The sequence below is a fragment of the Rhinichthys klamathensis genome, unplaced genomic scaffold (assembly GCF_029890125.1).
Source record: "Rhinichthys klamathensis goyatoka isolate OS25496 unplaced genomic scaffold, OSU_Roscu_1.1 h1tg000093l_1, whole genome shotgun sequence".
Classification (NCBI taxonomy): Eukaryota; Metazoa; Chordata; class Actinopteri; order Cypriniformes; family Leuciscidae; genus Rhinichthys; species Rhinichthys klamathensis.
The window spans coordinates 288,191-576,548 of NW_026606632.1; the positions used below are offsets into that span (position 1 = coordinate 288,191).

Below are 288,358 nucleotides of genomic sequence, written 5' to 3' on the forward strand. Positions count from 1 at the left end.
ATTGTCCTGTATTTCATGTGTAGCATGATGTTTGAACATTGTGTTCACAAAAAAATAGGTTAATTTTGTCATTATGGGCCAAACCCCAAAAATACACCAGCCCATATGATTAAATTAATTTATCTTCTTTCTTTTTTGTCAGATGTATTAAAGATGAAATTAAAAAAAACTCAAAGATTCTCTTGAATATCATATTTCAGTTCCCTGTTATTGACATCCTCTGTTCAAAGTACAGTACAAAATATTATATTTCAGTTCAAAAGCCTTTTATTCAACATTGGAAAACATAACATCCATTCCCTTCCATCATAAACCTGTTCTTAAAAAAAGAGAAACAAATGTTACTATTTGATGTGCAAATGTCTTCTCCACAGTGCTCTGTATCATGAGCATCATGTAAACATACAATCTGGAATGGCTGCCCTTTACTCTAAGCTGCATTTTTACTTCTAAATACAGTGTTTTACAGTCCATTTAGTCTGCTTTTACAAATGCATCAGCTCACTTGAATATTCATCTTGCCATATGTTGGAAAACAAATTGACAACATTATAAAAAGTAATGCAACTTGCACAACAGAAAGCAATCTGGTACGACTCTGGCACTACTGGTTATCTAATGTAACAATGCAAGTTAACAGTAAAAGTGCTATTTGAGAGACAGCAAATGACTTATGCGTATTAAATCAATATTGTTCATTTAATGGTCATATCTAATTAATAATATCATTTGAAAATTGGTTTCAGTGACTAAAAAAATTGTGCTGCAGTTAGGCAAATTATTTGCACGTAAACACTTGTATGCATAATGCTCTGGGTTTCAGCCATCAGGCATATTGCAGTGGTGCTGTATTGCATTTATTAACAGTATTTTTCAACTTTGAATCACTTGACGTTATTTTACATCCACTTAAGATCTAAAAGCAACAGGTGTGCCCAGCCAGCTGGGCCTGAAACATTTAAGGTCAGTGTGCAGAGCAGTTTAATAGCAGCCGTCCCTCCAACTCCCGTCACGCAGGGCGCTCAGGGCAGATACACTTTTCGGCGGGGTCAGAAAACTGCAACCACAGTGACTCGGGTTAATGACAGCAATACTTCAGAGTATACATTATAGTGCATTTAAAATAACAAGTCTAACATTTTCCAATAAAGATCAGTTTGTTACCATCACAAACTAACAATGAAAAACTATTTTTACAGCATGTACAATTTTTTTTTAATGACCCGAATATAAAAGTTTGGGATAGGTAAGTAATTTTTTATTGTTTTTAAAAGTCTCTTATGCTCAGCAAGGCTGGATTCATTGAGCAAACATACAGTAAAAACAGTAATATTATTATAATGTTTCATATTTAAATACATTTTAAAATGTAATTTATTCCTGTGATGCAAAGCTAAATTTTCAGCATTATTACTCCAGACATTTCCTTCATAAATCATTCTAATATACTGGATTTGATGCTTAAGAAACATTTCTTAATGTTGAAAATAGTTGCGCTGCTGAATATTTTTGTGGAAACTGTGATGCACAGGATTCTTTAGATGAATAGAAAGTTCAAAAGAACAGCATTTATTTGCAATAAAAATCTTTTGTAACATTATACATTCTTTACTATCACTTTTGATCAATTTAATGCATCCTTGCTAAAAAAAAAAAAAACTTAATGATGCACTTTAGGGTAATGCAGATCAAATTGAAGATTGAACTTTATTGAAATGTATTGTAAAATATTTTACATTTACAACTGCATGATAGTAAATTGAATATTTCCAGTACATATTGTATGCTGATTAAAATTGGAATTTAATGCAACAATATTTGCTCAATATAAAAGCCTTCCAATGAAAATAATTCAAAGTCATTATTGTGGCAGGCAAATAAATCACTGAATTACAAAAACTGACTTCAAAAGTCAATATGTTGTTTGTTTTATGTCCACATCATTAAACATAAGCCTATCACTAGTCTGCAGTCACTAGTCTAGTCTTTACAGTTTGTAAAATTGTCTGAAGTTGAGCGGCAGCTACATTTGTTTAAAGGGGCATTTTGCAGAAATCCCGTTTTTGTCAAACAGCGACCCCTAGAGTTACTGTGGAGTACTTGAATTTAACGTTACTGTCGTAAATACCACTCACTCAGAGCGTGACATGGCCTGTTACATAGTAGGCTATACAATAGTACATTGTGTTTAATTTGTCGTTTAATGAGATATAATATATGTTGTTAGTGGTGAGAATTTTCACGTGATTAAATACATAGATCCGACAATTTTAATGGTCCAGAGGCAGAACTTTTGCCAAGTGTGTCAGAGGTTCTGGGTTCTAATCGGTAGTAGTATAGTTTATTTTCCTCATCAAAACCGATTGTTTATTAGTGGTTGTATTTCAAGCAGGGACATGTTTTTTGTGCATTAGATTTTGTGATTTCACCATAACAAAATATAGAGAGTCTCTCAGTCCCCGCAACGGATTCAGGCGCGCGTCACAAGAGAACACTGTAACTTATCTGCACCACTGATCGCAGAGGCAACGAGCACTTTGGTCAGTTGATTTCAAAAATAACACATTTCAGATCGCCTCTTATTTAACAAACGAACGAAATGAATGCTCTACTAGAGTTACCTGGAGATGTTTTATTTGTTTGTAATGGTAACGTTACATCCGTGCCGCGAGAAGTTTCAATGGGGACATAACACCCGCAAATTATGCCTATGCTCGTGTCCGACTCCTAGCTCGGTCAGTCTGCCGTTTCCTCTTTCTCTGTTCCTCCGACAATGCTTTCCTAGCTTTCTGCATCTTATATGCCGGCTCAGCCATGACGATAGTGTGACAATGACAAACTCCATCCATCTATACCTTGTTCCTGTGTGTATGTGTGCAGTTGCCGTAAAGGAATATGTTACATCGCGAGAGCTGATATCACGCGATACTTCCTGACGCGGCCCGCCGCACCGAAGTTGCAAGTGAGATTTTTGCGCTCACAGGCACCAGGGGGGGTCGAGACGCCCACCATTCAACCCGAAAGAAGTTATATAACCATTTCAATAACTCTGAAGCTGTTCAGTTAAGCTAAAAAAGCTGCATAGTGTCCCTTTAAGTGAATATGAAAAGTGGTAATAACAGAAATGTTTAACAGTCAAACACTTGTCCTCTTTGGAATTGCTAAAGTTATATAAAGCAATGACAAGAAGCCCACAAGAAAATTGTAAATGATTACCTGCGTACGGGTTGGCCAATTTTACTGCGTGTGGCCCCACTTGTCCCAACAAAGGAAGCAGGTCGAGGTAGAGCGCTGCGACTGGAGGAGGGGGTGCTGGGTTTGCTGGGGTGGGGGATATTACTGCTGGAGAGACAGCTGAGACTAACAGAGGAAGGCATCGTGGTCGAACTCTGTATCGTAGGGCTCACGTACGCTGTGGCTTTCAGAGGTGGCCGTGATGTCAATGAGAAGTTGCCCACGCTCTGAACTCTCTGCTGTAACTGGCCAGGAGGGGGAACTGAAATTCAACAGAGAGCAAAATTTGAATGTTAGTGTGATATAATCCACTACAAGATTATTATCATCATATTTAATAGGATGTTTTGACAGTGTTAGTCTCACTTGCAGACTGTATCTTGGTCAGAACATTGTGGGAATCAAAACTCTGACTGTTTCGGAGTAACGAAAAAGATGAGGATGATGTGGCGATGTGACCAGAAACATTAGCCACGCCGATGACACTGGGAGTGCTGGGGGCTCGAATGAGGTTTGGCATGCTTCTCCGTAGCTTGTCTGAAAAAAGAAACACATCACATGATGAAACATGCAATCTAGTACGAACAGTGTAATAGTCTACATAAGTATAATCTATAGCTGTTGTTCTCAACCAGTGGGCAGTTCTCAACCAAAGGAGTATTCGAAATAAACAGACAAACAATTTAATAAATCCAACAAACAAACACGCAGGAGATTTTAGGAGTAAGAGTAACAAAACCACATAAAGATGATACCGGACAATGAAACTGAATGAACAGAGGGTTTAAATACACAGGGATCATTAACATAACTAAAAACATGTGCATAACTCAATCAAAAAACATGGAGACAAACTAGCAAAGGGAACAGTGGGACAGTGGGGGATCTTTGAGTTAAAACACTTGAGAACCACTAGCTTAAAAGGATTTAAAATGCATCCAATTCTACTGCTTTTTTTTCCCAGTGATATATTATTGCACAGCTACTTACTAAACAAATAAATTAACAGACATTAAATATTGATCTATATTGATATTTATTTAATTTATTTTATTATCTCAGTTGTTGATTATTAAAGCTTCTGCTAAGAAAAACAATCAATGTTCCAACAAGATGAACACTGAAATATTACAATATGAATATATTATTATCAGTCTGCAATTCAAATTACTTTCTCTGTGGACTAGTTAGTTAACCTAAGAAAATTGACTTCCCTTTCTCACTACATTTCCCACAATTCTCCTCCCAACCTGGCCTGAACACTGTAGCCTATCTAGGAGAGTATTTACGCACTGAACAAACAATGCTCCATGTGAAGTCTTGTTCTTGCCATGGCTGACAATTCTGAGCAGATTGTGTATCTGCTTTGCTTGATCTTGGACTGTTTATCCTGTTTATGATTGTTTTGCTGCCTGCCCATTTACCTTGCTTTGTCTGCCTGGATTACTGTTGTTTGCTGCCTGCCCTGACTATTGCCTGCCTTGTGATTACCGATTGCTGTATTATCCCTGTGTTATTGTTACCTACCACTTTCCTATTTGACTACTTTGTTTACTCTAATAAAGCTACAAATGGATCCTCACCCGGATGGTTCTGAGCCGTCATTACATATTACATTACATATACTACACATAAATACTATACATATATTACAGATAAAGGACAATGAAACTTAATATTGCTTTAATAGTTTGTAATCTGTGTAATCAATAAAATTGAGTTCTTACGTATTGAATTCCTAGTGTTATCAGTATATTTTCACTATACACTTCATAAGACCTTGTGTTGTCTGACCTGTGTTTGCTCTATAGCTCTGGGGCTCTGCGGTACTGGAGCTGTGGTTGGGCATGTGGAGCTGCTGGTAGGACAGGCTGTTGAAGTACTGAGGAGTGGTGGGGCTGCGCCGGCAGTCTTTCATGCTGGAGAGGTTCTGTGAGTGGGACACGCTGCGCTGCATGGAGGCCGTACGGAAGAGTCGAGGCTGTGGAGCGGACAGCTGATCGTACTCTTCCTCTTCCTCCAGGTCAGCCTCACTCCTCATGCTTCTGCGTGCACCCGCGTGCACCGAAAAACTGGCACTACGCCGTGTGGCCGTGGCTGCAGTGGTCGCATACTCCTGACGTAGACCTAAACACAAACATGTGTCAATGTGTTTCCATTAAGCACCTTGGCTATGAAATACTTTTTTCCGGTCCCAAGCCGCACTTTTAGACAACCTATGTATCAAAATCACTGCATGCTCGTTCCATGGAAAAATATGGGTTTGGAATAACATGAGGAAATATTGACAATGTTTTTTTTTTATGTTGTGAAATAGAGTCTACATTTAAATAACATCCTCCCACTACATGTATGTATTGTATTAAAGTAGACATACTCTCCTCCTGCAGTCGGGCCATGACCTCCACATCAGTCATGTCCTGAATCTTATAGCTCATAGAGATGGAGTCCTCCTCCAGCTCAGAGGCACTGAGCTCACTGTCTATGGAAGACTGAGGACTGAGAGGCCGTTGCTGATGACTATTACCTTAAAAGGACAAATGGAGAATTCAATCTCACGTACATATACACTACTGTTCAAAAGTTTGCGGTCAGTAAGATTTTATTTTGACAGAAAGTAATACTTTTATTCAGAAAGAATGCATTAAATTGGTCAAAAGTGACAGTAAAGACTTAAATAATTATACAAAAATAAACAGTTTCAAATAAATCCTTTTGTTTTGAACTTTCTATTCATCAAAGAATCTTGAAAAAAGTATAATAATATTAAGCAGCACAACTGTTCTCTACATTGATAATAATGAGAAATGTTTCTTGAGCACCAAATCAGCATATTAGAATGATTTCTAAAGGATCATATGACACTGAAGACACAGGAATAAAAAATTAAATTTGAAAATATATTAAAATATAAAACATCTCAGGTTACTTGACTGTAACCCTGTTCCCTGAAAAAAGCAGAAACGAGATGCTGCGCTTGATTTTAAGCGCTGTGGGAAAACGTTTTCGTTTGACCGGTTGTGAACACCCGTGGCAAACTCGCCAAATAATTTGGCTTAAATAACCCCTGATTATGATGTCATCGGAATGCGCACGTCAGAGGCGCAATTTTGCAGGAAGAATGTCCTAAACACGCCCTCAGTGCGGCAATGTAGCGTAGCATCTCGTCCCTACTTTTTCAGGGAACAGGGATACAGTCAAGATACCCGAGACGTTCCCTTTCAAAAGCTACTCTCAATGATTGATTTTAAGCGCTATGGGAATGAGAATACCAACGCTGCCGCACTGGAAGTGTCTGGAGTCTGGACCCCTCAAGGTTGTGTAGTGTGTGCGCACAAACACGAGAAAGGCCTCAGACAGGAGCTTGGGATGTCGACTCAAGGACATGAGTCCTTAAGTAACATGAACATCCAAACTATAGAATCTAATAAATCTGTGCGGAGGACCAGCCTGCTGCATCACATACTTGCTGCAAGGGGGCGCCTCTTGCCCCTGGTAGAGTGAGCCCTAACACCTAGAGGCGAAGCTTGACCGCGCGCCTCATAGGCTAGGGCGATGGCATCCCTCACCCAATGCGACATAGTCTGCTTTGTGGTCGGCAGTCCCCGTTTATGGCCCTCATAACAAATGAACAGCTGCTCTGACTTACCCCACTGGCTAGTGCGGTGGACGTATATCTGAAGAGCAGGAACTGGGCAAAGTATAAGCAGGATGGTGAAACCAAGCCTGCAAATCTCCCAAATCTCTTTAGTGACAAGATAGCCATAAGAAAAACCTTAAAACCTTAATCTTTAGAGTCAGAAGCTTGACCGGCGCTAACTCTAATGGTTCAAATGTGTTGTCGACTAGCCCCTCAAGGACCACGGCTAAGTCCCATGAGGGAACTTTAACTCTGACGTTAGGTCTCAGTCGCCTAGCTCCACAAATGAAGCGGGCGATCTGAGAGTGTCTCCCCACTGAAACCCCGTGAATCAGAGCATGGCAAGCTGAAAAGGTGGCCACAAATACTCTGAGAGTAGCTGGACATGTGCCTGCTGACAGCTTTTCTCCTTGCTCTTCCCGCAAAAACGCGAGCCTGGAGCGGAGCACTTTGATGGAGAAGACTTCACACTATGCGTCCTTGAGGGCTGACACAGCGTGATGTTCCCCCAGACACAATATGCAGTAGTCATGCGGATCATCCTATGCGAGCAGGGCGGCACGCATCTCTTATTGGATTCACTCGACATGATTTCTTCTTTTTTTTTCAACTCTTTTCTTTTCGTGAAGATAAAAAAGAGAGTGTGAAAAGGCTTTATTCCTGCCTTGCAAAACTAACTCCTAACAAAAGAGGATAGTTTGAGAAGAAAAGTTTGTTTCAGCACAGACGGTACACAATGCAGTTCTGAAGACAAAAGAACCTGATGAGCCCACCTGTCACACGTTTGTTTTATTTAAGCCAAATTCTTTGGCGTGTTTGCCACACGTGTTCACAACTGGTCAAATGAACACGTTTTCCCAGAGCGCTTAAAATCAAGCGCAAGTGGTCAGCATTAGAGACTTCTTTCAAAAGCCTTAAAAAAAATCTTACCAACCCCAAACTTATGGTAGTGTAAATACTGTACAAACACAAGAGTCCAAAATACAGCATTGGAGAAGTGGTGTGTATGATTAGTGGAGCATGATAGGTGATCTTGGTCATGCTTACTGTGTGTAGCCGTGTGATAGAGGAATGTGGGAGATCTTTCACTTAGGCTTAAGCAGTTCCTCCCCATGAGAGACTTCTGATGGTTTGGTGAAGGTGGATCTGCGTCAGAAGAGAGATGATAGATCACTCAGAATATGGAGAGTAAAAACTACCTATGAAAAAAAACTATGAAAATATGATCCAGACTAAATTTTATTTTCCATGCTTAAAAATTTCGGTACTGTGTTGGGTCGCCACTTGCTGCCAAAAGTAAGATCTGTGTAAAATTTGAGAACTGATAAATCTATACATCTAGTCCAACCAGGATCATATGTACTGAAGACCTTCTGCAATAAAGCATTGCAATCAGATCTTTGTTTCATGGAACATATGCTGCAACGGCCGTTTCCAGACACCATGAGGTCATCACTACTGATCACTGATGTCTCACATTTCACATGGCTTGAAAAAATGCTGAGCTGGCCGAAGTAAATGAAAGCTGATGCCTGAAAAAATCATTATGTTCTTTCTCACCTATTCTTCTCTTTCATTTTTCTTAACTACCTAGTTTACAACAAAATTGTCGACAAAAATAAATAACAGTTATATATTACACACATACAAAAAGGAGTGTGCTTAATTGTATTGAATGTGCACATGTAGTGTACTTCAAAACTTAAAAGTATATATTTTTTAAAGTATATTTGCACTTGCAGATAATATATTAATGAAATACAAGATCAATTGAGTGTACTTACAGAGAGTACACTTTTGAATTTAAAGTATATTTTAAATAATTAAGTTTTAATAATCTTTTGTCATGCTTTAAAAAAAGTATTATTTTAATGTGTTGACTAACACCTGTTCTTGATTATAATTTTAACTGTAGTGTGTTTTTCGATATTACATTTAAACGTAATATAGTGTAAATGTACTAAATAGCAACTTTTTATCACTATAAATGTGTAACTACAAATATATTTAAATACATGACCTGTATATTATGTACATGTATATTATAAGTATATTTTATTTTACATTCAGCAGTAGCATGCAATTAAGTATGCTAAAGTGTACTTCTTTTTCACAAGGGACTGTATAATACACAGTGCAATCTTTGTGGTTTATCAGGCATAGAGGTACCTCTGTTAGCAGTTAGAGAGAATGAGAGAAAGCATCAACAAACATTAATGAAAAGCTGTATCTGGAGTTAGAATGAGTGAGTCACATGAGTTACCTGTTTGCTCAGTTAGTGCACGTTTAGTAAAGTGTTTAGAACAGCTGCTTAAAGAAGAGACTCCATCTATAGGACTGTACAGAACGTTTGAGGACCCACAGCCCGAGAGGACCCCTCTCCATCTTTTGGCTAATTGAAAAAGGGAAGTGCAATTAATTAAAAAAAAAACATCACACACAACAACATTTATATATATATTAAAAGAATGGTTAGTGTAATATTTTAAATAATAATAATGTGAATAAATGTTTCGATTGCAGCACTATATGGGTATTGGGTAAATTAGTAAAAGGTTTTTAAAGCAACACCAAGTAACCTTTCCTCTGCGGTCGCCCTACAGGTTGGAAGCGGAATTGTCCATTACCGCTGTCGTAAATAATTTAGCCTACCGCATCCTACTGTCGCACGCACGCTCGTTGTTTATCCAGCACCGGCTTCGGAGTGAACGATGTCCACAGACAAGGTAGAGTATGTTGCATGATTTCATGAAAGTATGATGTATTGCGACATCAGAAACGAAGAAAAACAAAATAATGACTATTGTAACGCTTGACGTATAGCAAGTCAAATTTGTAGTTTTCTTATGTCTCATTAGAACTACAGAAACGTAGCCTGGCAAGCCAGACCTACATCAAGATGTTAGGTCTGGGAACTCACAATTGGCATACCTCAATCCGAGGGGCGGGATAAGCGGTTGTCTTATAATATCCCTCGGCACGCAATAGGATAGCGCTACAACCAGCCAGAGCAACGAACGGCTGTGGCTGTGTGAGTCCCATGCGTTTTTCCACCAGCGGAGCTAGTTGATTTATTAAACTTTTGCCGTATCCGATCGTCAAAACTCCGAACACATCTTCCTTTTTTAAGAATGACTTAAGTTACGTTCTCTTAACTCCAAGTCCTCCAGAGTCGCGGTCAAATCCGATTCGAAAGACTGCTGTTCGCCAGCAGCATCTTCTTTGTTTTCAAGTAACGTTAGCAGGGAAATCACCTATGGAAATCACGCGGAACCGTCACATCTCTGCCGTCATTGTTAAGCCCGCCCACCAACTCTATACACGATGTGATTGGCCTGACCAGAGTTTGGTTTTTCCAGCTCGAAAAGCCAACGGAGAGTTGCTAGACCACACTTTGCTGCAAAATAATTTTTGCTGCCGCTAGGGTGCGTCTAGATTTCTAGGCTAACAGAAACGCGCCCCGATCTGGCAATCTTACATAGCATGGTTATAGAAGATATAGGACCGCAAAGCGAATCCAGAAGTGCCTTTCACCTTGTTACGACTTAATGAACCACTGAAACGATTTTGGAAACATTATTTTAAGGTAAAAAATCTTTTCTGTCATTAATAACTCACCCTCGTGTCGTTCCAAACCCGTAAGACTTTCGTTCATCTTCGGAAAACAAATGAAGATCTTTTTAATAAAATCTTTCTGTCTCTCCATTGACAGCTACGCAACTACAACTTTGACGCTTTAAAGAACGTAACACGAGACTGAACCTCATTGGTTCCCGCACGCCAATCGAACATGCTTGAGCTTCTTTTTGATGAATCTGAGAGATTTCTGTCCTTCCATTGACAGCTACACAACTGACACTTTGACCCTTCAAAAAGCCCCTAATCCGTATGAATTAAGCGGTTTAGTCCAAGAGACATGATCGCTTTATATGATGACCAGATTAAATTAAGGCTTTTATTCACATAAAAACATTCATCAACTCACAAATCAGTTGTGGTAAACGGAAGCTCAAGCATGTTCGATTGACGTGCGAGAACCAATGAGGTTCAGTCTCGTGTTACGTTCTTTAAAGCGTCAAAGTTGTAGTTGCGTAGATGTCAATGGAGTGACAGAAAGATTTTATTAAAAAGATCTTCATTGTGTTCTGAAGATGAAAAAAAGTCTTATAAGTTTGGAATGACGTGAGGGTGAGTTATAAATGACAGAATTTTCATTGTTGGGTGAACTATCCCTTTAATGCTTTCCACTGAGACCATATTAAATATTAGAAAGTTATTTTTATTTTTTTATCTCTATAAACCAAATGGGGTCCACATTGAGCATATAAAAAAAAAATGGTATTATTTTCATTAAAGCCAAAAATAAACAGTTATAAAAATTGAAGTAATTTCTGACTATTAAAAAAAGGTAACTAAGACATGCTTCCAAATCACTCCTTTTGTGTTCCATGGAAGAAAGAAAGGTTAAGAACTTTCATTTTGGGACAAACTCTTCAGTAACACTTTACAATAAGGTTTCAATAGTTCAAATTAGTTAATTACATAATACATTATTAACATTAACTAACAATAAAGTATATCATATTTGCTAGCGTTAATTTGAACTTTTAATAATACATTTTTCAAATAAAAGGTTGCATCTTGTTAACATTACTTAAAGCACTGTGAACTAACATGAACAAACAACAATTGTATTTTTTACTAATTAACATGTTAGCTAATCCATTAACTAATGTTAACAAATGAGATTGTAAAGTGTTATCAACTCTTCCCTTAAAAGATTGAAAATGAGTAGAATGAATAATTGTTATTCAAGCAAACCACAGTACTTTTGCATACCTTAACAATTAGACTTTCCCAGATCGCATAAAAACAAGCATTCATGGCTACCCACAAAAACAAAGGTTTTCAGAGGCCGCCGGAACAAAGATGTATTCATGACCCCGTTTGCAGAGAGCCAAGCTTACTGAATCTGGCCTTTCAAAAGCCTCTCAGAGCGCCGCAACTCCACAACACACATCTCTGTATATGCACCTCATACATCATTTATGTATGGCCTGATCCAAAGGAATAATTGATACAAAAACATTTCACAACATCTCCGGGACAGTCTTAAATCTGTGTTAGCTAGTGCTGATTCTACAGGCAGGTTTTATTTAGGAATTGTTTCTATGGATACCATCCCCTCAAGCAGCTTAACTCAACTACAGATGTACTGAAAACAATCTATTCATTATCTATTCTTTAGCCACTCAAACACTACATGGCTAATTTTAGTCTTATTCATTTTTTTAGGGTACTATTAAAAACCATGTTCTTCACTGAAGCTTTTTCAAGTAGGCTGATTAACAGTTAACACGCCCCCATCTTCCACTGTTCTTTGTGTACAATACATCATACAATTTTCTACCATTAAATTGCATATGTATCTGTATTATATCAGCCATCCATCTCCATTAAAAAGCTATAATGGTCAATCACTGTAAGTAACTAAAAACTTCAAGCTCTTCAATTTCTATACCACTGACATTTCAGAAATGACGTCATATTCATGGGAATGGTGGAAGAACAAAACTGGGAATGTAACTACTGTCATTTCCTATATCGCTTGTTGTTGGTACCTTGGTCCAGTTTGTAGCACAAGGAGCGTTTGGCTAACTCCACCTCTGGTCTGGGGTTGTCCAGCACATGTCTACACCACTGAAGAGGACTGAGGAGAAGATGAGGAAACAGCTTTGCTTTTGAAGACACGTACAACCTGGTGACATAAAAACTGGGTCAAAACATTCCAATCTGGACTTTTGCAAACATTCATTATCTAGATTGTCCATGGATTTTATTATTAACCTAATATTTGTATTAGTTCAGCTGATTAAAAGATGCATAGGGATATATGACCACTATCTATCTGCTAAATCTTAGTCACTTGTCTGAGAGGGACAATAAGGGATCACCTGAAAACTCACTATCTAAAAAAAAATATGATTTCACTTATTAAAAAAAGTTTTCTACTAACTATTTTGCAAGAATAAATTAGTATAGGTCTAGATTTTGATTGAGGATGTGAATGATGTTTAATTGACTTGATAATTATTAAACAATTCTGTGAATGTCCAAATGATTATTGGTTTTCATGAAAATGTAACACTGAATAAGTTTCAGCACATAAATGTGAAAGAATGCTTTTAGTAAATTTTCAATCTTTATCAATACCCTGCACCATGAAGACATGAAGTGTGCTTTGAGTATTTTATACATTCAATATGTTTTGTACAAATGATAAAACCAGTATAACTTGTATGACCTGTACGGACACAGAAGTGTGCTTCAAGTCTGGGACCACTAGTTTTATTTATTTATTCTTTTTTGCATATTTTAAAAGTTAATACTGTATTTGTCATTACAACATATATTATCAGCATAACTTGAAATTTATGAAAATTAACACAACATTATTAAGAATTTTGTGTCTTAGTATTTGGTTTGTCTGGAAATTGTGTTGGCTTTATTATTTCAAGGTTTAAGTTGTTGTGGCTCCTATATTTTGATGTGATCTCCCAACGTAATAGTGTTGCAATAAATGTCCCATCACAAACAGATATCAGATTTTGTCTGTTTTTATTTCTCTGTATAATGCACAGGTTTAAATTAGACTACTTTTTTTTTTTTTTTTTACCATTTTTTATGAAATAATTCAAACAGTCAAATAGTCATGCTCCTGTGCACTTCACATTTAGAAGACAAATTGTCTCAAGTAAAACATGGACATTTTTCACATCACCAGATGCAAACAGCAAGCCAATCTCCTAATGAATATATCCCCCCATAAATTTAACAATGGACATGGACACATATTCTATGGTGACATTTCATGTGAACTGAATGTAAGGGATAACAAGAGCATGCGACGCAGAAAATCAAATCGAATCCTCCAAGAATGACACTATTGTTTACTTAGCAAATGATACAGCATCAGTACCAGCTATAATCAGACTCTCCATCGATGGGAAGAACAACATGAAGGTCTATTATTTCCACCTCATCCAGTACAGTAGCATCATCCTCATCAGCACCAGTCACTGACTGCGGATGAAAATACGGGTAGTGCTCATCCGAGTCCGACCGTCCAAAAGACGGAGAATATGAGGGTGAAGCGCAGTGATTCCCGGTGTCTGGGCCAGCCGGAGCTGCGGGACAGGCCGATGCCGGAGCTGGTAACCCACGGGAGCTGAGGGTGCAGTTGTTCGCAGCGTTCGCTCTCGTCCTGAGCTGCTCGTTCTGCCTCTCCAGTTTTCTCACGAGCTCTTGGAGCTTTTTCACCTCCAGTTCTGCGTTCATCATCTTACTGTTGCCATTGACGTCCGCCATCATCTGCGGGTTGAAAAATAGTCCGTCCATTGAAGAGAAAAGCATATGAACAGTAGTAAGATGGTGGCGGTGTTGTTTACCCTGTGTGCCCAGTCTCGCACTGCTTTCAAACGGGTTACATGCTTCATTCAGATGCTGATGTGCTGCTCATGCTTCTGTCTCCTCCCCCTCAGTTCAAAACACAACACACACGACCACCACCACCAGGCAAAACACCAGTCACACTGCCCAGGCTCTTTGCCATCCTTTCTTTCATTCAGATGACGACAAGCAGTAAAATGGTTGCATTTGGAGTGCCGCTCTATTCTATTCTATTCTGTTCTATTCTATTCTGTTCTGTTCTATTCTATTCTATTCTATTCTATTCTATTATATTCCTTACCTGAACTAGAGGTATTAATCCCATAATATACACTAGGCTATAGTGTTCAAAGCCATTGAGGTCATTACTTTTTTTTTTTTAAAGTAATTTAAACTTTTATTGAGTAAGGATGCAGTAAATAGATTTTTCAAAATTCTTTTTAACTTTCTATTTATCAAGGAATCCTGAAAAAAGTATCAAAGTTTCCACAAAAACATTAGGCAGCACAACTGTTATCAACAATAAAAATAAATGTTTCTTGAGCAGCAAATCAGCATATTAGAATGATTTCTGAAGGATCATGTGACACTGAAGACTGGAGTAATGATGCTGAAAATACAGCTTTGCATCCCAGGACTAAATTACATTTTAAAATATATTTAACTGTTATCTTACATTTTAATAATATTTCACCATATTACTGTGTTTTTACTGTATTTTTGATCATAAATGCAGCCTTGTTGAGCATAAGAGACTTCTTTCAAAAACATTTTAAAACATCTTTAAAACACTCAAAATCAATTTCAATCCTGTAAAACTTTGTAAAATCCCTAAACTTACAAAAGTCTCTTCATTACTGTTGTCATCCCCCAGGACGTGCACTTTTTAATTGACACCATTTTTGGTGGAAAAACAACACCACAAGTTATTGTTTTAAAGCATTCTGTGGTGTTTTGATGTTTGGTTGGTTCGTCTTCCTCTAAAACATTCCACCCTGTTTGACAAAATTATAGGTATCTGGATATTAACATAAAAGACTTTAATAACATCAAAATGAACTTCAAGTTGACCCTCTCATGTAAGCAGACTCTCTCAGTATTTTACTGAGCAATGGCTAAGTTTAGCTCTTTATTTGTATCCTCTTAGGAATCCTGTCATGAGTTATAAATTTAAGTGTCTGGTCTTGATCATAGCATATTTCTTAAAGTCTGCAAGTCTCTTTAATATAAATACCTTAGATACTTCCAACAGAAGCATATTCATTATAGCAGTGAAAGGTACTGCATGACTATTCTCTGGAATGACGCTCAACCGGATTCTGAACAATAAAAACAATCAGAAGAAAACTAACAGAAGGCTTCTTATCATCATAGCTTATAATTCTTTAATTAACAATAGTGACAAAAAAGTACAATAAAGCAACTCAAAACACAAAGTAAAACATGTATCATCACATTCGAGCATATGATTATTCTTATTTTAAAATATTAATCTTATTTTAGTAATTAGATGAGATGCTTGTCACATCATCAGGGAAGTATGGCAATCAATGCAATTAATAAATGCCCCAAAGTCTATAATCAGACAGAAGTCCACCACCAAAAATGCACTTCAAATACCCGAGTCCAAATCAGAGCTATGGGAAAGTTTTGTTAAAGGCTAGTTCATTTGCCATCTCTTTCTTAAAATCACTTAATGAATGGTAAATGTAGTCTCAGCTGATCCATTTGCCTGTAAAACAAACGTTTGATTCATTTAGCAAGTATATTGGTAGTATGTTTCAGAATAATGAAATGAAAAAAAAAAAAATAGTAGAGTGTATAGTCTTCTTACCCCTAGTGACACCAAAGCAACTCTCACAGTAAACTGCACGACGGTAGACCCATAAGCTGTCCCCGGCCTTCAGGTGTCCCAGAGACGAGTTACACACCCCGCACTAATAATACAAATAATAATAATACTTTTAAAATTCTTTTTCTTGAATAAAAAAAATCTTTATAAATTCTTGAATTCAAATTATTATAAGAAAATAAGTATGAAAACCATTTTAGTTGATAAGTAACAATATAAAAAGAGAATTTTTGTTAAAATTTTAATACATTTCATTAGTAACATTAAAACTTTCATATTCCATATTCATATCATTTTCATAAATATTGATATTTTTAATATGCTTAATATGAGTTTAAAAAAAAAAAACGAACCTTGAAACAACGTGCATGACAGTTTATATTCATGTCATCCAGAATCATCTTTTCATCTGTGAACATGTTTTTTTGGCAGTATGTGCAAATGTCCTTTGAGCTCACTGTCCTGCAATAAAGTGAAAAGCATTTCGCAAGTGCACGACACATGGCATCAAACTCTGGCATAATTCAATTCCGTTTCCATACCTTTCCGGTGATGTGTACACAGTTGTAGAGGTTTTGGATGTGATGGAGTCAGATATGTAATCAACGGGCCTGTGGACAAAATGACATGACTAAGTCTACAAACCCCATCCAATCTAATCAGTGATTCTTGTAATGTTTAACTGACAAGACATTTGTCGAACCTGCTCTCTGTGAATGATGATCTGGTGTAAGAAGGACTTGTGACAGTACTCCACTCATTTCTATGCATTTAAAAAGATAGAGAAGTGTAACAAACAACATATAACGTATCAGGCAAAGATGCTTAAATACGAAACACCATCCTACCTGTCATTTGTTGAATACACAGTTCTGGTGGTTTTGGAGACCGATACATCCTCGTGACTGTAGGAACGATAAAAATCCATGATACAGTAAACACTACTGCACTGAGAGTGAAGCTCTAATGTAAAGTTGTAAGCTCTGACTAAGAATCGACACACGAATGAGCACCTGCTTTTGTGTTTTTATCCTGGCAGTCATAAGACTGGTTAATCTACTTAAAGGCCACAGCAAATGTCAAACTCGCCAAAAATGGGTTCACACCTTATAAATATGCAAATGCCACATACCTGCCATCATGTTTTGTGTAGGATGACTTGATTGATGTTGGTATGAGAGTGTCAAACAGTTGATCCTCAGTGCTGTAGAAAAGCATTCAGTGATGTTCTTTGTCTTACAGTGAATGAAAAGGATTTACAGGCGTTTACTTGGAATTATCTTTCAGGATCTCACCTCTTTGTGGATCGGAGAGAATATGATGTTGTTTTAGTTGGTGAAACATCCTCAGTGTAGGTTTTGATGCTAGAATTGAAATGAATAAGAGGTTAAGAGAGTAGCCACATTTGTTCAGTTTAGTCAGCAATAAGCAATGCTGTTACTGTACCTTGTGGTGGTCTTGAGAGGTGAAGGGGGTCTAGATAAAAAGAATGATAGGATATAGTTTAACACGCACACAAAACAGCAAAAAACAACAACAACAGCAACTGAATTAAGATATTGTTTCTAATAGATAGATATTAAATAATTCAAAATATCCTTAAAATCATATAATGAACAAACTTTTTATTTACTTTTTTCCCACAAGGGATATATAGACATTTGCAGGAAAACTAAGAATTCAAACAAAAGATATAGGAAGCCAATATATTTTGCTCTTCTATCTATGCATGATTATATGGTTAGCTGCATTTTATTATTTGCATTTAGTATTGTTTTGTCTCTGTTGTCAGTGACCCATCAGGATAGACATGTAGGAGATTTGTGGGTCGTGACCCTTCAGTGTAGAAGAACTGATCTATGACACTCACACATCAATGATGTCCTTTGATGACTTCACAGTAACCACCTCAGTCTTGTAGTCACTTTACAGACACATAACATTTACAGTGAGCAACATTTCAGTCTCTAAATGAAAGTTCAGTTCCTTGCACTGCATTATTTTTTGCAATAAATATAACAATTGTGATGTGAACAATCTTTCAGGTTCTCACCTCTTTGTGGAGAAGGATGTTGTTTTAGCTGGTGAAACATCCTCCTTGGTGTAGGTTTTAATGCTGTGAATGAAATTGTTAAAAGGTTAAGAGAGAAGACACATTTTTCAGGTTAGTCAGCAATCTGGATCCATGTTTTTTTCTGGTTAGTCAGCAATGCTGTGTTTTCTGTACCTTGAGGTGGTCTTGAGAGGTGTTGGTCTAGACAAAATGAATTATAGATTTGATTTTAATACATACACAAAACACAACAAAATTAGGACAAAATACCCTTTAAAACAAACGTCCAAGTTTATTACTTTTACCACGAACAGTATAGGCCAAAGAATATGCAAAAATAGTAACATTAGTTACCCTTGTCAAAAAAAAAAAAGTGTTTTATTGTATTGAATGTGCACTTGTACTTCAAATCTTCAAGTATATTTTTTAAAAACTGTACTTTCAGATAATTTAAAATCAATGAAATAAATAAACACCACTTAGATGTACTTTCATGACTGTTTCTTAACACACTTATGGGCACTTAAAAAAAGTGCACTTTGTAATAATGTCAAAAGAAAAAGCTTTACTTTAAAGTCCATTTTAAATCATTATGCTTTAATAATCTTGTTATAGTTTAAAGAACTCCACTTATTTTGATGTGTTGACTAACATACTAAAGCTCATGTAAAGTAATTGATTATAATTTTAACTGTAGTGTGTTATTTGACATTACTTAATTATAACTTCATCATTACAAATGTGTAATTACAAATATATTTAAATACATGACATACAAGTACATTCGGCAGTACACTTTAACTATATTTGAAATTACATACGATGTACTCGTGACCCTTCAGTGTAGAAGAACTGATCTATGACACTCACACATCAATGATGTCCTTTGAAGACTTCACAGTAACCACCTCAGTCTTGTAGTCACTTTACAGACACATAACATTTACAGTGAGCAACATTTCAGTCTCTAAATGAAAGTTCAGTTCCTTGCACTGCATTATTTTCTGCAATAAATATAACAATTCAAGTTCTCACCTCTTTGTGGAGTAGGATGTTGTTTTAGCTGGTGAAACATCCTCCTTGGTGTAGGTTTTAGTGCTGAGAATGAAATTGTTAAAAGGTTAAGAGAGAAGACACATTTTTCAGGTTAGTCAGCAATCTGGATCCATGTTATTTTCAGGTTAGTCAGCAATGCTGTAGTTACTGTACCTTGAGGTGGTCTTGAGAGGTGTTGGTCTAGACAAAATGAATTACAGATTTGATTTTAACACATACACAAAACACAACAAAAGTGTTTAGGACAAAATACCCTTAGAATCAAACATCCAAGTTTATTACTATTACCATAAACTGTATAGGCCAAACAATATGCAAAAAATAGACATACAAGAGATTTGTGAGTCGTGACCCTTCAGTGTAGAAGAACTGATCTATGACACTCACACATCAATGATGTCCTTTGATGACTTCACAGTAACCACCTCAGTCTTGTAGTCACTTTACAGACACATAACATTTACACTGAGTAACATTTCAGTCTCTAAATGAAAGTTCAGTTCCTTGCACTGCATTATTTTCGGCAATAAAGTAGGAATGCATGATATATCGGCCACCGTATCGGTATCAGCCGATTATTAATGTTATCGTTATCGGCCAGATAAGGAATTTTGGCCGATATATTAAAGCCGATAATTATTTTTATTATTTCCTTCAGCTGAGACACTTCAGTTCAGATACACAATGTTCGGCATGATGGTTTTGAATTGCTTGAAATATGACTGGAATCACTTAAAAAAAGGAAAATACAGTGAAACATGTGCAAGTCTGTCGTATAAGCAACATGAAATTATAACGAAAACATTATAATTGTGTGCTTGGGACATGGCTCTTAATGATGAGACTTTTGTTTTTGTAAAAAAACATAAAAATTATAAAAAAATTTGGATTTAGATTTATCGGCCAATATCTCGGTTACCAGCTTTCAAGTATAAACAATTATCGTATCAGCCAAAATGCTCATATCGCTGCATCCCTACAATAAATATAACAATTGTGATGTGAACAATCTTTCAGGTTCTCACCTCTTTGTGGAGAAGGATGTTGTTTTAGCTGGTGAAATATCCTCCTTGGTGTAGGTTTTAATGCTGTGAATGAAATTGTTAAAAGGTTAAGAGAGAAGACACATTTTTCAGGTTAGTCAGCAATCTGGATCCATGTTATTTTCTGGTTAGTCAGCAATGCTGTAGTTACTGTACCTTGAGGTGGTCTTGAGAGGTGAAGTTGGTCTAGACAAAATGAATTACAGGTTTCAGTTAAATAAACGCACAAAACACAACAACAACTGAATTAAGAGATTGTTTTGAAATTTAGTTGGTTAAATTTTCTACTACAGTGGTTTAGGACAGAATATCCTTAAAAGTCAAACACAGAAGTTTATTACTTTTACCATAAACTGTATATTCCAAAAAATATGCAAAACATTTTTTAACATTACCCTTGTGAAAAAGAAGTGTGAATTATTGAAATGAATGTGAACTTGTACTTCAAATCTTAAAAGTATATTTTAAAAAACTGTACTTTTTAGATAATATAGAAATTAATTAAATAAAACACCACTTAGATGTACTATCATGACTGCTTCTTAACACACTTTTAAAAAGTGCACTTTGTAGTAGTCAAATAAAAAGATTTACTTTAAAGCATATTTTAAATCATTATCTTTTCATAATCTTGTCATGTTTTAAAGAACTACACTTTTTTGATGTGTTGACTAACATACTAAAGCTCATGTAAAGTACTTATAATTTTGTATTATTTGATATTACATTTAAAGTTAATATTTGAAACTTACTAAATTGTAACTTCATCATACAAATATATTTAAATACATGACATACCAGTACATTCGGCAGTACACTTTAACTGTATTTGCAATTACATAAGATGTACTCAAGTCCTACGTGGGTCAAAAAATACTCTAAAGTTCAGTTAATTGCATTTGATATAAATGAAGTACAATGCATTTTCATTAAATTGCTATTAACACGTAATTAAGTGTTTGAAAACAGTTCACACAAGTTTATACTTTTAAAGTATATTGTTTCCAAAGACATTGCTCTTTTTTCACAAGGGATAAGTAGATATTTGTTGGAAAATTGAGAATGTTGACAGAAGATATCGGAAGCTTTTCTCCTCCCTTTTAAAATTTGATTAAACCTATTTATTTTGCTATTCTACCTGTGAGTGAGTGTGTGGTTAGCTGCATTTTATTATTTGCATTTAGTATTGTTTTGTCTCTGTTGTCAGTGACCCATCAGGATAGACATGTAGGAGATTTGTGGGTCGTGACCCTTCAGTGTAGAAGAACTGATCTATGACACTCACACATCAATGATGTCCTTTGATGACTTCACAGTAACCACCTCAGTCTTGTAGTCACTTTATAGACAGATAACATTTACAGTGAGCAACATTTCAGTCTCTAAATGAAAGTTCAGTTCCTTGCACTGCATTATTTTTTGCAATAAATATAACAATTCAAGTTCTCACCTCTTTGTGGAGAAGGATGTTGTTTTAGCTGGTGAAACATCCTCCTTGGTGTAGGTTTTAATGCTGTGAATGAAATTGTTAAAAGGGTAAGAGAGAAGACACATTTTTCAAAATTAGTAAGCAATCTGGATCCATGTTTTTTTCTGGTTAGTCAGCAATGCTGTGTTTTCTGTACCTTGAGGTGGTCTTGAGAGGTGTTGGTCTAGACAAAATGAATTATAGATTTAATTTTAATACATACACAAAACACAACAAAAGGGTTTAGTACAAAATACCCTTAAAATCAAACGTCCAAGTTTATTACTTTTACCACGAACAGTATAGGCCAAAGAATATGCAAAAATAGTAGCATTACCCTTGTCAAAAAAAAGTGTGTTTTATTGTATTGAATGTGCACTTGTACTTCAAATCTTTAAGTATATATTTTTTAAAAACTGTACTTTCAGATAATTTAAAATCAATGAAATAAATAAACACCACTTAGATGTACTTTCATGACTGTTTCTTAACACACTTATGGGCACTTTAAAAAAGTGCACTTTGTAATAATGTCAAAAGAAAAAGCTTTACTTTAAAGTCCACTTATTTTTACTACACTTATTTTGATGTGTTGACTAACATACTAAAGTTCATGTAAAGTAATTGATTATAATTTTAACTGTAGTGTGTTATTTGACATTACTTAATTGTAACTTCATCATTACAAATGTGTAATTACAAATATATTTAATACATGACATACAAGTACATTCGGCAGTACACTTTAACTATATTTGAAATTACATACAATACTCGAGATTTGTGGGTCGTGACCCTTCAGTGTAGAAGAACTGATCTATGACACTCACACATCAGTGATGTCCTTTGATGACTTCACAGTAACCACCTCAGTCTTGTAGTCACTTTACAGACACATAACATTTACAGTGAGCAACATTTCAGTCTCTAAATGAAAGTTCAGTTCCTTGCACTGCATTATTTTTTGCAATAAATATAACAATTGTGATGTGAACAATCTTTCAGGTTCTCACCTCTTTGTGGAGAAGGATGTTGTTTTAGCTGGTGAAATATCCTCCTTGGTGTAGGTTTTAATGCTGTGAATGAAATTGTTAAAAGTTTAAGATAGAAGCCACATTTTTCAGGTTAGTCAGCAATCTGGATCCATGTTATTTTCTGGTTAGTCAGCAATGCTGTAGTTACTGTACCTTGAGGTGGTCTTGAGAGGTGAAGTTGGTCTAGACAAAATGAATTATAGTTTCAGTGTTAATACACACATAAAATGTAAAACAATCTCACACACACACACACTAAAGATAATAATGTAATTATGAGATCATTTCAGATTTTACACACACACACACGTAGTGACACGACACAGTATACCGAAATAGATTACTGTTTAACAGTACACAAAAATGTCCTTAAAGGGATAGTTCACCTAAAAAGGAAAATTCTGTATGTAATTACTCACCCTCATGTTGTTCCAACCCCGTAAGACTTTCGTTCATCTTCGGAACACAAATGAAGATATTTTTGATTAAATCTGAGAGCTGTCTCACTCCTCCATAGGCTTCGGCTTACATTCTGACGTACAACTCAGAAGCGCTGCGCTGTTACACTACATGAACTCACTCAGAGGCCCACACAGAAAAAAAATAAATAGTTGAATAAAGTCGTTAATTTCGTTTTTTTGCGCACAAAAAAGTATTCTCGACGCTTGATTAACTTAAAGTTGAGCCACTGTAGTCACTTGGGCTATTTTAAACATTGTCTTTACTAACTTTCTAGGCCGGCAAGTTTCAATTACATAAAAGCCTATGGAGGAGTGATCCAGCTCTCAGATTTTATAAAAAATATCTTAATTTGTGTTCCGAAGATGAACGAAAGTCTTACGGGGTTGGAACAACATGATGAGGGTGAGTAATTACTGACAGAATTCTCATTTTTGGGTGAACTATCCCTTTAAAATCAAACACTGAAATTCATTATTATTAATATGAACTGTATAGGCACAAGAATATCAAAAGTTATTAACATTACATAAGCTAAAACATTTTACCATTTTGGTTTCTAAATGTAGATAACAATATATGGAAGAAGTTTTTGTAATTTTATTTATGTTTGCCCTTGCGAAGAAAAGAAGATTACTGATTACATAAATAATACTTAACCTCTTAAGTGTCGCGCCCCCTTTTTTTGAATAAACATGAAAATGCACAATCCGAACTTAAATGGTTGTAATTCAAGAATGCTTTGGAATAAATATGTAAGATTGGTCTTGTTTTAAAGAAGACATTTGGCAGATTTTAGAAGTGAAATAAATTAAGAAATTGAAACAGAAAAAAAGTTATAGAAGTTTGAGTTTATGAAAATGTAAAAATTTAATTATTCATATTTTATATAATATATATATTTTTTTTAAACCTGGTGGACTCTAAAACTGCAAGAAAATCAAAGCCAAAACTCTGAACAAGTTGTGTTTCGAATTTTAGGTTGATATCTCAAAACATGAGCTTTCAGTAAGATTTTGTTTGGGCGCAGTACCAAACTTGTTCACTAGATGACAACCAGACTCCATTACTGCCCATATAAGGACGCTCCATTTCCATATGTGTTTTGAGTGATCTGAACCATTATTTCCACAATTTATGAAGTAGGCATCATATTCAGAAGTAGTAAGGTAAGTTTGGCATATTTTGATATGAATTCAACCTCAATAATCACATAAAAATAACATGCATGTGTGTTATTATAGCTCGCTGGCTGCCACATCACAAATGGTGAATCTATAATTTTTTTCTTTATATTTAAAACATTTTCAGACCTTTTTTTCTAAAAAAATTTAATGGATGTTATCTTTTGAACTATTGGCATGAAAACAATCTGAGGTTTCTACCAATCTTTCATGATTTTCATGTTCATCACTATTTCAAAATAAAGGTCTTAACACGCCTTGCTGCAAATTGAGATTACGGCTCTTCTGTCATTTATTTTGAAAATCAAATGATATATAGCTTGTCAATATTAGTTTAGGTTTAGTATAGGATATTACTGTTTTTTATATGTAATGGCTATGGCGGGCCGGCGGGCCTGTGCAACTTATGGGGTTAAAAGAATATACTTGAGAGTGAACTGAACGTAATGTTTTCAGACACTTAAATGCATGTTAACTGAAATATATAATAAATAAAAATGTATTCTAATTTAAAATTATATTCGATGCTATTAGCTGAACTTTAGAGTCGTTTTTTGACCCATTTACGTACGACTTCAGTACATCTTTATATGTAATTTCATAATTATTTCTACAGTCTTTGAAATATGGTTAAAGTGTACTGCCGAATGTACTGAAAAGTATTTGGTAAACTAAAATATACTTTAATGTCATTTCTAATGAAATTTGTATGCCATGTCTTTAAATTTGTAATTTCATGTTTGAAACAATGATGTTGAAGTTTTAAAGAATGACAAAAGATTATTAAATCATGATTTAAAATGTATTTTAAAGTAAAACTTTTAATTGGACTCTATTACAAAGTGCACTTTTTAAAGGTTTAATTAAGTGTGTTAAAAGTATAGCTACTCTCTTCGAATGAGTGGCTTTTTATTTCATTAATATTATATTATCTTCAAGCACAGTTTTTTTAAATATACTTTTAAGATTCTAAGTACTTACTATACTTTAAAATATTAAAGTAAGTGCACATTGAATACAATTAAGCACGCTTATTTTTCACAAGGCTGAAAGTTGAAGGTTGCATTTGACTAATTGTATTTAGCACGTTTTCCCCCACTGTCCACCATTTGTGGGTCGTGACCCTTCATTGTAGAAGCCCTGATCTATGACACTCACACATCAGTGATGTCCTTTGATGACTTCACCGTAACCACCTCAGTCTTGTAGTCACTTTAAAGACACATAACAAGTGTATTATTTTCTGCAATAAACACTAGATCTTTTAGTATCACTTGTTGGACTACAGAATCTTGTGGCATGATGAGGTTGATATTCTGATTAAAATTAAATGAATAGGATGTTGTTTAAGTTGTTTAGTTCATAAATATGCAAACGCCACATACCTGCTATCAGGTTTTGTGTAGGATGACTTGATCGGCGTTGGTATGAGAGTGTCAAACAGTTGATCCTCAGTGCTGTAGAAAAGCATTCAGTGATGTTCTTTGTCTTACAGTGAATGAAAAGGATTTACAAGCGTTTACTTGGAATTATCTTTCAGGATCTCACCTCTTTGTGGATCGGACAGAAGATGATGTTGTTTTAGTTGGTGAAACATCCTCCTTGGTGTAGGTTTTGATGCTAGAATTGAAGTTAATAAGAGGTTAAGAAAGTAGCCACATTTGTTCAGTTTAGTCAGCAATAAGCAATGCTGTTACTGTACCTAGTGGTGGTCTTGAGAGGTGAAGGGGGTCTAGTTTAAAAAAAAAAGTATTATAGATTTAATTATTTAATTTAATTATATGATTGTGTTTCCTATATAATCTATGTCACTCACCCATCAACAGTGTCCTTTGATGACTTCACAGTAATGACCTCAGTCTTGTAGTCACTTTAGGAACATATAACATGTGCAGTGAGACATAATGAAAAGTATTAGGATACTTTTGCACACTTAAGGCACAATTGGATATGAATTTCATTAAATTATTCATTTCAATGTAAGTACATAGTACGTAAAGCCACTTAATATAAAGTGGGACCAAATGTTTTTTTTTTATTTGTATGAAAAGCATTCATTTGAATATCAAAGTTGCTTTAATATTTTGTTATATAAAAAAAAAATCAGCCTGATCTGATTTACCCAGAAGTCTTGGTCTTTAAAGCTGCCAGGCCCTTATCAGTGATTGTTTCAGACTTGGTAAATGATTTCACCACATCCTGCCTGAGGATAAGAAGACAACACAGTTTAGAATAGTTAAAGCTGACCTTGTCATTCATTACATACAAGTAAAGATGAATATAGTGTGAAATAGTTATGACTGATCTGCCATTATGATATCCTCTTAGTATCTTACTTTGTAGTGGAGACGGTTGTCTCGGTAATCTTTGAACCATTGATTATTGTTGTAGAAGTGCTGAAAGAGCAATCATCAGTTTTGTATGAAGCAAAAATCAGTTTTGTAAGAAGCTAGTCTTGATTCATTCAATCAGTCATTTAACCAAAGGCTTTACCTTGTCCTTGGCTGTGTTCTCACAGTTGTTTTAGTTCCTGTGGTTCTGTAGGGTTGGGTTGGAAAGATGATTGAGCTCTTAAAATGTTTTAAATTCCCAGCATTTTTGGCTTTAAATTCACTCTTACAGACATGTTTCAAATACAGCAAACATGGGTGACTAATCATATTGTAAATGTAAGTCCATGTTCTTCAACAGATTAAGCATTATCGTACTGTAGTACGTATTGTTGTGTTGTACTTTCCACTTCATTATTTTTCTAAATTAAGTACAGAGACAGATTTAAACATTAACAGTTTAAAGTTGTGAATTATGTGTATATTTTACCTGGTTTCATTCAGCTTGTCCTGGCTGCCACCAAACCTGCACAATGAAAACAATCACATAAGACTCTTTGATCTAATTTTATCACATAAACTTTTTACAAAGCACCATATCATGGAAGCCCATTTCTTCTACATTTATGTCAAGATTTCAACTTAAGTCATATGAATTTTTTCATAATTTCTACTTAGTATCTCATCATTTTGACTTTTTAGCTCATAATTATATAACTTTTTATATCAAAATGATGATTTACCAAAGCATGATTGTTTTTTTCTTATGTGTCGCTAATGGGTTTCCATAAGAGTGAGTATTGTTATGCACTGTGTAATTCTAATGCACATTTGTAAACTTGGTAATGTGTTTAATGTACTGTATGAAAGTGATACGTGCATCTTCAGCAGTGCATTACCTTTTAGAGAGAGCTTGGACAGAGGTACCTGGTGAAGTGGTGACGGTGGTGGTTTTGCTCTCGGTTTTGCTAGTTTTATCTTGAGGGCTTTGTGAAAAAAAAAAAAAAGGATCTCATATTCATTTTTTTTATGTCAACATGTGGGACATACACACAAAAGTGTTAAGACGAGATTAACTACCTGACAAGGTTTTCGTTGGACTTGTAACGGCTCAGAACAGTTTTGCCAAAGTTCGGGTCGTTTCTGTTGGGAAATGGGAAACACAAATTCATCTCGTCAGATGTTTAGTCTGTCAGACACACATAAATCCCATTGACAAAAAGCATCTGAAAGATTTACATCCATATTACAGAGGAGAGGTGTTAAACAAGTTTTATCTATCTAGTTTGCGGTCCATTGATGAATGTGTTGAAAACTCACTCGACTTGTTTGTCCTCGTTCACATTTGCCCTGATCCAGCTATTGTCCTTCAGCAGGGATGCTTTCTTTTTGCTGTCCTCTACTGCTTTAGCAGTACTTGAAGTCGTACCTGTTTTCAACAAAAAGTATTAGGCAAATAAAATGACTTGATTATGGCTGTACGTATGATATATTAAAGGAACACTCCGACTTTTTGGGACTTTAGCTTGCTTATTCACCGCATCCCCCAGAGTTAGATAAGTCCATACATACCCTTCTCATCTCGGTGCGTGCTGTAACTCTGTCTGACGCACCCACCCATAGCCTAGCTTAGCACAAAGACAGGAAGTAAATGGCTCCAGCTAGCATACTGCTCCCAATAAGTGTCAAAATAACGCCAACATTTTCCTATTTACATGTTGTGATTTGTATAGTCACAATGTGTACAAATAACAAGGTCACATGAGACACAGCCATCTTCTAACCGTATACATATTGGCAACTATATTCTCAGAAGGCGAAGCACTGCTACTTGGGCGGAGCTAGCTAGATTTGAGCTAGCTAGTCACGTTGGTTTTGTTGACAGAAGTAACAATGGTGCTTTTTAGGTGTTGCGCTAATCACGCCGCCCAAGTAGCAGTGCTTCGCCTTCTGAGAATATAGTTGCCAGTATGTATACGGTTAGAAGATGGCTGTGTCTCATGTGACCTTGTTATTTGTACACATTGTGACTATAAATGTTGGCGTTATTTTGTCACTTATTGGGAGCAGTATGCTAGATGGAGCCGTTTACCTCCAGTATTTGTGCTAAGCTAGACTAGCGGCGGTTGCGTCAGGCAGAGTTACGGGACGCACGGAAATGAGAAGGGTATATATGGTCTTATCTAACTCTGGGGGATACGGTGAATAAGCTAAAGTCACAAAAACATGGCGTGTTCCTTTAAGAACAATGGGTTACACTTTAATTCGATGGTCCACTTTTGACATTCTACTAACTATAAGTAACTTTGCAACTACATGTCAACTAACTCTCATTTGAGTATTAGTAGAGTGTAGTATACTGTTGGTTTTAGGGTTCGGGTTAGTAGAATAAGCTGACATGTAGTTGCAAAGTTACAGACATAGTCAGTTGAATGTCTGTTGGGGAGCATCAAAATAAAGTGTTAGCAGATATTAAGCAGACAGTCTACTAATACTCTAATGACTGCTAGTTGACAAGTAACTTTAGTTGCAAAGTTACTTATAGTTAGTATGTCTAAAGTGGATTATCGAATTAAGATGTCATTTTAATGCATATTCTCACCTGTTTGGACCTTACTGTATGGTTTTCCAGTGAAAGACATGGTTTACGCTGTAAGATGGAATTGAAACATATTATTACGTTTGCAGTGGATACAGTGTAGTCACTTCTGCATATATCATACATACTAATAGGCTACTATCCACAAGATGGTGCGACCAGAAAAGACATAATGAGTGTGTCAGTGCAGCATCATGTTCATAAAATGCATAATTTCACAATTCTGGTTAGTACATTCCATTCCTAGTGTTGATGTAGCATTGTCCTTTCACTTCATACCTCCCTGGAAACACCCAAAACTAGTCTGTCCTGATCCCTGTAGAGACACACCCTTCAAACACCTGCCACTGAATCCATAGCAACTTCTCATGTTTTGAAAAGAAACGTCAGATGTATTGCAATTAACAACATCAGCTGAGAGGTTTCGATGGATTTTATGTAGCAAAGGTTATAATTGTAAAAAGTAGGGGGTGGGGGGGGAGTGAAAAATATTTTTATATTTTCTTCATATTTGGGTAGCTGACGTTAAATATTTTTTACTCATGGACATGCTACAAAACTATTTTAAACAGCTCTTTACCAATTCTTTATATATGTATATATATATTTATATATGTATATATATATATATATATATATATAATTTATTTATTTTTGTTGAAAAATATTATGCATGCATGTCTGACTAACTTTTAGAAACTAGCCTACTATATATATATATATATATATATATATATATATATTGCATGCATCTTATGTATGGATACCTTTTAGAGACTACACTATATATATATATATATATATATATATATAGTGTAGTCTCTAAAAGTTAGTCATACATGCATGCATAATATTTTTCAAAAAAATAATATTCTGTATATATATACACACAGACCTGTCAACCAAAGTTGACCAAAACAAAACAACCAAAACATTAAACACATCAAGCAAAAAAACAGTAAAAACTGTGATATTGTGAAATTTAAATGTTTAATATTTAAATTAGGGCTGTGCAAAGATTAATTGCGATTAAAGGCATCCAAAATAAAAGTTTGTGTTTACATAATATATGTGTGTGTGCTGTGTATAATTATTTTGTATATATAAATACATATGCATGCATGTATATATTTAAGAACTATTTGCACGTAAATACTGTATATAATATAAATTAGGGCTGTCAAATGATTAATCGTGATTAATCACATCCAAAATAAAAGTTTTTTTTACATAATATATGTGGGTGCACTGTGTATAATTATTTTATATATATAAATACACACATGCTTGTATATATTTAAGAAATATTTTCATGTATATACTGTATATAGATTTATATATAATTTATATTATATATAAATATAAATATTTTATATATAAATAATATTTTTTTCTTAAATATACATGCATGTGTGTGTATTTATATATATACAAAATAATTATACACAGTGCACCCACATATATTATGTAAAAAAACTTTTATTTTGGATGTGATTAATCGTGATTAATCATTTGACAGCCCTAATATAAATACATAATCTATATTATATATAAATATAAATATTTTATATATGAATAACACATTTTCTTAAATATATACATGCATGTGCGTGTATTTATATATACAAAATATTTATACACAACACACACAAATATATTATGTAAACACAATTAATCGCAATTAATCTTTGCACAGCCCTAATTTAAATATATCTTTAAATGTAATTTCTCCCTGTGATGCAAAGCTGAATTTTCAGCATCATTACTCCAGTCTTCAGTGTCACATACTGAATAACTGAATAAATCAGTCTGCATTTGCTGCTCAGTGAACTTTTCTTAATATTATTATTATCAATGTTGAAAACAATTTTTGCTGCTTAACATTTTAACCATTCAAACATTCGTGGTAAGATTAAACTATATATAAATGAATACTATGGAAATGATTCTGAGAATTCAGCTTTGCCATTACAGAAATAAATGACATTTTAAGATATCTTTAAATAGAAAACAGTTCTTTTAATTTGTAATAATATTTGGCAATATTGCTGTTTTTACTGCATTTTTGTTTAAATAAAATATTTGTCCAGGAACTACTAACATTCTGTGTAGATTTGAATTCTAATTTGAGCAGAAACTCACTGTCCCTCTTTTATGACAAAAACCTCTATTCTAGTTTTATTTTGAAAAAGCAATAATCTGAGACAATGTCATGGTCTTCAAATCCACCTTGACATTGAACACTGTTTTAGTAAAGTGCCCTGCGAAATACTCAACACAACATTTAATTATCTGTTCACATTCTGTACATACATCCATATGACAAGAGAATCCAATTGAATTAAGATATTTTAGTAAGATCCAGGGGCGTAGAATTTAGTAGGGACGCTAGGGACGTGTCCCTACCAATATCCAGTGACACTGATATATCCCTAGCAATAATTTCGATCAAAACTTAAAATATATTTATATATTGATGTCCCCGTCCCCACCAATGTCAAAATCAAACCTACGCCACTCACACTGTTAACATAAAACCCCTTTGATTTTAGAAACAAAAAGTATACAAATATTAACCATGAAAATGATTGACATATATAACTAGAACAGAATCAAGAGATTCCTATAGTGTGTACAATCATACCTTGGTATTTCAGGTGCGTAGGATGTGAGAGTTCTGATGAGAATAATATACCGTTTACTGCTCTTCCCCTCTTACATATTTGACATGGGTAGGGAAGGACCAGTGAAAGGTGTGGCTTCATACGAGAGCAACTGAACCTGAACTGTCAGCACAGCAATGTCAACGCAGTTTACAGTAGGGGTGTGTTTTATGAGGTCAGCTGGGAATGATGAAAAGGCACTAAGTAATGAATGTCTTTGGGACATAGCCAATTGTCTGTCTTAAGAAACTATGTGAAAGGCGCCATTACAACCTTCAATGTCAAGATAAGACAGAGAGAAAAAAAATGTTTGTGGTGTTGTTCTTAGGGTTTAAAAGTTCAAAAGTCTGTCATTCTAAATGTTTATTTAGTTACATATTTTGCCAGCAATTATTGTAGTTCCGAACTGTAACTTTATAAAACTATTCAGAGCCTTAATTGTTAGCAGGTGTGCAAAATCATTATTATTTATTATTCCCTCTTAAAAGGTTGTGTCAAAACCTTTTAACAGCTGTGGAAGTCAGAGTTATGTTGTAAAGGTTTTGTGTAGTGTTTGCCTAGTCTTAAAAATAAAGGTTCTTTATTCACTGCAAAAAAAAAAAAATGCTTTTCTTACTTAGTATTGTTGTCTTGTTTCCAGTCCAACTATCTAAAAAATTCTTAAATCAAGAAGCATTTACTAGAGAAGTTAAATGACATAAGACGAAATTATATCATAAATTGCGTGTTTTTGCTTAAAACAAGCACAATTACTATCTGCCAATGGGGTAAGAAAAATAACCTTTTTTAAATTTGTTTTTTTAGTTTTTTTCAGAAAACAAGATATAATTTCTTATAGTAGGCCTAAATGCTTCTTGACATAAGAATTGTTAGATATTTGGATTGGAAACAAAACAAAAATACTAAGTAAGAAACTTTTTTTTTTTCGTTTTTTTTTTTGCAGTGTAATCCAACATGAAGAACCTTTAGGGACTCTAAATGTAAGAATTTTCATGTAATGACTCGGGACGTTTTTGCCGTGAAAATCGAAATGAAGTTCACTCTCAAGAGCCTCTCTTCTGTTCAATCACACAGGAAATTAATGCTTTACACAATTTTAAGGATAATGCCGAAATAGACATTCTGTAGGCTACTGTTATACTTATGTGTCATGCAAAGAAAATAGAATAATTATAGTCTCAAATAGTGTCATTTTAATTACCTCATCTGTAAACATGATGCCGGTGAACTGCAGAGCTTGAGCAAACATATTCTCATAGTTATGATCAGATGCTTTCTTAACTGTTTTCTCAAGCTGGCGTCAAATATTTACGGCGTCAGGAATCAGGATGTTCGATATAAACAACAGACAGTACAGTAGGCTACTACATCACTGCAAAGGAATTTCCAACTTCTTTTTACTTCTAATCGAAGAATGAACAAGAACTTCATCGTGAGTATATCAGGGCCTTGAATCACGTGTAGTTTCTTGTAGATATGTTGATAATATGAATGATTTTGGGCGCTGACCGAGGCTATCGCGTCACTCACTAATGGAGTGTGTGTGCACGAGGCCACGAGCACGAGCAATAAGTTGCTGGCTGCATTTCACTTAACGGCCACCGGTGTCGCTAATAACAATGGTTTCTGAATTTTACATATATCCCTTTTAAGCTTTTAACATAAATGGAACCTTTCCATTGCACAAGGTTATATATAGTGTACAGAGGTTTTTCAGATTATTAACATTTCTTCACACTAAGAAAAATCTTCACTGAAAAGTTATTTTGGGGAACCAAAAATGGTTCTTCTGTTGCTTTTTTGCAAGCCCCCCATTTTGGAGCCTTTATTTTTTTATGAGTGAACATAGGCTATAATGTATCTGGGCCTGATTGGCTGGTTCTAAATTAATAGTTGTGTTGTTGCTGAAGCATGTGGCTTGTTAGGTTTATTCTTTGTTGTGGGTGGGTGAAGCTCTCTTTGGTAAAGTAGCCTTAGCTACAGTATGTCTGACAGCAAATATGAAGTCTGTTGGGTGTGACACTATTCATCACACACCCATAATAGTTTTAACGTGTGTAATATGCAAAAGACAATACAAAAACTTGATGACACAAAAAACTGCTTCTTATGTTACACCAAAACATTTTTAGGCTATGAAAATACTCATATTTGCACATACGAGATTTGGAGGAGTGCTAATACTATGATTGTATTTATTTAAGGAAATATTGTGTTTGGTTTAAAACAAGATAAAAGGGAAAAAGGAAGGAAAGGAAAAAAGCTTGCTGCTTGCTTTATTTACTTTATTAAAATGAGCTAAAACAACACAATTGCAACTTAATTCCATTGTGTTCACTCCACTCAAATATGTCAATTAAAAAAAAACTAAATTAACTAGTTTTATTCACGTCAAAAATAGTATTTAACATCACTGAATCACCCCAAATACATTAATTTACACCAGCAAACATTTGGTTAAATCAGGAAATAGTTCTTTAGAATTGCAGTTTGCATTCTTACTGTGTACATGTATCATTTTTGTTGCATTACCTAAAACTGGATGGGTGGATTTTTCTAGCAGCATTTCCATAGGACTGAATTGAGATTAAAAGTTAAAATGACAAAGACCATTTAATGTTTATTGTTCACTTAGGTTGGCAAATTAAATTAGTTTCTGTTGTTGGTTTGGTTATGGTTTAATGGTTTATCCTTCATTCAGCAATGCTAATGTCAGTACAGTCACAAACTAAATATGTAGTCAAATTAAATTTGTGACTTGCCTCAAAAAACGAAGTGGATTGAAAAGCACGTACATGTTCAGTTAGTTTTTCTTAACCTAAAATGATAATGCACTGCTGAAAATGTCGCTATTTTAAGTATGTGGCTTTCACAAAACTAGATAGATAGATAGATAGATAGATAGATAGATAGATAGATAGATAGATAGATAGATAGATAGATAGATAGATAGATAGATAGATAGATAGATAGATAGATAGATAGATAGATAGATAGATAGATAGATACACATTCTTTCAACTTAACACTGACGTTTCTCACCACTAGATGGGGCAATAAATTAAAGAAAATGGTTTTGATTAAAATTCTCCAGTTCATGTCAAATTTGTATTCAATAATTTACGGTGGTGACATTTTAAGAATTTCTATACATTCAATAAATGTATACATTCTTTTTCTGCTCTCTGCATTAAGAAAAATATTTAATTTTAAGATTTTAATGCATATTGTGTTGTTAGAAGTAAATTTTCATCTAAAATATCATTTGATGAAAATCTTTTGTCCAACCATTGTCCACAAAATAAAGTGAATTCATTTTGACTGGGCAGAAGTAAACTCCCTGCACAGGTGAAGATGTTCTGTCAGTCTCACCTCTACCATTACTGAATAAGGTTGATCAAAATGACTTCAGTGCTGCTGACACAACTCTAACCAGTGTCTGTCTGTGTGACACAGTGAAGGGAGGAGGGAAATGTCATCTCTCAGTATTCGGGTTATGTCCCCAGTCAGAGGACATTCATTGACCTTATTACATCATGTGCAGTTCCTCTCACATTATCTTTTTCTCGCTCTTCCTATTTTATGGACATCCATGTCCTGTCTCTATTTTGTTTCATACATTCGGATGTACATAATTTATATCAAGGAGAAAAGTCTTAGGGTTACAATGAGAATATGTGGAAAATCGTACTTTCTCTAATGAAGTGGGTCAGGGATGGACAGTATTTCAAAGACATGTATTTAAATAAATACATATAAATACAAAACGCTATTTGTCAGTCAGAGTGTCAGTCAGCCTCTTTATAGGCAGCTGATTTCCTGTATCAACTTTAAGCAACATTAAATTTGAATGCACACAAACTGGAGATCCCAGAGAGAACAGCTCCATCTAGCATTGGGTTAGTGGATTTTCTGCATTCAAATATGAAGTGGCTGATCCAGGCATCACCTGTTCACACAGTAGTAACTTGACTCTTATTTGATTTGTTAGGTTTATATACAGTTTATTTGCATTATCTTGCATTATCTTCCATATGTGATGCAAATTGCCAACACTGCGGAAAAGAGTCTCTATAGCAGGATATTTTTCACCAGTCATCATTACACATATCGACAGTAATGAAGTCACTAGTCCGCAGCCAGCTATATAGTCTATCATTAGTGATTTCATGAGCTATTATTGAGAAAGTTTTGTTTGCAGTTTCTTATTTCAATTCCTATTGAACAGGGGAAGGGAAGAGGTGAGATAAAAATAAATATTTCTAAGAAATTGTAAAAAAATTCTTTACATTCAGAAAATAAATATTTAGCAGTACTTCAGCGAATGGCAATTTTAAATGTATTTTGAAACATTTTTTCCCCCACGTATCTTGTATTATTTGTTATATTTGTGTATTGTTATATGTAAGATGAGGTATTTTGTATGTTAATTTAAATAAATATGTAGTCTTGCAGATTTTTGTTCAATATATTGCTTTTTTTTTTGTGAAACTTACCCACATTCAATTGTTGATGAAGAATGCATGAAGCTAGAATAAAACGTTTTTTTTGTTTTTGTTTTTAAAGCAGAGGCTCTGTTCTTTCTTTTGATATATTGCATGTTCTGATATTCAAACAACAAAATAATCTGGGGGCCATTACATTTTTTCATAAAAATATCAAAATTTTCTGGCGGTGGCTGGCAACTTTATGTAATTGTTTTTTATTTAAAAGCTGTCAGGGAAAGAGCTAATTGCAATTAAACTTTCCATTTATATTAAGTGCAATTAGCTGCACTGTAGAGTGGTTTTTTGAGCCACTTAAGTACATATTTATATGTAATTTAATTATTTATGTCTTTGAAATTATGGTTACTGACAAGACACGCCTATTTATGTAAACTAAAATATGTTATGTGATGTATGCAATTGCAGTTTACATTAAAATATATTAAAGTCCCCCTGTGGTGAAAATCAAGCTTTTGATGTTGTTTATATGTCTATGTAGTGTTTTTAATATGCTTTAAGACAAACCATGTGCAAATTCATAAGTCAACACAATTGCTGAGTATTTTCTCCTTAAATCTGCAGTGAATCAAAGACAGTCTCAAAAATGCGGTTTGAAATCGGTTGTTCTCTACGTCACAAATGTAATGTTTAAATGTAATATCAGTTAAAATTTTAGAATCAAGTATTTTATGCATTAGTATGTTAGTCAGCACATCAAAGTACAGTAAATAGGTACATCTAGCACATTATTACAAAGCGCATTTAAGTGTGTTAAGAAACATTCATGAAAGTGTATACTCTCTTGTACACTTAGGTGGCTTTTTATTTCATTAATATTAGTATCTGCTGGTATGGTTTTTAAAAAACATACTTTGTTTGAGGATTTGAAGGACAATTGCATATTCAATAAAAACCAAGTGCACTTCATTTCCACAATGGGAACACATACTCCGAGTCCCAATATTCAGATTTGTGGGTTATCTTTTTTTGTGTGGTTGTTGTTATGATTTTCAATTCACTCTCCAAGGTTACATCCTTAATAACAAGTCACCGGTAAGAGTGCTTCAGTGGTAATCCTAGAAACAGCAGGTAACATAATCCACGGAAACACATTCTGACAACAAAACTAATGTTTTGGTGTGAGCAAATTATTTAACATGATGGGGCTTATTTTTGTGTTACAAGCTGACATTGTGCATTGTGCGCTGCATTACCCCGATAGTTCACCCAAAAATGAAAATTCTGTCATAATTTACTCGCCCTCATGCCATTCCAAATCTGTATGACTTTCTTTCCTCTGCTGAACATAAAATACAATATTTTGAAGAATGTTGATATCCAAACAACTTTGGAAACCAAACAGTTTTGATGACCAATGATTAAAATAGGGAAAACTTGACATGAGGGTGACAAAATTATGACAGAATTTAAAATGTTGGGTAAACCTGTAAGCATGACTACAGACCAAATACACCAAATAAACATGACAGGCCTAGTGAGATTTTTTTATTATGTGAGAAAAGAATGAGTCCTTTGGACAAACAATTAAATATACAATGCAGCATACATTAATTAATTGCACAATATAGCCTACACTTATTACAAAAATGATGCTATATTGACCAATCAGAAGTAAGTATTCCAGAACAATTTGTAAATACAATAACTAGTAATAAAACATCTTATAAAATAGGATTACCAGACAGCCAGAAATTCATGGTATTGTCAGGAAATAATAACCATACAAATTTAATGTACGATTCACCATGCCCCCTAAGGAAATAATCGCCCTGGGTGTGTTTTTATAATCGTGCAGTAAATTCAAATTCTTCTGCGAGAGAGAAACGACCGTTAAAGCATCTAAAAGCTGCGTTATTGAACTCGCCCGCTCCATTACTACAGTGTGGTCGCGTTTCAAAACCTACCGAGTCCCCTAGCAAGAAAGCACTCTGCGCTTTGAGCCGCAGCCGCTGTGTGTGCTATGGATGGGAATGTATCCCAGCATGCTTGACAGTCAGTCAGCAGCGACATGAACAGGGAAGGATGATGAAGCTAAGATGGCAGCGCTACTAGGGCTGCTGTCTTTACGGGGTCAAGAAAAACAGCAGGAATAAACGTAAAGCACGGACGTCAGCTCGCGCGTTTGACTCGTGTCTCTTCGGGCGGTTGAACGCGGTCGGACCGCCTGCAATCGAGGAAATAACGGTTGGTTTTTGAAGCGTATTTCGCAGTCGCAGCAGAGCGGCTAACCGTCAACGTCGTTTTAATTGGAGATACTCGGATGTAACGTTAATTCGCCGGGCGTTTTTGCGGGTTTGTGGAGCGGATATATGGGGTGTGCTCGGGAATTTGAGCTCTGTTGATTGACTTTGTAATCTAATATATGCGTTGTTCCCCTAAACGATGATGTGTGCTGCTGCGGCGGCAGCGGGTGCCGGTGGCAGCGGGATTGTGTCCTCCGCATCCCACTCCATGGGGCTGGGTGTCAGGGTCATTCCGGGAGCTGGACACGATTTCGCATCGATCGGATCAGGGATGGGCTCCTGTCCCGTTGTGGGGGCCCGCTCGGATTGTCGGAGCCGCTACCAGCTTCTTCTCTCAGGGCGAGCACTGGCGGAGCGCTACCGGAGGATATACACCACCGCGATCAACGACAAAGAGCAGGGGCTAAACCTCGGCAGGTGGGTCTGATTTACATGTTCGGTTCAGGTTGAGAAATGGGCCGTGGTGCCGTGCGGGTGGATGTGTTTGTAAACAAAACCCAGTGGGTTAAACATGAGCTCATTTGAGCCCAAACAGTAGTGCAGCAGCAGTATTAGCAGTTAGCATGCGGCTAACTTCCTTAGCGACAACACATTAGCGAGCGCAGCTAAAACACTCGATTAATCTCGTTCATGTCAACGGAAAAGCTCATTTTGTGATGGTTTTGATTTGTGCACTTTTTAAAAACGTCACCTCTGTGCTGTCACGGCTAACAATGCCGTTTTGGTATCTCTTGCACAACCAGACTAATATAACGTTAGTTGTGCTAATAGGACATAGCTGAATGAGTTTGATATGTAACGTTATGCTATAATTTTACTGGCTTCAAATACAACGCATAAACTATGGTATGTTATGCAAAGAAGGAAGAATTAAACCTTTCACCTCAACATTTGTGTACATTTAAGGCGACAAGATTTTGACTAGTGAAGTGTTGTCAGGCTTGTGAAATGTCTTATAGTCCCAGTTCAGGTTTTATATATTATCCTTCTTCACTGAATTGCAAGTTTAAGGTTATTATTGTTAATAACCAGCCACTTCATTTTCAAAATGTGGCTTATTGAACGACATTAAATATCTCGCATGTATTCAGAGCTGCAGCCGTGTCTCATTTATGCGAAGGGCTGGGTTCTGTTTTGCCTGACGTCACCCTGCTGTAGAGAGAAGCGCGCGCGCACACACACACTCTCTGACGTGCTTTACCTCAGAGCAGTCTCTTATTATTGATCTTCCTCTACAAATCATTATTGTTTCTGCTCATATTTATACGTTTACTTTGTCCATACTTAATACGCAGTTTCACAGTCAGCAAAAAATCTAAATAGATGACAAAGTAAAAATGACATTCCTTTTTGCAGTTACCATAAAACCTTCACATTCCTACTCTACTATTATATTGAACTCATTAGCCAATAAAACAGTAGATTTTGATTTATTTTAGTTGCTTATTTGAGAAGATATTCAATAAATCAAACTTAATTGTTTTTTTTAGATTTACTAAATTGCTTTCCTATATAAAGTTTACAACAAAAGGTTCAAAATTAAATTCACACATACAACCCGAGTCAAAGTAATAAGTGCTGAATGACCAGAGGTCAATAAAAAAAGATATGTGAGTTAAGGAAAAAGGAATATGAATATTGTTACTGCCTCTATGCAAAATTTTCTTTGAGGTTTAATAGTCCTTTTACAAGTGGTTTAGTGGTGTACACTTGCACCATCCACTTATGACGTCACCAGCGTTAATGCAAATTGCACTGAACCCTTGAACGCCCCTCCCAACCTTCAGGCTCTTCATCACAAGCAGCCTCTGTGCTTTCACTTTTCACTGCATATAATCAGCTACTGTTTTGTTTTCCCATTGTTTACTGCCATACATGAGCTCTAGCACTTCAACACAATTCCTACATAAGGTTGTACATAATAGCAGATTCAGATGGCTCTCTTGTTGAAAATGAAACTATGATCGCCCGCTGTTGCCGTCGCTGCAAGAGAAGTTTGTTCCTTGTGTGGGGTTTGCCTCTAGACCAGTGTTTCTCAACTGTTGGTTTGTAGTCCAAGAAATAAAAACAAAAATCATAATTCTATGTTTTTCTGATGCAAGACTTTTATTTTGACGTGTGTGAAAGCTGTTGACTCTTCTGTCAGATGCAGTTTAAGTAAAGAAAAAAAATGCTTTGTCCTAATTCAGTATCTGCTGTCAGATGAGATGTTTTTAGGCTACATGTCAGTGTCATTATTCTAATATTATTTTCGTTACTTGAAAAAATTCGCTACAGAATTTCTTTTTGTACATGCTTATTTCATTTGCTCTTTATAGTGAAGTTAACTAATAAAGAGAAAATTAAATTATGAGCATGTAACGTCGTAGTTACGTTGTTTTATTCAAATGCCTAAAATTTGGGTCTAAGCTTAAAGGGTTAGTTCACCCAAAAATTAAAATTATGTCATTAATGACTCACCCTCATGTCGTCCCAAGCCCGTAAGACCTCCGTTCATCTTCGGAACACAGTTTAAGATATTTTAGATTTAGTCCGAGAGCTTTCTGTCCCTCCATTGAAAATGTATGTATGTACGGTATACTGTCCTTGTCCAGAAAGGAAATAAAGACTAGTGATCGACCGATGTATCGGTTTACCGATATTTTTCCCGATATTTAAGCATTTTCCCATAATCGGGTATCGGTTTTGTAATATCGGATTCGCCGATTAATGGCGCCATCTTGTGGCCGTTTTGAGAATTCCGCCATTGCAGCCCGCGTCTGAGGAGATCAGTCAACAACAACTGTGCACAGGTAAGTATATGTTCTACTTGCTTTGCTTTAATTATTCAACTTTATTTAACATAACAGACATGCAGAAATGAGATTTGAGACATAAATGCCTGATATAGTTTATTTATGCAGCTTGGTTCTAAAAAATTCAGACGAACTCATGGAGTCACGTAGCGTAATACGTCATGTCCTGCCCCAATAAAGACGTAACTTTACATGAATTAAATAAAACAGACATGAATGAGTGCATGTTGAAAATAAAAGCGCTGAATTTAATTCTCTATCTGTTGTATTTGCTCACCATTAGTCTCGGAAAAAAAGTTCGTTCATATTGCTGAGCACTCACTGGGTTGATGATCAGGAATGTTAAAGCACGGCCACTGAATGAAACTTTTGACAAGATTATCTTGTTTAAACACCCTAGATTAGGCTATATGATCATTTACTACATAGCAATTATTTCGCTAATTCACATCTAAATATACCGCTTTGTGGAAATTAATTATTTATTATCTGCACGGGCGATCGCGGTTGAGTAGCCTAAGTTATAGTTCTGTGTAAATGCATAGATAAACAGCACTTTGTCAGAAAGCATTTCATGATCTAGACCGACAAAAATATTATTAATTATTTAATAACATACGAGTTGGAAAATGAAATGATGTATATGCTGTTTTGTTTGTTACTTTCCTGACAATGTTATAGCTAATGTTATTCAGTGAATTAATATTACCCAGTGAATTATTCCTCATTCTTTAAACCTATTAAACGGCACATAAACCTTCTAAAACTGTTTAAAATGAATTACATTTCTGCAAAGGTGATATGACTCCCCTGTCAATTATTTTCTCCATATGAAAACATTAGACTTTTAAAATTTATTTTGCCTATTGTTAACATTGTTGCTGCTGATGCTTATAAATTATATGTATAATTTAGATATAAATTATATAATGCAATAATAAAGTTACACTACTAAAATAGCTATGCAAAAAAAAAAAAAACAGGTAATTTAGATTTTTTCCCCCCAATATGTTAGAATAATTTTTGTGCTTTATTTTTTACCTCATCAAAGCTTTTATTTTTAAACAAAGACACTTGTAACAGTGCACTTTATTTTATGGACTTTTATTTTTTTTGTATGCAAGGAGGGAGTGATTGTTATAAATAAAATGGTTTGTCCAGTTCATTTGTGTTGTAATAATTGTGTCAAAAACAGAAGTATAACAATAAATAAATATCGGTTCTGCATATCGGTTATCGGGCACATAAACATGCAAATAATCGGTATCGGTATCGGTTATAAAAATCAATATCGGTCGATCACTAATAAAGACATCATCAAAGTAGTCCATGTGACATCAGTGGGTTAGTTACAATGTTTTGAAGCATCGAAAATACATTTTGGTCCAAAAATAACAAAAACTACGACTTTATTCAGCATTGTATTGCTGTATATCCGGTTCTGTTGTCAAGCCGCGTTCAGTGACGCTGGTGACGTAAGACGATGCTGACGTGTAATCCGGTGCGCCCGAGCTTCGTTTACCGTCTGAGGGAGACGCACGCTGTAAACAAAACAATCTTCACAAAGATGTCTAAGGACTCGTGAACGCGGCTTGACAACAGAACCGGAAGAGAATACAATGCTGAATAAAGTCGTAGTTTTTGTTGTTTTTGGACCAAAATGTATTTTCGATGCTTCAAAACATTCTAACTAACCCACTGATGTCACATGGACTACTTTGATGATGTCTTTATTTCCTTTCTGGACAAGGACAGTATACCGTACATACATTTTCAATGGAGGGACAGAAAGCTCTCGGACTAAATCTAAAATATCTTAAACTGTGTTCCGAAGATGAACGGAGGTCTTACGGGCTTGGAAGGACATGAGGGTGAGTCCTTAATGACATAATTTTCATTTTTGGGTGAACTAACCCTTTAATGACCATATGTAAATGTGGGTTTAATGGCCATACCAGTTGATAACCACTGATTTAGAGTTAGACTGTTTGCAAGTTCTCTTGTTAGACAAACAGTGTCATTTTACAGAGTTTAAGCACATTCAAACAGATGCAAAAAAGACCAACTTTTGTTTTATAACAAAGGTGTTTGTTAACATGGCAGCAACCCATTTTTGTAAACTGGGTCCTTGAAATAGTATATTTTTGCTCTTACAATCCATGCTTATTAAAAATGCATGTTAAAACAGCACATTACAGGGATGACACCACTACATATGCTGACCTATTAAGATATCTGTGATATATGACCTCTGGACCTTTTTACTAGTATATTGAAAACTGAAAACCTGACAAATAGGTTAGTAGTGTCAGCCTCAGATGGACTGTCTGGTTCATACTCAGACTGAGATATGATTTCTCTAATTTCCCACCTTAAAAGTATGACCCACGTGAACTGTGTAAATATGAGACAAAAGTGGCTGGTTGGAGGGGGTTGGTTGTTGTGTGATGACTGGTATCATGAAATAGCCTCGAACAATTACTACCGGTAAGTAAACTGCAAAATGTAACGTTTTCTAATAGCCTATGTGTATTTTATGCACGGAGTGCTTCTGACAGCGTTGCACAAGCTCGCGGTGCCCTCTGCGGGACACCCTTAGCCAGGGTTCAAAGCGGCAAATGCGAGTAAAAATCAGCATTGAAACTGTTACTGGCCAGTTGCCTGGTAACTTTATGAATTTTGACAATGTTGTGAGAGTGTCAATGTGATATGGCTTAGATATCATTGTCATATCGCAATGTGATATGGCTAGATATCATTTTCATATTGCAACGATAGGGATGCAATTATAAATATATGTAGACTTCAGATGCAAAAACCTGTCATCTGACAGTTTTCTTTTAAATTAGCATTTTTATCAGGCTCATATGTTTAGGTTCAGTAATTTCACTTTAATGGCAATGAAAAGGTTATTGGAAAATGCTTTATTTTCAAAATGTCACTGATAAAACAAAAGTAATATTACAAACATAAAAATGCTCATTTAAAAGAAAAATATCTTGTCTTCATATACTCTGGCACGCTGCATGATTTAGAGTAAAGTTTCATTTCCAGTTTTGATTCACAGTGAATGCTACTCTGCAAGCGCTGTATGAGTCGCTTATCATTTGCTGATCACATGCCTGATACTGCACACTACCAAACATTTTTCAAAAACCAGCAGTTCAAAAGTGATTGACTTCCCCACAGTTTCCTTCTATCAAGTTGCACAGTCCATCAGAGAATAAAATTGTTTACAATGTAGGCGCACTACACATTTTTGGACCAACGCTGCTGTACTGTTATTTAATAAAAAAAAGTTTTCCATGGATTTAGTTTTATTGTAACTGTAACAGATAAATCCATATTTGAACAGCATTAAGTGTTTAGGCCCGTTCACATGCCAAGAACGCTAACTAAAGACAACGATAACTATATTAGCTTCCACACCAAGGCACGATAACATTCTGTTCATTATAAGTGTGCACTGCAGTTTTATCATCTGCTGATTTAAATTCTCGTGCTCTTTAAAGCAGGACAGATTCTGATTGGCTGTCAATGATTTTATCATTCATCAGCTGAAAAAAATCATTGTGAAAGTGGCTCCAACGATATTGTTTTTCTGTGCCGTTATCGTAATAGTTGTGGTGTGGAATGATATTCTTTTACAGAACGATTTTTAAAACTTCTTTATCGTTATTATTGTTCTTGCTGTGTCAACTCTAAATCAACATGCAGCAAATGCTAAATTTGCATATTAATCATTATGTTCACACAACTTGTAATAATTACTTTGAGCGCATTGTTTCTGCTTTAAATTAATAGATTGTTAGCTAACTGCATGATTTCGGAAATGCATTACTTGGACACCTGATAACAGATCACTCTAAATTGTAATGTAGACACATGCATTTTCTGTAAAGCTGTTTTGAAATTATGTATTGTGAAAAGTGCTATACAAATAAATGTGAATGTGAATTGGCGTGAGTAGACCTTTAACAAACTCCTCCTTTTTAAGCGGGCAGTTCTTGGCCTGAATAAGCTACAGTGTGGAAAAGACTGTTACCATTTGTCTGCTATTATCTAGATAGACCTTTGTAATAATTTGATTAATGATGGTTGACACTGCAAACCCAGATCTAACATGTGCCAATATTTTCCAGGGGAAAGAAAGCTTTGAGCAAGAAGAAACTAAAAAGGCGGCAAAAAGTCAAATCAAAAGTGAAAACAAGAACAAAGGTAAGATTGATAATCTGTCTTTGAGTACTGTAAGATTCATTGCTACACATTTACTGCCTCATTCAGACACTAAAGTTATCTGGTTTAAAAGACATTTTTTGGTAGCATAATTTCCATATTCACATTTGAATTTTTGATGACGAATAATGATTTGTCATCTCAAAAACTGTAAACTTCTTTCTCATCAATATATCATCTTTAACATCAGATAACATAAACATACATGAAAGATTATGTTCCCAAATTTGGCCATTTTGGTGCAATTCTTAATTCCATATTAAGATATTTTTTATTTATAATAGTAGTTTTGACACCGATCACAATACAGCACATATTTTACATATTTTCATGCTTTTAGTCATCACAATTGATAAGATACCAGTAAACACTCACACATGGTGGAGAATGCGGGAGTGGCGAGGTCACGATTGGCTGTTGCATGGCGACCCATGTGTTGCACGTTTCCATGGCAACATCTTCCTCCATCTCCTGCAATGAGCACCTATGGTGTGTCTGGCAGCCGGGTTTGTCTCGCTATGTCTACAGCGTAAACCAGCGCTCAGAAAATAGGCAGAGACCCAAAATGTCCCGTATTGCATATTGTGTATTGTCTTCCCATTCCCCATAGCATGTGTGGGGGTTAATGCCTGATTGTGTTTGGATATCCTTTCCCAGGCACTCTGTTTTCCCTAGTGGATGTGAGTGCTTCACAGGCAGCGGTTAGAGAGAATAATGTGATTGTAGATAGTGGAGAAGGGAATATGCTGTAATAATCGTCCACCCTAAAACCCTGCTGGCTAAGGAGTAAAATCTCATTTATATTTCTCCTTCTCTGCCACAGCCACCTTAAAAGGAGCTCCGTGGCTTTGTTTGCTTATAAACAGATGGGTGGAGTTCCTCCAGCAGGGAAGACTCGGCTTCAAGACATACTGCCGAAGTGTCTGTCAGTGTTCAAGCACTTCAGTTTGCTTTGTTTGATGGATCAGGATATGAATTCATGAATTTACTGCCCTTCTGCTTCTGACTCCATTCCTTATCTGTGATATTACACAATCCCAGACAGATTTGTGCTACTGATGACTAAGACTGGGCGATCCAGCCAAAAAAAATGAAATCTCAATACAGGGCTCCAGAAAATTGGGGGTAAATGATTTTTTAGGTGCCACCAGGGTTGTAACGGTATTAAGATTTTCACAGTATGATAACGGTCTCAGAAGATTTAACTTTTTCACTGTATATGGTGTTAAATAATGAATTATTATTATTTCATCAGCTAAGGGTGGGGTAGGCAATTTTTGACGTGGTTAGCAATAGCACGTTAGCTTTGAAAGCATGAGATCCCACCCTCACTTCAGAGCGTCTCCAAAGCCACAGCTTCTTCTCGCGCACAACTGAATCTGCAAAGCGCCACAAGATGAGAGACGGCGTTAAAGGAGAACTCCGGCGCAAAATGAACCTTTGGTCTAATAAAACATTGGTACCTAGTCAACCGTTCTCTGAGATTTGTTTTCATGATAATCGAATGTAAAGAGTTTTATTTTTAAAAACTGTTTAGCGTATAACGCTAGTAATGGGGGCATACAATAAGTAAAAAGAAATCGCTAGTTTATACCACTAACAAGACTCAAAATAGCCCCACACTAACACAGTAACATAATGAGGGTCCCTACCTTCAAACCGAAGCATTGAGAACTTTGTAAGTGTACAGACCGTTTAATAAGAAGATATTTTATGAAGACAGTCCACTTCGTGTATACAGACAGGAGCCATCTTTGGAAAACAGTCTCAACTAGTCAAACCACGAACGACGTGCTAAGTGAGCTAAACTGTATCAAGTTCAGTGAACTTCTGAATTGTATGAATGGCGTTCGTGGTTTGATTAGTCGAGACTGTTTTCCAAAGATGGCTCCTGTCTGTATACACGTATTTCAAATGTCTTCATAAAATATCTTCTTATTAAACGGTCTGTACACTTACAAAGTTCTCAATGCTTCGTTTTGCATGTAGGGACCCTCATTATGTTACTGTGTTAGTGTGGGGCTATTTTGAGTCTTGTTAGTGGTATAAACTAGCGATTTCTTTTTACTTAATAGATGCCCCCATTACTAGCGTTATACGCTAAACAGTTTTTAGAGATAAAACTCTTTACATTCGATTATCATGAAAACAAATCTCAGAGAACGGTTGACTAGGTACCAATGTTTTATTAGACCAAAGGTTCATTTTGCGCCGGAGTTCTCCTTTAAACTACCTCATGTCTCAAAGCACTTAACATTACAATAATAATGAACATAAACAACTTAAAGAGCGCTGACCTGTACCACCTGACTGCTGCAGATTAATTTCGCCGTTGATAGTGTTGCCATTGAAACACATAAGTTCCAGTCACAAACCACTCTGAGGAACGCACATTAACGCGACAGGGTGAAACGTGGTAAAAACTTATGCTTTAGTTTGAAGCGCTTATAAATATAAAGCATTCTCATGTTTTAGGACAACTTGGATAATGTACCTTTCCCGGAGCAGTTCACTTCACTCTGATTTTCCATGTGTGTTTTGTCCATAGAAATGGGTTATTCACTACTATAAAGTGACGTGACTGTCTGGTTTACGAGCACAGCGTGCAGATGCGTCTAATCAATAATTGTCGATTATTTTCATTATCGATAATTAATCGATTTTAACAATTAGCTAGTTGTTGCAACCCTTCTTTCATTGGGGATAAAAGAGAAGGCTGTCTATGAAGTAAATGTATCTATATTTAGTGGTATATTAAAGCTGCAGTCCGTATCTTTTCCTCTTTGTCGCCATCTCTCTGTTCAAAATCTGTAACTGTAGTGATTCGCGGAATTATCATCTTTACGTGGGTTGTAAATCGGCATGAAACAGCGCGGATGAACACAGTGCTTTGAGGCGAGTGCTGCTGTCAGTCACCGCGCTGTGTGGATACTGTCATACAGAATCACGGATTCACTTTTTGAAAGTTTGACCAACATAAGAATTTTCATAAGAAAATGTCTTCTGAACAAGTAAGTAAAATCCATTTTTGTTCTGACCAACTAAGGGGGAAAAAGCATTCGACATGATAAGCTTCGTTAGATTTAATCAACGCGATTTACAGCAACTGTGCAAATTATAGCCTACTTTGTTCTCAAATTGTTCATGTTAACAACATCAGCATTGCGTGACTAATGTTAAATTTAATGTGTTTTATGGTTAGCAGCTACCTGCGTAGTTCAGAATTCATATTCTCCATAATAGCAAAACGAGAAAGGCACAACAAAGGAAACTCCATAACTGTGAATTAAGAAAACGTACTGTTACACGATTGAACTATTGAAATGTCTTACTTGTTCAGCAGAAAAAAGCCGTCTCTTCTTCCGTTTTGAACCCCTTCAAAACACGGAGTTCACGCACTTTTCAAAAGCCCCGCCGATGTTTAAATCCTTGTGTTCGCATGAGACGGTTTCTTTCTCTTTCTCTAGCCACCTTAAAGGAGAACTCCGGCGCAAAATGAACCTTTGGTCTAATTACACATTGTTACCTAGTCAACCGTTATCTGAGATTTGTTTTCATGATTATCGAATGTAAATAGTTTTATCTCTACAAACAGTTTAGCCTATAAAGCTAGTATAACGCTAGTATATTGGGCATAGTGTAATGACAAATAAAAATCGCTTGTTAATACCACTAACAAGGCTCAAAATAGCCCCACACTAGCACGGTAGCATAATGAGGGTCCCTACCTTCAAACCGAAGCATTGAGAACTTTGTCAGTGTCCAGACAGTTTAATAAGAAGATATTTTAAACATACAGTCAACTTCGCGTATACAGGCAGAATCCATCTTTGAAATACAGTCTCTACCAGTCGATCTACGAACGCCGATCCAAGCCTGCTGTTCGCGCTCACCTTATCACAACTTATAGCTCGTTCACATCTCACCAGCGCACTTGGATCGGCGTTCGTAGATCGACTGGTAAAGGCTGTATTTCAAAGATGGATTCTGCCTGTATACGCGAAGTTGACTGTATGTTTAAAATATCTTCTTATTAAACTGTCTGTACACTTACAAAGTTCTCAATGCTTCGGTTTGAAGGTAGGGACCCTCATTATGTTACTGTGTTAGTGTGGGGCTATTTTGAGTCTTGTTAGTGGTATAAACTAGCGATTTCTTTTTACTTAATAGATGCCCCCATTACTAGCGTTATACGCTAAACAGTTTTTAGAGATAAAACTCTTTACATTCGATTATCATGAAAACAAATCTCAGATAACGGTTGACTAGGTAACAATGTGTAATTAGACCAAAGGTTCATTTTTTGCGCCGGAGTTCTCCTTTAAATCCGAAGTACGAAGTCTTTTGGGTTTTATAACTGCTGAATCTCCAGTTGACACTGATGATTGTTGTTTGGATCTTTCTGCATGCCATAAGTTTAATTATGTAAAGTGCTGCGAGAAAAGCCTATACATCTAAACATCTTGTCACGCGCAGTATAGCCGGCTAGCCGAAACTCCTTCTTTATGTGTACGGGTGTGACGTCATGACGCAAAGACATGCTCGAATTTCCCGCGGAAACACACCAGTACCACTGGAATTAAAATCATTATTACAAGCTAACCGTTTTGAATCTAGCTATGGCAAGCAGATAGTTTTGACCACTGGCAGAATAAGTTTTTTTAAATATAATTATTTTGGATTATTTTTAACTTAAAGTTGCGGACTGGAGCTTTAAACAAAATATAGTCACAGCTATATAGGTGTTACTATATTTTGTTTAATATACCACTAATTAGTGGATACCACTAATTGATGCAGTGGATTGAGCGTGCAGCGGCATTTTTCATTTCATTTCTCTTTATTTGAAAAGGGACAGTGTACATTAATCAACATTAAAACAATGTAAATGTACCCGAGTTAGCTCAAAAGTGCTAATTTTCATCGGTAGTCCGTCCCCAGCCGGGTGTAAAAAAGGCAACCTTAAAGACATAGCGAGCTTGTCGAGCGCATCCCTTTTTCACAGACAGTGGAAAGTTTGTAGTTAAGTCGGATATCAATGGCAAAGAAAGAAAGTAAAACGAGGCATGTATAATTAACGTTAACTGACAAGAGAGAGAAAGCACTTCTGTTGCTAAATTGTATATGTCTAAATCGTATACTGTATGTAAGTAAAACATGAACTGTTACCTGATTTATGTATAACGAGTGGTTCCCTATTACAGGACGTTTGCATGTCAAGAAGTTTCATGAACGCAAACATCCGAAGCGCAAGCCCCGAAAACCCGCGTCTCAGACAGAGCGCAAATACTGAATTGAATTTTCTTTTACGTCGTCTTGCGCTTGTATGGACAAATTCACACAAAATGATGTAAAAACAACGATTCTGAATCGAATCACAAATGTCAAAAATCGATTTCCTAAATGTTGATTGATAACGTAATGTTGACGCAACGCAAAAGGCGCTGGACATTCTGTGGCGTGCAGCTGTGCGCACAACAGAGACGCATGATGGTTGAGCGAGAAATCCGACCGGCACCCTCTGCGTTTAAATCTAGCGTAACTTTGGCTTTATGATGTTGAAGGGAAAAAGGACCTGGATAAGAGCTAGACTTTATGCAAGTAGGGCTCCAGACTGGAGAGATTCCGACCACTAATGAAGACAGTAAACATATTGGACCTGTGCATGGTCTTAAAGGGACAGCAGTCTAATAAACCTGCAAATAAATCATGTGACTGTAGTCGTATTTGTTCTGTATTGTATTTATTTGTAATTTGATTATTACTGCTTAATGTTTTAAATTCACATTAATTAGGCCAGTAGTTTTTGTTGTAGTATCAAAATTGGAATAGAGAATTGTGATATTTCACTGGTATCTAAACATTTGGACCACTGACCCAATCCTCAGCACTGAGCCCTGCTGAAGCAGCTCTAAATATGCGCTGAGATATTAAATGAAAGATAAAATATGAAAGAGCAATAGAATGAGCAGTGAAAGTAACAGAAACTCATACAATACATTTTAGCAGGCTTAATTAAGCATGACAATAACTGAATGAAATATATATTTGCTGAACAAATTAAGCCAACTAATATGATTCATATTCTATTGGTTTCTCTACCCAATACATTTAAAAATGACACATGCTGTGAAAATACACGTAACTTTTGCCTCAGTCTCCTAACAACACATTGCAATATGGAGAAACTTGCAGCACCTGTAAAATCTAAACTCGATATCTTCAACCAGGGTTGGTCTCTATTCCTTCTCTATAGATGCCTGATTCCTCATTGCATTCCAATACTATACAACTATCACAGAGTATGAAATAGAAACATGTTGGTTTTCTTTAAACGCATTTTGTAACAGTGTAACCATGCATGTAACTTATCCTAATGTCCTTTTTATGTCTATATGTGTATGTACTGTATATTTGTATGTGTCCCCTTTTAATTTCTTTTTTGTTATGTTCACCTAGTATACTTGTAACCTTTTGTTTTGTTAAATCGGAAAGAAAAAAAAAAAAGTATCAATATCAGACTCGTTATGGAAAAAGTGGTATCGGTTCATCCCTATTACGTATTATAACAAATGCCTATATAGGGCGCCAACGACCTGTTATTGTTGTCCCACTTTACAATAGGTCAAATCCTTATTTAATATTGGCCAAATTACATTTAATTCAAATGTTAACTTAATCTTTAATACTTGGCCACTTTTTTACGATAGAAATGCTACATCCACATTTTTTTTTTTGAATAAGAATATATGGACATTAAAACATGAGCGAGGGTTTAAACTTTTATGTTGAAATCGTGATGAACAGTTTGCATATTTAGAAACGCATAGGATGTATTCTCCTGTGTTGGTGTAGGTTTGTAAATAATTTACGTTACAAATCTGATGAAATGGCACACATTGCTTTCCCAGATGAACGTTATAAGCAACCCAAACTCACAGCATATGCAGAGATGGAGTTTGAGCTCCAGCATGTAAATGATAACAGTTCACGTGAAGCAGTATTTACTGTGAATCAGAGCCGCATGTAAATAATTAAAGTGCATATATATTTATTTCATTGAATCGTAGCCTTTGCGAATTCACAATAGCACTATGCTATAGCATGGTTTTTAAATGTAATAGGCCTACATAGTGCAGCCTTAGAAAACGATCTAATAATGCAGTTCATGGATTCTCGTCCTTGGAATCTGCCACTTCTGGTATTTTACTGGTTACTCGACACGAGTAAATTGAAAATTAGGATTTTTTTAAATCGAGTACTCTAATTTAATCGAGGAATCGTTACAGCCCTACATCCCTAACTTATAATGAAACTTAGTTTGTAACATTTATACTTGCAAGGGTGATCTTAAAACTAGCTATTCTCGTTTCGCCACCGTTTTCTTGAAGCCGATATTATTTAGCTCTTGACCTTTCAGTGGTGGGACTTGAGGGTAAATTGTATACTGACTCATGTACCTTTGAACAGACAACTGGCTTTTCTCATTCTTAATACAAAATTCAGGCCCCTCAGTGTTTTATTTAGCTAAGTTCTTGCACCATGGTTTGCCTCTTGTTACAGCTAAAAGTCACCAAATGTTGCTCGCAGACCAGAATAGGTGACACAGTGCAGCAGGATAAAATGTATCCACCAAAACGATGTCTTTGATACAACGGAACGTACATAGAATAGAATGGTACAGACATTTTCTTTCTTGAGGTAGCAGTTAACCACAACTGATGTGGTCATTTGAAACATCCCCTCCTGTTTCATGCTCATATACTAGACTTTATTGTCTGTTCTTTGGCCATTAGGTCTATATTCTGTATTGTCTCGTTGTACAGCTACAAAGGATCATCTCCTTTCCTTACATTGCTCAATTATGGTTTTGTTAAAGGTTGTTCTTCCAAGTGCTTTAGTCCCTTGGTAACTTGCTCAGTATGTGGCTGATTGCATTGTTATTGAATGGACAAATGGCATTGGAGTCTGGGGGAAGAAACAGCAGAAGTCCTCTTTGGTGAGCAGTGAGCACAGTACTTCTGTCGCTAGTTCTCAGGGCTGCTTTCTGAGGCTAGTGTCTTTTATTGCAATTTTCTGTCATAAGCGTAACAGGTCATGTCTTTACACAAATATATATTACTCAAACACACACACACACACACACGCAAACTGTGAGACTAACAGGATCACTGTTAGATCTAGTGAAAAGCGTTCGAGTTCGGTGCAAACGAGTTCGAGTTTGTACAAACCATACAAATCAAGATAAAATAGCGCTGATGTTCTCAACAACACTGACTCAGAAAACAGGAGAAACATTAAGCCACAACGGTCCAGTTTGAAGGCTTTTCAATCCACAAACCACCATGGATTTAAACTTGAACCATGGTATTATGGCAGAAATGTGGGATATTCATATAGAGTATTATTATATTATTAATGTAGACATTAAATGTAGCCTGTTTACTGAGTAATGTAATATATTTACTGGATTTACTGGTTACTAAGCTATATCAGTTTTTGTGATTTGTATTATACTACATGTCTTTAGGCTACGGTGTTTCCTTACAAATACCATAGAAACAGTTACCATGGCAGTGAGGTTTTACCTGTTACTAGGTTAAATAATGTAAGTAAAAGTCCTCAAAACAGTAAACAGTCAGCTATACAATAAGAACAAATAAACGAAATTACAAACAACAGAAAAAATACAACAGAACAAAAATACAAATTAAATAAACTTTTTTTTTTTAAATCAGGAAGATGTACTAACAGTGATATTCAGCTAAGTAATAGCCTACAAAAGAAATGAAATAAAGTGATCAAATTTAAAATAACACTGCTGTATACATTAAATATAGACTAATCCTTATAAAAACTACAGTTTATTAATTCAAGAGCAGTGAATGATTTTATCTTTGTCTTTTGTAGTTTGATTAGCAATAACGACTGCAGCAGATTTATTATGCTGTTGTCACTTTTGGCGCTTTTCCACTGCATGGTACGGCTCGGCTTGGCTCGGCTCGGTTTGCCTTTCCACTGCAGTTTAGTACCACTTTAAAGTGGGTGGGATTATAGACAGATTGTTATAGTTGCGCCGCCTCTACTGCTGTGACATCATCATAAACGCGACACAAACAAACGCACAACACAGGAGCAATGGAGCATATCGATAGAATGGTGTTCTTGATTCTCGGCATTTGGATGTTTTTCACGGCAAGTTTGTTTGTTCTGGTTTAGTGTCTCGTGTAGCAAATCCAATAATGCTGGTAGTGACAAGTCTCTCTGATCAATCAGTGATCTGCAGTGTTTACACGTCACATTTTAGTATCGGTACGGCTCGCTTGGCCATGCAGTGGAAAAGCACCAAAAAGTGAGCTGTACCGAGCCATACCATGCAGTGGAAAAGCACCATTTAAGATCTAACTCACGCATCCAATATACTGTTTCACACACGCTCTTCCTCAGTGTTTACATTCACTTAAGACATAACCGACTGTGTTTACGAGGATACTTACCAAAAATGCATTTCGACATATTTGTGTCTAGGCTATTTTCAGACCGTTTAGGCACATATCTGAAGCCCACAGTGTACTTTGCTTATTCGCGTTCTATCCCCGTCACGGAGCGCGCTCAGGAGGCCTCCTAGGAACAGTATCTCTTTTTGGTTGTCAAGTTTGGGCTTTTAGGGAGGAACAAAAGTGCACCGCTGTGAAGGAAAGGAAGATGCACTCAATGTACGGGAAGGAATGGTAGTGGCGCAATAATAGTTTTGCATCGATTATCTTGTTTTTATAATAGTTGGAAGCCAAAATCGAAATTGAAAAATGAATTACGATTAATCACACAGCCCTTGGAACTGTATTGGGGTACTAGGCATGGCTCATAGATGTGTGGCTTCCTACTGACTTCAGATGTCTGATGTCATTGGCCAAACACAGGGGGGTAGATTTCTTTGTGGTGTCCGCCTAAAAATGAATGACCTTCTCTGGATTACATCACCCTTTGTTATCGGCAGATGGACAAAAATGAAGATAAATTTATGAGTTAAGCCTATCAGGGGATGTATTGATGAATGGGACAAAAACGTTAGCTGTATTATAGGGATGGATAGTATGATGGAATATGCTGTACAGTTTTGCTGTATTGTTTATACTACGGTTGATGTATCCATGCGATTACCAGTGATCAGAACTGCTTTGCGTTATTTACAAGTGATAGCAATGAAGAAACATCTCAACATGTGTGTTATTCACTATTTGAAGAGAAAATTATTACATTGTCTGAAACAAATTGACAAATTGACACACGGTTGGGCTCACAGTTCTTAAATCTGACACGCATCTATAATATGGTTTATTGAAAATAACAATGTGTAAGACAGACAGACATAATGCATGTTTCTGATGATGGGTTTCACATTCTGGGTTCCCATTCCCAATACGTTACAACAGCGATGATAAAATTACGAATGAATATGGCCAGTCATATACGCTGTTCATCCCCCGGATGTTAATATAGTAATAATTAATAGTGCACGAGTGCAGGTGAGACCGTTGTTGCTGTCTGTTTAAACTAAACGTATTTAAGCCTTGCCAATTTAAACATTTAAGAGCAAGAAGACGCGAATGAGAACTCACGTGCGCTGTGAGAAGATTGTGTGTGTGCACTCCTCTGAAGCTCGCAAACTCGTCATATTAAATATTATATATATATAGATATATGTGTGTATAAAATATTTAGAATTTATTGTATAGTAATATTGTATAGGCCGCCTATATATTTAATATACAATATTGTAAAATTACTTGTAAAGTCTTTGGTAATGCAGGCTACCCCTAATACATAAAATAATTTGATTGTAATAAGACAGTAAACAGTATTACCTAGGCCAGATGATAATGAAGGTGTGGTGTTTTTATGTTTTATTTTGTGTATATATATAGATCTACAAACAGTAGCATTTCTCGTTGCCTTATAAAAATCAATGAAGTACTGTGTTCCCCAAGGCCTGTAGTACTACATGCATCATAACCTACTGTCTCACAATATTTCTTCATTTCTCCCTTCCTCCCTCCTTATGTATCGCTCCTAATTCTGTATGTATTTTTATCGTCTGGCAGACAGAAACTCTGGATGGGGCCTTTCCAGTGCCTGACATCAAACTCCACAGCAACCCCTCTGCGTTCAACGTCTACTGTAATGTACGGCACAGCGTGCTGGACTGGCAGCAGAAGGAAGCCGTTTTGGCCCTGGCCTCCCGGAGCTCTGTGCAGAGCGGCGACTCAGACAGTGAGGAAGAGGAGGAGTATCGCGAACCCGCCGTCAAACTGCCGAAGGTCAGTGAGTGACATCAATGCATACACGAAGCCCAATCATGTGGTTTAGTTCTATCGTTCATGATTAAGCATATTTTTTTGTTGCACCGTTTATGCCTTTTTTTTTTATTTTTATGATAACTGCAGTGATATATCATAATAATAAACTGCTGTGTTCTAAATATTTGAGATTCTTTGGTGGTCGTGATCAAAACTTTAGCATCGAATTAAATTAGTCTAGGCTTTTTTCCGTTTTACACTAGAAATGATTTTCTTAATTTTGCAATGTTATCTTACACTGGGTGTGACGTTGTCGCATCGACATCTTGCCACGCTGCAACAGCTCGAGGCTTTAAGTAGAAGTAGCGCAGTGACATGGAGTACGTTAGAAATAGCATCGATTTACTGTTGTTGTCTGCATCCAGTGTAGACAGAATCACTGAATATTATAGACTCTATTTGCTTTTGTTGCGTCGCGCCACTTGCATCCAGATACACAGTGTTAGCAGGCAGCATAATTTTGCTGCTTTACTTTGACCCGCCCTCAAACAATGTAGTCGGTTCGTGTTGTACATGTCTAGAAGATGCCGCATATTTCTGTGCTGCAAAAGAAAAATGACTAACAAAGAGAATATGTAAATTTAGCTTGGCCAGTTAGAGTTTGAGTAATTTCTACTTGCTCATGAAGTTTACTATGTCATTTGTTTCTTTAAAAACAACAGACTTTTTTTTTTTTTGTTCTCTTCATGTTTCTTGCTCCCCGTTTCACCGATGAAACCGATGGGTGGCTGATTAATTCCAATCTCCACTTCAAAGATCTCATGCTTAGGCTACAACCTAGAAGGAAATGTGCTTAGGGATGGGAATAGCAAGAAATTTAATTAAATTTTTAAGGAACATTTCTGTTTTTTTAATGATTCCACTGACAAAAATTTTAGTGTTTGCTCATAAATCCTTAAATGGTCTAGCCCCGACCTACCTCTCTGACCTTATACAAAAACATGTTCCATTGAGGTCGCTTAGGTCGGCAGATTGCATGCTCTTGGCTGTCCCTAGAGTAAGGCTTAAAAATAGGGGAGATCAAGCCTTTTCAGTTGCGGCCCCTAAATTATGGAATAATTTACCATTGTCTGTGAGGCTGGCCCCAACACTCTCCGCTTTTAAATCTAGTCTTAAAACATATTTATTTTCCTTGGCTTTTACTTCAGTCTGAGAGCTGTGTGTTTTGTCTTCTCGTTGTCATTTTATTTGTGCTGTTTATTGTATGATTTTGGATGTATAGCACTTTGGTCAACTTCTGTTGTTTTAAATGTGCTCTAGAAATAAACTTGACCTTGACAATTCTTAGCACTTTTTTACTAAAAACAAGGTCCTTACTATATAATAAACAAAATGCTGCACTACAATTTTTTTATTTTAAATCATCATACCACAAAAATCTGTGAACGTCTGTCTTTAACTACGGATTATCAAATGAACAACTAGTCAGTAATTACACTGATTAAAGTCTCACAAACCCTGCAGTCAGATTTGGCAAAAAATGAGTTGTTGGCAAAAACTCAGCAAGCTAGTTTCAAGATCTAGAAATTAATATTCAGATTGGACCCAAGACTATGTTAAACATTCTATTGTGTGACATCCTGATGCCTTTTATTTTAAGATGTGTAAATTGTCAAGGTGTTGTGATTCACTAACACATTTCTGTATTAAAGGACAGGTATTTTATTCATAGAGTTTAGATGGAGGGCTTATTTAATATCCAAACCTTGAGAGACGCTACACAGTATAATTTTTTTATTTATTTCTCTCAGATGTTCTAGGACAAAGCACAAATTCCTTTTTTTAGATGATGACCTTGAAAGATGAACCAGTGCAGGCCTTTTGCTATGATAGCCCAACATAGTGTCTTATAACAAGAAGGAAGCACTTTTAGAAACAAACAAAGAAACTTCCCAAAGATTCCTTCATTAAAATATACTGGTAGATGTTCACAGCTGCAATACGGTCACTGAAGATATGCTAAACCGCAAGATCGAAATCTTAACCACATTTTTAGATAAAAGAGGCATGGTCACATTTACTTACATTCTCATGTGATCCTAATGTTCTACATGCTGGTTCTCCCATAAACCCATTAGGTGAAACGGCAACACTGTATTAAAAGTCAGTTTAACAACAAACACATGGACAACCAGTTGTTTATTCTTTTTCAGTCAAAGTAAACCATATATGCTCTTCACGGCACAACATTGTTGCTTTAGTAATAGATTTTTCCAGTCATTGAATTCAAATATGGCCTTTTCTGTTGCGTGATGATGGTTTTATACTGAATAATCCACATGATAATTTTTTTCACTTTTTCAGTATTACTTGACCTAATGTTCCTACAGAGTGAGCATGATGGACTTATAGAAGTAAAAACACTAGTGGTCAGGGCTTGACATTAACACCTATCAGATGCGGGTGTATTTCAGCAGTGGCGTTTAAGACACACCAAGCAAGCCGACTTCAAAGAACCAGCGGCGACGGAAACCGATAGTGTTGTCGCCTCGCGTCGGCTGCGTCTGGACCAAAAAGCTGAACACAGCACAGACTACAGCCGACTGCAAACTAGCATGTGCGTTCTGTGCCTGCGTGTAAGGAATTAACTGTTTATGTCAGCAGGTATCAATAGTCTATATTCGCCATTCAAAAGGACAAACCGTAACAACGATATACGCAGATATACGAAACCTAATCAAAGCAGTACTTGCTTAGCATTTTGAATATCAGACAGTTATGTTCAGAACTTTATTCATTTTATGCGGCTCATGTTGTTATGAAAATATTCGCGTTTTGGAATGTTTGGGTAACATAACATTAGGGGTGTCCCCGACTGAGGATTTTCATAGTCGAATCAGATTCGTCAAGTCCTGCCTATAGTCGACTAATAGTCGAATCATGTGTGTGGCGTCGGGGAGGGGGCGGGGCTTTAACATTTTAAAGCCGCGATGTACAGAACATCACACAAAGATATAGAAGAAAATGTATAAAAACATTTTGGATCAATAAAACTAAGAAATAACATAAATAACTGCAGAAAGGCCACACTGCAGATAGGATTTGCATTTCACATGCAAATCAAATTAAATCGGCTGAATTGCCTGTAGCCTACGAGCATGCTCTAAAATAGTTAAATTAGATCACCCTGAGTGATCAATTAATAAAATAAAAATAAAGAAATTATTAAAATAACGAAAGTATGGCCAGGATTGTCAACTTTGTCTTTTTAACTGCAGAAACAACAATAAACGCTAAACTGGAGCGGCAGTCTTTTTAGCTAAACGTGTTCACAGTATCCAAAAATCAAATTAGAACCGGCTGAAATGTTTTCAAAATCACTTGTACCCATACCTGGTCGAAAAAAACAAAATCCAGTCTTTCAGCTGTGTGTCCGTTTGAGTCTTTTCAAATTGTGTGCGCGGATAAAATACATTCTAAAACGCTTAACGTGAAAAACGCTTAACGGCTTTGTCCTAAAACTGTTATATTAAAAGATCAAATTCTGTACACACCTTATTAATAAAGGATACTATATAGCCTACAGAAAAGCAGATGAGCCCAGAATATGAACGCAACGCGTTTTATTATAGGCTACGTTAAGCATTTTCCTCCCATAGAAAACCGTTAAAGAAAAAGCTTTACGTGACTTTCTATAGGAGAAACGCGTTGCGTTCATATTCTGGGTTCATCTGCTTATCTGCACATAGAATGGTTTCTTAAGGTGTGTAGCCTACTGTGTACATTAAGCACGTAAAAGTGCAATTTAAGCGTTTTAAAAGCTTTTTTCACGTTAAGCGTTTTAGAACGTCCCAAGGAAAACCAACCTGTTAACGTTGTTCGGCAGAAGTGCGATCATGGTTTTCCTGATGCTAAATCCAGCCTTGGAGAATATCCTTTCTGATGGTGTGCACCTTTAGATTTTCTTATCCCAGACATTTTTAAAGATTTAAATCCCTGCCGACAAGACGCTCCTCTGTCGGTCACGGATCGAAAGTGAAACTTAAATCTGTCACGGGGTGTTTGGATTTATTCACGCTGCACGCACGTTAAAAAAATATTTATTAAAAGCTTCTTTCTTTGCACATTTTTATTGACAGCATTATCATAATAGGCTGTATATTAACGTATTGACAGAAAACCAGTAGTTCTATGTGAAATCAGACATTGAGCACACCCATATAGCCAAAATGACATAATCCTCGTTTAATAACACATCTGCGAAGATTCGACCGTGAGATTGGTAGTCGAATCAGGCTCCTCCTATCGAAGCATCGAATCTTCGACTATTCGGGGTCACCCCTACATAACATTAGATCAGCCTTCTGTCTGCACTGTCTTTTGACCTACTTGCTCTCTTTCATCACTTTCGCTTGTATTCTCATGCACTGACTCATTCGCTAAACTGAACATCCAATCAGAGTTCCCACTCTCACCGACGGCCCGACGCCAATTCAACATGCTGAATCGGGCAAACTGCCGCCGACATGTGGAACACACCGCAAAAACTAGCCCGACAGACGCTCGCCGATGGCTGACCGTCGGCTTGGTGTGTCCTGGCCTTTAAGTGGACCTAAACAGTTAAAGAAATAAAACGTGTAACAGTATAATGGATCCGTGCGTCAGGTCTTAAAGTGACAGCAGCCTAATATACCTGGTGCCAAATTATGAGCTAATACCTATTTGGCAGTTTTCCTCCGTGGTATCGATGTCAAAATTGTGGCCAGTAACTTTGGAAAACCACTAGTTACAGTGGCTGGTGAGCAAAAAAGTTCATGTCAAGCCTTGCTAGTGGTTGATCGTGATTGATTTTTTTTTTTTAAGGCTGATGCTGATATGTTAGAGAGCAGGGTGGTCTATATGAAGCTGATTTATATGATATAACACTATTTAATTTAAAGATATTAAAAACACATAATCACATCATATTTAATATATTAGAAATAAATAATTTTAAAATTAATATGGAAAAATTATACTTTAGATTGCAACTTCTTTATGTAATCCTAATATAGTATTTTTCACATATAAAGAAATTGCTAAAAATATGAATGAAAAATAAGTTATACTGTAACTAGCAGTACACTCAGTAATCTGGTAAATCTGTGTGCACTGGGAATAATATTTGAAATCGATGAATGTTATATCTCAGCTATGTTCTTCTGCTCCTCAGATCATTGGTATTGGGCTATGTGGAGTGTTCGAGCTCATCAAGGAGACTCGTTTCTCGCACCCGTCACTGTGCTTACGGAGCCTTCAGGCCCTTCTAGATATGCTCCAGGGACAACAGCCGGAGAGCTTTCAGACTGAACCTCCAGATGTGCTGGGTAAGATACTTTCTCCTCGTCATATAAAATGGTAAGTGAATTTGTATAAGTGAATCTGTATATTTCAATCATGAAACCACTGTTGGTTGGACCTGCAGAGTCTCTCTTCCATCTTCTGCTGGAGACAACGGTGCGGAGCACAGGGATGAACGATCCCACCGGTCAGACCCTCACTGCGTTATCCTGTGCCTGCCTCTTCAGCCTTGTGGTGGCCTGGGGAGACACTGGCAAAACCCTCCAGGCTGTGTCTGCCATCCTCACCAACAATGGCAGTCATGCATGCCAGACCATCCAGGTGAGGGAAAGTTTTGAGATTGCATTGAGCATTAAATCAGTGTATTAGAATGATTTCTGAAAGATCACGTGACACTGAAGACGAGTTGAATGCTGCTAAAAATGTGGTGAGGTCTGTACATTTGTGTTATTTTTTTTTCTGGCTGTCTGTAGCACTTATTGCTCTGCATCCTTTCTTAAAGGTTTAGTTCCCCCAAAAATGTACAGGAATGAAAATTCAGGTTTGGAACAACTTGAGGGTGGGTAAATGATGACAGAATCTGACATTTTTGGGTGAACTATCCCTTTAAGGAACCACACTTAAAGGAGTAGTTCACTTTAAAAAAAACTTTTGCTGATAATTTACTCACCCCCACGTCATCCAAGATGTCCATGTCTTTCTTTCTTCAGTCGAAAAGAAATTAAGGTTTTTGATGAAAACATTCCAGGATTTTTCTCCATATAATGCACTTTACTGGGCACCAAACGGTTCAAGGTCCAAAAGACACTCTCCTGTTCGAACTCGTTCATCAAAATGAACGAATCTTTTTCCGAGTCAATTCGTTCATTTCGTTCGTTAAATGAATCAAATGACTCGAAAAAAGATTCGTTCATTTTGATGAACGAGTTCGAACAGGAGAGTCACACAGAACAGAGCAAGGCGGGGATTTGAGCTTATAAAACTTAAACTTTGTTATTTATTTTTTAAATGAGCGATCGTTTCGTTTGATAAGACCCTTATTCATCGTCTGGAATCGTTTAAAGCCCTTTGAACAGTTTGCAGTTTGCACTGAAACTGTCTTTTGGACCTTGGACAGTTTGGTGCCCAGCAAAGTGCATTATATGGAGAAAAATCCTGGAATGTTTTCATCAAAAACCTTAATTTCTTTTCGACTGAAGAAAGAAAGACATGGACATCTTGGATGACATGGGGGTGAGTAAATTATCAGCAAAAGTTTTTTTTAAAGTGAACTACTCCTTTAAGAAGAGTACTTTACGTTTATTTTTAACAATGTTACTGATTTATTTCAGTCCGTTTTTTTAATCCGTTTAGTGGATTTCTTGCTTGGTAAGTGAGGTTGAGATTTTAGACTGCATAAAAAGCTGCTGTTCATCTGAAGTCAGGATGACAGCACATTACCGCTCATCTCTCAGTATGCGCTAGCCGTAACTGCAACTGCATTTGGAGGTCAACAATCGGATTGCCTGAAAATGTCAAATCCCTCCGATTTCCCGTCTTTATTATATTACTCTGCCAGCGCAGAGTCCCTCAGCCAATTACTCCTCCTCAGTCTTCTGCCGTCTGCATGATATGCCATTTTTTTTGCCATTTAAATGTCTTAATGCTCTGACAATATCACAAACTGATTTAGACATCAGAGAAACTCAAGAGTTCATTTGTTGTTGCCAAGGTAACTACAACCTAATTGGAGCATGAGTAACTTGCATAGCTTGTGTAAAGTGTGATATCTGATCCGTCTCTGTCAGTTCACAGTGCACAAGTCCAACTTGAAGTGATTCAGAATGAAAGTGAAAAACAAGCAAAGGCTGTTGTGTATATTCTGATCAAGTGCTTTGTAGAGCTGGATTATATTTTTCATATGTGTTGCTAAGAAATGGCTTAAACATATTTTATTTTTTTATTTATTACTTTTAAAAAACAATTATTTACACACATTTATATATTAAACACCATCCTTTCAACCAAACAGCCGTTGTTGCCCAGTAGATTCACTTTTAATGACTTTTTTTCATTAAATATACTTTAGGAACAAACAATACTTAATCATTTTCATTTATATGCACCAATATAACATTACATAGTAGCAAACAAACATACTTATTATTTTTTTCTACGTGAAAAAAGAAACGGGGATTTCCATGAATGGATAGTTGAATCTGGGATTGGAATCGATATACTGACATGGATAGTTTGAAAAGAATTATGGAAATAATGCATGTATTGCATTGTAAGGTAGCTGGCCCTGTCCTAATGTAAGACTTGAGTCTTTGGTAAAGAACAGAGAAGTGTAGTGCAATAAAACTAAATGTCATTATTGAATTGACTGTAGAGCATCTAAAGCAATAACATTGATGTTTTAGTATATCAATAAACCTCTCTGTCCTGTGTAGCATCATTCATCAAAGTACCTCCTTACTACCTCCGGCTGAACTCTGTGGTGGGGTGAGGACAGACACAGTGGTTTTGTTAAAGAAAGATCAACATAAATATTAAACAGGGAAAATAATGTGTCCTGGGGATATGATGTGAGATGGATGAAGGGGGGCCTACTGTCCTTGTGAATGGACTGGTAAAGGTCAAATGGTGCAGAGAGGTTTGGTAGGGGACGGTGTAACTCCACATAATCACATGAACAACCAGTCAGTAACTACACTCTTTTAAGTCTCACAAGCCTATAACAATAACAGTGGCAGTTCTCTTTCATTTCGAAAAACAAAACTTCAGTGAGTGAGTCATGTCAGTCTGATTCAGCCAGTGAGTGAGTCATTAGACTGATTCAAACAAAGGACACATTATTTTGATCGATTCCAGGATTTTTCTTTTCACTTGGGCTAGTGGTTCAGATTTTGTCCTTGCCCTGCCGACATTTTCATTGACTCCTCCACAAAAAAAGTAATTGTTGTGATGTTTTTTGTTGTTTTTCTGACCCATGTATTCTTGCATTCTAATTAGACACCAACATTTCTAGATATGCTACCAGTGAAATGTCACAATTCTTGATTTCAATTTTGATACCACAGCAAAAACTAACTAGCCTATCTAATATATATTTCAAACATGATTAAAGACATGTAAACGGGTAGTTCTAACATAAGTATTTAAGAAATCTACACTGTATTAATTAAATATAGAATCATCCTTATTAAAGCTATACAAAAATGTGTCACTCAAAAGCAGTGAGTGATTCACTCTTTCCTCTCTTCTTTTCCCTGTCAACTGTCATTAATTTCTTCCATGAAAAAGAACAAATTGAACTGCTGGTTACCAGTGTTTGGGGGTAGCGCGAGTTACGTAGTCAGATTACCTTTCTCAAGTAACTGGTAAAGTTATTGATTACTTTTAAACTGACAAAATATCTGAGTTACTTTTTCAAATAAGTAACACAAGTTACTTTGTTTGTCCATTTATTGACCGACACCTCTCCTGCGTAGACGTGTTGTGTGCGCTGTCAAAACATGATGGTTATTGTAGTTCTAGACTAAATGTGAGCAGGCATTTACTCATCTCACTTGCTCAAAAACAAATTCAGTATCCCTCAAAATGAATCAAAACAGTGTAAAGCAAACTCAGAATATCAGGCAAACTGCAAAGATTTAATGTTAAATTACACAAATATACTTATGTATTTTATCTTGTTTTATTAACCAATGTATTGGCTGCTGACCTTTGATTATCTAATTCAACCATAAGCAAAATGACTTGATACAGCAGTAGTCCTATTCATTTGCATTCTAGAATGTCAGTACAGCTGAAAGGTTTGTTTAAGCTGCACCCTCTACTGTTCCGGCATGAATTTGCATTTAGCCTTAGGCCATTTCACTTTTGGCGTGAAAGGGCCTTTACATTTACCAAAAATATAAACAAACAAGCAAGCCCATCCCAAGTGAGAAAAAGAAACGAAACACATGCGTACCATACTTTCCATAAAAAGCAACGAAGTAACGCAAGTAGTATTTTTTTGTAGGATGTAGTGTTGTTTCCCCAACACTGCTGGTCACGCTGTGTTTGTTTTTGCATGTACTAGTGAGGAAATCATAAAATAAAGATTATGTTGTTTATTTATTGTCTTTGTATGATTGAGTGCTGCCTAGTTTCTCCATGATCAATTCAAACCCAAGCTCAAAAGTGGTGTGGGAAACCCTGTCAGAGTATTTTAGTACAGTATTCTGTCCAAATTAAAGGGTTAGTTCACCCAAAAATGAAAATTCTGTCAGTAATTACTCACCCTCATGTTGTTCCAACCCCGTAAGACCTTCGTTCATCTTCGGAACACGAATTAAGATATTTTTGATGAAATCTGAGAGCTGGATCACTCCTCCATACTAGTCCATAGGCTTCTTCAGGGATTGAACTTGCCGGCCTCGAAAAGTTATTAAAGACATCGTTAAAATAGTCCAAGTGACTACAGTGGCTCAATCTTAAGTTTATCAAGCGACGAGAATACTTTTTGTGCGCAAAAAAAACAAAAATAACGACTTTATTTCAACTATTCATTTCCTTCTCTGTGGGCCTCGAGTCAGTTCACTAGTGTAATAGCGTAAGCTTCTGTTGTTGTACGTCACACGCATCATGCACATGACCAGCGTCGGCCAATAGTGAGCCTACGTGTGACGTAGCTCTACGGAATCACACTACGTTAACTGACTAGAGGCCCAAAGAGAAGGAAATGAATAGTTGAAATAAAGTCGTTTTTTTTTTGCGCACAAAAAGTATTCTCGTCCCTTGATGAACTTAAGATTGAGCCACTGTAGTCACTTGGACTATTTTAACGATGTCTTTAATAACTTTTCGAGGCCGGCAAGTTCAATCCCTGAAGAAGCCTATGGACTAGTATGGAGGAGTGATCCAGCTCTCAGATTTTATCAAAAATATCTTAATTCGTGTTCCGAAGATGAACGAAGGTCTTACGGGGTTGGAACAACATGAGGGTGAGTAAATACTGACAGAATTTTCATTTTTGGGTGAACTATCCCTTTAAGTGAAGAATGCTCAACTGTATGTTCAAGATCTGACCCGATTGTATTTGTGCACCAAAAAGGTCCCAACAATCCTGAACGCACTACAAAGGAGTGTGCAGGCGGTGCTGGTGGGAAAGATCCAGATCCAGGAATGGTTCGGAAACGGCATTAAGCGGGCCGCGCTGATGAACAAATGGGTTCTGAAGGAGGTGAACATCGATGAAGACGAACGCTGTCTACTTCAAACAGACGGTTCCTTCCTCTACCTGCTCTGCAAGGACGGTCTCTACAAAGTAGGCTCAGGGTACAGCGGCACCGTGCGGGTGAGGACATCTTATGTTTACCTGATCACCCATTGGAAATAAAAGAAGTTATTTTGCCAAGCAAATTTTCAGACTAAATTACCGTTAAGTAGTTCTGTAATCCATTTAGTAATTAATAGTGATGCACCAAAATTCTGGCAACTGAAAATATATATTTTTTCACTTCTTTCTGAAAAGAATTCAGTTTTTTATTTGAGTGTTAATTATTAAGTAAATTCAGTTAATTAATTGAATATTAAATTAACTTTATTTTCGGTTTAATTTTTCTGTCAAGTGAAAACTTGGGTGAATTTTTGGTATTTGGGTGAACAATTCATTTTGGTGCATCACTAGTAATTAGATAGTAATAAGTTATTATGTTTTGTTAGTTTCATTTACTTTCTATTGATATAGATTAGAGAAATTTGACCATTTTTTTTCTCCAGAATCGGACAGTTCTGAGATTTGTGAAGTCGTGGATCTGGTTTTGTGCTGAGGCAGCAAGTTGTTTATCATTGTGTTTGTGCGGGTGCTAATAAGAGGCTATCGATTGCAGGGCCATGTGTACAACTCCACATCTCGTATCAGGAACCGTGAAGAGAAAAGGTCATGGCTGGGATTCGCCCAGGTATTGACCTTGTTTTATGAGCGTTTCTTCTGATTGTCTGTCTGCTTGTATAACGCCAACGTAATCAGTGTGTAGTACTTGATACAGGTTTGAAAGCTTGATCGTATCTCCTAAATAAAGCATTACGTGCTTATGACGTATTCAACCCTGAACCTCTGTGAACAACTAAAATGTCATTCATTGAACTGCCTTACAAAAGCTTGTTTCTTGTGGTGGTTTGCTTTACAGGGTTGTTTGCTCTATCGAGACATGAACAGTCACAGCATGGCAGCCATTAAGATCAACCCAGAGACTCTGGAGCAGGAGGGCACCATCACAATGCCGGGTACAAACACCCCTCTTATGTGCTATTGATCGCTAAGAGCAGGGCAAATAAATGGCTTGACAAGCACACTTTTCTTCCCTGTGTTGACAGGTTTCCTATATTAAAACAGGACAAATCCAAGGGCTTTAATTTTTTTCCCCCTTGAATAGCCAATAGCTTTCTATATAACTGTATGCCTCTGTATAGCTCTAGATATATTATGTGGTTATTCAAAGTAATTTATTTAAAGAAAATGATCTTCTAAAGATTGTTTGTGACTAGCCTAAAACTGAATGTTCCTGTAATTTGGACTGTAATTTGAAACTGTAAAACTTTCAAATTTTCTCTTTAAAATTCGCTCTCTCTTTCTCAGGTCTACAAGCAGATGGACAGAACATCATATTCACTGATGGAGAATTTATCAACCAGATTGCAGCCTGCAAAGATGTAAGTTTTTATTTATTGGCTATGTTGCTGTCCCAAAACCTAGTGAGCTGTCTTCGTAGGTAGCATTTTAGGCATCACAGTTGTGCAGGCTGTTCCTAAAGATAGGCAGCAATATGCCAAATTATAAGGCAGCGTTGTATGTATGCTTCAGGGTGAAGGCAGTCCCACAATGCATTCTGCCAAGTGAAAAAATAAATCAAAGATGAAGGCAAGAGATATTTATTGATTTTTTATATATATTAGGGGTGGAACGGTTCATGTATTCGTACCGAACCGAAACGGTACGGGCGTCACGGTTCGGTGCACGAATTTACACGGAGAATACACGGTATAAAAATAAATAAAACTCGCGTGAAAATTAATTAATGTAATGCGGAACTACCGTTAGATACGCGGGTTCTTTAGGGACACATAATCTGTACCATCGGTTTAGCTCTGAACGCGCGTTCACTTCAAACGTTGGCTTTATACGCGCGTCCTATTCGCTTTGGACTAGCGTCGAACTAGACGCGAATTTAACGCTCTATTCGTGTTTGGTGTGACCGCATAATGAACAGGCTGCGATGTCAAGATTGCAATGCTGGAGTGTGTGTGTTTGTGTTTGTGTGTGAGAGAGAGAGGCGCGGCCGCGATCGAACAGTGGAAACATAAAAAACATACTCCGTCATTTTGTTCACTGTGCTTTTGTCACACTGTAAACTCTTGTCAAACTGTAACCTAAAACTGTCACCCAACCAAAATCTCTCTCTCTCTCTCACACACACACACACACACACACACACACACACACACACACACACACACACACACACACACACACACACACACACACACACACACACACACACACACACACACACACACACACACACACACACACACACACACACACACACACACACACACACACACAGCTTTGTTTTTGTGATATATGAGGACATTCCATAGGCGTAATGACTTTTATACTGGACAAACTGTATATTCTATCCCCCTACACTGCCCCTATCCCTAAACCTACCCATCACAGGAGACATGCTGCATTTTTACATTTAAAAAAAAACATTGTTTTTTATGTTTTTTAAGCTATTTGAAATATGAGGACTCATGCAATGTCCTCATATATCACGTGTAAGTTGTAATACCAGTGTAATATGCATGTCATTATACACATTTGTGTCCTCATATATCACAAAAACAAACACACACACACACACACACACACACACACACACACTGTTTTAAAAGCAAAACATATTTATCCAACTCCATTTCAAAACAGTCTGTGGGCCCCATCTTTTAGACATTCATAATATCGCATTGGTTTTCATTTCTCGTCCTCGGAGCACTAATCTTACACATTCTACATTGATTAAAAAAGAAAATCGAATGCGTTTTTAATGGTAGTATTATTTTATACAGAAATCAATTATTTATAATTCAGATGAGAATAATGTTACATTGTTAATTAATAATGTTAATTAAAATTAAGGAAAACAAATATATTTATCTGAAATATAGCAAATTAATTTTAAATTAATTCAGGTACAATTACCAAACATATCGCAAGGTCTTTTTGTCTTTTTATTAATTTAATTAATAAACGAATTATATAAAACTATTGTCAGTGCACTACGAATAAACTGGTTCTATGCCTTTATTAATAAAACTTATTTAAAAAATACAATGCCTTCTGCATTTTTGTTTTGCTTTTCCCTCCATACCGAAATCGTACCGAACCGTGATGTCTGAACCGAGGTATGAACCGAACCGTGACTTCTGTGTACCGTTCCACCCCTAATATATATAAATATATATATTAGGGATGAGTCGCGATCTTCGAATAGCCGAACTGCGTTCGAAATTCGATCATAAAATTGCTTATTCGAATTTCGTTATATTTTCGCGCAATTCCAATGTGACATAATTGACGGCGCGCCCTACTGTCCTAGATCGCACAGCAGGGTATTTTCCTGTCAGGGACACAAGGTGCCACTAACATGAATGAAACCCCCTCCTGCGCGATCTAGGATACCAGTGTTTTATACATAGTGTAAACAAACAACAGAAGAAGAGCATTGTCGTGACCGTTAACTCTGCGCCCAACAGAGGTGGGTATAGACTAACTTACTGTCTATGGTAGTAACCGTCTATGGTAGTAACAAAGTAGGCTACATTTACTTCACTACGTTGGGCGACGTTCCTCTCGTTACTTTATTTTAATGCAATACATGTTGTTAAATGCGTAGTTTATTCCAAGCGCGCTGTGTCTTTTTTATGGGCATGAGCGATGCTCCATTCACAAATGAATCACTCTTTTGAGTCGATTCTGTTCAAAGACTTCATCAAACAAGTTGGCAGATCTGTCTAAATCGGTTCGCGAATCAGTTTGAATGATCTGTTCAGTTCCTCGCGCACTGAATCGTCTGAAGCGCTTTCAATTCACACTCGACACGGAGTCGTAGCAGGAAGATTTAAGAACATCAAGAGCGTTGGATGAAGTGGCCGTGGACCTACAGTTTAGTCTAGTGAAAGCAAATCTGCAAATGCATCATATTTTTGCCAGCGATGAAGATCTAGTTGAACATCTTCGTGTGATGTCTGTGAATGAATGATTCCACAGGACGATACATTCTAGTTCATTTCATTCAGGTAATACATTTTACAACCAAACAGATTATTACTCGACGATAGCACTACAAGTATGATGACATTATCCGTTTTTTGGACATATACATTCATTTATAGGCTACATTAAATAAGCTACCATTGTCCACGGTTTATGAAATGAACACCCGCCATCCCGCGGTAACGTTAATGTGTGTGTGTATTGCGCAGTGGCATCACACGAATAGTTTTGATTGAAACTAATTTGTTTAAAAAGTAGGCTTTTGCAGTAACAAGGCAGGTTTGCATAAAATCATTATGAGATTATTTTTTTTATCTAACGAGCATCTGGTTTGGCGATGCAAAAACGGACTGTCGTGCTTATTGTTTTTTTCTTCTATGTTAACTACCGGTATGTTAAAAAAAACGATGAAAACATGTTAATTGTTCGAATAATAAACAGTTTGTTTGATGACAAATCGCTAAAGATGAAATTGGCCTCCCTTTCTGTCATTGTGAGTGTGCGTTTTTTTTTTTTTATTTATTTTTTTTTGAACGATAATCGACTTTTGCTCCTCGATTTTCGAATGTCATTTTTGGCAGAAATCCACATCCATAATATATATATATATATATATATATATATATATATATATATATATATATATATATATATGAGGAGCTCTTTTCCAAAACGCGATAAACGCCATTTAAAAAAAAATTAGTTTGTCATGTCATTTTGCTTTGTTCTGAACCTATTCACTGCTCCATCAATGTTTCATGCCAAATCACTATATTTCCTTGTTTAAAATGTACTGCAAGATGCAGTTCTTTTCCAAACCGTGATAAGCGCCAAACCTATTTTTAGCCTAAAAGCGATAAATCCTCTCTCGACAAATCAGAATTCAGTGAGCGTTCTACGCAATCCAACATCGGCGCGCTGAACAGAGGTTTGTTTATGTTCATTCATTCCTCAAAATGAGTGCTTTAAACGGTGATAACACTTTTGATGGCCTTGATGAGCCAGTGAGACATACACCTGGGGTAGATGCTGCTGCCAAAGGTTTCTGTTTATAATTTCTGCCAAAAATGGCATTCGACAATCAAGGAGCAAAAGTCGAATATCGTTCGAAAATCGACATTTTTATTTTATTTTTATTAATCAACTGTTTTCTGTGTGTCAGTGTCTGCAAAGATGAAATTGACTATCAGCATCTCTGTAGTGAACGCGCCTAGAGAGAAATGCATGTAATGGATTACATAATCAGAGAGTATGCTATTTATTTTCGTTTTTAATTGTTTCGTTTAAAGACATTTCAAGCTTTCTATATAGATGTATTTCTCATGTCTGTGAGGCATACGCTGAATTTCGGTTAATTTATGATGAGATGCGCACCAGTTCACGTGCAATGCAAGTGACCACGCCGGCGCCTCCATGTCATGATTATATTGTCTATTTGCTTCTTATTTATTAAATCCAGGCAATTGGTTGATGAAAAAATTATTAAAATTAAGATACAATTTATACAAAACGAAATTCACTTTAAAGAAAGGCTTTCTACAAAACAAAACTTAATTAAGTGGCCAAAATCATCCATTTTTGGATTTTTCTTTTGTGGATTTATAGCGTTTAAAAAACAACAAAAAAACTTTGAATTTATCATCAACAATATTGTTGTTTGATTCAATAATCATTGTTCAACATGTTCAGACTGAGGGGAAAAAACATTTTAACAGAATATTTGTTAAATATTTGTTAAATAATTGAATATTCACAAAATGTGTGGGTCTAGGTAAAAAAATTTTTTTTTCCTAAAAACTATTGAAATGGATTTATCGCGTTTTGCAAAAGAGCTCCTCATATATATATATATATATATACTTGTATTTGTATCAGGGTTTATTTTGTAATAATTATACTGATCAGTAAATGTATGGATTAAAAAGGTAAAAAATAATAAAGCATAGTATAATACACTACTGTTTAAAAGTTTTGGGTCAGTAAGATATGCTTTTGAAAAATTGATTTGATTCAGCAAGGAGGACATTTAAGTAAAGACGTTTTTAATGTTACAAAAGATTTCTACCTATAAATACATGCTGTTCCTTTGAACTTTTTATTCATCAAAGGAATTGTTCATTCATGGTTTCCACAAAACTATTAATCAGCAAAACTATTTTCAACATTGATAATAATGAGAAATGTTTCATTAAATCATATCAGAATGATTTCTGAAGGATCATGCGACACTTAAGGATGCTGAAAATTCAGCTTTGCCGTTACAGGAAAAAACATTCTTTTTTAAATATTTTACAATAGAACACAGTTACTTTGTATTGTAATAATATTGCACAATATGCTATATTTACTCTTTAATTATTTTTGATCAAATAAATGCTGCCTTGATGAGCATAAGAGACTTAAAAAAAATCCTACCAATCCCAAACTTTTGAAAAGTAGTGTGTATTTAAGACTATTTACATGTCCTTTTATTTTATTTTCCTGTACTTCTTAGAGTATCCTGCCATTAGTTTAGCAACATGCTGATGTTAAACTCTGGAATCAATCGTATTTACTAGAAACCCGTTATTTGTAGGAGGTTTTATTGGTTGATTTGTCAATGGTTTGCCAAACTGCTAGGTGACAAACTGATATAGCCAACCAATACATGTGTTCAAATAGTTTGTAATAGATGGATAATAATGCAAGAACCCCAATAAATGTTTGATCCGAAATGAACAGCCTGTTTTCTCCACGCTGCGGTCGGTCTTCATCAGACGACAACCGATTTCCCTGTCCCTCCCTCCCCTGCACGTCATAAAAACATGATCATTGCCTTTTTCTCAAGTGGTGTGATTGTGGCTGTCAGCAGCACCTGATCTCCTTTGTTTCAGCCGAATTCAGCTCTGCTGTGTGTGTGTATTGAGTGTGTTTGCATAATAGCTGTGTAGGCAGGGAGGGGCTGCAGCACTGGACGTGGGCATATCACTGGCTGATCATGAGTGGGCAGCAGTTACGGGGAGGGGTGTGTGATATTCATATCTGCCTTTGAAGATCCCTTTTTGCATACATGAATGAAGAGTGTAGGGGTTAAGGAGGGAAGTCGTGAGGGATAATGTTTTGAACTGCTGTGGCGCTTATCTTGGAGGGAGGAAAAGACGTGCATTTCTTAGCGGTGCGATTATTGCCTGGAGCGTCGGTTTTTGAAAGCTCACTTGTATGGTCATTAACAGCTGCAAATCAAAGACTCCAGTGTGTCGTCTTCTATTTTTTTTATATCACATGCTCACTCATGCAAACTCACAGACTACATGCCCTAGTCTCACCATAGTGTACACACCCTGCATAAGCGTGTGTGTTTCTGGATGAAACTGGCCCAGTATATGTAAGGGTGCTACTTTGCATCTCATGCGCATGCTAACATAGTTCAAATCTAAGACTGAAGCCTCTAATGTTGTCAAAGGCTCTGAGATAATGGCTATTTTATTGAGCTTTGGAACAAGCCCAGTCATCAAGAAAAAAAGTTGAACTGTTCAGTATTAAGACGCAGTCACATTAGACTTCAAGCATGCATAATTTCTTTGGGCATTGAAACGAATCAGATTATCAAATATTTAAATAAAAACAATAATTAAAAAAATACGCCATCTAGTCCACATTACTGCAACACTGAAAACCAGCTACTTTAAAAAGATAGTTCAATTCTGACATTTGCTCACTCATGTTGTTTCAAACCCATAAGTCTTTCTTTCATCTTCGTAACACAAATAAAGATCATTTTAATGAAACTTCATACATTTCTTTACCTCCATTGAAAGTCCTTTACATCAAAATTTTGAGGCTTTAAAACGTTCATAAAGACATTATACAAGTAATCCATATAAATGGAGTCTTCTGAAGAGACACATTCACTTCAGGGCAAATTAGGCCATCCTTAAAAATATTTTGGTTTGCAGTAACAGCAAAAAAAAAAAAAAAAGGGTCGGTAGGTAGGTCTATATTTTTTTTTCAAGATTCAATGTAAAAAAAAAAAAGGACAACTTTGGTCATGGTGATTTACGTCGGTATGAATTTAAACAAATTTGCATATCGTGACATCACTGACTGGGTCTTCAACCCATGCCTTCGGGCGCACCATTGCGAACCTCATTCTGATACAGGTTATAGACCACAAACAATTTGAAATCTTTGTCAAAAAGCATATTTATTGCATTAATTCCATCTGCATTCATTTGGGGGGGAAAAAAAATAGGCAGAATAAAAAAAAAAAAAAAAAACTACTAGATTTCAATGAAAGTGGATTTTCAGAGGGAAACAAATTAATTAAAATGACTAATCTCACCAGCGCCGCGCCGACCAATAAAACAGGGCATTTGGCACCATTATTTACATTTGACCCATAAACCTCTGCTATTATTAACGGAAATCAGTGAGGTCAAATGGCTGTAGAAACTATAGGCCTATTAAGTAGTCCTGACATATGGTCGATTTTCTTTAGTGCAATTTAGTACATTTCGGTATGGGATGTGCTGTTTTATTGGTCAGCGCGGCGCTGGTGAGATTAGTTTGCGCCGCGCTGACCATTGGGTGGCGCAAGCAAACACTTCCTCCCTGCGCTGTCGAGTCTGTCGCGTGAACTCTGTAACCGCGTTTCGTCCCACTTTCGGTGTGTTTGGCTTCCCATACTTATGTGTGTTTGTTTGACCATTAAGAATTTCGAATAATGAGCGCCTAAATGTAGGCTCATACAGACGTATTTCACAAGCAGCCACGCCGCAGCCATCACCAAGTGCGAAACATTAACAGTGAATGAAACGAAGCGAACGCACAGGCCATAGTGTGACATGCGTAAACCAATCAATGGTGTAAACATAATCATCATAGATGACGCCAGGGGTTTTTATTTAAAAGAAAGAACGTAGCCTACGCAATTTATATTCACACTACTTACTATAATATAATTTATATTATTTTATTGCATTTGTATTAGTTATTTGAAGAGTAAAAAAAAATCGGTCGGTCTTAATGCAAGTTTACAACCGGCAAGTCGGTCGGACTAAAAGGGAAAAAATAATAATAATTGGGTCGGTCTTAATTTGACAGGGTCGGTCGGGTTACGGCAAACAAGAATATTTTTAAGGATGGCCTTACCTACTGTTTTTTTTTTTTGGCAAAATATGTAGATATTTTTTGCCGTGAAATTTCACCAAAATGTCACTGCACCTTTAGACTGAAAGATGACTCTTGAGTCTTCCGGCAGCTAATACATGCACAGATCTTTCACAGCCCAGTGCATGAATCTAAATAACTTGCTCGCGGAAGCGACCGCCAGCAGAAAGACATAATTAAATCTGTAATGAAGTTAAAGGTGCCCTAGAATGTTTTATTTTATTTTTTTATAATGTTTCCTGGGTTACCCTTATAATGTTAGTATGTTTTTTAGATAAAAAATAATCATAATTTAGAAATAAATGGCATTTTTCCTAGCCTGTTTTTAGCCTCTGATTTGAACACTCTGTTTGAAGGGGCGTGTCTGCTGTGGGATTCAGTGTAACCGCGGCCACTGCTGTGATTGGCTGACATGCTTGCATATGAAATAGCAACGCATTACATGTGAAACTCTCTCCCGAATACTTTTACTACTGCTATTATACGTTTTTACTATAACAGCTATCGAGATTAACGAATCGTGAGATGTTTTTAAAGTATTTAGATCTATTCCCATCACATAAAATGTTGCCGTGATGAGCATTGAGCAGATGACTGTGTGTTGATCGCGAGAATGAAGATCTTATCATTGCAAAGCAGTTTCTGCACTCTCTCTGCTTTCCCCAATGCAAACACGATGATGTAAATACAGTAAGAGCTTCGTTGTGCAGTAACGTGCGTCATTGATTTCATAACGAGTTTGGCAAGTGTCCAGATAAACTCGCGCCGTGTGGAAAGATTGTTCTTTGATCGCTTTCTGTATATAATTTGTTCACAATTTAAATACGATTATTTTCATCCTACTAAAAGAAACGATGTGAAGCTGATATTTTAGTCACTGGCTTGACTTACTGATGCATAAACAGTATTTAACGATTTTGAGAGAAAGATTACCTGTCTGAACTTGAACAATTACACATCAGAAAGTGTTGCTTGGTAGCTCGATCCCAGGCCAGCTCTGTATTGGCCCAAGTTGAGGAAACAGTCGGTGAAATGTTTGTGTACATCCACACTGAGCAACTGCCATGCTTCGGCTGCGCAGTTCCGCCTGGCATTGAGGGCTGGCATTATGCAAATATTTGGAGGCGTACATATTAATGATCCCGACTATTGCGTCACAGTCGGTATTGTGTGGAGAACCGACCGTTTTTCAGGGGTGTTTTTCATAAACGTGAATTAAATGAGAACGCGAAAACAGTCCAGTTTGAGATTCACTCTATGTCATGTCCATGCACTGAACTCTTGTTATTTGACTATACCAAGGTAAATTAAATTTTGAATTATAGGTCACCTTTAAGTAAAAGAGTGACATTGCAGAGTCCCAAGAAGTGGCGACATGGCAAAAGCATTCGCTACTGAAGACTGCCTTAAAAATTAAGCACTGGACTGGGCGGTTTGGTTTGGGAACTTAATGAGACTGCTTTTAGCAGGGAGAAGGAATAAAACAGAACTGGCCCTGCTGCTACTGATAGTCCCGCCTCAAACTCACGCCATTGGTTGCTTTGTCAAACCAAAGTCACTGTATCAAACTAATTGGAATGATCAACCAAACAGAACCACGTATTAAAATGTCTTAAAGACACTTTACACAGGTTTACAAACCTGCTCCTGGAGGGCCACTGTCCTGCAGAGTTTAGCTTCAACTGGCCTCAATGTTGGAATTTGCATATTTAGACGGGATAAGATTTGCTTTAGCATTGAAAAGATGCCACACATTAACCTGAAGAGCATCCTATTGTAGCTCAGCTTAAGCATTTAATAACTGTAAAATTGTGCTTAAACGTTTATGCTTGCTTGATGTTCCGTCGTGCAGATGTAGGCGCACTAGAAAGAGGCAGTGTTTTTATGATGATTAATGATTTTGTGTGTGTGTTTTGGTTTATTTAGGACGGCTTTGTGGTGCGGATCTACGCCACCAGCTCAGACCCGGCCCTACAGCAGGAACTGCAGCTCAAACTGGCCAGGAAGTGTCTTCATGCCTGTGGCATCTCCCTCTTTGACCTGGAGAAAGACCTTCATATCATCAGTAAGACCAGTGCTTCAGTGCACACACATCTATGCATGCAATCAGTGTTTAGGAGGAAGCAAGTGTTGAAATGAACTGACTTGGTGTTGTCTCGTTTGTGGCGTGTGTGTTTCTGTCCTCAGGCACAGGGTTTGATGAGGAAGCAGCGTTGATTGGAGCTGGCAGAGAGTTTGCTTTGATGAAAACGGCATCTGGGAAGGTAGACATGCCTCTCTATATTCCTCAGTGTCTCTTCATTCATATTTAACTGAATCTGTGTTACAGAAATGTTTGATTCTTCTTTATGTGGTGGTGAAACTATTTCTGTCATGCATAATTACAGCATTGGATTAGAGGTAGAGATAAAGCAGATCAGGATTGGGTAAATGCCAGTAAACATGAAGAACATGTTTTGGTTTTAAGAAATTATAAGAATGTGAACCTTAAGGACCATTAAAGTCGGCATTAAATCAAAATGTATTTTCTTAATGCATGTTACTTATCTTATTGTAAACGTTTCATACGTTTTGTATTGTAAAATTGCATGTCTATTGTTGTATTATTGTACCTTTAATTTATGCTAATTTTAAAAATCATTTTTAATAATTTTTTATTAGGGCTACACGATTTTTTTTTTGTATGCGCTGCTTGTCATTGATCTACGGCTCTGTAAACGCTGCTCCATCTGAAAGCACTGTGAGTTTGAGTCACTTATAACGTGCATTTGAAAAATGCGTCAAACATGAGAAGCATTTATGAACCTCTTGTCCAACAAAAGACAACATTTAATAACATGCTTTTACTCCAAACTCACTTCATAACGACAGTTGAGCATCCTTCTGTGAGATGATGTGGCTTCTTAAACAGAATAAGGCAGTCGTGTGTTTATTAGACATGACTCATGTTTAATCAATCAAAGCGTTTCAGTCTTCTGTTTATTAGTATGATGCCCATAGGGATTTCCTGGAATGATGTGTGTTATCATACTTCTGCGGGGTATATTTGGCGTTTCTGTGTGAGAGCGCCCTCTAGCTTTCAGATGGAGCAGCATTTACTACCGATCAGCCGTGCTGCACTGACAAGCTGCGCATAAAATAATCGCATCCTTTGCCAAATCGCGTGCGGTTTTATTTCGATTAATCGTGCAGCCCTATTTTTTATGAGAATCTAACGAGAATCACCATTGTATATAGTAAAATATATATTAAAAAGTTTAATTACATGAACACATTACAGTAATGAGATTTTTTAGAAAAAGTTTCTTTATGCACAATATAATTTCTTATTTTTCTTTCATTATTTTAACATTTTTATCTTCACATATATCACTCCGCCTTTGCTTGTGTTACTATAAATCCATACTAGAACTAATACAAAAGATTTTGTACGATTAGAGATGACTGGGTCTGTTGACAAGTAATAAAAGGGCACCGATGCATTGTCCTTATTAAATTCAGCTAGTTGCACATTCATCTGACCATTAAACATGTACGTTTATTTTGTAATCCTCATAAATTTACAAGTGTAGGTTGTGTGAGTAAGAATGTGTGTGCCTGTTTGTTTCGCCAGTGTGTGAGAGTTCACACTAGGTCTGGCTGGCAGGGCTGATGGCAGTAATGGTGTCTCTTGTGTGAAAGGGACGGCAGCAGCAGAGAAGGCAGCCTGTAGAGCCGCACACATGCTTAAATAACTGGAAGTAATTTGATTATTCTACGCTTCCAGTTGAACGCCGAGGCTCTTTGACACTCTGTGAGGCTGGAGTGTTTGAGAGGCCAAAGAGAGCACAGCTTGTGTGTATTTACACATGCTCCTGGAGCAGTACAAATAAAGGGGAGCGGACAGGCTCCAAAACTGACACACACTAAGCACTAAATGCAAGTACAAATTGGTTTCGGCGAGTACATAAAACAATTTAATCTTAACTTGATTAGGATTTGGAAAAAAATATTGTTCTGTTAAGTAATGACAGTAAATGGTTTATTATCTCAGTTGAGCTGCCGTTGTCAGGTGTGGCAAAAAGTTCAATTTGGACACTGGGTGTGTCTCATTGATCTGAAATGTTGGAGTGTGTTTTAGGGAGGTGCAGGCCAGGCCTCATGAGATATGGGAGCTGCTGTAGGTTTATCATCCTTTAAAACTTATCTGGAGATTATCCAGTCCAGTGAGCATAGCAGTAAAAACAGGCCTGAATGAGTCATGGCTGGGCAACTTTCCTAATAAATGCTGTGGCCGGTAATAGAAGAGAAGGTTGTGTAGTTCTTCGCACACATACATTAATGGGACTGCAAAATGCTGATATGTGTTTTCTGTCATCATCGATTGTAGTCCAGAAGTACAGTATTTATTTGATATATTTTAATTAGTTTTTCATTTAAAATTGAGAATATATATATATATATATATACACATAATTTTAAATGAAGATTTTATTTTAATTATATGAATTTTAGTATTTTATTCATAGAATTGATATTTAAATACTAATAGTAGATGTATGTGCATCTGACCTACCAAATCTTTTTCATATTTGTCCTCAAATACAAGACATGTAACGTCAGGTTTGTTGAATGATCCCAAGCGCCGTTTGCGAGGCACGTATTCAAATTGCACAAATGATATTTGTGAGCTAAAGGGCAATTTCAGAAACTTCAGATGGCTTGGAATGAGTCATTTTAAGAAGAATTTTATGGTGCTGCTTAGTTTTTTTTTTTTTTTGGAACCACTGGTAACTATTCACGTTTGCAGTGTGAACATCCAAGCTGCAAACTGACATATTTACTTTTTCTGCGGGATTTGTGATCTGAAGAAAAGAAATACAGGAATAAAGGGGTAATTTTGTTGGGGAGTGCAAAATAAAAATAATTAAAAGCAAGAAAATGATTATTTTTTACTCGAAGACTATCTTTTGAGTACGAACCATCTATTAAGGGCTTAATGTTTTTTTTTTTTTTTTTTGGGTGTTCACACATTGGTTTACAGGAACTAACACAAACCTCTTGAAAGTGAAAAGTTAAAAAATAGATCTCCAAATGAGATTAAAAAATATATCTCTTCACTTGAGTTTGGATAGGGCACATTCTCAGTTTTTTTGACAAATTCAGTATAAAATAATTATAATAATCGTAATTTTTATTATGATTATTATTAAATAATATATCGAACAAAATAAGAAGGATATTGCAACTGTTGTACCGTTAAAAAGGATAAAATAATTTTTTTTAAAAAATTGTACAACTGTAAAATTACAACACTATTACAATACTATAATTAGGGATGTAACGATTCACTCATCTCACGATGCGATACGATTCACGATACTGGTTTCACGATACGATTCTCTCACGATTTTTTTAACAAATGAGATTTAAAGGGGTCATATAATGCCATTTTTGTACAAGCTAATATGATTCTTTAGGGTCTAAATTAAAAGTTTGTAATATACTTTAATTAAAAATTCTCATTAGTATTGTAAGAAAACACTTATTTTACCTGGTCAAAAACAGCTCTGTTTTCAGCACGCCGTTTCAGTGCATATGACTTTAAATGATAATGAGCTTTGCTCACCCCGGCTCTCTGTTCTGTGCATACACCATTTGTAACTCAATAACACAATAACCATAACGCGTTGTTCAGTATAAACGTGGGATTATGAATTATATTGAGAACGTCATACATAGAAAACGTGCTGTAATGTACCCTGAGTGTAAACCTTAGACGCATTCATTGTGAAGCGTGCAGCTAGCGATTTGCAAAGATTAATATATTAATATAAAGTTTAATAAAACGTTACACTCACTTCAGTTCTTCTGGAGGTTCAGCTGGAACACGAATATCTGGTACCGATCCTTTTTTCATGAGCAGCTTCTTAGCAAAACCAGCTTTACACTGATCCTCGTTTATAAAGCAGTCTGCTGAGAAATGATTCGCCCAAACATGAGAGCATTGACGTTGCTCGTGGGGAATATTCCCTTCGAAAACAAACTCAGCCACTGCGTCTTAAGCGGTTCGGATTTAGGAACATTAAAATGACTGCTGTGTTCGTTATTACACCCAAGAACAGAACACCACAATCGCTTAGACGCCATTCTGCTCATAGACAGTGCTCCAGCATATCAACAATGTCCGCGCAGACTATGATTGACAGCTCCCTCATGAGCGAGGGCGGGTCTGTGTTGAAACGCTCCTGTCAATCAACAATCGTGGGAGGGGCGTGCGAGCTTGTGACGTCACACGGTCGAACGGCTCGATTTGAGGCAGGGGGAAACATATAAGGAGATTAAAACAAAAACACTGGATAGATTTTTATCATTATATGATGGTTGTGTACAGACACTGCCAACACACATTTCAGTACAATCAACTTGTAAAAGTGCATGTACCATTATATGACCCCTTTAAGACAAAAGTGTCCCTTTTATTATTTCTCAGACAAAATGCTGCACATTTCTTTTTAATTTAAAATATATTTGTCAAATAATAAAACTACATTAAAAAAATTCCCTTCAAGGTTGTTTCAACTCAGTCTTTCTGTCTGTTTGGTCAAGAGGCTGTTACCTTCGCACACTATGTAAAAGACTGTGTAAAATTAGTACCAGATTGACAGGGGTTTTACATTGTAATAAAGGCAAGATTCTAATTTTGTTATAATTTGTATCATTACACTAGTAAGTGTAAAAAAAAAAAAAAACATTTAGAGAAAGAGATAGTAAAATAAATACAACACCTGGTTGCCACGGAAACTCTGATGCACCTTGTGATCTTCGTGGCTCTCGCAATTGTCGTATTATTAATGACTTTTACATGAAAACGGAGGTGACTGGTGCTTCTCACGGTGGTGATTATTATTAGTCTACGGAAAGTCAAAATGCCCCCACACCTCCGATTTGAATGAGTCAACGTCAACATCTACGCTTGCCGTCGCAATGTCTACCGTTTGACGGCGCGTGCACACCAGTCATGGCACACACTGGTGCGGCGCGAGCGGAGCAAACCGAGCGTTTTCAGTTCATTCCTATGGAAGTTGAGCTTGGCTCACACAAGATCAAGTTCCATGAATGAAGTGAAAACACTCGCTAGCTTCACGCCAGTGTGTGCTTGCTGCTATTGTGCCTGTAAAGCCAGGTTCACAACTTCACAGTAGGCTATACAGTAAACGCGCCCTGCTGTTTAAAACGTGTATCGCGATTTGTTTAACATTTCAACCGACTTGAATCGTCACACATTTTTATGGATTTTCAACCGGTTGCGAGTGAATCGTTACATCCCTAACTATAATACTATTCAAATTATATCTTCTGTGGAAGTGTCAGGACCAAAAAATGTTCGTCCAATCATTGCATTCAGTCCATTGTAGACACAGTCAGTGAGCGTTGCAAACAAACAGCAGCCACCTTTTACAGTTCCATCTGAACCAAGACAACAAGCTTATGCTGCATTCACACCATGTCATAATTACTGTAATTAAGAGATGACAACTTGTGACGTTCTTCTCAAAGCTGTTCACGTTCTCAGATTTATGCATTTCTATGGCAACACTATCAATGCCGAATTGAATCTGCAGCAGTGAGGTGGTAAAAGTCAGAGCTCTCTTAAGTTGTTTACGTTCATTATTATTGTAATGTTATGTGCTTTGAGACATGATAATGTTATGTGCTTTGAGACATGAGGTAATTTAACGCCGCTATGCAGACTCTGCTCTGGCTGTGCGCGTTCATGTGTTTTGGAGAAGGCGTGGCTTTGGAGACGCTCTTTGGCGCTAGCTTGCTATTACTAGCCTCTCTGAAATTGGCTACCCTAGCTTTAAATCACAGTCTGCACATTTTCACAATAGCACTAAGCCATATTGTGATATTGATTTTATTTTGAAATATTGTGCTGCTTTAATCCTGCCTAACATTTACATTTACAGGTTTAGAACGACATGAAGGTGAGTAAACAATGACAGATATTGCATAGCTGTGTGAACTATCCCTTTAATAGGCCAATCAGGCACAGTTATTGTCTGGTGCAAAATAGTTGTCCTGTCACTACTTGAATGCCTTAACTAGTGTCTGTATAAGAGTTCTTGAGTGCCATTTCAGTGGTTCATTCTTATTATCTGAAAGAGGTATTGGTTTGTGCCATTGCACACAGGCTTGATAACACACAAGGGAGATGTAAACGTGATTGTTTTCCTCTCCACTAATGCAGATCTACTATACTGGAAAGTATCAGAGCCTCGGCATCAAGCAGGGCGGCCCGTCGGCTGGGAAGTGGGTGGAGCTGCCGGTCACCAAGTCGCCCAAGTTTGTGCAGTTTTCAGTGGGCCATGATGGCTCTCACGCCCTGCTGGTGGCAGAGGATGGGAGCGTCTTCTTCACGGGCTCCGCCAGCAAAGGGGAGGACGGAGAGTCAAGTATGAGCGAAATTATTATCATGTACATACTTGATCTGACATAATGATTAATGGTCAACCTCTTATAATGGTGTCTGTCTTTAGCAAAGAGCAGGAGACAACCAAAGCCCTACAAACCCAAGAAGATGATCAAACTCGAGACCAAGACGGCCATCTACACGGCCTGCAACAATGGCAGTAGCAGCATTGTCACTAAAGATGGAGAGCTCTACATGTTTGGCAAGGATGCCATTTACAGCGACAGTACCTGTACGTACCCGTTAAAGATGGCAGGAAAGAAATGATGGCCTATCATATTGCTGTCTGTAAAACCATATATCTGTCCTTTGTGGGAGAGATTATTTAGAGCCAGTACATGATCCACATCCACAAAAGGGGGATATATTTAGAAAACTCCATATTTGGATGTTCAGATTATGTACATAAACGGTTTCTTTTTTTTTATGATTGGATTTCTGCCAGCTTATTTTTGCTGATATAGCAAATATTCTAGCAGTTGATGCCCTACATACGGGATACTTAGTTTTGCAATTTATATAGTCATATATATATATTTTTTAATCCTGAAGCAGAGTTTCAGGATATGCAAATACTGTCATCCATGATTGCTGCATAGTGATGTGCCTCTTGCTGCATATTAAAACACCAAACTATGTGTAGCCCATTTAAATGGCTCTATGAAATCAGTTTTATTTTTTCCCTGAATTAATTTTTCTGGGTTCACAAAACTTGTACAATTTGACAATTTATTGAAAGTTTAACAAAAATATTTTTTTTAGGGCCCATACAATCTGTTTATTTTTTTCTCAAAATCTGTTTTATTCTTCCCACATTTCGTGTTTTCCGTTTTAATTTTTATGGATTCCATTTTTAATGTTTTAATTAAACTTGAATAATAAAAAAGCACATCCAATCAGTTGAACTCAGAAAACTTGTTTTCTTGTTTCCTCCCCCCCTCCTCAAATTTAATAATTAAAATTTTTTACAACAGTAGGGCCCTATAAAATGTTTTATTTTTTCAGAAATTCTGTGTCGTCTGCTGTGCAGTGTAACCGCAATAAAGGCAATAGTCCAAAATCTTCAAAGTTTCTAGCGGTTAATCGTTTCTCCTGGTATATCGCCCACCCCTAATTTGAGTATCATTCGCTTCACAGCTGCTTTATGTTAAAATGTTATGAGAGATTTATTAGCATGCATGATACATTTTTTTCCATGATTCATTTTTGACTTGCAGGTCAGGTGTCAGATCTGAAGGGACAGTTTGTAACTCAGGTAGCTATGGGAAAAGCGCACACTTGTGTCCTGACCAAGAGCGGGGAGGTGTGGACATTTGGAGTGAACAACAAGGGCCAGTGTGGTCGAGACACTGGAGCCATGAGCCAGGCAGGGAAAGGTGAGAACCGCTTAATCAAAACCAAACATGGAAATGTACAATTATATACTAGCAAAGGCCCTGAATTCTTGACCGTCCTGGGAAAATTCCACCAAATGGAATGATAGCTATAATGCAACATTTTCTATATCTTTTGTGGAGTTTCTTCTGATGTGTTGTGCTGAGTAGCTTCACCCACTGTAAAATCTCATTAGTTCAAAATCTCAATCCACATAGTTTAACTACACATCTAATATTTATTAGAAGAAAAATACTTGATTCTCCAAATTAGTGATCAACCGATATATCGTCACTGCCGTTATATCAAGGTTATATCAAAATCTTTTTTTTTTTTTACGTTTATTGGTATAAAATTGTTATATGCATGACTTATTAAAGAAAACACACAAAGTTATTATATTGTTGTGACAGTGTTTTATCCCTTAACTCATCTTTGATCACCACAATTACATATTTAAACTTTTTTTCCTTAAAAAACAAAATGTCTTCATGCCTTTAAATAGCTTCAATGTAACTCTACCCCCTTTGCCTCATTTAGTATACACGGTTCTATGAATATGTAAACTAGCCCCGCCTCCACTCACTCACACCAGCTCAGAGATCCACTCGTTGACGATCACACATTGACGTGATTGGTTACAAGGTAGTTTGCGACGTCAAACACCAGCGATTTCAAACCGCATTTTTGAGACTGTCTTTGGTTCACTGCAGTTGACCATAACTAACAGAGCCAACTGAGATTCAGATTCAAAATGTCAGGTTGTGTAGTCAGCTATGTTTGAAAGCATGTTTTTAATGTGTTCCTGTCGTAGCGTTTGGTGTAGAGAACATGGCCACCGCCATGGACGAGGACTTAGAAGACGAGCTGGACGAGAAGGAGGAGAAATCTATGATGTGTCAGCCAGGCATGCACAAGTGGAAGCTGGACCAGTGTATGGTGTGCACCGTGTGCGGAGACTGCACTGGGTACGGCGCCAGCTGTGTGAGCAGTGGCCGACCTGACAGAGTGCCAGGAGGGTGAGAGAAACCAAACAACACACACAAATCACCATAATCCAGCTATTATTTCAGAACAAGAAATTGCCATGAATATAGTATTTTTTTTTTCCATTGTACTAAACCGGCCACAAGGGACATGACTTAAAAGATAGTTAATTATAAAAAAAAATTTTTGCTTATCAAATAAAAAATTCAACTAATAAAGAATACATTCTCAAATTACAAAAAGTAAGAATAAATTAAGTTATGGTTAAAAGTGTAGCTACTTTTAACTATAAAATAATAAATGAATAAATCAGTTATAATTTGTACTTTTAAAATAACTTTTTAAAAATGTCTTTATTTTTGCAGTATTGAAATGGCACAACAATATTTCATTTTTAGAAAAAAAAGTCAACTTTTAGCGTTTCAATTTCTTACAATGTATTTTCTTACATTTTTCACTGCATATGTTTAGAACACTTAGGTATGGTCTTTTTTATCTACTTTTGTTGAAAAAATAAATGTAGAAAAGTTGAATAATTTATTTTAAATTACCGGTAACTCAAGTAAAAGTACCACGATTAATTTCTCCTGAAAAAAATCTACTTTTTTATTATTTAATTATAAAAGTAGAAAAAAAAAGAAAAATGTACTGTAAACGGGAGTAGTTGTTATTTGTTACTTTTTAATTGTGATATTTACTCTCATCAATATCTATAGCACTACTGCAGTCCTTATCCATTTATGTATATCTCTCCTCTGCAGGATTTGTGGCTGCGGCTCTGGTGAGTCTGGCTGTTCGTCATGTGGCTGCTGTAAGGCTTGTGCCAGAGAGCTGGATGGTCAGGAGGCCAGGCAGAGAGGAATCTTTGATGCTGTGAAAGAAATGATACCGCTGGACCTGCTCTTAGGTACTGAGGTGTCATCCAATCACATTCGTTACAGCTCCATAGCCATCAAATCATATCTCTTTCCTGTCTGTGAGCCATTTTCATGTCAAATGTTGAACCATACTGTCTGCATGCATGAAGTATTCCGATTAGGGAAGGGCAGAATGAAAATATAACAATTACAAATTAAACAAACAACATTTTTAAAATATAATTTAAAGTCACCATGAAACGCAAGTTGTGATAGTCTTTTCTTGCCTTTTGTGATGTAAATTCGAGTGAAATGGCTTCTTAAACAAGGAAAAAACTTGTCCATCGGGAATTGATTGGATCGTTGGATGGTTGTGGTTTTCTATTGCTGTGATGTCATGTGAGTGACAGGTTGTCCCGCCCTCGTATTAGTAAACACGTCATCATGGAAGTAGGCTTGCCGCGATAGACGGTGTTGACGGTGTTACCGGTTTTAAGCCCCATCACCGGTGACATCACTTTCCCACCGTGACACCGCGATGTCTTGACTTTTTTAAAGTATTCGTTTTTGCTAAAATATTTATTTGAATTAATTAAAAATAATAATTATCAATTATTTAGTTCAGAAGAGAGCATACATTATAATTAAAAACTGAACTGCGCAGTGCGTGCCAAGAGCCAGTCACGTCACAGATCAGCAAGCATCAGGATTCCATTTAGCACGTGTGGAGATGAGAACGAGTCAAATTAAAGAAAAGCAAGATAATGGCGGAAAGTGTAATTTATTTAGGCCTGTTTTATTTTCTTATTCGTTAATAAACGTTTTATGGTTCTTATTTGTTTGGGCCCACAGTTTGACGATTTTCAGCCTATGCATGGGGTTAATTTTATTCGTTCGTTATGCTAATAAAAGTTCTGTCTATAAATAAAAGTTTTATTATCAGCGAGCCGAGTTGTTGTTTTTTGTTCATTCAAGCAATTGACGCTGAATTGCCAATTGACGCTTATTTCGAAAGTGAAAGTATAACGCGCACGCATTTAAAAGCTATTTAACCCCCCCGCCCCGCCCCCCACGGTGACACCGGGATTACCGGTGTTGTGACACGTCGATTAACCGGTGGGAAATTTTCCTCACCGCGGCAACCCTACATGGAAGAGGGAGTGGAAATTATTTTTAATAAAGATTTGAAGGGCATGTTTTAAAATACTTTTGTGCATGGATAAATAATTTATAATAAATACTGCAATATGCCATACAAAATAAGAATTGTCCATTTTGATTTCATGGTGACTTTAATAACCATGTGGGGAAAAAAATTTAATTAAATAATTAACTTTTTTTTTTTTTTGTCAAGAGGTAATCCTATCTGCTAAAAATAATGAAAAAATAAAATAATTATAATATACATTGCAATAAAAAAAAAAAATGTATTTCAGCATTCATAAAAACTATATTGGTCGATCACTAATTTCTAAAATGTCAGCTGTCATACTGTCCAGTCCTAATGGAGGTCATTGGTCACTGGCTGCTTTGGCAATGTTGTCTCTGTATATTTGCCTAGTGAAGCTGTGTGTGTGTGTTTTGTTGGGATCACCTCGCTGTCTCTCACTGTCTTGCATTGCGTCTCATGCTCATCATTCACCTGCCTGTGTTGTTTCTCGTTTGTCTCCTCCTTTGGCCCCGCCTGTGCTGGACCTCTGTTATTTTAGCTGTGCCTGTCCCTCCTCCCCCAGGCGTCAATATAGAGGAGCACATCCAGATTCGACAGGAGGAGAAGAGACAGCGCATCAATCGCCGGCACCGGATAGAGGAAGGTCGAGGTATGACGCCTACATGACCAGACCCCAGAATAAACCCAGACATCCCGCACGTGTTTGACGCACACACACCTCTCGAAACTATGACGTGTCGCTGCATAATGATGCAGCTTTTTCAGTATTTACTGTGTAAAGCCAGAGCTGGGGGATATATCGAATATTCACAATATATTTGAGAGGAATTTTGCCAACTACTGTTCAAAAGTTTGGGGTTTTTCGAAGAAGTCTCTTATGCTCACCAAGGCTGCACTTATTTGATCAAAAATACAGTAAAACAATAATATAGTTAAATATTTTTACTAGGGCTGTCAAACGATTAATCACGATTAATCGCATCCAAAATAAAAGTTTGTGTTTACATAATATATGTGTGTACTGTGTATAATTATTTTGTATATAAATGCACACATGTATATATTTAAGAAAAATATGTTATTTATATATAAAATGTTTATATTTATATAAAATATACATTATATATAGGCTACATTCAGTCTATATACAGTATATACATGCAAATATTTCTTAAATACACATGCATGTGTGGGTATTTATGTATTAAAAACAATTATACACAGTACACACACACACACATATATTATGTAAACACAAACTTTTATTTTGGATGCGATTAATCGTTTGACAGCCCTAATTTTTACTATTTAAAATAACAGTTTACTTTTGTAATATATTAAAATGTCATTTATTCCTATGATGGCAAAGTGGCATAATTGAAAGTCTTCATTGGCACACGATCCTTCAGAAATCATTTTGATTTGGTGCTCAAGAAGCATTTCCTATTATCATACAATTTGAAAATATAATATTTTTGTAGAAACTGTGATACATTTGTCAGGATTCTTTGAACGTTCAATGAACAGCATTTATTTGAATATAAATCTTTTGTAACATTATAGATGTCTTTATTGTCACTTTTGATCAATTTAAGGTGTCCTTGCTTAATAAAAGTATTAATCTGTTTAAAAACAAAATCTCACTGACCCTAAACTTTTGAACTGTAGTGTTAAATTAAGCAACGTTATGAATATTGAGAATTGCAGTAGCAAAAATAGCTTTTGATTCATTTTTGTGAATCAGGTCCAACTGTTTCAGAAAAATGGATTAAATTGAAAGTTCAGATTCCTTTGCATAATTTTTCAGAAGTATAAACGCATTTGTCATGTTTGAAAAGTATTGAGTAAATATATATATATGGATAAATATTGCTGTTTAATATTATTTATTGGTCTCCCTGGTGTTCATGTCTTGTGTATTTTAACTCGATTTTTTACTTTATTTTTGTACTTAAATTACACATTTTGAATTTACTTGGCAACAATAGCCAATTAAGAGCAAATAAATAAACTTTGATATTTATATATATTTTATCAACAAAAATTTTTATTTAAGGTTTTAGGTATATTATCCAGCCCTAATAGTATAATTCTTTTTAACATCTAAACAATTTTTTTGAACCATAAAATGACATTTGACCTAATTGAATGACAGGTCACTGCGAATGTTACTAATCCATCCCCATCAAAACATCTAATCATAATCCATTCTCCTGTTCACTCTGTCATATACAACCTTGATTATGAGCACTTCATACATTTTCCATATAAAATTCCTCTGGGTTCATGGATGGAGTATTATTACCCACTCGATAATACTCCAAAAGCGGACTGATCGCCCGAACTCTCAGCCTTCTACTTTACGTTTGCTTGTCTTCTCTGGGAAGTGGGTTGCTTGTGGGAATTCCCTTCTTGCTTGTGTTTTCATAATGTACCATGTGTTATATACCATGTTTTATTTTCCATTTGTGAGATGCTTTTCCCCATGCATGTGAAAGTTTCTCTCTCCCCCATAGGCCCCCTTGTTTTCCCTGGTCCCCTTTTTATGAACCAGCGTGAGCAGGTGCTAGCAAGAATAAGACCCCTTCAGGCCTTTAAGCTAATGCGGGAGAGACTCAAAGGTACTGCGGTCTTCACTACAGACTCCACCTGGAGCCCCATAATGCCGTTTTTTCCTTCTTCCTTCAACAAACTGTACTCTACCGCTTTCTTTGGTCCCAATAACATCTCTCTCTGCCTGCATCTATTCATCTCCCTCTCTGGTGAAAGAATAAAGACCTAACTTTACTACCTCTTTTCTCTTCATAATAGTCAATTGTCCATATGTTGTATGCTGTGTGCATTGAACAACTGACCCTGCAGTCAGGTGAAAAATATCATTGCTAAGGTTTACGATTAAACCAAACGGCTCATTTTCTCAACTAGACTGAGACTAGAGAATTGTCATGTTATGGTAATTATTATTGGGAAAACAGTGGCCAAATCTTCACTTAAAATAGCACGTGTTTTTTTTGTTCTTCTGCAAAATGGCTTTTAAGTTGTCATAGTTTTCACAAGGGCTTAAAATAAATCCTAGTGCATGGCCAATATAAATAGAACTTTATGCTTTGTAGTTATTTTAAGAAACATTGAAATAATAGTCGTGCTAATTCACCATCTGAATGTGTTTTTATTATTTGCCCAATCCAATATTTAGGTCAATATCAGAACTTTTTTATTATTAAAGAAATCATTCACCAAAAAAAAAATAATAATAAAAAAAATCTGTTATTATTTACCCACTTTCATGTCGTTCCAAACCCATTTGCTGTTAGTGTATTAGTTAAGATTATATTTTCTCAATTTATCTGTCATAAAAAGGGATTTTTCTAGAATTGCATCTCTTTTTATGCATCTCTTTTCCATACAAAAGCAGTTTATTGTAGGCTGATAGAGCGACAGTGTCTCACTTTCATCTGTTATCTCCTCCAACATGAGTTAGTGCAGCAGTTGTTGCCGTTGTCATCTTCTTTCTGATTTATGGGTGGAAACTAGCGTTTATACTGCCACCGATCATGTTGGCATGTCAAACAGATAGTTACTGGCAATGGATTATTTACCATGTTATGTGTAGTATTAACATGAAATTGGTATTTCAATTTTTAAATATCATGGTTATCATCAATACCGGTATTGTGACACCCCTAGTCCATAGTGACCACAACTGCCAGGCTCCAAAAATCACAAAATCACCATAACCGTATCATCAAACAAATCCATATGACCTGTGTTCCATGTTCCAAATATTTCTCTGAAAATATTACGACACATCAAGAACCAGTGCATCTTTTGAAATTAAGCCTGAACCTAAATAAAATTCCAGAACTTCTACAGAAGGGGCATATTATCATTGGTAATAGATAATATCCATTATTAATTATAGAGTAAATATTAGTAAAATATAGCTGCAAGCTGCGATGACGGGCCCAAGCCACAATGCTGCGCCACCCAGGTGGCTTTAGGAAACCTGCGCAGGGCAAGTAATAGGCATTTGAAGCAGGTAAATGTGAATTCGAACAATTTTGACCCAAATCGTCGATTTTGACGATTACTTCTCCTGATATATCCTATTCATTAATTTCAGGACGTTTCCACTCTGTTTTTAACACCGTTCTTGTATTCAAATTAAGCGCAGTCCTCTGCTGTGCACGGATTCGATACAAAAGCAGCTGATCTACACCATCTCAATCAGTCTGGAGTAAAAGGAGCCCACTTTTCTTGTTCCTACTTTGGGTTTGTGCCACAAATCAATGGGAAATCTATTTTATTAACCCCAGAGAGAGAGTTTTTAAGGATGTGTACAATCACAACTTCCCGCTCAGTTTATCTCCTCGCCCTGTATTCTGTTCCATCAGTGTCCACGCATGCCAATATTTCACTTCTTCTCTGTTTTTCTTCTTTCCTCTGAGGCACCAGATCATTTCTCTTCCCAGGTCGTTAACAGTCCCCAGAATCACCTGCTGCCTTAAGACATCCATCTCGTCTCTTGCTGTCCTTGTCTGCCCTTTACCTCACGGTCTGTTCTGTGTTACAGATGGCAGCAGTGAACGTGGGGACAAAGATGCCAGTAAGATCACTACATATCCTCCTGGGTCCGTACGCTTCGACTGTGAGCTGCGAGCCGTGCAGGTCAGCTGCGGTTTCCACCACTCCGGTGAGTGAACATCTCTTCTGACCTTGATAATGTCAAAGGGAGCCATTGTTCAGGTTCCCCATCATTATTTTGGATCAATATTTGATGGTCCTATTTTATGATATGATAAGTATGAATTGAAGTAGCCTACTATATCCATTTGTAATGGTAAACCTGTTTTTTTTTATATTTTTTTTTGCAGTGGTATTAATGGAGAATGGAGATGTTTACACCTTCGGCTACGGACAACATGGACAACTTGGACATGGAGATGTTAATTCTAGGTAATGAGGTTTTTAAGGTATTGCCGTTGTCAAGTTTGCAGTGGCCATGACTGTCAATCTCCAAAACAAGAATTTGAAAATAAACAAAATTAAAAAAATAAAAATAAATAATAAGCCATCTTAATAGTACTCCAAAAATTACAATAATATTTTTTTTGGATACAAATAATATATCGTTTTTTATTATTATTTGTTTACTCTATTTTTAATATTTATTTAATTTGTTAATTTATGTATTTACTTATTTTTTATATTTTGTATTTATTTACTTATTTGTATTTGATTCATTATTTTTATTTATTTATTTATTTTTAAATTATTTTAAATATCAACTCATGGCTCCTTCGATTTTATCCACACACACAGAGGATCTCCCACTTTGGTGCAAGCTCTGCCTGGCCCCAGTACTCAGGTGACAGCAGGCAGTAACCACACTGCAGTGCTTCTCATGGATGGACAGGTCTTCACCTTCGGGAGTTTCTCAGTAAGTTAGCTGTTTCAGTAATTAAGTCTTTTTATATTGGCCTGGTTTTATGTTGGTTGAGAAACCTGAAGATATATCCCGTGTTGTCTCAACAGAAAGGACAGTTAGGGCGACCCATCCTAGACATGCCCTACTGGAACGCCAAGCCCTCTCCAATGCCCAATATTGGTGCCAAGTACGGCCGAAAGGCAACGTGGATTGGGGCCAGCGGTGATCAAACCTTCCTTAGAATCGACGAGGCGCTAATCAACTCCCACGTCCTGGCCACCTCCGAAATTTTCGCTAGCAAACACATCATCGGTATGTTCTCTTGCTTGATTCACTTGTGTGGTTTAAAGGGCCTATGCGTTGTCTCCTGTTAAAGTCTTTGTTGACTCCCATTCTTTTCTCTCTAGGTTTAGTTCCAACATCTGTATCTGAGCCTCCTCCCTTCAGATGCCTACTTATCAATAAACTGGACGGGAGCTGCCGCACCTTCAATGACTCAGAGCAGGAGGATCTCCAGGGTTTCGGCCTCTGTTTGGACCCTGTCTATGATGTCATCTGGAGGTGAGGTTCATAGCTGTCTGGAGTCAGCTGACTTAAAGGGATAGTTCACCCTAAAATCAGTAAATTATCGTTTATTCACCCTGGTGTTGTTCTTATGCCTTATTTCGTTTTTGGACCACAAAAGGAGAATTAAAAAGTAAATGACGTCTTTATAATGGCAGTGAATTGCGACCAGCATCAAGCTTTTTAAAAGAGGCGCAAAAGTATCATAGAATGATCCCATGCAACAAAAAAAACTCTCCTTTTGTGGTCCATAAAAGAAAGAAGGGCATACAGCATTAGAACAACATCAGGGTGGGTAAATTACAACTTAATTTTCATTTTAGAGTGAACTATCCCTTTAATAATAATCCCAAAATGCCACATTAAAACACTCTACACAATTTCTTAGGGTTTTTCATTGGTCTTCATCTGTTCTACTGACAATAAATTATATTTTATGGAATATTTAAGCAACTATATGTTCTCAACTAAGCCGTCTCACTGTTGTTTCAGGTTCCTACCTGCCACACGTGAGATGTGCTGCTATAACGCCGTGATAGCAGACGCCCGTGTGCCCTCTGCTTCTGACATCCAGGCCCTCTGCAGCATCCTGAGTCCTGAACTGGCTCTTCCCTCGGGCTCCCACGCCAGCACCACCCGTTCCCATGGAGCGCTGCACATCCTGGGTACCACAACATCATTCTACTTCAGCTTTACTCTATTTGATGTGCAGTTCACAGCACTCTCTTGTCAAGCAGGATCTCAAAACCTGTCAGGAATGAAGTCACATGATGACAGAAGATTCAACGCTTTTTGCTTTGTGTCTGACAAATCAAATTTTCTTTGTCTGTTTGAAAATAAGAGACCATTTTATTATGAAAACACACTGTAACTTTCAGAACTTCTTTCTTAGTAAAGAAAGAACGTATTAAAGCCGCTTAAGCAGCAAAAACACCTTATTCTACAGTTCATACTATAGAGTGGTGAATATATTTGAGCATGTGACTACATCTACATGCCAATTACGCCTATTTCCATGGTGAGGTAGTTTAGAGGAAGTAGGATAGAAGCTATAATTCTAATACTGAACAGAAGAACAAAATGGTAAATTGCGGTAAAGTCAGTCAAACCTTGTTCTGTTTCTGGATGTGTGTAGCACCTACTGCTTTGCAGATCCTTCAGACGAATTCTTAAGCGTTACAAATTAGCGGCTTAAGTTCCTTTTTTAATATCTTTTAAATATATATATATATTTTTTTTAAACGAGGTATCTGTTATTGAAGAATTAAGCAGTTTAAAAACTAGGGATGCACGATATATCGACCACATATCGATATCGGCCGATAAATGATCTTTTTTGATGTTATCGTTATCGGTCCGATAAGAAAATTGGGCCGATATATCAAAGCCGATAGATAGATTATTTATACTTCAGTTGAGAGATGCGCGCTGTTCGCCATGATGGTTCTGAATGATTGGATTCACTTCGAAAAGGAAGAGACAGTTCAGTGCAACATGTGCTGCACAAATCTGTCACATAGGCTTCATAACATTATAATAAAAACACGCAAAAGAATGTTGTGAATTGTTGTTCGCCAGTGTTTCAGCGCGACGAGCGCGTTGTGGCGGAAAGAGCGCGTCTATGGAGTTTAGCCTTCATGACAAGCACAGTCAAGTTCTCTTGAGCATTCGCAGCATTCTGCGCCATTGTAAGTTGTAATATGTTTATTTTGTCTATATATATCTGATTAATCTAATATAGGATACGTTTGGTTGAGTTAATGAACGATGCAGTAGCGCTTCATACCGGTGATCATCTTTGCTGTGATCATCTTTGATCATTTTAGCGTTGCGCAGCTCAAACAGCAATGCACATTTATAACTATAATTGGGACTGTCATATAATACATGCCATTAAATGAGAACACTATTGTAATAAAACGTTGTGAATTCTCTGTTTAGTTGCCGTTTCAGCGCGTTGTTGTGAGAATAGCGCGTCCAGAACAGGGATTAGCCTACACATCATGACCAGCACAAGTTCGATTATGCATTCACGTCATTTTGCGCAGATAAGTCGTAATATAAAGTTGATGTAATATAAATATCTGATTAATCTCACATATGATGCGTTTCGTTCGTGGATTTAAACAACCTGCTAGAAAAGTTCTTCAGTTTCCCGGTGCTCGTTCTCTTCAGCTTCAACGTGCGCAGATTAAACAACAATGCAAAACATTAAAAGCTATGATTGGGACTGTCATACAATTATAATTGTATTCACTATTGTAATACATTTGTAAATTATTTGGGTTTGCATTCTTCAACAACCGCTGAGTTGATTAACCTTCTAGCAATCAACCTTCTCTTCAGCTTCAGCGCGCGCAGCTCACACAGCAATGTCATTTGAAACAGTAACTAAGCTATTAAAGATGTTTACTATCAATGTAATATTAAAAATGTTTAATTTTTTCAAAAACATTGCGCTATAATTAATAACTAACATTATTTTGTTCTCGTATTATTTTCATCAAAGATATGGTTTGATTAAAATTTTTTTTTCTTATTGTCCGTGCAGAGGCGATTCCATTTTATTGATCCATGGGACATGCATTTTGTTTCTTTATATGCAGCCCAATGTTATCCAATGACTTGTTTGCATTATTTATGCATTTTATTTTTTGTTAGGCAATAGATTTTTTGATAACACTTTACAATAAGGTCTCATTTGTTAATGCATTAACTAACAGAGAGCAATAGCCTTTGTTATTGTTAGTTAATAAAATATGTGTTCATGTTAGTTCACAGTGCATTGACTAATGTTAACAGATACAACTTTCTTACAAATGTTTTATAAAAATGTTGGGTCATGCTAACTAATGCTATCAAAATTAAACCTTATTATAAAGTACCATTTTTTAATAAAGAAAGTTGTCCATATGAGTGTAAAATTAATTTTAAAAGATAAGGAATCTTACACTGGTTCAAACTAGGCTATACTGTATTGTATAGGTTTGATTTATGTTAAAAGTGTTTGAGACAAGGCTTTTAATGGTGAGCCTTTTGTTATACAGGCTCTCAAAGTATATAAAAATTTTTATTTAGATTTATCGGCCAATATATCGGTTATCGGCTTTCAAATGTAAAGAATTATCGGTTATCGGTATCGGCCAAAATGTTCATATCGGTGCATCCCTATTAAAAACTATATTAGACCTAACAGCAAACTGCCGCCTGTGAAAGCAAAATAGCAGACTGTGCAATTAACCTTTAACTTTCTAACCCTTAATTCTAAGGGTAATAGAGGAGGTGGAAAATGGTCTGAATAAATGCAATTATGACTGAATTATTTTTGATGAAAAAGCACTTATTAACATTATAAGTGGCCCTCCGGGGGGCAAATAATAATAATTTTAAAAAAAAAGTCTCTCAGTCCCAGTTCACTGTGAAGCTGCTTTGATACAATCTATATTGTAAAAGGCGCTATATAAATAAAGGTGACTTGATTTGACTCTTGTAGTTGTAGTGTGTCAGTTGTTGTTTTTTGTTCTGTGCAGGTTGTCTGGACACACTGGCTGCGATGCAGGAGCTGAAGATGGGAGTGGCCAGTGCTGAGGAAGAGACTCAGGCTGTGATGAAGGTCTACTCTAAAGAGGACTACAGTGTGGTCAACCGCTTTGAGAGTGAGTTCATCCAAAATCATCTATATATCTATAGCTGTTACATTTCTAAATAATATTTTAGACTGTTAAGGGGCATTCACATACAGCAGCTCGAGTGGAATAACAGCCAGTAGTCAATCATGAGCGATTTAAGTGATTTACTTGAATTTTTCAATTAAAACGAAAGGTAAAAATTTGATTGATTGTGTTTTTTACACCCGGTTTTTTTTCAGGCCATGGAGGAGGCTGGGGTTACTCTGCCCACTCAGTGGAGGCCATCCGCTTCTGCGCCGATGCTGACATCTTGTTAGGGGGTTTGGGTCTTTTTGGAGGCAGAGGGGAGTACACTGCAAAGATCAAGGTCAGGTGCTTTCTGAGTGTTTCCTTAGTTTTGACCATCAGCCCACTTCATTCTCATGAGTTTTCTGAGTTTTGGTTTGTGATTGAAAGCTGTGATTGTGTTTGCAGCTGTTTGAGCTGGGTCCAGATGGAGGAGACCATGAAACTGATGGAGACCTACTGGCCGAGACAGATGTTCTGGCGTATGACTGTGCTGCTCGGTATGCCTATATTCAAAACAATATCACTCCATTATTTCAAGAATGCATTTAGAGAGCAGGATATATCTGGCATTATGTATGTCCCAAAGTAAATGCTATTTATAAGTGTTATTTTAGTCTTATTTATATACTATTATAGTATTAATGATTATTTTCATCCTAATTTTTGTTTACGTTTTAGTCATTTTTATTTTAGTAATATGCTTGTCAGTTTTTTTTTATTTCTTTTTTTAAAATATATATTTCAGTTTTAGTTTGTCTTTTTAGTATTGCAACCTAAACTTCCACATTTTCATCTAATTTATATTTTATTTTATTACAGATTTATTTAAATTAACCATGCACACTTTTCAGGCTAAACATTGCACAAAAAAGTGACTAGGTTTTAAATTATACTGTAGATGTACTTTGATCGATATTTTGGTCATGATGAGTTAGGGCCTGTTCACATATCGCGTCTTTTGCGCGCTCAAGTTCGTTATTTCAAATGTAGGCGCGCGGTATGCGCGCTCATAATGGAAGCGACGCGGTCGCGGTGCGACGCGCTCGTTTTTTCCAAGCGCGTCTGCGCCGCATCAAGATAAAAACATCTCAACTTTTCAGAATGCCGCAAGCGCACCGTAGGTCACGTAGCTGATGGTTGCTTAGCAACGACAGACGCCTCTGGAGCGCAACCGCCCTAGCGCTTTGGGAAAAACGAGAACGCGGCGCGCCTAGCGTTTTCTACGCGTTTTTAGGCGCTATATGTGAATGGCGCCTAAAAGTTGCAGTAAGCATTTTCTGATGCTGGCGATGAACAACCAACTCTTGCTTGTATACACTCTTCTGTACTGTATGCTCAGTTTGTTCTTCCTTGTTTTGTTCATCATATTTGCTTACTTTTCGCGAAGCATCATTTTGCATCGCTTCAGCTATGATGAAGAGACATCCACTTCTGCATTGCTTGTTCGTGCATTTTGGAGGCGGAGCAATAAAGGGAGAGGGGTGTGTTTGTTTGGGTTAATTTCAAATACCAACAGTGTTTCTCAGAAATCGCTTACTGTACCTTTAATGTGATGAACTATATCTCTGCTAGGTCTTCATACATTGACTAAAATATTTAAAAAACAGCAGTTGATTACAAGACAAAATGAGCAAAATTGCTCATAAATACTGGTTATTTATGATGGTTTGTTTTATATATGCAGGGAGAAGTACGCCATGATGTTCGATGAGCCTGTGCTGCTGCAGTTGGGCTGGTGGTATGTGGCGTGGGCTCGTGTGTCTGGACCCAGCAGTGACTGCGGCTCCCACGGCCAGGCAACCATCACCACTGATGATGGGTACGAACACACTTATTACTGTGATTCTTTTAACATTTATAATACTAGAAGGCAAGGCATATCATCATGAACTCTCTCCTGCAGTGTGGTGTTTCAGTTCAAGAGCTCAAAGAAATCAAACAACGGTACCGATGTAAATGCTGGACAAATACCTCAACTGCTGTACAGGTACATGAGAAATTTTAGTTCTGTGCCTGTTACTTTGATGTATCAGGTGTATTATTTCATTCACATACCCGTTTTGCTCTGTTTTTCCAGGTTGCCCTCTAATGATGGTAACACATCCAAAGGAAAGCAGCAGACCAGTGAGCCTGTTCACATCCTCAAGCGTTCTTTCGCCAGGACCGTGTCTGTGGTATGTGTGTGCAAATACATACTAATTGCTTATGGGCCAAAAATGTGAAGCTTAAATGTTTTTTTTCCCCTCCAGAGCTAATGTTATCCTCAAAAATAGATTAAATGTAATTCATATTTACATACAGAGTACAGGCTGTATGTAAAATATTTGATTACGTTTTACTTGATTGTTTCAACACTTGACACAACTTTCTGAAGCCAAGTTGAAAATTGTGGAAGCCACTTTTTAGGCAAAATGGAAATATTTTCATAGAGGACCCCTATGAATCAGAGAGTAAAAATAAAAATCGTCAGACTGTTTGCCCTTTTTTGTCATGGCAAGGACATAAATACACAACAACTTGCCACTTTTTAAACTAGATTATAAAAAGACATCTCGTTTCCACTATCGCTGGGATCCTTGTTTGTCATTGACCCATAAATATGCTCATGCTCCGCTTCAAAAGTTTGACCTGCAATTTCCTGACAAGGAGATGTTAGCATTACTAGCTTCTATTTTCATAAAATATGCTTTTGTCTTATAAGAAATTGGCAAGGAACAGATGAACAGCAGCCAATTTGGAATGGTTTATACTTTAGTGTATTTTTATTGCGTGTTATTCTTTAAGGAAATCCCTTTACTATTGGGGCTTTTTTCCTGGTGGTCTATCCGCTTGGTACAGTCAAACAAACAAGCCAAGTTAATAAAAGGTCAGATCCTTGGTTCATTTCCAAGTTTTCCAAGTGTGTGTTTGTTCTTGTTTTAGGACTGTTTTGAGTCTCTGCTGAGTATCCTGCACTGGAGCTGGACCACGCTGGTGTTGGGGGTGGAGGAACTGAGGGGACTGAAGGGTTTCCAGTTCACAGCTACTCTTCTGGACTTGGAGCGCCTGCGGTTCGTGGGCACCTGCTGCCTGCGACTGTTGCGTGTCTACATCTGTGAGATCTTCCCCATTTCTGGTATTACATCTCCTCTGCTGTTTAAAGGATGTTAAAGTGGCGGCCCACTAGCTGTTTGTCAGCTATCAACGGAAAATTGGCTGAAAAATTATCAATAAATTATATAACAAACATCTTAATTATCATTTTAAGAGGTCTTATATTTGAGGATAGAAAAACAGGAACCTTGAAATAGCCTTATGTGAATATTAAACTTCAGTCTTGCTTTTGAATGAACAAAAATTTTATATTAGCATATTTCGGGCTTGTTTATAATTAAAAGTCCTGCATTATGCTTTAAGGTTTTTTTTTCTGGGTTATTATTATTAATAATGGTTACACAAACTGTATAGCTGGAATTTAATTCAAAGTAAACTCTTGTTGCTTCTGTTTGGGCTGCTCTGTCACAGGAAGGAAAGAGAGCATTATATAACACACATTATTCAATATATAGATTTTACTAGTATATGTGTTTTACAAATATAAAGTTTACACACTTTAAAGTAGGCCTATAAATAAACACTTATTTATTAAATAGTTTGAAACCGAGATATTTAAAAACTAATTGTTCGTTTTGCGTTCTAATTAATTAATCCATTTTGCTAGTAAATATCGTTGGTTTTATTAAAGAGAATTTTACTGTAACAATGAATTTTATCGAAAAATGTTGTCAGTACTTACTCACCCTTAAGTTGTTCCAAACCTGTATGAGTTTCTTTATTCTGTTGAACACAAACGAAGATATTTTAAAGAATGTTAATAACCAGACAGTTGACGGCACCCATTGACTTCCATAGTAGGAACAAAAATACTATGGAAGTCAATGGGTGCCGTCAACTTTCTAGTTACCGACATTCTTTAAAATATCTTCTTTTGTGTTCAACAGAAGAAAGAAATTCATAGAGGTTTGGAACAATATGACTGAGTAAATGATGACACTTTATTTTTTCTTTAAGAGCACATGTTCCTTAGGGGAAAAAGGTGTTAATCCCTGTTCAAATTGATTTTGAAAACTGCTGTGACTCTCTTGACACTGTACTAGTAGACCTTGTCACCTGCTCTTATTGTTACACACTGAACCTGTGCTGTCACTTCTTGCTGAGTCATACTATCGATGTCACAAGTGTAAGTTACAGATGTAATCTATATTGATTGGCAGGGTCTCATGTCACACTAGTCCTTTAAGAACATGTAATGAAGAGGAAGACAGCTTTGGGCCAAAGGAATAGTCTTGAGGACCTTTGACTGACAGCATGCTGTTTACACAACATCACATCTACATTGTATCTTATACTTCCTGTTTGTGTCTCTTATCTAGCCAGTACCAAAGCTGTTGTGGAGGAGTCCAGCAAGCTGGCGGAGTGTGTAGGAAAGACACGAAGCCTCCTGAAGAAGATCCTGTCAGAAGGGATGGATAACTGCCTGACCAAGCTGGACAATGACCCGCAGGGATATTTGAGTCAGCCCCTCACGCTGCTGGAGGCCGTGCTGCAGGAGTGCCACAACACCTTCACCGCCTGCTTTCACTCCTTCTACCCCACGCCAGCCCTGCAGTGGGCCTGCCTCTGCGACCTGCTCAACTGCCTGGACCAGGTATTCACAAGCATTAGATTGAAGTTGTGCTTAAAGGGATTGTCCGCCCACAGGGATAGACCCTCATGTCGTTCCAAAACTGTATGACTTTCTTTCTTCTGTGGAACACAAAAGAAGATATTTTGTTGAATGTTGGTAACTAATCAGTTTCGGGTTCCCGTGACTTCCACTGTATGGAAAAAAAATACAGTGGACGTCAGTTTTCCAAAACCGTATGGGCATCAACATTCTTCAAAATATCTTATTTTATGGTTCGCTGAAGAAAGAAAGTGAGTAAATGATTCCAGAATTCGCATTTTTAGGTGGACTATCAGCAAACGGAGAATGTGGTCTCATTTTGGCCAGTCTATAAATCATAAATGGATGTCAAGAACATTTCCAGGTCATAATTTCGTTCAACATCAAATGGAAGAAATTTTAGGACCATTGTTAATGTTTTAAAGACATACTCAATTTAATTTATGCTTGGGAATACAATATATTACAGTCATTGTAGTACACTATTGGAAATCTAATGATAATCAACATCAAGAATATTGTGGAACACAAAAAAGTCAATTAAATGATCTATTTGGGTGGAAATGTGCCTACTTGTAATAAAAGCAATTCAAATTATTATTAGTATCATCATCATTATTATATTTTTATTTCTTTTTCAATATTTATAATTTCTTTATAATATTTTTGTGTATTGTATATTTTAGTTAATTTGACTGAAAGGGTTTAATATGGGGGAAAATGTAAAATTTTGCATTTCCAATATATATATATTATATGTGTATGCATATGCGTGGGTGTGTGTATGCATGTGTGTATGTTTCTTTTAATTTTGGGGGGAAATGTGACCTAGATACGTTTTTGTGAGAATCACCTGAGAGGCCTTTTCAGCTGAACCACTTTCAGTTCCCTGCTCTTTCTGCAAATCAGCCACTTGACAGATTTAGGCCTGATGAATCTGAGCTCTAAAATACCTCCAGTGACACTCTAAATCAGAAAACAAAAAGCCTCCACAACATTTTTTTTTTTTAATTTCTGAGAAATATAGTTGTTACTTGATTTGTATCGGACATCTAGTTTGGTTAACTGCAGCAAGTCTCTACTAATAACATTGACCTTCATGTCGACCTCCAGGACATTCAAGAGGCGAACTTCCGCACGTCGAGCAGCCGTCTGCTGGCTGCGGTGATGTCAGCGCTGTGTAACACGTCGGTCAAGCTGACCTCCATCTTGCCCATCGCGTACGACGGGGAGGTGTTGCTGCGCTCCCTCGTCAAGCAGGTCAGCACTGAGAACGACTCTGCCCTCGCTCACCGCTTCCCCCTGCTGGTGGCACACATGGAGAAACTCAGCCACGTGAGTACCATCATCTGGTCAAACATGCATAATCATTTAAAACATTGTATTAATGTTCTTGTCTCATTTTGTCGTGTTTTGATCAGACGGAAGAGAATCTCATGGGCATGGCGTCTTTCCGGGAGGTTCTGGAGAAGATGCTGGTCATTGTGGTGCTTCCTGTGAGGAAGAGTCTGAGGAAGGAGGTTGAGCTCTTTTCTCCTCATCTGGTGTCCAACACCTGTGGCCTGCTGGCCAGTATTGTCAGTGAGCTCACCGCCTCTGCTCTCGGCTCTGAGGTTAGAAGGACAGATCTCCTACTTCTCTCTCATTCCTCTCTTCCTCACATAAACACACTCTTTTCCTCGTCTCTTTGTCTGCAAGCATTCGCCTGCTGCTCTAATTGCATTACAGCCACCGCCTCGCCATAAATAGCATTTAGATGGTGTAGGAAAAATTCTATCTTCATCTTCATGTTCATGTATCTGTATCTGTATCCGTACAGCTCCACAGAAAGCTCACACGTCTGTTATTCTGAAAGTTCAAAAGATCCCTGTCCTTTTTTTCAAATGGTTTATATTAAATAAATATGTATAAGGTAAAATTATATATATATATATATATATATATATATATATATATAAACATTGATACATATCGAAACTAGAATATCTGAAACTCTTCTGCAGGAAACACAATAACAGCGCATTCTCGCTCTCTAATCTCTCCGACGGCGAGTTGACACACAAACCTTTACTCACTCGTTTCATTTGCTCCTGATGAATATTGTTTGTGTTACAGGGCTTGAATTTCGGCGTCAGATTGCGCGTATTGAGCATACTTTTTTGTGTTGACACCCAAATTGTGTTCACATGGCTAGATAAAACAGTATAATGGATCCGTGCATCAGGTCTTAAAGTGACAGCAGCCTAATATACCAACTGCCAAATTATGAGATAGTACCGGTATTAAAAATATCTATATGGCAGTTTTCCCCTGTGGTATCGATGTAATAATTATGGCCAGTAACTTTGGAAAACCACTAGCCACAGCGACTGGAGAGCAAAAAAGTTAATGTCAAGCCCTGTATATAAACACAAACACACACACACACACACACACACACACACACACACACACACACACACACACACACACACACACACACACACACACACACACACACACACACACACACACACACACACACACACACACACACACACATATATATACAGTGAGGAAAATAAGTATTTGAACACCCTGCTATTTTGCAAGTTCTCCCACTTAGAAATCATGGAGGGGTCTGAAATTGTCATCGTAGGTGCATGTCCACTGTGAGAGACATAATCTAAAAAAAAATCACAATATATGATTTTTTTAACTATTTATTTGTATGATACAGCTGCAAATAAGTATTTGAACACCTGTCTATCAGCTAGAATTCTGACCCTCAAAGACCTGTTAGTCTGCCTTTAAAATGTCCACCTCCACTCCATTTATTATCCTAAATTAGATGCACCTGTTTGAGGTCGTTAGCTGCATAAAGACACCTGTCCACCCCATACAATCAGTAAGAATCCAACTACTAACATGGCCAAGACCAAAGAGCTGTCCAAAGACACTAGAGACAAAATTGTACACCTCCACAAGGCTGGAAAGGGCTACGGGGAAATTGCCAAGCAGCTTGGTGAAAAAAGGTCCACTGTTGGAGCAATCATTAGAAAATGGAAGACGCTAAACATGACTGTCAATCTCCCTCGGACTGGGGCTCCATGCAAGATCTCACCTCGTGGGGTCTCAATGATCCTAAGAAAGGTGAGAAATCAGCCCAGAACTACACGGGAGGAGCTGGTCAATGACCTGAAAAGAGCTGGGACCACCGTTTCCAAGGTTACTGTTGGTAATACACTAAGACGTCATGGTTTGAAATCATGCATGGCACGGAAGGTTCCCCTGCTTAAACCAGCACATGTCAAGGCCCGTCTTAAGTTTGACAATGACCATTTGGATGATCCAGAGGAGTCATGGGAGAAAGTCATGTGGTCAGATGAGACCAAAATAGAACTTTTTGGTCATAATTCCACTCGCCGTGTTTGGAGGAAGAAGAATGATGAGTACCATCCCAAGAACACCATCCCTACTGTGAAGCATGGGGGTGGTAGCATCATGCTTTGGGGGTGTTTTTCTGCACATGGGACAGGGCGACTGCACTGTATTAAGGAGAGGATGACCGGGGCCATGTATTGTGAGATTTTGGGGAACAACCTCCTTCCCTCAGTTAGAGCATTGAAGATGGGTCGAGGCTGGGTCTTCCAACATGACAATGACCCGAAGCACACAGCCAGGATAACCAAGGAGTGGCTCTGTAAGAAGCAGATCAAGGTTCTGGCGTGGCCTAGCCAGTCTCCAGACCTAAACCCAATAGAGAATCTTTGGAGGGAGCTCAAACTCCGTGTTTCTCAGCGACAGCCCAGAAACCTGACTGATCTAGGGGAGATCTGTGTGGAGGAGTGGGCCAAAATCCCTCCTGCAGTGTGTGCAAACCTGGTGAAAAACTACAGGAAACGTTTGACCTCTGTAATTGTAAACAAAGGCTACTGTACCAAATAGTTGATACTGGTTTTCTCTGCTGTTCAAATACTTATTTGCAGCTGTATCATACAAATAAATAGTTAAAAAATCATACATTGTGATTTCTGGATTTTTTTTTTTCTCTCACAGTGGACATGCACCTACGATGACAATTTCAGACCCCTCCATGATTTCTAAGTGGGAGAACTTGCAAAATAGCAGGGTGTTCAAATACTTATTTTCCTCACTGTATATGTATGTATATGTATATATATATATATATATATATATGTTTATTAATATATTTAAGCTTCTTCTCCCAGGCTGTTTGGGCCCTAAAACAGGATATTTCTAATTTGTTAATCTATATAATTAATTTCTATTCTGACTGTTTTTATTTATGTGTGGAGAGTAAAAAAAAAGCATTTTACTTCACGTCGTATTATGTATGGTTGTGTGTGTGTGACAATTTTTATTTAAATTTCATATGTAATTATAAAATATTTTACATATTTTTTCAAATATAAAAAAACTGAAATATAGAATGTTAATATATGATTAATATATGATTTGGCATGTTATAATCATGGTATACTCATTTTCAATTGAATTTACTGAGGATTAACTGAAGTACCTATACTTTTTTTACCTATACTTTTTTTATTACATATTTTGTAATCTGATCAATAAGAGTGTGCTACTCCAACTGTCTAACACGTTGAACTGTTTTAACATTTTACCATGATTAAAAGCATTGAATCCTGTAGATTTATTTCCCATAATTATCGTAAAAATGAAAAGGGCACAGATTCCATCTGGCCTGCTCATGCGGGATTGTTGTAGTAGGAAGCTGAGTCATGAGAACAGGTGTGTCCTCCACAGGACCACAACAGTCTACTGCAGTCCGTCTCTCTCCGACGGCTTTGGAAAAGGCCATTGGCTCGTTGCCATGGTAACTGGCATGTCATGCTCGGTTAGAGTATGTTATGCAGACTGTTACAGATGCTTTGCTGCTCTTAAACGCTGTTCGTTACCAAAGGTGGAATATAAATCGTAGGCTGGCTAATACAGTATCAAAAATGGCATCCAGTCTCTGTTGTTTGTAATAGCACAGGGAGAGCAGGGTTTTAGGTGTTGGTTGTCATGGAGGCTCAGCTCCTGTTCAAAAACAAAAACATCCTCTCTCAGTTAGTCTCATCTGGCCTACTGCCACCTGCTGGAAGAACATGAGAGAGTTCTTCTTCAAAGGATAGTTGAGCCAAAAATGTCACATTTTTATTTACAGATGAACTATCCATTTAATGTGCTGCGACTCCAAAGCAAATTTAACATGTAAGAATGCCTCTAAACTAAATGTAAATTCTTATCTACACTTTTGAAACGTGTGGACTGTTGTTGTGCAGGTGGACGGGCTGAACTCCCTGCACTCGGTGAAGGCCAGCCCCAACCGCTTCACTAAGACCAGCCAGGGACGCAGCTGGAACACGGGGAACGGCTCCCCCGACGCCATCTGCTTCACTGTGGACAAGCCAGGGGTGGTGCTGGTGGGTTTCTGTGTGTACGGGGGAGGAGGCATCCATGAGTATGAGCTGGAGGTGCTCGCTGATGATGTAAGTTCTTTTCTATATAGAGGGGATGCGTTGACGTCACTTTCTCAGCCGGACTGAGTGGCAAAAGAGCTGCTGCGTGACAGGATTTAATAGGGGAAACTGCGAATAGGCATGTAAAACGAGCGTTTATCAGGTTAAACTAATGGTTGGACTCGATATAGTGTTCCTTACAACTTACCAAAGATCCAGTGATCCATGGATATTGATATGCAGCCAGGAATCGTGTTTCCTGACATTTATATGTGCCTGATTTCGACACCGGGGAAATACATTAAGCGAATTTGCCTGTGAACGCTTTATATAAATACAACATAGGTAGGTCTTAATCCAGGTGATCACTTATATCAATGTTATATATATATCATCATATCATCCAGCTCTAAAACTTGTATAGTTTTTTGTCAGTGTTAATTTAAAAGCATCCAATTATGCAGAATATACGATGGTAAATATTTAATTGATGTTGTCAATACAATATATAGGGTATGATTTTACCCCCAAATTCAATATATTGACAAAATGATAACTGCAAATCCACCTTTCACTGCCTGCAGGGCTCGACATAAGCAATGGCCCGATGGCCCGGGGCCAGTAAAAGTGTATGTCGGGCTAGTTGATTGGCCAATCACTGGCCCGCGCGGGCCAGTGACTGGCCATCAGCAAAACAAACAGCAAACGTCATACACAGTGGCGCGAAGAGTGTCAATGTTACTTCAGGTTATTTATAACGTGTTAAAATGTCAAAGAACTACGAGGCTGATACGAGAAAGAGGACATCCCTCCCTAGTGTCTTGGAAAACACAGTAGCCTACACCTGGTAGGGATGGGTACCGAAACCTGGTATTATACGGGCCCCGGGGCTGAATTTTGAAAGACCGCTATATCGATAAGCTCGGACGTTATCTGTTCTGCTGTCGGTACTGGAGAAATACACATAGGCCTATCATTTATTATTGCTATAAAGAAGTTTTTTTTTTTTTTTACCATCTCGATAAGTCGCCAGTCATTTCTATAGCCTATCTAATAAAATTAAACCATTTGTCTGTGATGCATTTTTGCTATTCGCAGTTCAGAAGAGAGAGAGATCTCTCACGCGCGCCACAGCGCGCACAACACGACAGCTCTGCTTAATGAATGACGACGGAGGACAGAACTAAACATTCGAACGTAGCCTGGTTACACTTTAGATCTGTGATATTAGTCTGATTTTATTTTAGATTTCGGCTTCCAAAGATTATAGAATATTTGAGGTAAAACCATTAAAAACTACAGCCGCATTCTGTCTAGCGCAACTTTCTTCCATTCGCAGAAGTAGGCCTAGCCTACGCTGTCATTTTTCCTTAAAGCTCAAACTTTAAGACAGAATCAGCACGATCGGTGATTGTTGTAAAATGCAGTCTCTACTGATTCTAAATCGCGGGACGCGTTTAATAATAAAAAGAGCTATTAAAAGCACAAAAATCTGCACAAGAGATGCTGTTCCCAATGCAGCGCGCGCTCCGAAACATACCGTAAAGCCTTGTTTATACTCGACGCGTCCGCAAGAGCGCGAAGGTGCGCGCGGCAAAAATGACGTCATTGCGGTGTGGGCGGTCGTGTATGGAAAGCCGTTAGGGCCAAAAACACGCGAATTTTAACGCGTATTTCACGCGTATTTCACGCGTAAAATACGTGTATTTTACGCGTGAAATACGCGTTGATTATGTCACGCGTATTTCACGTGTAAAATACACGTAAAATACGCGTGAAATACGCGTGACATAATCAACGCGTATTTCACGTGTAAAATACGCGTATTTCACGTGTATTTTACACGTAAAATACGCGTGAAATACGCGTTAAAAATCAGTATGAACGGGTCCGTGTCATTGGCTGCTGAAGACTTGGGTCTAACCATTTGTGTGAGCTTAGAGGGGTGTACCTTTCATAGACTAGGCTACCACCAGTTTACATTCTATAGATCAGCTTATTCAGGTTTTTTGTATAACCTATATGAATAATATATTTAAATAGCAGTTTTATGACAATTAATTTTTTTTATGACAATTAATTTTATGACAATTTAGATAAAAATAAAATTAACTTGTTTTTCTCCACTCATGCCTTTTTGTAAATAAACACATTAGTGGACATTCTAGCTTTAACATCAAAGCATTAACGTGTGTGGGGAAATCAGTTACAGTGGAGGTAACCAATGCAGGTTTATGATCACTGCAGGTTTAAGATACAGACCACTGTAATCAATATCTGTCTTTGGAAAACAACGTGAGCTTTTGTTGTGCTTACATTTACAGCTATAGCAAGCAGGGGGCGCTTTTTCAAACCTTTTTGTTCTGAAATTGGGCACTCAGACAAACTGTAATTAGGTATACAGGTGATATTATCAATTTAAAGGAATTTAATGACTTAAAGTATTTAAATATGTTATTTAAGGCTTTCAGGATTAGAATGAGAGCTTGTGCTCAGGTCAGGACAGGTATAAGAACTTGATTTGGCTTTCCTGACAGCAGAAGTATTTTACAGGTCACCTTGGTAATTGGTATTAAAGCAATTTATCTGTAAAAATGATTAGACACTTTGGTAAAACACCATATAACATTTAAGTAAACATATAAACATAAAAATCAGTGACGTAACTTTGTTTTAAAAAGTGGGTGGAACAGGTGGGGTGGGGGTTGCTAATAAAATGCTAAATCAGATTTATGCTACAATAACATTACGACGTCCAGCAATCGATTTAAATAGTAGGCTACATGGGGTTTAATTTGTTGTTTAATGAGATGAAGTATAATAATGTATGTTGTCAGTGTGTTGTCTCTAATATTTAATGTTAGAATATTTACTCTGCATTTTCTGTTTCTATAGAAAACCACACACTAATACACCCACAACTAAGTACAACCATTCAATCCTTGTTAATAACTGAGTTGTTGGGGTGACAAATAAACAGGTTACTCTCAAATTTCCAACATATTTTCACCAAGTCTCTTACGGACACCATGTGGCATATTTCATACCTAACCAGCAGTTTACTGAAATGAGACTGCTATAAAGCCAACTCGTTTTTTTTTTTTTCAGTTCCCCACTTACTTTACCTTCCTCAAGCTGACAGAACACATCCAAGCTTGTGATCATAAATTCATACAAATCATCTGCATGATAAAAGGTACTGTGGGTTAGTTTGTTAACATATTACTATTTTAAATCAGAATTGATTTCACTGAAAATGTATTACATTTAGAAAAAATGAAATGAAGCTGAACTCTGCAGGGCAGAGGGCATTGACCCTTGAGGACCGTGTTTGCCCATTGCATTCGGAGCATTCCAAGTGAACCCTGCTGATGTAAAAAAAAAAAAAGTGTAAAGGGTTAAATTAGCAATTTAAAAGGGTAGTCATTGCAGTGTCACCTGTAAATCTATCTTTGTTATCATGGGCGTCAGTTTGGTTTGAAATGTGCTGGGGACAGAGACGCATTCGGAAGTGCATTTTCAGTGCATTTTCAGAAGTGCTGGGTACAATGACGTATTAATTTTTTTTCTCTCTTTCGGGCAGGTTATGTTTTCAAAGACGATGTCCTGTAGCTCAGGCACCACTTTTCAACAGGCCCACCCAAAACTTTCACACACACAAAAAAATCCTTTTACTATATTCTAATTTTGTCAATAATTATAAAAAAAAAATTGCCAAAAGCTCATAATTTGTGCTCAAGCGCACGACCGCACGCATAAAGCTTGCCACAAAGAACCGGTAAAAGTAATGATAATAAATGCGTCTAATACGCTGTGAATGTGAATGTGCATTATACGCCGAGTTTCGGTTAATTTATGAGACGAACTCCAATTCACTCGCCGGCGCCTCCATGTCGTGATTCTGCTATATTTACTTCTTATTTATTAAATAAATCCAGACAATTGGTTCATGAAACATTGATTAAAATTAAGATATAATTAATATAAAACGAAAATAAATGTAAAGAAAGGCAGCTGTTCTGTTTGAGGTCTCTGTGAAAGTTTTAAAGAAGTCTTTTAGTGCCGCTTTCAGAACGCTCACGTCCGTAAACGAGAACTGACACGTTGTTTTTTCCCTCATAAATGCGAACAGAAAAATCAATAAAAAATGTATTATAGTGTTGTTTTTTTTGCTGGGTCAGACAATGATTGCCAAATTTCTCTCTCATATTGCTCCTCATAACCACTGAAAACGGTCCAAAAAATCGAACCAAAAGTCAAATTAATATGGACGGGAGTTAAAAGTGGTGGGTGCAAAATGACTCATGACGAAATCTGGTGGTACGAAATCACCGCATCCCCGAAATCGACGCCTATGTCTGTTAGCTTTATTTTATTAAAGCCTTCTATGATAAAGTTGATAAATGTCCATGTAATGACACTGTGAATGTGGAAAATAAATTGCATAATAGATATAATTTATTGATCCCAGGTTTAAATTTGGTCATGTCACCATTGCTCACATTTAAGAAAAGAAATAAAAGCGTATGTGAAATCTTAAAAATTAAGATTACTTGTACATATACTCTACTTATGAAACTAAACAGTAGAAAATATAGATTTGAGTATTGCACAGTTTAATTTATTGCATTTGTATTATTGTACTATTAAAGCATTGTATGTTTAAAGATATAAAGGATATGGAGCTAAGATAAAAGGATATTAAGCTGCTGACAAGTCTGAGGTAAGTACAAATTGCCCTGAATATTAGTTAATAATATATGACACTGAGGGAGGACTTGAAATTATGACCTGGAATGGTTTCCTGAGGCTGTATTGCAGAAACAACTTCAGTCAGAGTAATATCTTGTCTTAAGTAACCACTGTGATTTCATTTTGGAACCAATTTAAAACACTGAACTTGTCAGATTATAACTTGGGGCTTAAAGGTATAGTTCACCCATTTACACCCTTATGTTGTTCCAAAGTTTCTTTCTTGTGTGGAACTTCCATACTATGGAAAAAAATATTATGGAAGTCAATGGGGACCAGCAATGTTTGGTTAACAATAATCTTCAAATATTAGTAACCAAACATTCAAAGAGGCTCATGCATGTTTGAAACAACATGAGGGTGAGTTAATGAAGACAGAATTTTAAATTGAGTGAACAATACCTTTAAGATAGGACGTTTCTGTAATTTGGTCCCTGCAAGCAAGGTTATGTTGTTTTAACAGATATTCATTACAATTGCATTGATCAAGAACCACAGCTGTAAACTTTTCCACAATCAAATGTTAACTTTTAATATTAGAAATCTTGAGTTGGGTTGATTTGTTTTACAGATAAATTCCTACTTTTCCTGTAGCTCAAACCGTAGAATGTTAGCGCTTGCAAAATTCATGCAAGGGTTCGATTCCCAGGGAAAGCAAGAACTGATAAGAACGTAAATGTGTACATTGAAATGCAATGTAAGGCACTTAGGATAAAAGCATCTGCCAAATGCCAGGGACTGCAGATGAAATTTAGCTCTGTAGCTAATTCTGGGACAGTTCTTTACTGTCCATTGTCCCTGTTATAATAATAATAATAATATGTAAATGTACTAATATGCAAAAGGGGGCAATCTTGGTAAAAATATTTGTTCATAAAAATGCAATCTATCTATTTTCTTTGGGCTACACAAGAAAACGACGAAAAAGAAAAAAAGAAATAGGAGGATATTTAATTTTGGTAGCAGTAAAATACTTCTGCTGTCAGGAAAGCCAAATCAAGTTCTTATACCTGTCCTGACCTGAGCACAAGCTCCCATTCTAATCCTGAAAGCCTTAAATAACATATTTAAATACTTTAAGTCATTAAATTCCTTTAAATTGATAATATCACCTGTATACCTAATTACAGTTTGTCTGAGTGCCCAATTTCAGAACAAAAAGGTTTGAAAAAGCGCCCCCTGCTTGCTATAGCTGTAAATGTAAGCACAACAAAAGCTCACGTTGTTTTCCAAAGACAGATATTGATTACAGTGGTCTGTATCTTAAACCTGCAGTGATCATAAACCTGCATTGGTTACCTCCACTGTAACTGATTTCCCCACACACGTTAATGCTTTGATGTTAAAGCTAGAATGTCCACTAATGTGTTTATTTACAAAAAGGCATGAGTGGAGAAAAACAAGTTAATTTTATTTTTATCTAAATTGTCATAAAATTAATTGTCATAAAAAAAATTAATTGTCATAAAACTGCTATTTAAATATATTATTCATATAGGTTATACAAAAAACCTGAATAAGCTGATCTATAGAATGTAAACTGGTGGTAGCCTAGTCTATGAAAGGTACACCCCTCTAAGCTCACACAAATGGTTAGACCCAAGTCTTCAGCAGCCAATGACACGGACCCGTTCATACTGATTTTTAACGCGTATTTCACGCGTATTTTACGTGTAAAATACACGTGAAATACGCGTATTTTACACGTGAAATACGCGTTGATTATGTCACGCGTATTTCACACGTATTTTACGTGTATTTTACACGTGAAATACGCGTGACATAATCAACGCGTATTTCACGCGTAAAATACACGTATTTTACGCGTGAAATACGCGTGAAATACGCGTTAAAATTCGCGTGTTTTTGGCCCTAACGGCTTTCCATAGTCGTGCGCGTTGGGTGCGCAAGACCCCATTTCGCCTGGCGGTGTGCACGGCACTTTTTGTAACATCGCGCGCGGCGCCGCATCCGAAGATGAACGACTTCGAGCCGAATCTGGCCGAACTGGTACGTCTGTACCAGCATGTTTATGATCCTTCTATACAGAGACATTTGCATTGATGGGTGACCATAAAAGCCTCTCATTTTGTAAATAGGGACACATTTGCATTAAGCACCCAGTTTGCACTTGTCTAAACTGCTTATATTTACAAAATAAGCCTACAATAGCAGAAGTAAGCCCTGCTGATGAAATTAAGGTTTAAACACTCTTCAAGGCTTCAGTTGTTTTATAAATGCAGTAGGTTTATTGTACTTTCACTGCATGTAAACTAGTTACTCTTTTTATATGAATAAACTACTAATAAACGGCAAACTACTTCTTCACTGCTGATTCCTGGTGTTTTAGAGGAGAATTACTCGGAGTCGCCCCCTGTCGTTTCACAGAATAGCACAACGGCGAGCGCGTCAAGTATAAACGCCTCGTCCGTTTGGAGAGGTGCGCGCGCAGTCAGCGGAGACTCGTATGGAAAGCCGTTAGGGCCAAAAACACGCGAATTTTAACGCGTATTTCACGCGTATTTCACGCGTAAAATACGTGTATTTTACGCGTGAAATACGCGTTGATTATGTCACGCGTATTTCACGCGTATTTCACGTGTAAAATACACGTAAAATACGCGTGAAATACGCGTGACATAATCAACGCGTATTTCACGTGTAAAATACGCGTATTTCACGTGTATTTTACACGTAAAATACGCGTGAAATACGCGTTAAAAATCAGTATGAACGGGTCCGTGTCATTGGCTGCTGAAGACTTGGGTCTAACCATTTGTGTGAGCTTAGAGGGGTGTACCTTTCATAGACTAGGCTACCACCAGTTTACATTCTATAGATCAGCTTATTCAGGTTTTTTGTATAACCTATATGAATAATATATTTAAATAGCAGTTTTATGACAATTAATTTTATGACAATTTAGATAAAAATAAAATTAACTTGTTTTTCTCCACTCATGCCTTTTTGTAAATAAACACATTAGTGGACATTCTAGCTTTAACATCAAAGCATTAACGTGTGTGGGGAAATCAGTTACAGTGGAGGTAACCAATGCAGGTTTATGATCACTGCAGGTTTAAGATACAGACCACTGTAATCAATATCTGTCTTTGGAAAACAACGTGAGCTTTTGTTGTGCTTACATTTACAGCTATAGCAAGCAGGGGGCGCTTTTTCAAACCTTTTTGTTCTGAAATTGGGCACTCAGACAAACTGTAATTAGGTATACAGGTGATATTATCAATTTAAAGGAATTTAATGACTTAAAGTATTTAAATATGTTATTTAAGGCTTTCAGGATTAGAATGAGAGCTTGTGCTCAGGTCAGGACAGGTATAAGAACTTGATTTGGCTTTCCTGACAGCAGAAGTATTTTACTGCTACCAAAATTAAATATCCTTCTATTTCTTTTTTTCTTTTTCGTCGTTTTCTTGTGTAGCCCAAAGAAAATAGATAGATTGCATTTTTATGAACAAATATTTTTACCAAGATTGCCCCCTTTTGCATATTAGTACATTTACATATTATTATTATTATTATAACAGGGACAATGGACAGTAAAGAACTGTCCCAGAATTAGCTACAGAGCTAAATTTCATCTGCAGTCCCTGGCATTTGGCAGATGCTTTTATCCTAAGTGCCTTACATTGCATTTCAATGTACACATTTACGTTCTTATCAGTTCTTGCTTTCCCTGGGAATCGAACCCTTGCATGAATTTTGCAAGCGCTAACATTCTACTGTTTGAGCTACAGGAAAAGTAGGAATTTATCTGTAAAACAAATCAACCCAACTCAAGATTTCTAATATTAAAAGTTAACATTTGATTGTGGAAAAGTTTACAGCTGTGGTTCTTGATCAATGCAATTGTAATGAATATCTGTTAAAACAACATAACCTTGCTTGCAGGGACCAAATTACAGAAACGTCCTATCTTAAAGGTATTGTTCACTCAATTTAAAATTCTGTCTTCATTAACTCACCCTCATGTTGTTTCAAACATGCATGAGCCTCTTTGAATGTTTGGTTACTAATATTTGAAGATTATTGGTAACCAAACATTGCTGGTCCCCATTGACTTCCATAATATTTTTTTCCATAGTATGGAAGTTCCGCACAAGAAAGAAACTTTGGAACAACATAAGGGTGTAAATGGGTGAACTATACCTTTAAGCCCCAAGTTATAATCTGACAAGTTCAGTGTTTTAAATTGGTTCCAAAATGAAATCACAGTGGTTACTTAAGACAAGATATTACTCTGACTGAAGTTGTTTCTGCAATACAGCCTCAGGAAACCATTCCAGGTCATAATTTCAAGTCCTCCCTCAGTGTCATATATTATTAACTAATATTCAGGGCAATTTGTACTTACCTCAGACTTGTCAGCAGCTTAATATCCTTTTATCTTAGCTCCATATCCTTTATATCTTTAAACATACAATGCTTTAATAGTACAATAATACAAATGCAATAAATTAAACTGTGCAATACTCAAATCTATATTTTCTACTGTTTAGTTTCATAAGTAGAGTATATGTACAAGTAATCTTAATTTTTAAGATTTCACATACGCTTTTATTTCTTTTCTTAAATGTGAGCAATGGTGACATGACCAAATTTAAACCTGGGATCAATAAATTATATCTATTATGCAATTTATTTTCCACATTCACAGTGTCATTACATGGACATTTATCAACTTTATCATAGAAGGCTTTAATAAAATAAAGCTAACAGACATAGGCGTCGATTTCGGGGATGCGGTGATTTCGTACCACCAGATTTCGTCATGAGTCATTTTGCACCCACCACTTTTAACTCCCGTCCATATTAATTTGACTTTTGGTTCGATTTTTTGGACCGTTTTCAGTGGTTATGAGGAGCAATATGAGAGAGAAATTTGGCAATCATTGTCTGACCCAGCAAAAAAAACAACACTATAATACATTTTTTATTGATTTTTCTGTTCGCATTTATGAGGGAAAAAACAACGTGTCAGTTCTCGTTTACGGACGTGAGCGTTCTGAAAGCGGCACTAAAAGACTTCTTTAAAACTTTCACAGAGACCTCAAACAGAACAGCTGCCTTTCTTTACATTTATTTTCGTTTTATATTAATTATATCTTAATTTTAATCAATGTTTCATGAACCAATTGTCTGGATTTATTTAATAAATAAGAAGTAAATATAGCAGAATCACGACATGGAGGCGCCGGCGAGTGAATTGGAGTTCGTCTCATAAATTAACCGAAACTCGGCGTATAATGCACATTCACATTCACAGCGTATTAGACGCATTTATTATCATTACTTTTACCGGTTCTTTGTGGCAAGCTTTATGCGTGCGGTCGTGCGCTTGAGCACAAATTATGAGCTTTTGGCAATTTTTTTTTTATAATTATTGACAAAATTAGAATATAGTAAAAGGATTTTTTTGTGTGTGTGAAAGTTTTGGGTGGGCCTGTTGAAAAGTGGGGCCGTGCCTGAGCTACAGGACATCGTCTTTGAAAACATAACCTGCGCGAAAGAGAGAAAAAAAATTAATACGTCATTGTACCCAGCACTTCTGAAAATGCACTGAAAATGCACTTCCGAATGCGTCTCTGTCCCCAGCACATTTCAAACCAAACTGACGCCCATGATAACAAAGATAGATTTACAGGTGACACTGCAATGACTACCCTTTTAAATTGCTAATTTAACCCTTTACACTTTTTTTTTTTTACATCAGCAGGGTTCACTTGGAATGCTCCGAATGCAATGGGCAAACACGGTCCTCAAGGGTCAATGCCCTCTGCCCTGCAGAGTTCAGCTTCATTTCATTTTTTCTAAATGTAATAAATTTTCAGTGAAATCAATTCTGATTTAAAATAGTAATATGTTAACAAACTAACCCACAGTACCTTTTATCATGCAGATGATTTGTATGAATTTATGATCACAAGCTTGGATGTGTTCTGTCAGCTTGAGGAAGGTAAAGTAAGTGGGGAACTGAAAAAAAAAACCGAGTTGGCTTTATAGCAGTCTCATTTCAGTAAACTGCTGGTTAGGTATGAAATATGCCACATGGTGTCCGTAAGAGACTTGGTGAAAATATGTTGGAAATTTGAGAGTAACCTGTTTATTTGTCACCCCAACAACTCAGTTATTAACAAGGATTGAATGGTTGTACTTAGTTGTGGGTGTATTAGTGTGTGGTTTTCCATAGAAACAGAAAATGCAGAGTAAATATTCTAACATTAAATATTAGAGACAACACACTGACAACATACATTATTATACTTCATCTCATTAAACAACAAATTAAACCCCATGTAGCCTACTATTTAAATCGATTGCTGGACGTCGTAATGTTATTGTAGCATAAATCTGATTTAGCATTTTATTAGCAACCCCCACCCCACCTGTTCCACCCACTTTTTAAAACAAAGTTACGTCACTGATTTTTATGTTTATATGTTTACTTAAATGTTATATGGTGTTTTACCAAAGTGTCTAATCATTTTTACAGATAAATTGCTTTAATACCAATTACCAAGGTGACCTGTAAAATACTTCTGCTGTCAGGAAAGCCAAATCAAGTTCTTATACCTGTCCTGACCTGAGCACAAGCTCTCATTCTAATCCTGAAAGCCTTAAATAACATATTTAAATACTTTAAGTCATTAAATTCCTTTAAATTGATAATATCACCTGTATACCTAATTACAGTTTGTCTGAGTGCCCAATTTCAGAACAAAAAGGTTTGAAAAAGCGCCCCCTGCTTGCTATAGCTGTAAATGTAAGCACAACAAAAGCTCACGTTGTTTTCCAAAGACAGATATTGATTACAGTGGTCTGTATCTTAAACCTGCAGTGATCATAAACCTGCATTGGTTACCTCCACTGTAACTGATTTCCCCACACACGTTAATGCTTTGATGTTAAAGCTAGAATGTCCACTAATGTGTTTATTTACAAAAAGGCATGAGTGGAGAAAAACAAGTTAATTTTATTTTTATCTAAATTGTCATAAAATTAATTGTCATAAAACTGCTATTTAAATATATTATTCATATAGGTTATACAAAAAACCTGAATAAGCTGATCTATAGAATGTAAACTGGTGGTAGCCTAGTCTATGAAAGGTACACCCCTCTAAGCTCACACAAATGGTTAGACCCAAGTCTTCAGCAGCCAATGACACGGACCCGTTCATACTGATTTTTAACGCGTATTTCACGCGTATTTTACGTGTAAAATACACGTGAAATACGCGTATTTTACACGTGAAATACGCGTTGATTATGTCACGCGTATTTCACGCGTATTTTACGTGTATTTTACACGTGAAATACGCGTGAAATACGCGTGACATAATCAACGCGTATTTCACGCGTAAAATACACGTATTTTACGCGTGAAATACGCGTGAAATACGCGTTAAAATTCGCGTGTTTTTGGCCCTAACGGCTTTCCATAGACTCGCGCTCGTGCGGACGCGTCGAGTATAAACAAGGCTTAACGAGACAAGCAAATTATACTTTGTACACAAAAATGTGTCAAAATGACCGGCTTGGAGATTCACTTAAACAGTTTATGACTAAAATGGACGTAGTTATCGTGCATCGTAGTTATGGTGCATTAAAATATAGTGCATCAGACTATTAGATCTGCACTCGTTCTTAAAGGGGAAGCCGTCTAATAAACATGCTACGTCCATTTTAGTATTTACTCCGAATCAAACAACAAAAGGCAAAAAGAAAATCACTCACAGCTCTTGAATGAATAACTTTAGCTTTAATAAGCATAAGTAACAGTGATGGAGATGAGGAGAGAGCAGGTATTGACAGATAATCTACTACACGCTGACATTTTTTTTTTTTTGCATTTCTCCAGGGGCTCTCTCTTAATTCCTCCATTTGCTGTCCTAATGTATACAATAAATACAGTTTAATGGAAAAGTGCTTTTCCTTATATTTCTTTCAGGGCCAGTAAAAATATAAAAGGGGCCAGCAAAACTCGGATCTACTGGCCCCGAGGGCCAGTGGGGAATTTTTTTTATGTTGAGCCCTGCTGCCTGGGTCCAGTTGTTTCTATGAATTGCAGCGATCCATTTGCTTCTCTGTTCTGTAGCTTTCGGCAGTCTGTAAAAATATACCTCAGATTTCTTGTCAAATCTATTTAGATAGTCAATCTCAAAGCTCGTTCCTGTTTTAGATGTGTTTTGTGTGTTTTTCATGGTATTCACGCTGAAAACCAATGCAGCCGCTCAGTTTTTTGCCACTCAGTGGGCGTAAATACAGTCACTCGGACTGACGTTGACGTCACGCGCATATTCATCACCTCGTGGCTCACGAAAGCTATCTTTTTAGCCATTGAAAGGAATAGTTCACCCAAAAATGAAAATTATCCCATAATTTACTCAATCTCAAGCTGCCTTCTTTCAGCCGAACACAATCAGAGTTATGTGAAATAATATCCTGGCTCTTCCCAGCTTTGAAATGGTATTGAATAGTGCCCGACTTTTTGAAGCTCCAAAAAGCACAGCGCATCCATCGGCCGTACGTGTTCACAAGAGAGCTATGTGGTTTTCGAGAGGGGAGTCTATTCTCACCCAAGCTTACGCCTACGTCCACGTCATACTTGAATCTTTCGTGAACGCGGTTATGGCCGTTGCTGGAACCCAGTGATTATAGTTTATAAAGTTTTAAATATGGATATTTTTCTATATGTATTAACCCACTGGAGTCGTATGGATTACTTTTATGATGGATGGGTGCACTTTTTGGAGCTTGAAAAGTCGGCACTATTCAATGGCATTACAAATGGGGTGTGAATCTTCACTGGTTGCGTGATTCAATTCGTTTACAATTATCATGTCTTTGATTCGATATAACGATGCGTTGCATCCTCAATTTTGAATATTGTCAATGAATACAAGCAGTCAGATATATGAACTCCCTTTTTATTTCATCTGCTCCAAGAAAGTACACTTCCTGAATGTAGCAAACATCAAACAAAATTTAAGTCTGAACACAGACGAGACAAGCGCGTATGCGAAGGACGTAAGAGAAACATCAGTAGGCTATAATCAATTGTGGTCTATTACGGCATCGATGCAGAATCGTCCACGTTGGCATCACAATGCATTGTAGAAACGGTTAATTTCAACACCCCTAATTACAAAGCTGGGAAGAGTAAGGATATTATTTCATATACTGTAATTCCGATTGTGTTTGGCTGAAAGAAGAAAATCATAAATATCTAGGATGGCTTGAAGGTGAGTAAATTATGGGATCATTTTAATTTTTGGCATTTTCCTTTAAAGGACGTTTTAAATGTCATCCTCATGTTCCATACTTGTATGCTGTTATTTTTTGCAAGAATCTTCTCATTCCTTTAAGTTAGAGCGTGTGAATGAGTTCTCCCAATGTCTTACCCTGTTGTTTTTCTCTGTGTTCCTGTTCTGTCCATCTGTCCTGTTTTATCAGGCTCAGACGGAGCACCCTGGAGATTCCGCCCACTCCCACAGATGGACGTCTCTAGAACTGGTCAAAGGCACTTACAGCACTGACGACTCCCCCAGTGACATCGCTGAGATCCGTCTGGACAAAGCTGTTCCTCTGAAGGTGCTGCGAATTTTACACATGAATCACGCAAAGAATAAACTTCACTTCGGCACAAACTCACTTCCACCCTGTTGCTCTTGCAGGAGAGTGTGAAATATGCTGTCCGCCTGCGTAACTACGGCAGTCGCACAGCCAATGGGGATGGAGGCATAACAACCGTACAGTGCTCTGATGGAGTCGCGTTCACCTTCAGCACCTGCAGCCTGAGCAGCAATGGCACCAACCAGACCAGAGGCCAGATCCCTCAGATTCTCTATTATAGGTCCGTACTATATATTCTTTCATCTGCGAACAAAATTCCTTCTTATTTCTAAAGGATGCAACATCTTTTTGGTGATTGTTTGTTACAGGAGTGAATATGATGGCGACCTGCAATCACAGCTGTTAAGCAAAGCCAATGAAGAGGACAAGAACTGCAGCCGTGCTCTTTCTGTAGTCAGCGTGGTGGTGCGGGCGGCCAAAGACCTCCTCCACAGGGCCTTTGCTGTGGACGGTGAGCGACATTTTCTTAGGTTTCCCCAAATACTTTCCCGTCTGCCATTGGTTGCACAAAAACTTAGTTCTAGCCCACCCTCACGCCATTTGTTGAAATAATTTTAGTATAAGATATAATAAGAAATAAGATATTTCTTATTATAGATAAGATTATATGATACAGATTAGTACACATATCATTAAGCTAATGCAAAAAAAAATTTCGTTCTCATAACCGCGGTGTACATAAACATTATTTATTGATCATGGTAACATTAATGGAAACCTCTCATGCGATTCATCATTAAGAATAATGGGAATTAAAAAAAATCTAAAGTGACCTGCATTACGGTATGAGAATTGGAGGGAAATGTGCCTAATTGTCATAAATAGGTCTTTATAGGCTACATATATAGGGTTGTTTTTGTGAGATTTACCCTTATAGATCAGCATCATTACTATTAGTCTGTGATGTTACTGATGTCTCTACAGTTGAAGACATTCCTGAACTCCTGAGTTCCTGCAGTCTCTTTTCGATGCTGCTTCCACTCATTTTGGCATACATCGGTCCTGTGGCTGCATCTGTTCCTAAGGTAAGGGAGTTTTTCTTCGTCTAATTGGCAACCTTGGGTCTTGATGTTACTATGATCAGTCTCCTAGCCAGTCTCCTCTACAGTAGTCTATTAGCTTTCTTGTTTACTTTTCTCATGATACCTTCGCTTAACTGTTTTAAATTTAATAATTTTCTCTTAGGCTGCAGTGGAGGTGTTTGGTTTGGTTCAGGAACTTCTTCCGGCTGTTTCTGCCCTGAACCAGAAATATGCACCGCCTGCCTTCAATCCTAACCAATCCACAGACAGCACCACTGGGAACCAGCCGGAGCAGGGCCTATCAGCTTGCACCACCTCTAATCATTATGCTGTCATAGAGAGCGATCACCCCTACAAGCAGGCTGGTGTCACCCAGTACAAGGTACAACATTAGTGTTCACTTCCTGATATTCAGCATTACCCTGACAACTGCCCTGAACATCTTTGCAACCATCTAGCAACTGTCTGCAAACACTTAAAACACTGTAGCAATGCTCTAGGAAACACTCATAACACTTTAGAAACTGTTTACAGGATGTGACATTAATGTTGGGCTGAACGATTAATCAAAATAAAAGGAAAATCACAATGACTTCGATTTAATTAAAGAAATTATGCACTTACCCTTTAAATAGCATATAAATAGCAAAGCTGCCCACTGTTACCAAATGAAATGTCGGCTCAGGAAGGGTTAACGACTGTGAAGCTTTGGGGATGTTGATGGACTCGATCTACAGTTGTACTACTATTAATTGTTGTGAATCCGATCCAGACATAGTCAAACGCGATTTTCTCAGTTCAGAATGTTGTTGTTTTTTAATGACACTTACCCACATTCAAATGTTATTCAGAAAAAGAATGCATGAAGCTAGAATATAACTATTTTTTTGTTTAAAAGCAGAGGGTCTGTTCTTTCTTCTGATATATGGCATGTTCAGATATTCATACAACAAAATATCCTGGGAGCCATGAAACTTTTGTGAAAATGATCAAAAATGCTGGAGGTTGCTGGCAACTTTCTTAAAAAATGCGGGTGGGGAAAGAGTTAACAGATACTTGTAAGAGAGACTATATTACTCTTGTCTTGGTTTCCTTACATTGGCTGCCGATTCGTTATAGAGTTAGTTTTATACTTTTGGTTTTTGGTAGCTCCTAAACTTTTAAATGATTTACCTTTTTTACCTCAGATTTGCACCACTTTAAGTACTTGTCATGCAAGTTTAAGAATATCTCTTTGCCCTAGCATTTGATACAGCAGGGTAATCATAATAATATAATCATAATTGGTTGTGTATTCCATCTGTGGGGGTTATTTTGTTATCTGTGGTTTTATGATGTTTTTTTTATGGTTATGGTTGTCCTTGAATGTGGTTCTTAAAATGTACAGCACTTTAGTCAGCGGACTGTTGTTTAAATGGTGCTTAACAATAGAATATAAATTGTATTGGATTTGTGTTTTTGCACTTAAAGGTGCAATGGGGGATTCTCTACAGATTTTTTTTTAAATACATATCATCTGTTGAAGGCATAGGACCAAAAAAAAATTCGTTCAGAGCTTGTTTTTTCTTGTTACAAATTGAGATGCAGTATGACTCCATAAGAGTGCTTAATCACATTTCCATGCTCTGGATTTCAGGTTTCCTTCCCAGACTGCGTTCGCTGGATAACCGTTGAGTTTGATCCTCAGTGTGGCACGGCACAGCCAGAAGATGTCCTCCGTCTCCTCATCCCCAGCCGATCGATGCACTTCTCTGGGCTCGGCTCCAAAGCTCTGGCTCACGAGACCATCAACAGCTGGACCGAGCTCAAGAAGTTCTCTGGCTCCAATGGCTGGCCCACCTCTGTCTTGGTGCTGCCAGGTAACAGTGATGTCTTTGTCCACCACGCTTTAGAAATATTTACTTTATACCCTCCTGCTGATTAAGGTGCTGTGACAGTATTTGTTGTTGATCTTTAGTAATTAAAGACATTTATTGAGATGTTAACTTAACACCACTTCCAGGCCCTTGAGTGAGAGTTTATACGCTGTCAACAGATAAATCTTTTATATGCGGTCCCACAGAGGGTTTATAAACATCACATCTCAACAGGAAGATTGTGTGGTTGTTTTTTTTACAGAATATTATCTCTATGAGGACTGTAATTATATGGGCAGCTGCTATTTTATTACTATTCAAAATGAGTTATGCTACACTGGCTCAGTCATTAACTCATTTCCATTTCCTAATGTAAGGTAACGAAGCCCACTTCTCCTTGGAAACTGCATCAGATTACGTGAAAGATGAGAAAGCCTGTTTCTACGGATTCAAATGTGTAGCTGTCGGTTATGAGTTTAACCCTGGTGTTGATGAGGTATGAAATTTCTCCTTGCCAAACAATATGGATGTGTCTTAAACCTGAGCACAATGCATGAAATGTTCGAGGAGCCCATTTTGTCTCACTTGTAAAACAATTGTCCGTGCACACATAATAATTTGCATGTCGTCATTTATAGCAATATTTAAAACATGAACAATATTAAACATGAACAGCTCTGTTGTTCAAACAAGCATATAGGGCTGGGTTGAACACATTGATTTCTCGATTTCAATCGTTTCTCATTTTGATTAAGCAAAATGAATCCATATTTTAGTCTATGCTGTTTTCTGAACAAAACTTGACTAAACATTTTTTACAGCATATCTCCCATTCCAAAAATCGCAATAAGCTTAGTGCTCTATTACTTTTGATATGGAACAAAGTCTGAGCTTTCATATTCTGTGTATTTTAATTTGAAATTCAAACAATAAATGTAACAATAAACAATAATAAACAGTTTTAGCGCTATTTCATGTGGCGTGACAGATCTCTGTAGCGCCTCAGTTCAAGCAAAGCGGCAGTGCTCTTCGTCTTTATTACTTGTTAAAATAATAAACTAGGCTACTAGCACAAAATAAACAGGAATGAACATCAGCAGGTATGTTGAAATATATAATTTTGTATTTTTGTATGAAATATATTTTTGTCTTACCCTGTTCTTCAATATTTATTGCATGTTTGAATAAATTTGTCATGAAAACAAGTTTTTATGACAGCCACCGTTTACATGTTTATAATTGAAAAACGTATTGGAGCAGAAACATTGTCATTAAAAGAGTTTTTATATAACTTTTATTATAAAAACTGCTTTATGTGCAAATGAAGTGTTTGTATACAAATTGATAATTTTAAACATTAATATTATTGTAATGTAGCAACTTACATGGTTCCATGGAATTAGTATTAGTACTGTACCTGATATATATCCAAATGAATCGGCATTGAATCGAATTGCAAGCTTGTGAATGGAAATCAAATACCCCAATCGATACCCAGCCCTAGAAGCATGTTTATTGAACTGTGGGTGAGAACCTTTTCAGCTTAAATAAAAATAATTGTATGTCTACCACTGCTAGTGTCTCAGTTATGCATTGCTTTAGACCAGAGAAAGGATTAGAGATTCATACTTAACATGTATTTGAGATATTTGTCATGTTGCTGTGGTTTCAGGGAATTATTCAGCTGGAGAAGGAACTGGCCTATTTAGGGAGCATGTGTGCAGCTGCACTCATGAAAAAGGATCTTGCCCTACCCATAGGTGAGAATGACTGCTGCTTACCGGTGTTGGAAAAGATACATAAAAACTGGAATGTGCCATGCAGTACAATCTGAAGTCGCTAACTACAGTGGGTGATACTTAAAGGGCAATATCGTTTTAAAACTTTCTATTCATCCAAAAATCCTGAAAAAAAGTGCATCACGGTTTCCACAATTGTTTTCAACATTGATAATAATAATCATTTTAATTTAAGAACCTTTTTTAAATTATTTAATTTATGTGAATCTTCTGAATGAATTGATTCATTAGAATGAACCAACTTTTTAAAGCTACAGGGTGTTTGATTATTGCCGCTTACCCCAAGGCATAATACAATTTGACATTTAAACAGCAATATTGTGTTTTTTCATGATATACTGATACTTCTAAGTGTGATCCTAAAAAATCTTAGTCTTAAAAAATGTAGCTTATTACTGTAAAGGCTGCACTGATTGAAACATTTTACCTGCTGTTACTCTAACTTAGTATCTCCCCAACACTATTACTTTTATTGGTGGCACTGATAAAGTCATAAGAACGTCTTTTGTCTTTTTTATCTGATCGTATGTATTATTTATCATCCTACAGGGAATGAACTAGAGGAAGATTTGGAGATTTTAGAGGAAGCCTCACTCCAGGTACTAAATTAGAAATAGTTTTATTTTGTGTGAGTTTTGCACATCATCAGAATGTGCTCTGATCGCGTGTTTCTGTCGAGCAGGTGTGTAAATCCCACTCAGGGCTCCTGGGCAAGGGACTGGCCCTCACTCACTCTCCCACCATCCTGGAGGCACTGGAGGGGAACCTGCCACTGCATTTGCAGACTAACGAACACTCCTTTCTAGAGGACTTCATTACCTGCGTGCAGAACTCTAGCGGTGGGCGGCTCGCCAGGTCTGTATCAAACATTTTACAGCTCCCTTTATTCTTTATGGGTCTTTTGATAGCTTGAGGCCCTCATCCGAGCATCTTTACCATTCTACGTTCCCAGGTGGCTTCAGCCAGACTCCTACGCAGACCCTCAGAAGACCTCACTCATTCTGAACAAAGACGACATCCGCTGTGGCTGGCCCACTACTGTTGTGGTGCAGACCAAGGACCAATATGGAGATGTTGTGCATGTGCCAAACATGAAGGTTAGCATCTTACTGAATCAAACGGTGCGTTATGAAACTGGCACATCTAATCGTCTCTGATCTGTGTTGCAGGTTGAAGTCAAGGCTGTTCCTGTCTCTCAGAAAAAGTCCATCCAGCAGGAGAACATGAAGAAACTGCAGCGTTTGCCAGGCAGCTCCTCTAATTCTGCATCAGGAACCGATCTCACCTTTGGTGGCCACCCAGCACCCAAACTGGAGGCGACATACGAACCCATGATCATCAAAGAAGCACGTTATATCGCCATCACCATGATGAAGGTTCCTCTCATCTATTGACTTGATAATTATAGTCGACTCAAAAATGATTTGGACTAGGGCTGCCCAATTAGTCAAAATAAAACCGAAATCATGATATCGCCTGGTGTGATTATCAAATCACAAAGATTGCGATAGAATTAAAGTGCCCCATTATGCTATTTTAAAGGTTCCTAATTTTGTTTTGGAGGTCTCCAACAGGTATACATGCATCCAAGTTAAAAAAAATATATATAATAATTGGAGAGAAGAGAAGTCTGTCCTTTCACTGAAAGATCCAGTTATTACATTTTTAATATATTATAAAAAAAAAACATATACTGGGATGATTCGTTCACAGTAAGATTAATACACTTACAAAATATAGAGGTTCATTTTAATTTCATAATGACTTCAAAAATTTGTCTCATTGCAATTGGATAGTTTGATATTTTGTATGTTTTTCTTACATTGTCACTTACTGTCTTTTTTGTCCAGGCATATGAAAATTATTCCTTTGAAGAGCTTCGCTTTGCCTCGCCAACACCAAAGAGGTTCAAAGACCTACCTGTCATATTCATATTACAGTCGACATTCAAATGTAAGAACAGGTTTCAGGTTCAGTTTGTCTGCTTCTTACTCAGGCCCAGTGAGAACATGCTTATCCGGGCCAACACAGACGGAACATACAGCGCTAACTGGACCCCTGGTGCTGTTGGACTTTACACCATTCATGTGACCATCGATGGCATTGAGATCGGTAACTGGATTTGAGTTTTTATTAAAGCTTTGTATTAGAGCACTTTGTTGTAGAAATATTTACGGAGTGTTCAAAGTGGATCGTGTATGTTGCTAGTGCTCAAATAGATTATCATTATCAGCATTTTTCCCCCATAAAATGTAAAAAATTGTGTTTACATGATAAAGTATAATTTATAGAGCAAATGCAAGATAGGGGGACAGATTATGTCAATTCTTTTGCGTTCTCTCGTTCTTAAAGTTTCCCCCAAGACACTTTGTGTTTCCCTGTCCGTCTCTCAACACAAAATTTCTTGCGGTAATGCAAAAGTGTTTGCGAGAGAACGCAAAAGCATTGACATTTTTTCCCCCCTCTCATCTCATGTTTTTTCCATCACCGTGTCCCTTTAGGGGCTCTGTACTATAGTCCTCATACATAAAGACCTGTGGTTTGTGTTTAACTCTTGGGTCTGGTTTCACAGACAGGGCTTAGGTTAAGCCAGGATTATGCCTTAGTTCAATTAGGGCATTTAAGTATCTTTTATAAATGTGCACTGATATGTCAGTGCAAATTGCTTTCAGTTAAAACAGCTCAAGTGTGCATTTTAGTCTGGGACTAGGCTTAAGCCTTGTCTGTGAAACGGGGGGTTGATATTATAGAGCTAATGAGTCTTGAGTTTTATAGACTGAATAATATTTGCTCAGATGCTGGTCTGGAGGTCGAGGTCAAAGACCCACCCAAAGGAATGATCCCTCCTGGCACACAGATGGTCAAACCCAAAGCTGAACCTCAACCTAGCAAGGTGAGTTTCCGAGTTAAGGAGTTAAAGATAAAGAGGTGCTACAAGGCCAGATGTATCCGGTCCAGGTTAACCTAATGTTCATAAATTTGGGGTCGGTAATACATTTATTTAATGTTTTTGAAAGATGTCTCTTACGCTCACCAAAGCTGCATTTATTTGATTAAAAATACAGTAAAATGTCACATGATCCTTCAGAAATCGAGAAATGTTTCTTATTATCAATGTTAGAATATTTTTGTGGAAACCAGGATTTTTTTTCTTGGATTCTCTGATGAGTAGAAAGTTCAATAGAACAGAACATTTATTTGAAACATTATAAATGTCTTTACTGTCACTTTTGATCAATTTAATGTGGCCTTGCTGGGAAAAAGTATTAGGGTGCTTTCACACTAGGTTCGATTGCTTGGTCCAAACCAGAGTATGATCGCTCTCCCCTTCCCCCGCTGGTCTCTGTTCACATTATATTATTTGGGTCCAAACCACGGTACGCTTGCGTCATCAACTTTCAGCGACGTACCCATGTTGCTAGGTAATGGCTATGAAGGACAAAGCGCCATAATGGATAGAGTTGCTCGCATCATTATTTTTGATCCTTTGGTCTTGCTTCCAAAGCGTCAGCACATAACAGCACTTGCGTCTGTCTGCTGCGAATGTACTGTTAATATGTTCTAAGAAACGCGGGAGTCCATTTGTGCTGAAGGCGAGCAGAAATGAGATGTACATTCTCTCCGCTTGCAGTGCGCTTGTCAGGGAAGTGAGTGAGAAGAGAACACACACAAACAGTTTTATCGAATCATACCGAATCATACATCATCAATAGGGGTTCTCTTCCACAATTTAGTACGGTTGCGCTTATTTCAGCAGCGAACTGTACCAGAGTTCACACCTTACTTTCCATCAAAACAAAAAAAAACGTACTGACCCCAAACTTTTGAACGGTAGTGTTAATGTTTACAACTGGACTGTCATTCTTTGGAAATGGTGTCCGAAAATGTTTTGCGCTGAAGCAAATAGTATACGATTACAGCTTTTTTTAATAAATATATTTATGACGTTAAATACTTTCTGGAAGTTGATGTCCTGCGGCTTGGCAAGCTAAAATTCAAGTATAATTGTTTTATAATTATTACACACCTTTTATGAGCTCATATTACTTGAGGGACCACATGGACTAAACTTTTTTTTTTCTGTTTCTTTATAAAGATGGCTAGAGACTAGACTATTGGTGTGTAAATAGCTGTGCGGTATCAGTGCTATGTATATGCGAGTGCGGTGTCACTATATTTCTTCACCGTGTATTTCTTTACTGTGTATTGAACTGGGAAACAAGCAACACAACTGCACAAAATCAAGTGTCTTTCATGCTTTTTTTCTCCCGAGTTTCTCACACCTCATTGGATGGACTGACGTTTCCCTCGTCTGATAGGATGTGCGGGTTCTGTTCTCTTCTGTTCTCGTGCTGTGAACCCTTACTCTCTGACTGCAGCTTCCTGCCAACTTCTCATCTGTCTTACAGTCTCTGTCTCTCGCCCTCTGCTTCTCTCAGGTGCGCAAATTTGTGGCCAAGGACAGCGCAGGGCTGCGCGTGCGTAGTCACCCTTCTCTGCAGAGCGAACAAATAGGCATAGTCCAAGTCAATGGCACCATCACATTCATTGATGAGGTAAACCGCTCTAGAATAGGGCCAAAATGTTCTGTGTTTAAATCCTTTTCTGTTTTCTCTTCCTTTAATCAGAGAACACACTTATGAAATGATTAATGAATTGTTTCTGTTTTAAAACAAAAAGGCTTTTAAAACTATTTCTGCATCTTTCTGAGCTTTCTAATTTACTTATGATTTGGTCAGAAGCGTTTTTTTTTTTTTTGCCTATCCTTTGCTTCATTTACATGCAGGAGACTTTGAGGCTGTAGTTAAAGCTCATATAAGAGCTATCTATCCCAGTTCACCGCTGCATGCCAATCACTGATACTCCTATAAGACCCAACCTCACATCCGCAATGCTGTCGGTTGCTCTAAAGGCCCTTTCACATGAACCGCCAGTGCATTGATCTCTATGGAGATAAGTGTCAACCTTGTAATGTTTTGCTCACCATTTTGCCGTTTCAAAGCACACTTAATTGGAAAAATTGCATGACTTTTTGCATGACAGGTCAAACTGTATATGGTATATATAAAAAGAAAACCTACCAGTCAACATTTTGGACACACTTGAGTCTGACTGAATTTATATTTCATTTCATAGAATACTTATTGTTATTATAATTTTTTTATTATAGTATGTCTTAATATTGATTATCTGTTATTTTTACATTTATATACACCACTGTTCAAAAGTTTGGTCCATAAGATTTTCTTTGTTTATGAAATAAGTCTCACCCTGGCTGGATTTATTTGATTTTACTTCAGTAAAATCGAGCAGTAAAGTATTACTATATATAATTAAAAATGTAGTTAATTCCTGTGATGCAAAGCTTAATTTTCAGCATCATTACTCCAGTCACATGATCCTTCAGAAATCATTCCAATATGCTGATGTGATGCTCAAGAAACAATTCTTATTATTATTAATGTTGAAAATGCTGCTTAATCCTAAAAAAAAAATCCACTAATACATTTTTTAAATGTAAAGTTAAAAAACAACAACATTAATTTGAAATCGAAATTTTTATCAGTTTAATACATTCTTACTGAATAAAAGTATTGATTATAGAAAACAAAATCTTACTTGTCCCAGATATTTGAACAGTAAGTGTATTATCTATTAATTATTATAGTATCAAATCAAAAGAACTATGTTTAATGCTCAAAATTAGTTTTGCTGATTAATTGTTTTGCAAAAACTAAAATTACTTTTATTTTTTTAATGGATGAGTGGGAGGGGATAGTAAAGGAAAAGCAAGTGGATATAACAGTGTATTTAATTTACTTAACTATATACAGACAAATGTCCAAACTTTTGAGTGGTAGTGTTAACTCCCTGCTTTTTTTTGCTAACTTGCTAATTGGCAAACCCGTAGAATTACCGTACGATGACATGGCAGCGCTTTTCACATGCTCAGAGTGGCGCTTAACGCTTGCGCTGAGCAGTGTCTTGAAGCCCCCACATAAGTCACGTGAAAGGGCCTGTTGTTCCTTGCTGTCAGGCCCTACATGCATATAAAAATTCTGTAGATGATGCATCTCATTTTCTCTCAACACAACTGGACATCCACTGTAAATCCAACTGGTTGGTGTCGCGCATTTACGCAATTGGTTCTGCAGCCTCAGAGGCTCATGCGAGGGGCGTGTTAGCAGTTACAGGAGGGCATGGCTCCGCTCTGTTGCTTGTTTCCCATAGATCCACAATGATGATGGTGTCTGGCTCAGACTGAATGATGAGACAGTAAAGAAGTATGTTCCCAACATGAATGGGTACACTGAAGCCTGGTGCCTCTCTTTTAACCAGCATCTGGGCAGAAGCCTCCTGGTCCCTGTCGACGTAAGTAAAAGGCCTCCCCCTTCGTAGATTAGCCGGAGCCCCTACACTGCTCATTTGGGAACGGGACTTGTAACTGTCAGCTTAACTTCAGTCACATTTTAGGATGATCATTTGATATACTTCAGTTTGGCTCTTTTTACAGTGAATCACGGGCATCCAATGACCCAGTCCCAAATGCCTACAAGCATGCTGTGTTAATTACCTACAAAGGCCAACAAAATGTGCCCTTGCATGTGTTAGTGCTACTCTGTAGTTTAGTTTGGGCACGATCACTCAGAGACCAGGATGGACATTTTTAAGGGTGGGTTGTGCATGTTGCCAGTCCCTTGTCTTATTAACTCCTGGTTGAAAGACACTAACTCATATGCACTCTGTTTTGTAGGGCTGCACCATTATGAAAAAGTTCCTATTTTGTCTATTTTATCCCTTGGTATTTTAATGGCAGTTCTCTTTCATCATCTCGTTTCGAGATCCACCTATGGGAAGGGCATCCGTACCTGACCTCTGCAGAAGCATCCAATTGCACCAAGTCTGGCTAACTGACAGAAGCGCGCAGCCAATGCCAGGTGAGGCCACACCCCCTTACCTACGGGCATATCACAGCTGGGCGCGCTGCTATTCCTCAGTTGACATTCGCTTCTCGCGATCTCTGCATTGACACAGTTCGGTTGGATTAACGTTACGCTGCTCACTTTCGAGTCTTCAGGAGGACATATCGCATTCGCCAGATCAGCCTCCGCCAGACGTGAGTGACAGTCGTTTCTTCAGCCTATCCGCTGTGTTTTTTGCATCCGGAGCCGCCCGAGCTCTCGCTGTCCTTCACCTGCTCCTCCTTTACATGGCTGCCCGCCACGGATTTTTCCGAGTTCTTCACCGCTGGCCCGCCCATGGCTATGTGACCGTCTAAACAGCCGCTTCCCCCGGGGAACAGCCTAGCACGACGAGCCTGCCCGGCCGCGTGTGGTGCTCTCATCGCCGCTATAAGGACCCTCTCGTTCTGCGCGGTCTGCTTGGGCTTAACACGCTCAAGCTTTGGAGAACCCGGGGAATTGCGGTCATTGTAATTGCTGCCCATGTAGCTTTTACTAAGCCGGCTTTTAGTTGCACGACACAGCGCGCCGTGCTCGGCCTTTCTGACTCGGAGGAGAGACACGGTGATGATGACGCGCTACCGGGGGACTCCCGGAGCGCCACCTCTCTAAAATATTTGAGCTGACATCAGCCCAATCCGCATTCCCTGAAGAGGACATCTTCGCGGGAAAACCTCACTCTCGTTGACGAACCGGTCGGTTCCGGCGACGGGGATGACGCGGTCCTTTTAGCGTTCCCTAGGCTAGCGTTCACGCGGCTTTGCCTCCGTCCATCCTCCTGGAAGTTTGTGAGCGAGCGGCCGTTCGTTTCAACATTGTGTGGCCAGCTCCACAGAGCGCCACCGACCAGGATAGGAATATGTACGACGGGTAAACGCTGGGACCACCGCCCAGTCTGAACGGCCGGAGCGTCCCGCTAGACTGTTAACACGGTCTCACGGGCCTTGATTTGTTACGATTACGTGTTGAGGTTTTCAATGTATGCCTTCCGAGGAAGGCGGTCCCGAACGCAAGCGGCCTGCCTGTTGTTCGACCATTGGGAGTAACGTTAACTAACAGGGTCTCCCACCTACGGTCGGTTAATCCCCTCGCGTGGCTGCCCAGCCCGTATGTTAGTGGACGTTGTGTGTGTGTGTCCCCCTCCCCCCCACAACAACAAGTTACGGGGGAGGGGGCTGTCGTGAGGAAAAGTACATAGCAGTGTTACCACACCGCACGCACTTGGTTCCCCTCACCCAGTTATTAAAGGCTTCGGCCCCAGTGTTTCCCAACACAAACACACACATTACTAAACAACACATTTAATAAACGAATCAAATGAATTCGTGCAGATTTATATATCTGCCAGCGGCAACATAGAGAGCAAATCTCTCTGATCCCATGCATGTCGCCCTGAGTCCGTCCACAAGAGGTCGCCATTGCCTCATAAATCAACCAACTGGGCTCACACAGCTCAGTTGCGGCTGTCCAGCCGATGTTTTTTTAGTGGACGTTGTGTGTGTAAGGCCCCTGTGTTCCCCAACACAAAACACACACATAACTAAATAACACTTAAAAAAAAAAAAAAAAAAAAAAAAAAAAAAAACGCATTAAATAAATCCGTTACAGAGAGAGTATCTCTCTCCGCGGATATTATTTTTCTGCCTGCACTTGAGACTGCCCAGTTCATGTGTTCAGGAGATATGTGTTTTTCCAGCTTTTGGGGACACCTTGTGAGGGAAAGTTCAGTACAGTGGACACCACACTATGTTTCCCTCACTCTGTCAATAAAGGCTTTGGCCCCAGTGTTTGCCCAACACAAAACACACAAAGCTACGAATCAAATGAATTCGTTTTGGAGAGAAGACCTCTCTCCGCAAAGAAAACTTCTCACTGCAGAGAGAGGAAATCCCTCCAAACCCCTGCATGTTGCCTCTAGTGTTCCCACTAGATGGCGCCTTTGCATCACAAATGAACCAGCTGGGCCCATACAGCTCCGCTCCGGCCCGAGCGGGGGCGCTCGCGAGTCACAAAGCGGCTTGGCAAGCCGTTTCAGCGCCCGAGTGGGTTTTTGCGTACTGTAACCCAGGGTTACAAGCTGCAGTTTGCAATAAAACCTCCGCATTTCAACGGCGTTCTCTCTTCTCACACAGAAGAAAACGCCTCACACATTCTGAAAGAGGAAATTTCCTCCCTCCTAACAAGGGAGCGATTCAGATGGTGCCACCCAATCTGATAAACCATGGTTTTTATTCCTGGTATTTTCATGTTCCAAAAGGCGTGGCGCCCCCCCGCCCTATATTGGACCTTCGAGTGTTGAACAAACATTTGAGGAAATTCAATTTCAGAATGTGACACAAGCCTCTCTCGCCTGTGCCATAAAGCAGAACGACTGGTTCACATCAGTCGATCTGAAAGATGCTTTCTTTCACATAAGCATCTACCCTCCACACAGGAAATATCTTCGTTTCGCCTACCAAGGCGTTTGTTACGAATTCACAGTTCTTCCGTTCGGGTGCAATTTGAGTCCCCGAACTTTCTGTCTGTGTGTGGAGGTGGGCGTGGCGCCCCTGAGACTATCAGGGCTGAGAATTCTGACTTACTGGCTCATCATAGCCAAATCAAAGGAGAAGGTGTCGCTGGACACCGGCCGGGTGCTCGCGCACATCACATCCCTCGGGTTCAAGGTGAATGCGAGCAAAAACAATCTGACTCCCAGTCAGAATGTCATTTTCCTGGGCTTGGAATTGAACTCAGTCTCCATGCGAGCGCGTCTCTCTCAAGAGCGCGTTCGCTCGCTGATGGACTGTCTGTCTCAGTTCAGTGAAGGGGCGAGAGTACAATATCGCACATGCCTCAGGCTGCAGGATCTCATGGCTTCATCTATCCAAGTTGTGCCATTGGTCTCCTGAGAATGAGAACGTTCACGAAATGGGTTTTGTACACTACATTTCAGCCCGATTTGCGATCTCTGCCGCTCGGTAACGATGACGCGCGCCTGCTCGGCGGCCTTGCGCCATTGGGTGAGCGAGAACTTTTACGCACGGGGAACCCCCCCTCGGGACGGTACGATGCGAAAAGTTTTGACGACAGATGCGTCCTTAACAGGCTGGGGAACCACCCAGGAAGGCAGAACGGTGAACGGTCTGTGGCTGAGCAGACTACGTTCAGCGCACATTAACTATTTAGAGCTTTTACTATTTGGAAAGCTCTGAATAATTTTCTGCCTTGCCTGCAGGGACATCCTGTTCTAGTACGGTGCGATAATACCACGGTAGTGGCTTATATCAACCGTCAGGGTGGCATGCGCTCGTCAAAACTCCACGCTCTAGCTTACAGGCTTTTGGTGTGGAGCAGACAGGTTTTTCTGTCATTACGCGTGACTCATGTCCCGGGCATTCGGAACAGAGGCGCGGATCTGCTATCGAGGGGAAACCCAATCCACGGGGATTGGCGTCTTCACCCGCAGATAGTGGAGAGGTTATGGATGAGATGGGACAGGCAGCCGTAGATCTTTTCGCCTCGCGCGAAAATCACCATTGTCCTATGTTCTTCTCGCTAAAGGACAGAAGAACCTTCCCTGCCTCGGGGCAGACGCACTGGCCCACCCATGGCCCAAAGTGCTGTTGTATGCTTTTCCTCCCCTGTGCCTGATAATTTTCACTCTGGCCAGGGTGAGAGAGCACGGCCTGTCTCTCACTCTAATAGCACCCAGGTGGCCCAAAGCCCCATGGCTGGCAGAGATAATCCCTCTGTTATAAGCCGAGCCATGGCGCCTCCCCCCTCGCACGGACATACTGTCCCAAGCCAACGGGGAGATTTACCACCCCCACCCGGACAGGGTGGCTCTCTGGGCCTGGCCCGTGAGAGGACAAACCAAAATGCACTGGGGCTCCCGCCGCGTGTAATCGCCACTACTCAGAAGGCCAGGGCCGTTTCCGCGCGATCCCTATATGGCTGTGAGTGGCAAGTGTTCGAAGGGTGGTATGATGGGCGTGGTTTCACATCTTATCAGTGCTCGGTGCCTGATATTTTGTGTTTCCTGCAAGACCTCATGGAAAGAGGCAGGTCCTTTTCCACTATTAAGGTCTACCTGGCTGCGATTTCAGCCTGTCATGTGGGTTTTGGGGCTCCACCGTCAGGCAGCACCCTCTAACCCGCAGATTTATGGAGGGTGCACGCCGCTCTTTGCTGGTCATCAGGAGATCTGTTGAATCTGTCCCAGAGTGGGACCTCTCCATGGTGCTGGAAGCGCGGTCTCTGTATCCTTTTGAGCCTCTGGGGAGTATTTCCCTTAAGCTGCTGTCCCTCAAGACAGCTTTGCTCTCGGCCTTGGCATCTGCTAAACGGGTCAGTGAGCTACATGCACTCTCGGTTCACCCCTCGTGCGCCAAATTCTCCCTAAGTGGAGATAAGGTTTTCCTTAAGCCTAACCCGGCCTTCATGCCGAAATGCTTCCCTGCGTTCACGTCGGAGGTTTTGGAGCTATCCGCTTTTCACCCTCCACCCTTTGCCTCCCCGGAGGATCAGGGGCTGAATGCTCTGTGTCCCGTCCGTGCTCTGCAAGCATAATGACCAGGACCAGTGCTTTCCGCAAGAGCGACCAGCTCTTTGTTTCTAGGGCTCCCCTGCACAAGGGGAGTCCCATTTCAAAGCAATGCCTCTCACATTGGCTTGTGGACGCTATACTATGGCTTATGAAGCAAAGGGAGTGCAGCCCCAAGGGGCATCAGAGCTCATTCCACAAGGGGCTTAGCCGCCTCTTGGGCTTTGTTCAGGGGAGTGCCACTGCAGGACATCTGCTCCGCGGCCAGCTGGGCCTCTCCTCATACCTTTGAGCGTTACTACCGGTTGGATGTCACCAGAACTTCGGTGGCACACTCGGTCCTAGGGGTAGGGTCCTCTTAGCCCTTTCCCACAGCCCCGTTTGGTTAACCAACGAGGAGTGAATGGGCCGGCTGGCCATGTTCATTCCTGTCACCAAGCATTCGCATTCCTTCTTGGGTTTAGCTATGTGCATTGGTGGTGCGGGGGCCATTATCATGTATGTGTCTCATGCATGTTTCATGCCCTGCTTGTCCACAGCAGTTAGCGTGGCGGAAAACTTGCAGGGTCATGTTTGTGGGACGTGTCAGGCACCGCCTCTCTGAGGTGACCGTCCTTCTCTGGCCTTCAGAACCTCACTGTGAGTGTATTGGGCAATCGGGGAGCTGTCCATGTCTCTCCCATAGGTGGATCTCGAAACGAGATGATGAAAGAGAACAATAGGTTACTGTCGTAACCCCGGTTCTCTGAAACATCGAGTGGAGAGATCCACCAGCCTTGCCCCGCTTGCCGCACGAGAAGCGAATATACTGACTGAGGAATAGCAGCGCGCCCAGCTGTGAAATGCCCGTAGGTAAGGGGGTGTGGCCTCACCTGGCATTGGCTGCGCGCTTCTGTCTGTTAGCCAGACTTGGTGCAATTGGATGCTTCTGCAGAGGTCAGGTACGGATGCCCTTCCCATAGGTGGATCTCTCCACTCGATGTTTCAGAGAACCGGGGTTACGACAGTAACCTATTGTTATTTACTCCAATTAATAGTGTTCATTTTAAAATATGACATTCCTTGTAAATACCGGTAATGAAATTCTCACCACATCTACACCTTGTTTATTATAAAGGCTGGAATGCACTAAAGAACTTTTCAAATCTGAACAGATTTTAAAACACTATATTAACACACAGACGGCATCACTAAGCGTTTCGAACACAAACTCGCAAATATGAAAACAATGTGTTTTGAAATTTGTTCAAAATATTAAACATGTTTGACATCCTCCAACTGGATGGAATTGTAGTGTGAAGCTAACATTAACTATGTGATTTTCTGCTAAATATGTCACCTACGAATGTCCAAAATCTGCAGAATGGCCCTGACTTTCGGCAACTAGCGTCGACTCTTCCAGACTACAAATCAGGGCAAATACCTTTGCAAAAGTCGTGTAGTGTATTTCAGCCTTAACAGGAGTGTTCTAGTTTTGGTGTCAAAACTTGTTCTGTGGTATGTTGCAGAGTTTAGCTCTAACCTTGAAAAAAGAAGAAAAAAAACTCACCTACTTGTAGCTTTCTTGACATATTATGCGTCCGAAATCAAATACTATATAATATGTTAAAAACAGGACGCCAACAGAGTAGTATGTCCGAATGCATAGTAGAATCAATGCATAGTGACCTACTACTTCCTACTAGTAATTACCACTTAATTATACAAGTGTTACATTTACGGCGAGATTCTGAAGTGCGCATTCGCTGGACACTTTACTATCCCATGAAGCCATGGGAGAGGATTTATGAATGGCGGTGAAGCGACGCAACTGACGCTGGTTGGTCACATGACCGTAACATCATGGCGGATGTAGTACGTCTGGATTATTCATACTATATAGAACAAGCTTTTTTAACGGTCGCGAAGTGCGAATTCAAATGTAGTACATACTTGGACAGTATGCGATTTTGGACGCAGCGATTGATTAGCTTGTTCGGGTGTGTTTGATTAGGGTTGGGCTAAACTCTACAGAACAGCGGAACGAAGTTGCCCATCCCTGATCTATATTGTAAGTGAGCAGCTCAACATGTCACGATGCTTTTCGCTTTGCCTCCACTGCTTTTTTGTTTGTTTATTTTTTGAGAGTCAGGTGATGTTTCTACAGCTTTCTTTTTCATAATAGAAATGAAACAAAACACTGCTTAAAAATGTGCTCATTAGAACTGATTGTGATTTCTAACAGGCCTATAGATTCCCAAATGCGCAAACAAATGCAGCGAATGCTGTAATCGACACTTCATGATTCGCTTGTTGCGTCAGCCATTATTATAATCTATTCATTTAATTGTGCAGCCCTACTGTGTTGTTGTTCATCATATGTGGTGTGAAAAATAGCTCTTGTGTGATACTGAATATCAGTGAACAAAGCTTTGCTGTTTCCTGGTCATGACAGTATATAAGTATGAGCTCAATGAAAGCTTTAACCTCTTCATATAGCCAATTTGTAAAAAAGATGAAGATGTATACAGATGAAGATTAATTTGCTTATAAATGTGCTCAATGGCCCTGAAACCTTTTCAACAATTGGTTTGAAAGTGGCTGATCTTTTAAAATTTTTAGCTGTCTGGGTCCCGCAACTTTTGATGAGGTTCTGCCATGAAACAAGCCGTTTTCCGAACTGAAGGCCTAAAATTTGGGCCATGATTGTGAGAGCATAATTACCTCTGGATGTGAAAATATCATCAAGGGTCCCAGTGTGAACAGCATGACACACCACCAATCTTTTTTGGAAGATTATCAATCTTCATATTTCTTGTGATTTATTTTTCATTTGCTGTATTTTGATGTGATTTTTGAATTTTGTTGCAAAATTCTCAGTCATAATCTTCAGAAGATCCCAGAATTCTAGGTTTAGGATTGTTTCATTTTGCTAGACCTTCTTCTCAACCTTCAAATTCTTCTCTTACTGTATCGTGAAGAAAATTCGAAAGGCATAAAATACACCCAAACAAACTGTCACTATAACAAATCCATCTCTTCCAAAAAAAGACAAACCATACCGTCTGCGTTTCTGATTGAAGCTAATCCCCAACCGTGTTTTGACTTGCTTATAATCTGTTGCTCAGAATATCTTTAGCGCTAGCCAAGGAGTCAGGGATATCGACTTTTTGTCTTGGACGACCTTATCTTGTTTTCCCCAGGTGAGTTGTCAGAAGATGAGGTGTGTTGTAGCTTGGCTGCTGCTTTGCTTTTCACCAGTGTTTCTCATGATTTCGAGATGTTTCAGATTGTGATTTGTACATGTAGTATTGGAGCATCATCATAGTTGCATGTTTAATTGTGTAAATAGTGAGCGACACAAAATATGTTTTATCATCTTTTCCTTGTATGCACAAAGTTTCCAGTACCTAATGATCATTTACATTACATTTATGTTAACCTTGGGTAAAGCTTTTTTGCGTTTTCATGTAGTTGTTCACAGTTGAAACAAACAAAGTCAGTTGCATGAGGATTTAAAGGAATAGTTTACTCAAATTAAAATGTTGTCATTATTTACTCTGCTTAATGTCCTTCCAAACGTGTATGTTGTTTTCCATGGAAAACAGAAGGTGGATTCTACAATGACCACATCTTTCAAGCCCCAAAAATTATTCATACAAATAAGTTGCTGTTGATGTTAATGACGCCAAACCATATATGGAAGAATTTATTGGAAATTCTCCTTTTGTGGTCCATGGTAAAAATAACAATTTATAATAATAGTGACAGAATTTGAACTTTTGGGCGAACTATTCCTTTAATAAAAGCAGAATACCTGAATGCATGTGTTTTTGTTTTGTTTTTTCTCTCTCACACAAATGCAAAATCAATAACTCAAAATTAATCTGTTATAATATTCATCCTGCTAAATTAATAAATGTAAGGCCCTGTCCACACGGACACGGGTATTTTTATAACCGTGACTTTTTTTACGCGGTTCGGCCGTTCGTCCACACGAAAACGCACTGAAACCGAACATTTTTGAAAACCCCTGCCAAGGTGAGGATTTTCAGAAACGCCGGTTACAGTGTTGTCGTGTAGACAGTGAAACCGGGGTTTTTGCCTTGCGACGTCAGAGTGTGCGCTGTTATCCGCTGTGTTTGACGTCAGATTTGCGCTTCTGATTGGCCAACGTGGCTTTACGGTTAAGGGTTATATCACCGCCTGCTGGCGTGGCATGCTCTTGACCGCGCTTGATAGCGTGTTTTTGCGTTTTCATGTAGACGGAGACCGAGCATGTGTGGACGGGATTTTTTTTTTAAACGCTGTAGGAAAAACTCCGGTTATAAAAATACCCGTGTCCGTGTGGGCAAGGCCTAAATGTCATCCCACAACAATCTAAAATTAGTTACAAGTTACAATTAGGATAACATGATATTTGTAAAGACTGTCTTATTTTTGTATGTAGAAGCACAATTGACAGGTCTATGTATTGCTGATGTAAGCAGGTACTTCATCCTGGCAGCAAATTATGTTTAATGTCAGTGATGTCACTTGATGTCACTATTGTCTGCATGAATTTAGTTGTAAATGTATTCTTGAATAAATTATATTCAAAAATGCATTAACAGTGGCATGAATACGCTGCTTTTAAAAAGATTATTTTCACTTTTTGATATTAAGATATTATTGTGGGGAAAAAAATGTCAAGGTTGTGTAACTGTCCTGCAATCATAGTCTTAAAGTCATAAAGGTTAATTCTTTAACAACAACTAAAGATGTTGAAAATTGTATTAACTGTTTTCAAAAAATGTGGGCCAGTTTTACTGCAAAGACATTTCTATGGACTGTTAAACTAGATCTTTGAAAGGGTTTTTCTTTTCATATCGGACATCCTTATTTGTCATTGACCCTAAAACGAAGACTTAAGAAATTAGATGGAACGAAATATTTTGAGGACATAATTTTACGATGTATAACATACTTTCAAACTTAAATTAACTGGTGTCCTTTGGTTTTACAGGAGGGCAGGTCAAATTTGGATGATTATGGAAAGGAGACCAGTGGCCACCCTTCTCATGACGCCACCGTACGAGACATGGGCGCAGGCCAGGGTGGTGGACCGGGTCTTTATAAGGTAGTGAAGACCGGACCTTCGGGTCACAACATCAGAAGCTGCCCAAACCTTAGAGGTATCCCCATTGGAATGTTAGTTCTGGGGAACAAAGTCAAGGCGGTAGGCGAGGTATGGACTCCCAACTGTGTTACTGTGGCTGCCAATAAATGACTAATTAGCCAGATTTCTTGCTAGTTCTGCAGTTTCTGTAACACAAATTCTTCATTTTTCTTTAGACAATTATAGATCCCTTTGTGTAACTTCTTTTGATAGAGGCCATACATGCTATGGCTCTGGTGTGTGGGTGTGTTATTGTTCTGTTCACATTATCAAAGCCCCTTTCAAGAACCACCAAGCATGGCTTCAGCTTTTGCACAGTAACAGTACAGTGTAATCTGGCATGCTCTGCAGGAAAATCTGTGTGATGCGATAATTAATAAATGACCTATTAACAATGATGGCAGGAAGCATGTGAATTACAACAAAAACTGAAGTCATCTCATAATTTCCACTCTGTAAACACCAGGGTTGAGCAAAATTCAGAATTAAGAATGGGTTCCCTTTCGATTCGGGAATGTGAATATGAATTGCATTTACTGTGACCCACAGGATGTAGAACTGGAATTTGCATTGTAATGATATTAGGAAGAAGAATTTACTGAATTGCAGTTCAAAGAAATTCAACACAGTCACACAACTGAGGAGTTAAATGAGTCAGTTTAAACAAAACATAAATAATACCATTTTTTAGTAGTAGTTATGCCACTGTATTCCATTTTGAAGACCCTGGGATATTATATAATACTATATTCATTAAATTATTATACACTGCATGGCCAAAAAAAAAAGTCACTGATCTGATTTAAATAGGGAAATAAACTATGATTGGATCATTATTGCAGTGATTATTATGTTTCTAGCATGTTATATGTTTGGCATCAGTTCTTCTAACACTGATTGATGGAGTTTGTAGCTTTTCATTTCTTAAACAACCATGTAGGAAGACAGATCATGGCCATAATTTGAGTCCAGACCTTAAATTCATTGAAAGTCTTTGGGATGTGCTGGAAGAGACTTTACAGAGTGCTCGACTCGTGCATTGTCAGTACAAGATCTTGACAAAAAATGAATGCACCCCTTGATGGAAATAACATCACATCATTTATTTCTAGGTCTAGGACTCAGAGGACTCCCAATTAATGTGTGAAAATGATTCTTCATGCTTCCTCACAACCATTCATTCACAATTTGAGCATGATGAATCTTGACATTGTCATCCTGGAATATGGCCATAATCTGTCTTCCTACATGATTAAGAAATGAGAAGCTACACACTCCATCTATTAGGGTTAGAAGAACGGTTGCCAAACATATAACATGCTAGAATATATATCTTTCTTCTTTCTTTCTTTATTTGTAAAGCACATTTAAAAACAACCCATGGTTGACCAAAGTGCTGAACAGGACAGAGTAATCAGAGCAAAGGTAATACAACATAATAAGGATAGCACGAGCAATAGATACAATTACAAACATAAAAAGAATAGAAGAATTAATATAATTCATAGGAGAGTACATTAAGGATCCACATTAAGAAAGTGTTTTTTGAGCTTGGATTTAAAGGTGGCAAATGACGTAACTGTTCTAATTGAAAGTGGTAGGTTATTCCATAATTTGGGGCCTGCAACTGCAAAGGCACGGTCACCCCGATGTTTCAGTTTTGATCTATGCACTGCGAGCAATCCGAGGTTACTAGACCTAAGTAATCTCGGTGGGTTATGGAAGTGTATTAGATCAGATAAGTAGCCTGGTGCCAGGCCATGTAGTGATTTAAAAACAAAAACTAGAATTTTAAACTCAATTCTCTGTTTGACTGGTATCCAGTTTAGGGAAGTTAAGATCGGAGTGATATGATCGAACTTACGACTACCTGTCAACAGTCTGGCAGCAGCGTTTTGTACTAGTTGAAGGCGTCCAATGGATGATTGGTTAGTTCCAATATAAAGTGAATTACAGTAGTCGATTCGTGAGGTGATAAAAGCATGAATCACTATTTCAAAATTCTTTGGAGAGAGAAAGGATTTAACTCTTGCAAGACGACGAAGGTGGAAAAAACAGGTTTTAACGACAGAGTTTATTTGCTGATCAAACTTAAGGCCTGAGTCAAACACAAAACCTAGATTTTTTGCAGTTGATGTAACACGAGGGTTTAACTCGTCAAGATCTAGAATACCGGAATCATAGCGATCACAAGGATCCAAACAGCATTACTTCAGTTTTGTTCTCATTTAGAGCCAGAAAGTTTTGTGCCAGCCAAAGCTTCACTTCCTGAAAGCATGCAAGTAGAACTTCTAGAGAGCTTGAGTTGTTTCGCTTAAATGGGAAATACAACTGAGTGTCATCAGCGTATAAATGAAATGATACTCCGTGTTTAGAAAAAATAGAACCCAATGGTAACAGATATAAGGAAAATAATGTTGGGGCTAAAATGGATCCCTGTGGTACACCGCAGGAAAGGTGTGCTGCAGAGGAAGTGCAATTTCCGATTTAATATATAATAATGATCCAGTCATAGACTCAAGTATTTGTTTATTTAAATCCAAACCGACCTCTTTTTTTTGCCGGGAAGTGTATATTTCTATAGATAGCACTTTAAACATTATTAATATTGTGTACTGTTTCTCAAAATAGCCAATATGTTATTTGTTTTACTAGCATCTTTGTGTAATTCATACTAGTGTTGGCCGATATGCTCCATTTTCATATCGTCCTATGGTCAGCCTGTGAGATCTGCGATACACGATATTATCGTACGGTGGGCGGGGCTTACTTATTTTTATCATTTATTTGCTTATTACTTTACTCATTAATTTGCTTATTTAATTACTTTGTTTTATATATGATGATAAGTTATTTCCTGGTAGTGAGGTAAAAACATAGACTAACCATTCCTGTATCTGACTCGAGAGTATTCAATTTTATTATGTCTGTTGTGATATTAAATAAAGCATTAAAAACTGAAGAGTATTTCAACATGTCAGCGGGAGATTTATGGACACACATTATCCTCTCATGCGGTTACAGATGTGCTTTTGATTTTCAAAGATAACTGATTTGTGCTGTGTTCAGACCTTAAAACTGTTATTAGGCTTATATAATTTTAGGGATATTATTATTAATAATTTGTTATTGTATTGTTGTTTTTTGTTATTAGTGTCATTAAAGGTTTTGTTAATGTGCTATGCTGACGAACAACGATGCAGTTTTCATCTTGGCTCAAACAACAACTTTATAAGAATGATGTGTGTCTTTTATAACAGGCACTCTTGGCAATTTGTGTATAGATCACCTTCCAATTCATTTTAAATGTGGGAGTTTTGTAGTCTGTTTTAAAAACATTTTCATTGAGGACTCCTCATACGCACGTGTCGATGTCTCAAGTGTGGTTATGTGATGTCATTATTAAATTATAGGCAAATGAATTGGAGGTCCTAATATTCATTTAATAATAATACTATTATACTAATAATATAATAATAATACTAATAATATAATACATTTTTGTTCGATTACTTGTATGAATTTTCTTTGAATTTTCTTTTCATCATATTTCTACTTCCTTAAATTCAAATTCGAATTACAGTTCTGCATTCTGTATGCTGCCTCAATTCAAATTCAAGAATTGAATGGGAATTCTGAATGGCGCACAACCCTGGTAAACACCTGTCTTTTATGGCATTTGAATAGTCTCCATGTCTGATCATGGAAGGGCTGGTCTTTGCCTCTTTCTTCTCTCGGTAGAGGTTGTGGTGTGTCATGCTGTCTTCAAATGCTCTCTTAAAGTTGTTGCCTATGAGCCTCCCAACTTGCACAAATACTGCTGTTCTGCTCACGAATGTCAAGTCAAATTTAAAACAGTGTCTTTGTTCAAAGTGGTTTCATTTCATAAATCTTGAGAATTGAATGGTGCATCATATAATTGTTTTCACTTTTCTAAATGCGCTTAATTTTAGAACTGCCACTGAGTTTGTCTTGCTCCTCTGGATTGATGTGGTGCCGTGTGTGTGTATAAGAGAGGAGGTAAATAAAGCTGTGTCTGTATCAGGTGATTAACTCGGAGGGCACCTGGGTTCAGCTGGATAAGAACAGTGTGGTGGAGTTCTGTGAGAGTGATGAGGGTGAGGCCTGGTCTCTGACCCGAGACCGAGGGGGAAACCAGTACCTGCGTCATGAGGAAGGTAACGCAAACAAACTCTTTGTCTCTCAGTCTTTGTCACGGCATCCTTTGTGGAAAAAAAAAGTGTGTTTAATTGTATACAAGAAGTGTTCTTCAGATCTTAAAAGCATATTTATATATGCAGATAATATAATATTAATTAAATGAAAGGTCATTTAAAAGTGTATTTAATAAGAATACACTTTTATGACATGTTTTAAGTATACTTTTAAGTATTACTTTTCAAAAGTGCACTTTAAAATGTCAAATAAATTTGACTTTAAAATAACTTTTTGAATCATCCTTTCTTTTATCATGCTTTAAAGAAGTACACTTATTTTGATGAGTTGACTATCATACTAAAGCGCATGTAAAGAACTATCAGTTTAACTAGTGCTATCGGACACAATTTATATATTTTAAATGTACTAAATTGCAACTTCATCATTGCAAATGTGCAATTACAATTGTATTTAAATACATGACATACAAGTTTCAATAGAAAATGCATCGAGGTATATTTTAATTCACAATAAATGTTTGTCAGTACATTCAGAAGTACACGTTTAATATTTCAAAGACAATAGAAGCATTTATGAAATATATCATGTCGGGCATAATCCTTGCGAGTCCAAAATCCCTACTTTTTAGGAAAATAGAAAAACAAATGTGTTTTTTAAATAATGTAACACTGTGTTGTCAAAGTTGATGTTGTGGCTATATATGTAGTCAGAAACTTGCTTTTGTCATTATTTTATGAACATTTTATCGAAAGCAAGCTCAAATGGAGTTACAAGGTTTTAAACCAGTGAATATCGGTCGAACGTGTTTTTTCCGTCATCAAAACATTCGCATCTAAGGCAGTAAGTACATCATGTTACTTTTTCATTACATATTATCAAGTTTATTGTATTCTATGTGGGCGCTCAGTTTTGTCTGTCATTTGGCCCAAATCTCATGTTATAAAAGATGAAATGCTACACACAGGCTGTGACTAAAACATTAGCCTTTATATATATATATATATACAGTATATATATATATATATATATATATATATATATATATATATATATTGTTTTCTAAGTAAAAGAAAATTCTGTACTTATTCAAACAACTAGTTCTTTATTTACCCATGCATTACAAGCAAGCAGAGACGGGCCAAACTGTGTGCGGCACTTCTTTCAATATTAAGGCAGGGTGGAGTTATGACTTATGAGGTTTGACTGACAGTTTAAGGATCCAATGGAGTCACGAGGTTTAATCACAAGCTCTTTTTAATACTTTTAATTGGTTAAATATTTGCAAAACCCACAGGCAGGCGTAAAGGGTGACCAGTACTAATGATTTATGAAAAAAATAAAAATGACAAAATATGGAGTTTCTGCCCGAAAGCAACATACGATATACTTCAGTCCTACGTAAGTGGTTCAGAAAAGCACTCTAAAGTTCAGTTAACTGCATTGAATATACCTTTAAACTATAATACATTTTCATTAAATTGCAATTAACAATGTTCAAAAACATTACATTCAGTTCGCATTTAGGTATATTCTGGAAATCAATAATGTGGTGCACTAACAAGACAGCACACGTAAACCAAGAGTTAAATACTGGTGGCTTTTAGTTATTAATGCTTTTTTTCCCTCTCTCTGGAACAGAGCAAGCTGTTTTAGAGCATGGAGCCCAGACCCCTCCTCCCAGCCCATTCTCAGTTCAGGCGTTTAACAGGGGCATGGGCAGCTCGGGAGCTCAGGGCTTCGACTACGGCATCTCCAACAACAAAGGTGAGAGTAAAGATTCGGGAGAGATAGGAATAAAATGTCATTTATTATTGAGTGACACATATGTTATATAAGACACACAATCTCTGTTTATATGGTTACAGTCCATCTACCAAATTAAAAAAAAATTCGTACCATGTTCCTGCAAATATATCTCATACTTATTGCCTGACGTTAAGCGTTACTTCACAAAATTGATTTCAGACCAACAGTGGTAGAATAGCTAGTCATCTAGGATTTTTCTATTTTATAATTTTTAGTAACTTCCTTTGTTCCTTATGTTTGAAATTATCTTGTTCTTCAGGTAAAATCCTTTTGGCTTTAATAAATTAAAGGTGGAACAGAATGATTATTTTCATACACTGTCATTCAAAAGTTTGTTGTTGGTTATATGTTTTTGAAAAAAGTCTCTAATGCTAAAAATACAGCAAAACTGTAATATTGTGAAATATAATTGCTTCAGACATCAGAAAGTAATATTACAACTTACATGTGCACAAAAGGTCACCAATGCGCACGTGAACTTGTCCGTCCTTGTCTGAATGTGTAATTCCTGTTTTGGATGCGCTCTTCCCGTAACAACAACGATAAAACACGGGAAACTAAAGCACAATGAATTTAGAATATTCTAATGCAATAGTGTTCTCATTATAATGTGATGTATTTGGCAGATTGGCACTGCACATATTGCACTTAACTGATTTCAGGATTCACTGCGCACTTTCAATGCCCTAGTTTCACTTTAGTTCTCCAGTTTGTTTGGCATGATGTCTAATGTGAACCAATCAGACCTCAGGTACCACCCACAATGCTGCAATCAGAAAAAGATACATATATTTTTAAAAGTCTCTGTGATATTTGTTTTCATGATCGATCGTTGCTGTCCCGTTTGAGTACTGTCTGTCCCTAGTAGGGTATTTTTAAATAAATAAATAAAAAAGTGGTAGTTTTTGCACAGTTGGGAGAACATTGACCAGTTCATGAGCATTTATTTGAAACAAAAATGTTTTGTAACATTGTAAATGTCTTTACTGTCACTTTTGATCAATTTAATGCATCCTTGCTGAATAAAAGTATTATTTAAAAAAACAATATCTTACTGATCCCAAACTTTTGAATGGTAGTGTGTAATGCACAAATTAATATAGGAACTATAGTTTTCCTACTTTCAAAAATACTGCTAGAAGTTGATCTTTGAGAGAGAAATCTATAAATTACATTTTACACCAGGAAAAGTCATGGAAACATCATGGAGGCTTGGATATACTGGACATCAAACTCTCTTCTCTCTTTTTAAAGTGCTGTATGACCCTTGTGCCTTGAAATGTGATGTTTTTAGCAATAATATAGAATATATGAAACATGCACCAAATGATTAATAAGCAAACACAATCATTTGCTCTTATTCAGCTCCGTAATCAGAGTAATTGTGTTCTGCATGCTGTGTGTCTTGGCTGTCGTCTGTGGCGTGTGAAGGCATCATTGTGTGCATGGGCAAGACTCTGTGTGCTGCAGCTGGGTCTTACCCACCATACTGTTCTCATGCACCACTGCTTAGTGGCGTTACCCATAGACAGCTGTCTGATGGGTCCTTCATCATCTCTTATACTCATTGAATCTTTGTTCATCTGAATAAAAAGACCTAACCTAAGTTCATCTAACTATGAAGCTTAACTAAACGCTTCTTGACTAAAAGTCAACTTTTAAGTCAATATTAACATTAATTAATCCCTTTAATGCACATTCCTAGTCTTACTGCGCTTGATTCATCATTGCTCGATATTCCAAAGAAAAAATGTCTTCCTAATTTTTCGGAACTGAATATCTTGCTCTTTTGGCCAATGTTACCTTAGATAAACAGTTATCTGTCTGCAATTCTGCCAATAATGTAAAAATGGAGTAATTTGGTAATGTTAATATAATACAATAGAGTATACAGCAAATTTTCCGATTAACAAATTATTACAAAAGATACTTCCAGTGGGATACCATGACATTTTCTCAAGGGTGAACTTGACCTGAAACAGTCAAAAGGCCTTCTCGGAATTCACTGCAAACTCTGATCATGTTCCATTCTCTTATGAAATTCCTACGTTTTGTGATCCAGTCAGTTCCTGATAGATAAAATCAATTCCCATTCTACATTTTCTTTCTTTGCCGAATATCCTGCCGGACATGCATCACGGAAGTCTTTTCATGTTGACTTTTAACAACTCAGCTAAAATATTAGTTCAGTGATATCATGTTTATGATATAATACTTTTTAGATTATAATTATTAGAAAATAAAATGTTTAATACTTATAATAAGACAATTTGAACAAAAAACTAATAATTTCCAGAGTTGCGCTATAAAAGGGATGAAAGCATTGCATTGGCTTTGTCTGCCAATGCTTTATCTGTGACCATGTGGATGTTCCAGATATGAGGTTTCATGAAAACCTGACCCACGGCTCCCCCGCCCATTCCTTATTCCCCCTCACGTTGGTTCAGCTGACCCACTCACACCCCATTACTTCCAGTGAGAGTGCTTGTGTGGGGCGTTAAACTGACTAGCGAGTTTGTATGGCTCCTTTTAAGGATCATATAAGCTACAGCACTCCCATTGTCTTCCGCATTGCAGGTGACCGGCTGAGTGCCATACTGAATTCCGTTCAGTCTGGGCCTTTCCTCCCAACTCCTTCCATATTTGAGCAAGCTGCCAAACCTCCCTCTTCCCTTGTCCACAGCCCATTTGTGTTTGGACAATCCCTTTCCCAGCAGCCTCAACCGCATCCACAGCTTCCGAGTAAGTCTGTCCGTCTATAAGGTAGTGGCGGTGCTTGCTTACACAGGTGCTGCTTGTTCTTGTCTTAAGCCCTTAATTGTTTAGTATCCCTTAGGTTGTGATGAGTTCTGTTCAGGCTTATTTCCCCTGCTTTTCTGTCGGCGTCCACCCGCTTGCTTGCTATGTTTGAATTGGTGATTCTTTTCTTTCTCATCTCATTTAAACTGTAGTGGCCGAATAACATTTAAATTCATCTTTTGTATTTCCACTGTTGCTACTAACAGTATGTTTCATGTCAGATGTTTCTGTTGACTTGATTGCAGTTTAATTTTATTTGCTTGCTTACATGTAGAGTGATTAATTTGATTATTCATTAGCAAAACAGTTACCAAGAGGTCCAGGAATCTGTCCACACAATCAAAACCATGCAGTGCTTTTGCATTTAACCCCAAGTGTAATTCAAAATGCACTAATGTCTGCATAAGGAAAATGAAATTGGGTTTTTTGGATTTGAAAGTGTCTCAATATTTCCACAGCCAGAATACTCTTAATCTGCTTTCCACATTCATTACAACTCATCACTCAACCATTTTATTCGGACTTATCTGCCATCCTTCCTGCACTGGTTGATTCCCAGTTTTGTTTTAGCATTGTCCCTGCTTCTACCAGTCTCTGTCTCTCTCACAGTGTCTGTCCTTCTTGTTGCTTTTTCTCGATTCATATATCTTTCTAGTGCCCTGGCCTATATGTTCCTCTGGCCCTGTTAACACCTAGTATTGACATCCATCTCTGGTGATCCGATCACCAATTACACGGCTTTAATGGGGTTGCAATGCATATCATTTTTGTCAGCCGATTTGGAGGTAGTCAGAATCCACATTGCATTAGTCGTGTAAACTGACCTGCTACTACTTCACTGCACACAAACAATGGTTTTAAATCGTAAACTACCTGTCTTTAAGGAAATATTAAATTTGATATAAAAAATATATATATATACATACATATACATGACTTAACAGAAGTTCTCTGCAGTAACAGAGATCATGTAAAATACCCAGTTAATAGTCAAGTCACCTTTATTTATGTAGCACATTATACAATACAGATTGTTTCAAAGCAGCTTTACAGTGATAAACAGAAACAATTAGTTTCATGAATTCAGTTCAGTGTTGATTCAGATCCGTTTTAAAGATAATCAATTATTAAATTAGTTCATTTCATCTAGAACAATGATTCTTTGGAAGTTGCATAATTAAGATGCATACTTTCTAAAACGGTCTTTATGTAGGACACCTGTGGTGCCTTAAAATTCAGCTTTACCTGTTCACTGGGTTTCTGAACAGAGCAACTGGCGTAGTAAGGTAACAGACGCATTTGAGATGCATGCAAATACCAGGTGTAAACTGAAATCTCTTGGCTGTCCACTTGTGATTAGATCACCCAAAACAAATGTTAATATCAGTTTTAAACAGGGCCAGAGTCATTTTCTCATACCAGTACTCTACGTCATTCATTGGCTCTCACTCTCTTTCTCATTTTCTGATCGTTTTCCTTGGTTCAAGCCTTGTTGCTTACTTTCCTTGCCACTGTTTTCCGCTGTAGATGCTTCATCATGCAGCCTTGCTTCACGTGAGCGTGTGCACAAAAGCAGTGCGACCGGCCCTGGCACCGCTCTATCATCTCTTGTTCTCAGACAAAAGGGTGGGTAATGCATGTCTTCTCCTGGGAGCACCCTGGAGACTCACTACAGGGATGGGTTTCATGTCATCCTCTCTACCACAGTCTATTTATTTCCCCTCTTAGGCATGGCAACAGAGTATGTACAGTGCTTTGGAATATATATGGGGGACCGTTTTATAGGCTTGACGAAACATTTCACATGACCTGGGTGCTTTCCATTTGCATCAGTTATTTATGCATCGTGCTACCTTAAAAATTACTTAAATTCTTGTATAAAGACATTCAAATTTAAGGTAATTCTTGGATTTCAGTGGATACTTGTCAATGTTATTTTTACATCTATTGTTTTACATTTCATTTCTTAAGTTCCTGTTGTTATTTTTTACCTTTTATTTTTAGGTGCCATAATTATTTTATTGTCTTGATTTTTTTCTTACTCCCTACATATGTGAAAAGGCCTGACAAGACTTACCCCCTGCATAAATGAGTTGCGCATTGGTAACTGTTGGTGTTATAATACGCAGGTGACAGGGATAACATGGCCAGTCGGTCTATGTCTCCAGGCAGCAAGCATCGCCAAGAGAGTCGATCCTCCAAAACCGACAGTCACTCTAGCCGATCTGTTGACCAGGTGAAGAGCAAGAACAATGACAGTCTGTCTGCCAGCGAGGCCCTCATTCTCAAATCGGACACTGGCAAACTGAGGTCTGACTCTCACAGCCGCTCTCATTCCCCCAACCACAACACCCTACAAGCCCTGAAAGCTGATGGCCGAACCTCAGGCCTTAGGGCTGAGTCTCCAAACCCTGGTTCCCGTTCCTCCTCACCAAAACAAAAGTCCCTCACCTCTGGCAGATCTAGCCCATCCAGCACCAGTTCCCCACGCTCATCCTCTCCTCATGATAAGAACCTGCCCTCTAAAGTAAGTCCTTCTTCTAAAGCTCACCTGGACCCTCCCCGTGAGAGATCCAAATCTGACTCCTATACGCTGGACCCTGACACACTTAGAAAGAAGAAGATTCCTCTCATGGAACCTCTGAGGGGCAGGTCTACATCACCCAAACCAAAAGTCTCACCCAAAGAGAGCAAAGGAGGAAGCAGCAATGCTGAAAACCGAGCCCCATCTCCCCATGTAGTTCAGGAAAACCTCCACAGTGAAGTGGTGGAGGTGTGTAGGTCCAGCGCCTTGCTATCCAATGATGAAGCCAATGATGAGAATGCAGAGTTGAACAATGCTGAAGAGGGCTCCTCCAAGGTCCACTTCAGTATTGGAAAAGCCCCGGTCAAGGAGGAACTTGAAAGTCGTTCTTCACCCAAAGTCAGCCGTAAAACCTCCAGCAGGCATGTGAGACCTAAAAAAGACAAATCCGGGCCACTCTTTAAAGGTGAAAACGTGCGTCCTACTGAACCCGCCAAGCAAGCCATGTCACCTTCTGTTGCGGAATGTGCTCGTGCTGTTTTTGCTGCTTTCCTGTGGCATGAGGGCATAGTACATGATGCAATGGCATGCTCTTCCTTCCTCAAGTTCAACCCTGAGCTGACCAAAGAACATGCACCCATCCGTAATTCTCTTAGCTGCCAGCAGGGTTTTGACGAGAAGGAGAACAAACTAAAGAACCGCCACTCTCTGGAGATCTCCTCGGCCCTCAACATGTTCAACATATCACCACATGGCCCAGACATTTCCAAGATGGGTAGCATCAACAAGAACAAGGTTCTGTCCATGCTGAAAGAACCACCTTTACCTGAGAAGTGCGAGGATGGAAAAAATGATGCAGTCTCTTATGAGATGACCAGCCACTCCTCCATGAGGTCTAAGTCCATCTTGCCTCTCACCCTCCAGCACTTAGTAGCTTTCTGGGAGGACATATCCATGGCTACCATAAAAGCGGCTACACAGAACATGATTTTCCCAAGTCCAGGATCCAGTGCTATCCTTAAAAAGAAGGAGAATGAAAAGGATGGCAAGAAGACCAAGAAAGAGAAGAAGAAGAAGGATAAAGCCGAGGTGCGTCCCAGGGGGAACCTCTTTGGGGAGATGGCACAGTTAGCTATGGGAGGCCCAGAAAAGGATACCATCTGTGAGCTGTGTGGAGAGTCTCACCCATACCCTGTTACGTACCACATGAGACAAGCCCACCCAGGTATAGTGCCATGAATTCTTGGGTATTATTCAGAAAGTTAAAAGACCGACGTATGGAGATCATTCATCAGTGTGCTTTATTGTGTTCTCTCAGGTTGTGGCCGATATGCTGGAGGTCAGGGCTATAACAGTATTGGTCACTTCTGCGGAGGCTGGGCTGGTAACTGTGGAGATGGTGGAATTGGAGGAAGCACCTGGTACCTGGTGTGTGACCGTTGTAGAGAGAAGTACCTGAGAGAAAAACAAACAGCTGCTAGAGAAAAGGTATGCCTGTCATTACCAATGTAGGAAAATACATAATGTTTGTAAATATTGCATGTCTAAAACACTGTATACATCTTCCTTGGGTTTAACCCGTTGGTTCTTGGATCAGGTTAAGCAGTCAAGAAAGAAACCTCTACAGGTGAAAACCCCACGGGCTCTGCCAACTATGGAGGCCCACCAGGTGATCCGTGCCAATGCACTGTTCCTGCTGTCTCTGAGCAGCGCCGCTGAGCCTAACCTGCTTTGCCATCACCCACCCAAACCCTTCCACTCACACCTGCCCAGCCTCAAGGAGGGAGTGTCTGAGGAACTGCCCAACAAGATGGGCTGCCTCTATCTGCAAACCCTAGCCCGGTAAATACATTGTGTTTACCTTGATCACCATGACCAAGAGCAGCCTTATTGTAGGAATTCAATGTATTGAATCTGCATTGTATTGAGTTTTTATCAATATCCTTTTTGCAGTCAACACACTGAGAACTTTGGGGCCTATCAAGACGACAACCTGTTTCAGGATGAGATGCGTTACCTGCGTTCTACGTCAGTCCCTGCTCCCTACATCTCAGTCACCCCAGATGCCTGCCCCAATGTTTTTGAAGAGCCAGGAAGTAACATGAAGTCTATGCCCCCAAGGTACTGTAACAAGCTTCCCATCTCCCAAAGTGCTATGTTCTAGTAACCTAGTTTCTATGAAGATTTTATGCTTCAGGTATTCTTATTATTTCTGTAAGATGTCTTCTTTTTTTTTTTTTACTTTGTTTCTTTAGTTTGGAGACAAGTCCAATCACAGACAGTGACACAGCCAAACGGACAGTATTCCAGCGGTCATATTCAGTGGTTGCCTCTGAGTATGATAAGCAGCACTCAGCTTCCCCAGCACGGGTCAAAGCAGTGCCGAGACGCAGGGTACACAGTGGGGATGCAGGTACTGTTGTGTCACTTTGTAAAACAAAATTACAAATGACTCTGTATTACCATAATTTACTGTGTAAGCTTCAAGAATGCTGAAACTGATTATATGCACCAGTAATACATAGCTTAAAATATTGCCATATTTACCTATAACTTTTTTAAGCAATGTTTGAGTACTTGAATCGTCATAGCTTGGAATGAATTCATTGAAACTGTCAGTACAGGAAAAGTGATAGCTGACCAGAAATATTAGATGCCACTGTTTATTTGATTTGTAAATATTAACACAGTTTACTTTCTAAAATGGTGGTATTGCGATGATTTGCAATACTCTTAAGTTAAGATAAAATATTTAAAATCTAAGTGAAATATTCTTGTTTCTACAGAAGTTGGGTCATCACTGCTTCGTCACCCTTCTCCTGAGTTGTCTCGGCTGATCTCAGCCCATGGCTCTCTAAGTAAAGGTGAAAGGAACTTCCAGTGGCCCGTGTTGGCATTTGTTATCCAGCATCATGACCTAGAGGGCCTGGAGGTGGCTATGAAGCATGCACTCCGCAAATCAGCCTGCAGGGTGTTTGCCATGGAGGTCAGCGATATTCTTTCAGACATTCCTCAATTTCTAATTTCATTCCTCTTCTTCCTGTCCCAAATTGTTCAGGCATAGACAAACTTTTGAATAATAACTATTAATGAGAGGGTTCCAATAATCATGGAAAACCTGGAAAAATCAGGGAAAAATCATAAATGAATAAAATCTGAAAATCATCAGCTGTCATTAAAGCTGCAGTCCGTAGCTTTTTTGGGGTTAAAAATGATCCAAAATACATATTTGAGAAAATACATAACCAGCCAGTGTTCAAAACTATCTGCTTGCCTTAGCTCGATTCAAAACGGTAAGCTTGTAATAATGTTTTTAATTCCAGTGGTACTAGTGGATTTCTGCGGGAGATTCGAGCATGTCTTTGCATCATTACGTCAACTTTTTTACACATAAAGAAGGAGTCTCGGCTAGTCGGCTATGTTGCGTGTGAGGATGCTGGAGGTAGAGATTTATAGCCTTTTCTCACACCACTTGATATAAATAAACTTATCAATTTGATGGCGGATCCAGAAAGGTTCAAACGACAATCACCAGTGACAACAGATTCACCCGCTGTAAAATGCAAAAGACTTCGTTCGGACTTCGGAGAGACTAACTTAAAGAAATAAATAGACTGCAACCGGCCCATGCGAAAACAAGGATACATATCGGAAGGACATTACATGTAGTCACGCAATGCTGACGTTGTTAACATTAACAATTTGAGAACAAAGTATAATTTGCACGGTTTTGCGTATGATAAGCGATTTTTAGATTTAATCAGCACGATTTACTGCAATGTCAGAACCAGAACAAAAGTGGATGTTTCTTACTTGTTCAGATGACATTTTCCGGTGAAAATTATTATGTTGGTCATACTTCCAAAAAGAATAATCTGTGATTGCGAATGCCAGTATCCACACCGGCGCGGTGACTGACAGCCGCACAGTCTCCTCAAACATTGTGTTCATCCGCGCTGTGCCGTGTCGAACTACTACTCATGTAGAGTTAATAATTCCGCGAATGACTGCAATTGCAGATTTCGAACAGAGATGGCGACAAAGAGGAAAAACTGCGGACTGCAGCTTTAAATTCTTTTTTTTTTTATGAAAGAAATCACTGTTAAACATCCTTGTCGAGTTTCTCTTAAACCTTTTGTTCTGTGTTTCCTCCTTAGGCCTTTAATTGGCTGCTGTGTAACGTTACCCAGACCACCTCCCTCCATGATATCCTGTGGCACTTTGTGGCGTCTCTGACTCCGTCTCCCTTTGAGACGGAAGAAGAGGAGGATGAGGAGAACAAAGGGAACAAGGAGAACCTTGAGCAGGTGTGACCTGATGATAACACTTCCAATGGTTTATTAATAAGTCACTGTTCATTTGTGATGAAAAGGTTTCTGACATGGGGCAGTTTTCCTTCTTTCTTGCAGGAGAAGGATTTAGGTGTCTGCGAGCACCCCCTGTCTGACATCCTCATCGCAGGAGAGGCGGCTCACCCGCTGCCCCACACCTTCCACCGTCTACTCCAAACCATCTCCGACCTTATGATGTCTCTTCCCAGTGGAAGCTCACTTCAGCAGATGGCCCTGAGGTATCTTCTGCCTCTGCATAGAAACACCATTAGCAGCCTATGACAATCTAGCAACCTCATATAAACATGCTAAAAGAACTCGGCCTCATTACACAACTCACATTTTCTTCAAAAATATACAAATCTAGTAACTTTTTGCTGTTTCACTAGGTGTTGGAGCCTTAAATTCAAACAGTCAGATCATCAGTTCCTGCACCAGAGTAATGTATTTCACCACATCAACAACATCCTGTCCAAATCAGACGATGGGGACAGTGAAGAGAGTTTTAACATCAGCGTACAGTCGGGATACGAAGCAATCAGTCAGGTGGGAATATTTTCATCAACTTCATCAGACTTTTTTTCCCTGTTGCCTTTACATTTGTTTTGTTTTTTATCTAAAACACCTTATATTGCATTCAAGGTTTACATTTGACATATATTGCAGGAACTTTGTGTGATGACCTGTCTGAAAGATCTGACTAGCGTGGTGGACATTAAAACATCCAGTCGACCAGCCATGATTGGCAGCCTGACTGATGGCTCCACTGAGACGTTCTGGGAGTCTGGAGATGAAGATAAGAACAAAACAAAGAGCATCACTATAAGCTGCGTGAAAGGCATCAATGCGTCATATGTCTCTATCCATGTTGACAACTCTCGTGACATTGGAGTGAGTTTGCGAACAGTTGTTCTTTCTGTTTGTCTGTCTGTTCTTTGTCAGTCAGTATATTAATAATACTCTGCTGGCAATTCTGTATATACACTTAATGAAGTGTTCAAAGTACATAAAACCTTCAGATATGGTATTTTGGCTTGACAATTTTCTAGTTTTTGTTTTTTGTAATTTCCTCATTTTAATACATGTGGCCATAAACAGCAATTGATTTATATAACCTTTGCTCTGTTTTCTGTCAGAATAAAGTCACATCAATGATATTCCTTTGTGGGAAGGCTGTGGAAGATCTCTGCAGGATCAAACAGGTAGGACTTTGAATTTTCACGTTGATATGCGTCTACACCAGATGCACTGCAGTTTAGGGGTGTCCCCGACTAAGGATTTTTATAGTCGAATCAGATTCGTCAAGTCCTGCCTATAGTCGACTAATAGTCGAATCATGTGTGTGGTGTTGGGGAGGGGGCGGGGCTTTAACATTTTAAAGCCGTGATGTACAGAACATCACACAAAGATATAGAAGAAAATGTATAAAAACATTTTGGATCAATAAAACTAAGAAATAACATAAATAACTACAGAAAGGCCACACTGCAGATAGGATTTGCATTTCACATGCAAATCAAATTAAATCGGCTGAATTGCCTGTACGAGCATGCTCTAAGTAGGCCTACAGCGCAACATCGATGCACTGAAAAATAATCAACAATTAAGAACACAATATACATTTATAATAAATAAAAATACAAAACTAAATAAGTCAGAATCAAGTCACAAGAAGCAGAACAAATGTGTGCAAAATGCCTAAAGTGCAGGGGAACAAATATTCAAAACACAAGTCACAAATAGTTAAATTAGATCACCCTGAGTGATCAATTAATTAAATAAAAATAAAGAAATTATTAAAATAACGAAAGTATGGCCAGGATTGTCAACTTTGTCTTTTTAACTGCAGAAACAATAAACGCTAAACTGGAGCCGCAGTCTTTTTAGCTAAACGTGTTCACAGTATCCAAAAATCAAATTAGAACCGGCTGAAATGTTTTGAAATCACTTGTACCCATACCTGATCGAAAAAAACAAAATCCAGTCTTTCACTCGGCCTGTGTCCGTTTGAGTCTTTTCAAATTGTCTGCGCGGATAAAATACATTCTAAAACGCTTAACGTGAAAAACGCTTAACGGCTTTGTCCTAAAACTGTTACTGTTATATTAAAAGATCAAATTCTGTACACACCTTATTAATAAAGCATACGGTACTATATAGCCTACAGAAAAGCAGATGAGCCCAGAATATGAACGCAACGCGTTTTATTATAGGCTACGTTAAGCATTTTCCTCCCATAGAAAACCGTTAAAGAAAAAGCTTTACGTGACTTTCTATAGGAGAAACGCGTTGCGTTCATATTCTGGGTTCATCTGCTTATCTGCACATAGAATGGTTTCTTAAGGTGTGTAGCCTACTGTGTACATAGGCCTACATTAAGCACGTAAAAGTGCCATTTAAGCGTTTTAAAGCTTTTTTCACGTTAAGCGTTTTAGAACGTCCCGAGGAAAACCAACCTGTTAACGTTGGCTGGCAGAAGTGCGATCATGGTTTTCCTGATGCTAAATCCAGCCTTGGAGAATATCCTTTCTGATGGTGTGCATCTTTAGATTTTCTTGTCCCAGACATTTTTAAAGATTTAAATCCCTGCCGACAAGACGCTCCTCTGTCGGTCACGGATCGAAAGTGAAACTTAAATCTGTCACGGGGTGTTTGGATTTATTCACGCTGCACGCACGTTAAAAAATATTTATTAAAAGCTTCTTTCTTTGCACATTTTTATTGACAGCATTATCATAATAGGCTGTATATTAACGTATTGACAGAAAACCAGTAGTTCTATGTGAAATCAGACATTGAGCAAACTCATATAGCCAAAATGACATAATCCTCGTTTAATAACACATCTGCGAAGATTCGACCGTGAGATTGGTAGTCGAATCAGGCTCCTCCTATCGAATCTTCGACTATTCGGGGTCACCCCTACTGCAGTTAATGGATTTTCATGCTGATATGTGTCTATACCAGATGCACTGCTGTTAATTCACTTTAACAGGCTGGGTTGTACACATTTTTTTTGTTTTTTACTTTGGCCTGTTTGAATTTATCAAACTTGTTTTCATTTCCTTGATATTTAAATAGATGTATACTATTCCACTTGTCTATGTAGATTTAGATGTAGAGTGACTTCATAAATTAAATTAAGAAAGATAAGCTAGTTGCTCACCTTTTTATTGCACATATCAATAAATTATTGGATACCAAGCACTGGTAATTACCATAACGTCCAGAATAATAGGTAGATTTTCATTATGCAATGACTATCGTTAAATACAATGTATATTATTATATTTCGAAATACATTTACAAATGCATTGTTTCAGCATTTATATTTACTGGGGTAATGTTTTTAAAATAGAGAAGCAATTTAGACACAATACCATATTTTCTTATTAGTCGAAATGAATGTTTTTACAATTTGGTAAATGACAGAAAAATGTGTTAAAACAACCTCTTGTCAGTACTTCTGCATGTCACATTAATTTAATTTTGAGTTGAAAAAGAACTTTAAACTCATAGTCTTGAGGTTGAGGAGCTACAAGGCAACAACCAAAATGTCTGCATGGAAATGTAGATCACCAGACCAGCGTCTGGGTCCCTAAGGGTCTTCTGGGACATTTCACTGAATGGTCTTTTTGTTGTCTCAGATTGACTTAGACTCAAGGCACATGGGCTGGGTGACCAGCGAGCTGCCTGGAGGGGACCACCATGTGATCAAGATCGAGCTTAAGGGTCCTGAGAACACACTTAGGGTTCGGCAGGTCAAAGTGCTTGGCTGGAAGGAGGGCGATAGCATCAAGATTGCTGGGCAGATATCAGCCAGTGTAGCCCAGCAGAAAAACTGTGAAGCTGAGACGCTGCGTGTCTTCCGCCTTATTACGTCACAGGTAAGCCCAGAACCCTCACAGGAAGCTAAACCTGCACCCGCAATACTTAACAGAATACCTGACCCGTTATACAACAGCAGCACTTATTTAATTCTGTACCTGCGACTTGACCCGTTTGACATAAAGACCTCCACCTGAACTGCACCCGCATTAGCAACTTGGAAAACGTAACATTTATCCAAATTGTGAATGGAAACAGAAAGTGAGCAAAGTACACTCCCTTTATAAACACTGTGAACCTGTCAAATGCTTCAGTTCAGTGAAACTTCTACAGAAAACACCTGGTATAGTCAACCTGACTACACTGCACCATAAATCTTTTATTTAAATCGTGTCCACACACTATGTTGGTTATAATGAGAGGATTCGTGAGCATGCAGAACTCAGTCAGTGAACAAGTGCTGAACTGTTTTGATTCTGTCTATCTTAAACACCTCCGATTGGCCGTTACAATGCTCAACGCTGCTAAACGCATTGTAAATGCATACCTTTGACACACTTCAGTGCGTAAACTCAAATATGCAGGGGAGCGTTTGAAAACCATCTCGACGGGTCACTAAGGCTGTTTTCACACAAATCGCAGTATACCACCATACCAGAGACATTGATTATACATCAAACACTTTTGTGTGAATTTTTTTTTTTTTTTTTTTAGCATTTCAAACACTCATTTCTGGATATTGTTTTAAGGGAAGGCCAATAGTATAATAGTCATGTTGATGTGTTCGTGTAGGTATTTGGAAAACTAATTTGTGGGGATGCAGAACCAACACCAGAACAAGAAGAGAAGAACCTGCTCTCCTCACCTGAGGGTGAAGACAAGGTCAGTACCAGCATCTGTCGTGTTTGGTGGCTCCTTTCAATCATTGCTTAATGCCATATGTGTTGAAGCATGAGATGAAATTGGTCAATTCTGTTGAAATGTTTCGTCTTCAGGCTCCATCTGATGCAGACTTGAAGGAACACATGGTTGGCATTATTTTCAGCAGGAGTAAACTGACCAACCTTCAGAAACAGGTAAACACCAATAAAACTACTCTAGGCTCTCTAGAAAACCTAGTGAGCTGCCTAAAAATCCAGATGGTGGACAAAGTGAGAGAAGTGTTGAATATAAATATACCATATATATATATAAGTTAAATACCAAAAATATAAACAAACATTGTTCATCTAATGAAAAATCGATTGTTTAGCCACTATTTTTGATTTATTAGAGTATTGCATTATTTGTTTAGCAACATGCTAAAGCAGCGTTTTCACTGTCTCTGGCATTCGCTTAAGATTGCCGCATTTCACCCCCAGTGGCAGTCGCATGGAACTGTCAAACTGGTCGTGAAGCAGCAGTTACCTACTACTTATTCACCATGGTCAAATTAATGAATGTATGAAAATATCCACACAAAACAAGTATGTTTGAACGAAAAGCAAGTGGTTTTTCTAGGGCTAAATGATAGGCTAAATTCCTAGGGCTAAATGATAATAAGTATTTAACAATTATAAATTAATTATTTCAGACAGAATTATTCATAACTGCCCATTTTAAAGTAGTAGTATTTAGGATTATCATTTAGTAGATAGTAGTTTGATGATATGCGTTTACCAGCCGTAGCGAACTTTTCCGTGAAGTGCACTATCCAACTCCTGAAACGAACTCCAAACAAACTTAGTTTTGGCCTGATTTAGTTTGATATGTCACACCAGTTCGTTCTTTGATTTTGCTTGACCGTTTGCCTCCCTTAGGTATGTGCCCATATCGTCCAGGCCATCCGTATGGAGGCCACGCGTGTGCGTGAGGAATGGGAGCACGCCATCTCCAGCAAAGAGAATGCGAACTCTCAGCCCAGCGATGATGACGCCTCCTCTGATGCGTACTGCTTTGAGCTGTTGTCTATGGTGCTGGCCTTGAGTGGATCTAACGTTGGCCGGCAGTATCTAGCCCAGCAGCTCACCCTACTGCAGGACCTCTTTTCCCTACTTCACACTGCCTCGCCACGTGTCCAGAGACAGGTTTGTGAACGCTTCATGAACCGCGAGTCTTAAACTTGACTTTCTAGTATCAGGATCTGATATGCAACACTGTGCTTGCCATGCAGGTGACGTCCCTGCTCAGACGCGTTCTTCCTGAGGTCACTCCTATGCGCTTGGCCAGCGTCATTGGCGTAAAGGCGCTACCACCAGCAGACATCAGTGACATCATCCACTCCACTGAGAAGGGCGATTGGACCAAACTGGGCATATTAGATATGTTTTTGGGCTGCATCGCCAAGGCCCTCACTGTGCAGCTCAAGGCGAAGGGCACCACTATAGGTGGCACAGCTGGCATGGCAGCAGGCAAAGGGGTTACTACAGTCACCCTACCCATGATCTTCAACTCAAGGTCAGCTGGCTTGCAATTGGCCATTCTTAAATTTGATTTGAGAATTGTTTAAAATACTTCATAAAATTTAAGTGGGATTAATCACATTGTGCATTTAAAGAGTTAGTTCACCCAAAAAATGAAACTTCCGTCATCATTTACTCACCCTCATGTCATTCCAAACCCATTAGACTTTCAAAAAACAAATTAAGATATTTTTTAATGAAACCTAAAAGAGATTTTTGCCCCTCAATTGAAAGGTTGTTACACCAAAACATTGACGCTTCAAAAAGTTCATAAAGAGATTGTAATACACATCCATATGAATCGAGCAGTTTATTCAAAAATGGTAAACGAAGCGTGAACATGCTTGCGTGACACGCAAGAAAAAACTTTGGTTCTTTGGTTCTCGCACATCATTTGAGCTTCCAGCGTTACTATATTTGATGTGCTCTATGTATGTGCATTGATTAATGTTTATATAAGAATAAAAGCCTAAATTAAACTTCGTTATATAAAGCAATCATGTCTCTTCTGAAGGCTTGGTTTAGATGCGGTTAGATGATTTATATGGATTATTTTTATGATGTCTTCATGAACTTAGTTTGAAGAAAATGAAGTTTTGGTGTAACTGACTTTCAGTAGATTTTAATTTGATTAAAAATATCTTCATTGTGACAAATGTTTTTTGCTGGCCACACTATTTTTTTATTATAAATATGTATATTTAATAACCTTTTATTGGTGTTTGTGCAGCTACATACGGCGTGGATTGAGTCACTGGTGGATGAAGGGCTCCACTCCACCCCAGATCGCTGAGATTATCATTAAACTAGTCAAAGACATGGCTGCCGTGAGTAGTAATGGCCCATCTAATCCTGAACACCATTTTCATCTTAATATGCAGCAGATTTGCTGTTCAGCTGCATGTTTATGAATGATATAATATATAATCTTCCACTGCTTAACTTGATCTCCTGCAGATGTGTTTAATGCCTTTGCAGAAATGGTCCTTCATCATTTAAGTGTCTTTTTACCCCAGGGACACCTCTCGGATGCCTGGTCCAGGGTGACTAAGAATGCTATTGCTGAGACCATCATTGCTCTCACTAAGATGGAAGAGGAGCATCGCTCTCCAGTGCGCTGCATTGCCACCACTCGGGTACGACTCCACTGCACTCACTCTGTCACAACTGAACATTTGCAAACTAGGTCAGTATTACTCAGGATCCTTCAGTTAGAGGTGTCAGATAGAGATCAACAGCAGGATGAAATGCAACATTCTTAAAACAAATAATTACTTTTATTATTATATAGATGAATATGAACAGGTCCAAAGTCATGGAAAACCTGGAAACATCATGAAATTTTGTTTTTATTTCTATGCTTCCAAGTCAAGTCACCATTTAAATAACGCTTTTAACAATATAGATTGTTTCAAAGCAGCTTTATAGTGATAAAAGGAAATTAAAGTAACAGATATTGTTTTGGCTTTACAGCAGCTCTAGAATAAAGTTATTGTCTAGCTAAAGTTAGTTTTGATTGATTCACTTCCATTGCAAAGATCATTAGTTATTAACTTAGGGCCCGCGAACACGACACCGTTCTAACAGAAAAACCCTTAATGTGATCCTGCCGCTCATTTGCACAACAACAGTGTGCAACACAACAACAGCTTTAAAAATTTTACCTCAAAAGAAAAACATTATACAAAAAAAACCCCTCAAAATATTATACCAACTACAAATATAACACATAAATAACCTTTTTATAAATATATTAAAATAAATATAATCCCTAACCAGGACTGGAAATGACTTTAAAAGTCATGGAAATTCACTGGGCAATGTGTGTTTGAAAGACTTCTTTATAAAATTCAAATTTTTCTACTTCCTCTCTTTAGCTGTGGCTCGCATTGGCCTCTCTGTGTGTTCTGGACCAGGACCACGTGGACCGACTGTCTTCAGGTCGCTGGATGGGCAAAGATGGGCAGCAGAAGCAGATGGTACGGCACATTGCGCTAAATAGGCCTCTGGGATGCTATAAAGCACAATCAAGTTAATTACAGTCCTTCAGCCGAGAATGAGCTGTTTACCTCTTCACCCTGACTTTTATTTCCCAGCCCATGTGTGATAATCATGACGACGGAGAGACGGCAGCCATCATTCTGTGTAATGCATGTGGAAACTTGTGCACTGACTGTGACCGGTTCCTCCATCTCCACCGGCGCACACGTTCCCACCAGAGACAGGTGAACCCCGAGCGCTCACACAGATCTAATCCGTGTCCGTTTGATCAATTATGGTGCACTACTAGGGTTCAGAAGAAGCGTGTAGTTACTGGCTGGTTGTTCAAATGACATCATGTTGTTAAAAATACACACTTGAGATATAATTATATATTATAATAAATGGTACACTGTCTTGTGCAGGTCTTTAAGGAGGAGGAGGAAGCCATTAAAGTGGACCTACATGAAGGTTGCGGTAGAACCAAACTCTTTTGGCTCATGGCATTGGCTGATTCCAAGACCATGAAGGCCATGGTGGAGTTCCGGGAACACACAGGTGACTTTTCTTCATTTTGTAATCATGTTTAATAATCTAGAGAGAAGATGGGACATGTTGAGGAGAAGATGGGAAATGTTGCAGTACTGCAGCGTTCATTTTTATTAAGAGACCATATTTGCCGTCTGAATTGATTTTCTCAGAGCTTTAGTTTCAACCATAGTGTTTGTATAAAATATCATATAAAAATATAAATGCATTATATTAATTATAATATTAAAATTTATCGTCATCAAATTATCATAACATGTCCATTTTGAATCAAGTATATAAATTCACAGTTAGAGCAATTATGGCTGTTACCTATGAAATGAATCATACACAAAAGTAGTTGTAATTAATGTACAAGACATAATAAATATTCTGATATATTTTAATAATTGGCTGGTCTGTCTGAGGAGTTTGATATATCGACTGTATCAAGCTTTTGGGTTTTTTGGGAGTGTTTTCTTCATATTCAGTGTTTTCATAGCTGTTAGATAACAGATCAAATCAGAGCAATTCACATCAGGGGTGCTTTGCCCCCACAATTGAATTATCTGGGGCATTTTTGTCACTTTTGCATAATTTCTGACCCTGACCGTTAACTGTTAGGCCACAGCTGTGATGTATCCTATTTTTAGAATTCTTTTTTTATTTGACTAGTGGCTTTATTGTACAAATAGTTAGAGCTAAAATGGCATCATTGTAATGTCCTTTAGGTAAACCAGCTTCCAGTAGTTCAGACGCCTGCCGCTTCTGCGGCACCAGGAACGGCACAGAGCTGTCCGCTGTAGGAAGTGTATGTTCAGACCAAGACTGTCAGGTATTTGCTCAAAATGTTAACATTTTTTGGCAGAATTATATATTTTGTTTACACTGTTAAATGTTTTACTGGAATTAAGTGATCTTACATTGTGCATATTTGTGTGTAGGAGTATGCAAAACTGGCCTGCAGTAAGACTCATCCGTGCGGCCACCCGTGTGGAGGGGTCAAAAATGAAGAGCTGTGTCTTCCCTGCCTACATGGCTGTTTCAAAACTGAAGCCTCTCTGAAACAGGATGCTGATGATATGTGCATGATTTGCTTCACTGAGGCTCTGTCTGCTGCCCCAGCAATCCAGGTACAACAGAATAATGCATACACACATACTGTACATACATACAGGAGATCAGCGTGTAATTATTTGCCCTGGCTTGTTTTCAGCTGGACTGCAGTCACGTGTTTCATCTTCAGTGCACAAGAAGGGTTCTGGAGAACCGCTGGCTTGGGCCTAGGATAACCTTCGGGTTCATGTCTTGCCCTATTTGCAAGGTAAATAAGCTAGTCTGGACTCGCTTTAGGAGAGTTAAAGGTAGGGCTGAAAGTTTAATCAGAATAAAACCGAAATTGCAATATGGCTTAGTGTGATTTATAAAATGACAAAGACCGTGATTTAATGAAGTATATGCGCCATGCGTTTCAGAGTGAAGTGGGCCACTGTGTTCATTTACTCGCGTGAAGCTTATGATCCAGAGTTTTCATTGGAAATGCAACATGCACTAACCATCTTCCCAAACTTGTAGTGAGAAGCGCTTAGGAAAGAGAAGGGCTATAAAGGACTGCTCACAGTTTTCTGCCAAAAAAGCTTGAAGGTTTAACATTTTAAAATGAAGAATTTAAGACATAAATATTAGTATTGTAATTTAAAGGAGAACTCCGGCGCAAAATGAACCTTTGGTCTAATTACACATTGTTACCTAGTCAACCGTTATCTGAGATTTGTTTTCATGATTATCGAATGTAAATAGTTTTATCTCTAAAAACAGTTTAGCCTATAAAGCTAGTATAACGCTAGTATATTGGGCATAGTGTAATGACAAATAAAAATCGCTTGTTAATACCACTAACAAGGCTCAAAATAGCCCCACACTAGCACGGTAGCATAATGAGGGTCCCTACCTTCAAACCGAAGCATTGAGAACTTTGTCAGTGTCCAGACAGTTTAATAAGAAGATATTTTACACATACAGTCAACTTCGCGTATACAGGCAGAAGCCATCTTTGAAATACAGTCTTTACCAGTTGATCTACGAACGCCGATCCAAGTGCGCTGGTGAGATGTGAACGAGCTATAAGTTGTGATAAGGTGAGCGCGAACAGCAGGCTTGGATCGGCGTTCGTAGATCGACTGGTAGAGACTGTATTTCAAAGATGGCTTCTGCCTGAATACGCGAAGTTGACTGTATGTAAAAAATATCTTCTTATTAAACTGTCTGGACACTGACAAAGTTCTCAATGCTTCGGTTTGAAGGTAGGGACCCTCATTATGCTACCGTGTTAGTGTGGGGCTATTTTGAGCCTTGTTAGTGGTATTAACAAGCGATTTTTATTTGTCATTGATCTATGCCCAATATACTAGCGTTATACTAGCTTTATAGGCTAAACTGTTTGTAGAGATAAAACTATTTACATTCGATAATCATGAAAACAAATCTCAGATAACGGTTGACTAGGTAACAATGTGTAATTAGACCAAAGGTTCATTTTGCGCCGGAGTTCTCCTTTAACAGTTGTACTGTAAAATATAGTTGTTTTCTCAAATACCTTACTATATATATTTTTTATTTTACAGTGAAATAGTATTACTACAACAGTAGTGTTTCTTATAGAAATGCACCATACCACTTTTTCCAGATTGAGACAGATACCAATACTTTAATTTTTGGTACTCGCCGATACCAAGTTCTGATAGCTGTATTTTTATTGCATTTGTAAAAAAAAGTTCAATATAATTTAAGTACAATAAAACAATATCGGAAACATCTCAATTAGATTTCCCCCCAAATCTTATAGTTCAAGGGATAATTCATCCAGAAAAGTGAAAATTCTGTTATTTGCTCAGTCATCAGTCATATATCATTCCAAACTATGACTGATTTTCTTCATAGAATGGGAAATTTTGAAGTATGTTGGCATAAATGATGATGAAGTGAGTAACTGATGGCAGTTGAACTATTCCTTTAATGGCTGTGGCATCAAAACCAACCAAATCATCATCATGTTCATGTTCTCTGCAAAATCAAAATCATGTTTTCTGCAAGAACCAAAGCCAAAACTCTATCAGCTAGACAGTGTTCATGACATCCAACGCTCGATGTGACATTTATTTATTTATGTCTGTGCTGTTTTTTTCTTTTAAGAACAAAATAAACCACTCTGTCCTAAAAGACCTGCTGGACCCAATCAAAGAGCTGTATGAGGACGTGAGGAGAAAGGCTTTAATGAGACTGGAGTATGAAGGACTACACAAGAGTGAAGCCATCACAATGTCTGGAGCTCGATTCCACAACAACCCAGCTGGATTTGCCATGAACCGATATGCTTACTACGTTTGCTTCAAGTGCAAAAAGGTTAGATCTTCATGGCACTCTGTCCCTACGCGTTTTCTGTTTTGTATAGTGTTCGCAAATCTTCAGTGGAACACAAGTTTTTCAAGAATCTTCCTGCTATATAGTGGCTGAGGAAACCTTCAGAAGAAAGCAAGCATTTCTCGTTCTCCAGAAAGAAAATAATTGGGTTTGAGTGAACTGTCCCCTTAGAGATGTCTCTGTTTACTTTGAATAGAATGGAAAAACATGGTTGACAAAAAAGATGAAGCGCAGCTCATTCCTGTGGAGGAAGAGTTGTTTGCTTGGCATGACGGCATGAAATGAGATTTAGAAGAACAGGCGTATCATAATCTGTTTAGAAGACATTGCCGTAATGAAGCTGTTTCTCCAGCTGTTGTGCTAACAGTGGAACTTCTTACTCATCCAGGCCTATTTTGGGGGAGAAGCTCGCTGTGATGCTGAAGCAGGACAAGGGGATGATTATGATCCCCGTGAGCTCATCTGTGGAGCGTGCTCAGATGTGTCCAGAGCACAGGTCAGTGGGACAACAGTGGGTTTCGGGGTGGGGAGTGAAGCACATTTCATTTGTGTACCTGATTTTAAACACAATAGAGTGCTGCAGGAATGAATCCCAATACCCAGAAATTCGTTTTTTGTGTGTTTTTTTTTACTTCTGGTTCTGTTGTCCTGAAGTCATTGGGGTTTTTAATGGGTTTTTGGTTAAATGCTTGAAATAAGGTCTGTGTTGAACTTAAAATATGTGGTATTACTGATGTATTTTATGTCATAGAATAAAATCTTGAGCTTGTTTTCTGCAATAATCCTAGTCAATGGAAATATCATATTTGCTTTTTGTCAAAGGAACCAGGCTGGCATACACAAAAATCCCTGCAGCACTTCTGTTATACATTGGCCAGTGGTTGTTATTGTATTGCATGAGGTCCGAAAACCCAAATGATTTATTTTTACAAATTTAAATATTTACTTGGGTGATCATCATGGCTGCATTTCAGTTTATCAACAGGTCTGGTTTCAATCAACTTTAGGGTTTTTCAAAGTTCATTGGTGAATCTCATGAAACCATTTAAAAGAACATGTATTTCACATTAAAATAATTACATTGAAAAAAATATATATTACATTTTTAATCTTGTTGTTTTAAATTATACAAAAGAAAAAAAAACGGTTAAGTACATTTCTCCTCCAAATTTTATAATGCTTTTTGCATTACAAAAGTGTTTGGGTGTTTTCAATACTTTATGGCTAATCATAGCAAAACAGAGAAAGACGGTTGCAAGGTATGTGCTTATTTGGTATGAGTTTGTTTAGACCTCTTTCTCTTTGTTGTAGATGTGCTCTAAACATGGGACAGATTTCCTGGAGTACAAATGTCGTTACTGTTGCTCTGTGGCTGTGTTCTTCTGCTTTGGGACGACACATTTTTGCAACGCCTGTCATGATGATTTCCAGAGGATGACCAGTGTCCCAAAAGAAGAGTTGCCCCATTGTCCTGCTGGTAAAATGCTTTTTCAACGTTTTAAAGAGATATTTACCCAAAAAATGACAATTTGCCGTTCATTTACTCACCCTCAGGCCATACAATATCTAGGTGTTTTTCTTTTCTTTCAGTTTTCAGCTGAAACCGTGGTCTTTGGTGATTTCATATAATGCAAGTCAATGGCTGCCGTCACTTTGAGAGTCAAAAAAACATATAAAGGCAAAGCAAAATGAATACACATGGCTTCTGACGATTCATTGAGGTCTTATTATAGCAACTGCAACTCTTTATGAAAGGGTCGAATCATTATCACAGGGAGAATTTCATTGTATTGTTCCCTTTTACTCATTTGCTTGAAGGTAATACCAAACAAAACAAACTGCTTACCCTTTTATATACTTCAACAAAATAGTCCCAATAATGGAAGTCCATGAATAGGCTCATTGGCCTCAACGCATCAGTAATAAGTAATAAAAAGTAATAACACAAATAATACTCATCAGTCCGATGAATCAGTCCTTTTTCTGCCTTGGGCAGTCAGCAAACCGAAAGTCCAGATGGAAAAATCAAATGTCCCCAAAAAGAGAAATAGTATAAACTGCTGGTTCCAGGCCCCACAAAAACAAAGGTTATCCTCCAGCTGAAGAAAAAAAATATCCTCAGAGTATTGTCTTAAAAAAAAGGCAGTATATTCCAGACTAGAGTGTGCACCTATAAAGCAGCTCAGAAGTCTAATACACCGTGACAATTTTCAGAGATCATTTTTGGACCAATGCTTTTGAGTTAAGGTAGCAAAGGCATACCACCTCACACACACACAACCCTCTTCAAAATGGCCACCCTTCCCTTTTTAAGGGTGGCCCATCATAATTAGTCCTTAGAAGCCAACAAAAGTCCCTCTAACTCCCCCTCAAACAAAAAGCAAATGCTCAAAATCAACATACTCTACATGCAGATGAAAAATAAATAAAAATGTAGGCATGGCACATATACTACCTTTTTTTTCTTTTTTTCTTTTTACTTAAGTGAGCATCGTGCAGGGCTTTACTGTGGCAGTGTCACATTATGAAGGTAAATGATCAGTCTGCAAGAAACTGAACATTATTTACAGCATTATTACCTGTAATCCAAAGCCTTGGCAAACAGTCTTGAGACCGTATTAATTTTGTTTTGCTTGTATATGTTTGGGTTTTTTTTTTTTACTTTCAAAGTGACGGTCGCCCTTGACTTGCATTATATAAATCACCAAGGACTACGGTTTCAGCTATAAATCGTCTTTACTGTTCAACTGAAGAAAAAAAGACACTTTACATCTTTGGATGTCCTGAGGATGAGTAAATTAACAGCAAATTTTCATTTTTGGGTGAACTATCCCTTCAATAACTTCCCACCACCATTTTTGGTTTGCTTGAAACTCATGTATCATCCTTCTCTTGTTGAATAAGCCTTTGTTCAATTACAAGCCGCTTTCAGTTATTGAAACTTTAGCCAACAAATTGGCAAGACAGCATGTTCACTTTCTTTCATTCCTCCCTCACAGGACCAAAAGGAAAACAGTTGGAAGGAAGCGAGTGTCCCCTGCATGTGGTACATCCTCCCACCGGAGAAGAGTTTGCGCTGGGCTGCGGTGTGTGTAGAAATGCCCATACCTTCTAAACGCCATGGTCCTGTAATGATCTCGCTCTATATATATATTCACCCTCCTGTGGCGGCTGACTCCCTCTTCAGCACAGCCTGAGAGCAGATACTAACCGGATGTCCCATACTGAGGGCGCTGGGACTGGCCGCCGTGCTCCAGGGTGCATCCTCCCTCTCTTTAGACACTGAAGAACGGAAAAAAAAACAAAAAAAAAAAACAAATCAAACGTTGTGACGTGTTTGCATGCAGCCGTTGTAACCCTGCGGCTTGTATAAACGTTGCACACCTCCTGACCACTGAAGTCTAACAATGTGTGGAGGATTTTGAACCGAATCGGAGACCACCATGGATGGGCCATGATTTAAGCTTCTCAAAATACAAATTAAAGATTCTATTGTTGTATGTTAACTATGTTTTCGTAATCCTGTACAGTATTCCTTCACTTTGGAGTGCATCATGGTTTGACGGCTAAAGATTCAAATGCTATAAGAGGACTTTAGAATGTTACGCTGGAGGAAAATAGTGTACGATTTATCTAATCTTGTATATAATGACAGTAACCCTTCATATGTGTATTCCGATGTTGCTACTCTACACTTCAGTTTTCTTTGATATTCTGGGTTATGTTTTGAGCCAGAACTTTTAATGAAGTGCAATACTGGGTGTGCCTCCTCGCAGATGTAAACATATGGAATGTATGTCAATAAAGCCACTGTACATTTTTATACAGTGATACACAGGCTCTTGTGTTTTCCCCCCGGCAAAGTACAATATCATTTCTGTAGTCAGAATGTTATCGAGGGGCTTATTGTCTGCGGTGTCTGCCCTTTTGTCTAAATGACGTGGTATAAAACCATTTTTCTGTTATTTTAATTAAAAACAAAAGGTGAGTATGTTCTGCTTTTGTATTGTAAGAACATCTTTGGGGCCAGTCTTCACACCAAATCGAAGAAACGCGAGGCTAAACGAGATATATTAGAAATTGTGGCTATTTAGTGGTTGTTTTGGAGGCATATAGGAAGGAATGTTTGGGGGGTGGGGGTGATAAACAGCTGCTGTAAAAGACAAAAAATGCAACTTGTGAATATGCTTTGTATTATTATCTGTGGATGGAGCTGAATGGTAATAATAAACCGGGTTCTCTGTTCAGCAAGGTACATTACAAAAGGAGTGTCTAGTGCTTTTTTTTCCATCTCATTCATTCATGAAATATGTAAGTTTGAAAATGAAAGCGAAATAGACGACAAATGGGCAGAGCTTGGCGACCTGAGCGTCGTTTCTAATGCTGTACGTCTAAAGATGTGATTTACTGAAATATGTGCGAGGACGTATAAGATTTTGTTGTGTAAATGTAGTCATAAATATGCCACGTCAGAGCAGTTTGCCGTCGGCTCTGTGTGGTGCCTGTGCTGTATGTGAAAAAGATGCAAGAAATACTTTCTTGTACTTCAATACAGAATGCAAATAGTCTTGCCGTATTTTGAATGGATCAAATGTAATTTAATGTGAGGTGATTTTCAAACTGTAGTCTTAAATGTAAAAATAAATAAAAGCCTAACACTGGAATTATCTACAACATTTGGATATAGGTTGGTAAACAATATAATATAACAACAACAATAATAATAGTAACCTTTTTTTCAGTGTCATTTTCACCGAAACGATCCAGACCATAGATGTGTATAATATATATCTATGGTCCACTGATCTGTATAATGATCTCTAGTGGTGGTCCAGTCGGCGTTATTGTCACGTGGTACGTGTCACTTTTCTCCGCTGGCTCGACTAATCAGTAGCTTGTTTGTTTTAGAGTTTGTTTTTAATTTTCTATTTGTATGTCACTCAGATACTAATCGTTGGAAATTACCGGCTATGGAAATTACACATTAAAAAGCGTATATTTCCTAAGTGTCTAAGATAAAAAACTGAATGATGCTCTAAGGGGTGTTCATCTTTCTGAGCCGCCGTGCGCCCCCTAGAGGAAGAACCGTTTGACTCAGGAATACAGCACGGCAGCCGCGCCGCCCAATGCTATTCTCTCTCACACTCGACAACAAGTTACAACATCGCCATTTTCAGCGTCGAGAGGAGGCGGGGACGCTGAAATCTCCCGCGGTACAGAACAGAAGTAGGTCAACCAGAAATATCGCCGAGACATACGTACTCAGACTCCCGAAAAAACGAGATATAACTTCATTAATCTGCGCCCAATCGCTTCCAATGCGTGCGTTCTGCTCTACTCTGATGCGTTCAGGCTCCTGTCCGGGTTGACATTCACACACGAGTTATCAGGATTTTGTTTGTTTTTCACTGTTTGCGAGCGAGCTGAACGGAGATAACATGAGCAATTCGCAAAACAGGTAAACACGGGATTCACAGTAAGGCTGTTGGTGGCTCAATCTAACTAGATCACTGGCTCCATGACTAAATATATGTGTAGAATGTTTAGAACGAGCTGATTATGTTTTTAATAATGGACATCCTTGCCATGTAATTGAGAGACGTGTGTTGAGCCGAAGAGGACTGACTTGCACTTGTTTCTAGGAAAGTTCAGAGCCATTTAAACGTGTCATATAAAAAATTACACGTTTTATATATATATATATATATATATATATATACATACATAATGACACTGTATGTATACGTTGTATGTATGTATGTGTGTGTGTGTATAATACATACATGCATACATACATACAACGTGTCATAATAATATAATATAATGACTAGTTGTATGTATATATATATATATATATATATATTAGGGCTGTCAAATGATTAATCACGATTAATCACATCCAAAATAAAAGTTTTTTTTACATAATATATGTGGGTGCACTGTGTATAATTATTTTGTATATATATAAATACACACACATGCATGTATATTTAAGAAAAAAATATGATTTATATATAAAATATTTATATTTATATGTAATATAAATTATATATAAATCTATATACAGTATATACATGAAAATATTTCTTAAATATATACAAGCATGTGTGTGTATTTATATATATAAAATAATTATGCACAGTGCACCCACATATATTATGTAAAAAAAACTTTTATTTTGGATGTGATTAATCATTTGACAGCCCTAATATATATATATATATATATATAATGCCCATGACACATTGTATGACACACACACATATATATATATATATATATATATATATATATATAGTCTGATAATGGTTTTAGGATGCACGTTATGTTCAAATAATTATGCTTCTCTTCTCTTTGTGTGTATTTTCACTCGGCTGTTTATACTTCACTTCTCATGCTTCACAGTTCTCTCAGGCCCCCAAGAATGAAGAGGAGATTGAGCAGAGAGCGAGAGGACAGCAGCACCTCGTCCTGCGCTGGGCCGACGGACTCCTGCAAGAGGGTCAAACAGCCCGACGAGGACTCCGGAGACCAGATGTCCCACTGGACTCGACTGCCCCAGGAGATCCTGCTTCACATCTTTCAGTACCTGCCGCTCCTGGACCGTGCCTTCGCCTCACAGGTCTGCCGCTGCTGGAACCAGGCCTTCCACATGCCCGAGCTGTGGAGGTGCTTCGAGTTTGAGCTCAATCAGCCTGCCAGCTCTTACCTGAAGGCCACACATCCTGACCTGATCAAGCAGATCATAAAGAGGCACTCCAATCATTTACAGTACGTCAGCTTCAAGGTGAGAGGCACATGGTGACTGCTTTAAACATTACAGCTCACAAATCATGCTGGCCTTAAAGGGATAGTATGAAATATTTACTCGCCCTCATGTCATTCCAAACCTGTATGACTTTCTTTGTTTTACTAAACACAAACGATATTTTAAAGAATGTTGGTAACCAAACAGTTTTGGCTCCCATTTTGACTTCCATTGTGTTTTTTTGTCAGTGGGAACCGAAACTGTTTGCAACATTCTTCAAAATGTCATGTTCCGAAGAATAAACACAGGTTTGCAATGACAGAATTTTATTATTTGAGTGAACTAACCCTTTAAAGGGTCAGTTAACTAAAAAATAAAAATCATTACCAAATCATTACAAACCTATTGGAGATGGAAAATCGATTTCTGTTCCTCCATTGAAAGTCCATTCCACCAAAAATCTGAGGCTTCAAAAAGTTCATATACATTGTACAACTAATCCATATAAATCGAGCTGTTTAATCCCAAGTCTTCTGATTTATATGATGAACAGATTTAATTTAAACTTTCATTCACATAAATATTAATCACTGCACATAAACATCAAATGTGGAAAATGGAATATGGTAGTATGATATAGATATACTCGGGAAATATGGTAGACTTGGATTTAACCTGCTCGATATCGATTACTTTTACAATGTCTTCATGAACATTTTGAACCAGTTTTGGGGGAATGGACAGAAATCTCTGAAGTTTCATTCAAAAAAATCGTAATTTGTTTCGAAGATGAACGAAAAAGTCTTTTGGGTTTTGTCATGAGGGTGAGTAAATAAGGAAATATTGTAGATATGTAGAATTCAGTAGATGTGTGTAATTTTACAGTGGCTTTGAACATGGCACATCTGATCAAAACCTAAAATGCATTAGTAGATGCTAAGATATTACAATATTATTGATCTGCCTGCATTGACACCATTATATGAGAACTGAACTGAGCTGGTTGATGACATCACGGTTTTCTCCAGAGCGGCTATATATATATAAAAATGAACTAAATTAATAACTTATTTACAACAAAAATGAACTAACCTAAGCTGGACTGTGATGCTATTTTCTTCTGGAATTTCTTCTTCATTATTTTCCTGTTATCTCTGTAAAGCTGCTTTGAGACGATCTGTATTGTAAAAAGCGCTATATAAATAAAGGTGACTTGACTAAAGGGTTTGTGTTGTGTTTGCACAGGTGGACAGCAGCACAGAATCAGCGGAGGCTGCGTGTGATATCCTGTCTCAGCTGGTGAACTGCTCTCTGAAGACTCTTGGACTGATCTCCACTGCTCGACCGAGCTTCATGGAGCTTCCCAAGGTATCTGGGCATGCGTTATATGGCTGAGTCGTGTGTTAGGACGCTGGGCTGGATGTTTCCTGATGTTTCATTGTTTCCTCTTTTCAGTCCCACTTCATCTCTGCACTAACCGTGGTGTTCGTCAACTCCAAGTCTCTTTCGTCTCTGAAAATTGATGACACGCCAGTGGATGATCCTTCGCTCAAGGTCCTGGTGGCCAACAACAGTGACACACTCAAGCTGTTGAAGATGAGCAGCTGCCCTCATGTTTCCCCTGCAGGTATGACACGTGTTATGTTAGGGACTGTGGGTATAGTTCATGAAATACTCGTCACCAGTTTCAATAGGGTGAACACACTCTTTTATTTAAAAAGCAAAATGTTAATATCAGTGGTAACAAATTCAATTAAAATATAGTATGTAGTAAATATTCTCAAGTAAATTTAAAATGTTGGCATGTTTGCAACACTTACACAAACTACGAGCAATAGATAGCATTACTACAAATAAAGTAAACAGAGACTGGCATCTAAAAGCAGTATTAAGTAAACATTCAGAATAAATACTAAAGTAATCAAAAGTGAAACATACTACTTGCACTAGCGTTCAAAAGTTTGGGTTCAGTAAGAATTACAAAATAATAATAATACTTTTATTCAGAAATGAATTGATCAAAAGTGACAGTAAAGACATTTGTAACGTTACAAAACATGTCCGTTTCAAATAAATGCTGCTCTCTTGAACTTTGTTCATCAAAGAATCCTAAAAAAATACCATAGTTTTTCACAATAATATTAAGCAACACAACCGGTTTCAACATTATTAGTAATAAATGTTTCTTGAGCAGAAAATCAGCATATTAGAATGATTTCTGAAGGGTCATGTGACTAGAATAATACCTTTGCCATCACAGGAATAAATTACATTTTTACAATATTGTTTTAAATCGTAATCAATATTATTGTTTTTACTGTATTTGTGTTCAAATAAATGCAGCCTTGTTGAGCATAAGAGACTTTTAAAAGCATAAAAGAAACTCTTGCCAGCCTCAAGTGTTTTAACAGTAGTGTAAATTATTATATTTTAATAGAAAAGGTACAGAAACAAACACATGTATTTATAGCAGGCTATTATCACCTACAACAGTAAAGTCTGTGACGGTCAATCTCTATTAGTCACATGCTGCTAATAAACAAGGTGTGTACAGGCAGAATATGATAACTTATGTTTATGGCTTATTGACATGCCTACGAGACTGGCTTGCCAACTCAATGGAAAAAAACAAACAAAACAAAGTGCCACCTTTGTGCTCCTCATAAAGACTACCGTAATTATTGTAATAGATGCACACCAATGTTTTCAGTCTTGCTGGCTTGACTGATGGGACTAGCGATAGTGTATAAAGATTTCTTACAGGCCCGTTTAGCTCCCATTGGAGGAAGATGTACTTTCATACACTTCAGTATGATTCAAAAATAGAGTTAAACAACAAAAACTAATCTTTTCATGATGTTTGTTCTCATAAGTCCCCCTGTGGGGTTTAAAGTGATCGTTTACCCAAATATTACAATTCTGTGATTTATACTCTGCCTCATTTCATTGCAAACCTACATGACTTTCTCTCTCTCCCCTATTGATGCCAAAAATTAAAGTTGAAACCGTATTCTTAACTGCTTTCGCCATATGGTAAAAGTCAATAGGGGAACAGGTGCTAACAAGTTTCAAACTGACAAAAAAAAAGTACATGACGAATTTCACTTTCATTCAATTATAAAGGAGCAGGTCAGTTAAAAAAAAAAAGACATGTTAATGACGAAGAATCATGGGTTTGCAACAACAAATTATATGACAATTCTGATTTTAGGTCAACTATTTAAGTAATTAGAATTTTAATTTTCGGACCTATCTATTTAATATAAATTTTTCTGTCATAATTTACTCGCACCCTTAAGTTGTAAGAGTTTCTGTCTTCTGCTGAACACAAAGGATGATATTTTGAAGAATGCTGGTAACCAAACAGTTGATGGACGCCATTGACTTCCATAGTAGGGGAAACAAATATTAGGGAAGTCAATAGGGTCCATCAACTTTGGTTTGGTTACCCATATTCTTCCAAATTCTTTGTTCATGCATATGTGGAATAACAGAAAAATCTAGCTCAGAGTTCAGATTTTCAGAATCGTTGAAGAGAAATCACAAATGCATCTGAGAATATTTTTTTCTTTTTTCCACCCTAGACGTTAGTCAGGCTGTATTATTTGTGGTGTGTTGTGCCGGTGAAAGCCATCCGTCTTCTGTTGTTCCAGGTATTCTGTGTGTTGCTGATCAGTGTCACGGTCTGAGAGAACTGGCTCTGAACTATCACTTACTGAGCGACGATCTCCTCCTGGCGCTTTCCTCAGAGAAACACGTGCACCTCGAGCACCTTCGCATAGACGTGGTGAGCGAGAACCCCGGGCAGCAGTTCCACACCATCAAGAAGAGCAGCTGGGACGCCATGCTGCGCCACTCGCCCAACTTCAGCCTGGTCATGTACTTCTTCCTGTACGAGGACGAGTTCGGGCCCTTCTTCCGCGACGAGATCCCCGTCACGCACCTGTACTTCGGCCGCTCGGTCAGCAAGGAGGTCCTGGGCCGCGTGGGCATGAACTGCCCCCGTCTGGTGGAGCTGGTGGTGTGTGCCAACGGGCTCCGGCCGCTGGACGAGGAGCTGATCCGCATCGCTGAGCGCTGCCAGCACCTGTCGGCCATCGGGCTGGGCGAGTGCGAGGTCTCCTGCGGTGCTTTCGTGGAGTTCGTGAAGATGTGCGGCCGTCGCCTCTCTCAGCTGTCTATCATGGAGGAGGTGCTCATCCCAGACCACAAATACAGCCTGGATGAGATCCACTGGGAAGTGTCCAAGCACCTGGGTCGGGTTTGGTTTCCAGATATGATGCCCACCTGGTGAAATGCACAACGATTGCATTCAAAAGAGCATTGAAAAGTACGGCTAAGCCTTTGGTAATATGCGGTCTTCAGTTAATTCCCAAGGTTTGTACATAGATTTGATTTGAGATGTAAATTCCCTCACTGCTCATTATTAATGTGGACTGTTGTGTTAAAGGGATTCTGTCATTTACTCCCCCTCATTTCAAACCTGTATGATCTTTTCATCTGTGGGACATAAAAGAAGATATTTTGAAGAATGGTGGTTACCCAACAGTTTTGGTGACCATTGGATTAGACATTGATCAAAAAAATTCATAAAAAAAAACTGCACACAGACATTTTTTTAAAATGTTTTTATGTTCCACAGAATAAAGATGTTTGGAATGACATGAGGGTGATAGTTTTCATTTTTGTGGGAAATATCCCTTTAATGGCGTGTTGTGGCAAATTTACAGCTTATTGAGGTCATATTTAACTCTAAAATTAAAAGAAAAAATGTACAATTATATTTTGCATCAAAAAGGAATTAAGCCCATTTTAGGATCATTAAGATTTTTGTCATTGTGACATTATTTAAATGACAATTAAGCGTTTTTCCCATCCTTTTAATAATGCATCTCTTTGAGTTATTTGATTTGTTAATCCCATTAGATTCTCATTACAGTAATGTTCTATTTTTTTAATCAGCATAAAGACACTACAACAACTCAGTTCCATGATATATGTTATTTCTTAAAAATATATATTTTCCTCTGCATGACAATTTGAGGTATTCTGGGTCACATACAACACAAAAATGGAGGTTATTTGCAAAAAATATTTTTGTAACATTTACTAACTAAATAGAGCATCACTGTACACGTCATACCATGTATATATGTTACATTTTCAGATTTTATTGCAAAATATGTTGTGGGTGGCCAGGGTGGGGTTGGGAGTTGTTCATTTAGAAATGAAACTGAAAGCTGTTTAATTGAGATCAGATTCTAGTCATATGCAGATATATTCATTGTTCATGCAGATGCTCATCTATTTCTCCACTTCACTGTTCCTGCTATGTATCTGTGTAATGGCTGTTTTCAGTGGCTCAAACTGTAAAGGGTGGATCTCATGTTAAATCATTCATCCATTAGAGCACAAACAGGGTATTTAGTTTAAATGCATAAGCTTTATCCAACCACCCATTTCCCAAAGTGCTTGTCCAATCAATGTAGGGTGACAGGAATGTAGGAGCCTATCCCAGCGGCTCAGGCCATAATCCCATTTTGATGACATGGTTTGTGTGCTTAGTTGAACCAGCTCTCACTAGGACTCTTCAGCAGCGCCTCCTAGTGGCAGGAAAAGCCACAAGACTTCAGTGAGAGCGGTTTCCACTCACTAACCAGTTCACCAACACAAGCTCAAGGTTGAAAAGAAGTGTACATACAATAAGTGCTCACTTGAAAGTGTGCTGATTTGGTTTATTTAGATGATGAACTGTATTTTGTGTGTATTAATACATAGATTTGGTATTACAGTGCTTTTGTACAAAAATGTATAGTGGATAATATGCACCTTATACATACCAAATGGAAATATTTCTTTTGTGTGGTTTAAGCAAGTAGAAAAGAAACAGTCGCTCATATTTTGGGTTAGCAGGGAAGAGGTTGCAGAATAAGATAACGGCATATTATTTTCAAGGTATGTTGGAGTTGGTCAGAGAGGATGGGAATGAAAGGATCAGTGTTTGGCTCACAGAACACTTGTGTCCTCAAATTTGGAAAGAGATGGTAATAGAATTTTAGAGATACAATGAACCATTGGTTTCTATTGGATTGCATGAAGAATGCTGTGCAATGAAAAACTGAATGGGATACAAGCAGATAATGAATGATTTCTTTTCTTTTTTCTGGATACGCTTCAGACCTGGCTGCATTAACATGCGCCCTTCCATTCAGTTCAATATGGTTCAGTATTGGAGTGAAGCAGTGAAAACATTTTCCTTTAAGAAGGAAGCTCCATGTGTCTGTATATAAAATGCTGTGTTTTTGATATAAATAGAAATACTAATGTATACTTCTGTGGAGGTTCAAACTAAGTGTTTCTGTGCTGATCTCTTTCAGATGAGTGGGAATTATTATATATCTTTACCCTTGTGATTAGTTGATCATCAGTGTAATTTATTGATATGCTTTTTTTTATTATTAATCTGCTTATACTGATAGTTTAACATTGAGTGAGATGCTCCATATGTTGATTTATATGCATATATAATTTATAAAAAGTCAATAGCATGTAAGTTTTCTTTGACTAATTATCCAGAATTAAAGGCTGTATCGGCTTTTGTAAATGTAGCATCTACATGAAAACTAAGATTCCTGTCATCATTTGAAAGCAAAACATTCTTGAAAATGAACAGAACAGAATCTACAGCACGGTAGTTCACATTCAATTTAGTTATATCATTAAAATAACAAAGCGAGGCTTTAGTCAGTGCATATCTTACCATTTTAACTCATTTTTGCTAGACATGACTTTTTGAAAGTGCAAGCTGCATAACATTAACTCAAAGCCATTAACATGTACAAACAGCATCAAACCAAGTGCTCATGTATTTCATTTTTCTGAAGCAAGTGAGCATATTGCTTGTATTGCTAATATTACATTTCCTGTGTTGTAAAAACATGATTATAACATTGTCTTTTGTTGAAATAAATAAAGGCAAATAAACATTTGTGCACACTGTGTGAATGTTTTACAGATCATTTACATTAAGGCAACAATGTTCATAAATGAGTTGTACAATAAAAAATATTTGTCCATGTATTAGTACAAATTAACACTTATCTGATGGTATGGAAAGGAAGTAGAAAATTAAAAAAGTAATTTTATGTAGTATTAAAAAATGTTCATTATGGAAAAGAAATCTCCTCATAGGTTATTTGTAAATAAGGATATTTCATCGGCAGCTTCCAATATTCAGAGTTGTAGTAGAAATAGAAGGTCTTCTCTAGGACCATCTTTTCATAAGCCTCCAACAGGCTCATAATCATTTCGATCACTGACTGGTGAGAGCGAAAGGAGTGATAGAACCTCTCAATGTCCGTGGCAAGATCTTTCAGAGAAGACTGTTGAAAGATGGTGTCATCTCCCAGATAGAGAGGCTCTCCGCTGTACAGATAGATCTTTGTGTAGTTGGTTGGCGTTTGGCTCAACAGTTGGGCGCCCAGCTCCAGTAATTTCTTATATGTGCGGTGCACAAACTGAGAACAGTCGTAGGACTCGAACCATGTTGTGGCATTGGCACCAGGGTCTGACTTTACCGTCCATGTCTCGTAATACACACCCGTTTCATTGTCCTTCTGAACCCACAGAGCCAACTCATTAAACATCTCACCTAACAAAACACAAATATATGAGTGAGAAAAAGAATCAAATCCAGACGAAACAGAAAACACGTGCCGATGAGGATGCTTCAATATTTGTTTTTATAATATGATAATATATATAATTCAATATAATTGTTTATGATAGTTTCTGTTTTAAACATTGTTTTATTATTCTGCTAATGAAAATATGACAATTTAATGTCATCTAGCTAGATAACAATAATCTAGTTGTCAGTAATGTTTTATACCATATGTCAGTAAAAGTGTTTATGAAGTTTGTGAACTACATTTTGTTTGCTCATGTTTAAAATAAGTTGTTTGGCTAAACTTGGCCATATATGGAACCCTTAAAGGGACAAAAAAAAAATATGAGATGGGTGGAAAAAAGACGTTCTCTCACAAATGTTTTAAAAGAATGTTTCCCCTGAGAAACTTTACATTCGCTCGCTAATCTTTTGTTCCTTGTGAGCGAACGCAAAGGTTCTCGGGGAACGCTAAAGTTTTGAAATAAAAATAAACCTAATTATAAATTTAAAAAGTTTAATGTTTTTAAAAGAAGTCTCTTCTGCTCACCACAAGGCTGCATTTATTTGATCCAAAATACAGCAAAAAGTATTACAGTAATATTGTGAAATATTTTTTTACTATTTAAAATAACTGTTTTCTATTGTAATATATGTAAGGGTTAGTTCACCCAAAAATGAAAATTATGTCATTAATTGTCTTTAAGCGTCATTAAGCGTCTTACGTCAGCAGCGTCACTGAACACGGATCCACAACAGAACCGGAAGACAATACAATGCTGAATAAAGTCGTAGTTTTTGTAATTTTTGGACCAAAATGTATTTTCGAAGCTTCAAAACATTCTAACTAACCCACTGATGTCACATGGACTACTTTGATGATGTCTTTATTTCCTTTCTGGACAAGGACAGTATACCGTACATACATTTTCAATGGAGGGACAGAAAGCTCTCGGACTAAATCTAAAATATCTTAAACTGTGTTCCGAAGATGAATGGAGGTCTTACGGGCTTGGAACGACTTGAGGGTGAGTCATTAATGACATAATTTTCATTTTTGGGTGAACTAACCCTTTAATATGTAGAACTTTATTCCTGTGATCAAAGCTGAATTTTTAGCATCATTACTCATTACTTCTGTGTCACTTGATCCTTAAGAAATAATTCTAATGTGATCTGATTTATTATCAATGTTGGAAACAGTTTAACAACCGTTTCCAACATTTTTTAATAACAGAGTATCAAATCAGCATTTCAGAATGATTTCTGAAGGGTCATGTGACACTGACGACTGAAGTAATGGCTGATGAAAATTCAGTAAAGTACTATATATATTGAAATGTATTACAATAGAAAACAGTTATTTAAAATTGTAATAATAATACTAATACTAATACACAATATTACCGTTTTTTCTGTATTTTTTATCAAATAAATGCAGGCTTGATGAGCATAAGAGCAAAAACATTAAAAACAGTAAAGTTCCTAAACTTTTTAATAGATTAGATTTTTAAAAGATTATAGATTTTACAAACTTACCTGAAATCTCTCCTATTTTCTCCAAAGTCCCATTCTGCTTCCAGTGTAAGTCGTCTATGCCGTCGTAAAAGCACGCCGCTCCCTGGTTACACCAGAACGGCGCACTCACACCCTCTCTTTCATGAGGAAAAGTGCAATTCCCAAGCTGAAACAGCTCGTACCACTCCATAGTGAAGTTTCTCCCGGTTTTTGCGCTTCCAAAGCCAATGGCGTCGTGCATGACATGCTGAGGTGAAAACTCTTGATTAGACTCAGATGAATACACTCTTAAAGAAAAGAGGCCTGCTATTCACTTACAAACTTTCCCAAGATGTCACCATATTTGAACTCCCACACAGGAGTCTGAAGTCTGAACACTGAGATGACGTCCAAGTCTCCCATGACGGGTATCCGACCACCTGGATCTCCAGTGGGACAGAACGGGTATAAAGCCTGGCAGAAGGGATCAACATCTGGACGTCTGTCAAGTCGCCTAGAAATTGATATGAAATTGTGTTACGTCTGCTTCTCAGCGAATAGGTTTGGCCAACATGGTGGATGTCACATGATGTAATTAATTCATATTTATGAGCATAAAATTGTGAAGTAGTTTATTTGAATTCACTGGAAATGTAAGTGTGTATATATAACTTGCATCTAATTTAAGCCTCTTGCTTTCTTAGTTGGGGACACTTAATATTCACCGACACTATTGGATGAGACCTGAACTGAGCTGGACGATGATGACATCACTGTTTTCACCAGAACATTAATTTAATAATTGATCTTTACAACAGAACTGAATCAACACTGAACAGACTTCAGCTGAACAATGACACTGTTTTCTTGTAGAGCTGCTGTACAGCCAATATGAACTCTGTTTATCACTGTAAAGCTGCTTTGAAACAATCTGTATTGTATAATACGATCTCTATATAAATAAAGGTGACTTGACTTGACTAAGAAATCATACATTTAAATATACATATAAAAATATACATTAATCACAATATTTTAATGTTCCTATTCTACTGAGTGAGGTCCTACCTGGAATTAACAATGCCAACAGCGTACAACTCTTTATTATGTTGGCAATAATAATTTTATATACCCGTTTATTATCTACCTCTTGACATTAATTCCACTTTCATTTACATAACACATTTGTATACTTTTATTAAATAGTAACAGTAAATAGTATATCTGTACATACGTAATTCTGTCTATTGTGCATGATATTTTCTATATTACTGTATTTTATTTCATTTTATTGCCTTTTTATTATTGTGTTACATTGCTTTTCATTGCCCTTTATCCCTGTTTGTACTTTTTCTGCACTGGAAGCTCCTGTCCACAAGACAAATCCCTTGTGTGTGTTAACAATTGTCATTAAAGCTCATTTTGATTCTGAAGACAAATAAACCATCGTGCAAATTAACTTTAAAAAAAAAAAAAACAACAAAAAAAAAAAAAAAAACAGACTGAAGACGAACCGATATAAACACGTTTAGTCCTTAGTGCTGGTAATGTAATTGAGCTGAAGTGTACAGTAGCTGCAACTTACTGGTAAGGCACTGGCCAGACCTGCTTCCCACTGACCCTAGAAACGACCAGCCCCACAGTCCAGCAGTGAAGAACCGCGTGAATGAAGTGAAGGGAATACTTCATCTCAGCACTATCTCCGAAAAACACGAATGTGCTGACTTTCTTGCAGCTGTTACTGTTTTGTCTCACATCCTTGTTTCAGAGAACACTGATCAGGTGACAGGCTAAATTGAGTCAACTGGTCAGTCACGAGTTTTTTTGTTAGTCTAATACATGTCAAAATAAAAGTCACGCTCTAAAAAAAATGCCTATAAAAAATGCCTATATCTATGTTTAAATAATGATAATAATTATAATAACTAATAATACTAAATTCTCAAACCTACATTTTGTTCACAACAAAAATTAAAATAAAAACATTCACTGAAATCAAACATAGACATCGTCTCAGCTCACCCAAGTTAATGATGGTTTTTTTAAACCGCATTGGAAAAAAGAGTTTAGAAAAATCATACATGCACAATTTACATTTGTCTACAAATCTAATTTCAAGCATTTAGCATAACGTTAGGTCAAATGGTTTTTAACAAAAAAAATATTCCAGTCAAGTGTGTCCAATTTTTGGACGAATAGTGCTAATTTTAACTTAAAAAATAATGCTTTAATATATATACATTACATATACATTTCTAAAGCGAGCGAGTGTGACCGTTCTTGGGGTGAAAGCATAGACTGTAAAAAATGGGTGAAAGTCACTTTGCGCATAGACATAATGAATAAAAATTGCGCATGTGTCTTGGCTCACGCGGCATTGCTATGGTAACAGTAAACAGCCTTGAACTGAAGCTTTTCCTTTTGGGGTTGTTCCCTCTTATCTGTTCATTAAACTCAAGTTTATCATGACAGACGTTGGTTCTGAAGAGTTTGACGACGAGCAAGGCTCTCTGGGGGTGAGTCTTTGTCACAGTTTATACTCAGTTCGCAGTGTGTTCACAGTAGAGATGACAGTTATCGCTCTGTGTTGAAGGAGTATGAGGGAGACAGAAATGAAGCTGGAGAGAGACACGGACAGGGCAAAGCTGTCCTGCCTAATGGAGACACTTACCAAGGAGCATATGAAAACGGCAAGAGATATGGCCAGGTCATGTCGCTCACAAACACTGTTAGTATGCAGTTTCTGTTCTCATAAACAAAGGAAAGATTTGATAAACCTTGTGTTGTCTGTATATCAGGGGACATATAAGTTCAAGAATGGGGCCAGATACATTGGAGAATGGTACATGAATTTAAAACATGGACAAGGCATATTTTATTACCCAGATGGCTCCAAATATGAAGGTAAATCTACTTTATATTATCTCAAGTATCCAGTACAGTATATGTGGTTTGTTAAGGTTATCATGAACTAACAATGAATGACACTTGACACAGACACAGAGTTGACACTTGACACAGAGTTAAGACTGAGTTGTTATTGTTAACACTTACTGTAATAAAATATAAATGAAAACTATAGAAATATTTTTTTAAACGAATAAAAATGACAGCACATAACAAAAATTCTAAATTAAACGTAAATTACAATGAAAACTGAAAATAAAAAAAATCAAAGCTAACTCAAAATATTAAAACTATAATAGTATAATAGTAAAATAACACTGGTTTTACAGTACTTATTAATCTATGTTAATGTTAATTACAACATATACTAATACATTTTTAACAGTACAAGTTAGTTAATTTACTGTAAACAAACACGAATTAACAATGAACAATAGTATATATTTTAGTGCTGTCAAATCGATTAATCGTGATTGATCACATCTAACATAAAAGTTTGTAAATATATAATATATGTGTGCGTGGTTGGATGGATGGATGGATGGAGATATATGCGATTAATCATGATTAATCGATTTGATTAACAGCACTAGTATTTAAAAATTACAAACATTCTGAAATTTAACTAGTTGTCTCTGACTTTTTGACCCTTGTCTCGGACTTCTAACTACAGTCTTCACATGTGATATTTCTTCCTCTTCCTCAGGAAGCTGGGTGGATGACCAGAGGCAGGGTCATGGTTTTTACACATACCCCAACGGAGACACATATGATGGTGAATGGCTGCAACATCAAAGGTAGTTGAAATGCAGCTCTCTTTTCCACTGAACTAATCCAGTAACCTGTCGAATCTATTAATATCAGTCGTAACAGTATTCATAACATCTTCAGTTCAACTAAAAATGAATGGCAAACTATGCTTATTAATAAAAGTATCTGATTGTCTGTCTTTTTCCCCTCTTAGACATGGGCAGGGTACATACACACATCATGACTCAGGTTCTCAGTACATGGGCAGATGGATCATGGGTAAAATGGAGTCAGCCGGGGAGCTCATCCATCTGAACCACAGATATAAGGGCAACTTTGTCAATAATAATGTAAGTAATACTCTGCATTTATGGTTCTGAGCTGGTGAGTAGTAGAACATGGTTTTAATGGCTAATTGGGTTGCGGACAGCAGGGGGTACTACATACATGACCTGTACTACATTCAATAATAAAATGCAACTATCTGTATAGTAAAGAAAAGAATAGCAAAATAAATTGACACAAAAAGGTTTGAGAAAAATGTTTCACATAGCTTTTACAGTCAAACACCTGAACAAGCTGATCAAGAGTACAGGAAAATTGCAGATAGGTGAGTTCGATCAGGGTTTGAACTAAACTCTGCAGGACAGTGGCCCTCCAGGGCTGGATTTGAGGAAACCTGCTCTATATTAACATTAATATAACAAGATATCTGCACTTCTCTCACACAGTGATCACTTACACTCACCTAAAGGATTATTAGGAACACCTGTTCAATTTCTCATTAATGCAATTATCTAATCAACCAATCACATGGCAGTTGCTTCAATGCATTTAGGGGTGTGGTCCTGGTCAAGACAATCTCCTGAACTCCAAACTGAATGTCAGAATGGGAAAGAAAGGTGATTTAAGCCATTTTGAGCGTGGCATGGTTGTTGGTGCCAGACGGGCTGGTCTGAGTATTTCACAATCTGCTCAGCTACTGGGATTTTCACGCACAACCATTTCTAGGGTTTACAAAGAATGGTGTGAAAAGGGAAAAACATCCAGTATGCGGCAGTCCTGTGGGCGAAAATGCCTTGTTGATGCTAGAGGTCAGAGGAGAATGGGCCGACTAGAGCTGTCACGATAACTACTTTTTGTTGTGCGATATATTGCACCAAAATTAATTGCGATAAACGATATTATTGTAATTTTCAGACCATTTTATGCCACTGATTACATAATGACAATATAATAGCATAATAATGCAAGTACACTGTTTCAAAGAACAAAGAACATTTTATTCGTATTCTATTCAATATTTAGACATTGTGAAATGTGAAAAAATATATCCCAAATAAATAAAACAAGTAAATAAATACACTTTCGTTAACAAAAAAAGTGCAAGGTATCAAGAACTAGATCAAAACAAAGTAATATGTCAATTAAAACTTTTAAAGTGTCTCACACAAAGGCACAGATGCATCAACAGGACATTTCTGCTGCCAGATTAGTTTTTTAATTGTTAGGCAGATTCCGAGAAAGGAACACCAACATGTTTACCTTGTGGGGCTTAAGGCAGGATCTTACTGGCGTAACAATGTTACCAGCTGTGCTAAACAGTCTTTCTTTTTTGTGCTAACTTGGCTACTAGGGGAAATCTTGTGTGGTTATCACGCCACCACATTAAGGGATCAGATGATGCAGGAACTGGTTCTTCCTGGAGGAACCTGGTCAGCTCCACATCAGCCTGCACTCTTTTTGGAACCGATGCCTGAGTCTGGTGACTTGCAAGTAGGTTTCTTCTGTGCTGGAGAAGGTCACACAGCCTCTTCTTCTTGCTTGCTGGAGGTCCAGATTCAGATCCTTTATTTCCCCCTGCAGCTTCAACGCAGTTCTCACCACTGGCACAATCTCCTTTTCCGTCTTCCTCGTTCATGTCTAGTAGTTCTTGCAATAGCTTTTCTTTTACATCATCCAAGACCTCCGCATCCTCCATGGTACCACGATACCTTGGATCCAAGATGGTGGCCTTTGTCAGAAGGTTTTGGATTTCAGGTGGGCTGTATTTCTCTTTCAACACCCTGCACATGTTTGCCTTTATGTTTGCTGTCAGTCCAGTGTCATTGGGGTCTGGTGATAAAAGTTCACCTTTAAGAAGTTCCAACACAGGCTTTACTGAGGACACAGTGACATATTTTTCCCCTGAAAGGACGTCCGTGAAATCAGCCACTGGCTTCATTGCTGCATTAATGGATTCCAACACAGAAACATCCTGCCAGGTTGGGTTGAGGTGGCCATGTTTTCGATCTTCAACCAGGACACGTCGTATGGCTGGGAGTTGCTCTAGCACCCTCTCGATCATTTTGTGCTTGGTACCCCATCGTGTGGCGACATCCTGTGGAAAGTATAACATTGTTTTTGTTTTTTTGTCTAACATCATTTAACAAATGCTACTTTTACTACACTGTAAAAAAAATTGTAATCACAAATTTTTTTCTTTTGTCAAATCAACTTAATTTATGTGGTTCAGATAACATAATAGTTTGAGTTTCTGATGGTTAAATCAATCTGCTTCATTGTATTAACTAAATTTTTCAATTTCAATGAACTTAATTTTAAGGCAACCAGGTTACTTATTTAATTAAGTTAAACCAACAATATTTTTATAGTGTAGTACTTTCACAAATAATAATATGGTTATTATAATGTAATTATTTAATACATACAAACAGGCCCCAAAGTAAGTAATAAATAATAAAAACCCTTTAAATTAAGTTTATATAAACCCTAAATATTTTGCGTTGTATAACAAGTTACCGGTATCATCACTCACCAGTACTAGATTGTGTTGGGGGACATTGGTTTCAGTCTGTGCCTTCCTCAGGTCTCTCTTCTTTAGCCAGCTCAGGTTGAAGGTGTTGACAAGATTCCTACAAAGTCCCATGGCACGTGCTGTGCGATCCTTGTCACTGTCCAGTCCATGGGTAACAGCCAAATGGAGGTTGTGTCCAAAGCAATTGAGCCATGGCCAGCCAAGATTACGTATTGCAGCCACAATGTTAGCACCGTTGTCTGTAGTTATACAGGCCATTTTGCGCTCATCCAATTCCCAGTCTGCTAAAGCAAACTGAAGGGCTTCAGCAAGCACATCTGCAGTGTGGTTCTGGGGTATGTATCTGGTTTCTAAACACTTCGACTGCAGAGTCCAGTCAGCAGTTATGTAGTGTATGGTCAAGCTCATGGTGTCATATTTGAGCTTGACCACATATCTGTTGTGGCTGAGTAAAAAGGAGATGTCTTTTATCTCCTTCAGAATATCGTCTTTAACTTTATTGTACAAGGATGGAATGGCAGTTTGGGAGATGTAAGTTTTCTTTGGCAATTCGTACTGTTTGTCAAAAGTTTGCAGCATATTTTTAAATGCTGGTTTTTCGACCGTGTATAATGGCTGCATCTCTTTGGCTATATAGCGAGTTACGCTATCCGTGAGTGTGCGCCATTTCGCGCTGTCACGTTTATATTTGCACTGTCGGGAAAAGGCATCTGCAACAGATAACTGTCTGGAAGAAGGCCCCTCTCCAACTCCAGCTGCAGTTGTTGTTACCAGATTGAAAAACTGGGTGGGATGGTTATGTTTTAGGTGCGATTTTAAGTTTGTTGTGTTGCCTCTTTTCGTTGCTACTGTTTTAAAACACAGTCGACATACCGGCTCGTTCACGTTAATTAGCTCTCCTCTCTCGTTCGGCTTAAAGCCAAAATGTTCCCACACCGGAGCTGAAGATTGCGGCTTTGAAATCAATTCCATGTTGAACTCGTTCTTCCTAACTGGCTCACTGTAGATGTCACGAAACAGATTACTTTAAAATGCAGTTGGTTCACGCTTTCTCTTCACCTGACGGTGTCCGCTCTCTCTCTTTCTCTGTGTGTGTGTGTGTGTGGACACGCTGCCTGAGCCCCGCCTCCGACACAGAGTGCAGACAAGATGACAGAGGCAGCGCGATCAATTAAAATGTTGGTGACATTCATTTTGATGTAAAAATGAATCTAATTATTATTTTTAATAATAAAACAAATTTCAGTTGCAATAAATCGCGGCACCAAAAATGATCGCGCTCATTTCCATATATCGTGCGATAAGTCGATATATTGACTATCGCGACAGCTCTAGGGCCGACTGATTCAAGCTGATAGAAGAGCAATGAAATAACCACTTGTTACAACCGAGGTATGCAGCAAAGCATTTGTGAAGCCACAACACGCACAACCTTAAGGCGGATGGGCTACAACAGCAGAAGACCCCACCGGGTACCACTCATCTCCACTACAAATAGGAAAAAGAGGCTACAATTTGCAAGAGCTCACCAAAATTGGACAGTTAAAGACTGGAAAAATGTTGCCTGGTCTGATGAGTCTCGATTTCTGTTGAGACATTCAGATGGTAGAGTCAGAATTTGGCGTAAACAGAATGAGAACATGGATCCATCATGCCTTGTTACCACTGTGCAGGCTGGTGGTGGTGGTGTAATGGTATGGGGGATGTTTTATTGGCACACTTTAGGCCCCTTAGTGCCAACTGGGGACCGTTTAAATGCCACGGCCTACCTGAGCATTGTTTCTGACCATGTCCATCCCTTTATGGCCACCATGTACCCATCCTCTGATGGCTACTTCCAGCAGGATAATGCACCATGTCACAAAGCTCGAATCATTTCAAATTGGTTTCTTGAACATGACAATGAGTTCACTGTACTAAAATGGCACCCACAGTCACCAGATCTCAACCCAATAGAGCATCTTTGGGATGTGGTGGAACGGGAGCTTCGTGCCCTGGATGTGCATCCCAAAAATCTCCATCAACTGCAAGATGCTATCCTATCAAAATGGGTCAACATTTCTAAAGAATGCTTTCAGCACCTTGATGAATCAATGCCACGTAGAATTAAGGCAATTCTGAAGGGGAAAGGGGGTCAAACACAGTATTAGTATGGTGTTCCTAATAATCCTTTAGGTGAGTGTATTTCTTACGAATTATTGTCTTGTTATTTTCTAGCCCTCTGGTCCAGGGAAGTATGTGTTTGACATTGGGTGCGAGCAGCATGGAGAGTACCTCCAGAAAGATCAGGTATGTCTATTTTAATGTTTTACAGGATGTCTTTAAATATCATGAGAATGTATTTCAGGTAGCATGATCACATAAATCAGCAGAAATTGTCTTTGTTCTCAGTCTTACCACTGTTTTGTTGTTATTTGGCTTGTTAAGAGAGTTGTTTTAAATACCCTGGTGAAAAAGAAGTGTGCTTATTTTGTATTGAATGAGAACTGAAACTCAAGCCTGCACCAGATGAAGAAACCAGTAAGGAAGGGAAAGCCTTGAAGTTGTGTTCTCCCTTCTCCTATTGCCATTTTGGCCTTTGGAGATGAGGGTTTTATGACAACTTTCAGATTTTTGCTGTGCCTCTAAATAGTGCAGTTTGCCAGTTGCCTGGTGCATGTCAAAAGAGGATCATGAGGAGAAAGTCTTATGCCGTGTTCTTTCCCTTAGACTGTAGTCAGTAGTGGAATGCCCTTAGAGCATCGAGTGGATGAAGCAGTTCACTGGAGGTTCAGAAGTTTTACAGCTTGGTATGCTAGTAAACAATGCCAAACACTAAATAAATGTAAAACAGAATATGATGCAACTGAATACATAAAAAGCATACCAAGACACATTTAAAGTCTGTTTGTGCCTGTTAGAGATGAATAGTAGGACACAACAGGGCAAAAAACAAACAAAAAAAACGGGGCTTGAATTTAGATTTTTATATTCTCCTTTCAAAATACAATTATTCATTTTAGCTCTGTTGTACCCTACCTATAAGAATAAGCCTATATTGAATGCATTTCTGTGTGAAGCCAAATCATAATTAATCTTTTTGACAGCAGGACAAAGGAGATGCAGAGGAAGATGAACCTGCCTTAACCACCGCCTTGAAGTGGAAACCCAAGGCACTTACTGGGTTTTCTGTTTGGGCTAATGAGAATTCTGCCCCGTCAGGTACATCCGCATCCAGTTCTAAATATAAAACATCATAACACAGTAAAGCCCCATTCACACCAAGCTGTGGATATTTGAAATCACCAAAACAAACACGCCCCTACCCCAAAGGATCACACCCCTATCTTGATAGCTCCGCCCCCAAATGCATGAACACTATGCAACACAGGCACCTCCCCCTTTATGAGTGGACACACCCCTTACTGCTGATTGGCTACAAGTGTGCTTTGGTGCTCGGTCCGATTCACTTTCAATAGTGTTTCTCAGAAATCGTTTACTGCACCTTTAAGTGACTTTGAACATAGCATGGTTGTTGGTGCCAGACGAACTGGTCTGAGTATTACAGAAATTGCTGATCTACTGGGATTTACACTCACAGGCATCTCTAGGGTTTACAGAGAATGGCCCGAAATAGAGAAAATATCCAGTGAGCAGCAGTTCTGTGGGCGAAAATGCCTTGTTGATGCCAGAGGTCAGAGGAGAATAGCTATTGTTCTGTTTATTCTAATCTTTAAACCAGGATGGATTCTGAGTAGCTGTCAATGTTTTTGTCATTCATCATCTGAAAAAGAATTGTTCTGAAAGTGATCCCAACTATATTTCTCTGTGCCATTATCATTGTAGTTGTGGTGTGGACTGCTATTCTTTTATATTTAGAATGATTTTTAGAACTATATCTTTATTGTTAGAGTTATCGTCCTTGGTGTGAAAGGCCCTCAATGCTGTAATGTGTGTCATTTATTAGCATTTGTAGTCACCTTCTCTCATCTTTAAATTTTTTTTAATGTTATTGACCTATTATTATATTCATAAATATGTAAATGTAAGAAATGATAGAGTCCATCCTCATTTAAAGGAAGTGCATTATAAAACAACATCTATATACTGCCATTTTACCATTTTAGACATTTCGACAAACATCTTTGAGTCATAAATTCGGTAAGTTGAACTAAAGTGTCTGTGTCTGTTCATTGTAGATCAAGCTGTGGTGGAAGAGTGAGAAAGACAGACCCCCAAAAGATGATAAGAAGAAAGAGGACCTTTAGATAATTTATATCTGCACATATCTGTCACTTCTCATGTTTAGGGATAATTAAAAATGCTGTAACAAATGCATTGTGCATTGCTAGTTATTGTTAGTAAATCCATTAACTAACATTAACTAATGGGACATTGTTGTAAAGCATTACTGCAAAATCTATTTATAGCTGGTTTGGAGGCCCTGGTAACTGAAAAGTGTTGTAATTTCAAAAACAGCAGAGGGCGCAATAAACCAGCCAAATATGACCTGTCAATGAGACTAGTGTTTACCGAAAAACAATTATGATGATTTTTTTTTTATTCATTAAAACAAACTAAAGCGAACGTCTGCGCCCTTCATTATTTTGTGTTTAATTGAGCAAATGTGGCCTGTAACTAATCTGTTCGGAAGACTCAGATACTTGTTAACAATCACTTTTAAAACTTTCCCAATCTAAAGCATGTTCGAGGAGCACCTTTTTTTGCACATATTTCTAAACCGTTTTAATCACCAGAGGTTCAATAAGGGTCTAAAACTGATGTAGACAGAATCAAAATGATCTTTAAAATACATTATCCTGAAAAAAGGATGTTACTCTTTTTGCTGAGTTTATATACCATAATGTCTCAGAATAGAGATACCCATTTATTTATTTTTCATTCTTTTCTGGTGGTGATTCTCATTAGATTCTATTAATCTAATTCAATTGTTTGTTTGTTTCTTTTATCAAAAATGAATGCATAGCTTATTCAACAATTACTAATGATTAAAAAAGTAGACGCTTGCATCTACAAGCAGCATCTTCAGTCACAGGCTTTACTGAAGACAACGGCTCGCTGGTGTGTGTTCACACACTGCTTCCTCTTTGCTCTGTTTCCTGCACCAGCCTGAGGACAAACACAAACCATTGTGGGAGTCATTCTGTTGAACTGATCACGTATCAGTTCTGAAAAACATCTCTCTTAACCCAATGAACTAATCATTCTATCTTTACATGTTTAAATACATTTATAGTCCATATTAATTACTGTCTTTAAAACATTTAAATATTTAAAAAGAGAAAAAACAATTCTTGCACTGTTTGCTTTATAACACTATCCTGCAAAACTTTCAGAGCTGGTTTGCCAAACTGTCAAATCCATACAATCCTCGTTTTGCCATAACATGATGTAGCAACAAAACCAGCCAATGACATTCTTTTTATTTTTTAAATAAAAAATTCAAATGGAAATAATAAGGACATAAATACAATATGAGGGCTTTGGAACAGGCACATGTTTATTCAGGATTTCAAGGCTTTGTCAATAATAATTTAAGCAGCTTCCTGATCTCATTGTTGTCTTAAACACAATAGAGGGTGCCAAGGGTGAGGGCAACGACTGGTCCAATGCCTTTCTGAATCACGTCACCCACACTCCTTCTGCCTAACAAGCTTCACCCTCCATTGGGCAAACAGACTTCTAACTGTGACTGGGGGTGTGGCTTTAAACTGGCTTGACCAGATTTCCCAGGAGTCGGTGTGTTTTTTTTCTTTGAAAGACATAACTGACACCAGTGGAGCAGAGGGAAAACTCGCACTGGCACATATTTGTGTTCCTGGGAGCTGCAATTCCCTCTGATGAATACCAAGGACTTCCTGAACGCTTCAACAGGTCCGGCTTAGATCCTACTGTACAAGTCCGTGGCCAGATAAAGTGTTGACAAAAAATCTGGGCAAATTGAAATGAAGCAATATTCAACCTTCCAGGGATTAAAAGCAATAACAGGTAAATTTTCTCTTTATTTGCTCAGTTTAGAAGGGAGAAACCATGATATCCGGATCCAGATCAAATATTCTTATATAACATTTTCAGCCCTCTCTAGGTCAATGGAAGATCTCAATTTGGAAAAGAAAAAGTATCATTATACACACACACACACACACACACACACACAAATATACATTATATATATACACATACATATATATATACATATATAGTAGTCAACATTCGAAGTGGATCAAAACCTTTCATCAAAGTTATACATGACTTTTGAACAATAGGACAACTTTGATGAACTTTTGACTACTTCAAATGTTGACTACTATATATAATATATATGATAATATTAAAAGATATATTGAATGTAATCTGAATGCAAATGTTAATTGCAATTGAATGAAAATGCATTATAGTGTAAATTTATATTAAATGCAATTAGTTGAATGTAAGAGTTTTTTTATTTTTTGACCCACTTAACTACATATATAAAGTTTATTAATTACATCTATTGTCTTTGAAATATGGAAAAATTGTTTTGCTGAAAGTTCTGATGAGCATTTATGGTAAACTGACATAAACTTTAATGTCATTTAACTTGCAATTTAGTACATTTAAAATACATTACCTTTAATTGTATTGTTGAATAAAACACTAGTTAAAATTATAATTAAATATTCTATTATTCGGTGAAGGCTAAATTATACACAATTTTGTTCGTGGGAAATAAAGGTGGATAGCTTCAATATATGCATCTATACAGACTTTGAATTCAAAAAATAAACCTATACCTGGAGATATGTTCCTGGAAAAACAAACGTCTGACAACTACAGTAGTCTTGGTCTTTCATTATATTATAATATTCATTATTGATTTCCAAAAAGGAGAGGTTAGACCAGAGTGGGAACGTATATCAACATATCAGCTTGTATAACATAAACTGTTCTTATAGAAAGCAAAGAGACTCTAATAAACAAATAAAGAGGCACCTTTGATCCAATACAGAAAATTCAGTAAACAATCATAAGCTGAAGACTGGATTAGAGAATGTTGTGCAATGCATTCGTACGTTCTGAGCAGTAGAATTAATGTGTGTAGAATTGCAGAACCTGCAGAAAACAAAAGCCACTCTTATATTCATAAGCTTTCTCCCTAAGGAGCTTGGGTGGGCTGTTCTCACACACGCACTGCAGTCTGTCCTGTGTGAAATCCCTAGTAACCGGATAGTCAGTGATTTGGAGTGCTCCGTTTTTACTCTCCTCAGACAAGTTCGGTATACCCACCCCTTGGCATTATGCTCACTTTCCAAAACCACAGTCCAGCAGGCTAGAGCAAGGATAAAAACATCAGCAGGCAAAATCCAAGTCAGTGAGTTATTTAGAAGCAAACTCCTGTGAATGCTCATATATCATGTTCTGTACAGTGTCAGAACAGACATTATAAATTACAGTGATCGTGATGAATGTGCAGCGGTGATATGTGGACTGGGAAAACTGCACAAGTTTGGAATCAAGGCCTTCGTTTAATCCTTCCTTTGACACGAGAGCTGCAGCTGAAGGCACAATGCATGGAAAAGCATCTGACAAAAATGTGACCTTTACTTACGGCAAATATAGTTTTTATAATATAGAAACTTAGTGCCAACAGGATGTCTGTTATTTGACTAGAAAAACACATGGTCGCACACCAGTGTTGTTATTAACCAAAACTAAATCTATATTAAAAATCGCGTTCATTAATTGAAATAAAGCTAAAATAAGATAAAATATACATATTCAATCAAAGCTTAAAGCGTAAACGGAATTTAGAAATTGAAGTACTAAAATTACAAACTAAAACTGAAATGAGAATAAAGCTAAATGGAAATATTTAAAAAATGCTTACAAAAATGACTGAAGCACAACAAAATCAAAAGTGAAAATATAAAAATAAAAAAGCTTATTCAAAATATTAATAAATATTATAATAGTAGGCTATATACATAAATGTTAGTACTAATAAATAAGTTAACACGGTCACACACAAAGATAAATAATTTCTAAATATTTGTATAATTCATAAAGTAAAAACTGCAAAAATAAAGTAAAAATTGCAGTATACAAAAAAATCATCAAGGAATACTTCTGTCATTATTTTTTTCACCCTAATGTTGTACGGAGCCCTAAGGGGACACGGTCATGTAAAAAATTAGATCAAAAATTAATATTTTATATAAATAAAATGAAATATAATATAAACTAAAAATATTTTCTCTACAAAATAAGTATATTTTGAGTTTGCTTATTGGGTAACAAAAAACTTTTACGAGGCTATAAACTTTTAAAAAGGTTTTGTTTTTTAAGTACATTTTAAATCATAATGTTTTAATGTTGTTTTGTTGTTTATTGACAAAGTGACTCAATATGCCTTCTGTGGATATTTACAGGGTATGTGAAGCAGAGGAAAAGTTTACACACATTCAACACTCAAATCTAAGAGCATATCTGACCTGCTCCCCATCAAGGTCAGTCATGAAGGACCGCATGGAGGAGTTGCGTCAGCGGATGAAGGCCAGCGATAAGATGCTGGACAACAACGCCTTCAACACGGAGGAGGACATGGACCCGTCCTCGCTGATAGGCCTGCAGGCCGTGATCTTTGAGGAGGAGCCCGTCCTGGAACACTTCCTTAAGGAGGCGCAGAACATCCGTGACAGCATTGAGGAGCTGAACTCTGAAGTCAATAAGTTCGGCCAGCAGCAGAGAAACTTTATGGCCACCATCAGGCGCCTCAGCATCATGAAAAAGGAGAGTAGCATGACGCGAGACATCAAGCTGTTGGCCGAGAGCCTAAATAAAAAACTAGATGCTTTTTCCAAGCAGGCCAAGCGAACCGAGGCTGAGCTGGGCCCGGACGACGCCACGTCCCGTATCCAGAAGGCCCAACACGCGGCCCTTTTCCGCCAGTTCCAGCAAGTAATGCGACAACACAATGACGCGATCCTGGCCAAGCAGGACAAATGCAAGCAGTTTATCATCCGGCAGCTGGAGGTTTCGGGTCGTGAGGTGTCCGAAGAGGAGGTGGATAACATGATCGAGCAGGGCAAGTGGGAGATCTTCAATGAGAACATCTTAGTCGATGCAAAGATCACCCGTGCCCAGCTCTCAGAGATAGAGCAACGCCACAAAGAGCTCCTGAACCTGGAAAGCAACATGAAGGACCTGAGAGATCTCTTTCTAGATGTGTTCATGCTGGTGGAAGAGCAAGGGCACCAGATCGAGAACATACAAGCCAATGTGGAGAAGACACAAGACTACGTATCAGACTCAAAGGAGAAGTTCTCAACGGCTGCCAGATACAAGAAGAAGAACCCTCTCAGAAGACTGTGCTGTTGCTGCTGTCCTTGTTTCAGATAGCGGCTGGCAAAATAAACAGTGCCAAAGTTTCTCATTTACTGTGCTCTCAAGGGAAGAACTGGGGTCTGAATGCAATGGCAGACATTGACCTCTGTCGGATGAAAATAAAAAAGCAAAGGCACAAAGCACTTTTAGACTACATTTAAAAAAGGAAGGCTCCGTAGCGATGAAGACTTAGCTGGGGTGTTGACATGCAATACGAGTGGTTATATAAAGATTTCACAAGATGTCTTGTTATATCACATTATGTAAGGTGTAGTCAAGGATACATTTATTTTGTATTTTATTATTGTGGAAAAAGCCACACAGTATTATTGTTTATAGGTCATTTGTATGCTTTAGATTGATCAAATATCTACCTAGCTAACATTATATAAGACTAGCAAACTTGTCCTATATTCTTCAAACAATACTGAAAGATTTCTGCAAGTCGACGTCTAAAGTTGCAGTCACATTTATCGTTGTCCGTTGAGCTAAATAAGGTAATCCCAGTAGGAATGTCCACGCGATCTGAAATTTTAGCATGACACCAAAAGATTTCCTCATGCAAATTACGCAGAAAGCTTGGTTTGAAAGTAACTTCTGTGTGAGATGTGCTTCATACATCATTACACTTTTGACAAGACAAAGTTTTGCCCATGAAATTACGCTAATGTGATGTGACTGCACCTTTCCTGGACACACAATTTTTTAAAAACTATATTTCAAATAATGTATTACATGAATGTATTTTGAGATGGTTCTTTGAAAAATAAGAATAAAATACAAGATGCCGTTTTGAAATATCTATGAAATGTGATACCACGCACAGTCTAATATTTGCTCATTAGCCGTTGCTGATTAGAATGAAACTGGTTGGGCTCATGATGAGGTGAATAATGAAGACATGTTGGTGAGTCAACAGAGCAGGTATCAGGTGTCGGTACAATTTCTAGTATCTGGGTGTGTCTACATTTTCAGAGGATAACGTGTTGCACAGAAATTGAAGGAGAAGAACATTATTTATAAATGCAATAGAAGCAGAACATGCCACCGTGTTTACTCAGAGAAATATGAAAACGTTCACATTCCTTTTCACTAATGAATTTGCATGGCTCTTTCTTACCTTTTTAATTTTATAGCTATTTTTATTGAACGCACAAAGAGCTATTTCTATCTGATGAAATATTACTAATCGTGCTCAGTTCTGTAATATTTATGATTCCAGAAATCCCAGAATGTTTTTGATGATTGCATATTTGAAGATAATGACATTTGAAGTTACCATGAAATTTTCCCTATTCAATCCCAATATTCAAATTTTTCAAATAAGTAAATAAATGTGTCAATATTCCAAAAACATACATCTGAATATTGGTAAAACTTGAACATGATTCTGGTTTTCTTACTATGAATAATTCTTTTTCAAAAATGCATTATTTTATTTCATTTAATTTCAAGTTGCATACAAAGAGAATGTATGGTACGAGTTAAAGGGACACAAATTGGATACAGTCATAGTAGGATGTCCTTACAGGAACATAAAGGTAGGGTAAGCAAGGTGTTTCACAAACACTTTTTGTTATACTGGAGGAAACTCTCTCCACATCCTGATAGCAATCAAAAATAGAAGTGGTCTAAATATTTAAAAAATGTACATCTTCTGTGGACGTCTTAAGACCAAAAAATGTTTTGTCCAATTACTGCATTCGGTCTGAATACAATGATAAGATGTCCTACCTCCCTGTCAACGTATGTATTTGCATACCTCCTCACACCTGCTCGCGCAGACGTCACACGTCCCATGAGGCTATGCAGAGTTGTAGACAGTCATCGAGCGGCACAAACAAACAGCAGCCACCTTTTACAGTTCCTCCTGAACCAAGACAACAAGCTTATGCTGCATTCACACCATGTCGCAATTACCGTAATTAAGAGATGGCAACCCGTTACCTTCTTCTTTATTATGTTTGTGGCCAGTTGATAATACCTAGAATATCAAAATCGACTGCTGGCGGTAGATCATTTTCCTTCTATTTAGTACCAAAACTTTGGAACAGTCTTCCTAACATTAGCTATGTTTCCATCCACACGTTTTTATCCGAATTAAGTGATATCGAATGAAAAATGCCTTATGGAAACAGTAAAATTCGATTGAATTTCATGAATATCGACTCAAATGAAATACGTTCGGTCTCATCGGATTTTATCTTGATCGATATACGGCTTATGCGATAAACGCTGATGGAAACGTTATTTGCCGAATAAATAATGAATTGCGATTAAGTTTTAGTTCCTTGGTTGCAACACGCCACAAAACAAAGAAGAAGAAGTTTTAGTTCATTTCCGCCCAGTATTTCCGCTCTGTTTGCGCACACATGGCGGGTGTCAACAAAGACAGATGTAAGTGGACAAAGCAAAAAAATGCTTCAACCAAAGGGTTTCCGTGAAGTGTCTCTGAACCACGATCTCCCAGAACTGTTTGGAGCGCTGTCGCTCCCACACCACAGGCCGTCTCCATTGTCGTCGGGCTTTTACGTGCGTCTGCATCATCTTAGCAATGTGTTGATTGCGTCGTTGTTTTCTTATTATAGCTTGTTATTACATGGCTTGGTTGAATTCTAATGCAGAATGCGGTCTGTTATTTCTTGATAACACACCGCTGCTAAGCATAACACACCGTTGCCATGAAAAACAGAGCGTTGCCATGGACGCAGTTCAGAGACCGAACGGACTATTCTCTTTAGCGGAATACAATCGTTTTTTAAATTAATAAACTCCTTTTTAAATCAATATTTTGTGTCAAATTATTGATTTATTTGGTAGGTAGCCATGTAATAAGCAGGATAATGTATAGCGAGGTAGTTGTTATAGCGAATACAACCCCTTCAGGCTAACAACCACCTCGCATATACATTATGGTAAATGGTAAATGGACTGCATTTATATAGCGCTTTCACAGACCCAATGGCCACCAAAGTGCTTTACAATTTGCCTCTCATTCACCCATTCACTCATTCACCTACGGCGGTGTCAGCCATACAAGGCGCCATCCAGCTCGTCAGGAGCAGCTGGGGTTAGACGTCTTTCTCATGGACACCTCAACACTTGGTCAGGTAGAACCGAGGATTGAACCACCAACCTTCCAGTTTGTAAACAACCTACATGAACCACTGAGCCACTGCCGCCCCATTATCCCTTACATATGTCGCTATCAGCTGGCACATAAGCACTATTAGGCTACAACTTGTGCGATATTGATCATTTGTTGGTAGATGGCGCGATCCCTTTTTCTCTAGCAAAACTTTGTTCGCAAATGTTTGCTTGAATGTTGTGCGATTCAGTGCGAAAATGAATGGAAACACCTTAAAATGTCTCAAATCAATTCGATATAGCAATTTGATTGCAAAACAGCATGTGACGTCATTACGTACAGGTTTTTATTCGATTTAAAGCCGTTGGATGGAAACACACTTTCACCAGCTTTATTCGCTTTAGTTTTTTTTTCCGAACTTCAGATAATTCGATTGACAAGTGGATGGAAACTTGGCTATTGTCCGGGAAGCAGACACACTCTTTCAGTTTAAATCTAGACTAAAAACACATCTCTTTTACCTGGCATTCACATAGAACATTATTTCTATTATTCAAATCAGTTAAATGATTATTAGGCTGCATAGATTAGGTCAGCCGGAACCGGGGACACTTCCTACAACACCCGATGTACTCGTTACATCATAAGAAGAATGGCATCTACGCTAATGTTAGTCTTTCCATTTATTCCGAGGTTTACTGAAGTCAGCCGGATCCGGGCCGTATCCAGATCAGACGGTGAACCTGCGCCTGGACACGACCACAACGCATCCCTGAAGTGCCAGCCTCATCAGCCCTGTGAAGGCCTCACGGACACCTCAACAAACTCGTCTCCATACCGCCGTGATGACTCCGACCTCCAACCAGATGGAACTGGATAAATATTGTGAATGTTCTGATCCAATCTGACTTCTGACCTGTAATGTTGCCAAATTAATCATACACTGTTCGCTCGTTGGCCAGAGGAGAACTGAGTCTGGGTTCTCCCAAGGTTTTTTTCTCCATTCTGTCACCTGATGGAGTTTTGGTTCCTTGCCACTGTTGCCTTGGCTTTTGGCTTGCTTAGTTGGGGACATTTAATATTCAACAATATTATTAATCTGCCTTACTTCAGGTGGACGATGACGCAATTTTCTTCTAGAAACAAACTTTGTTGTATTATTTTCATGTTATCACTGTGAAGCTGCTTTGATACAATCTGTATTGTTAACAGCGCTATATAAATAAAGGTGACCTGATTTCTCTGAGTTGTTCATGTCCTCTGAATTATGCGCTTTTATGCCAACATTATCAGCGCCAAAATGAATATGCAGCTGTCAGGTCCAAATCCGAGCTTTGTGGTATGTGTCAGGAGTTAGAAAGCAGCAATAAAGCACACAAGACAAGACTTGTTTACTCATCACTTCCGTTCTCGCACACCTTACGGCATTACACAACACTTCAGGTACAGCATCAACAGTTCTGACTTCCTTTTCAAAATAGGAGTCCACAATACAATTCACTTATGAACTTTCTGTGAATCTCATGCATGGGGTTCCGTACCCTCACTTTATCCTCCTCCTGGAAACAAGGAGTGCGAGCACCCCGCATAGTATCATCAGTGTACTTTTTCATTTTGTGCTATAGCAACGTAACCCTTTGGCGAACAGTCAGTTGGTGAGTACATAGGAGCAGACGGCAAAATAGACTGCTTTGTGCGCCTGCCATTGAGGAGCTGAAAGGGTGAAGTACCAGTTGCAGCATGTGGAGTGGCACAGTACACCTGTAAGAAGTCAGTTACCACAGGTTTCTATAGCTGATGTTGCTGGATGGCCATTTGGACAGTGTGTTTGAGCACATGGTTAACCTCTCTACAGCACCATTAGCTGCCAGGTAGCAGAGAGAGGAATGATGGGGACGAATATTCCTTCCTTCTAGAAAAGCACCAGACAAAAACTGAACACCGTCATCAGTAACAATACTCAAAGGATTTCCATGCCAGCTGAAGACTGATGACAGAAACGAAACCACAGAATCCATAGTGACAGTGGCCCTCATTTATCAAAAGTGCGTACACCAAATTTCCAGCGTACACCCGGCGTACACCCAAAACCACGGTGACTTTGAGATTTATCAATATGAACGTTGGCGTACGGCACGCTCAAATCCTACGCCAGCTCAGGAGGTGGTGTATATGTACGCACGTTTTGAGTTAGTGTGGAAATGCGCAGAAAAACAATTCCTAACACCACAAACTCAAACTGACATAACTAAAAGATATGATATATTGATATATGACCAACAACAACAACAACAGTAATTATAAACTTCAGTGTTTATTTTTGTGCAACATGGACTTCAATGTTTAATTTGTGTGACTTTACCAAAGCATTTGATTTATAAGCATATGTATTCCTTCAGTTGCGAGCCTGTGCGCTTTACCCTGACGTTTCATGGTTAGGCCCGGCAGGTGCGCACGGACTGGGTTCGGTAACGAAAGGCTTTCAATGACCAAAAAATAATTCAGACTGACAAAATAATAAAAAAAACATTCTTCTTCTTTTAAATAATAATAATAATACAAATAATAATAATGACATTCTTCTTCTAAATAACAATAAGCGTCATTAATAATACAAAGCATACTAATAATACTAAGAATAATATTACAAATTGTCATGCAATTATTAATGTGAATGAATGGTACTCCACATCACATCATCATCATCACTATTGTACACCCCATACATGTAACGTGATTCGAAATTGAATGCTAATTCAAAAGACGTGCTGTAAAATATTGCATTGTGATAGGTCATTTCGGGCTCCACGTCAGAGAAGTTTCTCTTCTTTGCCGTCTTCCGTGTGTCCATGGCGTAAAATGAGGGCGTGGGGGAAGCGGAGACTTGAATATATAGGGGCGTGTTATTCTAATGACGATCGTTTTCAGCCGCGGCATTTATCAAGGGCAGGTATTGCGTACACCTGGATTTCAAAGGTACGCACAGCTTCATAAATCAGGCGGTGAGAGGAGTGTAAGCATAATCTTACGCCAACATATACGCCCGTTTCTACGCAAGAATGATAAATGAGGGCCAGTGTGAGTAAAGCAGACCTCAGGGGATTTGCTGTAATAATCAGTTAATGTTATAGCAAACCTGCAGTTAGATGCAGCAGTGTCAAATGGACCAACTGTATCCACAGGCACTTTCTGCCATGGTCCATCTGGCAGCGGCACCAACTGGAGTGGAGCAGGGTTGTAACCTGACAGTTTTGTCATTGAGCTGACACGCGTCGCAGAAATCATCATGAACCTGGGCATCCATCTCTGGCCACCAATAGAGATCATGAAGGTGTTTTCTGGTTCTCACCTCTCCCTGATGTCCTTTGTGTACTATGTTGAGTGAAACCAGCACATATCGAGGACCAGCAGGTGTAATCAGCCGTGAACTTGGAAAATTAAATGGTCCAAAACAGACAGTTCCAGACGCAGTTTATAACTTGGAAACAAATCCACATCCAGTCCCTTGGGTGAAGGAGGCTAACTATTGGAAATCTGTGTACGAAGTTTGGTTAGAGCAGGACAAGAAACACACGCAGCATCAACATCAGCAGACAGAGAATTACAGGCAGCAAATAGAAAAGCAACAGAATCATCATCAACACCATCAACAGCAGCTGGAGTAACAGCAATATCTGGAGGAGAAGCAGGTAAGGGCAAACGTGATAAGATAATCAGCTGGGGCATTTTGAATCGCCTGTACATGATTCATCAGGAAGAAGACCCTCCGCTGAAACAGTTTGACTTAAGAACAGCAGGCTGGTTTGCCGGACACTACACAAGTCTTTATTGAACAGCAAGCCAGCAGCTTCTAGTCGTTGTAAGACCGCTTGAAGTGCTTAGTCATGCATATGTCACCGGGTGAACAAACCGGGAACCAAAGAAATGGTTGACTCGTTTCCAGGGGGAAGAAATGCCGGTGTAACACCGGGCCGGCTCTGTTTTTACCTGTCATGGCCGCCGATCATAACAAGCGCCAGCTGAAGCCAGTAAGTAGCCCTTCATTGAAGCATGTGCCCGGGAAGAAAGCAGTATAAAGAGAGGGGCTTGAAGCACAGTAAGAAAGGGGAAAGAATGATCTGGCAGTAGGAAAGCTCCACAGGAGTGCTCGAGTGGAATGTAGCGGCGGCAGTGAGCGGTGACAAGTGTAGAAAGCAGAGGTTTAAGACCTAATCGGTGTTCTATGTTGAGTCCCTCGAGACATGCTCATTAAGTGAGTCTTTTGAAAGAAACCACGAACAGCAACGCAACAAAGTAAGTGAGAAAACTTCACAGAGGAAGAAGGAGAGTGACTGGCAGAAAAGAGAGTGGAAACCCGCTTCAGGATTCCCGCGATTCACCGAGGAAAAGTTAAGTGCACCCTTTCTATGATTCACCTTTTGGAGAAAGACACATGTAAAGATTGCCATCACCAGTGTACGACTAACCTGTGTTTGTGGGCAGTGTGTGTTATCCTGATGACAGTAACAGTAGCGGCTGGGAAGATCGCTGAGTCCATGTTCATCTTCTGAGTCCACTATTCTTTAGTTCATCCATCCTATGAAGAAAAGAGAAACGAGTTGATTAATCGCTGTGAAGATAGAGTGAGTTTGCAGTGTCTGAAAGAGTGAACTAAACACGTGTGGAGATTTACAAGAGTGTTTTATGCACGAGTGCGGTGAGGTCAAACAACTGTGTTCTTGAGTTTCTGACGGGTGAGATTGACCCATAACTTTGAAGATTCTTTTTGAATTGATCTGTCCCCTTAGCTGTGTCCAGGTCTCTGGGATTGTGTGTATGGTGCAGGGGAGAACAGCTCAACGCACCTCTGTTACCACCGTTCACTAGCACTGTACCCCACGCCAAAGAAGGTCCAGCCCCCTTATTTCTCCCAACGGCGCCGTTCTAATCCACCCAGAACGAGCGCGAAGGCTGGTAAAGTACCCCGTTGCTGTCTTCAAAGCCACTGCCTGTTCCACGAGCTTATTCAACGAGTCTGACGACGAGAGAAGTCACTGTCTGTCCCACGAGCTTATGCAACGAGTCTGACGACGAGAGAAACCACTGCCTGTTCCACGAGCTTATTCAATGAGTCTGACGACGAGAGAAGTCACTGTCTGTCCCACGAGCTTATGCAACGAGTCTGACGACGAGAGAAGTCACTGTCTGTCCCACGAGCTTATGCAACGAGTCTGACGACGAGAGAAGCCACTGCCTGTTCCACGAGCTTATTCAACGAGTCTGACGACGAGAGAAGTCACTGTCTGTCCCACGAGCTTATGCAACGAGTCTGACGACGAGAGAAGCCACTGCCTGTTCCACGAGCTTATTCAACGAGTCTGATGACGAGAGAAGTCACTGTCTGTCCCACGAGTTTATTCAACGAGTCTGACGACGAGAAGAGCCATTGCCCGTCCCATGAGCCATCAGGAGAGGACGGAAGGACGGAAGAGTCCCTCCTTATTTGAAGGACGGAAGAGTACATACCAGCACTCCCCTCCCCGTATCGCACCAAAGCCACAGCCACGAACGTCCCTGCCCCTGTTTTTATCCCTTTTTAGTTTTAATAAAAACTTACCTTTTAAACTTACCTTGGTTGTCTGCCTCTGGTGTCTGCTCCTCCGGAGTGTGGTAAATAACCCTTGGCCTTAACATCGGTGACATAACTTTTGGCGTAAGTCGGCAGGGTACCACTCGGAGTTGAGCGGCCAGAGGACCCAAGATGGCGGATGAGGATTTGCCAGCCGCCCGGCAGCCGATGACAGCTATGTTTATGACAGCTTCTGGGCCCCCGTGGGCCCAGAAGTACGGTGGGCCTGGCTCAGAGTTGAGCTTGACAGACTGGAGAGCGCAAGTAGAGTACCTGGCCGGACTGCAAGGGCTCCGAGAAGCCCAGAAGATACCATTTGTGCTGAATTCGCTCGAGGGGGAGGCGAAGAGAGAAGTTCGAGCAGCACCTGAAGTCGTCCGAGCCACTACACAAGCGATCTTTGAGTTCCTATCCAGGCAGTATGGTGATTCCACTCCCGTGGCAGTGTTACGGGCTCAGTTTTTTAACTGTAAGCAGGGACCTGGGCAGACTCTGCGAGCATTCGCTCTGCGACTGCGAGAACAGTACTCCAGGTTGAAGAGTCGGGAGCATCATGGTCTAGGAGAAGAGACATTATTAAGAGACCAGTTCATGTTGGGGTTACGAGAAGGTCCAGTGCGACAGAGTCTGAGATTACAGCTTCGACGGGACGCTGCCCTGACTTTCGAAGATCTACGTGAAGAGGCCTTAGCCCTGGAACAGGATCACAACCAGACCGTGGAGTCGCCGGTGTGCATGGCTGCAAGTGGAACTAGTGCTCCAGGATTGCCTGAACTGACGGATTGGAAACAAGCCTTACGTACAGAGTTGATGAAGGATGTTCGAGAAGAAATGGCTGAGCTCTCGAAGACTATTCTGGGAGAGTTCCGTCGTGGACGGCCAGAGCCTCCGCCTTTGCCCCGAGACCGGTCGTATTCTGACGGAGGGAGGGATCCGGGAAGACGTACCGGCCGACCATTCAGTTCCAGGTTCCAGTGGGATGGGCAAGGGCGCCCGATCTGTAACAGCTGCGGGGAGCCCGGGCACTATAGCCGCCAATGCGGCTCCCGACGTAACTCGCAGGGGGTTTTTTAGGACGACCGGCCACTGTGGGTCAAGTGGTCGGGACCCCCCGGATGGACCCCTTTGTAAGCTCAGCCCCACGAGACAGCCTGGTGGGACGTTGCCCCCTCGTGGAGATCAAAGTCAATGGAATTACTGTTCGGTACCTGGTAGATACAGGGTCCCAGGTTACCATGTTTGCCGAGAGCCTGTCCAGAGATCTGTTCGCTGCCCATCACTTACCGGAGGCTGAAGTCCCCTGGCTCACCCTGCGGGGAGCGAATGGCCTGAATATCCCCTACATCGGATATCAGGTGACCGATTTCGAGATCCATGGCATCACAATCCCACGGAAGGGGGTAGTGATTGTGCGGGACTCCTGTCTGGGAGAACATCGAGCCTTGTTGGGGATGAATGTAATCATGGACTGTTGGGAAGAGCTGTTTCGGACTGGTCCTCTTCGTTCCACTTCTGTAGCCGAGAAGCAAGAGTGGGAACATGTCATCACCGACTGTCGACGAGTACAGGTCGCCAGCTCCCAGCACGATCGGGAAGATGCTGGTCGAGTGGTATGTAGATACGCTGTCTCCATTCCTGCCCGGAGTGAGGCTGTGGTCTGGGTCCGTCTCCCTGAGCGGGCCTATGGTCCTGAAGCGTGTGTCCTTGTCGAGCCCCACTGGGAGTGTCAGGCTGTCGAGGTGGCCCGGGGGTTAACAGTGGCCCGTCGGGGCCGGATTGCAGTAAAAGTGAGAAACACGAACACTTACCCTGTCCAACTCTATCGTCACCAACGGTTGACCCGTATTACGCCAGTGAGTTCCCATCAGGTGGTGGAGGAGCAGGAGGTCCGCTTCTGCCAAGTGAGCGCAACGGTGGTCGAGGTCGGTCTGGCGACGGAGGGAGGTGGCCCTGGTCCTGCTGCGCACCACATGCCGACCCATTTGCGGGGTGAGTCCCTGCAGGGGTAGGGCCTACAGGAAGAACAAACCCGCCAACTCCAGAGCCTGTTGGCCAAGTGGCAACGCGTCTTTTCCACCCATGATGAGGACTATGGGTGCACCGACATCGTCAAGCACGCTATACCTACCGGAGATGCTCCACCCAGTCGAGAGCGCTACCGCCCGGTACCCCCGACTTTATGTTCCGAGGTTCGTGCCTTACTAAAGGGGATGCTGGGGCGTGGAGTCATTCGAGAGAGCAGCAGTCCATGGGCCGCCCCAATTGTCTTGGTCCGTAAGAAGACGGGCTCTTGGAGATTTTGCGTGGATTATCGCAAGTTGAACTTGGTCACCAAGAAGGATGCTTTCCCCCTGCCTCGGATCGAGGATTCCCTTACAGGACTGACCAACGCCGCCTGGTATTCCACCCTTTACTTGGCGAGTGGCTACTGGCAGGTGTGGGTGGAGGAGCAAGATCGAGAGAAGACCGCCTTCACCACCCCCTTTGGCCTGTTTGAGTGGGATCGTATGCCCTTCGGGCTCTGTAACGCCCCTGCGACCTTCCAGAGGCTGATCCAGCTGATGGACTCCACCCTGGTGTACCTGGATGACGTGATCGTCTATTCCCCCGACTTTGACACTCACCTGTTACACCTGGAGCAAGTCTTCCGGGCTATGGAGCGGTATGGACTGAAGCTCCAGCCAGGGAAATGCCAGCTCCTTAAGAGGGAGGTCCAGTTCTTGGGGCTTCGAGTGAGCGAGGCAGGGGGTGGCTGTCGACCCGGAGAAGGTGTCCGCAGTGCAGGGCTGGGTTCCACCAAAAACCGTCAGGCAGGTGCGGTCTTTCCTGGGATTCGTCGGCTACCACCGACGCTTCATAAAAGACTTTTCAAAAATTGCGAAACCCCTGAACCAGCTGTTGGCCGGATCTGGCTCTCCACGCAGTCGGAGTTCCCCCACGATTACTTGGGGCCCAGAGTGTGAGATCGCCTTTCAGAGGCTGAAGCAGGAGTTGCTGCAGGCCCCCATTTTGGCTTATGCCGATTTCACCCGACCCTTTGTACTATATACCGACGCTAGCAATAGCGGACTGGGAGCCGTACTGGCCCAGCGACAGGATGGAACAGAGAGGGTCATCGCCTACGCCAGCCGGAGTCTCCATCCAGCAGAGCGGAATGACGCCAATCACAGCTCTTTTAAAATCGAGCTTCTGGCCCTGAAGTGGGCTTTGTGTGAGAAGTTTAAGGACTACTTGTGGGGAGCTGAAGTCTTGGTGGTGGTGACCGACAACAGCCCATTGGTCCACCTCCAAACCGCAAAGCTAGGGGCGGTGGAGCAGAGGTGGGTGGCCCAGCTAGCCAATTTCAACTATCGACTGCAGTACCGACCAGGCCGCGAACACATAAATGCGGATGTCCTGTCACGATTACCACCGGCAGGGGAAGGGGGAACCCCAGGACTAGAATCAGAGGAAGGGCAGATGGCAGGGATAGTGGAGGCACCCGGAAGGCAATCGGAGGGAGTACCGGCAAGTTGGGGATGGGACCCCCACCGATGGAGGGAGCGGCAGGAGCAGGATGAAGGGTTGGCTTTCCTGCGGATTTGCCTGGAGCGGAACAAACTCCCTGGGGCGGACGAACGACGGGAGCATCCTGTGGGATTGAAGAAGCTTCTGGGGCATTGGAAGCGATTAAAGTTGCGGGAGGGAGTAATTTGTAGGACTGTCTTGGACTCAAGGACCCACGAGATGGCATAACAGGTGGTGGTGCCTGAAGCCCAAATCCAGCCATTGCTCCAGGCCTACCATGATCGGCTAGGACATCAGGGCAAAGAACGAACGGTGTCACTGCTGCGCCGGCACTTTTTCTGGAGCGGGATGGAAGATTCCGTAGGGAAGTATGTGCAAGGATGCCCTCGCTGTACGCTGTTCAAGTCCCGACGAAACGTGAGGGCCCCCATGGTTCCGGTGAGGCCCAGAGCCCCGTTGCATATGGTGGCTATGGACTTCTTGACCTTAAGTCGCCCAACGGATCGCTACCAGAACATCCTGGTAATCACTGACTTGTTCACCAAGTATGCCTGGGCCATACCGACCTTAGATCAGACCGCTACCACTACTGCCAACGCCCTGTGGAGGCACGTCTTCCAGCCCTTTGGATGTCCCGAAACACTCCACTCGGACCAAGGGCCGAACTTCGAGTCCCGTGTCATCCAAGAACTATGCCAACTGTACGGATGCAGGAAGACCCACACCACCCCATACCATCCACAGGGAAACGGGGGGTGCGAGCGCTTCAATCAGACGCTTTTGAGTCTACTGGGGACTCTGGATGCGGATCACCAGGGGTACTGGACGGATAGCCTCCCGGCCCTGGTGCAGGCCTACAATAACAGCGTCCATAGCACTACGGGTTATGCCCCTGCTTACCTGATGTTTGGGAGACATGTGTGTCTGCCCACAGATCTGCTACTCGGGGCAACAGCGGCCGAGGCCCCCGCTACTACCACCGAATGGGTACACCGACACCATCGCCAACTTCACTCTGCGTATGAGAAAGTGTCCAAGCACCTCAACGTGGCCGCCAAGAAGAACAAACGTCTGTATGACCGTACGGCCCGAGAGGCCCCCCTGTTACCCGGAGAACGGGTGCTGGTGCGGGATAACCGGCGCCGGGGGAAGGGGAAGCTTAGTGACCGGTGGGAAACCGTGCCGTATGTGATAGAGCAACGACAGAGGCCGGACCAGCCCGTCTATACCATTCGGCCAGAGGGGAAAACTGGCCCCGTGAGAATCCTGCACCGAAACTTGCTTCGCCCTTGCCCCAACTATCCGCACCAAGAGACGGAGGCACCGCCGGCGCCTGTGGCCCCTGCACCACCCTGGGTGGGTTGGGCTGTGGTCCCTAGAGCCCCTACTCCTGAACCAAGGGAGGAAGAACCCGTTATCCCAACTCGACACTCCCAACGGGAGACCCGAGGAGTACCTCCTACTAGGTACGGAGAATGGGAGTCTGGAGCCCGTTCTCGGGACTAGAACGGATCCGGTGGGGGAGGGTGTCACCGGGTGAACAAACCGGGAACCAAAGAAATGGTTGACTCGTTTCCAGGGGGAAGAAATGCCGGTGTAACACCGGGCCGGCTCTGTTTTTACCTGTCATGGCCGCCGATCATAACAAGCACCAGCTGAAGCCAGTAAGTAGCGCTTCATTGAAGCATGTGCCCGGGAAGAAAGCAGTATAAAGAGAGGGGCTTGAAGCACAGTAAGAAAGGGGAAAGAATGCTCTGGCAGTAGGAAAGCTCCACAGGAGTGCTCGAGTGGAATGTAGCGGCGGCAGTGAGCGGTGACAAGTGTAGAAAGCAGAGGTTTAAGACCTAATCGGTGTTCTATGTTGAGTCCCTCGAGACATGCTCATTAAGTGAGTCTTTTGAAAGAAACCACGAACAGCAACGCAACAAAGTAAGTGAGAAAACTTCACAGAGGAAGAAGGAGAGTGACTGGCAGAAAAGAGAGTGGAAACCCGCTGCAGGATTCCCGCGATTCACCGAGGAAAAGTTAAGTGCACCCTTTCTATGATTCACCTTTTGGAGAAAGACACATGTAAAGATTGCCATCACCAGTGTACGACTAACCTGTGTTTGTGGGCAGTGTGTGTTATCCTGATGACAGTAACAGTAGCGGCTGGGAAGATCGCTGAGTCCATGTTCATCTTCTGAGTCCACTATTCTTTGGTTCATCCATCCTATGAAGAAAAGAGAAACGAGTTGATTAATCGCTGTGAAGATAGAGTGAGTTTGCAGTGTCTGAAAGAGTGAACTAAACACGTGTGGAGATTTACAAGAGTGTTTTATGCACGAGTGCGGTGAGGTCAAACAACTGTGTTCTCTCTGAGTTTCTGACGGGTGAGATTGACCCATAACTTTGAAGATTCTTTTTGAATTGATCTGTCCCCTTAGCTGTGTCCAGGTCTCTGGGATTGTGTGTATGGTGCAGGGGAGAACAGCTCAACGCACCTCTGTTACCACCGTTCACGAGCACTGTACCCCACGCCAAAGAAGGTCCAGCCCCCTTATTTCTCCCAACGGCGCCGTTCTAATCCACCCAGAACGAGAGCGAAGGCTGGTAAAGTACCCCGTTGCTGTCTTCAAAGCCACTGCCTGTTCCACGAGCTTATTCAACGAGTCTGACGACGAGAGAAGTCACTGTCTGTCCCACGAGCTTATGCAACGAGTCTGACGACGAGAGAAGCCACTGCCTGTTCCACGAGCTTATTCAACGAGTCTGACGACGAGAGAAGTCACTGTCTGTCCCACGAGCTTATGCAACGAGTCTGACGACGAGAGAAGTCACTGTCTGTCCCACGAGCTTATGCAACGAGTCTGACGACGAGAGAAGCCACTGCCTGTTCCACGAGCTTATTCAACGAGTCTGATGACGAGAGAAGTCACTGTCTGTCCCACGAGCTTATTCAACGAGTCTGACGACGAGAGAAGTCACTGTCTGTCCCACGAGCTTATGCAACGAGTCTGATGACGAGAGAAGCCACTGCCTGTTCCACGAGCTTATTCAACGAGTCTGATGACGAGAGAAGTCACTGTCTGTCCCACGAGTTTATTCAACGAGTCTGACGACGAGAGAAGTCACTGTCTGTCCCACGAGCTTATTCAACGAGTTTGACGACGAGAAGAGCCATTGCCCGTCCCATGAGCCATCAGGAGAGGGATATACTTATTTGAAGGACGGAAGAGTACATACCAGCACTCCCCTCCCCGTATCGCACCAAAGCCACAGCCACAAACGTCCCTGCCCCTGTTTTTATCCCTTTTTAGTTTTAATAAAAACTTACCTTTTAAACTTACCTTGGTTGTCTGCCTCTGATCTGCTCCTCCGGAGTGTGGTAAATAACCCTTGGCCTTAACATTGGTGACACATACATGTCACGTCTGTGGACGATAATGTCATCCAGGTAATTTTAAACCTCTGAATAGCCAGTGGTCATCATCTTCTGAAATTCGGCAGTCGCTGAAGCCAATTTCTAAGGAACACGACAAAAATGGAACAGTCCGTAGTGAGTAATAAAGGCTGCGAGGTCATGACTGTCCTCACGGAGTGAAACTTGGTACTAAGCATTAGTCAGGAGACATAACAGAGACATAACAGTAGAACCTTTTAGAGCAGAGAGTATTTCATACTCTCTGCCCTACTCTCTGCCCTGCCACTCTCTGTGGCAATGGAAAAGAGTCCACAATCACTGCTTTATTTGGCTGTCTGAGGTCAACGCACATCCTAAGACCCACTAGTGTCAACCACCAAATCCATCGCACAAGAAATAGATATAGTCACTGTGCTTGTAATGCTTGGAGTACGAGCTAAATAACTTAAGACCAGTTGAGATCTCTCACAGTTGAGATCTCTCACATCACGGATTTTAAAAAACGAAGGTATGGTTAAAAAATCTGAGCACAGATTTAAAATTTGTGGGTATGGACCGGTTTATTAATTCGTGGTCGCGATTTAAAAAACTGAGTGACCAATTTTAGAATCTGTGACTCTGGTTTATGAACTGAGGTGACGAATTCCAAAACTGTGGCCACGGATTTTCGGGTCCTCGAAAATGACATCATCTTTGCGCGAGCCCCCATTCCGCGTGGCGATGTGCATTTTGTCTTTTTTTCCTTTTGTTTTGTAACAATTGCGTGGGTTCCGCTTTTGAAGATGCGTGGAGCAGAGCGAAGTTCGTCAATATGGAAGTTGAGCTTCACACTCGCGCGGTGAATTGTAAGGGCTGTCAAGTGGAAAAACACAGGCCAATTCACTGTGAGATTCAGGTGGTGACATTTGTTTAAAGGGGTCATGATTTAAGAAATCAATTTTTCTTTGAGCTTTTGACATATGAAGGTCATCATTATACTAAAAGAATATCCTTTAAGTTTCAGAACTGAAAACTTCCTTGTTAGTCCAAAAACAGCTTTTATTGAAACTAAACCCAGAGACTTGTGGAATGTAGGTGAAAGATTGCATCTGCAGAATCAGTTCAACACCTACTTCATCATATTTACAACGTTGGCCACTGGCGTGTTAGAGAGATGAGAGTAAAGCCCAATTTATACTTCTGCATCGAACTCACGCCGTAGCTACATCGTAGGCTGTGTGTAGCATGCGTACCCTTCGGCGTACCCTGACGTGGACCTCTCCAAAAATGTAACAACGAGTCAATTCTACGCGGACAACAACGCGACAACGACGCAGGAGTATAAATGAAAAACAATGCATAGCAGCGTTAGAGGCTCCGGCGTAGGTCCGACTCAGAAGTATATATCAGCCTTAAAAGAGGAGAGAAGTGCAATACAGGATCACTGGACTAAAAATAACATTACCTTCCAAAAGTTCCTAATGCTTGGAATGTGGTTATTTATTTTCAACAATGTGAATGTTTCACTTGAGCATTATTTATTGACTCAATTCGGTACATTTCACTGTGGATCCTTTGGTAAATCAGTCACAATTTCGGTGATCGCAAATTATATAGAAAGCGATCAAAGAACTGTCCCTTTACAATGGCTGGAGGTGTCAATCACACAGCGCAAGTTTATCAGTGACTGATTTCTGGACTCCCGTTATAATCAACGGATCTCTTATTTACATTGTGTTTTCACCATGGTTTGCACTGTTAGTTTATGATGAAAGCATTCGTGGGTGTTCAGAAATTGGGTTGCAATGATGAGATCACTGCATTCATGCGCTCAACATGTCTTGTTATTGGCTAAATGGCACTGCATTGCAACCTTTCATGCCACGAGCTAAATATAATGCTATATATCTAACTGTAATGCTATAAATCAACACTTTTCACTGGTTAACATTGAGAGCTGTAATAGTTCAAACATGCTAAAAGTTTTCGAGCGAGTTCCACATGTAATAATTAATTTCATATGCACAGATGTTAGTAGGTGTTTACACTAAAGTCTCACAGCAGACACACCCCTTCAAACAGAGCATTCAAATCAGAGGATAAAATAAGGGTAAGAAAAAATGTCTTTTGGCTGGAAAACTTACAAAGTTTTCGATAAAGATATTAATCTTTACTTATAGGGTATTCGGAAACAAGCTTTGCTTCTGATTGCTCTAAGTAAAGATATGATGTCAATTGTATAAACTTGAATTAGCCTAATAACCCAGTATTTTTCCCAGGATTGTATTCAAATAAAGCAATTAAAAAATTAATCAGGTTAATTTTAATTATATATGGAGAAGGACACGTTCATTACCTACATTAAAAGAGCAGAGATGACCAGAATTTAAAGATGGAGGTCTACAAGCCATTGATTTTGATTTCATAAATGGTACCCTGAAAATTAACTGGTTAAAATCTTTTGTAAACAACATTTTGGTTACATATGCCAAGAGAAATGTTTAAAAAATTGGAGGAATATAATTTTTTATATGGGATTTCACTGCCTGACGTCTCTCATTGCTAAGGAAATTCATTTAAAAATTGTAAATGATGTATATCCATCCAGTGTATTCGTACGACAAAGATATGGAATTGAAACTATACTAGTAATTTATTTTTCCATTGTATTTACTTAGATGCTTTATGGTTTGATATTCATGTCTTTTACCCAAAAGTTCCTCACCTTGGAGTCTTCTCTGAACAGCAAGGACATTGTCTATGGACTTGTTATGAACAGCAACAAAGATGATTTTCTGGTTAATGTCCTTATTCCTGGAATATTTTATATACACAAATCTAAATATTTGAAAGTGAAACCTAGGTTGTGTGTATTTCACAGTGAATTTTTCTTATACAAATGCCCTTAATGAAAAGTTAAATGACTTTTTCTTATTTTCTTGTAAATTACTTTTGCACCTGATCCTACCATTATAGTGTAGCCTAATTATTGTTGGCATGTTGTTTGTACATGATACATTTCTCAATAAAATAAAATAAAAATTCAGATACACTGTGCGTCGGAGACTTTGTTTTATCTTACATGTAACTTTAGAAAATAATATTAATAACAATAACAATCATAATGATTTTATATTGTAATTATATAGGCCTCCGTGCCAGCTTTGTGGATTCGTGTCCTATAAATAGGCCTAGGCTATATCAATATTAATTTGGTTTGTCATGCTTCATTTTTGTTCATAATCATTCAATAATATTAAAACTGCTATTACTACTTAAAAAAATAAATAAACACACATTAACACTTTTACATCATTTTATGTAGGCCTATTTATTATTTTTAGTAAAGTATTTTTAGTTCTAGAAACTAAACACGAGCAGCGTTTTTGCGCTCAAAGATGATAATGGTCGCAGAGCGCCCTCAGGCGACCGCTATGATTACATTAGTTAAAGTAAATTAATACTAACCAAGCGTTGTTAACAACAATGCCAGAAATGAGTAAAAACAAGTTTAGTTTTAAAATCTACAAAAATAGTTGCTATGGTATATGGCCTAGCCTAGCCTCGTGTCCATGTCCCGGTGGGGACTTCAACCTGGTCCTGAATGCACCCTGACCCATGAGGACTCGTGTCAACGTGGGGACCTAAATTGAGGTCCCCATGATAAAGGTCCCCATGATGATTAAATGTAAAAATGCAGAAAGTTTTCTGTGATGGGTAGGTTTAGGGGTCGGGTCAGTGTAAGGGGATAGAATATTTGGACAGTATAAAAACGTCTAGAGTGACCTTTACCAATTTTCAAACCATTTCAATTAAGTAGCCTAAACAATTAAAAAAAGAAGAAGAAAAAAAGTCTGTTATGTTGCTTGCACACTGTTAGTTGTAGTCATATTTTAATTTCATTACCATTATCATAAACCATAATCTTATAGTTATTTATCTATATACCTTCTAATTAATCAAATCAAATCAAAGAATCAAAGAAAATAGGTTTATTATGCATTGCAAAATAAGGCGGATAAGGCTCTTGCTCTATAATTCTCTTCTCCATGGGCCCAGTTGTTCAAAAGCTTATCTGAGATAGCAAGTAGCCAACAGCATTTTCAAGCTGATTTTCGCCAGCCAGTGCTCAAGTTAGGCCTATTTATTTGATTATTTTATTATAGTTAAGTGCTTATTTTAACTAGGTATTTTGTTTTAAAATAATTTTCTTTAGTGAATTTGTATATCAGGGTATATAATTCATAGTTCAATATAGTTATATATAGTTCAATAATTCAAAGGTGAGCTTTGTTTTCATTACACTGACTATTTTAACTATTTTTTTCCATCTTCATGTTACTGCATGGGGATTGACACTAGATGGTGCTACTGTACAACAGAAGAGTTTGCTTCAACCATCACTGAACATCAACTGATGCAGCGCAAGACAACGAGTTTCATCTGAAAAAGTCCTGAAAATGTTTGTTTCTTGTTTGAAATATTCTGTGAGTTCTGGAAATGTGTGTGCATGTTTGTGTTTTGTGTGCTATATGGCCTATGTGAGGAACTAGTGAACAATTCAGCAACAACACTTACACTACCGTTCAAAAGTTTGGGGTCAGTGAGAATTTTATTTTTATTTTTTGGAGGAAAGAAATCAATACTTTTATTTATCAAGGAATAATTAATTTGATCGAAAGTGACAGTAAAGACATTTATAATGTTACAAAAGATTCTAACCCTAACCCTATTCATCAAAGAATCCTAAAAAAAAAAAAAAAAAAACTGTACAACTGACAGACCAACAACTGTTTCAACATTGATAATAATAATAAATGTTTCTTGAGCATCAAATCCTCATATTATACTGATTTGTGAAGGATCATTTGACACTGAAGACACTGACACTGGTGATGCTGAAAATTCAGCTTTGATCACAGGAATAAATTACACTTTACTATATATTCACACAGAAAACAGCTGATTTACACTGGAATAATATTTAATACTATAACTGATTTTTGTTGTATTTTTAATCAAATAAGCGCAGCCATGGTTAGCAGAAGAGAATTCTTTTAAAAGTATTTAAAATCGTACCGACCCCAAACTTTTGAACGGTAGTGTATATATATTTGAATAGGCTATATAGTTGGCACATAATATATCTGAACATTTCTTCCAATGAACATCTAACCTACAGTTTATACGACTGTATTAGGGAATAGCTACAGTATACTAAATATCCATAAAAGCAATGAATGTTCTTGTTTTAGTAGGCCTACTTTAAAGGTGGATTTTAATCAGCTATCATTTACATTCTACAAACAAGACATGATATATATATATATATCCCTCATGTGGTGTTCAAAACCCTATAACACCTGTGGTGTTCCCGGTCAAAAATGACCGGGCCATAAAAAAAACCTTATAAATCACTCATTATACCATATTTTCACCCAATCTTGGATTCAATCTTTTTGTCAACATGTTCTCTTTCAATTAGGACTGGTTTTATATTTTGATTTGCATCTGAATAATCATAGGCCTCATTTATTTGAGAGTAGGCATTACATTTTTTGAGTAATTTTTTTTAAAAATGTGAATAATTTTGGAAATATTAAATAAAATCTAAAGAAAATTGGTATTGTTGATCACACTAGTCAACTTAACATTTTCACCAGGAATTTTGTTTTGATACTTTTGTTTTGTAAAAAATATGGCACATAGTCACACTTGTGGTGTTCCCGGTCAAAAATGACCGGCCTATAAAAAATAGCTTATAAGTCACTCATTATACCATATTTTCCCCCAATCTTGGATTCAATCTTTTTGTCAACTTGTTCTCTTTCAATTAGGACTGGTTTTATATTTCTGTTTGCATCTGATTAATCGGGGGCCTCATTTGTCTGAGAGTAGGCATCTCATTTTTTGAGTAAAAAACAAATAATTTATGAGTAAATTTGGAAATATGAAAAAAAATATGAAAAAAAATGGCTACTGTTGATCACACTAGTCTACTCTAATGTTTCACCAGGAATTTTGTTTTGAAACTTTTGTTTTGTAAAAAATATGGCACATAGTCACACTTGAGGTGTTCCCGGTCAAAAATGACCGGCCTATAAAAAAAAGCTTATAAATCACTTATAATACCATATTTTCACCCAATCTTGGATTCAATCTTTTTGTCAACTTGTTCTCTTTCAATTAGGACTGGTTTTATATTTCTGTTTGCATCTGATTAATTGTGGGCCTCATTTATCTGAGAGTAGGCATGGTCAAAAATGGTCACAATGGCCGACCATTGAAAGTGAATGGGAGAGACTGAAAATAACAGAACAATTTAGTTTTCAGGAGCATGTTCATTATTTTCATGTACACATATGAGCATGTGTGCTTGCAAACATCGAGCCCTTGGACCTGTGCATGTATCGATACATTTATACACACGCTACCCAGACACACACACGTTAAAACACACAAACTTTTTAAAATATTACACACATTCTTTTCCACAGAGAGAAATTTGATCCTACCCTAACCTGCATCTAATATACATTTATCCATCTGACATTACCACACACACACACACACACACAGGCCGTGATCAGATTTTTGACTCAGAAACTAGTGAGGAGGAGGAAATTCAGGATGCATCTTGCAGTAAAGATGTTTCTGAAGAGGAAGGCACCACTGAATCGGCTACGGAGCTTGAAACAACTGATGAGGAGCAGTCTTCCAGTGATGAGGGCCCAGCTGAGGTTACCGTTTCATTCTGGTCAAAAGATGGAACTTTGTCCTGGCCTTCATCCCCGCCTATGAGGCAAGGCAGGTTTTCTTCTGAAGGCCTTCCTCTTCAGAAACATCTTCACTGCAAGATGCATCCTGCATTTCCTCCTCCTCACTAGTTTCTGAGTCAAAAATCTGATGAATAACATCATGTGCAGAGCTGTTTTGCCATTGTGCTGCCACAAATGAATGACAAGCAAGGTGCTGTGAGGCATTTTATATATGCCTGTGCTATCACATGATGTATATTTATAAATATTGTCTAGTTCTGTGTGAGAACCTCACAGTTCCAAAACAAAATGTCATAATATTTTGTCTGGAAGCTGTGATGAAACAAGACCATGATTCTTTTGAAGCCGGGTCACTGCAGTCACGGCCAGTTTGTGTGTGTGTGTGTGTGTGTGTGTGTGCGCGTGCGTGTGTGTGTGTGTGTGTGTGTGTGGTAATGTCAGATGGATAAATGTATATTAGATGCAGGTTAGGGTAGAATCAAATTTCTCTCTGTGGAAAAGAATGTGTGTAATACTCAAAAAAGTTTGTGTGTTTTAACGTGTGTGTGTCTGGGTAGCGTGTGTATAAATGTATCGATACATGCACAGGTCCAAGGGCTCGATGTTTGCAAGCACACATGCTCATATGTGTACATGAAAATAATGAACATGCTCCTGAAAACTAAATTGTTCTGTTATTTTCAGTCTCTCCCATTCACTTTCAATGGTCGGCCATTGTGACCATTTTTGACCATGCCTACTCTCAGATACATGAGGCCCACAATTAATCAGATGCAAACAGAAATATAAAACCAGTCCTAATTGAAAGAGAACAAGTTGACAAAAAGATTGAATCCAAGATTGGGTGAAAATATGGTATTATAAGTGATTTATAAGCTATTTTTTATAGGCCGGTCATTTTTGACCGGGAACACCTCAAGTGTGACTATGTGCCATATTTTTTACAAAACAAAAGTTTCAAAACAAAATTCCTGGTGAAACATTAGAGTAGACTAGTGTGATTAACAGTAGCCATTTTTTCATATTTTTTTTTCATATTTCCAAATTTACTCATAAATTATTTGTTTTTTCCTAAAAAAATGAGCTGCCCACTCTCAGATAAATGAGGCCCACGATTAATCAGATGCAAACAGAAATATAAAACCAGTCCTAATTGAAAGAGAACAAGTTGACAAAAAGATTGAATCCAAGATTGGGTGAAAATATGGTATAATGAGTGATTTATAAGCTATTTTTTATAGGCCGGTCATTTTTGACCGGGAACACCACAAGTGTGACTATGTGCCATATTTTTTACAAAACAAAAGTATCAAAACAAAATTTCTGGTGAAACATTAGAGTAGACTAGTGTGATCAACAGTAGCCATTTTTTTCATTTTTTTTTTTCATATTTCCAAATTTACTCATAAATTATTTGTTTTTTACTCAAAAAATGAGATGCCTACTTTCAGACAAATGAGGCCCACGATTAATCAGATGCAAACAGAAATATAAAACTAGTCCTAATTGAAAGAGAACAAGTTGACAAAAAGATTGAATCCAAGATTGGGTGAAAATATGGTATAATGAGTGACTTATAAGCTATTTTTTATAGGCCGGTCATTTTTGACCGGGAACACCACAAGTGTAACAAGGTAACCAGGGGCGTAGCACAAGATCCCGGGCCCTATGTATAGGCAGTCCTGATGGCCCCCACGTTCCAAATAAAATATATTCCAGACTTTTCAAGGGCCCTCTCTCCCCTTGGGGCCCTGGTAATCAGTACTGGTTTTACCCCCAGTCCGACGCCCCTGAAGGTAACAAAACTCCCACAAAAAAATAAGAAAATTTTCAAAAAAACCCCTGAGATTTAGTTAAACCGTTTGGGAACAAAGTCACTAAGTTTCAGTCCAAAGCGATAACATTAACTAGTATTTTCGGGAAAAAGAAAATCTTCTCCGGGTCAAATTGACCCGAACACCACATGAGGGATATATATATATATATTTATCCTTATATATTGAGTTCAGTTTAGTCTTTTGAGCAATAATTTAGTAATCAGCTGCTCACTAGTGGAAAACACATGAGCAAACGCTAAAGAAAGATCAGTGTTTTTTTTGGACTGTTCTAATATTTAATAATGACACTTTATATTATATTATAGTATGCTATAAATGAGCTCACAAGGAAGGAGAATTCAGAATCACAGTCTTTAATAAATCCATGAAACACAAGAGAAAAGGCAAACACATCCACTGACGAGACAGGACAAAGAACTGAACCGAACAGGGACGAGGAACTAATGAGCTAATTAACCAAAAACCAGTGAACTGAATGAAACTGACACAGACTAGAATTAGGACATGCAGGCAAGCAGGTACAAACACAATGAAACATAACATGGTACAATTCAACTATCTTACGTCACTGTCAGATGAAAAACATGTATCTGTAAAAATTGTTCAAGAGCATAAAAACTCATGAAACCCAATTGGAAAATTTATGTTTCTCCTAAACAGTCTTAAATCTCCACCAAAAATAAAACTTCTGTCATTACACATGTTAGTGAGATATTCTGATAAATAAAGAAAAGTGAAAATTTTCTTAAGTTGGAAATGTTTCAACAGTGGTCATATTATATTATATTACTATTTTGTCATATAAAATGTTCTTTTTTTATTTATTATATAAAATAATGACAGTCTGATCCTATTCGATTAATTATTTTATGGTTACAACTTTAGTTTTGGCTGCATTGACATTTTCACTCAGCTTTAAAAAGTTAATCTAAACTGATAGTTGTATGATATGATTAATACACTCATAAAGATTACACACCCCAATGGCTATATCATGCTATTTGTCCAATTGAATAACTGCTAGAATTTTATTAGCGGCAGTGTGTGGAGAAAACTCAGCAGTTTTTTTTTTTTTTTTTGCTTGCACAATCCCAACGGAAATCTTCAGAGAGTTTGTGCTTTGTAAGGATGAAACTACATCCTATTAATTCTTTCAAGAGAACAATAAACACCTCTGTTCCAGAGGTCACCGTTAAACAAACACATTTAAAAAAATGAAAAATGAAAAAAGAAAGATTTGCTGGAAAAGATGAATGTGCACAGTTCTGAAAAAAAAAAAAAAAGACACTGGCCGGTTGTTTTTCAGGCCAATTATAACAATGAATTGACCCATACTGTGATGTAAAGTATACATTACATGTTTAATACGTAATAACATTATCTTGAGGCATTGATATAAAACCAAGTGGGAAGCAGAAAAGGTCAAAAGTAAATTTGCTCATCCTTAACAGTGAATTACATCAGTGATTCAGCTTTTAAAAGATCACATCAGTGGTTTAATAAACTTTCACAACCCGACCGCTTCAGCATCGAGTGAATAGAGCTCTTTGTTCCCTGGTCCCGGTCTGTAATAGTTTGGCTGGAAGCACCGGGTCCCGATGTGGTTCATCAGCTGGGCAGACTGCAGTGTACCTGGAAGAGTCTTTCACTGCCTCAGGAAACACTTGCTCTCAATAGGAGCCACCCCAGCCCCAGCTGGCTCGTCTAATTCCCCGCCACTGGTGACACTCGTCCTCTGAACCGTGAAGATTTGGAGGGCTAGACTTCCCAAATACTTCTTTATTTTGCTGCCTCATTAGATGAACAGGGCTCCGGGGATGAACTCGCTCTCGGTAAGGAGTGAGTTTAGTGGTGGATCATTTAGTAAATGTCACTCAGGTGATGGTTTTCCCACAATGCTCTAAAGTGTTTTCTAGAAATCACTTTTCAGGAAATAAAAAGGCCAGTTATGAGATTTTAAACTGAAGTGACGAAGAGTGATGGTTCAACCTTAATACTTCAAATCTTAAAAGAATATTTAAGAAACTGTACTTGCAGAATGCTGATGATATAATATTACTGAAATAAAAGGCCACTTAAGTGATTTTAAGGAGTGTACATTTCCATGACTGTTTCTTAACAACCTTATGTATAAGTGCACTTTAAAATAATGTCAAATTAATGTCACATGTTTTAATAAGCACATGCAAGTACTTGATTGTAATTTTAACTGTAATGTGCAATGTGATATTACAATTAAGGTTAATTTCATTTAATTTCAATGTACTAAAGTACAACATCCTTACAAATGTGTAATTACAAATATATTTAAATACATGACACAAGTTTCAATAGAAATTACATTAACGTATATTTTTGTTTACTATAAATGTTTGTCTTTCGGCAGCATACTTTAATCATCTTTCAAAGACAATAGAAATAATTATATGCCATTAATTACATATACACATTATAAATTACATACAAAGATGTATTCAAGTTACTGGGTCAAAAAGTGCTTTAAAGTTCAGAAAATGTAATTTATTATAAATTAAACTATAATACATTTTTATTTAAATTGGAATAAACATTCAATTAAGTGTCCAAAAACATTATATTCAGTTTGCACTTAAGTATATTTATTTTAAGTATATTATCTGTCTCTGTTATAAGTAATCTGTTTAAAAGTATGTGCTAAAGTATACTTCTTTTTCACAAGGGTAGAGTGACAGTTACAGCACCTAAAATATTCACTTCTCCTTAAATATATATATTTTTCTTATGTAAGTTTTAACATAAAATATTGATGGTGATAAAAAAAAATTATGTGTTAACACAACCCTTATAATTTAGAATTCCCTGACTAAGAAAAACTCAGTTTCCATAGAAATTGCTCCACTTGCGTATTAGGGAGGATAAAAAATCAGAGAGTGAGAGATGAGAAAGATCCGTGACATATCTCACTGTGAGCTTAATATGATGGCACCAAAAAATGAGAGTGAAAAATGATAATCAGGAAATTGATTCAACCCTAAACCGTATGGTGAAGACATTTTATTTACAATACATCATTTACTAGTTAATGAGATTTCAAATAATCCAAAATGAATAGCATTTAAACCTTTATTTGGTCTGGAAGTGAGCTTCGCTGGAACTGGAGACCGGGAAGGTGACAGCTATCCGTTATGAAATGCCTTCAGTGGATACCGGATAGCAGGAGTTTTGGGAAAACAATCAGGAGAAATGTTGTGGTGAAGTGAACATCAGACATTTGGTCGCCAGGAGAAGAGGCTTTCATGAATCTGAAGGTTTGTGATTGGTGGTGGGGAGCGTGGCTTCAGTGGGGTTTGCTCAGTGAGACCTTAGATCTCTGCCATACTGACAAACTGGGAAGACAGTGGAAATATTGAACTGACGGTACAATTTGACAACTCTCTTAAGTGTAGGAGAGCATCAGGAATTTGAATGAGCAGCCAGCAGATTTTGATAGGACTGTCAAAGCTCAAGGGCCGTTTGTCACGTCACACCAAGACCTTAGAGGTTTGCACTGCGGAAAAACCCCAAACTTTGTAAATATCCTTGTATAGATAAGGATAAGGACTGTATGGTTTGCCTCTGTTTAATTACAGCTGAAAAATGCTTTGGGTACTTTAGTACTGTATACTAGTTATTAGTCATTACCTGAAGTGCACTTACACAAAAATAAGCCATTTTAAACATCTGCTGTGTTTTGCAAGCTTATACATTATTTCAATATTTCACTTTATTAGGTACAACTGTTCAATTGAATCACATGGCAGCAAACTCAATGCATTTAGTCATGTATACACGGCCTAGATGATCTACTGATGTTGAAACGGAGCATCAGAATGGGGAAGAAAGGTGATTTAAGTGACTTTGAACGTGGCATGGTTGTTGGTGCCAGACGAACTGGTCTGAGTATTTCAAAAACATGCTAATCTACTGGGATTTCCATGCACAACCATCTCTGGGTTACAGGCAGGGAATGGTCCGAAAAAGAGAAAGTATCCAGTGAGCTGCAAAGTTCTGTGGTCAGAGGAGAATGGCCAGACCGGTTTGAGCTGATAGAAAGACAACAGTAACTCAAATAAGCACTCGTTACAACTGAGGTCCGCAGGAGAGCATCTCTGAACACACAACACGTCAAACCTTGAAGCAGAAGAGCTCCAGCAGCAGAAGACACTCGAGTGACACTCCTGTCAGCAAAGAACAACAAACTGAGGCTACAATTCACACGGGCTCACCAAAATTTGAAAAAAATTGCCTGCTCTGATGAGTCTTGATTTCTGCAACATTCGGATGGTCGGGTCAGAATTTGGCGTCAACAACATGAAAGCATGGATCAGTCCTGCCTTGTATCAACAGTTTAGGCTGGTGGTGGTGTTTTCTTGGCACACTTTGGGCGTCTTAGTGCCAATTGAGCATCACTTAAATGCCACAGCCGACCTGAGTATTGTTGCTGACCATGTCCATCCACAGTGTGACCACAGTGTATCATCTTCTGATGGCTACTTCCATCAGGATAACGCACGTCACAAAGCTCAAATCATCTCAAATGGGTTTCTTGGGAACTTGATGAGTTTCTTGAACATGGCAATGAGTTCACTATACTGAAACTGACTCCACAGTCACCAGATAGATCCAATAGAGCATCTTTGGGATTTGGTGAAACGGTAGATTCAAATCTGCAGCAACTGCGTGTTGTTATCATGCAGGGGTGGTAAAAGTACTCAAAAGTTATACTCGAGTAAAAGTATATATACCTTAATAAAAAATTACTCCAGTAAAAGTAGAAAGTCCTCCATTCAAACATTACTTGAGTAAAAGTACAAAAGTATCCGATTTAAAACGCACTTAAGTACCGAAAGTAAAAAGTAAATATAGCTGCGAGCAGCGATTACGGGCCCAAGCCGGTGGCACCGCAACCCCGGTGCCTTTAGTTACCTAAAGGCACCGGGGTGGCGGTACCACCGGCTTTGGCCCTTCATCGCTGCTCGCAGCTATATTTATATATATATATATATATATAGCCGGTGGCACCGCCACCCTGGTGCCTTTAGGGTTATTGTGCACGACGTGCAAAAACGTAACCCTGCTTTGACTGTCGAAAAGAAGTGTGCTGTAGAGCTTGTATCAGTGTGGGCTCTGCAAAAGTGTGCATTGAGGGCACATGTCAACCACAAAGTATGCGAGAGCAACCTTCTGAAAGGTCAGGTCTACATCCAGGTCTACATCTGCCGTGTGTTTACATCATAGTAGTGAAGTTTGAAGCAATCAGCTGATTTCAAAGCTTTTTGAAAGTGACAGACTTCCTGCTGCCAGTTGGTGGCGCTATAACCGGGGTGGCGGTGCCGCCGGCTTTGGCCCTTTCATCGCTGCTCGCAGCTATATTTATATATATACACACACACACACACACACACACATATATATATATATATATATACATATATATATATTGTTTTTTTAAGAGACAAGACAGAATATTACTTGCCTGATCTGATTAGAAAAATAGTGTTTGTGTGTGTGTGTGTGTGTGTGTGTGTGTGTGTGTGTGTGTGTGTGTGTGTGGCGTAATTGAACAATGTAGACATAAAGACATACTCCGTCCTTTTGTTCATACAGGACATTATTCAAACTGCAAAGTGTTTACTTATATTTGTGTACACTCGCAATAAAACACAACATTGTGCTTTTGTCAAACTATAAACTCTTGTCAAACTGTAAACTACAACTGTCACCCAACCAAAATCTCTTACACACACACACACACACAGTTTAAAAGCAAAAAATATCAAACAATCCTATTTAAAAACAGTCTGTGGGAGCCATCTTTTGGACATTCATCATATCGCATTGGTTTTCATTTCTTGTCATCAAAAAGAGCCCTAATCTGTTTATTTTTTCAGTTACACATTCTACATTGATTAAAAAAGAAAAATCAAATGTGTTTTTATTTTATACAGAAATAAATAATCTATCATCCAGATGAGAATAAAGTTAGTGTTAGTTCAAATTTTAAGGAAAACAAATATATGATCTGAAATATAGCACATTCATTTAAAATTCATTCAGGTTCAATTACCAAACATACAATCTTAATGTAATTTAAAGCAAACAATACATTTAAAATATATGGGTTGTATGACTATTTTTTAATATAAAAAGATATATATCCAAAAAGACAAGGCCTAAAGTTTAACAAGGGTTAAACTCTTATCATTGTAACAGACACAATCACACACACAATCACACACACACACACACACACACACAAGTCAAATCACTTACATTTTACATGCAATATTGACTTTTTTTCTGTTTCAGCAGCGAAAATAGTTAAACAAAGATCACAGCAGAACCATCGCGCATCTCACAGCAACGCGTTCTCATTACTGAATGATTCAGCATTTTGAACGAATCGGTTGACTCAAAGATTCAATGACCAATCAATCCATAAACATCTATCTCATTCATGAATGACTCAGTCGTTCAAACGAATGAATCAATGACTCGCTCATTAAGACGGTCGCCTGGCGACACCTAATGACGGTTTAGTGTTATGTTTAAAAGTATCATTCTTTCCAACGATTGTTAATTAACTCATATTTGAAACATAAGCTATATTTATATATATACATACATATACACACACATACACAAAAATAAAATAAAAACACATTTGAAACGTGTTTTCTTACTAAATTGTGAGCTGAACGAAAGTTGCAGCAAATATCAGCAACAGGAGTCAAATTTCATTAATCACGAGAGTGAAGAGCTGACTGAAAAGATGATGACGGAATAGGCTATTTTATGTAAAAACGCCTATTTAAGCGAATCTGTCATTGTACTCTTTTATTGTTGTGTTTTCCGTGAAAAATAATAGACTATTGAACTCAGAATTCAAGCAATCGGCCCCCGAAATTGCACTAATTTTAGTGACACTAAAAAGTATGCGGCTGCACTGGCATTCATAACGGTGCGCGTCCATGGCGACGAGCGAGCAGAACAGAGCGAACGTTTAGTTAATTTCTACTTCCATAGGAATTCATTCGAGCGCCACCATTTCAATGTCCGTGCGGACGTCCATATTATACTTTCGCTTTCAAGTTAGTGTTTTTAAACCCCCCAGCGGGAGGTTTACACAATTTGTTTACACAATCACACGTTGATTAACCGGTGGGAAAATATTCCCATAGTAACATCCCTAATATATAAATATATATAAATTCAATAGGCCTACCTGATTTTGAACACAAGAGGGCAGTATAGCACTATATATGATTTGGATTATTATTATTTTTGACTAAACAACCATTCTGGCTGTTTTTAAACTTAAAAATAATTCTTAAATTGAAAAAAAGGAATAAAATGGGTTTAGTTCTAATATTTGTATAATTTTATATAAAAATAAATGGTGTATAATTACATTTTAGAAAGATATGAGACATGCCCTGATTCTTTTTTTGACATTATTGTCCTCGATCAGAGCCCTAATCTGTTTATTTTTTCAGTTACACATTCTACATTGATTAAAAAAGAAAAATCAAATGTGTTTTTATTTTATACAGAAATAAATAATCTATCATTCAGATGAGAATAAAGTTAGTGTTAGTTCAAATTTTAAGGAAAACAAATATATGATCTGAAATATAGCACATTCATTTATAATTCATTCAGGTTCAATTACCAAACATACAAATCTCAATGTAATTTAAAGCAAACAATACATTTAAAATACATGGGTTGTATGCTATTTTTTTTTATATAAAAAGATATATATCCAAAAAGACAAGGCCTAAACTTTAACAAGGGTTAAACAATCACTGTAACAGACACAATCACACACACACACACACACACACACACACACACACACGTCAAATCACTTACATTTTAGATGCAATATTGACTTTTTTTTCTGTTTCAGCAGCGAAAATAGTTAAACAAAGATCACAGCAGAACCATCGAGCATCTCACAGCAACGCGTTCTCATTACTGAATGATTCAGCATTTTGAACGAATCGGTTGACTCAAAGATTCAACGACCAATCCATAATCTGTCTCATTCATGAATGACTCAGCCGTTCGAACGAATCGTTTGAACGAATGAATCAATGACTCGCTCATTAAGACGGTCGCCTGGCGACACCTAATGACGGTTTAGTGATATTAAAAGTATCATTCTTTCCAACGATTGTTAATTAACTCATATTTGAAACATAAGCTATATATATATATATATATATATATATATACACACATATATATACACACACATATATATACACAAAAATAAAATAAAAACACATTTGAAGCGTGTTTGCTTACTAAATTGTGAGCGGAACGAAAGTTGCAGCAAATATCAGCAACAGGAGTCAAATTTCATTAATCACGAGAGTGAAGAGCTGACTGAAAAGATGATGACGGAATAGGCTATTTTATGTAAAAGCCCCTATTTAAGCGAATCTATCATTGTACTCTTTTGTTGTTGTGTTTTCCGTGAAAAATAATAGACTATTGAACTCACAATTCAAGCAATCGGCCCCGTTATTGCACTAATTTTAAAGTGACACTAAAAAGTATGCGGCTGCACTGGCATTCATAACGGTGCGCGTCCATGGCGACGAGCGAGCAGAACAGAGCGAACGTTTTTTAGTTCATTCCTACTTCCATAGGAATTCCCTCGAGCGCTCTGCACGTGGCCATTATCAATGTCCCGTATTTAAAAGCTCTCGGTCCTCAGTCACATACCAAATATATGTATAATGTATATATAAATATAATTTTGGACACAAGAGGGCAGTATGGCCCTATGTATAATTTTGTGTTTAAACTAAAAGAGCCCCTCCCCCCCTCCCCACACAGACACAGACACAGACACACACGAATGGCAGGGTGCATTCTCTCTGTCAGAGGGAGAGGGAGAGAAAATTCTCAGAAACATCCACATTCAAACCAAAATATCTAACTTCCTCTTGGTCTGAGCTAATGACAGTTAATTAGAAAGTTGTCCGGCTTGATCTGAACCATATGCATACCTGTGTCTGTCGAGTTTCATGCAATTTCAAGCATGCTAAGAGTCTCAAAAGCATCAAACAAGAATATTAAAGTTTGATGTGTTGCCACGGCAACAGTATCTAAGATATCAATAATCCTTTCACAGGTCTACATCTGCCGTGTGTTTACATTATACACATAAAGTTTGAAGCAAATCGGGTAAAAATAAGAGGGTGATTTCAAAGCATTTAGGAAGTGACACACTTCCTGCTGCCAGTTGGTGGCGCTATAACTTTGACTCACAATAGTCACATCCATGTGATCGGGCTCTTACAACGAACACACTGTTGAAGTTTCATCAAGATCAGTTAATGTATGCAGTAGTTATGACACACTTCCTGTTTCACGTTTCTCGCCATAATTTTGTTTCCTCGCCACGGCCAAACCGTTCGAGATATCAAAAATCCCCTCGCAAACTTTCATCCTCAATGTCTTGACTTCATGCTGACCGAGTTTCGTGCCGTTTGTTTGAATTCTCTAGGAGGAGTATTTCACATTCCATTGCGTGTGTTTTACCAACAACCCTAAATAGCCGACTTCCTGTTGGGCTGGGGTAAAAAGTAAGAGTGTGAAGTATATATGAAACGAGGAGATCTACATGTGTACCAAGTTTCAAATTATTACATGCAAGCGTGTTTGATTTATGGACCATGTTTTCGGACCCCGTTCCAGGGGGCGCTGTCGAGCCCCCCTGCCACGCCCGGGTACCATCTTCAGCCCGGCCCTGATGGCCGCGGGTTCTGACATGTGTGCAAAGTTTCAGGAGTTTTTGAGCATGTTAAGGCCTCCAAAAGTGTCCAAAAGGTAGCAGAAAAATAATAAGAAGAATAATAAATAATCCTAAGGAAAACAATAGGGCCTTCGCCCTTTGGGCTTGGGCCCTAAATATAGCTGCGAGCAGCGATTACGGGCCCAAGCCGGTGGCACCGCAACCCCGGTGCCTTTAGTTACCTAAAGGCACCGGGGTGGCGGTGCCGCCGGCTTTGGCCCTTCATCGCTGCTCGCAGCTATATTTATATATATATATATATATATATATATATATATATATAAAGCCGGTGGCACCGCCACCCTGGTGCCTTTAGGGTTATTGTGCACGACGTGACACAAAATATCTGCTCGCTATCTGCCGAACGGCTCTGGTAGTTCTGCTTCAACACTGATGATGTTGTAGAAATAGTGCGCTCTGGTTGGTCTGGATTATTCGGGATTTTTTATTTTATACAGAAATAAGTTATTTATAATTCAGATGAGAATAAAGTTAGTGTTGATTAAAATGAAGGAAAACAAATATATTTATCTGAAATATAGCACATTAGTTTTAAATTTATTTAGGTTCAATTACCAAACATACAATCTTAATTTAATTTAAAGCAAACAATACATTTAAAATATATGGCGTGTATGCACTTTTTTTTTTATAAAAAAAAAAAGATATATATCCAAAAAGACAAGGCCTTAAAGGGTTAAACTCTTGTCACTGTAACAGACACAATCTCTCTCTCTCACACACACACACACACACACACACACACACACACACACACACACACACACACACACACACACGTCAAGTCACTTACATTTTAGATGCAATATTGAATAAGCAGAAAAATCGGATTTTCTGCTCTGAAAATATAAATAAGCTTAAAAATTGAATAAGCACTTTGAATATTCTAAACAGAATAAGCACTGGTCGCTAATGTATAAGTACTAGTACTTAATGGAATAGATACTAGTATCTAAAAAATAAGTACTAGTAGCATGAAAATAGAGACTAGTAGGTTAAAATGATTAAATGTTAAAACGGCTTGCCATATTGGCTCAGAGAGAGAGAGAGAGAGAGAGAGAGAGAGAGAGAGAGAAAATTACCTTTTAGATACTAGTACCTATTAATAGATACTAGTATTTAGGCTCTAGATCCACTCCGAAAGTCACTTCGTGATCATTTAACCGCTTCATTTGAGAAAAACTATCATTATGACATAAACAAACAAACTCAAAATGTCTTCACGGCAACCCGTCAAAATAAAAGTTCGGTTTAACTTGACAGAAATATATTACCGGTGTACAGTAGAATTTAGATATGTCCCAATGTAATAATACTAACACTAATCCAAATAAATTATCATCAAAACTGAATTTAAGGAATAATCCATGTTTTAATTTTAACAGTAAAGCTCATTGTGCAGCACGTTATTTGACAAAAAGTTTATTTAATTTCATATGATTAAAATTGATGATAAATGATACAATTTGTGTTTTATGTCTTCATTTTATTACCAGAAAAAACACAACACAGAATTAGTGTGACATTTTTTTTCATATATTTTTTTAAATGTTGTATACGTTTAATGATTCATAATACACTATTTCAATTAATTAGACATGCTTTTTGATTGCTAAAAAATTTACACCACGTATTCGTAATACACCTGCTCCGCAACACTAGCAGTTCCCCCAATCCCCCACCCCCCCCCCCCCCTGAAAAAAAATCCTAGGGGAAACACTGGGCATTCATAACGGTGCGCGTCCATGGCGACGAGCGAGCAGAGCTGAGCGAACGTTTAGTTAATTTATTCATTCGAGCGCTCTGCAAGCGCCACCATTATCAATGTGGACGTCCGTATTTAAAAGCTCTCGATCCTCAGTCACATACCAAATATGTATATAATTTTGAACACAAGAGGGCAGTATGGCCCTATGTATGAGTTGGTGTTTAAACTAAACTATCACTCAAAGAGCCCCTTCCCCCTTCCCCCTTCCCCCCACAGACACACACACACAAACAGAATGGCAGGGGGACAAGAAATCCATTCAAACTACAATATCTGACTTTCTGTTGCTCTGAGCTAATGACTTTAAATTAGAAAGTCGATTGGCTTGATGAGAACAATATGTGTGGCAAGTTTTGTAACTGTAGGTAAAACGAGCAAAGTTATAACACACTTTATGTGTCCTTTTTTAGTCATAAAATTAATTTCCTCGCCACGGCCAAACCGTTCGAGATATCAAAAATCCCTCCGGAATTTAGCATCATCAATGTCTTGACGTCATGCTGACCGAGTTTGCTTGAAATCCGATCAATTCCCAAGGAGAATTAAATAGAATTTCAGGGGTATGCGTTTCCAAACAAACCATGATAGCCGGCTTCCTGTTGGGATGTCGTAAAACTTAGAGCACGAAAGTTGTTCAACCCAATGAGATCTATAAGTGTACCGAGTTTCATATTATTACATGCAAGTGTCTTTGATTTATGGACAAGTGTTCGAATCCCAGTCCAGGGGGCGCTGTCGGTCCGCCCTGCCACGCCCGGGTACCAGCTTCAGTCCGGCCCTGATGGCCACGGGTTCTGACCCGTGTGCAAAGTTTCAAGAGTTTTAGAGGATGTTAAGGGCCCCAAAAGCCCCCAAAACCTTGATCAACAATAATTAAAAGCTTTGTCACTCAAACAGACACATCCCCCTCCCCCCACAGACACAGAGGTATGCAGAGAGAGGGAGAGAGTGACAGAGATTACTCCAAAACATCCCATTCAAACCAAAATATCTGACTTCCTGTTGTTCGGAACCAAAATCTGTAAATTAGAAAGTTGTCCGGCTTGATCTGAACAATATGCCTACCGAGTTTTAAGATTGCAGGTAAAACTATGAAACTAACCCTCTCACTTTTGTCAAAAGGTGGCGCTACTGAGTCCCTGCACCACGCCCGTTCCTGAAACTTTGCACATGTCTACTGGCTAATATATGTGACATGTCTGTCGAGTTTCATGCAATTTCAAGCATGCTAAGAGTCTCAAAAGCCTCAAAAAAGAATTTTGAAGTTTGATGTGTTGCCACGGTAACAGTATCAAAGATATCAAGAATCCATTCACAGGTCTACATCTGGCGTATGTTTACATTATAGTAGTGAAGTTTGAAGCAAATCGGGTAAAAATAAGAGGGTGATTTAAAAGCATTTTGAAAGTGACACACTTCCTGCTGCCAGTTGGTGGCGCTATAACTTTGACTCACAAAAGTCACATCCATGTGATCGGCCTCTTACAGCGAACACACTGCTGAAGTTTCATCAAGATCAGTTAATGTATGTAGAAGTTATAACACACTTCCTGTTTCACGTTTCTCGCCATAATTTCGTTTCCTCGCCACGGCCAAACCGTTCGAGATATCAAAAATCCCCTCGCAATTTTTCATCCTCAATGTCTTGAGTTCATGCTGACCGAGTTTCGTGGCATTTCTTTGAATTCTCTAGGAGAAGTACTTTAAATTCCATTGCATGCGTTTTACAAACAACCCTAAATAGCCGACTTCCTGTTGGGCTGGGGTAAAAAGTAAGAGCATGAAGTATATATGAACCGATGAGATCTATATGTGTACCGAGTTTCATATTCTTACATACAAGTGTGTTTGATTTATGGACCAAGTTTTCGGAGCCCATTCCAGGGGGCGCTGTCGAGCCCCCCTGCCACGCCCGGGTACCATCTTCACCCCGACCCTGATGGCCGCGGGTTCTGACCCGTGTGCAAAGTTTCAAGAGTTTTCGTGCACGTTAAGAGCCCCAAAAGTGCCCGAATAGTCGTAAGAAAAATAAAAGAGGAGAAAAAAAAAAAAAAATAATCCTAAGGAAAACAATAGGGCCTTCGCCTTTTCAAGGCTTGGGCCCTAAATATTCAAATTAACTGTAAATATCAATAATTAAGCAGATCAATTGTTTTGGGAGTGATATGCAATATTTTATTTGAACAAATGATAAGATTAGATACTGCAATTAAGAATTTGTTAGCTAGTTTACAAGGCACGTTTCAATATGAAATCACTTCAATAGTAACATTAAAGCAACACTAAAGAACTTTTCCTCTGCGGTCGCCCTACAGGTTAGAAGCGGAATTGTCCGTTACCGCTGTCGTAAATAATTTAGCCTACCGCAGCCTACTGTCGCACGCATGCTTGCTGTTTATCCACTGTTTATCCAGCACCGGCTTTAGAGTGAATGATGTCCAATTGTAACGCTTGCCGTAAAGCAAGTCAAATTTGTAGTTTTCTTATGTCTCATTTGAACTACAGAAACGCGACCCAATCTGGCAAACTTATATAGTGTGGTTCTAGCAGATATAGGACCACAAAGCAAAGGCAGAAGTGCCTTTCAGCCTGTTACGACTTGATGAACCGCTGAAACGATTTTGGAAACATTATTTTAAGGTAAAAGATCTTCTTTAGTGTTGCTTTAACGTCAACTCACCTCAATATGTTTTCTCAGATTTGAGGTGAAGTTTTGAATGCTGAAATTTAATTCACCCGTGGCAGGCAAAGAAGACATTTCAGCCGATATTAATCTCCCTTGACTTCAGTGAATTCGAACATATCATTGATATATGGCCATGGGTGATCCCTGTCGGAAATCTTGGGATCATTGCTGGCAGTGAGAGCTGCACCTTCACCGGTTTCTGAGGTCAATGGCAAACTGACTGCTATGTGAGCGTATGCTGGCAAAGAGCTTGCGCGTTCTTTTTTTTCAAAAGAAAAACACGTTTTTCATTGGTTTGGAAAGCCAGTGTAATAAATACTTGGAGCTGTCATGGGGAAATGTATCGGAGTAAAAAGTAAACTTTGTCTTTAAAATTGTAGTGGAGTAAAAGTGAAAGTAGATGCAAATAAAACATACTCAAGTAAAGTACAGATCCCCGAAAAAAATACTTAAGTAAAGTAACAAAGTATTTTTACTTCATTACTTACCATGGACCATAATCTCTGAGGAATGTTTCCAGCACCTTGTTGAATGCCACAAAGAACAGTTTGCCACATGTGACATTTTGTTTCAGAAGAGTCAGGTTTGACAAACATTAATGACATACCATGTCACATAAATTAGAAAAAAATACTATTTGACAGGGAAAGTTATATTGTTGATGTAATGACCTCAAATTATTATTTAATTTGTTTCATGTCTTTGTTTATTGTAGATAATTTAATATAATGTAGATAAATAAGCCTCAGAAAATATGTATACTGTTGTTGGGGACGCTGTGAGAAGAAGCGCAGTTAATGCAAGTTGTTCATGTTAAAACGTTCAGCCCCAAAATCTGTCGCAGAAAACAAAAGAGAAAAACAACCGGGGCGAATAAATCCACAGAAAAGAAAAGGTTGTCGTTGTTATTGTCCAAGCGGGCAACATTGACTCGAATGGTAACTTGAATGGTAATCGGAACCCATAACATTGATCACAGGGAGTGTCACGAACTGCTCCGAGACGAGGAGGTTGACGATCCAAATGCAGAATTTATTGAACAGGGTAATCCAAAGACGTAATCCAAAGTACAGGCAAGGTCAAACACAGGCAGGCAAGTCCATACAAACAAACACAACAAGGCAGGGAACACGGGCAAAAGAGTAATCCACGGAACAGGCAAGAAATCCAAAACCAAGAGACATGAAACCAGGGAGAATGCTCGGAATTGCAGTGTAACACTAAACAAGACTTTGCAGACAATGACTGAGAAAACCAGGCTTATATGGGGTGAGCTAAACAAGATAATGAGACACAGGTGAATGTGATAATGGCAGTGAGTTATGGGAGATGTAGTTTATGAGGGAATGACAATAGTCTGATGTGGAGTGCCCTCTGGTATCTGTCAAGGGCACTCCAGCTGGTGACCGTTACAGGGAGAGCCTGTCCATTCATAATATCCCATATCCCACAAAGCAATTCTTTAGCATTTACAGACATTCTTTGTCTGATGGAATCTTCTAGAAATTTAGATTTAGAAAAAAAGTCTATTCTAAATGCATCTGAAGGGCCAACCTTTAATCCGCTTTCCTGGAAACGGATGAAAAAAAGAATCCATTCGCTGAGAATGCAAGAGAATGCCTTGTTATCTGCGCTATAACAGGTCTAACGCACATGGATATTACTCTCACTCTACCCCTTGCTGTTCTTAGACCTGTTCCTTTACTCACACTGCAGGACATCTCAGCACCTGCCCCCAAAACTCAGGATCTGCTAAAGTGCCACATCTCTTTTCCCAAGCTGCCCCAGTCCCATGGCAGTCCGAGGCACTCGGGTGCTGTTCTGTCAGTCCTGGTTTGGGAGAGAGATGGATCCTGGCGTCCAAAGTGAAAGCGATACTCGTGAATTCCAAGGTGCCGGCTGAAGAGGACCGTGGCTGTGACATTTTGATGTCACAGCTGCCACAGTTGTACTTCTTGAATTTCTTATTTGAGTAACACTCATAAATATTGCCAGACACTTTAACATACCAACAGCTGTTTTTCTATATCAGCCACATTCTTCCCCAAATGATTTTAAAGTTTGTATACAGACAGCTTTCATGTACAGATATTTACAGCGAAGAGGTTAAAGATCGCAAATAAAACAAAAAAACACACTTTCAAAGAACATTTTAACAGGGATGTCCTCAGTATATTTAACATGCTTAATATATTGTTAACATTGTTTTAACATATTATTAACATATTGTTTATTTTCATATTTGAATTCTGAGTTTCATATGATCAAAGCACAGAAAATAATAAGGAAATAAGAAAAGATATTAATTTTAAATATAATTAAATCTATTTTTAGGATTATTTTGCATCGTGACATAATTTCTAGATAATTAAACAGCCCCTCCTCTAAATTCCCAAATGTTAAAATCTCATTACTGTAATGAGGAAAAATAATTATTTAAATATGTATTTATACAGCATGTAGTACTTGTTGTACTGCCTCTCATTTCTGCTGATAAAAATAAAAAATCCCGGGTTACACTTTATTTTAAGGTGTCATTGTTACAGTGTAATTATATATTCAAGTACTAAGTAATATTAAGCAACTACATGTACTTACTATAGGGTTAGGGTAGGATTAGGATCTTGTTGAGGGTTAACTGCATGTAATTATGAATAATTTACTGTTATTACTAAGTACCTGTAATTAACAAGGATACTGTAAAATAAAGTGTTACCAAAATCCCACATTATTCTACAACTGTACACACAATATTGTATAAAATAATCATATTATAATAATATGAATTCAACATTGAGAGAAATGGAAATAATAAAAAAAGGTTAAACATACATACAAATTAGAGTAACTGGTATAAAAAGTATTAGAACTATTATAGAAGAACGGTTTGATCGTTCAGATTAAAAAGACAAGAAAAGTAGTCAATGAATGGTGATATATTTCTTTGTCATATTGAATTACACATAAGGATACTGCTTGAATTTCACACAGTGCAGTTCCACAATTTATCATAAAATACATAAAATAGTCCTTAGACTAAATCCACATTATGACTGTCCTGAGGGCCATAACTGCTAAACATAATTACACTGATGAGTTTAGCCTTTTTTTTTTCTTTTTTTTTTTTGCGTAGAATTGTGCTTATATATATCATTCTGCTAAAAGTGTATTGCTGCTATAAAATAAAAAAACATATCAATATACATACATAAATCTAAACACAGAAGATGTTGCAGAGAAGATTAGAATAAAGACAGCAGTGAGAGGGAAGGTGTGTATGTGTGTGTGTGTGTGTGTGTGTGTGGGGGGGGGGGGGGGGGGGGGAATCTTACAGGACGAATTCTTCAGGGTTGGGGAGATCTGAAGAAGCAAAGACACAAAAATAAAAGCCAGAGAATTATGTGGAGAGCCGCAGGATTCATTTGGTGTCTAATGTGAAGGCTGGTTTTGGTCTGGTCTGATCCTGAAGTCCTAAAAAATCTGACGGACATCTTTTTACGCTGACCACCCTTACTGACATGTGTTTGCCCACAGCGTCCACCCAAACATCGATCTGCCACCAGCATGTGTCCAAATATTATACAATGTTGTGTATCAAACTTGAATCATTCTAACTCAACGCAATTACTTATTTATGGCCCTATAAATTATTCTCCCTGATATGAGCCTCAGTCACGTAAAGCTAATTTAGAGTTTGTGCTGTTTGGTCTGGCAGTGCGTGGCTGCTTCGCACAAACTTCTGGCTTTTCTCCACTCTTAATGGCTAAATGCACAAGGGAATGTTTTACTGTTAATTTAGGTCACAATAGAGATGACTGCATGCGCTCTTCATGGAGTGTGGTCAAATTCAGTCTGCGTTTGTGTTTTAACTGGTTCCCATGCTTATTAGCTGTCTGAAATAGCACCAGGGCTTTGAAAATGTATACTCATGCTGCCGTTATGAGTTTATTTTAGGGCTGATTTTATTTTGGGGGTTAAGTAAACAGCTCATTGGAATAAAAATCAAGAGAAACCATATGTTTTACTTGATCTACTACTGTTTGACTCAGATAGCTTCCCACATAGCATTAAAATAGCTGTCAAACGTGTTTAGTTACTGAAATTCATGTTCATACTCAGAAAAAAAGCAATTTATTCAAAATATGTTCTGCAATACAAGCTTGTGCAATAAGCCAGCAAATTCTACCATGTGAACTGGTGGTCTTAGGGAGGTGAAGCCTGTATACCCTCATGAAAAAGAAGTGTGTTTAATTGTATAAAAATGTGCGTTTGTAGTGTTATTATTTTTTTAAACTAATGCAGTTAATATAATGATAATGAAATAGAAGGACACTTGCGTGTATTTAAAGAGATTTCACTTTGCATGACTGTTTAACACACTTTTAAAAAGTGCACTTTGTAATAATGTGCCCATTTTCGGAGTGTTTACACTAAGTGCAAATAGCCCGCCTTGTTGGCAGAGGCTATTTTCACTAACTCCCACTGACGTCTGGTTGGGAAGGACACAATTATGGAAGACGCTGCATGGCTTGACGATAGTAAATAGCAATAGTGTAGGGGTAAGGTGTGTAGCAGGACATTTTGACGCAAATCGATTCGTGTTCGAATCCGCCTCTTGCGCCGATCTTGCTCTTCTCCCTTTTTCCATCACATATCAGATCGGAAAGGTATGGAAGCTTGTTTCCGCCCCACTGAATAAAAAATAAAAAAAATTCCTCAGAAATGCAAGATATAAAGTCAGAATTGCGCGGAAAAAAAGTCAGAATTGTGAGATAAAAAGTCACAATTATTATTATTATTTGTATTATTCAGTGGCGGAAATAAGCTTCCATAGAAAGGCATTTATGTTCATTAAAAATGAAGAAAATATTTGCAAAGTGGAAATAAAGTGTCTAACGTGTGTTTAATAATATCTTTATCAGTTAGGTTTTGGGGTAGGTGTCGGGAGGGCTTTATTGTCCCAATAAGGAGGCATATATTTTATAATTTTAACAATCATTTACACTCTATGTTACTTACCGTTTAATGTACAACAACACTGTGAGGTGCAGATACTATCCACCACTTTAAGTATAATAAGCATCTAACTGCTATTTACACTTAGTGCTAAGAAAACACTGCTCTTTTTACATAGAATCTATCGCTATTTTCACTTGGTATAAACAGCATATTGCAAAGAAAATATGCTATTTTCACTTAGTGTAAATATCATCTAACACTTAATCCCAATTGTAAATAGCCACTGCCATTAGTTTTACTTTAAAGTTAGTCACGTCAGTACATTCAGCAGTATATCAAAGACATAAATAATTTATGGTGTCAAATGCTTTATTGACCTAATTAACAAATTGGAAAAGTATGGGATTAGAGGGGTGGCACTACAGTGGGTTACCAGTCACTTAAAAAATAGAAAACAAAGTGTGACAATAGGAGATCATCAGTCGAGTTGTCAATAAATTGTGTGTGGCTTACCTCAAGGTTCCATTCTGGGTCCAAAATTATTTAATATGTATATAAACGATATTTGTAAAACATCACAAGTACTGAGATTTATCTTGTTTGCAGACGATACAAATATTTTCGCATCGGGTGATGATTTACAACAACTGTGTCAAATTGTTACCTTGGAACTCAAACGTGTTAATACGTGGTTCAAACAAAACAAATTATCACTAAATCTGAGTAAAAGTAAAATGATGATATTTGGCAACAGTAACACCAATGCTCAGGAAGCAATCCAGATAGAGGGTGTTGTTATAGAGCGGGTGCATGAAATCAAATTCCTTGGAGTTATTATAGATGATAGAATTACTTGGAACTCTCATATTAAATATACAATCACTAAAATATCAAGAAGCATTTCTGTAATTGCAAAAGTAAAGCATATTTTAAATATTAAAGCTTTGCACACTTTATATTGTTCCTTGATCTTGCCCTATTTATATTATTGTTCTGTGATATGGGGTAGCACTTATAAATGCACATTAAGACCGATAATGTTGCAAAAAAGAGTTATCCGATTAATCCATAAAGTTGGGTTTTTGGACCACACAAACTCATTATTTTTTAAATCAAAGACCATGAAGTTTTATGACATTGTTGAGTTCCAATCAGTACAGATGCTATACAAAGCAAGGCACAAATTGTTACCAAGCCAAATACAAAGTAGGTTCCAAGAACGTACTGGTTGTTAGGAATTACGTGATAAATTAAACTTTAGGACGCAGAAACATAGTACGACTTTGAAAAGTTTTAGCCTTACAGTTAATGGGGTACAATTGTGGAATAATTTGGAGATAGTAATGAGACGAAGTCCAAACATCAATCTTTTTAAATACAAATACAAACAAAAGATTTTTGATAAGAGAAAAAGAAATGACTTGTCATTAGGGGTACTTCTACCATGATCAGATACTTTGTTGTCTCTTTGTTGTTGTATTGTTGCTTTTGCACTATGTTGCCTTGAAATATTGTGAAATGAAAATTTTTCTTGCATAAAATTTTGGGGGTGGGCGCTTATAAGCTCCTTTGCTTCGGCTCACTCCTTTTGAGCAGAATGGTTACTGCTCAAATAAAATAAAACAAAATAATAAAAAAAATAAAGACAATATCAAAGGTCAGTAATTGCATGCAATATAAATTTAAACTATAAATCATTTTCATTTAATTGCAAATATTTTGAAATTTACACTATTGGGTGGGGCAATGTTGGGCTGGATTTTTATTTTTTTATTTTTACTTTTTATAGTGGCTTTGAACATGGCTCATCAGAATTTAAAGCAACTCATTTTGTTTTTTAGTTTAAATAAGAGCACTAACAAGAATACATTATGCTTCCACCCACGTGAATGTATGTGTTTAACTGTTGACGACTAACTATCATATACTCCTGGTCTTCTTGCAATTGCAAGTTTTGAATGTGTGAAATATCCTTGTGTTTATTTACTGTGACAGGAGAATGAGGAGTTACAAGTGAATAAAAGCATCCATAAAATCTTTAACATCCAGCGAGGCCTTTTAAAGCCTCTCTCATTTCTCTCAGAATGTCTCTGGGACGGCGGCTCTCCTGAACTGTGAAAACTCACTCACACACAAAGATAAAATCCTTCCTCATTAAGATAATGATGAGAAAATCCTTGGACCTTGTAAAAAGGTTGAATTCTCTCTAAAATTGCAGTATAACAAAGTTTGATATTATGGTCTTGTTTGATTTGATTTTCCATCAAGCAAAACTCACTGAAGCTGATTTCTTGTAATATTTTGGAAGGCACACAGAGAAAGGTTTTTAGTTTTAAATCTAAAATCTAAATCTTTCATCACAAAGGCTGTACAACACATTTACTGCTATTCCAAGCCTTTTTTCAATCCAGTCACTGCATTACTTTAAACCCTCTGACAACGCTCACCTGAAAATCCATTTCATCCGGCTTCAAATTATAATATCATCTACATTTTTGGCAGGGGGTGATAAGCAATCATCTCCCAGATAACATGGACTTTCCAAACCCTCATTGTATTAGGAAATGGCTGCACATTTCATTACAGTTTCATGCATTTCATCAGCATTAGTGATGTCATTGTCAGCTTAAAATGTGAGTCTGTTTAATGTACGTATTACAGCCGACAAAATTAGTGGCACATTTGTTTCAGATATGGCTGTTTCTTCAACTATGGGTTCTTTTGACTCTGTGGACTTTTTAAGAAGAAACTCAAAAACTTTGTCAGTGTAATGAAATCAACCACTGGAGGCAAGCTGGTGAGGACCCAAACGCAAACTTTACTATCAAAACATAAACAAACATAAAACAAGGGCATGGCAAGCAGGGCCGGCTCTAACCCTTTGGTTGCCCTAGGCGATATTGAGTTTTGCGCCCCCCCCCCCCCCCCCCCCCCCCTTAAAAAAATGATAAGTATTTTATTAAACTAAACATGCTCTTATAGTTACTCAAAAACTTAAACAATAAATTGTTCATACAAATGCTACAAAGAACGTTCAAGGATATTTATATCATAATTGCATTGTACAACTATATTTTATCTGACCATAAATAACTTTTAGTAGATAAATTACAACTACTACCACCACTAGGCCTACTATTATTACAATCTATTGGGCTGCTACGAGGTTAAGGGGGTTTCGGGGTATTTCCCCGTAAGAAAATTTTGTGCATTTTAATGTTAAATTCATCAATCTGGTGCACTTTGAGAGTTCAAAACTAAAAGCTCCAACCCATATTCAGTGTGCAAATTGAACAAAGAAAAATTCAAACCTCTTTTAATAACAGTGTCTGTCTACATTACACTACTACATAATAATAGATATAATATTAATCCCATGACCAGGCCAGCTGACAGTCTTGCCTGGGCCCGGGACAAGATAATCTTAGATGCCCCACCCCCCACGATTTTTTTTATTTTTTATGAAACACCATATACTTTTACCCAAAATGAATAATAAAAACACGTTTAAATGGGTACATTTTCTATAAATGTCTTCATTTTCTTTTCTGACATAGCCTACTGCAGTTCTTGTTAAAACACACTAGACATGCATAATCTGTGCATTTTGGGCACTTTTTGTGTGAAATCATATTTATTTTTTGTCCATCAAAAGTGTGCTTTCACTTTTAAGCATGAGCAGCGCAGCAAAAATAGACTCGGATCTGGCCCATTATCTGTTCACCGATGATGACAGTGATGCATTTCAGCCGGCTTTTTATTTCTCATCTCCATAAATAGTAGTAAAGCTAATCCAAGGGCTAGAAATCAATGAATTCTTTGCTAATACTTCCTCGTCATCATGGAGAGCGAAGTTCGCACCGCTTTCTCCTTTCCACAAGCGTTTGCTCTCCCGTGGCGTCTGTCGTTGCTATGCAACAATGAACTTAGGCGCGCCTGTAAAAACGAGCGCGCCGCGTCGCTATTATGAGCTAATATCCAAAATATTTCCATATGTGGCTCTTTCCTCCTTTCTTATCAACAAGTGGATTTACAGCATACAGCCACCACAGCAGCAGCACCGCCGGTCGCCATGTCTCAGCGCTTTTATGAAGAGGACGCAACTGCACGCGCTTTAGGCATGCACGCGCATCCCGGGTTTGAGAAAACCTGGTACCGTGGCGTGACGTTTAAAAAGAAATTTGTACAGACTTGGTACCGAAGTGCCGGGTCTTTGACAACACTCATAAACGTTGGCTGTGCTGTTTCTTACCTTGCTCTACGTTGACTTTACTAACGTTAGTTCCAGCTTCACCGTCACCACCTTTTTAAAAATATTTGTTTAGGGCATCTCGAAGGCCTCTATTTTCTTCTTCTCTTTTCTTTTCTGAGCACCGGACTTGTGTTGACCGGACATTTTGAGTGTAACGTTAGCCTACTGAACTTCAAATCAAATGACAACATCATATTTCGATCAGTGGCTAAACCATTTTTGTTGGGGGGGGGGTTCTTGACCACTATTTCAAGGACAATTAGGAAGAAAACGAATAAAAAGCTTTTATGTAACTCAAATATTAGATATTTTTTCAACAAATATGCCTATTTTATTTATTTTTTTAACAATTCTTCCATAATTTAATGAGGCCCCAGTTCTGGGCCCCCCTCCCTACCCTGGGCCCGGGACAACAGACCCGTTTGTCCCCCCCTGTCGGCGGGCCTGCCCATGACAGTAATTGCCATAGGCTATATTGTAAAACAAATACACTGAAAAATAAAGGAAACTTTCATGAGTATGGTACAAATTTCTATACTTGAAAGTAAGTTATATATTTGGAAGTAACCCAGCGCCGCCAATTAAGCAAAACAAAACAAAACAAAACAAAACGAATGGGCCACCGATGTACGTGTTTTATGGGCCGTTAAGACAAAAAAAATAAAAGTATGAGATGTATGTATCGGCCCAAAAACCACGTCGGGCCCGCGGGAATCTCCCGGTTGTCCCGATGGCCAGAACATTTGACACCTTAATGGATGAGATGAGAAGACTTACCTCTATACTGGGCTTTCTTTTTATCTTGTTGCTTTCTCTGTTTTCGTCCCAGTGCACCAGAGGGTTTAGACCGCTTCATTTTCGATCAGCGCGCGCAGCAGCCGAGCACTTGCCTAACGTAACCATAGAACGTAACGTAACGCAACAAACCCCCGCCCCCCCTTTAGGAAATGATCGATAATAATCATCCATTCAATCTAATAATCAGGTTGACAAAGTAATGAAACGTATGGCTGAGGGGCGCCTTAGGATGATCATGTTTAATAAACATGTTTTTGTTTCGCTTGTCATTCTAATTCTATGATTAATGGGAAGTAGGCCCGCGCCCCCAACACATTTGTCGCCCTAGGCAACCGCCTAGTTCGCCTATAGCAATCGCCGGCCCTGATGGCAAGGCACGAGACAAGAACTATGGCAGGAAACAGTCAACACTAGAAACATACAATGCACGACAAAGACACAGGGCAAACAAGAGGGCTTATGCCGCGTTCCAGGCAACCTGTAACCCGTCTTTTTCCAACCTTATACCCGTGAAAGTGCACTGGAACGGCAGTCAAACCCGTGACTTCCCACCCGTGAACTCGTACTAGATCGATGTACTCCCAGTTACGAGCTCTGATGTCACATAGCCCGCGAAACCATCCAAAACAACAATGGCAGCCCCTACGGATGCAGTGTTTCTGCAGGCGGGACACAGTGAGAATACACTTTAGGACAATATAACGTTGCAGTCAAATGAATAATAATTAGGGCTGTCAAATTATTAATCACGATTAATCACATCCAAAATAAAAGTTTTTTTTACATAATATATGTGGGTGCACTGTGTATAACTATTTTGTATATATATAAATACACACACATGCATGTATATTTAAGAAAAAATATAATTTATATATAAAATATTTATATTTATATATAATATAAATTATATATAAATCTATATACAGTATATACATGAAAATATTTCTTAAATATATACAAGCATGTGTGTGTATTTATATATATAAAATAATTATACACAATGCACCCACATATATTATGTAAAAAAAACTTTTATTTTGGATGTGATTAATCACGATTAATCATTTGACAGCCCTAATAATAATATAATAATAATGATAATAATACACACACGATTATGTATTACAATGTTATGTGTCTGAAACAATAAGTATGTATATTGCGCTCAGGTAGTTTGGCGTGACTGGCCTGGAATGCTACAAAGTCGTGAGTCGTGGTTTGAAGTCGTGATTTACGTGCTCAAAAACCTGCCTGGAACGCAGCATTAAATACACGGACTAATTACAAGACAAGGAACACCTGTGAACAATGATGAGACAATTAACAAATGACAAGACACATGGCAGGCTCACATGACAAACAGGGAATCACATGACAGACAAGAACAAGGAACAAGACACAAAACCCACACCGTGACAGTCAGCTACAATGTCCAACTGTGATGTTAATTTAATTTTTTTTCTAAATGTGATAAACATTTCAACAATAATGGCATTACCAGCACGAGCATTTCTCAAATTATGTATTGTGTTTAATAGCATTCTGTGATTGAAATGTATTATTATTATTATTGGAACATACTCCTTTTGTCTTGATTGATTAATTAGGATACATAACTTTACGTATCCTACTTTATGTATAATATTAAATAATGCTGTCTCTATTTTTTGCATAATTTATCTAAATTACAGCTTGGTTACAAATTAAAAACAATAATTATATTATGTTCACAGGTATTTTTTCACACGTTATATGTCTTATATATAAAAACAGAATGCTGTTTAGCAAAAATGAATGATGACGGCATTGTAAAATGTTTGCAAGGCAGTCTTAAATGTGGCCTTTACAATAATAATAGTAATAACAATAATTCTGTTAGTGTTGATGAAAGTCAAGCCATGGGAAATAAAAGCACCTAAAGTGCGCTACAAATAAACAATTTTTCATCTTATCATTTCTTTTTTGATGTGAAAAGAGATAAGATGGCACATAATGGTATCATTGCGGTCTGCATTACCTTATATAGATATTTTGAGCAATATACCGACTGGATGGGCATCAAGCAGGCTGGATTTGAATTGAGACTTTAGAAAACTATTTAAACTGTGGCTCTGAATCATGATTGAGTCATTCTCTTGTCTATTGCAGGCTGACTGGAGTGCTTTCATGTAGACTGTGATTGGGATCATGCTGGGTGACCAGTGGAATCACTCAAACAGTGAGGAAAAAGCATAAGCAAACCATTTCTCAAAGCCACGACTGTCATCATAAGAAAAGGGAGAGCTGAAAGAAAACCAACATTTCCAAAATGTCCAGGCTTTACAGCTTATGTTTGTGTTCCTGTGGATATTCTGGACTTGGTTATGACCTCATTATGTCATATGAATGATGCATGTCTCACAACAACTCTTCTATTAACAGGAGAGGAACTACGGAGATTTCATGTGGAGCCGTTTTGCGCCAATCATTTTTTTCCAGCCGTGTAAAAAGTATAACTCAGCATGCTCACTTCCTTGGTATGAGTGACTAAGCCAAACGGTGCAAACGTGGTAACAGATGCTGAACTAAATTCATGTTCTCAACAGTAACACATTGATCACCAATAACACATTGGAGCTCATAGAGAACGTGTCACATGAATCATGGATATATATCATGTGAATGTTGATGATAGCTTAAAAACATGTTTGCATATTCCTATGATGACTGTTTGATTATAAGTATTTTTCCAACGATCTGACAGTGATATATAAGGGAGGTCAAATATGACCTACAACCCGTAAAAAATGACCACCAAACTCTGTCATTTAGTCTAAATATAAAATGAATTCAATTATCATTCCATAAGCTCATTACTGTAGCAGGGTTCATGGTGTGAGCAGAAAACCACATCTATGCTGAGGGTGGAAAACTCAGAGTTAAACTAGTAAAACTAAATGGGTAAAAACTTCATAATGCCTTTCTTCTTAAATAATATGTGGCCTGATGTTTTTTTAAAGAAAGACTATACTATTTTGAGTGTCCCTTTTCACTAGAAATTACAGTTCTGATAGAAAACTACACATATTCTCAAATATTTCTGGTGTTGTGTTGTGCCAAAATGTAACCAATTTAAACTATGCGTAACATAAAAGGTAAGTTTTATCTTGGCAAACTAGATTTACAGGGATTTGGATGCATGCAGCTGCTGCAAGGTAATGTAGAAAAAAACAACAGCAGATCTAGACAGGTGGTGCTGGGGAGGGGGAGGGCTAAGGGAAATTGTCGCACAGTACTGAGCTGGACCAGGTTGTGTAGATAGGAAAGAGAGATCGATTGGCTGCGCTGGGAGAACCAATCAGCTACTCTGTAGGGTTTCATGACAGAACTATGCAATTGGCCTGCATTGTGAGACTTCCAAGCTAATTTCTTTGTGAGAATGGCACAAATGTGAGGACATTTCCAATGCTATCCTCGATGAATGGAAGCCGTAATCCGACTGTTTGAATGTAAATGGGTCATTGAGGAAGAAGTGCCGGTGTGTGCCACTGAAGAATTATGAATTGTGTACTTTAGACCTTCAGTCAACAGCTGAGAATGTAATGAGATGACCTGGACCAAAGGCTGGCCCACTTTATCATACGCCACAACATGAAAATGACACTGAAGGCCCATACATCACCAGTCTATCCAAATAATGCCCTCACACATAAAGTGAGGCAGTCTAATAGCAGGGGTCACGGAGGCTGGGCAAGAACTCTTTTGCAGTTTAAAATCCCATTACTGCTGTTTACAAACCTACCTTACTAAATTTATCATGCTTCAGAGTAACTTGTTTACTGACAGATGGTTTGCCACACAATTCTATTCTTTCCAATACCTGAGAGCCGATCACTCTCCAGCCTTGGGCAACATATTGGACATCTGAGGTCGATTCCTTTTTTTTATCAGCCTGACAGTCAACAAAAAGCAGAGAAATCAGCTGGATTCGAAGCTGTGCTCTAGAAAGAACAATACAAATGCACAGGAACAATAAAAAAGTGTGTTTGACAGGAAGCATGCATAAAGTGTCATGTTTTTGGCTTAAGGATCTTTTTGACATTTCCAAATTCTTTATTGATGGATGACCGACAAACGGGACCCATGACTTTCGAACACAATGTTTGAGCGCCTTTGAATGTCATAAATTAAGCATGGTTAGATAGATGTATTGAATAGCATGTTCCTCTCCTCATATTGCAACCAGATGTCACTGCATTTCAATTAAATTCAAAGACAGAACTACGTGTTTCATAAAAGTCGAGTTTCCCGAGCAGGTGCAGGATGATCAGAGTGTTGAACAATGCACTGGAGATATGTGATCTGTGTGGATCACTGGGGACTGCAGACACAGTCATCTCTAGTGCAGAGATACAGACATTCTCCACTTTTTGTCTCAAACTTCTCTGGCATTTGATTTATTTGTGTTTTGAATCACTGTTACTCTGTGATTGACTGGCCACCTATCCAGGGTGTTTCCCTGCCTTGGGACAGAGATGGTGGGTAGGCTCCAGCATCCCGGTGACCTTACATAGGAGAATGGATGGATCAATGTGGTCAGGCAAGGATATGAGTGGTGGTTCCAAATGCATCAAAACGTGATTTTATTTAACAACAAAGGCAGAACGAACGCAACACCTTTGCAAACGTAAAGACAATATATGACATGGAAGTGAGGAAAACTGAGGGCTTAAAAACACAGTATAACAAAGCAGAATAGAAACAGGTGTGCAACTAAATCAGTAATCATGGTAACAAATGAAGAGCGGGAAAGTGGGGAACAAAAGAAAACAAGGTGATACAAACTAAAAGTCCATTAAAATTTGGTGCTGCTAATAAGTATACCTTTGTGAAAAAGTGTGCTTATTTGTATTGAATGTGCACTTGTAATAAATTAATAATATTTTGTTATGCTTTAAAGAAGAACACTTATTTTATTAATGTGGTGACTAACATACTAAAACACAGGAAAACTTGACTAATTTTAACTGTAGTGCGATATTCGATATTACATTTGAAGTTAATATATTTTGAATATGCTAAATTGCAACTTCATCATTAAAAATTTGTAATTACAAATATATTTAAATAAATGACTTACAATAAAGAATATTTTAGTCTACAAAATGCTTGTCAGTATATCCGGCAGTCCATATCCAAAACAATGGTGATTATGATAGGTGATTATGAAATTACATTTTCATTTAATATAAATTTAAATGATCAATAATACATTGTCATTTAATTGAAACAAACTTGCAATTAAGTGAAAACATTCAATTCGATTCACAATTAAGTGTATTCGTTTAAAGTATATTATCTCCATATTAGGCACTCTTTTTAAAAGTATTCCAAAGTGTACATTTTCACAAGGGTAAGTTATTTTTATTTTTTTTTAGATTAGGACCGTTTTAAATATTTTATTTGTTTGCAGCCATGTCCAAGTTGTCAGCATCTGTCTCGCCATCAGACCTTTATGTGTAGCTTGTTAGTGACTTTGTCCCATGACCCTCTTCTTCATGACAGATCATACCTGGAATAAATCAAGTCAATGAAATTTCCATTATGCTCTCACACCAATGCCCTATAACTCAATAAGCAAATGTGAGCCGTGCCCTTGCTGTTCTGGGGGGAAGGCACATGGGTGCAGCTTGTTGCAAGTGATGTACACTCACACATGGACGCATACAAATGGGTAATTGCGAGAGTGCTGTAGGCAATGTCATCAAGGACTCTTGGCTGGCCACCTCCTTGCTGAAAAATATTACACAAAAAAATCATAAACGAGGGGGGAAAAACAGGCAGTTATTTAAATCCCACACTCTTTCACACATGCACAAAACCTCCCACTGGTGAAGTGGAAATAAAGTGCACTTGTGTAACAAAAGGAAAGCACAATAAATTACCAGCATTATTTCAGAGTGAAGCTTTCACTTGCTCATACATAATAACGGATTACCATTTCCAATCCATATATCATTCCAGTGGAGTCATTCGAGGAGCAAGACCCATCCAATTAGGCAGGCATCCCTGCCAAAATTGGTAGATTAACTGAGAATCCGTTCAAGAGACCTTCAGTAGAAGTGCCACTGTACATTGATTGTTTGTGCATACATTATGTCATACCAGCCCTACATTTTAGAAACACATGCAGCTGTACAAATCAAAAAACAAATAAAATGTATTGGAATTTTTATGCATTGTACATCAGCAAGTGCTTTTTCTTTTGCCACCTCACTGTGACCTCGAGCCCATTGTTGTCTTTGATCAGTGGTCTGAAATGACTGGGCTTAAGGAAGTCTTATAAGGATGTAATTATCGGGGTTGCATAGGAGACTTCCCTTGATCTCAAATCTCATTCACTTCCTTACATACAAATCAGCCACACTGACAAAACATGCAATAACCAATGAAGTTCGTGTGAGTTTTCTTCTTCGCCAGGTGCGAGAGCCGGAAACACCGTCCATTCCGTTGACTGGTCTCCAGACAATTGTTTGAGGAACTGGAAAGGATTTTTTCCCAAAGTCTCCTGTAACCACTGGTCCTGCCCAGCTCCGAGTCTCCTTCGTCATTGTTGGTCCCACCCAGCCTCCCTCTCCTGCCTCTCCTGCCTCTCCTGCCTAAACTTTCCAGTCCATCGGTCTCACCTTTGCTGGCTTACTTCGGTCCTTCGGTTTCTCCTTTGGTGGCTCTGCTCTGCTGCTTGAATCAACCCTGTGCCTTCCGGTCTTCAGCTCTGCCTTGTTGCGTGGATCCCCTGGCTCCACCTCGGGCCACCGAGCCTGATACTCCACCTTGGCCAATCGACCAGTTGGCTTCACTTTGGCTCCTCGCCCCCTCGGCTCCACCTGTGACTGCCGTCCTTACTCCTCCACCAGGCTCCCTCATCCCTCAGTCTCCGCCTTGGTCAGTGGTCGCTCTGCCCGCACCATGGACTTCCGGGCCTTCGGCTGTGCCTCCCTACATCCCTTCGGCTCTGTTGGGCTCCTCCTTCCCTCTGGCTCTGGCCTCATTCCTCTTATTCCACCCTGGCTCCACCTCGGCTGTAGCCTGGATGCCAGCCCGAACCCCGCCCACAACATTTTTTGATGGGGAAGTTCGGTCTGGACTCGCTCCATTGAGGAGTAATTATGATCAGTCAAAAAATGGTCGGGCCAATCAAATTGCCAGGGCGGGCTTTATACGATGATGGACAGATGATCTGCAGGGACGTAATCCTCACGTTATCAAAGAGCGCTTGGGTTGAACTGGTTTCCCTCACAGATGACTCATCTGAGAACTGAGATGTATAGATTCCGCTATCGCGTCTGTTGTAAAAGAAATCGACAGCGCATTCATTTTAAAAGACGAACAGAGAACTGCAATCAAGGCATTTGTCGATCGGAAAGATGTGTTTGCCGTCCTTCCTACGGGATTCGGCAGAAGTTTAATTTATCAGCTGGCTCCGATGGTAACTAAGAAGAGGGGACGCAATGAAAACCCTGTGGTCGTTGTGGTTTCTCCTTTGGTCGCACTCATAGAGGACCAAGTAAAAGAAGCAACACTCGTTATTTTACTACTTCCAGCGTGCGTGCATTTGAGTTCTGTAGTTGACAACTGTGCTATGCAAATTGAGCTGCTAGGAGCTGCTCTCATTGGTTGTAGGTCTATCCAATTGAGTGCAGATTTTTTTTTTTCCTGGTTCGGTTAAGACGCGCCTCATAATCAAAGCCCTATGGAGCAGTATCAGACTCACATTCTGACTAGAATATGAGTATGACGAAGTCAGGCTACCTCGGCTGCTCATCACCGCGGCTTCGTCTTGGCCTTCAGGCCCTACTGTCGCCCGGTCCCTTCGTCTCCTTGGCTACGCCCGGGTCTCCAGCTCTCCTGGCTCCACCACTGTTGGCCAGGTTTATGGCTCCGCCCTGACACCTCCCACCATTGGTTCGTCTGTAAGCCTTTGTCCTGGTTGTGCTCTGGGTTTTCAGCTGGCTCCTTCCTCCATAACCTCCTCCCTCCATCATCTCTGCCATGGTGTTTTCATCTGCCAGCTTCTCCCAGTTTCCTTCTGTCTGCAGTTTTGCACCCCCCACCCTTCCTCTGTTGGACTTTGTTTCTTGTTACGCCGTGAGGTGTTCCCGGTGTTCCCAGTTGGATTCCTGTGTGTTCCCAGTTGGATTTATGATTAAGGACTATGATTAAATATTAAAGTTTTTGTTTAATTCTCCATCATCATGAGATTACTACAGTCGAGTCATGACAAAAAAGGCCTACTGAAAAAGATTGTTTTTCAGACAATAGTTTTACTTTTCATCAGACAATAGTTTAACTTTTCATTATCTACCAAAACAGGGAAAACTGAAAAAACATATGAATTATTTCTGTTGTCAATGGAGTGCATGAAAAACAAAAAACAAAACAAAAAGCAGAACAAAACAAAATTGATAACCACCATTTTTGAGGAAGCAAGAAGTTTTGCCAACCTATCATCAAAGAAAGTGTCAGGCGAAAGCAAAGGAAGATGACCTTCTCCTTAATGGGTGAGTGCAATCTGTGATTAGCAGCATGAGATCAATGTTATTATGTCAGATTAATTGCGGGGGGGGGGAGGGGGCTGTGCTGAACCCAGAACACGCATCATTCTTAGCTCTCCTCCAGCCACCTGCTCCCCACGGTTCAGCTCACACCTCAGGAGTCCTGTGCAGCCATGAGTGTTCCAGCAAGGTCAGCCAGATGCATCTGCCCCAAAGCTGAACGTCAAATTGCAAATAGGTAGGGTCCAGGTTGAAAAATGGAAAGTGGGAAAACAATCATTTTCTTCTCATGCAATAGGACAATGAGGTAAATGTCTGGCTTTCGAGTGTGGAAAACAAGAGCACAATCAAACCTATTTCATTAGGTTTAAGCTGTAAGGAAGATCTTTTCCATGATGAAACCCATTCAATTGGTGAGTTTTGCTCCAGCGCTTTAATGGTCTCCACAGTTCTTATGATTAAAAGATGAATTTAAGCTTCCAGGTTCAGCATTTGGCATGAATACTTATGTCATACTCATTAGAAAAACATACAATACTTTGGCACATCTGCGTCAATGACCTGACACTCATCTTTTTTTTGTTCAAACTATTAGTTCATTTATATCTAGCAAGCAATGAAATATGACAGATATGATGGATATGTTTTACATTTCTGAAATAGAGAAAGGAAAATGTGCACCACGTTTTGCATAGACATTTTACGGTATGATATTTTGGCATACAATTTTTAAAAATTAACATTGTATAAAAAAATTTAAATAAAAAGCACAATATTTGTAAAAACAATGGTAACAATTTACAATAAGGTTTCAGTTCTTAACATTAGTTAACTACATTAGTTAACATGAACAATACTTCTACAGCATTTAAAAAAATATTAGTTAATGTTAATTTCAACAATTAGCTACAAATGATTGATTGTATTTGTTAACATTAATGCGCTGTGAACTAATCTAAACAAACAATGAACACTTTTTACTAACATTAACAAAGATTAATAAATGCTGTAAAAAATGTATTGCTCTTTATAGTTCATGTTAGCTAAAGCATTTACTAATGTCTTGACCAATTTTGTTGGATTTTTTTTTAAATTAATGATTTTTATGCACACTTATTTGCATTAAAGGAATAAATGAAACCAGCATGAATAAAGATATTGCATTTCATCTCTATCTTGGCACATAACTCTGATTACATATTTTGAGATTAATTATATTATACATTTAGATTAACATTACATTTCATGTTGTGGCTTTTACAATATTCCCAGTGTCCCAATAATAATATTGCAAAGCTGGGGGAAAGTCAGTGTGTTTGTCACATTGTCAGAACATTGAAGGATGTGGCAGTGTAAGGTCAGCGTCCCCTGGTATCGCATGTGCAATGAACATGCACCAGTTTCCCCATGCAGGGGCCAGAACTGGGGGCCTCCAGAGGCAGGCCTGAGCGCAGATGCTTTAGCTGATGTCACTGCTGGCCATGCATGAGTGGAAGCAAGGTTAGGAGGTGGGGCTTTGCCTTTCCCTTTGCTGGGAGAGAAAGATGCAGGAGAGACAAAGCTGCTGACAGTGATGGCACAGCAAATGGAGGAGTGAGCCAGGAGACAGACTGATGCTGTACTCACCAGAAAAGAAAAGAAAGCCCTATCCTGCTCATTTAAGTATGTATGTGTCCTTTTATAAAGTTTTAGGAGAGTATCTGAAGTATTGAAGATAAATGCCAAGACAAATAAATGCCCACAAGGCTATTAGCTCAGACAATATTACCAATTGTTTGACAATCCTTTCCAATCCAATCATTTGAGGACAATTCAGTGAATAAGAAAAACATCCATTGTCAAATATGTCATAAAAGTATTTATTTGGATTGCATTTTATTCAATCAAGTTGAAGGACAAAAAAAAACCCCCAGCTGTTTCAAAAACAAAACACTTCTCAAACATGCAACCAAAATCCACAAGATAAAAAATAACTTTACGTTTATAAAGATTGTGAGGTCACACTTTATATCAGGTGTCTTTAACTACTATGTACTAACATTTAATTCATTTCTGTAATTACATCTAATTATAGTTTTGGCCCTTCCCTTACACCTTAATCCACCCTTAAACCTAACCGTCCCACCAAACCTGTCCTAACTTTACCTGTATATCCCACCTCAATAGCAGAAAAGTGCAATACAACATGAACACAACAACTACATTGTACATAACATTTTTCAATGCACTTAAATAGTAGTTAAAGACGCTTAATATAAAAAGTGTGACCAAATGGGAAACACAGCATCATTAATGTGGAATATAATTTTGTGAAAATGAGTGTTTCTTTTAGAAAATGTGTTTAGCATTTAAAATTGATTTAAATATAAATCCCGAGAATGCTGAAAACTCTAAAAAAGAATGTGCAGTCGCTGCGGTTTTACAACAGCTTGTAAGGTGGCTCTTCCAAACAGAACAATGAACTGTTTTATACAAAACACTGTTATGTGGGTTAAGGTGATAAAACTGACCAAATATAACTCGATAAATGTAACTGATAAAACAGTTTGTTCAAAGCGCCTTGCAGAGAAGATATGTGCTGACACTCCCTGTTGATGAAAAAAACACATTTGCATGATTAATCTTCATTTTTAATTTCGTGTATTTTAGAGCTCTATAGGAGACAACATGGAAACAAAGTTTCTGCACATGGCCAATAGAGGGTGATCTAATAGCATGAGAGTAACCGAAGAGGTTGGATCTGTCATTTAGAACAGTCACATCAAAATAAAAAGCAGATCAAGAGTGAGAGCAGCTATAAAGCTTGATTGAGTTTTATTCATTTTAGATCAGACATACACCACGGTTTGTAAGAAAATAAAACCACAAAAAAGTAACACATTCTTTTAAAACTGCTTTATATTGAATGCTTTCATTGAATTCACTTATAACGTCTTTAGACATTGCTATAAACCTTCATGGCAGCTGGTTTAAAGTTTTCTGTTTTGTGTGAAGGAAAATTGTTTTTGAAATTCCATGGTAATTACTACCTTGACATCGTATCTCATTTATGCCCCCCCAATCTGTGCTCTTGAATTGGGCCATATTTTTTTGTTGAAAGGTCTGCATGTGAAATTAATAGTCTTGGGTAAGAAAGAATAAGAACGATATGCGTTTTTTCAATGAAATCGCCTTGAGCCTTGAGCTCACACCATATCTATTCATTACTGCATCAAAGAGACCTCTCCTCCACCAGCAAAGGTAAATAGTTGACTGTCTCGCCCCTTTGAAAAGAAGAATTGAATAATTTCTCCACTCATCTCTTTGATTTTCTTTTTTTCTTTTGCTAGCACTAGAACCTCTTACCCTGGTTTTCTCTACCAGTAATAGTCATTTTGCTTTTCTGATATAGAATTCAGCAGGGGTCATATGTCTAGACGGGATTTTGATGAGGAAATTAATAAGACTCAGGGAATGCGTTTGGTGGTCACCGACCGTTCTGATTTTGTCAAATAGCCTCTTTATGGAGATATAATTTTAGATTACCACTTGGAGTGAGGCTACATTAGCAGACCTGAATTATTCGAATCCACTGGATAAAATATAGGTCGGATACTTTTGTTACAGGAAATACATCACCGTCTGTAACATAACAACATATTGTGTGTGAAGCCACCTGATATCCATTCTCATGAATGCTTTCATCTTTTAGAATGCCTCACTTTATATTTAATTTTTTTAAAAGGTTGAGCACAGAGTACCTGTCAAAATAGGCTAATTTTCTTTGTTGTACAGTGATATTGAATCATTTACATTTATCATTCCCAAACACTAAAACTAGAGTAGCACTAGTCTGAATTCATTTTTTTTGCGAAAATGTGCAAATGTTGGGCTTTTATAAGCAATAATATTGCATGAACAGTACATGCACATGCAGCCGAAAACAGGCAAAATGTTGTTGTTTGAACTCTGTAATGTTGTCTGACTGTTACTAGGTCATCACTGGCTGAGTGTATAGAAACTCGCTGGGACGAGAGGTGTCATCACAGTGCTGTCTGCAATCCATCCATCCATCCATCCATCCATCCATCCATCCATCCATCCATCCACCCATCCATCCATCCATCCATCCATCCACCCACCCATCCATCCATCCATCCATCCACCCACCCACTCATTCATACATCCATCCACCCACCCACCCACCCACCCACCCATCCATCCACTCACTCACTCAGCCATCCATCCATCCATCCATCCATCCATCCATCCATCCATCCATCCATCCATCCATCCATCCATCCACCCATCCATCCATCCACCCACCCACCCACCCATCCATCCATCCATCCACCCACCCACTTATCCATCCATCCACCCACCCACTCATCCATACATCCATCCATCCATCCATCCATCCATCCATCCATCCATCCATCCATCCATCCACTCAGCCATCCATCCATACATCCATACATCCACACATCAAATCTGTCTCAGATATCCATAAGAAAAACATAGCCACAATTGAGATAATTGATGAGAAAATACACCACTGTTCAAAAGTTTGGGGTCTTTTTTTCCCAGCAATTAAAAGTGACAATATTTAATATAAAAACAAACAAAAATACATTTCTATTTCAAATAAAGGCTGTTCATCCAAACATTCTATCCATCAAAGAATGGATAGGAGTAATGATGCTGAAAATATAGTTTTAAATGTAAATCACATCACAGGAATAATGTAATGTAATTCCTGTGATGTGATTTACATTTTAAAATATATTTAAAAAGAAAACCATATGTTACACTCACTAAATAGACAACTACAATGACACAGTCAGGTGGGTCCAATTAGATTTTAGGGTGGAATTGAACATTTCAGCATTGAGACTTTTATAATAAAAGGTCTACTGCACTGTTTATTGCACCCTCAATACTTTGAGTTTAAAATAGATCTGTGTTTGTGCCATTGATACTTTTGGACCCAGAACTCGTGGTTTTGCAAGGCTCTTCTCTATACTCATGAAAGCACAGTACCTGAGGAACAGAGGCACTCCCACTTTCTTTTCCTCTCTCTTCTTTTTTCCTCACCTCTGATTCAGCTTAATCCTGACGTTCGCATTCGTCTATATTTGACATCACACAGGATCCAGATTGAGGGCTAATCTTCCATCCGATGTGAGCAGAGCTTTAATCGGGGGGCCAGTAATGGAAGTCACGGAGACTTACCTTTCTTAAGATTGTACAAGACAAGTCACAGCTATTCCCCTCCAGAGAGTTTGGGCTACACTTTAAATATGAGATACCTGAGCTGTAAATCCCACATGAATGACACACTGCTGTTTGTAGTTATCACAATGTGATAAAGGACAACGGTTGCACACAGTACATTGATAATAAAGCTTGCTGTAATTCCACAGATAACGATTATTATTGTGACTCACATTTTCTTACAATTCACAGATCAAACGTGTCATTTTTGTCTAGTTTTTTCATTTTTTTTTCATTTTTTTTCTCTTTAAACGTGTTTGATTATTTTAGACACTATAACCAGTATAGCAAATTTATGTACACTGACCCTTAGAGAAATCTTTAATATCTCACATTTTTTCTCCTTGACAGTTATGTGATTTAGTGGCAAACCAATGGAGACTTTTGTTAAACACATGTCTACTCTAAAGTTTCAGAAGAGTTTCACAGATTAAAAATACTGTAAAACAGTAATATTGTGAAATATTATTTACATGTAAAACAATTGTTTTCAATCTGTTAAGTTTCTTATTATTCTTCCATTTCCTCTGGTTTGATGTCTAATGCCTATACACAGGGAAAATATTTCAACTCAAATTTAGTACTCCAGTCCATCTCCATCCCTCTAGTGCCACCAACAGAACAAATTTGCACTAGTGTTTCACGTAAAAACGCACAGTTTTGTGGCCCCGGAAAATAACCGGGAGTACTTTATTGAAAAACTTCCAGCGGCCAGAACTCTGACCAGGGAGGTGACAACGGAGTGGGTCAGTGTGTATGCACTATAGTGCTGGTAAGGATTGCATACAACTTCATGTCTTAAATGGGCGAACTAACCCTTTAATGTTATTGTCACCAAACCATATGAGTGTGTGTGGGTAGCGCCAAGATGAAAAAATAAAATGCTTTATAACTTTTGAACTTTTTCAAACTGAACCTTCCCAGACAGCAACATAGTGTCGGCCCAGATCCGGGCCACATCTGATACATGTGGATTCCACGTGTAGGCCTACCAGATGTTTGCCGGATCTGGGCAACCCAATGTTGCTGTCTGGGTTGGGACTATATGTTGGTCAAATAATGTTTACATGCATGCTTATATTTCCAGCAGATTATCCTGCAATCTAATGTCTGATTTTTTAGATTGTGCTCAGGTTAAAACATGTCTGCTGTTGGTGCAGCAATACCAATGTGAAAAAGAAGTGTGCTTAATTGTACTGAATGTGCATTTGTAGTGTACAGTACTTAATTTAAACTAATAAATATAAATAATAAACTAATAATAAAAACTTAAAATATTTTTTTTAATAATTAATTGAATAGCCTCTTAAGTATATTTGGTACACTTTTATGACTGTTTGGTTACACTTTATTTTAAGGTGTCATTGTTACTGTCACAGGTCTGGTTGCAGCAGAGATGAAACCGGATATTTGCTCACACATGAACCGAATCGAAACACATGAACACGTGACAGTTAGAGTGTAATTATATATTTAAGTGCTGAGTAATATTAATTAACAACATGTACTTAGGGTAGGATTAGGGTTTGGCTGAGGGTTAGTTGCAAGAAATTATGCATAAATTACTGTTATGGTAAGTACATGCAATGTGTAACTGTAAAATAAAGTGTTATCGGCTGTTGTTTAACACATACACTTTTTAAAAAATGTAAATCATTATGTTTTAATCTTTTTTCATGCTTTAATGTGTCAGCTACTGTAGGTTTAGGCAGACAATGAAGAAGCAGAAGATGATGATTCAAAACACAGAGCTTAATAAAAATCCAAATAGAAACCAACAGACGGCTAAGAACAAACACAACTAAAACATAAACGTAGGCCGGACAAACACTGAGCGAAGGCGAGGAACTAACATACACATGGTAATTAACATACAATTAAGTGTCCAATTAAGTTCAGGTCACTTAAGTATATTCTTTTAACCCTCAAAGACCTAAGGGTATTTTTAAAATTAATTTTCCGTCTGGTGTTATTTACTAAAAAAGCTTGTAAAACATCAACCCTTTTGTGCACAGACAATTGACACACCTCTTTTTTTTCAGGACAAATTGAACTTTCAGCATATTTGTGTTGCATTGATGTCACCTGAATGTAAAATAAGTTATGGGACCACAAATTGTATATTGTATATTATATTTTTCTCTTTTTAAAAAGAGAAAAAGTGAGGTGTACTGTACTCCTTTTTCTTAAAGCAAAAACAAGAATAACATATGTCATTAGCAAGATGTTGTAATCAAATAAGTCTGGCCGTGATTCCAATAAATTACCCCAGCACTGTGGTATTTCTCTCACAACTGCACTCTTCACCTCCTCTATTGTTTCCTGCAGCTGAGAGAGGAACATCTCTATGCCAAGCGTGATTATATCCCCTCGCAGCTGCCTGTGTTCACAACAAATTTAATGGCCTCTTTCCCTGACTAATGAGCATAGCTGTCTTATGAGCATGGACATTAAGATGTTGTAATTTTGGAGATAATTAGTTTGCTTGTCAGTTTTATGTCCTGTACCTCTGTGGCATCTGAACATGTCCTCAGAGGTGTTCTTTGTTGTAAAGCACGGGGGAATTTAGACTTTTATTTAATTAAAAAAAAATCCATTCTTTTCGTTTGACCAGTACTCAGTCTGTGACTGTTAATTCTTTGGCAAATTCTTTCCAAGTTTAGTTTGATACAGAAGGAAAAAAGTAATTTATGTTCTAAGTTAGACATGACCATATAGTTCATGTTTACTGGATACAGCAACCATTAGCAAGAGAGTAGTGCAGCAAAAATCCTTTGGACATTTGATCGAAAATAAAAGTGAGCAAAAACTAACAATATATAAAGATGAATTTATGTTATATATCAGGAATATTAAAAAAAACTGCACTGCATAGAATATCATACTGTCGTAGCATGTGATCTGTAAATGTTTTTTTTTTACTCACAAAATTCACACATTAAGGTCTGTATATTAATTTATTTTGTTGTATAAATATATCATATTAAAGCTAGTTGAATAAATAGTGACAAATCGACTTGCTACATTGTATACATCAGGCGCCATGCTACATTTTTAAGGGAAGAACAGAAAATGCCCTGAAAAATACCTGCATGTTTGTCCTTTTGAAAACAGAGCAGCTTTACAACTTAATACATCAATAAATCAATACATTTATTTACATCAATACATTCTATACTGATCATATACTAATGGTTCGTTCATAATTTGTTCATGTATTTATGCCAAATTAGTTTTAGTATCATAAACAATGGTTAACTTGTTTATTTAGATAATGATACTAAAACTAATTTGGCATAAATACTTCAATTATTTATAAGTGTAAAGAAATGTATCAACTAACTTATCCAACCATCTACCAATGATCTGTTTAATTTATTTCATGATTTACAATTTTTTAAGATAACTTGCAACACATTTGTAAATAATTAGCATACCACTTGATTAAACATTTATGCACATATAGTCATGTTTTGCAAATGATTAGACCATCATTAACTAATAATTTATAAATTACTTTATTGAACGTTAAGTGAACGTTATTATAAAGTGTTACCGTAAATTCCTATTGGGAATTCCAAGACTACTCCAATAAGACTTCACAGTGCATAGCATTAGAGACACATGGATAGTCACTGGGACTGCATAATCTAACCCAACATGTCTCTTGCTGTGTTCCCTACCACAGCCAGCTGTTCCTTAACAAATATCAGAACGTCTCAGGTTACTACTGTAACCATAGTTCCCTGAGAAAGGGAACGAGACGATGCGTCATCGACGCTTTGGGAACGCCCCCAGCGTGAATGCGTCTGAGCATCAATGTCAACTAGTCCAATGGAAAAAATGAGCGTCACGGGCGGGTGACGTCATGACCAGGAAGGCATAAGAGCACATCCGGTGAAACGCGGCATTAGCTTCAAAAAGTCGAAGCAAGCCGATCACAGGGATGCAGGAAGTATGGCAGGGTGACGCATCGTCTCGTTCCCTTTCTCAGGGAACTATGGTTACAGTAGTAACCTGAGACGTTCCCTTTCGAGGGAACTCGCGATGCGTCATCGACGCTTTGGGAACAAGAATACCCAAAACGCCAGAATTCCAAGTACCTGAGTGTCAGTCTGTTGGAACTAAGCACTAAGCACCTGAGAACCTGGGGCAGCATCCAGGTCCAAACTGTAAAACCTGACGAATGTGAGCGGTGAGGACCAGCCTGCCGCATCACAAACGTCTTGGAGAGAAACCCCAAATAACAAGGCTTTAGAGGCCGCCATACCCATCGTAGAGTGAGCTCTGACCACCAAGGGACACGGATGGTCAGAGTACTCGTATGCAAGTGAAATAGCCTCGACTATCCACTTACTAACCGTCTGTTTAGAAGCAGGAAGACCCTTCTTAGGTGATCCAAAGCAAATAAATAACTGGTCGGACTTCCTCATTGAAGATGTCCGATGAACATAAGTATCCAGTGCTCGCACTGGACACAAGAGGTTCAGCCTTTCCTGGTCCGCAGATGTAAAAGGAGGAGGACAGAAAGCCTGCAGCACAATAGGCCTCGTAATCAAGGTCGGCACCTTAGGGACGTATCCCTGTTTCGGATATAAGAATGCCTTGACCATCCCCGGTGCAAACTCAAGGCAGGTGGGGGAAACCGAAAGGGCCTGAAGGTCTCCAACTCTCTTAAGGGAAGAAATAGCTAGCAGAAAGATAGTCTTGAGGGTAAGAAATTTCTCTGAAACCGAATCTAAGGGCTCGAACGGAGCCCTAGACAGGCCTTCTAGTACTATAGCAAGATCCCAAGCTGGCACCTTAGTGCGAGTTGCAGGCCTCAGCCTCAATGTGCCACGAAGGAAACGTGTAATCAGGGGGTCTCGACCCAACGATGTACCCCCCACCAGGGCGTGGTAAGCCGCAATGGCCGCCACGTTGACCTTGAGCGTGGAAGGACATAGACCTGACGTAAAGCGCTCCTGCAGGAACTCGAGTACTGTGTTCACAGAACAGTTAACTGGATCCCACTGATGTCGGTGACACCATACAGAAAAAACTCTCCATTTAAGCGCATAAAGTTTCCTAGTAGCTGGAGCTCTGGAGCTTAGGATGGTCTCAGCAGCCTCAGCTGAGAGACCACTCTCTATGAGTTGGGCCCCCTCAGAGGCCAAACCGACAGGTTCCAAATCTCTGGTCGAGGGTGAAATATTGTGCCCCCGGCCTGAGACAGAAGGTCTCTCCTGATCGGGATCTCCAAGGGAGGACCGTCTAAGAGATGGATCAGGTCCGCAAACCAGATCCGACTCGGCCAGCGTGGTTCTACAAGCAGTAGGCTTATTCCGTACTGGCGGACTCGTTCCAGAACTCCTGGGAGCAGAGCAACAGGGGGAAATGCGTACAGACGTAGCCTCGGCCACGTCTGCACCATAGCATCCAGCCCCAGGGGGGCTGGGTGAGTAAGGGAGAACCAAAGTGGACAGTGCGTCGTATGCTGAGACGCAAACAGATCCACCTCTGCTTGGCCGTAAAACTCCCAAATTTTCTCCACCGCCTCGGGGTGGAGTCTCCAGTCCCCTGGCCTCAGCTCCTGCCTCGACAGGATGTCTGCCCCCATATTCTGGTCCCCAGGAATATACACTGCCCTCAGGGAGAGTACCTTCCCCAGAGACCACAGGAGGATCTGGTGCGCCAGTTTGCAAAGCGGACGCGACCGCAGACCCCCCTGACGGTTCAGATAAGAGACCACTGATGTGTTGTCTGTTCGTACAAGCACATGATGGCCCCTCAGGTCTGGGAGAAACTGTCTCAACGCATTGAAGACAGCCATCATCTCCAGGCAATTGATGTGCCACGAAAGATGATGACTTTTCCACAGACCCTGAACCGAGCGGCCTTCCATTACCGCTCCCCAGCCGGTGAGGGAAGCATCTGTCGAGATCGTAACACGATGGCAAAGAGCTCCCAATACCGGACCCTGGGTTAAGAACCAATGTTTCCTCCATATAATTAAGGCACGAAGGCACCGCCGCGTGACCTTGATCATACGAAGTGGGTTTCCCCTCGGGGAGAACCCTCTGGTCCTTAGCCACCACTGTAAAGGTCTCATGTACAGCAGGCCAAAAGGTATCACGTTGGACGCTGCCGCCAAGAGACCCAACAGTCTCTCGAACTGTTTCACAGTGCGTGACTGGCCTAGCTTTAGCTCTTTGGTGGCTGTCAGGATAGCAGCTACACGAACGGGCGATAGAGTGGCCCGCATCGTCACTGAATCCCATACCACACCAAGGAAAGTGGTTCTCTGTACTGGAGAAAGAACACTCTTCTTGGCATTGAGCCTCAACCCCAACATCTGCATATGAGCGAGAACGACACCTTGGTGCCGAACCGCCAACTGCTCTGATTCCGCCAGAATCAGCCAGTCGTCGATGTAGTTCAGAATACGTATGCCCTGAAGCCTGAGAGGGGCTAGAGCTGCATCCACGCATTTCGTGAACGTGCGGGGTGATAAAGCTAGACCGAAAGGAAGAACCCGATATTGGTATTCTTTGCCCCCGAAAGAAAACCTTAGGAACTTCCTGTGCTGAGGGAGGATGGAGATATGGAAGTAAGCGTCCTTCAGATCTATCGTGACAAACCAGTCCTCGGATCTGATTTGAGTCACGATCTGTTTGAGTGTCAGCATCTTGAACTTGAGTTTCTGTACTGAACGATTCAACAGACGAAGATCTAAAATGGGACGCAACCCCCCATCCTTTTTTGGAACAATGAAATAACGGCTGTAAAAACCCGACTCTCTGTCGGGTGAGTACACCTGTTCTATAGCTTCCTTTGCTAACAGGGCCTTTACCTCTTGCTCCATTACCAGAGCCTGCTCGGGATGCACCACTGTGGGCAGCACCCCGTTGTAACGAGGAGGATGAGAACCAAACTGGATTCTGCATCCTTTCTCTACAATCTGCAGGACCCAATGAGAAATATTCGGCAGAAGCTTCCACGCTGCCAGAAAATTTACTAAGGGAACCAGCCTCTCGAGGCTGGTCTCTGGTGTTATCGAGACAGCCAATTCCGGAGCCTGAAACATAATGGCAGGAACTACCTGAACTGGCCGCTCTAAAGCCCCCCTCAGAGGGCGCGAAACCGATGCTGTGCCGCAGCATAGCATCAGCGACTCGCTGGAGACCGCTGCGCCCTGAAGCACCAAGGGTGGCAGGGTTGGCAGAACGGTCTCGTGAGGACCCCGAAATGGAACGGGCACCGTATAATGAGGTGTACACCGCTCTATTTCGGTCGGGGCTGTCCTCACAGGCCTGATGCATGAACATCAGGACCTTTTTTTTTTTTTTTTGAGCCGAAGTCTTCTTCGCCTGAAGAGCGGTCCTCAGATCCGGCTTCGACTTAGAAGACTTCGGCTGAGAGGGTTGCGTCTGTCTCCAGTTTCCACGTGGAGGTGCACGAGACGCAACACTCTCTTTCTGATGCACACGATATGATGAGCTTGATGGCTGGGGCTGCTCACGCCCAGCAGCCCCAGGGGGCTGGACACGGCGAGGGATAAACTTTTTGAAAGCGTCCGCTTGCTTTTTTGATTCCTGAAATCTCTCGACGACCGTGTGGACTGCGTCACCAAAGAGACCAGAAGGTTCAAGCAGAGCATCTAACAAAAAAGCACGATCTTTTTCTTTAATCTCCGAAAGACTCAACCATAAATGTCTCTCAGTAGCTACCAAAGCTGCCATAGACCGCCCAATTGCTCTGGCGGTCTCTTTAGTAGCCCTGAGAGAAAGATCGGTAGCCCGACGAAGTTCTCGAATATCGTCATGACTAACTCCCTCACTATTATCCAGATCCCCCAGCAGGTCAGCTTGATAAGCCTGAAGCACTGCCATAGTATGCAGACATGCTCCAGCTTGACCTGCTGCCGTATAAGCTTTGCCCACTAACACCGACGTGGCTTTGAGCGGTCTAGTGGGCAAAGCCGAGGGAGGCTTTCAGAGACGATGCGGGACCAGGGGAAAGATAGCTGGCTAAATTCTGTTCCGCCTGGGGCATCACCTCATAACCATACTCTTTCAGCCCTCTAATTCTCAAATAAATATTAACTTGAGGGCTGAAAAGTCATGATGAGTATGGCTTATTCCATGATTTAGAAATCTCATTGTGAAGATCAGGAAAAAATGGAAGCCCTCGTGGTGGAGATGAAGCAGTAGAAGATAAAGAGCGCTCATCTAATTTACTCTTAGGACGAGCGCCCCTATTATCAGATGGCCATTCAATCTTTAATTTCTCTACAGCCCGCGACATAACATCCACCAGCTCATCATATGCTGGGGAAATAAATTGTGAATCTCTTTCCCCCATGTGTGTGCTTTCACTCTCCAAACTCATAGCATCGACCTCCTCGGAGGAAGAGCAATGAAGTAATGGAGGGCTCTCTCCCCGGGCGGAAGAAACCGCAGAGCGTGCTTCCGACACCGGGGGGGGGGGGGGGGGGGGGAGCACTGGATCTTTCGGGTAAGGAAGGAGAAAGAGCCCTCGGACCCGTCTCCAACCCCTCCGAAAGATCCTTTTGCGATCCCCATGAATGCATTCTCCTGATCCCTGCGGATCGCGAGCCTGCCCACTCTCTTTATCAAAGAGTGACAGGCGAGAGCGGAGCATGCGAAGCGGTAGCATCTCACAATGCTGGCACTCAGCCCCCTCGAAGGCTGAGACCGCATGCTCCACTCCCAAACAAATGACACAAAGCTCGTGTGTGTCCCCACCCGTTAAATAACGCGGGCAGGGAGAAGCACACTGTTTGTACACTTGTTTAGTTTCCATCCTTTTCCGCAACAGACAACAGCAAATAGACAGAGACAAAATGACACAGATCGCTTGCTGAGACACAGAAGCTAATGCCGCGTTTCACCGGATGTGCTCTTATGCCTTCCTGGTCATGACGTCACCCGCCCGTGACGCTCATTCTTTCCATTGGACTAGTTGACATTGATGCTCAGACGCATTCACGCTGGGGGCGTTCCCAAAGCGTCGATGACGCATCGCGAGTTCCCTCGAAAGGGAACTTCCAATATTATAAAAAAGTTTAATAAACAAGAAGTTAATATTGTCTGATGAACAGTTTAGATAAAATATTGTATGTTTTTGCTCTATTTCGGTAACGAAAACAAAACCACAGCAGAACGATCGCTGCACAACACACAGTGGAGTTTTTTTCCTGAATGAATCTGTGTTTTGAACGAATCGGTTAAACGAATGATTCAGTGACCCATTCATGAAGTCAGTCACTTGCTTTGGTCCTGAATGGATGAGTTGTTAAGAACAAATTAGTTTAATGAATTAATCTCTTAACATTTATTCAATTGTAACTGCAGCTGTCATTAGAAGTTCTGGTATAGAGGGTATGCACGTGACGTCACCGTCGGCCGGAGTGGCAAAAAGACTGAGCGGCAGCATTGGTTTTCAGCGGGAATGCCACGAAAAACACGCAAAACACATCTAAAATGGGAAAGAGTTTGCGATTGACTGTATCTATACCAAAGGTATATCAGAGGTATATTTTTACAGACTGCCGAAAGCTACAGAACAGAGAAGCAAATGGAGCGCTACAATTCATAGAAACAACTGGACCAGGCAGCGAAAGGTGGATTTGCAGTTATCATTTTGTGTCAATATGCTGAATTTTTGGGTAAAATCATACCCTATATATTGTATTGACAACATCAATTAAATACAAGTATTTACCATCGTATATTCTGCATAATTGGATGTTTTTAAAAAAACACTGACAAGTTTTAGAGCTGGACTGTATTGTATTGTATTGTATTGTATTGGATTGTATTTATATAAAGCGTTCACAGGCATATTGCTTTATGTATTTCCCCGGTGTCGAAATCAGGCACATATAAATGTCAGGAAACATGATTACTGGCTGCATGTCAATGCATGAATCAGTGGATCTTTGGTAAGTTGTAAGAAACACTATATCGAGTCCAACTTTTAGTTTAAAAGACTTGTTTGTTTTACTCGAGTATTCGCAGTTTCCCCTATTAAATCCATTCATGCAGCAGCTCTTCTGCCACTTTTTGTCTGCCAGCTTCATCGTGTGCCGCATAACAATAACATCATAAATGCGTAGTTTTATGCTCGGGGCGCCGAGAAAGGGCGCCCTCGCTATCTAACCAATGGAGCTCTGATATGCTATTAGAACGTCACTAAATATGATCAATTCAACCAATCAGTGACGCGCAGTAATAATTCTAAGAATAGAATTAAATAAAGAATAACGATACTCGGTTACTAACGTAACCTCGGTTCTCTCTAGAGAGGGAACGAGTATTGCGTAAGTTTAGCTTACGCTACGGGAAAGATTCATCTTCTCGAGATATTGAAGCCAAAAAATTATCCTTAATTTTGTATTCATTGTCAACGCAGTGCAGCAGCTAGCAGACCTAGAGCAGGCCATCTCGCGTGCTTATTGGCTGCCCTGCATGCATCTGCTGCAGCCTACCAGTGAGCCCCGCGTGACGTCACGCCCAATGAAGGGCGCTCGCGCCTTCATAGCGTCACAGCCCGCCAGAATGGGCGTGGCTTAGCGTATATAAGAAGGGGCTTGTAGGCTGAATTCCCTGGTTTTCGACAACTGAAGCGAAGTCGCTCGTGGCGCGAGCACGGCCGGTTACGCAATACTCGTTCCCTCTCTAGAGAGAACCGAGGTTACGTTAGTAACCGAGTATCGTTCTCTTACGAGAGGTTCTCTCGTATTGCGTAAGTTTAGCTTACGCTACGGGAACACTTTGTCAACGCCGTGCGCGCCAAGCATCCACCATGAGGCCCCGAACTTCCAGGGAATCCCTATAAGGTGGAGAATAAGGTGGCCAGCTACGCGGGCCATCACTTGTACATAAGCACACATAGGGAATACAGAGCAGCGCGCCGGTCTGTATAGGCACATGGCTCATACCCACTTAGTGCAGCTCAACCAGGAGAGCTGGGTCATGTGAGAGTGATCTGAGCAGGAGGTCTGGGCAGAATACACCTCTCCTTTAAACCGACAACAGTTTAGCCTGCAAGGCAGGAACTTCCAGGTTATAAAACCTGACAAAGGTAGACGGGGAGCTCCAGCCCGCCGCCACACATATGTCATGGATAGAAATTCCACTGGACCATGGCCACGCCTCTCGTGGAATGAGCCCTGATGCCCAGAGGGCATTGCAGACCTTTTGACGCGTAAGCGGCTGCTATAGCGTCGACTATCCATCTGGACAGGCTCTGTTTCGAGGAGGCGAGACCTTTGGCGCGCCCACCGAACGAAACAAACAGCTGTTCCGAACGCCTGAATGAGGCGGAGCACGTAATGTAAAACCTCAGCGCTCTGACAGGGCAGAGGAGGTTCACATCACTTTCGCTGTCAGATGCTGGGAGCGCTGACAACGAGATAACTTGCGCTCTGAACGGAGTGCCCATCACTTTTGGAACATAGCCATGTCTAGGTCTGAGGATGACTTTAGAGTCATTCGGCCCGAACTCAAGACACGACGCGCTGACAGACAGCGCATGTAGGTCCCCCACACGCTTTACTGACGACAGTGCGGTCAGAAAGACGGTTTTCAGTGATAGATATTTCAACTCCACGGAATCCAGTGGTTCAAAGGGAAAAGCTTTCAGGGCCTCTAGGACCAGTGAAAGATCCCACATGGGAACCGACGGGGGGCGCGGCGGGTTCATCCTCCTAGCTCCTCTAAGGAAGCGGATGACCAACTCATGTCTTCCCAATGACTGGCCGTGCGTCGATTCTGCGAACGCTGCCACGGCCGCCACATATACTTTGAGCGTGGATGGGGACCTCCCCTTATCCAACAGCTCTTGTAGGAAGGAGAGCAGTTGCGCCACCCCGCATGTCCACGGGTCCAGACCTCTGTCGGTGCACCATTCCGAGAACACCGACCATTTAGACGCGTAGAGCCTTCTCGTGGAAGGGGCTCTAGACTGCGTGATCGTGTTCATTACTCCTTCTGGCAGGGCAACGAGTACCCGTTGATCAACCATGCGTGCAGAGACCAGCGCTCTGGATGGGGATGCCAGATCGTGCCGCGAGCCTGAGAGAGGAGATCTGCCCTCACCGGAATCGGCCACGGAGCTGTATGTGACAGCCGTGCCAGCTCCGGGAACCAAATCTGATTCTCCCAACGCGGGGCTATGAGGAGCACCGAGTGGCGCGTTTCCCTGATTCTCTTGATTACCTGTGGTAACAGAGAGACCGGAGGAAAAGCATATAGCCGGAGGCTGGGCCAAACCTGGGCCAGCGCGTCCTCGTCCTTCGAGAAGAATGTCGGGCATTGAGCGTTGTCTTTCGACGCAAATAGGTCGAATTCCGCCCTGCCGAACAGGCGCCACAGTTTCTGGACCGTTTGGGGGTGCAGGGACCATTCCCCTGGGGGAACGTTGTCCCTGGACAGTTTGTCTGGGCCGTCGTTCAAATGGCCCGGCACATGCGCCGCCCTCAGCGAGCGCAGGTGCAACTGGGACCAAATAAGGAGGCGCTCCGTCAGATTGCAGAGATTTCTGGATCTGACACCGCCCTGACGGTTTACATAGGATACCACAGACATGTTGTCCGAGCGGACGAGAACATGTTGGTCCTGTATGAACGGGAGGAAGCACTTCAGCGCATTCTCGACCGCTATCATCTCCAGACAGTTTATGTGAAAACACCTCTCTTGGTCTGACCACTGGCCGAAGACCGGTCTGCCCTCGAACAGCGCGCCCCAACCCCAGTTGGACGCGTCTGTCGAAATGACTTTCCGATAAGAGACGGTTCCCATCGTCACTCCCAGCTGGTACCAGTCGGCCACTAACCAGGGCTGCAGAGCCGCTATGCAGGTCTGAGTCACTCTGATTTTCTGACCGCCAGAAACCCAAGCTTGGCGGGACGCGCGAGCATTCAGCCAGCGTTGGAGCGGGCGCATGCGCAGTAGGCCCAGCTGAAGCACCGCTGCAGCTGACGCCATACAGCCCAACATCCTCTGAAAAGTTTTCAAAGGGAGAAAGCTGTCCTTTTGGAAAGACGCGGCTAGGTGGCGAACACGGAGCGCGCGCTGTGCCGATAGACGAGCCGACATGGTCACCGAGTCCAGTTCTATTCCTAAAAAGGAAATTGACTGGCTGGGTAGTAATGAGCTCTTGGTCCAGTTGACCGTGAGACCCAAGCTTTCCAGGTGACTGAGAAGCACTGTTCTGTGAGACAGCAGCTCCGTCTCTGACTGTGCCAAAATCAGTCAATCGTCCAGATAGTTCATTATCCGCAGCCCCTGACTTCTCAGGGGGGCGAGCGCCGCGTCCATGCACTTCGTAAATGTACGGGGTGCCAGAGACAGGCCGAACGGCAGGACGGTGTATTGATGTACCTGACCGTCGAAGGCGAATCTCAAAAATCGCCTGTGACGGGGTATTATCTGAATCTGGAAATAGGCATCCTTCAGATCTAGAGAAATAAACCAGTCCCTCGGGCGAACGTGCGCGAGGATTTTCCTGGTCGTAAGCATTTTGAACGGTCTTTTCACAAGCACCTTGTTCAAATGTCTCAGATCTAGGATCGGTCTGAAGGCTCCGTCCTTCTTGGGTACGAGAAAATAACGGCTGTAAAAGCCTGACTCGCTCAGAGAAGGCGGCACCTTTTCTATAGCCCCTTTGCACAGCAGCTTCGCTATTTCTGCGTGAAGTAGGTGTGCTACTTCCGCATTCACTATCGTCGCGGTCCGGGCTCGAAAGCGCGGGGGACGGCGAATGAATTGAAGTGTATAGCCCTGCTTTATTGTGCTCAGCACCCATTCCGAAATCCCCGGGATAGATTCCCACGCAACTATGTGAGCCGCTAGGGGGCGAATGGCCTCCGGGTTCAGATCGCCGCCATTTGCGGGCTTGTGAAACTGAACCGGAGCTGAGAGCGCGGCGCGCGCGCTCTCTGTTCTGGGCAACGGCTGCTCGCTGAAAACCGAAACCGGCTGCTTTGTGTGAGATGTCCCAATCATAAGGGATGGGGAACCTTTTTTCCTCACTTTTTGACGCGCGAGCGGCGCTTTGGGCGGAAAAGCGTTCTGTAAGCGTGAGCGTGTTTGCGCGGGCACGAGACTTACACATGTATTTGACGCCCCGATCAAAATGGATGGGGAGCGTTTCATTATCGCCCTGCGTTTCATGATAACACTTAAACGCGCGGGCGGCGCCCGGGGGGAGGTTTGTGTTAGCAAGCGTGAACGCTCTCTGGCGGGCACGGGACTTACATTCATAACCTGCTGTCTTGACCGTGCAACAGAGCGGGCAGATAGTGGGCACAACACTGTGGACACATTTCTTACATTCAACACTCGAGCGGCTTTTCTGCGCTTTATGAGAGTGTGCTCTGTGGGTGACACGATATTTGATGTGCTTGTGTGTAGGGGTGAACACTGGGGCGTGGGCACTTTCACTACACTTAAAACACTGACGGCGTGAGCCGGACCAGACATAATACTCTTTTTGAGATTTCTCTGGGTCGCCGTGAAAACGGCGTTTGTGTGCAGGCGAGAGGGTGGACAAACCGGCTCGTTGGCTGCTAAATGAACCACTGCAGTAGCCTGACTGAAGGGGACTGACAGGGAAATGAGCTTTGACGGCGGTCCGGCCGCGGCGGGACACGCGCGTCTTTTCTCTCTCTTTGTTAGGAGGATTTCGCGTGCTCAGACTTCAGCGTGATCTTCTGCCGAGGCCCCCTGGGGGGCGGCGGTCTGTGACGGCTGTCTGAGCGCGACCTAGGGCGGCCGCCCTGACGTCGCTGCGAAGGCTGGGGTTGTGCTGGACGCTGGGTGTTAGCTCGTACAGGAGGCTGGCTTTGTTTCTCGCGAGAGCGGCCTGTAGCGGAGCTCGAGCGTCGCGGCTGGAAGAGATTCATGGCCTGCGTGGTCTTCTGCACTTCAGAGAAACGGTCAACGATCCCGTTAACCGCTGGGCCGAAGAGACCAGTGGGGGAGAGCGGCGCGTTCAGAAAGGTGGCTCGCTCAGTTTCCCTCATATCCGCGAGCGTCAACCAGAGATGCCTCTCTGTTACAGTCAACGCGGCCATGGCTCGTCCGATAGCCTGAGCTAAGGTTTTGGTGGCGCGGAGAGAGAGATCCGTCGCGCTTCTCAGATCTGTAACCGCAGCTGGATCCCGGCCCTTCTCGTCCCATTCACGGAGGAGGTCGGCTTGCAGGATCTGTAACACAGCCATGGAGTGGAGAGCAGACGCGGCCTGGCCGGAGGCGGCATATGCGCGGCCGACCAAGGCGGACGTGGCTCTGCAGGCTTTAGACGGGAGGGCTGACCGAGACCGCCATCTCGCGGAGGGCGGGCAAAGGTGCGCTGCGAACGTCTCTTCCACAGGGGGAATAGCCGTGTATCCCTTCTCGGCGGCGCCGTCCACTTGGGAGAGCGACGCGGAGGCCTGGGACTGAAGTCTCGAGGAGAATGGTGCATTCCAGGACTTCGTCAGCTCCGTATGAAGTTCCGGCAGGAATGGAGCGGGCCTGCTCGTTGAAGCTGCACGGCGGCGACTTTGAAGGAAACAGCCGTCGAGCCTGTTCGGCGCGGGTTCCTTCGGCAGCGACCACTCGAGCCCGAGGCGGTCGACGGCCTGCGTCAGCAGGCGCATAAGTTCCGCGTCAGCTCCAACGCGGGAACGGCTGGATTCCTGGATTGACGAGGAGCCGGAGTGAAGCGACCATTCCTCGCTGTCCGATGCCAGGATGGAGCAGCAGTCTCTCGTGGCGTGTTCCTCGGCCTCCTCCTCAGACGCGACGGCAGTGAGGCTCCTGAGCGGCAGCTGCGCGTCGGGGAGGGGAGGCGGGGAGGGCGAAAGCGAGGCTCGAGGGAGATCCTCCGGCGAGCGCGTCGCTGTGGCCACGGGCTCCGGCTGCCTCAGGGAACGGCGCTTCTTCCTGCGCGGTCCCCCGGAGGGCGGAGCGGCTGCATCCGGGTTGAAGACTTCGAGTCGAGCCCGTAGGGTCGACAGCGGAAGCGCTTCGCAGAACTCGCAGCCCCCGGACGCGAGGGCGAGCTCTGCATGTTCCAGGCCCAGGCAGAGAGCGCAAATCACGTGGCGGTCTCCAACGCTGAGCGGGGCTCTGCACGAGCCGCAGGAAGTGCGAGGCATCTTTAAAAAGACGCTCGCGCTCTTTTAGAAATAGCTCTTTTAGAAATGCAATGTAAAAAGGATACGTCGCCGGATAGCGTAGCTCGCATGGATGGCTGAAGGTGGCGAAGACGGCCGGCTTCCTCAGCGCTGTCCTAAGCTGGCTGTTCGCTGTTCGACGGCGGCGGTGGCTTCTCTCTGATCCAGCGATGCGGAGAGCTCGCTGAAGAGTCGAAAAATCAGGGAATTCAGCCTACAAGCCCCTTCTTATATACGCTAAGCCACGCCCATTCTGGCGGGCTGTGACGCTATGAAGGCGCGAGCGCCCTTCATTGGGCGTGACGTCACGCAGGGCTCACTGGTAGGCTGCAGCAGATGCATGCAGGGCAGCCAATAAGCACGCGAGATGGCCTGCTCTAGGTCTGCTAGCTGCTGCACTGCGTTGACAATGAATACAAAATTAAGGATAATTTTTTGGCTTCAATATCTCGAGAAGATGAATCTTTGCCGTAGCGTAAGCTAAACTTACGGAATACGAGAGAACCTCTCGTAAGAGAACATGGAGTTTTACTCTACTTGGTGTGGTCACGTGGCAGTGAGATTCGGCGGGCGGAGCCAGTCTTTCTTGACAAGTTGACAATGGCCGCGCCGGCGGCACACGAGAAAGAGAAACTCCGTTTGAAAGAAGACTACTGGCTGAAAAACAAAAAATAAAAGAAATGGGACCAGACCAGCCACAAATTAACATCAGACAGCAGGTGAAAGACAAGGAAGCTAGAGGCTTTTCGCGGACATGGTACACTAGGAAGCCGTGGCTAACCGACTAGCTAACTTCTCTAGTTTTGCTTCCCTTGTTTGCACAGCACTAACCCTTTAACTTTTTTTCTACTACAAATTATATCAAGTCAAGTCAAGTATATTTATATTTATACAAATGATATGTACTATTATGTAGTAATTGTACTACTTTAAACCTGATATGAATATGATTAACTGATTGAAGTTCTAGGCCTATAACATCACGTGACAGACAGTGTTTATACTGTTTAATCACCCTGTTTTGAATTAGAAAGCAATGAAACGCAAAGCCTCCGTGGAGATGATGCAGTGACTGAACGTGATCTAATCTGATTAATATCGACAAACAGAAAATACATTAGCCTATATCAAACATTATTAGGACAGCGTATTTACGACTACTTACCAACATCCGGCACACATGAACTAATGCCAAATATCGCGATGTGTTCGGAATGACCCTGCTTCAGCGCGATTTCCTACTGATAAAATATACTTTTAAAAATATCAATAAACAGCAAAGCAATCCAGCTTCCCTGGCAATAAGACCGAAACAATAAAATTAAAAGGAATACATAAACCATGATAAGATCTCGTGAATAAATGTTGATTAAACAGCTTCTCTGCTGCAGCCTGACAGGCAGAAATAATCGTGCTGTGATCACGAAAGATGTTCCCATTGAAATACATTAGTTTAAAAAAACGTGCTGATATCACGAAAATAACGAAATAAACGTGCCCGTGTCACGAATCAATAGATTAAATTACGTGACCATATCACGAATTGCCGTGAGACTGGGTTGTCCCATCCTCTCTTTGAGAACCTTCTCTCTCTCTCTTTCTCTAGTATCAATACAGACTGTTATCCATTATCCAATTGTCAATTTGTCTACAGTGAACTTTAAAGATATGTAGTCTACAGCTGGGGATTGATTAAAGAACTAGATTGTTGTATTCCCTATTATTTGTGGTATTCCCTATTATAATTTATCGTTATGCGTTTGCACTTTTTCTATCTGGACACGGAGCATAATAAACATGCAACTTGTTCATTATTATTACCTGTGAAACTGTTGATTTCTACATGGCAGTTCAATTAATATTGTATTTTTAGACCATTGGTATTCACTGGTTTAAGTTCTTTTATAGCAGTGGTTCTCAACCTCTCCTGCAGGGACCCCCTGACACACCATGTTTCTGTTTTAACCCTGAAATGGCACACCTGATTCAATTAATTAAAGGCTTAATGAGTCATTATTAGAGTAGGAAGTAGGAATTAGTTAATTGATCAATTAGTCAACTACTCATTAAGCCTTCAATTAATTGAATCAGGTGTGCCATTTCAGGGTTAAAACAGAAACATGGTGTGTCAGGGGGTCCCTGCAGGAGAGGTTGAGAACCACTGTTTTATAGGCAAGGGGCATGGCCTAAGGCCTAAAATGCACCAGAATGCAGGAAATCACATCTACGAAATTAAAACATTTCTGGGGGAGGACCCACAGACCCCCCGGAACACACAGTCCCACCTACAATATTTTTCACCAGCCGCCACTGGTTCTGAGACACGTGCTTAGGACCTCACATGTGCACTGGAGGATCTAGCTCTTAAAACAGGCTTTTTAATTTGTGCATAAAGCCCAATTTATACTTCTGCGTCAAACTCACGCCGTAGCTACGTCGTAGGCTGTGTGTAGCACGCACCCCCCTTCAGCGTGCACCTCTCCAAAAATTAACAATGAGTCAATTCTACGCGGACCGCAAGCACTGTGATTGGTCTGAACCCCTGCCTCGGGTTTCACATGCTCCCTCTGCAAGTGTAATTGCACGTCAACACGGACAACGACGCAGAAGTATAAATGAAAACCAACGCGTAGCCTGCAGCGTGGAGGATACGACGTAGGTCCGACGCAGAAGTACATATCAGCCTTAAGAAACAACATTTATGAGACAGTTGTTGTCAGATTTCAAATGTAAAATGTAATCTTAAGCTTTGTGAAAAGCTTTAGAGAAATTAGATGTTTCCCCATTCGAACAGATAGGAGCTGCACTTGCATGACTGAAATAGCTGCCTGTGAGGCATTTCAAAGATGGCCACTGAGTAAAATGACTTGCCTTAAAGGGACTTTGCTTCAGATGCAGCCTCTCTGCAACCTCAGTATTGCAAAGACTTTATGTTACTGTAGTGCAGGCATGTTTGCATTATTACCTGATGTGCATAATTTCTTTAGTGCATTTGGTGCTAAAACAACAGAGAAAGTGCATACAAGTAAATGACAACACTGCCATTAAGAGCAATTCATTCTTATTAATTCTACTGAGTTTTCTCTCAGTGAGAAAACAAACAAACAGTTAATCTATTATTCCTCAATGCCAGTGTAGCCTGTGAATTTCTTAACCCTCTATGGTACGCAATATGATATCAGTGAGAAAAAAATTATTTGTTATGTTTTTCCTGCTTAAAATTGGACACTATAACAATATCAATAAACATTATCATTATTTTTAAATTTATTTATTAATTAAAAGTTTGTTGCCTCAGGGCAACATTGTACCACAATGGACAAATTAAAACATTTGACATTTTCATGAAGAAAAAAATTATAGATTTATTGAAAACATCAATTTATTTAACTAAACACTTGAACAAACACATTTATCAAGTTTTTAATGAATTACACATTTCATATTTAATAAAAAGTAACATTTATTATCCAGCTGTTGCCCTCAGGCAACATTGTACCATCGTGGAACTCAAGTACTACAAACCATCATATCCAGTTATTATATCAAAACATTACAATCGGTGTTGTTTCAGGGTAAAACATTAACAATCACCATAACCTTTTCCTAATATGAAGGCCAGGCCTGAACAACAGCAAGATCAAACATGTGGAAGACCTCCCAGGCCGACCTAATGACCCGTGTGAGGTCAGGGGGTCCTGACCCCCCCAGGGGCCCGACGGGAGCACCCCAAAATCCGAAAATCCCAGAAGCAGCGCCGCCTTCATCCTGTGTGGCACCACACGCCCCGTCCCACTCACCCACTATTTGTCCAATTAGCCACTATAGTGGCCAAATGTCCCGTTGACCCCACTGAACGGTCCCAAGCCACGACCCCGTCCCACAAACCCACTATTTGTCCGATTACCCACTATAGTGGCTAAATGTCCCGTCGACCCCGGCTGACCACTCCCAAGCCACACGCCCCGTTCCACGAACCCACTATTTGTCCGATTACCCACTATAGTGGCCAAATGTCCCGTTGACCCCCCTAACCACTCCCAAGCCACACACCCCGTCCCACTCACCCACTATTTGTCCAATTACCCACTATAGTGGCCAAATGTCCCGTTGAACCCCCTGACCACTCACAAGCCACACGCCCCGTTCCACGAACCCACTATTTGTCCGATTACCCACTATAGTGGCCAAATGTCGCGCTGACCTCCCTGACCACTCACAAGCCACACACCCGTCCCACGAATCCACTATTTGCCCGATTACCCACTATAGTGGCCAAATGTCCCGTTGACCCCCCTGACCACTCACAAGCCACACGCCCCATTTCACGAACCCACTATTTGTCCGATTACCCACTATAGTGGCTAAATGTCCCGTCGACCCCGGCTGACCACTCACAAGCCACACGCCCCGTCCCACTCACCCACTATTTGCCCGATTACCCACTATAGTGGCCAAATGTCCCGTCGACCCCCGCTGACCACTCACAAGCCACACGCCCGTCCCATGAATCCACTATTTGCCCGATTACCCACTATAGTGGCCAATAGTGACTGTCGAACCATGCGAGTTTTCAGATTGTAAAAATCCAGATACATTTAGATAGTTCAAACTCTTTTCCTTACAATTAAACTATACTTGTATTCAAACCTAGTATGCCTGGGATGGCCTTATGTGATTCCATTATGGTACAATGTTGCCTCGAGGCAACATGCAGTTTTATGTAATTCCCTATGATACATTTGATGATATATAATGTAATGTTTTTGAAAATACTTCTTTACTAACCAATGAACGTGACTAAGATTTTTTGTAGTTGATTATCTGGACAGAAATTAGTGAAAAATGCCCTTTTCAGTGGAGAAAATATGGAGCCATGTGACATGTGCACGTGTGCTGAAAGAGGGAACACAATGGACCCCTGTGGGTCATGTTACCACTCTTTT

At 38.9% G+C, this 288,358-nt stretch overlaps 7 protein-coding genes across 27 annotated transcripts; 4 read left to right on the forward strand and 3 right to left on the reverse strand.

The window, feature by feature from the left end:
- Positions 1 to 249: 249 nt before the first annotated feature.
- slain1a (SLAIN motif family, member 1a) lies at positions 250 to 14,513 on the reverse strand. Of its 2 annotated transcripts, XM_056252189.1 has the most exons (9): positions 13,854 to 14,513; positions 12,496 to 12,632; positions 9,138 to 9,266; positions 7,922 to 8,020; positions 5,612 to 5,761; positions 5,029 to 5,361; positions 3,601 to 3,771; positions 3,217 to 3,496; positions 250 to 1,057 (listed from the first exon to the last, which is right to left on the reverse strand). In XM_056252189.1, exons 1-9 carry the CDS (start codon positions 14,285 to 14,287, stop codon positions 982 to 984), a joined length of 1,809 nt encoding a protein of 602 aa, XP_056108164.1. In that variant the 5' UTR covers positions 14,288 to 14,513; the 3' UTR covers positions 250 to 981. The 2 variants fall into 2 exon arrangements, with proteins under 2 accessions (XP_056108164.1, XP_056108165.1); XM_056252190.1 differs by lacking the exon at positions 9,138 to 9,266.
- Positions 14,514 to 15,694: 1,181 nt separating this feature from the next.
- On the reverse strand, positions 15,695 to 32,174 carry scel (sciellin). Of its 3 annotated transcripts, none has more exons than XM_056252192.1 (29): positions 32,046 to 32,174; positions 29,405 to 29,452; positions 28,123 to 28,231; positions 27,883 to 27,945; positions 27,702 to 27,788; positions 27,293 to 27,328; positions 26,966 to 27,010; positions 26,809 to 26,868; positions 26,595 to 26,675; positions 26,289 to 26,342; positions 26,175 to 26,204; positions 26,021 to 26,092; positions 25,858 to 25,929; positions 25,631 to 25,684; positions 22,983 to 23,012; positions 21,778 to 21,840; positions 21,613 to 21,666; positions 20,484 to 20,513; positions 18,229 to 18,291; positions 18,046 to 18,099; positions 17,622 to 17,651; positions 17,471 to 17,539; positions 17,308 to 17,379; positions 17,024 to 17,080; positions 16,879 to 16,938; positions 16,718 to 16,786; positions 16,529 to 16,637; positions 16,158 to 16,260; positions 15,695 to 16,055 (listed from the first exon to the last, which is right to left on the reverse strand). In XM_056252192.1, exons 2-29 carry the CDS (start codon positions 29,442 to 29,444, stop codon positions 16,039 to 16,041), a joined length of 1,683 nt encoding a protein of 560 aa, XP_056108167.1. In that variant the 5' UTR covers positions 29,445 to 29,452; positions 32,046 to 32,174; the 3' UTR covers positions 15,695 to 16,038. The 3 variants fall into 3 exon arrangements, with proteins under 3 accessions (XP_056108167.1, XP_056108168.1, XP_056108169.1); XM_056252193.1 differs by lacking the exon at positions 18,229 to 18,291 and adding an exon at positions 19,264 to 19,326; XM_056252194.1 differs by lacking the exon at positions 25,631 to 25,684.
- Positions 32,175 to 38,557: 6,383 nt separating this feature from the next.
- Positions 38,558 to 177,013, forward strand: mycbp2 (MYC binding protein 2). 16 transcript variants are annotated; one of them, XM_056252195.1, is made up of 86 exons: positions 38,558 to 39,232; positions 45,753 to 45,828; positions 56,949 to 57,164; positions 62,356 to 62,509; positions 62,608 to 62,804; positions 67,564 to 67,806; positions 68,342 to 68,413; positions 68,642 to 68,738; positions 69,091 to 69,164; positions 78,865 to 79,003; positions 79,126 to 79,202; positions 85,172 to 85,376; positions 85,461 to 85,625; positions 86,611 to 86,769; positions 87,582 to 87,786; positions 88,516 to 88,661; positions 90,321 to 90,431; positions 92,299 to 92,403; positions 94,356 to 94,475; positions 94,657 to 94,738; positions 95,105 to 95,222; positions 95,318 to 95,522; positions 95,618 to 95,771; positions 96,267 to 96,439; positions 99,305 to 99,430; positions 99,643 to 99,770; positions 99,878 to 99,969; positions 101,157 to 101,291; positions 101,376 to 101,459; positions 101,550 to 101,646; positions 102,395 to 102,587; positions 103,885 to 104,159; positions 105,291 to 105,512; positions 105,599 to 105,790; positions 109,469 to 109,675; positions 123,874 to 124,011; positions 124,095 to 124,273; positions 124,362 to 124,504; positions 124,978 to 125,078; positions 125,239 to 125,457; positions 126,712 to 126,934; positions 127,309 to 127,427; positions 128,604 to 128,691; positions 129,280 to 129,329; positions 129,413 to 129,585; positions 129,683 to 129,827; positions 129,900 to 130,106; positions 130,581 to 130,636; positions 130,727 to 130,842; positions 131,526 to 131,623; positions 133,170 to 133,286; positions 134,962 to 135,102; positions 143,325 to 143,399; positions 145,202 to 145,423; positions 149,400 to 149,532; positions 151,172 to 151,297; positions 153,917 to 154,081; positions 155,666 to 155,764; positions 156,268 to 157,887; positions 157,981 to 158,150; positions 158,260 to 158,504; positions 158,616 to 158,783; positions 158,918 to 159,075; positions 159,449 to 159,648; positions 160,820 to 160,969; positions 161,072 to 161,232; positions 161,383 to 161,539; positions 161,660 to 161,884; positions 162,130 to 162,195; positions 164,641 to 164,880; positions 165,614 to 165,703; positions 165,817 to 165,897; positions 166,621 to 166,887; positions 166,974 to 167,257; positions 167,993 to 168,089; positions 168,279 to 168,398; positions 169,140 to 169,241; positions 169,359 to 169,487; positions 169,668 to 169,800; positions 170,502 to 170,605; positions 170,715 to 170,903; positions 170,987 to 171,094; positions 172,963 to 173,172; positions 173,579 to 173,686; positions 174,502 to 174,667; positions 176,190 to 177,013. In XM_056252195.1, exons 1-86 carry the CDS (start codon positions 38,955 to 38,957, stop codon positions 176,303 to 176,305), a joined length of 14,319 nt encoding a protein of 4,772 aa, XP_056108170.1. In that variant the 5' UTR covers positions 38,558 to 38,954; the 3' UTR covers positions 176,306 to 177,013. The 16 variants fall into 16 exon arrangements, with proteins under 16 accessions (XP_056108170.1, XP_056108175.1, XP_056108171.1 ...); XM_056252200.1 differs by having other exon boundaries at positions 145,202 to 145,315; XM_056252196.1 differs by having other exon boundaries at positions 90,345 to 90,431.
- A 1,329-nt stretch (positions 177,014 to 178,342) lies between these two features.
- fbxl3a (F-box and leucine-rich repeat protein 3a) lies at positions 178,343 to 184,238 on the forward strand. The gene is made up of 5 exons (XM_056252212.1): positions 178,343 to 178,648; positions 179,596 to 179,977; positions 181,184 to 181,306; positions 181,394 to 181,565; positions 183,592 to 184,238. The coding sequence occupies exons 1-5, from the start codon at positions 178,629 to 178,631 to the stop codon at positions 184,230 to 184,232; spliced, it is 1,338 nt and encodes a 445-aa protein (XP_056108187.1). The 5' UTR covers positions 178,343 to 178,628; the 3' UTR covers positions 184,233 to 184,238.
- A 2,485-nt stretch (positions 184,239 to 186,723) lies between these two features.
- Positions 186,724 to 190,857, reverse strand: cln5 (CLN5 intracellular trafficking protein). Its single transcript, XM_056252213.1, has 4 exons — positions 190,687 to 190,857; positions 189,441 to 189,615; positions 189,144 to 189,369; positions 186,724 to 187,589 (listed from the first exon to the last, which is right to left on the reverse strand). The coding sequence occupies exons 1-4, from the start codon at positions 190,788 to 190,790 to the stop codon at positions 187,105 to 187,107; spliced, it is 990 nt and encodes a 329-aa protein (XP_056108188.1). The 5' UTR covers positions 190,791 to 190,857; the 3' UTR covers positions 186,724 to 187,104.
- A 598-nt stretch (positions 190,858 to 191,455) lies between these two features.
- Positions 191,456 to 200,068, forward strand: rsph1 (radial spoke head component 1). 3 transcript variants are annotated; one of them, XM_056252216.1, is made up of 8 exons: positions 191,456 to 191,617; positions 191,695 to 191,808; positions 191,900 to 192,005; positions 192,715 to 192,805; positions 192,973 to 193,108; positions 197,794 to 197,865; positions 198,663 to 198,777; positions 199,755 to 200,068. In XM_056252216.1, the coding sequence occupies exons 1-8, from the start codon at positions 191,567 to 191,569 to the stop codon at positions 199,775 to 199,777; spliced, it is 708 nt and encodes a 235-aa protein (XP_056108191.1). In that variant the 5' UTR covers positions 191,456 to 191,566; the 3' UTR covers positions 199,778 to 200,068. The 3 variants fall into 3 exon arrangements, with proteins under 3 accessions (XP_056108191.1, XP_056108189.1, XP_056108190.1); XM_056252214.1 differs by lacking the exon at positions 199,755 to 200,068 and having other exon boundaries at positions 198,663 to 199,681; XM_056252215.1 differs by lacking the exon at positions 199,755 to 200,068 and having other exon boundaries at positions 198,666 to 199,677.
- Positions 200,069 to 201,189: 1,121 nt separating this feature from the next.
- Positions 201,190 to 205,753, forward strand: stx19 (syntaxin 19). Its single transcript, XM_056252217.1, has 2 exons — positions 201,190 to 201,564; positions 203,985 to 205,753. The coding sequence occupies exon 2, from the start codon at positions 204,070 to 204,072 to the stop codon at positions 204,952 to 204,954; it is 885 nt and encodes a 294-aa protein (XP_056108192.1). The 5' UTR covers positions 201,190 to 201,564; positions 203,985 to 204,069; the 3' UTR covers positions 204,955 to 205,753.
- The last annotated feature ends 82,605 nt before the right edge of the window (positions 205,754 to 288,358 follow it).

Coding starts and splice junctions, on each gene's coding strand:
- slain1a (XM_056252189.1), bottom strand. CDS start 14,287: ATGCTTTTCTCTTCAATGGACGGACTATTTTTCAACCCGCAGATGATG. Junction 8,021..9,137: donor TGCACTAACTGAGCAAACAG/GTAACTCATGTG, acceptor CTTCTGACGCAG/ATCCACCTTCACCAAACCAT. Junction 3,497..3,600: donor GACCAAGATACAGTCTGCAA/GTGAGACTAACA, acceptor GTTGAATTTCAG/TTCCCCCTCCTGGCCAGTTA.
- scel (XM_056252192.1), bottom strand. CDS start 29,444: ATGTCTTTCACTGGAAAACCATACAGTAAGGTCCAAACAG. Junction 23,013..25,630: donor TCAAAGGACATCACTGATGT/GTGAGTGTCATA, acceptor CATTTTGTCTAG/ACCAACTTCACCTCTCAAGA. Junction 16,787..16,878: donor TCATCATTCACAGAGAGCAG/GTTCGACAAATG, acceptor TTTTGTCCACAG/GCCCGTTGATTACATATCTG.
- rsph1 (XM_056252214.1), top strand. CDS start 191,567: ATGACAGACGTTGGTTCTGAAGAGTTTGACGACGAGCAAGGCTCTCTG. Junction 191,809..191,899: donor ACGGCAAGAGATATGGCCAG/GTCATGTCGCTC, acceptor TCTGTATATCAG/GGGACATATAAGTTCAAGAA. Junction 192,806..192,972: donor GAATGGCTGCAACATCAAAG/GTAGTTGAAATG, acceptor TTCCCCTCTTAG/ACATGGGCAGGGTACATACA.
- cln5 (XM_056252213.1), bottom strand. CDS start 190,790: ATGAAGTATTCCCTTCACTTCATTCACGCGGTTCTTCACTGCTGGACT. Junction 189,370..189,440: donor GTGACATCTTGGGAAAGTTT/GTAAGTGAATAG, acceptor TTTTCACCTCAG/CATGTCATGCACGACGCCAT. Junction 187,590..189,143: donor GAAAATAGGAGAGATTTCAG/GTAAGTTTGTAA, acceptor GTGTTTTGTTAG/GTGAGATGTTTAATGAGTTG.
- fbxl3a (XM_056252212.1), top strand. CDS start 178,629: ATGAGCAATTCGCAAAACAG. Junction 178,649..179,595: donor ATGAGCAATTCGCAAAACAG/GTAAACACGGGA, acceptor CATGCTTCACAG/TTCTCTCAGGCCCCCAAGAA. Junction 179,978..181,183: donor TACAGTACGTCAGCTTCAAG/GTGAGAGGCACA, acceptor GTGTTTGCACAG/GTGGACAGCAGCACAGAATC.
- mycbp2 (XM_056252195.1), top strand. CDS start 38,955: ATGATGTGTGCTGCTGCGGCGGCAGCGGGTGCCGGTGGCAGCGGGATT. Junction 133,287..134,961: donor CCATCACATTCATTGATGAG/GTAAACCGCTCT, acceptor TGTTTCCCATAG/ATCCACAATGATGATGGTGT. Junction 157,888..157,980: donor CATGAGACAAGCCCACCCAG/GTATAGTGCCAT, acceptor GTGTTCTCTCAG/GTTGTGGCCGATATGCTGGA.
- stx19 (XM_056252217.1), top strand. CDS start 204,070: ATGAAGGACCGCATGGAGGAGTTGCGTCAGCGGATGAAGGCCAGCGAT.